The sequence below is a fragment of the Hyaena hyaena genome, unplaced genomic scaffold, assembly GCF_003009895.1.
Source record: "Hyaena hyaena isolate Hyena2069 unplaced genomic scaffold, ASM300989v1 scaffold_175, whole genome shotgun sequence".
Lineage (NCBI taxonomy): Eukaryota > Metazoa > Chordata > Mammalia > Carnivora > Hyaenidae > Hyaena > Hyaena hyaena.
In genome coordinates, this window is record NW_024080808.1 from 2221201 (window position 1) to 2509558 (window position 288358).

Consider the following 288358-nt stretch of genomic DNA (forward strand, 5'->3'; position numbering starts at 1 on the left):
TTCCAATTATAACAACAAGAGTTTTCAGACAACTGCAGAGTTTAATTTTCAAAAAAGAAAACAATAAAATAACCATACAACCATACATAAAGCTATCTTTTTACATGTGGGTGATAGCATGACTTATTATACCAAATGACTTTAAAAGGTAGACACTAAGCTTCACAGAGCAATAAAGATGCATGGAACAAAATGTTGAGCAAAACTGTTGGGAAATCTCCAGCACAGTCAGCACATTATGTACAAGCCAACTTCATGGTACACTGCAATGAACTTTATTCTGATTTGTGCTGTACTTTTCCAATGGCCTACAACTCTTCCTGCCCTTTCCTCTGTCTGGAAAATGTATACACCCACTGTTCTCAGATTTGAGTATGTATCAAATCCCACAGAGGACTTATTAAAATACAAACTGCTGGTGCCTTCCCTCGGAGTTCGTGATTCATTAAGTCTGGAAAAGGCCCAAGAATTGGCATTTCTAACAAGTTCCTACATAATGTTGACGCTGCTGGTCTAGGAACCATACTTTAAGAACCACTGGCCCTACATCTCCTTCTATTTCAAAAACCCAGCTTAAATTCCATTCCTGAGTGAGGATGGGGTGGCAAGGGAGAGCATTTCACCTTTCTCTTCTCCTCCCAGGAAACTATAGGCAGCTCACTATTATATTACAACTCTAGTCCCAAACCTGCTCTCCATGTCTGTCTCCACCCCCCTCCCACCCTGCTCCTTTGTGAGCTCCTTGAAAGGTAGGCCCAAATCTTATTCATACTTTTATGTTTCCTGGTATCTAGAGCAGTGTCTGTTCCTACCATACACTTAATAAACAGACCCCCCCACACACACATAGAAATAAGCAAAAGAATAACTGTGAAAGTCCTTTTAAAGTCAAAATGCTATGAAAAACATGCTGCAAACGAATCTCACCAAGATCTGCCTAAAATGCAGATTCTGATTCAGAAAGTTGGGGGTGGGCCCTGAGAGTCTGAATTTTTAACAAGTTCCAGGTGAGGCTAATACTGTCCATAGACCACACTTTACGTTTCAAGGCTATGTAACAGTGGCTCCCAGCCTTGACTGAACATTAGAATTACCCGGGGACTTTGACAACATAGTATCTGGCCCACTTCCCAGACCAATTCAGTCAGAATCTCTGGGTGTGGGGCCCAGGCATTAGTGTCTTTTCAGAGCTCAGTAATTCTAATGCAAAACCAGAGCTAAGAGAAGTTGATATCTAAGTCACCACACATGATTTAGTCAAATTACCTAAATCCAAATTTGTATAGTCCAAATTATTGGAGTTTTGCATTACTTATAATTATACTGATGTTGATAATACCAAATATATCAGTTTATTCTCTTTAAGTCGCTTATTTAACATAGTATCATATCCTTATCCAGCAAATAGCATCATCTAAAAGCCAACCAGGAAAGAAATTTCTGACAGGTTTTAAAATAAATCTTTACTTAATATTTCTCAAGCTACCATGTTAAAACAGTAACTATTTAGACAATTATAATTATGATATATGCTTTTCTTAGAAATAGAGCAACATATCCCCAAAGAAAGTACTGTGAACATTAACAGATGCCAAATGTCAGAATGCTGACTTCAAGAGTAGACCATTGTTTTCACAGTCTTTCTTAAAGAAATAGAGTCAGGCTTTTTTTTAAAACTCTATTTTTAAAAATTTATCAAATAAAAATCCATATTTATGCAGATGATACATTAGACTGTTCTTTCACACTACAAAAGAAAGATCTTTTTTTATTTTTTTAAATGTTTTTTATTTATTTCTAGGAGAGAGAGAGACAGAGACAGCATGAGCAGGGGAGGGTCAGAGAGAGAGGGAGTCACAGACTGAAACAGGCTCCAGGCTCTGAGCTGGCAGTCAGCACAGAGCCCAACACGGGGCTCGAACCCACCAACCACGAGATCATGACCTAAGCGAAAGTCGGACGCTTAACCGACTAAGCCACCCGGGTGCCCCTACAAAAGAAAGATCTTAAAAGATACTTCCAACTATTAAGCCATCAGAGTGACTTTACATATTTGTCCAATCTTCAACTCAATTTCTACCAAATTTTAATAAATACATCTGGACCATAATTTGAGGAATGACTATATGGTTCACTTTAATATTTGTGTTTAAAAATGCAGCCCAGATAAGAGTAAACTTTCCAGAGCTAGAGTGATTTAACATTGCTCTAGAAGTAGGCTGCATTAGGGGTGCCTGGGTGGCTCAGTCGGTTAAGCGTCTGACTTCAGCTCGGATCATGATCTAACGATCCATAGGTTCAAGCCCTATGTGGGGCTCTGTGCTGACGGCTTGGAGCCTGGGGCCTGCTTCAGATTCTATGCGTCCCTCTCTGCCCCTCCCTACTCACTCTCTGTCTCTCTCTCAAAAAAAAATTAAATTAAATAAACATTTTTAAAAATTTAAAAAAGAAGTAGGCTGCATAATCCATCTCAAGTCCTTGACTGCCCGTCTTGAGGCAGCAAGTTCCAGAATCACTCCTTAAAAGAATATGCCTTAAAATGTGATACATACAATCCTAGATAGAGATACTGGCCAATGCTGTAGACTCTAGCGTTCTGTAGCTGATTCTCAGAATGAAAGAGAAGCTCAATTATGCATATGGGCAAACCAAAGTTGAGTGCTTGAAATCAGGCCTCTTGTGGCTTCTTATCCTTCAAGAATAAAAGATTGAAATGAAAAGCTTTGAAAGACTAATAACTGAAACTCTTCATTAGGTACAACTCTTATGTTCTTTTCCTGGTAATCTCAAATATCCAGTCAAATGTAATCATTAAAGACACATTTGAAACAGCCTGGTTTACATATAAAAAAAGGCAAAAATGGTGCCAAGTTCAATAAATTGTGCAGTTATGAAAATAACCACCTGACAGAAAGAAAAAGTACCAAAAATAAGCCAAAGAGCTATCTATACATAAATTTCCTAGTGGACTGAAATTCTTACTCAAATACCTGAACTCAGAACAAAACAAAACAAAAATGCTTTGGACATATCAAGAAAAGGCATTTTGACATCTAAGATCTGACTTTTATTCCCCTCCAATTAACTCAACACCTTAAAATCTTGTTTCCAGTTTATCTCTTTCCTAAAATGTTTCATCAGTGGCATCCCAAAGAAAAGAGAAGAGGTACCAGAAATCTGAAGAATACCTTTTATTACTTCCCTTTTCAACAAAGGGAAGAATATGACTTTTATAAAACCAAGGTGTTGGGGGGAAGGAGGTTGCTAAGATTAGTGGTGTTAAGTGCTAAGATTGGCTGCTATAGATATTATAAATCTGTATTTCAGGAATCATGATATCCTTGCAGACAAATGGATAAATGTGGACTGCTTAAAAGCCTAGTAGAACAAACCCAAAGAACGCCAAATTATTGAAGTCACCCTAGAGAGGGACTTCTAAAAACATTCAACAGAGCTTTTTCCTTGTCCCTAACTAGTTCATGCTTTTATCGGCAACTTAAATGAGGATAATTGTGACCCCATAATCAAATTTTCGGAAAGCTTGAAGTTGGAAAAGAGCAATAATGGTGAATGAGTTAGAACACGAAAAGATCACTGCCAACAGGCCAGATCTAACTAGATGAGTTTAATGGGATAAACATAAAGTTCCTCAATCCAGTTCATCTACTACCTCCTGGACCAGAACCAGAGAGCATGGATCTCTGAGGGCCAACAGATTGGAGAAAATGCCAAGTGGGAAAAAAATGCCAGGAGAGTGCTCAGCACAAGGCCTTGTACATAGTAAATGCCCTAAAACACGAATTATTGTTATCATTTTGATTATTCATTATTATTTCCTTTACTTCATGAGGCTCTGCCAGGAAAATACAAATACCTTTTAAACATGTTTCCAGCAATTGAAAAACAGAGTCATGCTGTTGATTCTGTGCCTTATTTTAGCTCTGGTGAATATATGAATGTATGGCCTCCTGCCTAGCTTCCTATATTAGAGGAGGAAAGAGGTACCAATTAGGTACTTTGTGTGTATGTTAATATGTTAATAATATGGCCTCCCTTATGTCCTTTATTTGGACTTTCCTAAGCTACCAGTTGTCTAATTATTTCTAAGCAAACCTGAAACACAGTTATGATCATAATAGCCACCATTTATTCTGGGCTTATGGGATACCTGGCATTCAGCCACGTATTTATAGATTACCTCCAAATCTCACCAAAACCCAGCAGGATAGGTATCATGACTTCCATTTTTTTTTAATTTTTTTAATGTTTTATTTATTTCTAGCAGAGAGAGAGAGAGAGACAGCATGAGCAGGGGAGGGTCAGAGAGAGAGAGAGAGAGAGTCACAGACTCTGAAATGGGCTCCAGGCTCCTAGCTGGCAGTCAGCACAGAGCCCAACGCGGGGCTCGAACCCACGAACCGCAAGATCATGACCTGAGCGAAAGTCGGACGCTTAACCGACTAAGCCACCGGGCGCCCCATGACTTCAATTTTTTACATAAGGAAACTGAAGCTCAGAGAATCTTTAGAAATCTGTGTGTTCAAAGAATCAGAGACCAACTGCCTAGGTCACCTTTTTCTTCTCTGGGAGGCCAGATTATTGTTCTCAAACATTTTAGCCATCTTAGAATGGTAGCTCCCACTCCAAGCCTGAAACCACCAAGTTCTCCAGCAGTTCCTAACCTTAGTGGCATACTTCCACAGATGCATTCCTCATTTTATCACCACAGCATAGAATGGACATAATTTTACCTATTCACTGAGGATAACCTGAATCATAGCCATGGCGGAGGCATCCAAGGCTCTGAAAGAATTCTTTAAAGCCCCAGTCCTCACCTTGGTAGATTCACAAAGGCCATTCCTTTTTGAGACTAATACCTCTTCACCATTGTCATGCTATGACTCATGAACTAAGTAAAGCCTTCCCTTCCTGGGTCCTTTCTTCAAAAATTAAATGACCTCCAAGTGAGAGAAGAAGTTGGTGGTTAAAAGGCTTCCTTTGAGCCCCAAATCACCTCATTGTAGGTGTAATGTCCCTGGGGGACTGAGGTAACATGGAGGTGTCATGGTAAGATGCAGTGGAAGATCCATTTTCAGCTGAGATTCCATTTAGGACATAATTTATTATTTTTAATTTTTTTAATATTTATTTTTATTTTTTGAGAGACAGAGAGAGACAGAGTATGGGTGGGAGAAGGGCAGAGAGAGAGAGAGAATTGGAAGCGGGCTCCAGGCTCCAAACTGTCAGCACAGTGAACCCATGGACCATGATATCATGACCTGAGCCAAAGTTGGATGCTTATCCAACTGAGCCACCCAGACACCCCAGGACATAATTTAAAGACCATTCCCCACCCTTCCTTCCTGGGGTTGGCCTGAGCCTCGGGCACCGGGGTCTCCTGCTTCCCTTGGGGCTGAGTTTCGCTCTCCAGCCCTGGTTTGGGGGTGCTGCCTATGGAGGATGCACAGGGTCCTGCTGGACACCATGCCAGCAGGTGTCTGGTGCACGTGTGAAGGGCTAGCCTGGCTGCCTCTCCTCCAGGGGACTTCCAGCCCTTCCCAGCGCCACCCCCCCCCCAACTACAGACCTCACCCCACCCCCTTTGTCACGAATGGCAAGTTTTTTCTTGCCTCTGATGATGGATTCAATAAATAGCACTGGACAAGGCCAAAAAAAAAAAAAAAAAAAAAAAAAAAAAAAAAAAAAAAAAAAAAAAAAAAAAAAAAGACCATTCCATCATTGTGGTGTCACAGATTGCTTATCCACAGACCGCATATTGAAACATACGCATAGACATCTCACATGAAAGAACAGAGCTAAAACAGCCAAGATTCCAGGCTGATGAATTAAAGCCAGATTCCTGAGTCTCTAGTCTTTTGGGGTCACCTTTTGCTTTAACATCCAAATGCACTGGCTCAATCCTCCATCCTAAGGAATCTCTGGTTGGATTTTCATTCATTCATTCATTCATTCATTCATTCCAACTCTTCATATGAGTGACTACCCTGTATCATACTCTATTCCAGGCACTAGAGGTAGAGCATGAGAAACATAGGTTTACAAAGTCCTGCCCTCATAGAGCTTTCATTCTCTGTGTGTGTTTGGAGCAGAGGTATTGAGGAAGAGATAGGCTGCTCTGGTAGGTTCACTCTGAAGCCTAGACTCTTATATTCCCCTATATCCTGGTAGCTGATGCCATCTCTTCTGTCCTGGTAGGAAATACTACCCCCCACTTTCTTCACTCCCCACAGACCACCACTAATGCAAACTGGTGTGGCTTTTGTAGGAGGAGATCATAACATAATGAAGTGCAAGCAACAACTTAAAATGGAATATTAAAAATCATTGGGTAAAAAGCCACTACTCATTCTCCCTGGTGGTCAGTTTCTTGCTGTCCGAATTCTCCCTTGGGCTCTGGCTTGTTGCCATCTTCTCCCACATTCCTCCCAAGATCCTTTTCCCAGCCCCTGGTTCTCCTAGCTGCCAGCTTGTGACCCTCAAGTTCCTTTTCCTTTTCTCATGCTAAGCAGTTTACTCAGTTTATGAACTATGCCCTGGGGTGAGGTGGATGGAGGGCAAGGGGCTTCACTTTTCCCATCCAAAAAGTCTGCCAAGATGTTTTTAAGCCATCTTTTCTGCTGTGAATCATGCCACTCCCTTATTATGTTAAACCAGCCTGTTCTAGTTTCAATAGAATTTTTTTTCCCATTGCCCTCAGCCAGCAATTGTGGGAAAACAACATGCAGAATGAATTGCTAAAGACTACCCTTGAAGTGGAATTTAAGCACTCTCATTAACAAAGTCTTGGGAAAATGTCATTACAGATTCCAAACAAGTAAGCAATCAATCCAGTATACTCAATATTGAGCAAGTAGAAAGTGAGAGTATTTTGCAAAATTAAAGTTAGATTACTACCTCACAGATTACATCAGAATGACTCTGAAATATACCAAAGATTCAAAACTAAAAAAGGAACCATGAAAATAGTAGAACATGATTGAGGTTTTAAAAAATAATATTCTTCGAGTAAAGAAAAGACTGTCTTTTTAAAAAAATTTTTAATGTTTATTTATTTTTGAGAAGCAGTGAGAGACAGAGCACAAGGAAGGGAGGGGCAGAGAGAGAGGGAGACAGAATCCGAAGCAGGCTCTCCCAACACAGGGCTGTGAGATCATGACCTGAGCCAAAGTCCGATGTTCAACCTACTGAGCCACCCAGGCGTCCCAAAGAAAAGACTTTCTAAGTATGATGCTGAATTTAGGAAAATAAAGTAGAAAAGTTAGCAATCTGATTATCTATATAAATACCAAGCTTCCGTATAGGAAACTGCCATGAATCAAGCCCCAAAAATACATATTTGGGAAAACAGTATAATGCACAAAATAGATTAGAGAATAATTTCCTCAACAAACAAAGATTTCACATCACATCAAAATGAACAACAAAGTTTTTTAAAGCAGACAACATGAACAATCAGTACATATACACACACAAATTGGTCACTAAAGATATATAAATAAATTCGACTTCACTTCTACTTAAATAAACATCTAGAAAAAGATATTGTTTTCCACCTAGCAGATTGGCAAATATATCAAAATTTACTTTACCTATTATTGGTAATGATAAAATACCCATTTTTGTACATGATGTGAAATATAAATTGATGTAAACTTTTTGATAGATAATAAGGCAATATCAAATTCCATTTGTAGGAATGTTTCCTTCAATGTGTGTAAAAAGATGCTCTGGTTCAGCAATGTTTATCAAAGCAACCCAATTCTAACAATATAAATGTCCATCAGAGAAATGGTTATATCAATCATAGTGCATTCAGCCAGTAAAATACCATGCAACCATATTAAAGGATAAGGTAAATTAGTGTTATAGTTATATCATAGACATATTATTAAGTAGAAAAAAGCAGTGATCTCATTTGTAAAAAAGAAAACAATATATACTCAGCTCTTCCGAATCTCAGTCTAAAACCTAAAGTGTACCCCAAAAAAGGTAACTTTGTTTCTCCAGGATTAGATATAATGTCTATATTGAATTCCTATTTAACCAAGTGGCAAAAGCTTAATCTTAACCAATTTAATGCACCGCTTTCCTAAAAGTTGTTTGGTTTTAAGTTTCAGGGTGTGGCAAGGCAGGCAAGAGACAAGTACATCTATTCCCTAAAATAGTCATCAATCCATGCTGACATCCATGTCTTGGTTTTTTTCCATCTGGTTTACCATGATCACAATACCAAGGACTGCTAGTTACCTGGTACCCAGCAGTACCCAGTACAAGGTTTTAGCTAATTGTTAAAATGTTGAAAACCTTCTAAACTAATTGGTAAACAGATGCTGCCCCACTCTCCTCCACCCACTAGACCTGGACACCCTGACTCTCCTCAACCCTGAGAGCTTTCCTTACCTCCTCCACAATGCAGTAACTAAAGGGTTATTGCCAAGTGCAGCCAGGACCTCCAGGAGCCTGCTCCAGTGACACAGCCAGTATGTCTTCCGATTGGCAAGTACCCATGCTATACCCACTGCTAAATATCGCTGATCCTGACTCCATCACAATACTGCCAAAATAATCTATTCATAAGGCAAAGCGTAGTTTATTGCTTACTATAATACAAGAAACCGCTGCTTTGACAGAGTCATACTTGTGTCTTGAATGGAGAAGGCTAAGTGGGGATGTTTATGAGGTTTGAGCTTTTGATTTAAGAGAAGTTGTCAAAGAAGGAGGTGGTTTATATTAATATTGGGTAAGGATTGTGATATAATAGCTCAGGATTGGTGTACACAGCAAGGTAAGCATTTTGAGGCAAGAGTTTTAAAGTCTTAGAGACTAAATTGTCATTTTATGCCATGTATTAATAGACTTTGATGTCTATTTAAAGGGGTTTTTTAAATACGCTGGTTTCTCCTCAGATCACATGTATCTTTCGCCTTTTAAATGGGTTTTTAAAGAAGTTCTTGAAATGGAAAATGCATTTATTTATAATTTTTATCTTCTCAGTTAAGAGCTTCCTAAAATAATAAAGCCATATTAATGAAGACATTGAAATAAGAAAGTTATATTAATGCAGAATGCGTGCTATTTGTATGTAAATGGTTTCAGTTTTCAGTGTCCTCTCTTGCAGTCATTCTTAAGCCTAAACTGAGGGGTGGACCCTTAGCATCTGAGAACATGATCAGCCCAGAAGTTCACTGCTCTTTAACTGCTATGATTGCATATCATGTGTCTTTTTTTTTTTTTTACAAATAGTTTATTGTCAAATTAGTTTCTACATAACACTCAGTGCTCATCCCCAAAGTGCCCTCCTCCATGCCCATCCCCCCCTCCCCCCCACACCCATCAGTCCTCAGTTTTTGTCAGCATTCAAGAGTCTCTCATGGTTTGCCTCTCTCCCTTTCCCCCACCATTTCCGCCCTTCTTCTCCCCCTTGTTCCTCCGTCAAGTTCCTCCTAATCCTCCTATACATGCAAACATATGATATTTGTCCTTCTCTGCCTGACTTATTTCGCTCAGCATAACCCCCTCAAGGTCCATCCATGTGACTCCCTTATGACCCAGCAATAGCACTGCTAGGAATTTACCCAAGGGATACAGAAATGCTGAGGCATAGGAGCACATGTACCCCAATGTTCATAGCAGCACTCTCCACAATAGCTAAAACATGGAAAGAGCCTAAGTGTCCATCAACAGATGAATGGATCAAGAAGATGTGGTTTATCTATACCATGGAATACTACATGGCAATGAGAAGCATATCATGTGTCTTAAGGTGGTCTTTTCAACCTCCTTAAGTGTCTATTTTTTTCTATTCTTTTTTTGTATGATCAATTGATGGGTCAATGACTACACAACAGGACTTAGACTCCGAGTATCACTCATCTGAACAGTGCAGCACAAATAAGAGAAGGAATTATGATCAGAGTTCATAGTCTACTTTTCATCCAGAGTGCCCAAATTAAACCAGAGAACATATTCCATCCCCAATCTGAAGAGTCTGTAGAACTGGGTATCTAATATCAGCCAAATTACCTAATTTTATAATTTATTTATTCTTGAGAGCTTTTTAATGATATTAAAGATCCCAAAGAGGTCTGCAGGAATAGAAATACACATGCTTCCTCAAAAACTACACAGGATACCTTTCAAAAGGCCAATATTAAATCGAAAATGCTCTGCTCTGAACAAATGCCTGTTGAATTTCATGAACTTCTTGGATGAAGAGTTTTATAGTATTGGTGGAAATGTCTATCTCCCTCTACACTATAGATGTAGGGTTTCCCTACTTTCTGGACTTATTATAAAACATTAAGGAAAGAGGCTGAAAGAGAGAAGAAAGCAGTCCAAAATGCCCTTCAGGTAGTTAGGGGTTTGATTTTCCAATCAAAGCCCAACTTTCTCCTTCTTGGTTTAAGTTAATCTTACAACATCTTGTTCTATGAGGGAAACCAGTTGGCCAAAATGGGCTCTATGTGAGATCAGGAACTATCCTGGATGCAGATATCAGCTTATCAACATAACAAGTTCCTGTATAGTTTGCAAATAGCAGCCAGGAGGTCTTTGTATACAAATCCAATAGCAGTTATAGAGGCTACCCTATGATCTGTTTTTAGCCTAAATACACCCCCAAGACATTGTCACATCGTCTTGTAATATTTTGGTACCATGAATCAAGAAAGATTCAAGACCAGGCAATGAAATTTGTAGTAGCAAGAGCATTAGCAAAAGAGAAGTGGTCTTATATGTAAGAACAATAAAATTAAGACAGTCTCCAAAAATATACTATCTGTTCCCCAATTCTCTTCCAAACTCTATTTCTGTGAAAACTCAATTACAAAGCTGCTCCCATGAAAGGTCTCTAAATATTTTGTTAGAGATAGGAAATTTCTTTCCTAAATAAGACATGATAAAGCATTGTGGTGTTGTCATCTTAAAAGCCGCCTAACAATTGAAGGATGCCTGGGTGGCTCAGTCATTTAAATGTCCAACTTTGGCTCAGGTCATAAATCTCATGGTTTGTGGATTTGAGCCCTGCATCAGGCTCTGTGTTGACAGCTCAGGGCCTGGAGCCTGCTTTGGATTCTGTGTCTCCCTCTCTCTCTCCCCCTCCCCTGCTCACACTCTGTCTCTCTCTCTCTTTCTCTCTCTCTCTCTCAAAAATAAATAAATAAATAAATAAACAAACAAACAAACAAACGAACAAACACTAAAAAAAATTTAAAAAGCCACCTAACAATTGAGTCAAGTTACTCAGAAAATCAACTGATCCATTATAAGTAACCAGTACGAAAGAAAGATAGATGACTCCCACAAGAAAATCCAACAGTCTTGTTGAATACCTTAGCCAGTTCACAAGTAAAATATCGCCACATGTCCTGATAGGGCATCTGCTATGTGAAAGCCACAGGAACCCCAGCCCATGCTAGCCACAGCTCCAGGCAGCCAGTAAAAGTCACCAAGCACACAGCCTATATAGGAGATGACCATACCGAAGACCATTCCTCAAGTTTAGGAGAAGTAGCTGTTATGCCTAATCCATGGAAACAAACACAAAAAAAAATCAAGCAAAATAGGGAAATAGAAATAGGCTCCAAAAGAAAGAATAAGACAAAACCTCAGGAAAAAGAAAAAAACTAAATGAAATGGAGATAAGCAATATATCTGAAGAATTTAAGGAAATGATCATTAGATATTCACCAGACTGGAGAGAAGAGTATAAGAAATTACTGAGATCTTCAATAAAGGGATAGAAAATATAAGAATCAATCAGAGTTGAAGAAAGAATACAATAACTGAAATTAAAAACATACCAGAGGGAATCAAGAGTAGATTAGCAGATGCAGAAGAATGTGATAATGATCTGGAAGATAGAGTAATTGAAAGCACCCAAGCTGAACAGCAAAAAGAGGAAAAAAAATTAAAACTGAAGATAGGCTAAGGGTCTTGGGCAACATCAAGCAAACAAACATTTACATTATAGGGGTTTCAGAAGAAGAGAGACAAAGTGGTAGAAAATTTATTTGAAGAAATAACAGCTGACAACTTTCCTAACCTAGGGAAGGAAATACACATCCAGGTTCACAAAGTACAGAGTCCCAAACAAGATGAACTTAAGGAGGTGCACACTATAGCACATAATAATTAAAATGTCAAAGGTTAAAAATGAAGATAATTTAAAAATCAGCAAGAGAGAAGCAAAAAGTTACCTACAAGGGAAAATCTATAAAGCTATCAGCTGATTTTTCAGCAGAAAATTGGCAGGGAGGAGCATGATATGTTCAAAGTGCTGAAAGGAAAAAAAACCTACAAGGATTACTCTACCAGCAAGGTTATTATTCAGATTTAAAGGAGAGATAAAGAGTTTCCCAGACAAATGAAAGATAAAGGAGCTTATCTCCACTAAACCAGCCTTACACAAAGTGTTCAAAGGGGCTTGAGAAGAAATTGCCATAATTAGACATAAAAAAATCACAAATGAAAAGATGTAAAATATGACAACACATACAAAACATGTAGAAGGGAGTTAAAAAAAAAAAGAAGGAAAGGAAGGGGAAAAAAAGAAAAAAGGTTTTTTTCTGTTTTTTTTTTTTTAATGTGTTTGAACTTAAATGACCATCAAATTAAAAACCACTGCTGTTGGGGCTCCTGGGTGGCTCAGTCGACTGAGCGTCCGACTTCGGCTCAGGTCATGATCTCACGGTTCGTGGGTTCGAGCCCCGCGTTGGGCTCTGTGCTGACAGCTTAGAGCCTGGAGCCTGTTTCAGATTCTGTGTCCCTCTCTCACTCTGCTCCTTCCCTGCTCATTCTCTGTCTCTCTCACTCTCTCAAGTATAAATAAACATTAAAAAAAATTTAAAAAAAAAAAAAAAAACCACTGCTATTTACTTAGAATGCTATATATGAACTCCATCATAACCACAAAGCCAAAACTTATGATAGATACAATAAAGTTAAAGAGAAAGAAAGCCGAAATTAACACCATAGTAACACATCAATCACAGAGAGCAAGAGAAGAAGAAAAGAACAGAGAGGAACCAAAAAACAAAATGGTAATAAGTATATACCTGTCAAATACTTTAAATATTAATGGCCTATGAGCTCCAATCAAAAGACATAAGGTGGCAGAATGGGTTTAAAAAAAAAAGTTTCATCTATATGCTGCCCAAAAGAGATTCACCTCAGAACTAAAGACGCATACAGACTAAAAGTGAAGGATTGGGAAAACATTTATCATGCAAATAGAGAATTTTAAAAGGGCAAAAGGGCAAGGTAGCCATATTATATAATATAAAATAGACTTTAAAACAAAGGCTATAACAAGAGACAAAGCAGGGCATTACATAATGATAAAGGGATTAATCCAATTAGAGGATATAACAATTGTAAATATCTCTGCTCCCAACACTGCAGCTCCTAAATATATAAAGTAAATATTAATAGACATACAGAAAGAAATTGATGGTAACAGAACAATAGTAGAGGACTTTAATACCCCACTTACATCAATGGATAAATCATCCAAACAGAAAATCAATAAGGAAACAGTGTTTTTGAATGACACATTGGACCAGATGGACATAACAAATATATACAGAACTTTCCAAAAGAAAAGAATACACATTCTTTTCAAGCGCAAGTGGCACATTCTTCAGAATAGATCACATATTAGAACACAAAACAAGCCTCAACTTAAGAAGATTAAAATCATACCACCCATCTTTTACAATCACAATAGTATGAAACTAGTAATCAATCGCAAAAAAAAAAAAAACCCAACAACAACTAAAAACCTGACCCAAAGCACAAACATCTAGAGACTGAACAATATGAGACTAAACAACCAATAGGTCAATGAAGCAATCAAAGAAAAGATCAAAAAATACATGGAGACAAATGAAAACACAATTGTACAAAATCTTTGGGATGCAGCAAAAGCGGTTCTAAGAGGGAGCTATATAGTGATATGGGACTACCTCAAGAAACAAACAAACAAACAAAAGTTCAAATAAATAATTTAACCTTACACCTAAAGGAGCTAGAGATAGAACAAACACAGTCCAAGATGAGTAAATAGAGACTAAAAGCAGGGGGCCAGAGGGGGAATCAAAACCAATACCTGGTTCCTTGCAAAGCTAAACAAAATTCATCAACCCTTAGCCAGACTCATGAAGAGAAAGGAGAGAAAAGAGAAAGGACCCAAATAAACAAATAAGAAGTGAGAGAGAGAAATTTCTGACCACAGAAATACAAAGAACTATACTGTAGAATTCTATAAAAAAATGATACATCAACAAATTGGACAACCTAGAAGGAATGAATAAATTACTAGAAACGACAATTTTCTAAGACTGAACCAGGAAGCAACAACAACAAAAAAATCTGAAAAGACTGATTACAAGTAGAAAAATAGAATCAGTGAACAAAAAACTACCAGAAAATAAAAGTCTAGGGCCAAATAGTTTCACAGGTAATTCTGCTGAACATTTAAAAAGGAATTAACACCTATTCTTTTTAAATTATTTCAAAAAAATAGAAGAGGAAGGAAAGCTTCCAAATATATTCCACTAGGCCAATATTTCCCTGACACCAAAACTAGACAAAGACACTACAAACAAAGGAAACTATAGGCCAATATCCCCGATGAACATAGATGTAAAAATCCTCAACAAAATATGAGCAAACCACATACAACAATACATTAAAAAGATCATTCACCATGATTAAGTGTGATTTATTCCAGGGATGCAAGAATGATTCAGTATTTGCAAGCTAGTCAATGTGATACACCACATTAACAAAACAAAGGATGAAAATCCTATGATTATCTCAATAGTTGCAGAAAAAGCATTTGACAAAATTCAACATCCATTCATGATAAAAACTCTCAACAGAGTGGGTTTACAGGGAACATACTTCAATATAATAAAGGCCATATATGAAAACTCAGAGTTAACATCATAGTCAATAGTGAAAAACTGAGAGCTTTTCCTGTAAGATAAGGAACAAGACCAGAATGTCCACTCTTGCCACTTGTATTCAACATAATACTGGAAGACATAGCCATAGCAGTCAGAAAAGAAAAAGAAATAAGAGGCATCCATATTGGTAAAGAAGTTAAACTGTCACTATTTTCAGATGACATGAAAATCCTAAAGACTCCACCCAACAACTATTAGAATTGATAAATGAATCCCATGAAGTTTTAGGATTCAAGATTAATACCCAGAAATTGGTAGCACTTCTATACACTAATAATGAAGTAGCAGAAAGAGAAATTAAGAAAATACTACCATTTATAATTTCAACAAAAAGAATAAAATATGTAGTTCTAAACTTAACAAAGGAGGAAAAAGACATATTTTGAAAACTAAAAATTCTGATGAAAGAAACTGAAGATGGCATAAACAAATGGAAAGAGACTTCACGCTCATGGACTGGAAACATTTATATTGTTAAAATGTTCATATTACCCAAAGAAATCTATAGATTCAATACAATTCTTATATGAATACCAATAGTATTTCTCACCAAACTAGAACAAATGATACTAAAATTTATACAGAACCACAAAAGACCTGGAATATTCAAAGCAATCTTGAGAAAGAAAAACAAAGTTGGAAGTATCATGATTCCAAAGTTCAAGGTACACCACAAACTGTAGTAATCAAATGGTATGATACTGGCACAAAAATAAGCACGTGGATTAATAGAACAGAATAGAGAGCCCAGAAATAAACCCAAGAGTATGCAGTCAATTAATCTATGACAAAAAGGCAAGAATATCATATGGGAAAATACAGTCTCTTCAATAAATGGTGCTGGGAAACTGGATAGCTATATGCAAAAGAATAAAACATACACAAGAATAAACTCAAAATGGATTAAAGACCTGAATGTAAGACCTGAAGCTATTAAAATCCTAGAAAAGAACACAAAAGAATTTATTTGACATCACCCATAGAAACATTTTTCTAGATATGTCTCCTAAAGCAAGGGAGATGAAAGCAAAGTAAACTATTGGGACTACATCAAAATAAAATGCTTTTGCACAGCAAAGAAGCTATCAATAAAACAAAAGGCAATCTAGGGAATGTAGGAAGATACTTGCAAATATTTACAATAAGGGATTAATATCAAAAATATAAAAAGAAACTCTGGCAACCATCAGTTTGTTCTTTGTATTTACAAGTCTGATTCTGTTTTTCGTTTAGTTTTTTTTTTTCTAGATTTTACTTATGAATGAAATTATATGGATTTATCTTTCTCAATTTGACTTATTTCATGTGGAATAATACCCTCTAGGTTCATCCGTGTTGTCTCAAATGGCACAAATCATCCTTTTTAGGGCTGTGTAATACTCCATACTGTATATATGCCAATCTTATCCATTTGTCTATTGATGGGCACTTAGGCTGCTTCCATATCTAGGCTAACAAACATAGAGGTGCAAATATTTTTCCAATTTAGTGTTTTTGGGTTTTTGGGGGGTAAATATGCAATAGTGAGTGGGAATTCTGGATCATATGGTATTTCTATTTTTAATTTTTTGAGGCACCTCGATACTATTTTCCACAGTGACTGTACCAATTTACATTCCCATCAATAGTGTATAAGTGTTCCTTTTTCTCCATATCCTTGAAAACACTTGTTATTTCTTGTCTTTTATATTAGCCATTCCTGCAGGTATAAGGTGATATTTCATTGTGGTTTTGATTTCCATTTCCCTGCTGATTAGCAATGTTGAACATCTTTTCATGTGTCTGTTGGCCATCTTTATATCTTTTTGGAGAAATGTCTATTCAGGTCCTCTGCCCATTTTTTAATCAGATTGTCTGGAGGGTTTTTTTTTTGGTGTTGAGTTGTGTAAGTTCTTTTTACGTATTTTGAAAATTAACCCCTTATTGGACTCCTGTGAGAGGAAGAACCCTAGGAGCAGCAGTTGCAAATGTAGTTTTTACCTACTCACAGGGTCTTCTCCATGAACTTCCACTGGTTACTGATAAGAAAAATTGGTCATACTTCGAAGGTAAAGTGAGACCTGCTATGGTGCATGTCACCTGATATTTTCCTGTTTCAGTTTTAAGGTACAACCTGTCAACGAACTAGACTAAGTCTGAATTTTCTAAAGGGATTTTAGTAAATCCATTTGGGGCTCAGATGGTTCACAAAAAGAGAGTGAACAATTGTGGGTTTCTCCTTCTTCAGATAATGGAAGAATAGGAGAACTCTAAGGACCACAGTGATGAATGGGAGAACATAAGAGAGTTTCATAAGAGGTAAACCTTCTTGCTGAGAATGTTGCATGTTTCCATTGTGCAAAAAAACATTATACAACATGAGGGAGTACTAGGTTTAAGGAGACCCTAAACTCAAGTCAACAGAAATCTCCACTAGTTTAGCTGCTGCAATTAGTGCTCTTAGACAAAACCAGTAGTAAGCTCTTGGTGTTTGATGAATTCCAACAAAGTGAATCAGAATACCAAGGGCTTGTCCAGATCTTTCAAGTAAAAAAGGTAGAAAGATTTATAAATAGATAAACCCAGGCCTGTTAATGTTTAGCTTCACAGGAAAGTGGTTTGGTTACCCGTGATTTAGTTAACTCATATGATGGCATGGCAATTTCAGTAGCCAGCAAAATCCAGGAATCTTCTCAGTTGTCTCATATTACCAGCCTGGGGGAATATTTTAATTGTTTGTAGTCTATCAAGAGTAAGGGATTTACCTCTGGACAGACCATGTCCTGGCTAATAACCAAACTGTAATTTCTCTTTGGATATCTTACCTCTTTCTAAACTACAACTGTCAGTTGACAAAAGAATTAGTCGTAGAGCTTACCTCAACCTCGGAACACAACAGAAAGGTCATTCACATTTACATGAGAATAGAATCTCAAGCTTTTGTTGAGGACTTTAAGAAATGTAAGAGGGTACCTCAAAAACCCTTGTGGCCTAGGAAGTTAGGCATGTTATTGATTTTCCCAGGAGAATGCAAATAAGTACTGACTATTTTGATCTAACAGGACACTAAAGAAAGCAGAACACAAAACTAGAACTAGAAAATAAACAGCCTCAGAGGCATCAAATATGAGATACTATTTGGATTTGCTGCTACAGGTACTATATGATAAAGTATTTGGCTGGCCTTTGAATGAAGCTATATTGCCTAGTTGTAGAAATAACTCACTAGTTCTACACCTATCTAATCATACCCTGTATGACTGGGTGCGGACTGACTGGGAGACATTTGATAGACTAATATTGCTGATGGACCAGCACAGTGGCCTGATCTAACTTCCCTTCAAAAGGTGAAAAACTTTGGGGCGCCTGTGTGGCTCAGTCGGTTAAGCGTCTGACTTCAGCTCAGGTCATGATCTCATAGTCTGTGGGGTCAAGCCCCGCGTCGGGCTCTGTGCTGACAGCTTGGAGCCTGGAGCCTGCTTTGGATTCTGTGTCTCCCTCTCTCTCTGACCCTCCCCCACTCACTCTCTGTCTCTCTCTCAAAATAAAATAAAGACATAAAAATATTTTTTTAAAAAGGTGAAAAACTTTGGATATAAATAGAGAGGAGGAATCATAGTTTTAAGTAAAGGAATTAATAAATGGGTAATGCCAAGAGGGAAATAGAATTCGACATTAACACTTCAAAAGAGGCTCAGACCAAAAAGTGAAATTGTTCCCAGCTCAACCATACCAGCAAGCTGAAAAGATGAAATCATATATTGTTGAGAACACTCTTTTTTTTTTAAGTTTTTGTTTTAATTCCAGTTAGTTAACTTACGGTGTTATATTAGTTTCAGGTGTGCAGTATAATGACTCAACACTTCAGTACATCACCTGGTGTTCATCATCACACGTGTACTCCTTCATTCCCTTCACCTATTTTACCCTCCCAACCCCCTTCTGGTAACCATCAGTTTGTTCTCTATAATGAAGAGTCTGTTTCTTGATTTCTCTCTCTCTCTCTCTCTCTTTTCTCCTTTGCTCCTTTGTTTTGTTTCTTAAATTCCACATGTGAGTGAAATCATATGGCATTTGTCTTACTCTGACTGACTTAATTTGCTTAGCATAATATATTCTAGCTCCATTCATGTCACTGCAAGTGGCAAGACTTCTTTCTTTTTTGTGGCTAAATAATATTCCTCTGTGTGTGTGTGTGTGTGTGTGTGTGTGTGTGTGTGTGTGTGTGTGTTTAGTGTTGAAACTACTCTTGTTTTGGGAATCTGCTGAGATCAAATGAAATCCTGCAAAACTGGGTGACCTCACCCTGGGAGACATTTTGGTCATATGAGATAATGATGGACTGAACTAATTATTAGTGACTAAATGGGACTCCAATAATGTACCAATCAGTATCTTTTAACTGTTTTTTCAGGTTACATCTACCATACCATATACTGACATTGTTGATAAGATTATAATACTGATTATAATACTGATATTGATAGTCAAATGTATTGGGAGATGAAGTTATTCTTCTATCCCTACCCCACACTGGCTGCTCCAAATGTTAGGCATATAAAAAGAATAATGGCCAAAGGCCACAAGGTAGCCTTAATTTTATTAATAAAGAATTTGGCCTTTATCCCTGATTTCTAAAAAAGAGACTCTAAACCTTTGGAATTTTCTGAACAATGGAAGTTTCTTTGTTATTTACAAGGCCCTTGAATCACAGCTGAGTTTATGCTGAAAGGTAAGATGACTCCAGATGGGGTCTGGTCACCAGAAAGACCAGCCATGTAATTAGATGGTTGATGATTTGAGCTAGCTGACCTCAGGGGAGGGAAGGAGGGCTAGAGTCTGAGTTCAATCACATGGCCAATGATTCAATCAAGCGTGGCTCTGTAATGTAACTCCAATAAAAACTCTAGCTTCCTGGTTGGTGAACACATCAGTGTACTGGGAAGGTAAGGTGCCCTGATTCCATAGGGAAAGGTCATGGAAACTGCATTTGGGACCCTCTGAGATCTTACCCTATATCTCTTCAGTTGGCTCATCCTAATGTGTATCTTTTATAGTAAAACTATAATTGTAAGCATAACACTCTCCAGAGTTCTGTGAGTCATCCTAGTGTATTATCAAACCCAAAGGGAGTCATGGAAACCCCCTGGATTTGTAGCCAGTTGGTTAGAAGTGTAGGTAGCCTGGGAACCTCACTTGTAGCTGGTTTCTGAAGTGGGGTAGTTACAGACTATGCCTTTAAGCCTGAGGAGTCTGATGCGAATTCTGAGCAGTTAATGTCAGAATTGAACTGTATTATAGCACACCAACTGGTATCAGAATAACAAGGTAATAGGGAATGATTCTTACGTATGGCCTTATGTATGGCCTTGAATGAGTTTATATCCCTGCCCTCTGGGTTTTCATACTAAGAGGATAGAAGTGGAGCATTTGGGTGGCTCAGTCACTTAAGCGTCCAGCCCTTGATCTGTCCTCAGGTCATGATCTCACGGTTCGTGAGATGGAGCCCTGTGTCAGGCTCTGCTCTGAAAGCACAGAGCCTGATTGGGATTCTCTCTCTCTCCCTCTCTCTGCCCTTTCCTCTCTCTTTCTCTCAAAATAAATAAATAAACATTTTAAAAAAAAAAGAAGATAGGAGTATTACAAGGACAGTAACAAAGGATACGAGTCCTTTCTCTATTAGGCTCTCAACTTTGGGTTTTGGTCTTTCTTTAGTTTCTGGTTTTAGAGGGTATTGTACAAGTTTGTGTAGAGGCTTAGAACCCTGTTGGGTTCAACCCCAGTAATCCTGCCTACATCAGTATATTTTTTTGCTGGCACTCTTTGATACTTTCAATTTTGGCTTGACTTAGGCTTGGGCATACCTGCAAGTCAATGTCTAAATTAGTTGTGACTTCAGTATGAATTAGGGTTTCTAGACATTTCAAGGAAGAGACGATTGAGAGGGCATCTAAGCTGACAGTTTCATTTGACTAGTATATCCCTCTCTATTAAGTTAGTGAGTATAGTGTCACAAGGAAGGAAAGAATGTGCTGGGGTTAAAGGTGACAGAGTGACAGTTAAGGTCTGAGCCATGGAGAATGTCTGAGAATTATTAGAGATATTCACAAACTGAACAGTCTGTCGACCATAGGGAAGCAATTGTACAACAATAGCAGAGTTTACAGTTTAGAATGCAGTGTTTGTATTTAGAGAAATTTCTCCTTGTGGGTTCAGGGGTAAAACAAAAAATTGGGCTATTTTCAGTCTCCCTTGGAGCACCTTCTTTGATCACTCCCTTCATTGTTTTTCCTTTTATTAACATATACCCTTGTTTTTCCAATGTCTTTTCTGTTTCCAGAAACAACAGGTGCCTTTATAAAAAGACCCCCTCTGCCAGTGGCTAAGGACAGGGGTAAGTGCATTTAGTTGTTTTATCTGTAAGGCTATCAAGTTACTCTGAGTAAGCTCTGTTGTTAGGACTCTCTTCAGTATGTTCAGAAGGTGTTGGAGATCTGACAGTAGAGCTAGTTCCCATTCTGGCTTTCGTTGCATATTAAAACCCCTATTTCTTTCTTAAGACCATTTGTGAAAAGTTAGGAGAAAACTTGGGTTCACATCTGCTTTTGGTTCTCTTCCTGAATGCTGTCTAAAGAACTGAAGAGCTGATCCCTGACATCTCCAGTTGGACTCATCCTTTCTTTGCTTACAGGACAGAACGGAGCCTAATCTATTTTCACCGGGGAGATTTTAGGATAGCTGCTGAAATAACTGGTACAGGAACTACAGCTTTTATAAATTCCTCTTGTTTCCTGTGTAATCATCATCTTTTACGTTACTCTAGTGTCTTCCACTTCTACATTTCCCATCCAGTTATTTTGCCTCTGAGATTTCTTTTAACGCATGACCTATTATACATTCCAACAATAATCTGAGTTTCTCTGCAAATTTCAATTTTGCCTAGGCCGTTGAAAGTCTTTAAAGTGGCTCTCAGCTCAGAATGAGACAAGAGTAAAACCAACCCCAAGTGATTTTTCCTTCTAAGTTAAGGGCTAACTGGCATTTGGGGATTTCTGGCTGGCCAAGAGAGAGGGGAGCCTGTCAGATGACAAAGGAACATAGAGGAGCAGGAAGACTAGTATAAAGGTTACTAGGTTGTGATTTGGGGAGAGTAATATACATTTTTCACAGATTTGTTTTGTTTCTTGACCAAGCAATCCCCTCAAGAAGCAGTTTTGGAATCTGAATTTCTTACGGTGCTTCTTCATCCCAACCAAACAATGCAGAGTATGGGATGTTTTTAATTTTATCCTCTTTTTATTCTAAGGAATTTCTCAAATGAACAATTTTGTCTATGTCAAAAGATCCCTAACGTAGCCATGTAATTTTAAATTACTATTGGTGAAATTAGGCACTTAGAAAGAGAAGTAAAAAGGTGGTGTCATAGCAGAAATATATATAAGAAGTAGGAATCTGGGTCAAAGAAGGTATGAACTTACTTAAGTTTAGACCAGGGTGGGCAAACCGTAGCCCTTGGGCCATATCCAGCTCACTTGCTGTTTATGTAAATAAAGTTTTATTAGAACACAACCTTGTCTACTTATTTACATATTGTGTATGGCTGTTTTAGCAGGCCAGTGGCAGAGTTGAGTGGTTACAACAGAAACTGCATGGCTCACAAGTATGTAATATTTACTACCTGACCTTTCAAGTTTTATTTATTTTGAGAGAGAGAAAGAGAGCAGAACGGATGAGCACAGGCAGAGGAGGGTCTGGAGAAGAAAGACAGAATCCCAAGCAGGCTCAGGACCATCAATGCAGAGCGCCACATGGGGCTCAAATTCCCAAACTGTAAGACAGTGACCTGAGCTGAGATCAAGAGTTAGACACTTAACCAACTGCACCACCCGGGTGCCCCTTCCACCTGACATTTTAGGGAAAAAATTAGGGGTCTATTAGTGTACACTGTTAGTTCAGAGCCTGCTTAGGATCCTCTCTCTTTCTCTCTCCTCTCTCTCTGCCCTTCCCTTGCTCAAGCTCTCTCAAAAATAAATAAATAAACTTTAAAAAAGTAAATAAAAATTAGTAGGTTCTCAATTTAAACTGATACAAACCCATGAGAGTCTACCAATGGTCAGCTATTGTTCCAGTTAGACCAGCTGTAGTTGCTGTACCAGTTTTAACAGTTCCAGCCATATCATTGTGACCCTTGAAAATAATCTGTGTAATGTTTTTAGCTTTTTGGGCCACGGTGTGGCTTTTCACCAAAGACACACAATACAGTTGTTTGATGGACTTTCCACACTTCCTACCATGGACAGGAATCTACATTTGTTGAGCCTGCAACAAGCTCCATAAAAATCAACTCAGATAAAGTCTGACTACCTTCCTTACCTCCTCCTGGTCAATGAATTTGGCTGTCTCCAGAAAAGATTATCTTTCAGCTACTCCTTGGGTAATGATCAGGAGGAAGGGGGTATGTGTTTACATCAACCTCTTTTGAAATGCTAAGATTCAATCCTGATCTCTGGGCATATTTCTTTCCCTACTGTCAACCTGATTTGTACATCTCCCAGGTGGCCAAAAGAGGGCCTAGGGCACTCAATCTTATTTAGTTCAGCCACCTGGATTCTCTTGTTGGATTAACATAGTCCTACATCATAAGGATCATAACCTCTTTATTAAATATACTGCTCACTAAGTCCTTGTACAGTGGCCTTCATGGGTCAAAGTAGGGGATATCTGTGATTTTTATAAAAATTTATTGTGCATCTTATAACTGAGACTTCCTGAAAAAATGTGTGGATGCAGTTGGGGATAACTGGGGGAGGTGGACAGAGAAGTTATAGCTACTGAATGGTTCACATTGATTTTGTTGACTTGGAGGATAAACAATACCTTGGCATTTAGAAGGCAGCCTCAGATTCCAAAGATACAGAGAAGGAGGGACAGTAATGATCTTAAGAATCACCTTTTGGGACACTCCTCAGAAAGAAAAATACTCTGAGTGAGTAGGGGATAGAATTTCAACATATAGGGGCACATGGGTGGTTCGGTCAGTTGAGGGTCCAACTTTGGCTCAGGTCATGATCTCACAGTTGACGAGTTTGAGCCCTCCGTGGGCTCTGTGCTGACAGCTCAGAGTCTGGAGCCTGCTTTAGATTCCGTGCTCCCTCTCTCTCTGCGCCTCCTCCACTCATGCTCTGTCTTTCTCTGTCTCGAGAGTTAAAAAAAAAAATTAAAAAAAGAATTTCAACATATGAATTTGGGAGGGGGTCAGGGACACAAATATTCAGACTATAGCATGGCTCATAGTCAATGTGATATAAGTGTATTCTCAAGGATGCAGTATATTCTCTAGAGGAAAAAGAAGAAAGAACTTTTTTTTTTTTTTTTTTACAAATAGTTTATTGTCAAATTAGTTTCTACATAACACTCAGTGCTCATCCCCAAAGTGCCCTCCTCCATGCCCATCCCCCCCTCCCCCCCACACCCATCAGTCCTCAGTTTTTGTCAGCATTCAAGAGTCTCTCATGGTTTGCCTCTCTCCCTTTCCCCCACCATTTCCGCCCTTCTTCTCCCCCTTGTTCCTCCGTCAAGTTCCTCCTAATCCTCCTATACGTGCAAACATATGATATTTGTCCTAAAAGAAGAAAGAACTTTTGAACATAAAAGTAAAAATCCCTGAGTTGGTAAACTAGTAAAACAAAACCTTCTTAGCTTACTTTAATTTAGGAGAAGCCAGTTGGTAAAAAGTTACATTTGCATGGTAATTTAAAAGAGTTTGTTACTTAGAATCATATATAGCAATCCTTTTAGCAGAATGTCCAGTCAGCAATTCCTCTGCACCTATCTTAATGACATATTTTAATTTAGTAGATGTTGGCAAATAAACAAGAACACATTCAAAGCCCTTAATAACACCACTTCTAAGATACAGGGAGAATGTTGATACCTAAAAACATCATTTCTATAGCAACACTAGTTGTATCAGTTTGCAAGGGCTGCCATAACCAAGTGCCACAGATTGGATGGCTTAACCAACAGAAATGTATTTTCTCACATTTCTGGAGACTGAAAGTCTGAGGTCAAAGTAACACCAGGATTAGTTCCACTGGAGGCCTGTCTTCCTGGTTTGTAGATGGCTATTTTCTCCCTGTGTCTTCACATGGTTACACAGAAAGTAATTGCCAATGTTGCCCCATCATCTGAAAAGTAGACACGTATGCAAACTGAACAAGTAAGACTCTGACCAGTCTGTAAATCAAAAGTCTATTCAGCTATCAAAAAATGAAAAGACAGCTCCCACGATGGAAAAAACATACTTGCAAATCACTTATCTTCCAAGGGATTTGATTCCAAAATATATAAAGAACTCTTAAAGTCAACAAATATTCCAATTTTTTAAATGGGGTATGGATTTGAATAGATATTTTTCCAAAGAAGATATACAAATTGTCAATAAGCACACGAAAAGGTTAATTAAACATTATTAGTCATCAGGGGAATATAAGTCAAAACCACAAATAAATATCATTTCATACCCACTAGGATGGCCATAATCAAAAAGACAACAATAACAAGTGTTGGCAAGAATGTGGAGAAAGCAGAATCCTCATACACTGCTGGTGAGATTGAAAAGTAGTGCAGCCACTTTGGAAAACATGAATGAACCTTGAAAACATTATGCTAAGTGAAAGAACCAAGACATAAAAGGCCACATATCATATGATTCTGTTTACATGAAATGTCCAGAATAGGCAAATCCACAGAGAGAAGAAATAAATTAGTGGCTTCAAGAAGCTGAGCATAAAGGGAAAGTGTGGAATGACTGCTAATGGATATGGGATTTCTTTGGGGGATGATGAAATGTTCTGGAATTAGATAGTGGTGTTTGAGGCATAATTTTTGTGAATATATACAACCAGTTCTCATTTTTCAATGTAATTGTATCCTATAAAGTTGCTGTAAACACTGAAGTAGTGAATACTAAACCATTGTTCCTAAGAGAAATATAAGACCAGGTTCCCACAAGTTTCTGTTCATAGCATTTTCATCAAGCATTCAGTACATAACCTTGTTTTATGCATATTTCTGTCTAAAAACACCTTACTTAATATTTCTTATAGTTCATTATATGTAATATGTCTTTCTATCAAACACTAATGAAGAAGAGTTTAATATTTCCCTCACCTTGGGTAATGTGACAGCAAATTTTTTTGGCATTCAGTCTCATGATAACACTATCCGCTATACTTTATGCTTATAAGGTTGATTAGCATCTCAAGAATTCACAAATTTAGCCACTTTTCCATCGTCTCCATAGCTTCATCACACACTATAGATGTTAACACTTTCCAAAACATCCTCATGAACAGATTGGCAAATTTCCTCCTCTTTTTTCTGGATGTACTTGACTGTTGATTCATTCACACTGAACTCATAGAGAACAACACTATAACTCATGCCTGAAAGAAAAGCTTATCTAATATATGTATTCTCTTTGTAAGGCACAACACAGCCTTCCAGTGCTTGGGAACACTAGCCAGTACTTCAGCACTGCTCTTAGGGCCATTCTGAATAGCAACATCACCAACAAAAAGCACAAAAATGCAAAAATCATGACATTCAACAGACCACAAAAAGGACATTTGTCTTTAGTGTGAGAGATGTCCAACCTCAGCTGGAAAGGTGCATGTCCACCAGTTCAAACTTTTTACCACTGTACATGTTTCCATGAATAACCAAATTTACAGAACACCACTGCATTGTACAACTTTATTTAAAAGTGAACTTTATGGTACATGAATTTTTGAATAATATCTCAATAAACCTGTTATTTAAAAAACTCTAAAAAAGAAACATTTAAGTATCAGTTCTACATGCAACATACAAAACTTATGTTTTATATACCACTATCTGTGGCTTCCTTTCTCTTCTATGTATCCCGTGAAATAGAAATATCTCATTCTGTTGTATGAGAGATTAACGAGACTGACTGGCAGAAAGAAGCAGATGAAGAGGAAACCCAGAAAGAGGGCCCTTTCTGGTCTCTCTACAGTGCTCCTGACCCCAGTTCCCACTCTCCTGAGACCTGCTTGCCCAATCCTTTCTTCAATCCCACTGTAATTAGTGCTCTGCTGAAATTGGCTCCAGAAGGCTTCTGTTCTGGCAACCAAAACCATTCTAAGTAATACAATAAATTTTTAGAAAATTTTCTTGAATCTTTTGATGAAGCGACAAATGAGTATAATTAGATCTTAAACTAGAATTTGAATAGACATTAAGATGACTGGAAAACATCATCAGATTGAATTCCTTAAGGTCGAATTAGGATCTTGGTCTTTGCTCTACCCAGAATTTAAGGATGCTATCCATTCATGTAAGGAAAATGTTGAAATGTAAGTACTGAGTAGCATAAAGTATTCCTGGCACTGTAGACAGTGCATTAGAATCCCTAGAATAAGCACCCCTTCACAAATGATAACAACTTGGTTTCTGAACCTGATTCTATCACTAATTAGCTATGAGACCTCTGTAAAATAAGATGAGGGGGCAAGAAATCAGTTCCTAAGGCCTCTTGCAGCTCTGATGGTTTTTGTTATGTAAATGAAACATGCTTCTTAAAATAGTTCATATGCTATTGATTATCTTACTAACCCCTTCCTTCATAGCCATCACAGAAGATAAATGTCAAGTCAGGCTGACTCAGCCCAGTGCATCCCGATCAATTTACGGTGTTCGACTAAGCACCATTCCAGCTCTCAGCTGAATTAGCAAATCCCTATTAAGATTACAGTGGATAATTAAAGTGTTATTTTAGTAGAGAGGCTTTGGAAGTATTTTTATTTTAATAGGACAGAAAAAGAGAGTAAGCTTCATTTCCCCTCCCTCCCCACCAAACATTCATTTTCTCCGCTGTCCAAGAGCCCAAGGCCCAAGGGAACTTTTCCCAGGTGATCTGAACCACTGGTACACAGCAGCTGGGGAGAGTCAGAGTGGAGCAGTATTCTCAAATTTTTAGTCTGCTGCAGAATCACGTGGAGGACTTATTAAAGAACAGCGTGCAGGGTTCCACCCCAAAGTTCTTGATTCATTAGATCCTGGGAGCATCAGAAATTTTACATTTCTAGCCAATTACCAAGCATGATGAACTGTTAGATTTTGGTTCAGACCCACAGCTTAAGAACCACAGAAAATCTCAAGAGAGTCAGTCCTTAGAGCAATATAACCTTATATTGCCTCTGAGAGGTTGTCGAGTTGGGATGTTATTGTATCAGAGATTCGCAGGTAAAGAGAGCCTCCATAAAGGTTTGCTTTGATATCTTCCCCTTTCCTATTTTTAGCTTTCCTAGACAGGTAAGGAGCCCCTCCTAAGAGCTTTCTAAAGTATTAGATGTATATCCTTTCAAAGTGTCTCCATCACATGACATACCAACTGAAAGAAACCTATTCCCTCTTAAAGCATCTGACTGCTATGTAACCTGAGAATAGTTCTTTCATGAAACAGGTACATTCAAGCCTTACATTAATGTTTTATGCCCCATTGTTAATCAAGTAGTGACTCCTCTTCCTTTAGGTCAATCTTAGAGATTCAGTGTTTTGATATTCTATGAATATTTACTGTGCACAAGGTACCAGATCAGGAACTATGGGAGATACAGAGACCTAAACATACTGGCCACAATGCATTTACATTCCACAGCAGAATTAAGGGTACAAAGTAGAAGATGGCACATGACATTAGGAGGGCATGAGCAAAATGCTATCAGGGTCTACAATGGATCACCTTTTGAAGAGGAAATCATGGCTAGCTTCATAGCATGGATCTTTTTTCCTTAAGATTTTGAGCTTCTGTAACTTTGGCCCTTTGTCACTTGGTGTTTAATGCTTTTTGTGATACTAGGAATGATTAACCTATCTAACATCAGTGGCATAACATTTTCTCTCTAAGAAATAAAAAAAAAAGAGGGGTGCCTGGGTGGCTCAGTCGGTTGAGCATCTGACTCTTGGTTTTGGCTCAGGTCATGATCTCCCAGTTCGTGGATTCGAGACCTGTGCTGGGCTCTGCACTGTTAGCATGGAACCTGCTTGGGATTCTCTCTCTCCGTGTGTGTGTGTGTGTGTGTGTGTGTGTGTGTGTGTGTGTCTGTCTGCCCCTCCCCCACTCATTCTCTCTAAACAAACTAACAAACTTTAAAGAAAGGAAGAAAGAAAAAGAGAGATAGCTGAGTGGGACAGAAAAAAATAAAATGCTATTTGCTAAATAGCAATCTGGAAGTGATATCCAAGTGACCAATTACCCACAGCAGTTCAGTGGAACTCCCTTCTTTAACCTTTGTCTCTTCTCCTCCTTCCATTACACACAAACACACACACACACACACACACACACACACCCCTCCACCCCCACCCTGTCCCTTTCAGCTTATCCATGAGCTAAGCTAGCAGGGCAATTTGCAATTTTAGAAAGAGCAGAAAGGAAGAGCACAAAAACAGGTTGTTAACCTTATCATTTGGAGCTGTTGGAACCAACATATTTGCAGTTCCACTGGGACTTGCATTCCTATTTAGCATTAGAATAAATAGCACCAGGCATACTAATCTCTTGAATATTTCAAAACAAATATAAGTGGGAATTGCGTGTGAAACCCAAACTGTGACACAACTCTCCACTATATGTAGTTCAGTTAAATATGTTTCTCATCACACTTAAAATTTGAGATTTAATATCTTAAATACTTAGTGGCAGGTGGGAAGAAAAGTTACCTGCACCCCAATTATTATAAAGAAATTTTTAAATATGTTGTCAGGATACAATAGTAGGATTTCATGTTATTTAACTAATTCTAAGTATTTTTCATTCAAAATCAGAGTAGAACAAAAAGATTGTATCATGATGAATATCATTCTGTTTTTTAAATCAAGTGAATGATTTTTCAGTTTCCTGTTAATTCTACATCCTGGGAGACCACACCAAGTTACCCTTATCTTTTATTTAAATGATTGTTTGAGGCATTTAAAATCATAACTGCTAACTGCTGCTGGTAGTTAAGCATACCGGTGCATCCAGAGCTAAGAAAGCTTCCCTCTTATACAACACCTAAGAAAAAAAATGTTTCAGTTATTTATAGAGCAAAGACTATGTCAGTGGAATTGAGGCTATGGTAATGATAGCAAAAATATGGAAATCTATATGATATAATAGAAGACAAAACTAAGTCCTGTCACTAACTAGCTGTAAGACTTTGAATAGCTCACTTCAAATCTCTGGGTCTTGGTTTCTGCATCTATAAAATAGAATGATTGGACTTGGTGAGTCCAGAATAGGTAGCAGAATCATCTAGAGGGCTTCTTTTCTTTTTATCTTTTTTTGAGAGAGAGAGAACGTGCACAAGCAGGAGAGGGGCAGAAGGAGGAGGGTAGAGACAAGCAGTCTCTGTGCTGCCAGTGGAGAGCCCTATGCAGGGCTCAGTCTCATGACTGTGAGATCAGGACCTGAGCCGAAATCTGAAATCCAGTGCCCAACTGACTGAGCCACTCAGGCGCCCCCATTTGGAGAGCTTCTTAAAAGTATCTGTGCCAAATCCCCCAGCTCCTCTACTCTAGATTACCCCCTCAGAAACCAGGCAAGCATGTTTCTGAAAAAGCTCTCTAGGTCATTCTGGATGGCCTTCTGCATCTTCCCAACCCTTCCCCTACCCCTCATTTCTAGGATTCTCTAAGGCTATGAAATACATCTTTTTTCTTGGTTTATATCAAAGTGGTGCCAAGTTAGAAAAGAAATTAAAGCACTTCCCTGAAAACTTGCATTTTTTCCCCAAGCTTTTATTTAAACTCTAGTTAGTTAACATATGGTAAACTTGGTTTCAGGTGTAGAATTTAGTGATTCATCACTTACATATAACACCCAGTGCTCATCCCAACAAATGCCCTCCTTATTGCCCATCATCCACTTAGCCCATCCACCGCCCACTTCCCTCCATCAACCCTCAGTTTGTTCTCTGTATTTAAGTCTCCTATAGTTTGCTTCCCTCTCTCTCTCTCTCTCACCCTTTTTTTTCCCCCTTCCCATATGCTCTTTTTAAAAGATCCTTCCTGTCTTATTCGGGTTGAAATCTTAGAATTTCAAGCTCCCAGAGGCCATCATAAACATAGGCTTTAAAAATAAAGATGTGGTTCTATACTCTTTTAAAACTTTCAGAATTTAATTGGCCTCAACATTTGGCTTGTTTTCATACTGGAATGTCTTTTTCTTTATAAATTTTGTTCAGAAAAAGAGTGTATCCTTTCCAACTTGGATAGACTTATTCAATGATAATCCAAAAACAAAAACAAAAACAAAACATTTATTAAATACCCTTTTGTACCTGATACGATGCTAGAAGATACATAAAACAAACTTGAAAAAATTATTGCTGCTCTTGAAAATATTTCCAATATCAATAGCATAAATAGTGAAACTTGAAGTTCTATGGTTTTACAATTCAAGGTATAGAATTCTCTATTGACCTATTACAGACCTCTATGTTCCAAAGCATTTGAATATTTATAATCTATTTTTATCCTCAGATCAACCTGAAATACATTCAAAAGGCATTTTAATTCTGATTTATTCTGACAAATAAATTAAAAACCAGACTAGATCCCTTGTCTTCTGTGAGCAACTATGAGTTCAGGAAACGTGAATGGTCTTTTGTAGCCCCAAAGCCTAGCACACTGTCTGACATAAGGTAGGTGCTCAATAACTGAACAAATGAATAGATGGGTGTGTCCCCTCCCTCCGCAGCCCAGTTCTCCAAGGCAAGGATGCGAGGAGCGATGAAAGCAGCAGCGTGCCTAGACTGCTCTGAATCCTCACACTTGGGCACCAAGAGAAGTATCTTTCCTGGCTCAAGGTTCCTGATTTCTGGGGTTTCTGGTGAAGAGACAAGGTGACATCTACACTGTAGATATGCAACTACATGGTTATTTTTATTGACTTTGATTTCAAGGATTCTTCTAATTGCCTCCTGAACCCTAGGGCTGCCTCAGCCTTGTTTTCTTTTGTAGCAGCTGCAAACACTACAACTTCGGAATCGTTCCCAGCTGAAAACAGATGTTCACACTTAGTCATCTTTGTATGCACAGCATCTAACACAGTGCTTCGATTTAGGATCAGTAGGGGCTCCATAAATGTTTGTTAAATTGATCTGCAGAGGCCGTTGTGTCTAAAAACTATGGATGCTTGGCTTCTGCGCTTGGAGATTCTGATTTCACTGGTCTTGAGTGTGGTCTTGCATCACAATATTTAAAAGTTTTTCAGGCACAGCATGGCTGAGAACTACTGAACACACTTCATACATACTGCTCATTATTAAGAGGGAAATGAGTAGTTCATCAAGAGCAGAGATTATTAGCACATGATAGGAATTTTCTCTCTGATGTAGTCAGAAATGGGAAATGCTACGGAGAAATTTGGGCATGATCCTCACTCCCTTTATTTACACATTTCAAAGGCATCACGTTATTCCTGAGACAAGGTCCAAAATCCTTATCATGGACTGCAAAGCCTCTACTGTAACCACAGTCTGGCTTTCCAGTGTCATCTGGTGCTACCTCCTTCTTTACCTCCTTTGCAGCAAATTTCTTTCAGTGCCATGGGCTACCGCACCCCTTCTCACTTTAGACCCTCCCAACTTCCTGGAATACTGCCCATTCCTCATCCTTACTCCCATCATCCCCCCATCCATCTATCCATTTGTCTTACTAACTCCTATGCACCATGGAGGCTCACAATTGAATGTCACTTTCTCAGGGAAGAATGTTTTCCTTGACCCTTCAGGTTATATGTTCAGGCTAGAGGTTGTGTGTTCAAGCTAGAGGTTATGTGCGTGCACCTGGCATGACAGTCACAGCTGTCATCTGTTACTTGTTAATTGTTCAATGTCTGTTTTCCTAGGTAACCCATAGGGAAGAGAAGAGGGCATCCTGGAGACAGACTGGCTCTGGAATATGAGCCCCAAAGACACAGAGCCAAGTCAATTCACCAATTACATAAGTTAGTCCATCTTCTTGGAGGCGGAGTGAGGAGACAGAGGATAAAAGTAAATGGATGGTTCATCCCTGTCCATGAAGGAACTAAGTAGGAAATAAGTACTATCTCACTCACAATATAGTTTCAATACCAGCAGAATGGAGTTTTTCTTTTTCTTTTTAATGTTTATTTTATTTATTTTGAGAAAGAGAGAGAGAGAGAGAGAGAATCCCAAGCAGGTCCCACATGATCGGCGCAGAGCCCAATGTGGGGCTCAATCTCACAAACAAGGAGATCATGACCTGAGCCGAAATCAAAAGCCAGACGCTCAACCAACTGAGCCACACCGGCTCCCCTAGAATGATGTTTTTCAAAAGGTACTTACAAAATACATTTTAAAAAAAATCAATTCATAGTGCCCTGCAGGTGGTATGTCTGACGATGGTATGCAAGTAGAAGAAGTTTGGTGAATGGCTCTTTTGGCTTTTCTTCTAAACCGGTTGGTGTCTCTTTGTGTCTATATGTATAACAATATTTGAAGGTAGTATCAAAAGCCTGACTTTGAGGCCCCTCATGAAGCTGAGGCCCCTCTTAAAGCTGAGGCCCTGCCTACTACAGCCTCCCACTGTCACGAACTACCTCTGGCCCCTTCTTCAAGAGGCACCCTGGTTTTCAGACTGGTGCAGGTCTGTGACCTGTAGAGGTCAAATTTAAGAAAGCAAGTTATGTAACCATTTTTTTTTAGTGACACTAACTGTAAAGTATTATTAACACTTATCACATAGTTTTGAAAACCATGGACTCTGGAAATAAATTAATCCACACTCTATCATTACTAACTGTGTTCCTTTAGACACATTACTTCTTTGTACCCCAATGTCCTCATCTGTAGAATGGGAATAATAACAGTATCCACCTCACAAGATTGTATGAGTAAGACAATACATTCAAATGTCTTAGTTCCTTGCATATATATATAGTATTAAACACTATAATATACTTTAAAAGACCATTCTTTATTCTGAAATTATATCCACTCATTTATTTTGGTATGCAAATGTCTTTCTTCATGAAATTATAGCAATAGTTTATAGGAAATCCCTTGTTTAATTTCCTTCACAAAATTTGCAAAAAAAAAAAGTTAGCAACCTTGTATTAATGAGTCTTTCCCACTTTTTGTTTAAAAGTTAACTCATTTATTAAAAACAATTATCTAGAAACCACTGAACTATAGTATACTACCTCCAACTTCCATTAAAAAACATTTTTTTAATGTTTTGTTTATTTCTGAGAGAGAGAGACACAGCATGAGCAGCGGAGGGTCAGAGAGAGAGGGAGACACAGAATCTGAAGCAGGTTCCGGGCTCTGAGCTAGCTGTCAGCAGGGAGCCCAACACAGGACTCGAACCCACCAACCTCAAGATCATAACCTGAGCCAAAGTCGGATGCTTAACTGACTGAGCCACCCAGGCGCCCCAACTTTGAAGACCTTACAGGTAAGGAAATAATGGTATGTATTTTGTTATCAAATAACTTTTAGAATATTACCAAATCTCCTGTCCCTTTACCCATACAATTTGCCTTCGTTGCAAATTCACATCTAAGGTTCCGTTAGGATATTTGCACAGCAGTCTAAAGGGCTCTGTGAAATGATCTGCATATTAAACAGTCTTTAGTTACGGCAATTATTCTGCCTATCTACCTTGTCTTGGCATTGTGCAGCAGTGGGTTCATGATAAATACTGCCCAATGAGAATGTCCTCTGTGATGGTGATTCTAATATCCTTTGTACTTGACTTGAGGCAGTAGAGGCATTGAATGAACAAACTATTCATACATGATTGACTGAAAGACAGCAAATGACACCAATTAAAATCAAACCTCATGTCTTCATTTTTTCCTAGTTCATGACTTTATTGATCAATCTCCTATGGTATTTCTAAAATTCACCTTTTCTTATACAGTGTTATATTAGTTTCAGGTGGACAATATAGTGATTCAACAATTCCATACATTACCCAGTGCTCATCATGACAAGTGTACTCTTTTCGTTAATGTTTTTAATGTTTATTTTTGAGAGAGAGAAACACAGAGTGTGAGTAGGGAAAGGTCAAAGAGAGAGGGAGACACAGAATGTGAAGCAGGCTCCAGGCTCTGAGCTGTCAGCACAGAGCCCGATGTAGGGCTTGAACTTACGAACTGTGAGACCAGACCTGAGCTGAGCCACCCAGGCGCCCCTGGATGACAAGTGTACTCTTAATGCCCACCACCTATTTCACCCATCTCGCCACCCACCTCCCTCCTGGTAACCACCAGTTTGTTTTCTGGTTTTTTGTTTGTCCATTTTCCTTTCTCTCTTTTCTTTTTCTTCCTTCCTTCCTTCCTTCCTTCCTTCCTTCCTTCCTTCCTTCCTTCCTTCCTTCCTTCTTTCCTTCCTTCCTTCCTTCCTTTTTGAAAACAAACCTCATTTCTATCTCTAGGCCTGACCTTATAAAATCACTGGCACTCTGATTGACACTAGTAGGACATAAATTCATATTTTGAAATAAGTTGGTAATTAAATGAGGAAATGGGAACCCGTGTAGTGAGGAAGTGAGAATCCATGTCAGCCTCCAGAAGTTCTGCAACTTTTATTGAGATGAACTTTAAAACTCCCAAACATCTTCCCAGGACCTCCTACTTGTTCACACTGTAGCACTGTGGATTAAAGCTGTGAGTAATTCTGGCTGTAACCTTACTTAAGGAGTAATATTTATCATACAGACATATAAGCCTTTGCCTCCAACTGATGTGTGAAGGTGTCTTTTACTATGGAAATATCCAGACTCCTCCAGATATTTCTGAAGGACATGTACCTGTACTTCCAAGCTAGCTCTGGGTGTCCGGCACACCTCTGTGAGGGGGCAAGGAAGTGATGCCAAAGTGGCAGTCCCTTGTCTGAACTCTTTATTTGCCTTCCCTGACAGCCTCGCTTCAAGAGGAACAGAGATTAGAGAGGTGCCTGGCTCCTGGGAAAGTGACGAGTGACAGTTTCCATCAGCATTTATCTCTACTTGGCAAAAATAAGGGAAGTCTGGAAACAGGCCCCTGTGGAACCTGCTGGCAGCCGACAGGCCATCCTGAGCTGGGCCTTCAAATTCAGGAATATGTGAACATTATCTGCCATAACCAGATAAAGAGGCTGCCAACCTTGAAAGTGACAAGAATTTGACCTTCCTTCACTGAAACGAGGGTAATTATTTAATGACCAAGAGATTTATATACGTTGTCTTTAATCATTACATTAAACTCTCAGATGAATATTACTACCGTGCTTAACGGTTGAAAAAAAACCCCACCAAAGCTAAGAAAGAGCTGGTCCTTTCACAGAAGAGCCCACAGCAGCAGGTAAATGTGGGGCCAGGATCCCAACTGACCTGCCTGGCTCTAAAACTCAGGCTCTGGCCACTGTGCAAATGGATCTCTTGGTCTCTGAGGAAGGCTGGGTAAAGTAAGCGTGCTCTCTGCAAGACTGGGCCATGTTTATGAAACTGTCTTTCTAATTAACTTCTGTCCTGAAATGTTTCTCAGAAAGGACCACCCCATCAGAGATTGTTAAGGGTATGACTGGCTTGCTTCTTCCTGTCATTTTTCCAAACTCTAAAGCCAGAAATAGTATACATATTTGTTTCAGTGCATCCACTTCCTCCGTGGTCTTAACTCTCATTTCACCTCAGGAGAGTCTCCCAACGCAAACTTTGTGAACCTTTAAGCAATAATCCCTGTTGCAAATAATTCTTAAGAAGCATCTGGCTCTAAAGGTATGTTCTGTTGCCCTGTCACCTAGAAAAACGGAAGGACAGAAAATTGTGTTTTCATTAACTATCCATCTGTGACAGCAAGGCCACAAAAAAGCTATTAAAAAGAAGTTTTTATAGAGTTACATTTAGTATCCAAACTTAGTATCTTTTTTAATAAATGAACACAAGTTGGAGAAATTAGATTATATCTTGTATGTCTTTATTTGGGTTCCCAATCCTGACCCTCCTCACCCTAATAACCCTAACCAATGTCCTCATGTCTGGGCAATGATGCGCCAAAGGGAGGACTTAGGGCCTGGCATGTTCATCCAGAATCTGGCCAAAATCAAAGACCTGTGATCGGGAAGGCAGGAGAATGGCGCCAAAGTCCAGAATCACAACCAGCCAATCGGCTGGAGGGTTGACTAAGAGGATACATATGCAATGAGACAAGCTAACTCTAGTAGGGAGACATTGAACCAGGTGTGGGCAGGTAAGGCTGGATAGTGGGAGCCTGAGAACATTCGGGTGACTCCTTTTGCAATGACCCTGACCCACTTTGCTGGGCCAAAAGTGGAATGAAACTATGTTGGAAGATGTTATATGTTATTGATTAAATGTTTGTGTCCCCCTGAAATTAATATGTTGAGATTCTAACCCCCAATGGGATGGTTTTAGGAGGTGGGGCCTTTGATAGGTGATTCGGTCATAAAGATGGAGCCCTGATGAGTGGGATTAGTGCCTTGTAAAAAGGACCTGAAAGAGCTCTCTCACCCCTTCTGCCATGTGAGGACACAGCAAGAAGATGGCTATCTATGAACCAAAAAGTAGATCTCACCAAACACTGAATCTGCCAATGGCTTAATCTTGGATTTCCCAGATTCTAGAACTGTAGGAAATAAATCTGTCCTTTCTAAACCATCCAGTCTATGGTTTTTTGTGATAGCAACCCAAATGGAGTAAGATTGACTTTTTACAACATTTGCACTGAGAATATGGGTAATAAGAAGATACACCTGGGAGCCATATATTAAAATGAACTCTGCTTGATACTTAAGGAATATGCCAAATATAAACTCTTGAAAATAAATTCTGACCATATTTCAAAAAGCAAGAAACAGCATACTTGCATGGTAGAGACTTTCCAAAAAGTCTGTTTCCCTCATCATATCACCATGACCTCTAACCAGTCTGGTTCAGTATCTTGAAGCTCACAGAACATGCCAAGCACTACATAAAGCAAACTCCTTTCCCGTTCCCTATTGTAGACTTCACCTGGGCAGCCCTCTGCCTCTTTCATCCTTCTCAATCTGTCCTGATATCCCAGTGTACCAGCCAGGTTCAGGCCTCTCTCTGACTGCTCCTCTGACAGCTGCTTTGTAATTCTGCCCTTCACTCTGCCTCAGGGATCCGCTCCTTTGTCGAAGCTGCTCCTTGCTTACCTGATTTTTCCCAGCCTTTCAGGGAAGGGGGAGAGAATGCTACTCCTTTACCTTGAACCATGGAGCAGTTAGTCCTGTAATGAGAAAAAGGTAAAAATCTCTCCCCTACTACCAGTGTAGCTTCATCTATTGTGATCCATTCCTTTGTGTTAAACATGGATGTATCCTTACAACCCTCTTTTAAAATGTAAATGGTTCTATAAAACAGAGACTTTTAACATGAATTAAATTACTTAATTTTCCCTGCAGGACAGAAGAAGCCAGGATGACAGAAGCAACTCAGAGAATGCACTGCAATACAGAAAAAGAGAGAAGAAAAGGAAACAGAAGCACCAGGTGACATCACCCCTTTGCAATTTCACTATTACTATGGACAGCATTGGACTTTTGAAAACAATATCCTACCTGAGCTTCATCTTCAGAATGAAAAGGTCAAAATAGTTTACAGGTTTAGTATTGTTGCATTGGGCCAAAAATCAAGGATTAAATACAGACTCATTAATATTTGTGTAGTGGGATAATATTTTGAAATATTAACCTAGAATTCTTCCCTTTATTCCCCCCTCTCTGCCTCATCCTTGCTACCACCACCCAGTACTTTTAGCCCTTTCCTGGGCCCCTGCAGCTAGGACCTTCTTTATTCATTGTCTCAGCCAAGAGCCTAGGAAGCCTGCTAAGTCATTCAGATCTGCCCACTCGACCTAGTGCGAGAGAGTAGAGGTGGCTTCACAAACGTCTCTTCTTGCCCATGAGTCACGTGGCACGTGTACTTGAATGACATGTATAAGGATCCTCTCCCTGAGACTTGGTGCCAGGACCTCTTGCATGGACTGCGCCACCCACACTCATACTCCAGAGGCTTTGCACAACATGAACTGACACATGAAGCTGGCTAGGATTACACTTCGGTTAGCAAGAGTTACAATATGACATTTCTTTCAGACCCAGAATTCTGGAAATGACTTTCCAAGAACATTGAACCCTAAACCCTACAAAGGAATGAAAAGGGTCGGGGTTGGAAGAAGAATACAAAAATAGAAAACACAAAAATGAGATAGGACAGGAATGAGCAAAACAGGAGAAATGTAGAGGAGAGAGATAATATATAAGATCGCGTAAGTGGTCTCTAAGCCATCTCCAATATTGCCCCAACTCCCAGGAAACCCCCACTATTTCAACAGCTTTACTTTCCTCTAGGTGAACATGATGTATCGTTTCAATTGCTCACATCTGCATTGGTGCTAATGATGGCAGGCCAGATGCCCCCATTGGTCAAAAAGGCCAAAAGTCTTCTGTAGTCACAGACACTGAATTTGGGAGTAGGAAAAATAATCATTAGAGGTCGTAACTAGAAATGACTTTAGCTCAATTTCCTCATGTTACAAATGAAAAAAGTCAGACCCTGTGAGGATAAACTATTGCCAGAGTTCAAATGTCTAGTTGGTGATAGGTCTGAGTCTAGAATCCAGGTTCCTAATTTCCTACCCCATACTTATTCCACTTCTTATTTCCCACATGTTGCTGCTATTCACTACACATCTTGAAACATACATGCTTTCCCTGATTTCTGTCAATAGCACCAACTTTTTTTCCTTTCATTTCTATGAAGGACGCAATTAAGGATGGCTGAGATGAACAAAGCCTACTGCATCCACTTGCAAAAAGAGAGAGAAAGTTATGATAGCCCAGCGACTGTTTTTCCATACCTAGAGCTCTACCTGGAAAAGTTCTGGAAAATTCTTGCAATAGTAATAATTTTTTAAATTTATTTCTGAGAGAGAGAGAGCATGAGCAGGGGAGGGTCAGAGAGAGGGGGAGACACAGAATCTGAAGCAGGCTCCAGGCTCTGAGCTAGCTGTCAGCACAGAGCTCGATGCGGGGCTTGAACCCACGAACCATGAGATCGTGACCTGAGCCGAAGTAGGACACTTAACCTACTGAGCCACCCAGGCGGCCCAGTAATAAATTATTTTAAAAGACCAATTCATTAGCTCTAGAGTCACTATCTTAGACTATAGTCAGTGGATGGTCTGGATGACAGCAGACCTCAGCTGGGGAAAGGGTAAACCATCACTATAGCACTAGGTCCTAAGGGACAGGCTTAACACACTGGACGTAAACAGGAAAAATGTGACAGAAAAAATGGGGCTTTGCTTAATGCTATTGCCAGTTAAACAGAATTGTTGTTCAGTTATTTCTTTGAAAGAAGGAAACAATGTTTGTGTTCATTTAGGAAAATACATCTTCTAAGAAGATTGCAATGTTTTTTAAAAAATACGTATCAGAAAACTCTTTGTCCTTGGAATAAAGCCAAACTTAAGGAAGGTTTATTACCACAGGATAGCCTTGCAATTAAGAAGGACCATTAAAAATGAATGGCATAATGTGTAGCCACATGGATGGACCTTGAGGGTGTTATGCTGAGCGAAATAAGTCAGGCAGAGAAGGACAAATATCATATGTTTGCACGTATAGGAGGATTAGGAGGAACTTGACGGAGAAACAAGGGGGAGAAGAAGGGCGGAAATGGTGGGGGAAAGGGAGAGAGGCAAACCATGAGAGACTCTTGAATACTGACAAAAACTGAGGACTGATGGATGTGGGGGGGAGGGGGGGATGGGCATGGAGGAGGGCACTTTGGGGATGAGCACTGAGTGTTATGTAGAAACTAATTTGACAATAAACTATTTGTAAAAAAAAAATAATAAAAATAAAATTAAATTAAATTAAATTAAAGGGTAAAAAAAAGAATTATAATAAAAATCCTTATTATAGAATTTTATTTTAAGGCAACATTATCAGTCATTTTAATAATGATGGTATTGTATGTTTAACCTGATATTTGATGATTTCTTGTGACCTTTGCTGAGAAAATTTTAAGTTGATAAAATAGAATATTATATACATTTAAAAAAAAAATGAATGGCATAGCCACCGTAAGGAGCTGAAAAAATTGTTCATGTGTCATGGACATTGAGAAGAAAAAACACAACAGCACTTTCTGAAAATGGAAATCCCCCAATTCTTGATGCTGATGCTTCCTAGTTTTTGTGGAAAGACAAAATTTCTTTAAAAGGACACCTCTGTTCAGTTTGAAAAATGAGTTCTGGGCTGTTCTTGTGTGATATCAATTTATACAGAGTCTCACGGTACATTAGCATCACTTATCAGGCAGCTAGGTCTACTGAGAGACAGTATAATGGATGGAGGAAGGCAGAGCATTATTCAGTCCTTTCTCGTGGGTGTTTCCAAAGCTAGATATCTAACAACATGCCTGTACAGACCATTTCTGGAATGGTTACAATCATTGCTACAATGATGGTAGGCCATTCTTTAATCCATCCTATACCCAATTGACCAATTTATCTTCCCTTTAAAAAGAAAAGAGAGAGAGAGAGAGACGGCGCTAAGAAGACGTTATTCTCCTGCTAAAAATCTGTCCTTGCTTTCCTCTCATGTACAGAATAAATTCTAGGCTCATGAACATGGCAATTCATAGCCTCATAATTTGGCACAAATTTTTCTTGGCACAAAGTGGCATGAAGTTATTGCTCTATTTTATATTTTTGTAGCTGTTAATGTGCCAGATGAGCCTTTTATCCTATTCCTTTAACTGTTTTTAAGTTTTCATTTCCTCATTTGCTAATTTTCTATTTATAGCTTCTGATAGGGGTTTACGAGTCCTTCCAACATAGAAGTAGGAACTCTTTTACCTATTAAGGTATATAATCTTATATCAGGACTGTTTATGACACCTTTTTCAGAGTTGTTGATGATATTAACTTATGGGTGAATTTAGAAAGTCAAAACACTTACAGCTTAATTGGTGGGACCAGAGTTTGTCTTTCACACAATTCATGTCTAGAATCTCTTTCTGGATGCTTTTCTTCTCACCCTCTGCCCTTGCTGTCTTTTACCAGAGTTATATAGAACTACTCAGAATTTTCTGGTTCCAGATATTTTGTAAGTTGACATTAACCAGTCTTAAGAGTTCTGACCCTTTGTACCTTTACCAATCTGATAAACTATTGAGAATTATACGGTTAATTTTTTAAAAAGCTGTCTTTTTTCCTTCTGGATGGTAGACCTTTCTTTCTGCCCTAGATGCCCTAGCTGGACCCAAGCTTTAAGATTTTTAAAACCTGGGTGAGTATAAGTGGTCATTTAAGAGTTGCAAGTTCTTTTGAACTCAGAAATGGAGACTTCTTTCTTCACTTTGGAAAAGACTAGTAATTGTTCTTGAGAAAACCTATTAAGATGCTTACCCTTGTTAGTATATTATCTTGGCCACAGATTCTACATGATCACATACTATTCTGTGGCGGATGACCCCAAGCTTTATCTCTGAGGCTTTTTGTGTTCTTATTTTGGGACTGGCGGGACGACGGGAAGAAGGGGAAGAGATGCTGAGAGTTGTCTCTGGGAGTAGAAACTGAAGGGAAAGTTTGAAGGGGAAGCTTTATGACTCTGGGCAGAGCAGTGGTACACTCTAGGTTTCAGGTGAAAGATGTGGTTCAGAGCTGGAAAGGACCTGATCCTCCCTCCTAACTCAGCCTGGCATTGCTCTGGCAGGAATCCAGATTGGTGGACCCTTCGGACGAGTCAGAAGACAGCACCTTGGCAAGGCCACCACCAGTATCAGGAAGGGACGGCACCAGTAGCGAGACGACAGCAAGGTGCCTTCAAGCTACTTGGAGGCCAGGAAGGGCACAAGGGTGGACACAGTATTGCCAGAGCAGGAGAGAAGGGGCATGGTGGATGAAGATGCTTATTGTAGTAGACAGGACACACTGTAAGCAGATGTAAGCTGTCTGTTGGGGAACAACAAGAAATATTTGGAAATATTTGGCTAGCAATCAAGTCAGTGGGGATTCACGTCATAATTCGGGCATTAAAAACTTAATATGACCTCATTTATACTTAGTGGAAAGCCTGGCCATTCCAGTTGCACACATTTAAAGGCTACATCTGTGAGGACAATGCGCCTACCTTCATTATGTAACTCAAGAAAATACCTCAAATTATGGGTGTATGTGAGCCCTGTTAGGAATGAAAACCCCACCATGGCACGCCTATTGAGGAACTACTTTATTTTTTTACTGTTTTTTTAAGTTTGTTTATTTATTTTGAGGGAGACAGAGAGAACATGAGTGGGAGAGGGGCAGAGGGAGAGAAAGAGAGAATCCCAAGCAGTCTCCAAGCTGACCCCTGCCAAGCCCAACTAACTGAGCCACCCAGGTGCCCCTTGAGAAACGATTTTAAAGCAGAGTGAGCTTTGCAATGCCTTTCACCTCAAAATCTGTACAGTGACTTACAGAGGATGAGCCCCTGGTGGGCCCATGTGAGAATGATGACAATATCAGTATAGGTCATGGAATGGAAGTACCCTGATTCAGCAATGTAGGCTGAGTAGCAATTATGAGCAGGAGCCTGTGCCAGATGGATCAGGAGCTATCAAAGGGCCTATAGTCAGATTGACTTAAGGAAGGTCATCTCTCCAATCATTCCAGGGAATTAAGCCTGCTATTGCATTTTTTAAGGTTTTATTTATAAGTAATCTCTATACCCACATGGGGTTCAAACTCACAACTCCCAGCTCAAGAGTAGAATGCTCTACTGACTGAGCCAGTCAGGAGCCCCAAGCGTGCTATTTAAATGCAATGGATTATGATCCTCTCAAAGAAGCTCCCGTGGAATAACCTTTCATTTTTTTCAAAATACACTAGACTTCTTCGGTGTCTACATAATTACGGTTTTATAGTATTTGGCTTTTCCAACAATCTGTATGTGCTTACCTCTCCTACCCCACTCTCTGTCTTCTAGTTCTTCAAGTCCTGAGTCAGTGTGGACATGATTCTTTCTGCCTGGAATATTGTTTTGCAATCCACCTCCATTCTCCATTTTTAGCTACCTTTTGTTTACCTTTCAGGACCTGCCTGAGGCATCTCTTTTGCGGGGAGGCTTCTGTGACTGAATGTCCCCATATTTGTCCTCTGAGTACTACAACAGCACCCTTCCATGCTTTTCTCATGGCTACTTTCAACTTTCCATCTGCCAATTTTCTTAATGACTTCATTTTATTCATTCATTCATTTATTTATTTAGAGAGCACATGTGTAAGCAGGAGAGGGGCAGAGAGACAAAGAGAATCCCAAGCAGGTTCCATGCTATCAGGTCTGAGCCCAACATGGGGCTCAATCCCACCAACCCTGAGATCATGACTTAAACTGAAACTGAGTCAGAGGCTTATCACACTGAGCCACCCATGTGCCATTCCATCTGCCTATTTAATTGTCCATTTTCCCACTGGACTCTGAGTTTTCCCCTAATACAGGGCTTGGCTCCTACTTAATAGGCATGCAATATACATGTGTCCATTTCAGTTGATCTGAAACTGATCAAAATGATCTTTTGTCAATTTCCCCTAATAACTGATATCCCTTGAGAAAAAGGTCATATCAATTGTTCTTTATTTTACAAGTAGGAAAATCTTGCTGAAAGATGCCACTGAAAATAAAAATTCCATTTACATCCTTTTCCTCCCTAAGACTTATAATGAATTCTGTGTTTCGCTCTGACTCAGACTGTCTTCAAACAGTCAAAGAAAGTTTCACTTCCCTTAAAATTCATTTAGCACTAATAGGGTTTTTGTAATTTTCATGACCTTTGAAGGAGATCAGAAATTTGTAGATATCAAAGAATCTCAGAGGTCCCAAGACTCCTCAAAAGATGATTTCAATATACATGGAAGAGTACGTTGAATTCCTGTTTTTAGCCCCGCAGGCTGTGCCACTGTTAGCAAAAAAGCTAGCAGCATTAAGTAGGGGAGAGAGCAGAATTGTAACAAAGGATTCCATGTGACCTAAACTTTAGGTCTATGGCCTCTCCTCCCAGTTTCACCAAGGTAGAGGAGCCAAAAAGGGTTTGTGAACAGCTTCAAAGAGGAGGATACAAGTAATTTCACAAGCCTCTTAAGGACTGAGAAGTTGAATTCCCTTTGCTGACCTCTGTGTGGATTGGCCAATAGTTCTGAGAAGAAAAATTCTTTTAATTGAGGAATCACAGGGCTAGTTGGAATATAAATAAATAAGGGCCTAGGGGTGCCTGGGTGGTTCAGTTGGTTAATCGTCTGCCTTTGGCTTTGGTCATGATCTCGTGATTCACTGGTTTGAGACCTGCGTGGGAGTCTGTGCTGACAGCTTGGAATCTGAAGCCTGCTTCAGATCGTGTGTTTCCCATTCTCTCTGTCCCTACCCTACTCACACTCTGTCTCTCTCTCCTTCAAAAATAAATAAACATTTAAAAATTAAAAAAATTAATAAGGTACTTTGGGGGGGGGGGCAACTGGGTGGCTCCGTTGGTTAAGCGTCCGACTTCGGTTCAGATCATGATCTCACAGTTCATGGATTTGAGCCCCACCTCAGGCTCTGTGCTGACAGCTCAGAGCCTGGAGCCTGCTTTGGATTCTGTGTCTTCCTCTCTCTCTTCCCCTCCCCCACTCATGCTGTCTCTCTCTCTCAAAAATAAACGTTAAAAAAATAAGGTACTTTAGATGCTGAATACCACCGATTCTACCTCATAAAACTTATAAACAAAAAGAAAGCCAGAGAGGGAAAAGGAAAAAGAAAATAAAAAAAAGAAAGGCTTTGGAAATATAGGAAGGTATTTTGTTGCATAATGTGTTTGCTGCAGCAGGTGACAATCGTGGAGGTTCTGCAAGTGCTTTCATATATATTATCCTATTTTTTTCTTAAGTAATCCTCACCACAACTAAGTGAGGCAAGTATTGCCATTATTTCCATGTAGCTGATGATGAATCTGACCTCAAAGCTCGCAAAGCTAATCTGACAGGACTGAGAACTGAACCTAGGTCTGTCTGCAACCTATGTGTAATTTCTATGACACCTGTAGGTAGTGATTTTATTCAAATTGGCAAGTCAGAAAGATTGTTGTGGTCATACGAGGAGAAGGCTACTTGGAAAAGTACTCTCCATTTAAATAAAACTGTTTATTTATTTAGGGGGACGGGGGAGGACAGAGAGAGAGAGAGCAAGAGCCCCGAGCAAGCTGCACACTGTCAGTGCAGAGCCCCACAGGGGTTTCAAACCCACTAACCATGAGATCATAATCTGAACTGAAATTAAGAGTCGGATGCCTAACCGACTCAGCCACCTAGGCACCCCTACATTACTCTCCATTTTAGTATACTGTTTAAAAACGCTATTTAATTATACAAGTAATATGTAAATGTATACTCATCATATAAAGTTCAAAAATATAGAACTTAAGATCTAACTTCATTTTCTCACCACCTTCCATGTCTAGCTGTGTGGGTAATTTGGAGCTTATTCCTTCAGATTTTTCCCGATGATTTATGTGTATATGGGTGAATATATATGTATGTATATGCACATGTGTATATTGTACATGTATAGTGTGGATTTGTATTTTTAATGTAAAAATAAGATCAAATTACAGATCATTTTTCTGTGACTTGCTGTTTTCACTTAAGAATATGATTTGGCAGTCTTTCTCTACCAGTACATTCTTTTAACTGTTCTTCACATAGTGCCCCATTGTCTGAAATATACAATAGTTTATTTAGCCATTCTGCCCAATGTCAAGATACTTCCTATTATGGGTTGGATTTTGTTTTGTTTGTTCTTGTTTTGTTTTCAAAACAGACATGATCCACTTTGAATTATATTTCCTGATATTATGGCTCTGTCAGAAAGGATTTAGTGAAGATACTCTCTCACATTGCCCCCGAAAAATATTTTGCAGAAAATCTGTGACTTACCTGTGAAATTTCAGGAAGCTGTATGCATAGTAAAGTTTTACAATAATATATCATCTAATAGTTAACATCTAAAACTCTAAAGATGAAAATAAGGAATTCCCTTTGCTGAATAATGCTTTATTTCCTTTTCACAAAGAACAAATATTAATAACCAACTGTGTCTTCTTATTGAGATTATGGACCACATAAAAGATCCGTAGGAAAGCACAGAGCTGAAATGTGGCCCATGTTTATTTTGCAAATATTTTAGACTTAACCCAGTATATTTTATTTCCTGACTTTTAAAAAATTTTTCTAACCTCACTTTTCCCCTTTCTCCTATTTTCTCACTTATATTCATTGTTTTTAATGTATTTCTAGAAATCAACTCAAATTCTTTTCGAATAGGGGAGAGAGTGAACAGATAACTGGATCGATCAACAGATGGAAATTATTGAATGAGTCAAAGGCACCTTTCCTGAGCTACCTCTGTCAAACATTATTTTTTATTATTCGTATAATGTTTAGTTTTGTAATGAATTACTGCCTTTACTATAGTAAATATACCACAGAATCTCCTTTGTACCATATCCTTTTCTGAATTTGGAATGTTGAATTCCTGAATCTATATTTATGGTCCTTACATTTACTATTTTCACTTAAATATATAAAAGCTCTCTGGTAAAAATTAATCTAGTCATTTTTTACATGTTTGACAAAGTTGTTTAAACATTTACTGTTTATAGTGGATTGAGTGGTATCCCCCCTAAAATCCTTGTTCAGAATGTGGCTCAGAAATTCAGAATGTAGCCCTTCTTGGAAATACAGTCTAAGCAGATGTAATTCATTAAGATGAGGTCATATTGGGGGCGCCTGGGTGGCTTAGTCGGTTGAGCGTCCGACTTTCGCTTAGGTCATGATCTCGCGGTTCGTGGGTTCGAGCCCCGCATTGGGCTCCGTGCTGACTGCCAGCTCAGAGCCTGGAGCCTATTTCAGAGTCTGTGTCTCCCTCTCTCTCTGACCCTCCCCTGCTCACGCTGTCTCTCTCTCTCCTAGAAATAAATTTTTTTAAAAATATTAAAAAAAAAAAAAAAAAGATGAGGTCATATTGGATTGGCATGGGCCCTAAATCCAATGACCAACGTCCTTTAAGAAAAGGAGAGGACAGACATACAGACATGCAAGGAAGATCATGTGATGACAGAGGCACAGATTAGAGAAATGGAACTACAGACAGCAACCATTAGAAGCTGGGAGAGAAGCATGAGCCTCCAGAAGGAACCAACTTTGACAACATTCAAAACTGTGAAAGAATGAATTTCTGTTGTTTTAATCCACACAGTTTGTGGAAATTTAGTTATGGCAGCTCAAGGGAACCAATACACTGTCCCTCTATGTCTTATTAAAGTCATTAAAATATTGCCCAATTAAATTTATGTCCAAAGCTCCAAGAGCATCTCAAGAGGTGTATAGTTTCTTTTTCTTAATTTTTTTTAATGTTTTACTTATTTTTGAGACACAGATAGAGACAGCGTGAGCAGGGGAGGGTCAGAGAGAGAGGGAGATACAGAATCCGAAGACAGGCTCCAGGCTGTGAGCTAGCTGTCAGCATAGAGCCCGATGCGGGGCTTGAACACACGAACCATGCGATCATGACCTGAGCTGAAGTCCGACACTTAGCTGACTGAGCCACCTAGGTGCCCTGAGGTGTATAGTTTCTAACCTGAAAGTAAGGTAATATGAGTGATCAGGGCTTATCATTTCTAACTTGAGAAGTATAATAATATGAATAATCAGATGAAGGACTGTGAGCTCTCATTGATGATTAATAATTAGTTTGAATCTGAAGTTCTAAACTGAAGAAGTAAAGAAAGAATGAGCTGTAAATGCGAGGCCATTGTTACTCATTTCTTATATTTAAGATACAGGTTATTTAATCTTAAAGAAGATTAATTTCTGAAGAATTTTGCTTTCCTACCATCCCATTTTAATTTGTAACCCTAATGGTTATCTAGTATGGTTCAAAAAGCAATGGAAGGGCTCCTGGGTGGCTCAGTTGGTTGAGCGTCTGACTGCAGCTGAGGTCATGATCTCACAGCTTGTGAGTTCGAGCCCCACCTTGGGCTATGTGGGGACAGCTCAGAGCCTGGAGCCTCCTTCAGATTCTGTGTCTCCCCTCTCTCTGCCCCTCCCATGCTTATGCTGTCTCTGTCTCTCAATAATAAATAAAAATGTAAACAAAACAAAACAAAAAGCAATGGGAAAGCTGTGGAAGGAGCCTGTGGGCTTGTGAATCTATAATCATATATTGTTTGACATTTGAAATGCTGACTTATGATGTAAGGATAAATATACTGTTTCAAGCAACAGTTATAAAAACATTGAATTGATTCTGCCACTCAGTCCTTTAAAAACTCAGCAAAATGGGGTGCCTGGGTGGCTCATTCTGTTGGGCGTCCGACTTTGGCTCAGGTCATGATCTCAAGGTTTGTGGGTTCAAGCCCCGCATCAGGCTCTGTGCTGACAGCTAGCTCAGAGCCTGGAGCCTGTTTCGGATTCTGTGTCTCCCTCTCTCTCTGACCCTCCCCTGCTCATGCTATCTCTCTCTCAGAAATAAATAAAACATTTAAAAAAATTAAAAAATTAAAACAATTGAAACCTCAGCAAATTACTGAGAGTTGCATTAGTGGAAATCCCTACTGAAACATAACTTCTTTTTTCACTCCTTTCTCACTTCTTAAATGAAAATCAGAATAAACTACAAATATACAAGATACTAACCTAAATCTTAGTAAAACTTATGATTATCAATTACTTATTGTTTAAGGTAATTAATATGAATTATATACTATACATATGTACTATGTATGAATTATATACTATATACTTTGTGAATAAATAAATGCGTACTTTCGGTTTACCACTGGGGTAAGATAGGAAAAACTCCTGGAGCACAAAACTCATCAAATGCATCCATGGTGGATGCATAATGCGGACCTCACAATAGGTTATAGTCTAACTCACTTTTCTATAATGAAAGGGCAGGGATATAGCCAAATCTTTTTCAGATGTAAACAAGCTGAGGATTTTGTGGTTGCCTCCATAAAGAATGCATCAATATTGTATTGATCTGCAATCTGTTTCATTTGAATATACACCTTCAATGCCATTGACCTTTATTTCCAGAAGGAATATAAAAAAATTGAGGGGCACCTGGGTGGTTCAGTTGGTTGAGTGCCCTACTTCAGCTCAGGTCATTACCTCGCAGTTCCCGAGCTCAAGCCCCACATTGGGCTCGCTGCTGTCAGTGCAGAGCCCACTTTGGATTCTCTGTCCCCCTCTCTCTGCCCCTGCACTGCTTGTACTCTCTCTCTCTCACTCTCAAACAATAAATAGACATTAAAAAAATGTTATGGGGTTTTGGTAGGTACAATTTTGTGGGCAGACCTCTTACAAATCTTTAAGTAAATGCATTTGATAATTCTACATTTTAAGTGTGAATTCAATTAACACAAAAAGAAACCATCAGCAAAATATCAGTTGATTTTAACCAATAAATATTTGTTGAATGAATAACTAGAAGGATGAATGACTTTATTCATTGTGTATCCTATGTTATTTCTGCTCACATAGCTACATTTTTATTGTAATTTGGCTTCCTCTATTGATCTGTCTTTAGGGAAAGAATGACTCCTGCGGTCATTCTGCATTACAACTATATTCCTTATAGAAGCTAAAAAGGTGGCGTTCTGGGTTTATTTAAAGATACCACTAGACTGGGAATGCTTCACTGTAGGGCCTAGCTAGTACCTGTAACTTAGCACATATTTAATATATATTCAATGAATGTTCCCTAGGTTATCATTCCATTTAACCTGTGTCCCCCAAAAAGACACCGTCTGTCATGGTCTGAATGTGCACCCTCCAAAATTCACATGTTGAAATCCTAATCCCCAAAGTGATGAGGTTAGGAGGTGGGCCCTTATAAAAGAAGCCTCACAGAGCTCCCTCGCTCCTTCCGACATATGGAGACCCAATGAAAAGACGACTGTCTATGAACCATGAAGATCTCACCACACACCACACTTGCCAGCACCATGATCTTGAACTTGCCAGCCTCCAGAATTGTGAGAAAAATGTTTATTGTTGAAAAGCCATCCAGTTTATGGTATTTTGTTTTAGCAGCATGAACAGGTTAAGACATTCAAACTGGATAAATAGTAATCCTACAAATAAAAAGTATAATAAAAATTTTAATGTAGTGAATGGCTTATCAAATAGGAGATTGAGCAAATTAGGGGTATGGCTATATAATCACCCTCTTTCTTCATTCTAAATTTTCCATCACATACCTTGGACAAACTTATTTCAAGTATGGGTATGGGTTATTGGCTCAGAATAAATGGCATGGCATAAAGCTACCCTCAATATTTTCATACAGGTGAAAATGGATTAAAATGAACAACAGGGAAACCTTAAAGAGAGAAGAAAGGGGAAAGGGGTAAAAAATTGCACCATGTAACTTTCAAGAGATGGGGAGGGGAAGGTGGATGTTGTTGCTAGATAGCCCCAGTCATATATATCTAATGGGGAAGAGAAGATGGCAGGATGTGCAGATGAACTGCCTCAGTCTTTAATAGTACAAACCACCTGGCTTTGCCTCTTTTTTCTCCCTCAAAAACTCCCTCAGGCTTAGTGCCACATCCACCTGGTTATTGCAGCAGCCTACTTACACAAATACCAGAAGTCTGAATCAATCACACGTATTTGGGTTACCTGTAGGAGGCTTGGTCTTGGGTAATGATTAAAATATAATATAATGCTTTACGTACAACCATGAATGTTCAGATACTGCTGTGTCAACTGCATACAAAAGTGATGTAGAGTAGTGATAAGGAGCCACCTGACACCTTTGCCAACAGGTGGGGACTGCACAGAGGAAACCTTCCCCTTCTTGTCAGGGTATTATGACCTAAAAAGATGCTCTAAAGAACAAAAGTAGAAGAGTAGTAGCAGGAAGAATCAGATAAAAGGATGATTTTTTTTAAGCAGAAAAGAAAGTTGAGAAGAGCAACTTCAAGACCTTTGCTTAGACATAGCTAAGGAATAGCAGGGAAATAAACGCATACAGTCACATGAAATTAGAAATTATATTTTCAGGTATCTTTTACTCACTGTCAGTCTGGGGCCAGCTACATGAGTCTGTCCTTCTAGTTCCAGCTTACTTCCAAGAGGCAGAAGCAATCTCAACTCCCCAAAATACTGAATGACATCTCCCTTCACCAAAGTCTAAACCAAGATAGTAAAATCAGAAAAGAATATGGGATTCCCTTCTCCTGTCAACTGGATTGTGGGGTTTTTTTGTTCCATCATCTTTGAGGATCAAGAGCTTCTTAAGGCTACTTAAAAGATGGTGGCCTTACACAATGGATCAGAAGAGGATAATCTTTTCAGTATAACCTAATAAGCACAACATTTAAACAATAGAAATATTCATTTAATATAAGGTAGAGAGTAATTCTTTTACAGAGGATAATAATCATTAATAGGAATTGTGTGGTCCTAATGAGTTAACGTTTGGCTAAAATAATCAGAAGTTATAGCGGTAACCTATGCTCCATCAAGAAACCTAAAGAAATAGTCATATTTTAAGTGTTATATCTCTTATTTTGAATCTGTTTCATGGCACTCATCACACTCTACGATAATGTTTCTGTGTATTTGCCTATATCCCCCACTATACTGTAAGGTCCTTAAAGAAGGAACTGTGTCTCTCCCATTTTCTTTTGTATTGACACCCAGCAAAGAGGTGGCTATCAAAGCACTGTATAATAAATACTTTCATGGTAGCAAACAGAGAAAAGTTCATTAACTAAACTTCATATTCTGCATGTTTTCATAGAAAGATGAGAAGACACTGAAAAGCAAGTACTCAGAAAGCAGTATAAATGGAGATGAGGGTTCTGATCAGGGCTGCAGTGTCCAGTCGGACAGGTTGTTTGCTACATAAAATTATCATTTGGGCAATGGCGCAAATTGGAGCAAAACATACCATGCTCTGCCCTTCAAGCTATGAACTGCAACATTGTTCTGTATCTTATATTGCACACAGGAAGCAATGTCCTTTTGAATTCATCTAACACTGTACAAACTAGAGACCATCCTGCTTTAAATTATGACTTAATCGCTAACAGGTGAGATCACAAGGCAAGAAAAACTGCCCCAGGAATCTGATTCCTCCACAAAAGGCGTAAAAGAAACCGTGAAGACTGTCTGGTCATGAATTGAGAACACTGAGGTTGGAGTTGGTTTTTCTCTGGATTCTCAACATAGCACCCTATGTGCTTATAAAATTAAACTTTTTTTGTCGTATAAAATAACTGCATAGGGAGCTTCAGCCTTCAGCCTGATCCCAGAAAGTGAGCTGCAGAATCAGAGATGCATAAAGAACAGGAAGAAACCATGAAGACCATCGAATTCAGTTGCTGGAAGACACTTTAGAGATCATCTGGGTCAATTATCACTTCATTTTACAGATGAGGAAACCAAAATGATCAAGGAGATGAAGTGACTTGCCTGTTAGTAAAACTAAGTCTAGAACCTAGTGTTTTCTGGCTTTCAATATAATAATCTATCACAACCGGTTGCACTTGCCATCATTATAGTCAACATTGATTATGCACCCACTGTGTGGGAGAGGTTGAGACATATGGACTTGGTCTCCATCAATGGCCTTACAATGAGGTTGAGAAAACAGGAAACAAGTATTGAAAAATAAACAACAATATGAGGTGGCCTCTGAAGGGAGGTTTAGACTCGGTTTCCGAGTGGGAATGGTGATGTCAACATTAGGGATGGCACGTATGCGGTGGAGTGCCTTTGTGTGGGCCTACAGCTCTGGAGGAACCAAAGCTAGGTGACGGAGAAGATTCAAAGGAGGACCTAAGATCACAAAAGCAATGTCAGGAGAACCCAACTTCCATGGGCCCTCTTTGTAGCTTAAGCCTTTGGGCTCATGACTCAGATTGCAAGGATGAGTGGGGTTAAAGCCTCTGTTCATTTGGGCTCTGACACCCAGAGATGCGGGAGCCGAGGCAGGTGTGCAGGGAGAAGAGAGGGGAGGCGTAAGAGAATTGAGAAATCCTAAGAGTTGCAGGTGTCCTGGGCTGACCCGCTACCGCAGGCCAGAGGTGAAAGCGGTAAGGCTCCTGCCAGGGGCCCGCGGTCAAGGGGCTTCCGCGGCGGCGCGCGCCGCCCTGGGGGCGGGGCCGGCGCTAAGCACCGCCCACGTCGGGCTGCGCGACAATGGGGAGGGCCTTGGAACGCGGCTGCGGCTGCCGCCGGCTCGGAGGGGCGGAGCCGCCAGTGCTGCCGCCGCCGCCGCCGCCGCAGCCCCGGTTGGGATTTGAAAGATTAAAAACTACCGGTGGAGAGGGCGACGGCGTTGAATGTGTGGCGGAAGCGTTGGGGGCCACGGCTCGGCGCGGGGCCGGGTAGCCGGCGGCGTCTCCACACCATGAATTACCCGGGCCGCGGCTCTCCGCGGAGCCCTGAGCACAACGGCCGGGGCGGCGGCAGCGCAGCCTGGGAGCTGGGCTCGGATGCGGATCCGGCGTTCGGCGGCGGCGTGTGCTGCTTCGACCACCTGCCCGGCGGGGACCCGGGCGACGGCGAGGTGCCCCTGGCCCTGCTGCGCGGAGAGCCCGGGCTGCACTTGGCGCCGGGCGCGGAAGACCACAACCACCACCTGACGCTCGACTCCTGCCTCAGTGACGAGACCTACGACTTCAGCTCCGCGGAGTCTGGTTCCTCGCTGCGCTACTACAGCGAAGGCGAGAGCGGCGGCGGCGGCAGCTCCTCGTCGCTGCACCCGCCGCCCCAGACGCCGCTGGTCCCGTCGAGCGCCGGGGCCGGCGGGGCGGCGGGAGGAGGGCTCGGGGAGAGGAAGCGCGCCCGGCCTGGCGGCGCGGCCGCCCGGCACCGCTACGAGGTGGTGACGGAGCTGGGCCCGGAGGAGGTTCGCTGGTTCTACAAGGAGGACAAGAAGACCTGGAAGCCCTTCATCGGCTACGACTCGCTCCGCATCGAGCTCGCCTTCCGAACGCTGCTTCAGGCCACGGGGGGCCGGCCCCGGGCCGGGGACCCGGACGGCGACCATGTGTGCGGCCCAGCCTCCAGCTCCGGGGAGGACGAGGATGAGGACCGCGTCTGCGGCTTCTGCCCGCGCGGCGCTGGGCACGAGCCCGAGATGGAGGAGCTGGTGAACATCGAGCCGGTGTGTGTGCGGGGCGGCCTCTACGAGGTGGATGTGACCCAAGGAGAGTGCTACCCGGTGTACTGGAACCGTGAGTAGCCGGCCGGGGGCGGGAGCGGGACGGGCTGCCTCTGCGGGGGCCGGGGAGCACCCGGGTGGGTTCGGGACTTGACCGCGGCGGAGAGGGAGGCGCTTGAGGCCTGGCGTTTGGTAGGAGCAGGATGGAGATTAGACCCGCAGCGCCGGCAGGTGAAGGGTGAATGAGCAGATGGCAAAATCTGGGGTCGGTCAGTAGAAGATACTGCCAGGATAGCGCTTCCTGGGTGAGCTGGGTGCTGCTGCCATCCTTTGGAGGTGATCCGGGGACGGGTGCCCAGCCCGAAGGTTTAATTTCGTGATCCTACCTGAGCTTTGTCCACCTGGGGATCTGATTCAGCCTTATTGACTCTGAACTGCCTATGATTTAAAGCAGCCTGTTCTCTGAAGTGGGAGTGCTTGAGATGATCTGCATGAGAATCAACAGTTAAGTTATGGACTCGGGAAAAGAACGTTAATCCCAGGCGGGAAGGGAAAGGAGATAGGTGGTTTCCACCGGGTGCGTTCGGGAGAAGTGAAAAGCAGTGCTGGCAAAATGGGTCCGCTCGCCCTCTATGGAATACTCGTTTTTGTCTCTTAGGTTCTTGTTTACACATTGTCAGTTTGCTTCTTAACCTTGAAAAGTGACGAGGCCTATGCCTTGGTTTCCTCATTTGTAAAATAGGGATACTTGTATCTACCTCGTCCAGTTGTGGAGATTAAGTGAAATAATGTACCTCACTGGCTGGAAACTGCTTGGCACACATGTGTGATATAAGTTAACAGTTCTTCAATTAGATAACACGTTTAAGTTTGTAATTAAGTTAGATTAAAAGCAAATGTTAAATGTGTAATATATGTATTCTGCTCTAATAATTTGTAATATATAAGTTTAGTTTTATGGGCCTTAACTCAGATGTCTTCATTGACTGTCACTGGCCTTAGGTCTTCCATATATTTAATAATATTCTGTCTTGTATTAATATATATTGGTGATTTAGCTTCCTTTCTGTATTTTTAGCAGTTTATGGTCAGAGTTCACCTTTACCTTCATACTCTCATTGAGCCTCGTGCAGTAGATATTTAATAAATAGGTATTTATTGCATGGGTGATTCTGCCAATGTTAAAACATTCATATATTAAACATGAGTCACTAAGATAGCAATTACAGTGTGTATCAAATCACAAAATAAAATAAGCATAGCAGAAAATTAAATTTCTCACTACACTTTAGGATGACATTGAAGGCATTTGTTAACATTTTCACAACGCCGATTCATTTGGTATTTGTCACATCACTCCCTTTAATTACAAACTCACCAAGGATGGGGTATGCTTATGTTCACTCATTCATTTTCATTCATTCAGCTCTTTATTTCTTGCCAAGTATTTGTGTGCGCATAATACAGTAGTCTTGTGAAGGCATTAGGAAAGGTGGAAAAAAGGACAATCCTTACCCTTCAAGAGTTTTCCACTTAGTCTTTTCAAATGCCCTAGACATCGCTATAGACTTTTTTCCCTCTGAATATAGAAGAACAGGAGTTAGTGGAGCCAGAAGGTTGGATAAAATACAGGGCATCCTTGGAGAGGAGTCTGGAGACCAGAGGATGAATGAATCCTACCCTTAAATTGGCTAAAGTATATTCGCCTAGAATGTTGTGTGCTCTTTTCGTTTATGATAAAATTGTTAATGCTTGCATAGTGCTTTACTGTTTATAAAGTGATTTTTCATATTTCATAGAGATATCAAATTAGTGCTAACATTCTCTTTATGAAGAAACGGGCTCAGTGAAATTAATGAACTTGCCCAGGGTTACTCAGCTAGAAGTGATGAAGCATTTTAGAGTCTAGTTGAGGAATAAGTGTGATGTCCAAAGAGCATCTGACCCACCCACCACCCAAGGGTAAGGGTATCAGGAAAGCTTCCCAGATCATGTAAGACTGATTACTAAAGGATGAATTTAATTAAGCAAAAAAAAAAAAAAAAAAGGAAATATGCAGGGAAAGGTTTTCCAGCCAGATGGGATAACATGCAGGGACACAGAAGCATGAAACTACATGGCATTTGAGGAAATTAGGGCTGCACCTGCAGTGGTCAAGACACATACGGTAGGCTTGGGATTTGACCATCACAGATGCAGGTGTTTGGTCAAGGACAGACAGAGGTTGTGAAGGGAGGACCTGTCTTTGAACAGTACATTTGGGAGAGTAACTAGGAACGGAACAAGAGTAAATATGAAATGCTAAGGACATTGAACTTTATCCTGTGAGTACTAAGAAATGAAACCATTGAAAGTTCTCTATTACTTAGATGATTAATTCAAAGGTTAAGTGGAAGAGTTGGGAAATATCATTAGAATGGTCTTGTCATAAGTTGAGAGAGAGTGAGGGCTTACAGAAATTAACCTGAAGGGAAATGTGGACTTAGTCTTCTCACATCTTCTTTTCAAAAGCAGATAGCCAATAGACCACTAATAGCTTATAAATTAATCTGTGTTAAGTAGCAGGACAGTAACACCTATTTTGACTCCATTTTAGCATTTTCTGAATAGCCTTCTGTGATATACAATCCTGTGGGTGTCCTAGGCCTTCCTTATGAGCTACAATGAAAACACAATAGTGCTTTTTGTCCATGATTTACCACTTCCCACAAAAATCCCATTTCACTTTACTCTAATTGGTTCTTCAGGTCTCTGTATTGTGTAAATTTTCACACTTCTTCTGAGGGTTCAGTCCCATATGGTCTCTCCAGCTTTTACAGCTTTCGACTTTCTTCTCATTTTACTTTTTTTAAACCTTTCTGGAAACTTTCTGAATGGTGGCAATGAAAGTTTAAAAAGAAAAAAACCAACAACAAGTCCTGGGGCACCTGGGTGGCTCAGTTGGTTAAACGTCCTGCTTTGGCTCAGGTCATGATCTCACGGTTCCTGAGTTTGAGCTCTACCTCAGGCTGTCTGCTGTTAGCGCAGAGCCTGCTTTAGATCCTCTGCCCCCCTCTCTCTCTGTCTCTTTCCTACTCACAGTCTCTCTTTCTTTCTCTCAAAAATAAATAAACATTAAAAAAATTAAAATGAGAAAAAAAACTTCAAACATTTCCTATAAAGTGGTAGTAGGATTCCAGTGCTGGTTTAAGCTTTTGTGACCTAATTGAGCCCACTATACCTAGGTGTCAAGGCCAATAAGTTCATTATGCCTAGTTTAAAAGAAATATTTCATTTATATTTGCTCTTCCTTTAAACTCTTAACTAGCAGAGGGTGCCTGGGTGATTCAGTCAGTTAAGCGTCAGACATTGGCTCAGGTCATGATCTCACGGTTTGTGAGTTCGAGCACCAGGTTGGGCTCTGCACTGACAGCTCAGAGCTCGGAGCCTGCTTCAGAGTCTGTGTCTCCTTCTCTCTCTGCCCCTCCCCTGCTCATGCTCTGTCTCGCTCTGTCTCTCTCTCTCAAAAATAAATAAATAAATGTTAAAAATTTTTTTTAATAAAATAAAAGTAAACTCCTAGTAGCAGATAAAATCTGAACCAATTTTGGGTACATGAATCGGAAGGGGAATAGAATTTGTCTTCTATAGATAGGAAATCGGTATTATTACATATGAAAAAAGTGTTACCTATAACACTGTAATTTATTTTCATTTTATTGTCTGTTTAGGTATTTTTCTTACTGCCTATAGACATTTTACATAAAAATTGAGTATTGCTGAGTAATGGCTAAGTGAATTCCCTTGTTCCCCTTCTTCCTAAGCTACTTGTAGCCATTTCATAGGCTTGTTCTGAAAATTATTGTATATAACATGCCTGGAACAATGGTTGGCACAAAGTACTGGGTTTAACTATAACTATGTGGAGCTCAGAAAACAATAATCCTTCTTGTAGAAATTCACATGAAAGTTAATAAGGCTGACCAGTGCAAAATTGTCGAGTACCCAGAGTTGGTTGTTACTGGCCTTTACCTCATCACAGGTGAAAGAATGTTTGTAAATAATAATAGCAAGAAAGTGGCCCAAGCATTTAGTAATTGTGGTGGAAAGGCATATGGAGCATTATGGTGATACTTAATGAGTTTAGAATAGTCTCAAAGCAATTCTTATGGCAGTGATGTGTGCATTATGCACGAAGGAGTATGTAATTTCCATTTATTGACTAAAGTTATTTATTTGACCAAATATCTATATGCATGTGTAGTTTCTTCCCCCTCCCCCACTTTCTGGTCTACTTGAGGTCTACTTGCATTATTATAATTTTAAAGCATTTTTAAACACTTTAGAAATTAACCAGACTTCATGATATATGGAAGAAAAAATAGTACTTCCACCAAAATGAGGTAGAAAAATAAGGCTCTTTTTGCAAGTACGCAAATTAAATGGTGCTTATTAACTCGACATGACTGTAACCGTCTCTTTGGTCTTTGTCATTTAAGGGTTAGTAATCGTAATAATTAATAATCCTTTCAGGCACAGGGCATCATGAGAAAGTAATGGAGTCCACCGTAGTAGAAGGCATTCTTTCTTGATCATTTTCTGCCTCCGGTAAAGCAGAACTATAGGGAGTAGAGACCCGGGATTGACATGCCTGACTCTGAAGAAGTGTTATGAAATAGAAGTCTTTTCTATTTCTTTTTACCTGCATTGTCGCCCACTAGCCCAGTCTGGAAAGCAGTCTTGGGCTGTATTGGAACTCTAGCTGCTTGGGTTTGCAGAATCCTGGCAGAACTTTTCTGACAACCCTGCTCTAGATCAAGTGTGCTTTAGACTGCATTTTTCAGTGACCTCCTGAAAGAGCACAAAGATAAGAATGACACTGAGAGATCTGTATGGAGGGTAGGACTTGGCACAACCACCAAGAGACTCAGGACTTTTGTTTTCCTTTACCTTGTTCCATTACTTTAAAACTGATCTAGTATCAGTATTGATCCACATTGTTTGTATGTGGTGTGAATGTAATCATGTTGTACAGGTGCTTTATATAGATGTTCAGAGTTATTGGTGTGTCTTTCTTTACTCCATATGGTCACACCCCCCTTTTTTCCTTCTTTACAATTTTTTTCATAAAAGAGACCTTTTGTACTGCTCCTTCTTCCAAGTCTTATTTCCTGGGTCTTTTATCTCCACATCACACTCTATAGTTTCTGCTTTGCTAAGATCTTTGATGTCTGGAACCCTAGGAGTGATCCTTTTCTGATTGGGGGTGGGGGGAAGGCTAGATGTGCTGGTCATGGAATCCTCATAAAATTATGGACACTGGGTGAAGACAGTAGGGGCATAGAAGGGAGAAAGGGAAATGGGGAATGCACTCACAGGAAGCCTAAGATGATAATTGGCAGAAGAGCTGGGGAGGTAAACAGTTCTAGAATATCTGATTGTTGGGGAATCTAATCTAAGTCCTTTATCTTTTCATGAGTGTGATAACATTTAAACTATGTTATCAAGAAAAGCTTCATCACTGATACAGGGTATAGATGCTAATTTCATTTTTTTGTTGTTGTTGTTGCCACAGTACATTTCTAAAAGCTCAGTTAAAAACCGAACAAGGAAAAACATTATTTTTTAGAGCCAGTATATATAACTTACAGTTCTACTCTTTTGTGTCTGCTTTGGTAAAGGAAATTATGTTTCCCACAAAAGATGTTGAATCATTGACAAATTAGTGGATTAATGGTATGAAAGGCATAATATAGATACTTTTTGGTACTCCTGGATTAGGGAAGAGGAGTCCCCTAAGATGGTGAAAAGATTAGGAGACAAGTGAGATTCAAGATTGTGAAAACCTCTACCCATGGTTTACTATCAAGACTGCCTGAGGGTGCCTGGGTGGCTTAGTCAGTTAAGTGGCCACCTTCAGCTCAGGTCATGATCTTGCAGTTTGTGGGTTCAAGCCCCATATCAGGCTCTGTGCTGACAGCTCAGAGCCTGGAGCCTGCTTCAGATTCTGTGTTTCCCTCTCTCTCTGACCCTCCCCCGCTCATACTCTGTCTCTCTGTCTCTCTCTCAAAAATAAACAAACATTTTTTAAAAAATTTAATAAAAAGACTGCCTGTGCCAGAGAACTAAAGAAAAATGGTGGAAGTATTGATATGATCATATGATCATATAAAAGTAATTCTATTTTATGTACTGGTTTCTAATTTTATCAGATTGCCATACAAGAATAAATTATATACTCATTAATATTTAGTCTAATGTCTTATTACATTAAGCAATATCTAGACGATCTTTATATTCATTGTATGTTTAAATAAAAATCTGTTGAATGACTTTTGGGGCCAGGCCAACCTATGGAAATTACATTGTTATTGGTACTTTTGTACCCCAAGACTTCAGGTATCTTGAAATCTTAGACAAATGTAAATTACATCTGAACGGAGATCTTTTCCAAATAGTTGAGAGTTAAGCATTTATTTACTAAAGTGTAATTTTAACTATATGAATGGAAATCTCTCTCAAATATTACTAATTCACCTTTTGGCCACTTCTCAGTGAACCGTCATTGTGAAAACTGATGTAGGATAGCCCTTGAGACACATGATATGGGACAAAGAACTGGATTAACTCTGCCAAATATACATCTTCTATGTCACATACCATGGGAGGTACTGCTCAGTAACTTTAGGTGATGCACAGGGAGCAGAGTTGGAATTACTAGTAAGCCTTCATATTACTATTTATTACAAATGATCAGCTTTCAGTGAGTATTTTATTGACTGAATACATTATTTTCTTTGCATTCTGTAGAATTGCTTCTAGATAGACCCAGGGTTTCCCCTGTCCACCTGATTCACCCATCTAGACCTTCACTAAGGCTGTGGTATGTTTTAGCATTAAGTACCCCCAAGTTTGTTTATGCTTTAGAGAACAAAGTCTTGGGGCTCCTGGGTGGCTCAGTCAGTCAAACAGCCCTGAGTCTTGATTTCGGCCCAGTTCATGATCTCACAGTGGCGAGATCTCGACACGTGGAGACTGCTTAAGTGTCTCCCTCTCCCTCCCCTGCCCCTCCCCTGCATGTGCCCATGTGTGTGCACTCTCTCTCTTCCTCTCAAAAAAAAAGGAAGAAAGAACAAGAAAACAAAAACGGTCTTGCTGTGAATCAAAAGACAGTCATTGAAATGAGAGAGTCAATTGAAGACCACCCGAATTAAGGAAAGCACAATATGGCTGTTCAAGCATTTTTAATGGCACTCACTCTACCATCCTGGCTGTCCACTGCTGAAATGAACCATCAGTAAATGGTTAGCACCAGATGAGGCAGGTGTTTATGTCTGTAAGGTTTATGAACAGATGCTGGTCTTTGCTTGACATTGTCATTGTATAGCTAACCACTCTTACTCTTCGTATATGAGATTAGCACTACTACCCCTGATTCTGCTCTGTCTTTCACTACAAAAAATTGGGACCTTATATTTTAGGATATCTTTCTGGATATGGTATATTTTTATTTTTAACCTGTTTGCTATTTAGCCTGTTATTTTGTGTAAGCAACATCATGTATTACACTTTTTTTGGAGGGCGAGAAAGGCATTACTGTCCTTCGCTATAACAACTGTTCCTAATCCTGGAATACGGATTGCATTGTTTGGAATTCTAATTGCCTGACAGGATTCTGTCTTTCATGGACAGACCTAGAACCCATCAAACGGTAGGACAGGTCCCACATTAAGGGTGGACCTGGTTTACAACATTTGTTTTCAAATCAGCTTTTCTGTACCTCAGCTCATCAGTTTTATCTGTCACTTCATTTCAGTTCTTACAAGTTTTTCTAGAGAGGTAGCATTGTGTCTTGTTTATGAGTGTAAGTGACCCCTGGAGTCACCTGCCTGGGTCAGAATCCCAGCTCTGCCATATACTGTCTGCATATGGGCAACTTAAATTCTCTGTGCCTCAGTTCCTTCTGTAAATTGTGGATAATAGCATCTACCTCTTAGGATTATTGGAGTAAATGTGTTAAAATATTCGAAGATCTTGAAACATCTCATGATAGACGGTAAATTCTATGTAACAGTGTTATTCTCCATTTTTCTGCCGCCTCTGTCCTTTCAAATTTACAACCAACCTGACATTCTGGCTTTCAACTCTCCTATTTCAATTTGTAGTCTCTTTCATGACATAGCCTTTTCTTTGGCCTTGACTCTTGGTAATAGTCTCTGAATTAGGCACAGTCCTAGACCCCTTGTGAACTGTCACTTGCTCCTATGAGAAACTGTGACTGATTTTTGCCCAGTCTTTCAGGCCCCAGAACGAGCTGTGCTGTCTTGAGCTTTCCTGGTTTGTGCATCAGAGGTGTGCATGGTCCTCTTACAAATCTACTGATTGGGGGAAAGGAAGAATTCCTTCACATGAAAGTATTCTAACTTTTTGAGCATTGACTTTCTTGGTGTGCGGATCCTGTCACCAGCTGTGGGAGGTACTGACTTCATCCCCAAAGCTCATCTGGAACATCCCTACCAGCTACCAGGAATTTTAATACAATAGAGAAGTTGACAGCTTTCTAAAAGACTGCTCAGTTTTTGGTGAGCCAGTAGTGTTCTTGGTCTTTTGCCATGTTGGCAAGAAAGAAATGGCCCATAATTCCTTTAATAGTGGAGACCTCAATATGAAAACTTTGAAGGAATCGATTCCTCTTAATTGACCTGCAGCTGAGCCAGGAGTGGTAGGAATGGCAGCTAGGTTCTGGCACCAAGAGTAAGATCTAGCTTCAGATATGAATCTGCCTTTAAGCCCAGGGATCTGAAGCAGCCATCCCTTACCAGCATTAGCAAGAAAAGCTGAGTAGGCTCAGAAAACAGATCTTTGTTGCCAGTTTCCCTCAGTTTGAATCCTTGATTTATCATAGCCATATGACTTTAGGCAAGTTATAATCTCTTCGTGGCTCAGTTTCTCTTGTGTAAATGGAGATGATAATTCCTGCTTTGCAGGGTTAAAGAGTCTGTTAAAATACACATATACAGAGTACTTAGCATAGTACCTGGTTCCATATGTGTTAGCTGTTATATTTAAGCCATGCTGATATATTGGCTCTTCAACTAAAAACCTAGCTTCTGGAAATTAAAAAGTGTGTGGTTGGCCTATTTTATTTGTGAAAAAGAAGAAGGGGAATATATGGCTGGGCCAAAATTATTTCAGCCTTAAATGTGATGACCATATACACACATAACACATGTATACACACATAGTCCCTCTCCCCTGCCCCCTCCTCACCATTTTCTATAGATACATCTCTGTGATCATTTTAAACATTTTAAATCCCTTGCCTATGTAATGACATCCTATCTTAGATCAGTACTTTGCAGATTTCACTGAGCCTAACAGTCCCTGGGAAGATTATTAAAAACGTAGATATAGATTAGGAGCACAAGGGTGGCTCAGTCAGTTGAGCATCTGACTTCAGCTCAGTTCACAATCTTTCAGTTTGTGAGTTTGAGCCTCACATTGGGCTTGCTGCTGTCAGCTCAGAGCCTGCTTCAGATACTCTGTCTCCGTCTCTCTCTGCCCCTCCCCTGCTCCCATTCTCTCTAAAAAAAAAAAAAAAAAAAAAAATTAATTTTTTTAAAGATGTAGATTTTTAGATCTCATCCTTGGAGATTAGAGTCAAGAGATCCTGTTTAAATGGTACCTCAGGTAATTATGATTGCAGGGGGTCTGTAGACCTCTCATTGTTAACTCTGTCAATTCATTAACTCTTTCAGTCTAAATGACTGTCAAATGCCTCATCTTAGGTTGTCTTCATTTTCAGTCAGAAAATAACTGGTTCAGCCAGTCCAGGGTTGTATTTTAGGTGGGTCAAGAGGAACCAGCCTTTGACCCACAAGTTGGTATCATTATTTCATCTTTGTTTTTCTTTTACCTATTTCTGCTGTACCCTTCCAATTTAAAACTTGTATGTTTATATGGATTTTCTGTAAACTCATTCTGTCAATTATTGAGGAGGATGAAGTCCTCAACTATAATTATGGATTTATTTATTCTTTTAGTTCTTTTGGTTTTGGTTTCTTATATTTTAAAGCTCTATTATTAGATGCATACACATTGAGGATTGTTATATCCTTCTGATGAAATAAAGCTGTGATTATTTCGAAATGTCCCCCTTTATCTCTGGTTTATTTCTTATATTGGTGTCCACTTTGAAACTAATTTAGACATTCTCAACTTTCTTTTGATTTAGTATTCGCGTAATACGTCTTATTCTTTTACTTTTAAACCTGCATGTGTTTTTGCAGATCTTAGACATTGCTTTTTAAACCCTATTCTGACAAGTGATAACTTTTATTTGGTGTTTTAGGCCATTTTTATTTAACATGATTAATGTTTAAATTTGAGTTTAAATTGGCCATCTTGCTAGTGTTTTACTATTCATCCCATTTATTCTTTGTTCCTTTCTTCTTTTTCCTGCCTTCTTTTGGATTATTTGTTATGATTCCCTTTTACTGACACCTGTTTCATATTTTTCCTGGTTGGTGTTCTGTGACATTTTTGGATTACAGTTACATGTGTATTAGATCATTTGGTATTGTACCACAGCTCTTGGGTGCTCTATTCTGTTTTTTAACTCTTCCACCACTTTTGTGTGTGTGTGTTTCAGTTTGGGTAATTTCTATTGACTTCGGGTTCACTGATTCTTTCCTCAGCTATGTTGAGTCTGCTGATGAACCCATCAAAAGTAGTCTTTATCTCTCTTCCTGTGTTTTTAATTTCTACCATTTTTTATTCTTGTAGTTTCCATCTCTGTGCAAATTGTCCATCTGATTATTGAAACTGCCCACCTTTCCCATGAGAGCCTTTAGCATATTAATCGTGGTTATTTTAAATTCTCTAATATTAAATTCCAACATCTGGAACATCTCTAATCCAATTCTGTTGTTTTCATCCATTGATGGTGTGTTTCTTGCTTTTTTATGTCTCAACTTTTTATTGAAAGCTGGACATCTTGTGTAGGACAGTAGAGTAATTAGCCGAGAAATAGTTAATACCTTATCTTTTGCTCAGCCTTTAGTATGAGAGGTTGATCAATCTAGTTGGGAGTTAAGCTGAGTTTGGGTTTTGTTACTATAGCTGTTATCATCAGGGCACCACAGGCTTCAAAGCCCCCTGGCATTACCTTGTATTTAGGGTGAGGGCTGGTTTGCCACAGTTTTTCTCCATGCTGTTTCCCTCCCCCAGCAGTAGATGAAATGCGTGCTCTATTGGTGATGATGCTGGGAGACTAGAGAGGGGACAGTCCACTTATTAGCGTGCTTCCACTTACCCTCACAACTGTTTTTGCTGCTGTTACACATTTTACTCCTACATATATTATAAAGCCCCAAATATTTTTGCTTTAAGAGGTCAATTTTTAAGAGATTTCTTTAAATGAAAAAAAAGTCTTATATTTATCATTTCTGTTGTTCTTCATTCCTTCATGGAAATTCTGTTTGAAGACCTTCCTCTACCTTTTCTCTTAGTGCAGATCTGTTGATGATAAATTCTTCTTGTTTTTGTCTTTAAAAGTCTTTATTTCTTCCTCATTTTTGACAGATATTTTTGCTGGATATAGAATCCCAGGATGACATTCTTTCCCCCTTCAGAACTTAAACATGTCACTTCATTGTCTTTCACTTGTATTTTTTTTTAAGTTATTATTTATTTATTTTGAGAGACAGAGCACATACAAGTGGGGGAGGGGCAGAGAGAAAGGAAGAATCTCAAGCAGGATCCAGCTGTCAGCGCAGAGCCCGTGTAGGGAATCAGTTCACAAACAGATCATGACCTGAGCCGAAATCAAGAGTCAGATGCTTAACCGACTGAGCCACCCAGGCTCCCCTCATTTGTATATTTTCTGATGAGAAAATCCTCTTACTTTTTTTTCTTCTAGATGTCATCTTTTTTTTCTAGCAGCTTTTCTATCCCCAATTTGATTATGTGTCTTGGTGTGGCTTTCTTCATATTTCTTCTGCATAGGATTTTTTCAGGTTCTACGAACTGTGGGTTTATAGTTTTCATCAGATTTGGAAAATATTTACCTGTATCTTCCATGCCCTTCCTCCTCATGTTCATGTTTTCCTCTACCTTCTTGAATTTGGAGAGTGTAATGGCTTTAACATTGTTAGTCTGTTAACTTTGCCATCTGTGTTGTTTCTGGATCTGTTGCTATCCATTGACTTTTCTCTTGGTTATGGGTTAGATTTTTGTACTGCTTCGAACATTGTTGTTGGTGTTTTGTTTTTTTGGTTTTTTTGTTTTTTTTGGATGCCAGATACTGTAAATTTTCCATTGTGGGCTGGATTTTGTAGAATTTCTTTAATATTGTTGGGCTTTGCTCTAATACACGGTTAAGTTCAAATTTGTTTGATCCTATCAAGGCTTTCTTTTGAGCTTTATTAAAATGGTCAGAGTTACCTTTATTTTTGGGACCATTTATCCCAACTACTAAGGCAACACTATTTGAGGACATTACCCCAGGCCTCAGGGTTTTAGGTCTTTTTTACTCTTGCTTCCTGGTACTTGAACTATTCCTAGCTTTATATGGCCTCTGAAGATTGGTACACTTACTCCTTTCCAGTGGTCTTTTTCCTTGGCCTCAGACAGTTTTCTTCCATGTGTGCATAGGTAAGTATTCGACCAAAGACTCAAAGAAATTCTTCTAGAGATCTTCAGCACTGTCTTTCTGTAAGCCCTCTATTTATCAATATTTTGCCCCACAGATTCTATCTACCTTAGCCTCTCTGAACTCTGAGCCACTTGGCATCTGCGCAAGACTGCCAGTCTCTGTTTGGGTTATCTGTCCCTGTGCTGTAGACCAGGAGCTCCAGCCACTACGCTTGGGCAGCTGCAGAAGGTCTCCCAGTGACCACAGTCTTCTGCCTGTTGTGCAATATCTGAACATCATCGCTCCATATATGTATTTTTAATTAAAGATTTCTTTTTTCTTTTAACTATTTATTTTTTATGTCCTATTTGTTAGGCACAACCTATTAACTCTCATATCCTATGTGTCTTTTTGCCCAGAAGTATTGGAATGAACAAAATAATACCTTTAGTAGGCCAACATGGATCAAGAGGTTGTTTGCCACGCAGAGTGAGAACCAAGATGTCCTCTGCAGCTGTTTTTATGGGCTGTATGGTAGAAGTGATTGTTATACTTGTACATCAAAACTATTTGCTGCTGTCTCTTTCTGCTGGCATATTACATTCAGCCTACCAAACCAAATGCTGCATTTAATTTCTCATGCTTCCTAGTTTCCACCTTTTTTTCTCTATCTTAATTCTTACAGCTCCCTGTAAAAACAGACTCCTGAGGATCTGTTTTCACATCAGAGGAACCTCTCCACCTCCTCCTTAACTGGTATCATTGGGAAATAAATCAGAGCACTGGATTAACCTGCCAGTCACAGTATGTCTGCAGTGATCTCATCTGTAGGTTTTAAGCTTACATTTAGTTTTTGGATTTCACCAGTTGTCATAGTGTGAGGTTTTTCATTTTGGAAGAGATGGTAGGGGAAAAGGGAGTTTAGTTGAGCCAAATGGCTTGAGGATTCTAGAAGGCTAGTCTTGATCTAGCCAGATTTAATGAACCACTGTATGTAGTTTTAGAAACATTAAAAGATATTAGGTGAATTAGAGTAAAGCCATAATTAGGACTGGGATTTTATAATTTACAGAGTGCTTTCACATACATTGTTTTATTAATCCCTGTTATAACCCTGCAATGATATAGAATATCCTCATGTTGTAGATGGTTACAGAGAGAAGTTAAAAATGGAACTGGAGGGACGCCTGGGTGGCTTAGTCGGTTAAGCATCCGACTTTCGCTTAGGTCATGATCTCGCGGTTCGTGGGTTCGGGCCCCGCATCCGCCTCTGTGCTGACTGCCAGCGCAGAGCCTGGAGCCTGTTTCAGTCTGTAACTCCCTCTCTCTCTGACCCTCCCCTGCTCACGCTGTCTCTCTCTCTCTCCTAGAAATACATAAAACATTAAAAAAAAAAATGGAACTGGAATTAGGCTGAGCCTTCTGAGTCCTTAACCATTTCCCTGTCTCCTGCCTACCATCTCTGATCTCACAGATTATACCATCTGAGCAGATGTGAAGATTATATGCTAATAATACTTAATATCTTAGATTATTTTGTGCTATGTAAGATTCACTTGCCCACTTTTACTGTTCCTTATTCCTTCTATTTGATGATTTTTAAATATAATTCTCGAGTTTCTTGTGGCTTTAGGTTTAGGAATTTCTTAAATGTTTTCCTCAGTTTCTTTTTACATATGTTCACATTTTTGCTTTTATGTTGTCAGCATTCTGAATTTTGACTGAATGAATCTTTCTTTTCTCCCTTGTTCCTCTTTTTTACAAAAGATATAGCTTTTCTTTTTTTTTTTTCTTAAACCAATTTAGAGCTTACATTCTGAAATGACCACATTATCGTTTATAGCCAGTGAACCCACCTAAAGAGAAACTGGGCAGACTGATGTTTGTTTGCCATTTTCCTAAACTTTGTGCTTCTCTCTTGTAATGTGAATTATTCTTTTTTTGTACTATGAATTATTTTCCTTCAGTACCTTTTTAACCCAGCAGATCACATTTTTATTACTTTCATTCTACAAATATTCATCTAGTGTTTGTTCAGTAACAGAAGACAGAGATCATCTTTACCTCAAGTTTATAAAAAGCAAGGGGGCACCTGAGTGGCTCAGTCATTTAAGCAAGTTTACAAAAAGCTTTCCAGAGAAGTAGACACTTGACTTGGATCTTAAAGGGTGTTATTGGCAGAGGGAATGGCATGGTTAGAGGCCTCGATTCTTGAAGAAGTACTCATACATTCAGAGGACTCAAGAGGTTCTCTCTGGCAGGAGCATTGGGAATAAGAGAAAAAGGTAGAAGAAAGAAACTGGATATACGTAGCCAAGGACTAGATAATCTGTGAGAATAAAACATTGGAAGGCATAAAATGGAGAAATATCTTAACCAGATTTGCATTTTGAGGTTATGGCTTTGGCAGCAGTATAGAAGATAATTGGAGATCTGGAAATGTGATGTAATAATTAGACTAGTAAAGGAGTTATTGCAGTATTCGAGAGAGAAGCAGGGTCTAAGGCAACACTTTTTGAATGGTTATGAGAGGGTTGGAGGAAGATGTTAAGCAGAATATACACTATCAATGCCATATGAGTAAGAGGGAGGGTAGTCCAGTTTATCCCTAATATTTTTAACTTGGGTGGATTAGGGAGGAAGAAAAGGTTTCCTACCAAGTTCACATTGACGTGGCAGAAGGAGGGTAAATAGTAATTTATTTTGATATATTATTGAATATAAGGTGCCTATTGCTCACCCAGATAGAAGCATCCAGTGGGCAGTTGGATATATAGGTCTGGAGCTCAGAAGAAAACAGAGTTGCAATTAAAGATGGAAAGATCTTTGTAATTTAAGACAAGATCTCTAAAATGTGTGTGCAAACACTCTATTGGGGATGTTATAATAAAAATATTTGAATTTATATTTACTTCCTATTTCATCCCTTCATATTTTCTATATTTGAATGTTTTATAATATATGTAATATATGTAGATCAGTAATACATATGCATAATTTAGAAATAAGTATGTATGAGAATGTGCTCAAAATATTTTTGGGGATTACTAATTAAAGCTGGTTGGGAACTAGTGTTCACTTCTGAGCATTTTGCTTTACAATAGCAACCTGAAGAACTTTTCAAAAAATACAGGTTTCTGGGGTGCCTGGGTGGCTCAGTTGGTTAAGTATCCAACTCTTGGTTTCTGCTCAGGTCCTGATCTCACGATCTGGGGGATCAAGCCCTGTGTTGGGCTCCACGCTGGCATCCTGGAGCCTGCTTTGGATTTTCTCTCTCTGTCTCTCTGCCCCTCCCCTCCTCATGCACATGCTCTCGCTTTCTCTCTCAAAACAAAGTTTTTTTTAAAATACATATTTCTGGACCCCATCTCCAGAAGGCTATGATTTATTAAGTATGTAGAATGTAGAATAAAATATGAAAAATCTATTTTTTATTTTTTTCTCTGATTTTTTTCTTTTAATAACAGTTTTTGGTTCACAGCAACTTTGAGCCAAAGGTACAGAAATTTCCCATATGCCTCCTGCCCTCCGTATGCATAAGTTCCCCTCTATCAATGTCTCCCACCAGAGATGGATACTCATTACGGTAGATGAATGAACTTACATTGACACATCATGACCATCCAAAGTCCATAGATTTCATTAGGGTTGATTCTTGGGTTGTACATTCTGTGGGATTGGACACATTTCTGATGACATGTGTCTACCATTATAGGATCATACCCACTAATTTCACTGCCCTAAACTTCCTGTGTGCTGCACCTATTCATCCCTCCCCCTCCCTCTGCCCTAAGCCCTGGCAGTCACTGACCTTTTCCCTATCTCCTTCATTTTGCCTTGGCTAGAATGTCATATAGTTGGAATAATACAATATGTAGCCTTTACAGATTGGCTTCTTGCACTTAATAAAATCTGTTTAGGTTTCCTCCATGTCTTTTCAGAGCTTGATAGCTTCTTTTTTGTTTGTTTTTGATCACTGGATTTCTTTTTTTCTTTTTTCTTTTTTTTTTTAAATAGTTTATTGTCAAGTTGGTTTCCATATAACACCCAGTGTTCATCCCCACAAGTGCCCTCATCCATGCCCATCACCCCCCTTCCCCTCCCCTCCCGTACTCATCAGTCCTCAAGTTTGTTCTCAGCATTCAAGAGTCTCTCGTGGTTTGCCTCCCTCCCTCTACCCCCCATTTCCCCTCTTCTTCTCCCCCATGGTCCTCCGTCAAGTTCCTCCTAATCCTCCTATACGTGCAAACATATGGTAGGTGTCCTTCTCTGCCTGACTTATTTCATTCGGCATAACACCCTCAAGTTCCATCCATGTTGCTACACATGGCCAGATTTCATTCTTTCTCATTGCCATGTAGTATTCCATCGTATAGATAAACCACATCTTCTTGATCCATTCGTCAGTTGATGGACACTTAGGCTTTTTCCATGTTTTGGCTGTTGTTGAGAGTGCTGCTATGAACATTGGTGTACATGTGCCCCTATGCATCAGTACCCCTGTATCCCTTGGTAAATTCCTAGCAGTGCTATTGCTGGGTCATAGGGGAGTTCTATTGTTAATTGAAAACTCCATTTTTTAATTTAATTCCTAAAGTGATTCTAATAGTTGGTCAAGTTTGAGAGAACCATGTTAAAACTATGAGAAGCATGTACAGTATGGAAAGAGAAGATGAGAAGATAAGACAGGTTTGAATGACACTTTGCTGCTTCTGAAAGTTCCAAATTTGATAATTCTTTTGATTTCAATAATCTGATGGAATATGGCCATGTTATTGAATTGATTATTTCCACTACGCTAAAATTAACATTAAAAATTCAAAAGTCTGTGTTCATGTTATATACTCCAATTTTAGCACAGGTTTTTTCCCCCCATATCTGTGCAGATTATATCAAACATTTTTTAATTAGCCAAGGACCTAGAGAACTTTTTTCCTAAGCATGTAAAATTCTGCAGTGCCTAGAACCACCCAGTTATTAAACATGGAAGGCTAAAGACAAAAGGGCCAATGATTTAAAGTTTTTTCTGCATTTGAAATGAAGAGAATGTGGGCAGCATCTAAAATCTGCTACCTTTGAATTAAAATTTGAGAAAAGGATGGAAATGCAATGGGAAAACCTGAAAGGATTGTGTCATAAAAATTTTTGAGAACTCCTGTGGGCTGAATTTTGCGATTCAGGTTAGGTTTTTGAGATTTATCCATGTTGATGCATGTAAACTCCAGCTATTTGTTTTTACCTTGTATGGTAGTGTTACGTGGTACGAATATACCACAGTTTGTTTTCTTCTTTGGGCAAGCTGTTGTTTGAAATTTTATGCTATTATGAACATTGCTGTAATAAACAGTTTTATATACATCTCCTGTGCAGATGTGCCAGAATTTCCCTAAAATGTATAACTAGAAATGGCACTGTTGCAGATCCTATCTTTCTCTGTTTACTGGTGAATCTGAGTATATTTCATGCTATGTATTACTGACTTTTTGGGTTTTTTTTTTGTGGTAATCTTGTTATATCAGTTAAGAGTCCAACGAGGAGCAAAAACACATAGTTATTTCACCAGAGAAATTATAACATAAAGAATTATCAGAGGGATGAAGTAACAGGGCAAAGAGAACTCTGTGGAGAAGACAGAATTAGCAGATGCACATAGCAGCCACTACTATGACTGAGCTAGAGCACCCCAGGAAAAGGCCACGTCCTCTCAGGCCTTAGAGTCTGATCTTGCTGGCCAGTGCCACAGTAGTCACTGAGGTGCCACCCCAGTAGAACTGCTGGAAATCTGCCCCCCGGAGAGCTGGGAGGGGCCTTCCGCAGGGAGGTGCCTGGGGCCTTGGGAGTGCCTAGCAGGTGACATTCTGCTCTGAAACTGCTTGGGGTGGGGTGCTGCCAATGAGAAGACGCTACTGCTGTTAGCACAGGGGTGCTGCTGCAAAGTGAAATGTACATCCTGCAAGAACCCAGTAAGGTGAACGCACCGGAACTAGGGAGAGAAACCCCTGCCTCTTCCGTCATGAAAGATGATTTGGTAGAAATAGTTCATCAATATATAAGGCACAGATGGTTTAGGTAGGCCTCTGTGGGGCTGATCCTGGAAACTTATCTACCATTTATAGCATTAATTCTAGGAGAAGTATATTCAGAGTTCCTAAGTAGTTAAGTTTATAATAAACCATAAGAATGATTTTTCTTAATCTTCACTCTTTCCCATCTTCCTGGTCTCTCCTATCTTCTCCTTATGTCTTTTTTTCTTATATCTAATCCTTGCTTGCTTCTTCCCCTGAATACCAATACTCCAGCATTCTTATTTTCCCTTACTCTGTGACTTTGTTCCATTTTAAGTCGTGTGTGGCCAGATTGGCTATGTAAGTTTGTAGAGCAGTGAATTATAGGCCTGCCTTGGACCCTAATTGCATAAAGCTACAGGGGCATGCTAAGCTGGAGGAAAAGGGTGAAGACTTCCTTTCTATACATATAATGCAGAGTACAATATGGGCTGAAATAGTTCTTGAAAACAGTCCTTTAGAAGTCTTACAGTTGCTCCCTCTGCCTCCTGGTGGAAGTGTGGTTTTTTTATACATAAATATCTTTATTGCCAGGTTTCCCCCACCTACATCTCAGAGCTGATCGATCCACTCAGGCTTTTGTTTAAATGAAGAAAGTGTTCATAGTGAAAAATGGACCTTGCAATTGTTTTCTAGTCAACAAAAACCTACATTTTTCTTTTTTGCCCTCATTTTTATTAAGGTATAATCGACATACAACATTACATGGTTTCAGGTATATAGCATAGGGAGTTGATATTTGTATATATTATAAAATGAGCACTACAGTAAATCTAATTAACATCTGTCACCATGCATACTTACAAAAAATTATTTTTTCTTATAATGAGGACTTTTAAGATCTACTCTCTTAGTAATTTTCTTTTTCTTTTAATTTTGTTTTTAATATTTTATTTATTTCTGAGAGAGAGAGAGAGACAGTGTGAGCAGGAGAGGGTCAGAGAGAGAAGGAGATACAGAATCGGAAGCAGACTCCGGGCTCTGAGCTAGCCGTCAGCACAGAGCCCGATGTGGGGCTCGAACCCACAAACCGTGCGATCATGATCTGAGCCGAAGTTGGACACTCAACCAACTGAGCCACCCAGGCGCCCCGCTTAGTAATTTTCAAGTACAGATCAGTTCACTTCCAGACCACAATAAAGCAAATATCACAGTAAAGCAAGTCAAATGAATTTTTTTATTTCCAAGTGCATATAAAAGTTGTCTTTACACTATACTATAGTCTATCAGTTATGCAATAGCATTATGTCAGGAAAAATGTACATAACTTATTTTTAAACTATGGCTTAAAAATGCTAACTATCACCTGAGCTTTAGTGAATCATGATCTTTTTGCTAGTGGGGGGTCTTGCCTCAATATTGATGGCTGCTGACTAATCAGGATGGTGGTTGCTGAAGTTTGGAGTGTCTGTGGCAGTTTCTTAACCTAAAACAATAATGAAGTTTTCTGTGTCCGCTTCACTCTTCCCTTCACAGACAATTTCTGTGCAGCATGCAGTGCTCTCTGACAGCATCTCACCCACAGAACTTCTTTCAAAATTGGAGCCTGTCGTCTCAAACTGTCCTGCTGCCCTGTCAGCTAAGCTTATGTCATATTCTGAATCCTTTGGTGTCATTTCCACAGTCTTCACAAGCATCTTCACCATGGGATGAAGACTCCATATCGAAACTACTTTCTTTGAGGCACCTGGGTGGCTCAGTGATCATGATCATGGTTTATGGGTTCAAGCCCCATGTCAGGCTCTGTGCTGACAGCTAGCGCAGATCCTGGAGCCCATTTCAGATTCTGTGTCTCCCTCTCTCTCTGACCCTCCCCTGCTCATACTGTCTCTGTCTCTCTCTCTCTCTCTCTCAGAAATTTAAAAAAAAAAACAAAAAACTACTTCCTTTGCTCTTCTTTAAGAAGCAACTCCTTGTCCATTCAAGTTTTATCCTGAGATTGCAGCAGTTCAGTCCCGTCTCCAGGCTCCACTTCTAATTCGAGTTGTCTGGCTGTTTTCACCATATCCACAGTGACTTCCTCCACTGACGTGTTGAACCCTCAGAGTCATCCTTGAGGGTTGAAATCAACTGCTTTGAAACTCCTGTTCGTGTTGGTATTTTGACCTTTTCCCATGAATCATGATGTTCTTAGTGGCACCTAGAATGGTGACTTATTTCCAGCAGGTTTTTCTATTGACTTTGCTCAGATCCATCAGAAGAATCACTAACCATGGCAGCTGAGCCTTGTTAAACATACTTCTTAAATAATAAGATTTAAAAGTTTATGTTTTTCTTGATTCATAGGCTGCAGAATGGATGTTGTGTTAGCAACCATGAAAACAACATTAATTTTGTTATACATCTCCATCGAAGCTCTTGAGTGACCAGGTGCCTTTTTAATGAGCAGTAATATTTTGAATCTTTTTTTTTTTTCTGAGCAGTAGGTCTCAACAGTGGGCTTAAAATGTCCAGTAAACCGTGTTATAAATGGATGTGCGGTCATCCAAGCTTTGTTGTTCCATTTATGAAGTACAGGCAGAGTACAGTTAGCATTATTCTTAAGGGCCCTAGGATTTTCAGATGGTAAATGAGCATATGCTTCAAGTCACCAACTGCATTAGCTCTAGCAAGAGAAAGTTCTAGATGGCATCTTCTTCCTTATTTTTTTTTTTAATATTTTTATTATTTCTAGGAGACAGAGAGAGAGAGACAGTGTGAGCAGGGGAGGGTCAGAGAGAGAGGGAGACACAGACGCTGAAAATAGGCTCCAGGCTCCGAGCTGGCAGTCAGCACAGAGCCCGACGCGAGGCTCGAACCCACGAACCGCGAGATCATGACCTAAGTGAAAGTCGGACGCTTAACCGACTAAGCCACCCAGGCACCCCGATGGCATCTTCTTCCAATAAAAAGCTGTTACTTTACATTGAAAATTTGTTTAGTGTAACCACCTTCACCAATTATCTTGGCTACATCTTCTGTGTAGCTTGCTGCAGCTTCTACATCAGCACTTGCTGCTTTACATACTTTTATGTTATTGAGATGGTTTCTTTCCCTAAACCTCATGAACCAACCTGTGCTAGCTTCAGACTTTTCTGTAGCTTCCTCACCTCTGTCAGCCTTTGTAGAATTGAAGAGAGTGAGGACTTGCTCTGGATTAGGCTTTGGCTTAAGGGAATGTTGCAGGTGGTTTGATCTTCTATCTAGACCACTAAAACTTTCCTCATATCAGCAATAAGGCTGTTGGGCTTTCTCACCATTCGTATGTTCACTGGAGTACCACTTTTAATTTCCTTCAAGAACTTTTCCTTTGCATTTACAACTTGGCTAACTGTGTGGCACAAGAGGCCTAGCTTTTGGCCCAGCTCAGCTTTCCACAGGCCTTCCTCACTAAAGCTTTATCATGTCTAGCTTTTGATTTAAAGTGGGAAATGTGCAACTCTTCCTCTCACTTGAGCATTTAAAAGCCATTGTGGGGCTCTTAATTGACCTAATTTCAATATTGTTGTATCTCAGGGAATAGGAAGACCTGAGGAGAGGGAGAGAGATGGGTAATGGGCCATCTGTGGGGCAGTCAGACACAAAATTTTCAGGTAAGTTTGCTGTCTTATATGGGTGCAGCTCATGCTGTCCTAAAATGATTACAGTGGTAACATCAATGAGCACTGATCACAGATCACTGTAACAAATAGAATAATGACGAGAAATCATAATAAAGAGAAACAATAATAATGGGAAATAATGAATGCATGCATGAGCATGAGTGGGAGAGGGACAGAGAGCAAGAATTCCAAGCAGGCTCTGTGCTGTCAGTGCAGAGCCAAATGAGCAGTTCGAGCTCACAAACCTCTAGATCATGACCTAAGCCAAGATCAAGAGTCATACTCTTAACTGACTGAGCTACTCAGGAGCCCTGCTATGTGTGATTTTTAAAACGCCAAAATAACAGTGGCTTACAAACAAAAAGTTTATTGCTTTCCACCTAAAATTATTGTGGATGTCTATGTTTCAAGGCTATGGGGAAGTTGCACTGTAATCAGGGACAGAGGCTCCTTCTGTTGTTATTCAGCTTTCTGTCCTAGGCTCCTGGGCCAATTCCAAGTGTGTGTGCACATGTGTGGTGTTCTGATGAGGGGAGGGGGAAGATTCCAAGCAGTTTTCTAGGGATGCTCCTTGTGGGTTGTTCTACAGTTAAACTCAGTTCTGACACTGTCTCCTCAGAGACAGTGTCAGAACCCACAGGTTAAGGGCTAAGTCATAGAAGACTGTCTACTCTCCCAGCCACCCTTCAGAAGCCAGTCACAAGCCCAGATTGTTACCTATACTTCTTACTAACTAACAATTAATCAGAGGTTTCCATGACACCCTGCTTGGGATTAATTTGCTAGAGAGCTCACAGAACTGAGAGAAATGTTCTACTTAGTATCTAATAGTTAGTTTATTACAGTTATTGCTGTTTTATTTATACTATTTATAGTCATTACTAGTTTATTACAAAAGTGTATAACTTAGGAACAACCAAATGGAAGAGATGCATAGGGCACATTATGTGGGAAGGGATGCAGAGTTTCTATGCTCCCTCTCAGTGTATCATTCTTACCACAATTCTGCATGTTCATCAATCCAGAAGCTCTCTGAACCCTACCCTTTTGGATTTGTTTTTTTAAGTTCACTTATTTTGAGAGATCGAAAGCACATGTGCAAGCAAGGGGAGGAGAGAGAGAAGGAGAGAATCCCAAGCAAGTCTCCACACTGTCAGAGCAGAGCTTGACACGGGGCTTGAACCTACAAACTGAGAGATCATGACCTGAGCCACGGAGGCACCCCTCCTTTTAGGTTTTTGTGTTGACTCTTTTACACAGGCATAACTGATTTAATCATTGGCCTTTGGTGATTGATTCAACCTCCAGCCCCTCTCCCAGGAGGTGATGGGGTGGGGCTGAAAAATCCAACTCTGGGAACCAGCCAGTCTTTAGGTGATCTAGGGACATTCCAAAAGCCACCTCATTAACATAACCAAAGACGCCTTAATCTTTCTCATGAAATTCCAAGGGTTTTAGGAGCTCTGTGCCAGAAAACAAGGACAAAGTCCAAAGATGTATTTCTTATTATTGTTAAAAAAATAAACCAAAATTCAGCTGAGTAAATGTGAAGATATTGAAGATATAATTGGTTTTATTAAGTGATTCATGAATCAGACAGCATCCCAGGAGTTGTGCAAAATGGGAGGCTTTTATAAGGAAGGAGGGTGGGCAAGATGTTACTAGCAAAAGAAAAGAATTATTTCAGGCTTGGTCCCCTTCCCTTAGAGGAAAGGGCAAGGTCTCTTATTCGGTAGGTGGATCACCTCATCTGCCTTTGGGGGATGGAGAGGGCCCAAGAGATAGATTCCATCATTTTTTCTGATCAGGAAATTTCTGACTGACAAGTTAACACTACATTTCTGGGGGAGATTGGAACTACAGTTAAGTTAGGTATGAAGCCAGTTTGGTGACTTGGTCTGGTATAAGTAACTCCATCTTGGGCCTGTAGTTTTCTGTTTAACATTCTAAGTCAAAATATTATATAGTAAAGGACTTGATCCAAGAGATCTCCAGGAGCTCAAGACACATAGATGGCAGGAACAAAAGGTAAAAGTCAAGGAACTGTACCACAGATAATTTGCAATATCCTGTTACTCAAATTCAGTCACATGACTGAACCTAGCTGCGCAAGTAGACTAGAAATAGTCCTTTAACTGAGCATATTGCTGCCCTGAATAAATTGGTATTCTGTTGTAAGAAATAGGAGATTAGATATAGCGTGGTCATCTAGCAGTTTCCTCCAAAATATGTGACCTTTATTTTACCTGAATGTATAAGGGTTCTGCAGAGACAAAGAGATTACAAGGAATTGGCTCATACAGCAAATTTGGCTGCCAAGTTTGCAGAGCCTGTGTCTCTGTTGAAAGGCCATCCACCTGGAAGAGCTCAATGTTCCAGTTTAAAGGGCGTCAGGCAGAATATAAAACTAAAACATTTAGAGTAAAACCTTAGATTGCGAGTAACTTGTTCTGCAAGTGTTCCACATTTCTAAGAAATTTTAACTTGATAAACGAGTGATGTCTTGCAATACAAGTAGTATGGGACACTGAACATCACATGATCACAACTGAGCCAATGGTTCTTCTCTCTTTCTCTCATGCTTCAAGATTGTGGGTGATCGTCTCCCATGCTCAGATGCTCTCAGTCTCAGGCTATGGTGTTTGGCAGAGATCAGTGATTTTTCAGAACATTGGAAGGTGCCCACAACTGGCACTAATTTATTCTTTTGTCACTTCAAAGCACCTATGGACAGTCCTTTGCTTTTCCATACAAGAGTAAGCTGAGGAATGCTTTGCTTCATTCTAGGTCATTGGATAGGTTCCTTGTTAAAGTGGCATAAAAAAGAAAAGTTTCCAACAGTGATTCTGTTACTGATAGTGAAAGTTGTCCTACATAATAACTCCCCTCTCTCTTGTCTCCCTCACACCAGCCATGAAGGTTTTCAAAGGTAAGTGCAGGTTAATTTGTTTATTTTTCTTTGTATTGTGTACTTCTTTATTATTTTGTATTATATTCCAATATTGTTCATTTTTATATAAATATTTTTGGGTTTCCATTATTTGTTATGGGGAAATTTTTCTTTCATATACAAGTGCTTTGGATTACAAGCATGTTTCCAGAATGAATTATTCTCACGAACTAAGGTTTTACTGTATATTCTAAAAACACCAAATAATTATAGACATTTAGAATATAGAAATGAAAATTTCCTTATATTACTACCTCCCAGAGATATTTATTAATAACAGCTTAGTATATTTTTCTCCACTTACTTGCAGTATATATACTAATGCATATATTTTTAAAAAACAGGATTATACTATTTATACACATACAAAAATGTATATACATGTAGTACTATGATTTGATTTTTTAATTTTTATTCTAGACATTTTTCTATGTCATTAAATATATATACCTACTTCTTCTGAACATTATTTCACTATGGGTGTATTATCCATTCATTCATATTTTCATTTATTTAATGAATATTTTTAATACCTACTACGTGCCAAGCCACAGTTGTATGTCTGATCCTCCAGTGGTAGAAATTTAGGTCATTTTGTTTGTTTTAATTCCTTTATTTTCTGTTACAACAACATTGAAGTAAACATCTTTAACTGTATCTTCAGACATTATTGTAAGAGTTTATTCTATAAAGTATATTTCTAGAATTTCTCAGTAAGAAGATACCCGTATTTTAGGCTTTAAAAGGTGCTGCTATCCCAGAGTTTGTCAACCTCAGCACTGTTGACATTTTGGGCCGGATAAGTTATCGGTGTTGGGCAGGATGGTGTGAGGTCAGGGGAGCTGTTGTAGGGAGCATGGTAGGGTGGCAACATCTTTGGCCGAGATACCAGCAACACCATCCCACCCCCCAGTTGTTTCAATCAAAAATGTGTACAAACACTGCCAAATGTCTCCTGGGGGTGAGAGGGGAATTATCCCCGATTGAGAACCAGTACACTAGCCTTTCTTTCTTTTCCTGCTTTCGTGCAGTACGGACAGCCAGGCTTGGGATGTCAGAGCCCAAGTTGAGTAAAGATATGTCCACATGAAAAACAGGCTAGCATGGGATATTGGGGGCCAACTAGGGTGAGGAGGGCAGCCACAAGGAATCATGGCTTATTGTGGGATGTCAGAGCACAAGCAGGGTTAGGAGGATACCCCTGCACGAGGGCAGCCTGGTATGTGGTATTTTGAACCTCAGGCAGGATGAAGAGTATGTCCATATCAGAGAGGCAGAGGACAGTCCTCTCCAGCCCAAAAAAGAGCGTGCTTCATTTGACTAACGGCCCAGTTAGGGTGGTTTCCCTAAGTTTGGTCCCTAAGGAGATCCATTACTGATTTGATGATTTACTATCTTTTACAGTATATAACTAGGGATTTTGTTGGGCTGATGATCTCTATGCTATTTGGAATTATTTTAATAGAAGAAGCTAGGCTAAGAACATAGCTGACAGCTGCCTAATGCTCACTTGCTAACATTTGGCAACGACCCATACAAATAATCCTATCTATAATGGATAGCTCTCGCTAATATAATGCTGAACCAAAGAAACTATACAGAAGAGTACATACTACATGATTCTGTTATATAAACTACTAAAAAGCAAGACTCATTTGTGGTGCTAGAGGTTAGAATTATGTTTACCCTTAGTGAGAAGTGAGGTGTAGCACCTGGAAAGGAGATGCACAAGGGAGCTTCTGAAATGCTGATAATGTTTTCTTTCTTGATCTGGGTATCATTAACTTGTAAAAAGCCATTGAGGTATATACATATGATTAGCACACCTTTCTATATGTGTGTAATCCTTCAACAAAATGTTCACCCCCACAAAAAAAAACCCTGTTCTTTTATGCTTGGAAAATAGTCAGACTCTTTCCTCATGTAATTGGAATCTCCATTCCTCATGTAATATAATCATGTAATTACTAGAAAATATAATGTTTGGGTGCCTGGGTGGCTAAGTTGGTTAAAGGTCCTGATAAACGACTCTTGATTTTTTTCTCCGGTCATGATCTCACTGTCATGAGATCAAGCTGTGCGTCAGACTCTGTGCTGCATATGGAGCCTACTTAAGTTTTTTTCTCTGTCTTCCTCTCTCAAAATATAAAAAAGAAAATAGAATGTTAATGGCTCACAGACCACAGCATAAACCAACTAAATAGATAGGCAAGTACTGCTCAAACTAAGGAAGACCAATTTGGAGCAGTAACCAAAGTGCTCAGTCTGCCAAACGTGCTAGATAGCGGGGTAAGCTGAATGAAACATGTCTTATACAGCAACATTCAGCATACCTTTACTGAAATCTTACTTTATCATAGGTGCTCTTACTTTTGGATTTTGGAGGCACTTAAGGACATAGTATCTACATTCAAGGATCCCATGGAAATGAGGAAGACTAAGCAGTTAGAATACAATAACATGAACCCTGATAGATGTGGACAGAGTTAATTCAGAGAAGGAGAGGTAACCACAGGCTTCCTGATGGAGATAAGGATGAAAGTTAGCTAAATGAAGAAAATGGGGAAGAGCATCCCAGTTAGAAGGAACAGCATGTGCAGGATACGGAAGCAGAACGCAGCATCACATTCAGAGAACTGTCCTGTTGACATGGAAAGCACAGGGGCCATCAGCATTATCTTACGTATCACTGGAGTACAACAGAGAGCCTGTTTTGTGGTAGACATTCAGATGTTATTTAGATAAATAAATACCTAATGTAGCATCAGGTATGTGAAGAGATAGAAAAGGAAAGATCATGAGTTTATAAATCCTTCTAAGAAACTCATAATTCATTTGGTAGGCAGTGAGGAGCCGTTAAAGAATTTAAGTATTTGAATAACATGATTTGTGGTATTTTAGAAAGGTTCTCTGACAACTCTGTAAAAGATGGATTGAGTTTCTAAAAAGAAGAGAGTGAGTTAGGGGAATTTGTGAGTGTGTGTGTGTAACTTATATATACACATACTTGTGAGCAGTCTTTTGGTAGTGGTGATGACAGTTGAAGCTAGGGAGACTACATTTAGATAGGAAGTTCCTAAAATGAAATGAATAGAAATGATAAGAGTATGGACTTAGACTGTGGGCCCGATGAATATGGGATGAATTTGAGGGTGATTTAGGAGATACAATAAACAGTGATTAATGTCCAGTTATAAAAAGCATTCGAGAAAGAGGCATTTTGGATGACTCCCAGGGTTGCATCTTGAGTGACGAGCTAAATCCTGTCAGCACACCATTTAATGGGGAATACAGGTTGAGGAAAAAGTTTGTGTTCCCTTTTGTTTCCCAGGAGGAACCTAGTGTGTTCCAGGACTATTTGTTGATCTGTCTACTAGTTAGCACTTGAATATTTGGGTCTGAAGTTCAAGACAGAGGCCTGAATCAGAAAGATGATACAATATTTGATAGCGCACTGGTAGTTTTTAAAACTTGGGTAAAACCCCCAAAACAGCTAGCAATAGAATACAGGTGTATATTGATTAGGCTATAGAGAGGAAAAGAGTTAGGAGTGCAGATGTTTGCTATAATTTTACTATTTTTCACTCTGCTTTTTTACTTCTGTGATTTTTATGGAGAGGCATGGTTGGCTCTGGTTTGTCTCATAATATACTGTCAATATAAAATCTCCCAAATTACTTATTTTCAAATTATCAACACAACTAAATAGCCTGTATTTCTTGGGGAGAGGACTGAAAAGGGATTTTTCTTATTTGAGAAGGTTGTGTGGTATAGTAGAAAGAGCTTAGATGGACGTTGGAATCAAAGTTTGGTTAGAATCTTGGTTCTCATATTTAGCTATGTGTCTTTGGGCAAGTTTTTTAGTTTCACCAAGACTCAGCTTACTCATTTGTAAAACTGAGGTAATTACAGCTATCTTTTAAGATTACTTGAAGGATTACATCACATAAGCTTTTGGGTCTGGAAGATCATGGCAGCTGTCTATATGTAAACCCACACATCCTCCCCAAAAGCCGTAAGATTGAAAAGGAACACACACACGCACACACACACCACTCACTGACTCACACATGCACGCATACACATAGCCCATATATAACTCACACCTTTAGCATTACTATAACATAGATAATACCATGAATTTTAAATTACTTGTATGTAAAGAAACAATAAGTTATGATAGTTCTGTCACTGCTACAAACCTCTTAAGTCTGGAGAGAAGGGCAAGGAGAGGCTTAAGAGATAGTGAAGAGAGGAAAGGAATCAGAGGTTTATAACGAAGCACAAACAAAATGACCCTCAGAAAGAAAACATCCCCCACACAGCTGAGAAAATACAAACACGGGCCTGGGACTTAGGAATTCATGGCGGTAGCTATAGGAAAGGTGTGTGAAAGAGAGAGGCCACTAGCAGTATTAGAGAAACATTGCTCCTGGGAAAGGAGATACAGGCCCCTTGGAGCCATCACAGTGAGAGGAAAGGAGGATGTAAGGAGAAAATAAGGGTACTGCTGTAGAAATTAAAGAGAAATGAGGCACACAGGTTCAATACCCACTCACCCACCACCACTCCTAATGTGCAGTGTTGTGTTAGCTTCTGGTGTGTATTGTTGAATATAATGATTCAGCAATTCTGCACATTACTCAGAGCTCATCCTACTAAGTATACTCTTAGTCCCATTCACCTCTTTCACCCATACTCCCACCCACCTCCCCTGTGGTATCCATCAGTTCTCTATATTTAAGAGTCTGTTTTTTGGTTTGTCTCCTTTTTCCTTTGTTTCTTTGTTTTGTTTCTTACATTCCACATATGAGTGAAATCATATAGTATTTTTTTCCCTTATTTCACTTAGCATTATACTCACTAGATCCATCCATATTGTTGCAAATGACAAGATTTCATTCCTTTTTATGGCTGAGTAATATTCGTGTGTGTGTGTGTGTGACGTCTTTATCCATTTATCTATCACCAATGCCCTTGGGTTGCTTCCATATCTTGACTACTGTAAAAAAAAATGCTACAGTAAACATAGAGCTGCATATATCTTCAAATTTGTGTTTTCTTATTCTTTGGCTTTGTAACCAGTAGTGGAATTAGGGGTTCATATGGTAATTCTATTTTTAACTTTTTGAGGAACCTCCATGCTGTTTTTCACAGTAGTTGCACCAGTTTGCATTCCCATCAACAGTACGTGGGGGTTCATTTTTCTCTGCATCTTTGCCAGCATTTATTGTTTCCTGCGTTTTTTTTATTTTAGCCATTTTGACAGGTGGTTTTGATTGCATTTCCTTACTGGTTAGTGATGTTGAGCATCTTTTCATGTGTCTGTTGGCCATATGCATGTCTTTGGAGAAATGTCTGTTCATGTCTTCTGCTCATTTTTTAATTAGATAATTTAGTTTTTTGGTGTTGAGTTGTAAGTTCTTTATATATTTTGGATACTAACCTCTTATCAGATATACCATTTGCAAATATCTTCTCCCATTTGGTAGGTTGTCTTTTTGTTGATTGTTTCCTTTGCTGTGTGGAAGCTTTTTATTTTGGTATAATCCCAATAGTTTGTTTTTACTTTTGTTTCCCTTGCCTTAGGAGATGTACATAGAGAAACCTTGCTATCACCAATGTCAGAGAAATTACTTACTACCTGTGCGCTCTCTGCTAGGATTTTTATGGTTTTGGTCTCACACTTAGATCTTTAATCCATTCTGAGTTTATTTTTGTGAATGGTATAAAAGAGTGGTACAGTTTTATTCTTTCGCATGTAGCTGTCCAGTTTTCCCACCACCATTTGTTGAAGAGACTTTTTCCTATTGGGTATTCTTGCCTCTTTTGTCGTAGATTAATTGACAGTATAATCATGGGTTTATTTCTGGTCTTCCTATTCTGTTCCATCCATCTATGTATGTGTTCATTTTTTTTAACCAATATCATAGTGTTTTAATTACTACAGCTTTTATTATATCTTGAAATCTGGGATTGTGACAACGCCAGTTTTGTTCTTCCTTTCCAGCATTGCTTTGGCTATTTGGTTATTGTGGTTCCATAAAAATTTGAGAATTATTTGTTCGAGTTCTGTGAAAAATGCTGTTGGTATTTTGAGAGACATATCATTAAATCTGCAGATTACTTTAGGTGGTAGGGATATTTTAACACTATTTGTCCTCCCACTCCATGACCATGGAGTCTCTTTCCATTTCTTTGTGCCATATGTAATTTCTGTTATCAGTGTTTTATAGTTTTCAGAGTACAGGTCTTGTACCTCCATGGTTAAGTTTATTCCTAGGTTTTTATTATTTTTGAAGCAATAGTAAATGAGATTGTTATATGCATTTCTCTTTCTGCTACTTTATTATTAGTGTATAGAAATACAATGGATTTCTGTATATGGATTTTGTATCCTTTGACCTTACTGAATTCATTTATCAGTTCTGATAGTTTTTTGGTGGAGTCCTTAGAGTTATCTATATGTAGTATTATGTCATACACAAATAGTGGATGTTTGCTTCTTTATCACCAGTTTGGATGCCTTTAGCTTGTTTTTCTTGTCTGCTGTGGCTAGGACTTCCGTGCTACATTGAAGGACAATGGAGAAAACGGACATTCTTGTCTTGTTCCTGGTCTTAGGGGGAAAGCTCTCAGTTTTCACCATCAAGTATGAAGTTAGCTGTGGATTTTTCACATAAGGCCTTTATTATGTTGAGGTATGTTTCCTCTACACCTAGTTTGTTGAGGATTTTTATCATGAATGGATCTTGTGCTTTGTCAAGTGCTTTTTCTGCATCTGTTGAAATAATCATATGGTTTTTATCTTTTATTAATGTGATGTATCACATTGATTCATGAATGTTGAACCAGTCTTGCATCTTGGGAGTAAATCCCACTTGATCATGGTGAATGATATTTTTAATATATAGTTTACTAATATTTTATTGAAGATTTTTGCATCTATGCTCATCAGAGATATTGGTTTGTAGTTGTCTTTTTTTGTAGTGTCTTTACAAACGACACTTTTATCTGGTTTTGGTATCAGGGTGATGCTGGCCTCTTAGGCTGAATTTGGAAGCTTTCCTTCCTCTTCTATTTTTTGGAATAGTTTGAGAGAAACATATATTAATTCTTCTTTAAGTGTTTGTTAGAATTCACCTGTGAAGCTATCTGGTCCTGGACTTTTGTTTGTTGGAACTTTTTTGAATACTGATTCAATTTCACTGCTAGTAATCAGTTCAAATTTTCTGTTTCTTCCTGATTTTGTTTTGGGAGGTTATGTGCTTCTAGAAACTAAGCCATTTTTTCTATGCTGCCCAATTTGTTGGCATATATTTTTCATAATGTTCTCTTATGATCTTTTGTATTTCTATGGCTTTGGTTGTTATTTCTCTTTCATTTCTGATTTTGCTTATTTGAGTCTTTTTTTTTAACGGTAAGTTTGGCTAAAAGTTTATCAATTTTATTTCTCTTTTTAAAGAACCAGCTCCTGGTTTCATTGATCTGTTCAGTTTTTGTTATTGTTTTTGGGAGATTTGTTTGTATTTGGGGGGGGGGTTGTTGGGTTTTTTGTTTTTATTTCTTGTTTTTAGTTTCTATTTTGTTTATTTCTGCTTTCTGCTTTAATCCTTATTATTTCCTTCCTTCCTTCTACTGGTTTTGGGTTTTGTTTGTTGTCCTTTTTCTGGCTCCTTTAGATGAAAGGTTAAGTTGCTTATTTGAGATTTTTCTTGTTTCTTGAGGTAGATTTGTATTGCTGTAAACTTCCCTCTTAGAACAGATTTTGCTGCATCCCAGAGGTTTTGATTGTGTTTTCATTTTCATTTGCCTCCATGTGTTTATTTGATTTTCTCTTTGATTTCTTGGTTGACCCATCCATTTTTTTAATGTCATGTTATTTAGCCTGCATGTATTTGTGTTATTTCCAAATCTTTTCTTGTGGTTTATTTCTAGTTTTATGACATTGTAGTCAGAAAAAATACATGACTTTAGACTTTTTTAATTTGTTGAAACCTGTTTTGTGTCCCAACACGTTATCTATTCTGGAGAATGTTCCCCATGCACTGGAAAAGACTATGTATTCTGCTGTTTTTTCGTGGAATGTTATGAGTATAACTTGTTAGATCTACCTGATCCAATGTGTCATCCAAAGCCATTATTTCCCTGTTACCTTTCTGTTTGGATGATCTATCCATTATTGTATGTGGGGTGTTAAAATCTCCCATTATTATTGTATTACTGTCAGTTACTTCCATTATGTTTGTTATTAGCTGCTTTATCTATTTGGGTACTCCCATGGTGGGTACATAAATATTTACAATGTTAAATCTTGCTGGATTGTTCCTTTTATGATTATGTAGTGTCCTTCTTTGACTCTTGTCAGTCTTTGTTTTAAAATCGGTTTTGTCTGATTGTAAGTATTGCTATCCAGCTTTCTTTTTCACTTCTATTTGCATGATAAATGTATTTCTATCAGTTCACTTTCAGCCTGCATGTGTCTTTAGGTCTGAAATGAGTTTCTTGTAGGCAGCACATAGATGAGTATTGCTTTTTTTTTTTTAATCCATTCCATTACCCAGTGTCTTTTATTGGAGCCTTTAGTATGTTTACTTTCAAAGTAATTGTTGATAGGTATGTATGTATTGCCATTTTGTTTTAATTTTTTTTAATGTTTATTTTTGAGAGAGAGAGAGACAGAGCATGAGCAGGGGAGGGGCAGAGAGAAGGTGACACAGAATCTGAAGCAGGCACCAGGCCCTGAGCTGACAGCACCTAGAGTCCTGTGCAGGGCTTGAACTCATGAACCGTGAGATCATAACCTGAGCCGAAGTCTGATGTTTAATCAAATGAGGCACTCCGGTGCCTCCGTATTGCCATTTTGTTACTGGTTTTATGGTTTTTATAGTTCTTCTCTGTTCCTTTCTTGTTCTCTTCTCTCACAGTTTGCTGGCTTTCATTAGTAATATACTTAGATTCCTTTCGCTTCATAATTTGCCTATTACTGGTTTTTGATTTGTGGTTACCATTAGATTTATGTAGAATTTCTTATGTATATAGAAATCTATATTAAGTTGATGGCCCCTAAAATTTGAAACCATTCTAAAAGCACTAAATTTTTACTCCTCACCCTCTCCCATGTTTTAGGTATATGGTGTCATACTTTGCATCCTTTTATGTTGTGAATCCCTTGACTGATTTTTATAGATATACTTAATTTTACTGCTTTTATGCTTCCTACTTTTCTTGTGGTCTTTCCTTTCCAGAGTCCCCGTTAACATTTCTTATAAGACTGGTTTAGTGGTGATGAATTCCTTTTGATAATTTTTTTAATGTTTTATTTCTTTTTGAGAAAGAGAGAGAGACAGCATGAACAGGGGAGAGTCAGAGAGAGAGGGAGACACAGAATCCGAAGCAGGCTCCAGGCTCTGAGCTGTCAGCACAGAGCCCGATGCAGGAACCCACAAACCGTGAAATCATGACTTGAGCCGAAGTCGAAGTCGAAGTTGGATATTTAACCTACTGAGCCACCCAGGCACCCCTGGTGATGAATTCCTTTAACTCTTGTTTGTCTGGAACATTCTTTGTCTCCTCTTCTGAATGTCACCGTTGCTTAGCTGTCAGGTTTTTTCTTTCAATACTTTGAATATATTATGTCATTCCCTTCTAACCTGCAATGTTTTTGCCAAAAACAAAAAAAGTCAGCTGATCGCCTTATGGGTTTCCCTTGTATGTAACTGTTTTCTCTTACTGCTTATAAAATTCTCTCTTTACTACTACTTTTTGCCATTTTAATTACTATGTGTCTTGATTGTTTCTCATCACTCTGTCCTCCAGGCCACTGATCCATCTTCTGCTCCTGTAGTGTACTGTTTATTCTCTCCAGTGTATTCTGGATTTCAGTTATTGAGTTCATCTCTGACTTGTTCTTTTTTATGTTTTCTCTTTGTTGAGGTTCTCACTGGAGTCCTCCACTCTTTTCTGAAGTCCAGTGAGTATCTTTATGACCATTACTTTAAATTCTCTAGCAGGCATATTACTTATCTCTACTTCATTTATTAGCTCTTTTGCTATTTTTTGTCCTATTGGAACGTATTACTTTGTCTCCTCATTTAGACTAACTCTGTTTCTATGTGTTAGGTAATTCAGCTATGTCTCCTGCTCTTGAAAGTAGTGACCTTATGAACAGTCCTATAGTGCCCTGCAGTGTCCCTTGTTCACTCCGGGGGTGTCTGCTGAGTATGTTGCCTGTGTCCTACTGTTGTGGCTGAGCCACATTTGTCTTCAGTCTGGGCTTCTGCAAGGCTCTCTTTGCCTATTACAGACAGGGTTTGGTCCCTGTGTTGGCAAGGGACCAACCAGTCTGCGGCTACCTTGGGCTTGATTTGAGTTAGACTAGGTGTTTGTCAGAGATGCAGTATCACTAAACTGCAGGGTGCTATCTCTGTGTTGTCCTCTGAGAAGGAGGTGGGTGGGACCTACAGTCAGACCACGTCTGGCCCCTACCCACTGCTGGGGTTGCCATGGGACTGGTGTGTGTGGTTGTCTTCCCCTTTCTCTAAGGCAGGAGTGGTGCTGGCCCCTGCTGGGCTGCTTGCACATTTGCATGCTGCCACACTTGTGGCACTGCTTTGGATGGACTCCTGCTTAGGGTCTGTTGGGGAGGAGGGCAGGTCCAGAGGAGAGCACTCTGTTTACAGACTAGTTGGAGAATGTTTCTAGTGGTTCCCCCAGATGTTCCTATATCTAGGCTGTGGGGAGGAGGAGGGAAAATGCACCCTCTGGCTCTTTTGTTCTTTGAGAAGTTTCCTGAAAATCCCTACCACTCCAGCATACATTCTGAGATTCGTAAATGAATCTTCCCTGGTGGTTTTCAAACTGTTGCTTCTAATCTGTAAGTTGGGTTCTTTCTTATACTCTCTTTTATTTTTTTAATTTTTTGATGTTTTATTTATTTTTAAGAGAGAGAGAGAGCGGGAGGGAGACACAGAATTGGAAGGAGGCTCCAGGGTCTGAGCTGTCAGCACAGAGCCCGATGCGGGGCTTGAAATCACGAGCTGTGAGATCATGACCTGAGCCGAAGTTGGACGCTTAACCGACTGAGCCACCCAGGCGCCTCTCTTATACCCTCTTTTAGAGCAGGGACTCAGGTTCTGTCATGCTGTGGCTCTCCCAGTGCAAAGCCCACCGATTTTTAGAATTCCAGTTTTTAAGCTCCATGGATTTTAGTTAAGAACTCAAATGTTAAAACCCTGTGGTTTCCAAAGCCATATGTTATGAGGATTTTCTTCTTCCCAGTACAGGTCTCCCATGCCTCGGGTGCCTGATGAGGTGTCTTCTCCTCTCTTGTTTCTGTTCCTGTGGCATCACTTCTTCCCACAGTCTCCCAGTCAGTTTGGTTGTCAACCACATCTCCACTTTTCCTACCCTCTTTGATATGGCTTCTTCCCTGCAGTTAGCTGTAGAGAGTCTGATCTGCCAGTCTTCAGGTCATTTTCTGGGCTATTTATACTGATATGGATGTTATCTCTCTGTGTCCGCAGGATGAGGTGAGCTGAGGATCCCCCTACTTCACTATCTTCCCTGGAAGTTTTGGGAAACTATTAAAGTACTCCAACCAAATAAAAAATAAACTTGTGGACATGCTAATAGGGGTATTGATGTAAGAGGCATTGATAAAAGGAAGGAAAACAAACAAAAGAATGAAAATGAGATGCAGAAAGAATTAACAAGCTTGAGAAAGAAAGTGTATGAAATGCAGCATAGGCAAAGGAAGACCTAACATTTATAATTAGAGTCGCTGCAGAAGAAAAATCAGTAGAACAGAACTGATGATTAAACCACAATTCAAGGCAACTTTTCAGAAATAAGAGAAAAATTGATCACCGTGGACAGATTGATCAGAACAATGAACTCCAAGTCAGAAACTATTAGATTTTAAGGACTAGTGAAAATATAGACTTCGAAGACAACTTATTTTCTGCCTCCTGGGATATGGAGTGAGCAGGAGATGACTTTATTATTAAAAAAAAAAATTAGGCTCACATCAGACTTCTCAAGAACAATATACCAAGGAAAACTATGGTAGAATACCCTTTTAAAAAACTCAAGGAGGGGAGCCTCGGTGGCTCAGTCGGTTAAACGCATCTGACTTCGACTCAGGTCATGATCTTGCCATTCCGGAGTTGGAGCCCGGTGTCAGGCTCTGTGCTGACACCTCAGAGACTGGAGCCAGTTTCAGATTCTGTTTCCCTTCCTCTCTGCCCCTCCCCCACACGTACGCACGTGTGTGTGCGCGCGCGCGCTCTCTCAAAAATAAACACTAAACTCAAGGAAACAAAGTTTAAGCTAGTAATCCTGTCCTTCAAGTATAAGAGTGATAAACAGTTTTGAACATGAAAGAATTTAGGAAGTTCTTAGTGAGAATTTAATACATTTAATTGTAGATCCAAAACTAAAACAGTTGTGGGGATTGGGTGTGATTATTATATATTCTGACAAAGTAGAAAGAATGAAACTAAAAATGAGGGAAGAGAGGAGGGGAAAATAGAATAAGATCATTCCCTATTGTATAAGTATTAAGTGGCTGTTCTAGGATACCACGTAAAGTGAGCAATCCAGATGGCAAAAGGTTAAATAAAAAAATAGATTTAAGATTCTCTAAAATACATACACATAAACAAACATGCAGCATATGAAGGTAACAATTAGAACAAAAAAATGCAAATCTTCCTAAATACCAAAAGAAAGCCTTAAAAACTAATAATAATAACAGCTACAGGGAAAAAAGAGTAAGTATGAATAATAAAATGGTAATTATAAAAGAACACACAATTCAAATATATCAGTCATATCAATAAATAGAAATGGGTTTAACTCACCTATTAGAAGAAAAAGATTTTCAAGTGGCTTCCTGAAGCAAAACCCATTCTGTGGTGTGTATAAGAGACACATCTAAAACACAGTGATTCAAAAGTTAAAAATGAAGGGATGTGCAAAACCATCACAGGCAAATAGAAAAATTAAGAAAGCAGGGTTGCAGTCTCCACAAACAAAGTAGGATCCAGGTTAAAAGTCATTAACACAGCAAAATATACTTTATAGTGTTAAAAACTATAATTCATAATCAGGCTCTAATATTTTTGAGTATCTATGTAGCAGATAACACAGGAAACCCCTAAGTACAGAAATGTGATAGCAGAATATAGGATAATGTAAGAAGAAATAGAAACACAGAGTACACTTTTAATACATCGCAGTACAAGTCTGGTACAATAAGATATTTCAAGATCATCTGGTAAATTTTCTGTCTCACACCCATAATTAGCCATTTCTTAAAGGACTCTTGGTTTCTTTTGGCAGGAAATGGTATTTAGAGATCATGATCTTTGTTTCAGGAGTACTCAACTGTTGGTGTGTTTCTAGACCTTTCAGTGGATAAAGCTTATTAAGTTTATTCAGAGAGAGAGAGTGCACACACTTGTGTGCATGTGTGAGTGGGAGGAGGGGCAGAGAGAGAAAAGAGAGAATCCTAAGTAGGCTCCACGTTGTCAGTATGGAGCCTGACACAGGGCTCAAACCCACTAGCAGCAAGATCATGACCTGGGCCAAAATCAAGAGTTGATTATTTAACCAACTGAGCCACCCAGGTGCCACAGAACATTTTTAAAAGAGAAAATACATCATTTTAGTTCATGCTGACATTTCTAACTGAAATTTAAAATAACTTTTTTTAAAAGTTTATTTATTTATTTTCAGAAAGAGGGGAAGAGAAGGAGCATGCATAAGAGGGGCAGAGAGAGGGAAAGAGAAAGAATCCCAGGCAGCTCTGCACTGTCAGTGTGCAACCCAGTGTGGGACTTGAACCCATGAACTATGAGATCATGACCGGAGCTGAAACCAAGACACTTAATTGACTAAGCCACGCAGGCGCCCCTAATTGAAAATAAAATTACAATTTTTATTTCTTTGATTTTTATATTTGTATCTTTTTTCTTGATTCCTAATGATATTAATAAAATTAAAAATTTCATTTTAACCTAGAGTTTCAAATCAATACCAATATTATTAAAATTCTTAACAATTATAACAGTGCAGTTACTACAGAAAACTTAAGATGCATTTGCTTGCAGTTCTTTTTGTCCATAGGATATATCCCAATATGTGTGTAAAAGTTACTGTGTTTTAAATACACTTGAAATAGTTTTTCTATGTATGATTAAACCACCATACCTCTCCATTATTAAGTTTGTTTTATTTTGCTTTTTATTTTTAAGGTTTTTTATTTACATTTTATTTTTGTTTTATTTTTTTATAAATTTTAGAGGATTCAGGATAGCGTAGCTGACAAATATGGTTTATTTTTTTAAATGAATAAATAGCTACTAAAAGTTTTAGGCTTATAGAAACAGTATTTAATCAAAAAGTTTAGAAATAGTTCAAGAAAATTTTTTACTCAATTTTTTTCTAAAATGAGTGAAGAATTTACTATAATTAACTGTTTCAGCTGTTTTCCCATATGCTAACTGGGAGTCCATAACCTTCAAGGAAGCCCTAAAAAGTGCAATAAATACACTATTACCACACAGCACTGTTTCTGAACTGCTTCTGGGAATGTATATCAGTATTTTCTAAGACATTGGAACTGTCACCAGTCTTACATGAACTTGTCTTAATCCCTTTGCCTACTAATTTGGGTTACTCAGGGCCACAGTTATAAAGATAAGTGCTCACCTACCTTTCTAATGCCAAAATAATTTTTGTGCATAATTCCCAATATAAATAAAATGATACACTGTAAAAATATATACATACTGTGGCTTGAAATCTGAAATTTAAAACTTTAAATGATTCTGCTGGGTCAAGAAAGTCAGTTTTTGCCACAGTAGTAACAAAATACAAAATTATAGTTACTATGTCTCTTTTTGTGATTTCTCTTTTCAGAGGCTGATAAAATACCAGTAATGCGTGGACAGTGGTTTATTGATGGTACTTGGCAGCCTCTAGAAGAAGAAGAAAGTAATTTAATTGAGCAAGAACATCTCAGCTGTTTTAGAGGTCAGCAGATGCAGGAAAATTTTGATATTGAAGTGTCAAAATCCATAGATGGAAAAGATGGTAAGACCAATTAATACACTTAATATGTTTTGTAAACCAAGTAAGTTCTTGATGAAGTTTAGAGTAGTTCTTAAGTTCATGAGTGTTAGAATTTATAAAATTCCTGATAATTTTAAATACCTGATTATTTTAAAATTTAAAACTATGCATTTCTGAACTATCTCAATCTTTATTTTGCTTAATATGTATGTTCACTGGCATGACACTAATATGACTTAACTGTAATTATGCAAATTGTTATAATATGTTCTGTGAATTAGTCATTTCTGTAGTTTTTAATTATCAATGAAAGTTGAATCTACAAAAAATGTCATTCTATCAAAAGAACAGTTTTATTAATATTTTAATGTTCTTTTCCTGAAATTAAAAAAAAAACTTCGATTTCCTTTGTGTACGCATCTTTTAGCTGTCTCCATATTGATAACCACATCAGCTTTTAATTTGAAACAGTCTACTCCTTATATTCCCTTATTCAGCATTTGGGTATGTTTGCAGTAGCTTAAAATATTTATATACTAGCCAAGATTGTCATGTTTCATTATGTATCTGATCTTGAGTAAAATTTAAAATACATGGTAAAGTTAAAAATACTTCTATTGTTCCATTTACTGCAGGCAGTGGGATCAGCTATTCTGGTGAGTATAAAAATACAGGTAGATTAGAATTTGTAGATTTCTCTAACTATTTTTTTCTAAAAATGTTTCTTTATCCATGCTTGCCTTTATTTTGGAATTTTCTTGGCAAGCCCCATTGAATCTAGTGAATTCATGAATTAAGTGATTATTCCCCCTTCCCCTTGTAAAACATCTCTAAAGCAGAAAAACTCTATAATCCACAGAACACAGTTTTGAAAAAATTATGTGATTGGAAATAATTGTTTACATGACATAACTAATGACAAACATTAAGCTTTAAATTGACTTATTTTTTCCTTATTGTTAGTAACAAACATCCCAAGTTTTTTTGTCTCTACTCTTTGTCTCTGAACACACACACACACACACACACACACACACCACTTGTCCCAAGCAAGGAAACTGTCTAGTTTAAACTATGCCAAATTAACATATCTTTTGTGTTTAGTTGATTAAAAGTCCACATAACTGAGAAAAGATGTGGCTTCTGAATAAATTTGCAACTAAATCTAGCAAATATATGTACTACTAGTTGTCTATTATGTGTCACATGCCATACTCTACAAATTTTAAATATCTCATTTTCCTAAACTGTGGAGTCAGATTTGTCCTTATTTTACTGTAAAATTCAAGCTCAGGGTTCTTATATATCAATATATAAAGAGTAGCTCAGTGTCTACAGAGCAGAGCTCTGTCTGCATTCTCACAGTGCTTTAGAAACCATACTTTCTCTAGTTATAGCACAAATAACAATTTTTATATATTTGCGATCTTATATTAACGAGTATTTTGTAATTTCTCATCACCACTACCAAAATACGATTGCTATTGAAGGCAAAATTCTAGATTTTTTTCTTTCTATGAATTCTCCTTCAATCCTGCGTCAGAAGTGGCAATTCACCTTAACCTAGTTTAGCCACCCAAATTCCTTACTATTAGTACAGGGACAAAAACCCAAGAGCTCAGAGAAAAAAAAGGATGAGTATAAAAAATAAAAATATAAGTAGATTATTCCCCTTTTTTGTACTGTATTCAAAATGTTTTAAAAAAATGTTGTTTTTCTCTTGCTAATCCATCTTGTGGAAGTTATCAGTTCTTTTTCATCTCTAGATACCATCTATTTGGAATCTTGGGGTGCTTGTTTTGAGAGACAGAGAGCATGTGCAAGTCAGGGAGGGGCAGAGAGAGAAAGAGAGGGAGAGAGAGAATCCTTGCTGTGTGGTCTCAGCAAGATGCCCAAGGCAGGGCTTGATCTAAGGAACCATGAATTCATGACCTGAGCTGAAATCAAGAGACGGACACTTAACCAACTGAGACACCCAGATGCCCCTTGAATCTTGTTTTTATTACAGTAAGAATTAGAATTCTGTGTGTCCTTTTTACTTCTACTCCCTACCAAAATGTTAAGTGTAGCAGGGATATTTCAGTTTTCTTCAAAGTGCCCTACTTTTATGAGCCAGTCATTTAAATAAGTCTGATAAAGAACATGGTATACTTGTGTGAGTAGATTTTTAGTATGTCTTTGAGGGGGTGTATGTTGATTCTAGCATATCATTTTTTTACTAGCTTTAAGGATATACATTGGGTGGATAATATAGTATAGTAATATTTTTTACTAGCTTTAAGGATATACATTGGGTGGTAAAATTCCAATTAGTAACAATAAAAATTTTAGACTGTTAAACATTTTTATGTTGTAATCTTTCAAAATGATGATTCTTTAAGGTTCATTAGAAGAAAAATTGGTTTTTTAAAATACACTATGGCATATAGGTAAAGCTTCAACATGTTTAATTATTAACAAAGATTTTAAGTTCAATTTAGTATATATGCTGTTGTCATAAATTTCCAGCCATTTTAGTTGTAAAACATACAGTTATGAGTTAAGATAAGATGTTTGACTTTGAAGGTTGTGGGAAATTTTGTAGTACATTTGAAAATTATCACTGGTCTTAAGGAAAGAACATTTGCTGTCCAAAAAGCCACACTGTTGGAAAAATAAATCAAATTGACCATATCTACAAAGAAAAACCATATTCTAATCTATTATTTTGCTTCTTACCTCCAAGCTTCTGAAATATCATATTTCATAAATTAATTAGGGTGACAAATCTTTTCCACCTAAATTTTCTCAGGTATATAAGGTAAAGCCTTGAACATACTGCTTGATTAGTGTTTCACTCACTTTATAATTTATCTATGCAGGCAATAATCAGTTTTAAAAAGGTTGAAATAAATGGTATCATACAGGTTAGTCCTGTACTTCATTCTGGCCAAAATATGTATAACCTCAATCCAATCATGAGAAGACATCAATTAACTCAAATTAAAGGACATTCTACAAAACAACTGATCAGAGCACTTCAAAAGTGTTAAGGGGTCTCGTTAACTAGATGAGGGGAATCCTTTCACAATGTATATCAACTTAACCATGATGTACACTTTAAATATTTTATACTTTTGTCAGTTATAACTCAGTGATTTTTTTAAGTGTCAAAGTTACGAAAGATTGAAGAATATGTCAGAGGAAACTAAGGGAACACGACAATGAAATGCAACATGGTACCCCAGATTGAATCCTAGAATGGAAAAGGACATTAGGAAAACTGGAGAAGTCTGAATAAAGTCTGTATCTTCGTTGCTAGTATTGTGCCATTATTAATTTCTTAGTTTTGGTAATTGTACTGTAGTTACACTAACTTCAGAGGAAGCTAATATGTGATAATTCTCTGTTCTATTTTTGCACCTTTTCTGTAAATATAAAATTATTCCACGATAAAAATGTTTTTTAAAAAAGGCCAAAAGGGTAATTAAAATAGTAAAAAAAAAAAAAAATTAATTAACCCAAAAGAAATCAAGGGGATTTCTTGAAACAAGAAACAAAATACAGATGGAACAAAGAGAAAATAAATAGGAAATGGTAGACCTAAATTCACTCATGTCAATAATTACAATAACTGTAAGTGAACTAATGCTCCAGTTAAGCAGAGATTGACAGATTAGGAATGTAAAACCTGACTATATGATCCCTACAAGAGTCACCCTATCAATATAAAGTCACAGATAAGTTACTGTTCAAACTAATTTGGGATGCTCTGGCATCACAGGTGTTGGTGGATCTTGACTTAAAACATTTAACAATTTGGCATGTAAAGTGTGTATTCACTGTTGCTAGATAAGAATATCCCTAACTGTGAGTATACAATTAGAGAACTCAAAAGGGTGAGAGGGGTTGCAGGAGTGCTAACCCTTTCTAACCAGTTTTCCTTTTCCTCTCTTCAGCAACTGAGAAGAATCCCACCTCCTAGCTTTTAGTCACTGTTTTTTATAAACTTATCTAATTAGTTTCTCAGATATCCAAGAAGGTTTCTAGGACTTTTCTCATTATAGCTGGCAGGTTTGAGATGTGCAGACCTGCTTCCCCTAAAGTTGAGATTATCTAGGTTAACAGCTTTTAGGACAGGAAAAGTCACGGAGTTGTTTTGTTCTGAGGATTAGTATGTCATCAGCAACCCCGTTTTTTGATACTTTGATTGCTTTCAGAATTATATAATGACGAAAATCTCTTTAAGAGGTGGATTAGTAGGGAAACTTATTGGATATGCTTTAAAGTACTTTAAATCTTTTTCATTGTTGTATAAGGCTTCAGTATAACATTTTAATTAAAGTTAGTATTTAATAAGTTAACATTTTGAGTTTATGAATATTTTTGCTAACATGAGAATTCTTCACTAAAACTTTACTTTAGGGGGAAAATGAAGTAATGCTTTCTAGCACTTGAATTTCACTTAATGATGATCCCCATTTGGATTGACAGTAATTAGTTTTTGTCTCTACTGTACTAATGATAGTACCCCTAATTCTCTGCTTTGGGTTGAAAAAATTTGAGCTTTCTAATTATGCTATGGGATGTTGTGACAGATACAGCAAGTGACTTTCAAGTAAAATAAGAATTTAACTTGAGAAGAAGGTAAAGAACCATGTCTATTTAATTTTGTGAAAATACTTTAAATAAATGTGCTTCTCTATTTTTATTATATAGGGATGTTTGTCTTTTTTAAATCTCTAAATTGTACTGTTCCTTTAGAAACAAAAACCTTTCTTTTTTATATTTTGAGTAGCTTTCTGAAAGTGTTTGCATAATTTTGAAGTGTAGTCAGATGGTCTATATTTGACCATTTCAAGTGGATTTTTAAATAATTGCTTATTTAAAATGTGAAAAAAAATGTATTAGTCTATAACTAGCAGTATTTGACAGGGAAAATGTTGACTTCAGGGTGAGGTGCTGATTTGTCAAATATCAAGTCTATGTCTGGCTTTATGCTGGTTATTTCATGCTTACAAAATGTCATAGCATACATTTTTACTAATGATTTTTTTATTAATTTTCTTCTAGTAAATATGAATTTGGTTCATGTTAGTTTTACCAGTGGATATTTTAAAAATCTAGATTTTGTTTCTTTGAGTAGTAAAGTCTAAATTTTATGTTATTTGATCTACTTTGATATTTAGCTCTTTCCTAATGAATTTTTTGTTTAAAAATGTTTCCTGCAAGTGGTACATCTACTCCTCAATAACTGACCTGAAGGCATCTGAGAGAAGACACTTTTTCAGTGAAGAAAATTGTTTCAGTTGTCATTTTCCACCTCTCTGTGACAATGAAATGTTTTTATAATCTTGATGTTATAATCCAGCTTTTAATTATAGTCTGTAACCATCTGATTACATATAGTTGTAATTATTAAGTGTCTTATAAGCATTTCTGTTGTCTTTATTGCACAAATGTCTGAATATACTTCATCTGTACATTTAACAGATTTTAGAAATATTTTTAGTACTATACAACAGGAATTAAATATGTTCGTATTTAAGCAGTATTTAACCTTTGAATGTCATGTTAATGTAGAAGGGAGAGAGGATGCAAAAGCAAATACTCTTTAGAACGTAAATTTGAACTAAGTCCTAAAGATTCTTGTGGTTCATTAATTGAACTGATTTGTAAGGTTCAATTTCAAGTGGATTTTTAAATAATTGCTTATTTTAAAATGTAAAGAAATTTACTGATACATAACTTTAGCAATGTTTGACAGGAAAAATGTTGACTTTAAGGTTATCTGCTGATTTGCCAAATATCAAGTCTATGTCTGGCTTTATGTTGTCATTTTCATGCTTACAAGATGTCATAGCATACATTTTTACTGGTGACTTTTTTTCCATTATTTATTACAATCTTTCATTATTTTATCACTAATTTAAAAGCACAGCTTCCAATTTAATTCATTTTAGCATAAGTTCATTTTAAAAATTCTTTTAACAACTCAAACATAGTTGTAAAAAGAATATTTTGTTTCTGTGGGAAGCTTCCATTATATACTTTAGTAATAGAAGGCATCTAGTGGAATGTATACTGTGATATTTTCTCAGGAAAACTGCATTAGATGTTTAAAATGTTACTTATTGCCTTATTAATTTGCACATCAGCTGTTGGCTATGTCATGGTCACAAATTTGGTGAGAGTAAATAACCTTAGTATTGTGAAGATGGGACTTATAAATCCCTATGCATACAAAAACACCATGACCTATTTTTTATTCTATCTGTGCAAAGACATTAAATACGATCACATAGTTGACTTTAACTGATAGGTATCATTTGCCTTTTTTCTTTCAAGAAAAGTAGAGTATATATTTGATAAACATTATTAAGTTAATGTTTTGCTTTACTGATTTTTAATTACAAATTATGTAAATAAATCATTTAGAATAATGTTTGTCAAATACAACTCATTTTTTAAAGTTAATACAACAAAAAGGCAAAGCAGCAAACCTCATTTAAAATTTACTTTGAAGCTCAGTGTTTTTGCTTTCTTAGTTGTCTACCACCTCCCTCCCTTCTCCCTCCCTTCTCTGTTCAAATGGAGAGGATATAAGGAGAGTACAGATGCGGCAGGTCTTAAGCGAAAGCGTTCTCAAGGTACAGTAATTGTAGTTTTATTTCTCCATGTAGTTATACACCCTGGCTTATAGCATTCGGTATTTAAAGCATAGAAATTATTAGTTTTTAGAAATGTGTCCAGTATGCTATTTTGCTTAGAGTTACTTAATTTTAAGCGCTATAAATATTTGTTTAAAATAATGTGTGTGGTCCAGTAATGGCATGTTCACCAATACTAAGATGTTTTACTTTAAGACAGTGTGTGGATGGTTTGAGGAGGAACAAAATTTCATGGGCTTAACACTGTTCTCTTCATATCTTGTCTTACAGTTTCAGTGTTTTAAGCATATGTTGCTCAAAACTATTTTAACAAAAATATGGATTAGAAACATTAGGTAAAAAGGCATAAAACAGTGATTTGGATCAGGCATAGAAAAGTAAATAATTACTACAGTCTTGCAAAGGATTTTTTTAATTTATGAAAAGTTCATTAAAAATAAAAGCTGAGTTTGTACATTGTTTTTGTGGGCGGGCAAATTGAAGATATTAATGTTTGTTACATTAATTGCATCTTGGTCTGCGTTCAGTGTTAGTAATATGTCCTAGCAAATAAGTGAAATAGAAATTGATTTTTCATAAATTTTTGAAATTGCATTTGAACCGTAACTAAGAAGTGCAGTTCCCCAGAAAGGATTTACTTTTCCTGTGTGTTCTAGTAGGGAATAGGTTTTTGTTAAAATGACTTTTGGTCTTAGATCTTGATGAGGGCTATAACCTTTGATTTTTAACTTGAGGTTATTTCCCACCCACCCTCAAATCTGAATAGTTAGACTCTGCCGGTAACTAGCTTTGTGGCAAGACTCTATTAAGGGACTCTTGGTACCTCTGGGTCTTTATATATAATAGGAGATTATATGTTGCTGAAAAGGGATTTTTTAAGAAATAAATCAGGCATAGTGATTTTAAGGTGCCTGGTTTTCTGAAGGGTATGTGAATTTTTCTCAACTCTATACCAGAGATATAGAGGAAAGTTTAAGGCCTTCGGAATACAAGAATTATCAAGTACGAATCAGTGGATATGTTATGACACTTCTCTGAATCTGTTGCTTCCACAAACATTACTGAATTTGTGACACATGTCCAGACTGTGCTAAGACAGTGGCGCTAGTGGTCAAAATGATCAGGACACAGTCCTTGCCTCACAGACCTTATGGATTCTTTGAGCATATAGGGTTCTTTCTTTTTTTTTTAAGAGCCTATTTTCAGAAATGTAGTAACCATACTGACTTGAACATCATAGTAGAAAAACATTTCTTTGATTTCTTACGAAAATATCTTCCAACTTGGGATTTCTGTTATGGCAAGCAATATCCAGTGATAATTGGTTTAATACCCATTCCAAAACTACCTTATTTGTAATCAATTAGATTGTTCTCTTCCCGGTTTAAAGATAATTTTTTTCCCCCGTAGTCTTGTCTTGCACAGCTGAGTGAAATTTTCACAGATCCAAAAATAAAATCCACAGAAGGAAGGAAACTTAAGTTTCTATGTCAAAGGTATTGAGGACTTGCATGAAGGTATATATTATCCCTTAGACCTAAGAAATGTCTTATCACCTGGGAAAGCAGTTCTTTAATAATCAGAATATATTAACTGCCTGTTAGAGGTTAAAACTATGGTGAGTAAGCCAGTTATTCCATGTTTTGCTAACAAGTTGCCATTCCCTGTAGCATGGTTCATCATTTATAAGATCCTTATCCATTACTTGCTTCAGTTTAATATGTGTTTCAGGAAAATAATTTTCCATTGAACTGAGTTCAAATAATTATTCAGAAATCTGTGTATTCTAATTCTTTGCACAAATGAGAGACCTTCAAATTAATTTTTCCTTTTTGCAACAGCTATTCATAGTTTCAAGTTGAGTCGCAATCACGTGGACTGGCACAGTGTGGATGAAGTGTATCTTTACAGTGATGCAACAACTTCTAAAATTGCAAGGACAGTCACCCAAAAACTGGGATTTTCTAAAGGTAATTGTTAAATACAGTTTGTCAAAATTGGGGGAATTTTTTTTCCTGTATTCAAAAGGGACTATTCAGATTCTATTCTTAGTATATTTTAAATATTATTAAATTTAGTGATACTTACTGCCCTGTTAAATGAAACTTTTATTAAGGTGATTGAGTTCACATGTATTCATCAGTGAATAAACATACAGTTAGAATGATCTGACAAGATTAATAAATATCTTTTATACTTCTAGAAACACAACAGCATTCAAACTTCAGGCAGTGATGTGAAAATAAAATATGGCAATTGAAGGTGAAAACTAAAAATTTTCTATTGGATTTAGTCATATAGAGTTCATTGGTGACTTGGATGGATTGAGGGAGCAGAAACCAGATTGGCATGGGTTGAAGTCTAAGTAGGTGAAAAATAGAAGCAACAAGAATAGACGGCTTTTTACAGAAGTTTGACAAAAGGAAAGAGGAAATGGTGCTTGAGGAAGATGTGAGAGCATTAGTAATAAATTTTTCAGAAATGTTTGTTAAGCTTGATATTAATCTTTTCAATTCTTTTATAATTTCTTTGATAACAAGGTGTGCTTGAATATCTTATTACATGTTTCCTAGTCATTTATCTTTGTTTAGTGAATTACCTTATGCTTTTAGCCCATTTTGCTATATGATTGGTTGTCTTTTCACTTTTTGATTAGTAAGCTCTGTTTTCCACTTCAGTAATCAACTCATTATGCACTAAATTTTGCACAATTTTTCCCAGTTTGTCATTCATCTTTTATCATTGCTTTATGGTATTTTTTTTTTTTATAGAAACTTTTAAAAATATTTATGTGTTCAGTCTGTTCTTCCCTCCTCCCTTTTCTTTTCCTTGTGGTTTCTGGCTTTGGTGTCATGCCCAGTTCAGCCGTTTATATCTGAGCCAGTCAGTACACACCATTTTCCAAATTTCATCCCCACCCAACCCAGTGAAATTTTTTCTTAGTATTCCTTTTTCTTTATTATTTCTTTCAATATATTGCCAAAATGTTATTTCGGTAGTAAATAGTAAACCTGGAATCATAATTTTTCTACAGCATCAAGTAGTGGGACTAGACTTCATAGAGGTTATGTAGAAGAAGCCACATTAGAAGACAAGCCATCACAGACCACTCATATTGTATTTGTCGTGCACGGCATTGGGCAGAAAATGGACCAAGGAAGAATTATCAAAAATACAGCCATGTGAGTTCTTTGATGAATACATTCTCCATCACTAGAATACAGACTTTTGTCTGGGGTATAACAGCGTTTACTCATTCCACCACATGTTTCTTCAATCCCAACTACTCTAATATCTCTTATGTTATAGATGGAATTTCTGGACCAAATTTTGAGAGTGATTATGTCATGATGGTGATGATGATGATGATGACGACGATGATGATGGTGATATTTGAGGTTTTTCCCCAACAGCATGGGGAAGAGGAAGAATAAGAAAGTGTTTTTAACTTATTAATTTACGTTATACTAAAGTTAAAGGAAAGAAAAACTGTAATTTTTAGTTTGTGTCTTACTCACTGAATTGAGCAGAAAGAGAATAATTGCAAGGTTGCATAATTATGAAAAACCTAAGAATTACTTAAATTGCTATGGAGCACCTGGGTGGCTCAGTCAGTTAAGCATCTGACCAGCTCAGGTCATGATCTCGCAGCTTCTGAGTTCAAGCCCCACATTGGGCTCTCTGTTCTCAGCACTGAGCCTGCTTCCCATTCTCTGTCTCCCTCTCTCTCTACCCTTCCCCAGCTCAATCTGTCTCCCTCTTCCTTTCTCTCGAAAATAAGTAAACATTTAAAATAAATAAATAAATAAATTGCCAATTAGCAGCTTAACCGGGCCAATTAATTACTACCAGAGGAAACTGAACTCTAAATTTTACATAGAGAATAATGGGTGTTTTACCAACATACCACATACATTATTTACCCCATTAATTTTTTTTTATTCAACTTCATTCTTTTTTTTTTATCTTTATTCTAAAAACTCTAAGGTATTATGGGCATGGGGAATGTTTATACTTGTATGTATTTGAAAAATGTTAAGGACTGTGTTGAAAGGACATGTTAGGGTTAAGCCACCATAAATTTGGCTCTAAACTAGCAACCAATATGAAGAAAAATCTAATCAGACTTATGATGAGATGAAAACAGATCAGTTGTTGGTTCAGAACACACTTTATCTGGTTCTGAGGCTTCAAGTAATGTATTTCTTGAGTCCTTACAGAGCAAATACTGTGTGGTACCAGGAATTCTGTCCTAATCAACATCTCTATAATCAATGTTGAGTTTTGTTTCACCTTCTATTGTAACACCTCTTAATGTCAACTGATGGATTAAAGTAAAAGTACAGTTCAACTTTAAAAAATTTTGTCAGATACTGCCACACCGCCCTAATTTTTTGTCAATGTTCATAGCTTCTATTACAAAAATCTCTTCTCTCTGATTCTGACTTTATTTTCTGGTTGAGTTGCACATTGTTTCTTATAATATTTATATTCTTATGTTAAAATGGTGGTCTCTTGCTTGGATATCTAGGAATCTGAGATATGGGTTTAATGGCATATTCACTCTGGAGCTGTTGATAAATAAGAAGGTATCAGCTTGCTTTTATTGGATGTAGGTGAGGGAAAACCTAACACAAAACGGCTTAAGCCGAAAGAGGATTTAGTAGTTCATAACACTGAGAAGTCTAAATCTAAGATTTGTCAGTCCTGAGAACCAAGAATCCAGTTTCTATCTACTCTACTTTCCTTCATTTTTGAGCTATTCTCAGACATCTCCTGTGGTTCCAGATATGGTTTATATGATGTTCAACTTCAAAAAGAAAGAGTAAGCCTATCTTTCCAGAAGTCCCAGCTAGTCTCTGCATTTCAGTGACCAATGGTGTTGTATCCAGCTGCCTGAATCTGTACATGCAGCCACGCAGGGTGTGATGTGCTGAGCTTGTCATCTCCCAGAGTCAGATGGAAGTTGGCTTCATCATCACCATAGGAAAAGGTAGAGCCACAGATAAAAGTCAAGAGCTATTATTGGAAGTGGGATGAATGAATCCAGAGTGGCTCAAAAAAAACAAGTGTCTGCTTACAGAGAAGATTGCTGTCATTCCTTCAGAAACGGGGAAATTTGATAGAAAACTTCCCACATAAACTAGTAATTGATAGAAAATAAACAAAAAGGAATTCTGATTAATAATAAACAGGAAAATCCAGAGGATTTCTTAACTCTTTCCCTGCTTTCTACCGTTCCTTAGTAGTCCAGAACTGTAAAAAGAGTAAAGTTTACTTCATCCTTGTCACTACCATTCTGAATCTTGTTTGTATTTGTGGGACTACAGTGGAAATGAACAAAGTAGTGAGGGATTATCAGAACCGACTCTTTTGGCAACCTTTTGTTCTCTGAGGACCTCTTGAAATCATGTTTCAGAAGCCCGGAATTAAAGGTTTTTCCCTCTCTTCCTTTCCCTCTTCTTATCCCCTTCCTTCTTCAATTCTTTACTATCTTCTTTGATCTATCCCTTTATTTCATTTTTTTAGTAATTCCAATTAATTACACCCAAGTGATTTAGTAGACCTACCTGCTTGTCCAGTCTCTACGAATGTGACCATTTGAGAACTAGGATAGTGATCCTGTGGAGTGGGGGACTGTGTAAGTTTACTGTAGAAGAGGACAGTATTTTAAGCAAATGTGTTTTTCTGAGTTTATAACTCAGTCAGGGTTCTTTAGCCCCATCAGTATGATGTTTTTGACCAGTTAATTCTTTTCTTTTAAAATTTTTTCATATTTATTTTTGAGAGAGAAACATGCATGCATATGCTTGTTTGCATGAGAGGAGAAGGAGCAGAGAGAAAGGGAGAGAGAATCCCAAGTAGGCTTCATGCTGTCAGTACAGAGCCTAATGTGGGGCTAGATCTCACCAACTGTGAGGTCATAACCTAAGCTGAAACCAAGAGTCGGATGCTCAACCAACTGAGCCACCCAGGCACCCCTAACCAGATAACCATCATGAAATACATAAGAACTATACAGCCGTGAAACATGAATATGTGGGTAGAATAATAATAGAAATCTTAAAATATAGTCTTATATACTCATACATCTTTTTTTTTTTTTTATGTTTATTTCTGAGAGAGAGGGAGAGAGAAAGAGAGAGAGAGAGAATGAACGGGGAAGGGGCAGAGAATGAGGGAGACACAGAATCCAAAGCAAGTTCCAGGCTCTGAGCTGTCAGCATGGAGCCCAATGTGGGGCTTGAACTCACAAACCATGAGATCATAACCTCAATAGAAATCAGAAGCTTAACCAACTGAGCCACCCAGGCACCCCATACTCATACTTCTTAAAACTGAACACTTGAAAAGATGTCAAAGAAACTTAAAAATGTATTTGTAACCATAACTGGAGTATCTGCTTTAAAAAATAAAAAACAAAAAAGGAACTTTTTTTCCACATTTATTTATTTTTGAGAGAGAGCACATGCAAACAGGGGAGGGATAGAGAAAGAGAATCAAAGCAGACTCGAGGCTCCAAGCTGTCAGCGCAAAGCCTGACATGGAGCTTGAACTCACAAACCATGAGACCATGACTTGAGCCCAAGTAGGATGCTTAACTGACTAAGCCACCCAGGCACCCCTGGAACTTTATTAGACTCTGTGGGTGAAAAAAGAGATTGTGCCTTTAAGTCTGAAGTTCTGACTACCATATTTATTTTCAGTAATAATAAAGGAAGCAGATTTTGGCGACCTAGAATTTATTTAGACATTTTTAAATAGCAACATTGGGGATATAGAATCAATAAAATAGAAATAATGCTTTTTAAAATATACTAGTAATGGAGATAGACTTTTTAACAAATAGTATTGGGATAACTAGATAGCCATAGGAAAAAAATAAAATTGGGTCCATTTCTCACACTAAGATAAATTTTTATTGGATCAGATTTAAACATAAGAAATGAAACCATACAAATACTATGGGTTTTAAAGGTGGGATCGAGGGGAGTTTGAATTCTTCTACACTTCAGGAATAGAGAAAACTTCTTAAGTATGACTTAATCCAGAAGCAATAAGGAAAAATATTGATAGATATGTTTTTTACCCAAGTAAGCTATGTGATAAAAACATAAAATAAGACAAACTGAGAGAAAACCTGCAGCTTACATCACAGATAAACAATTAATATCCTTAATATACATAGGGAACTTCTAAAAACAAACAAAATTGCCTAACCACCTTTTAGAAAAACAGGTGTAAGAGATAAACAGCCAATTCCCAGAAAAGTGAATTGTCAACATTGCTCATAAACTGTAAATTAAAATTGCACTAAAATGCTATTTCTTGACTATGAGATTAGCAAAAATCCAAAATTTAACAACATAATCTTTTAGCCAGACTGTAGGTAATAGGCATTCTCAAACTGCTAGCCAAATGTAATGAAGAGAGAGAATGTGGCAATATCTATCAAAATTATATATGCATTTATTCTTTAACCCAGCAAACTCGACTTCTGAATCAAGGATAATATCAGCAAAAATATTTTTGAAAAGATATATGCACAAAATTATTTTTTGCAGCATTGCTTGTAGGAAATTACCCAAATGTGCACCAGTAAGAAACTGGTTGGTAAACTATGGCTATTAACATGATGGAAAACGATGGAAAACTATGTAGTTGTAGAACAGTAAGGATATTCTCTCTATATTATAATGGGTCTTTGAAAAGATTGGCAAAACTGAGAAACCTGCAGCATGGTCAGTGTAGACCAAGAAAAAAGAAGATTCAAATTGCTAAAATCAGGAATGAAAGAGGGGACATAATTACTGACCTTACAGAAATCAAAAGGATTATAAGGGAATACTATGCACAGTTCTGTGCCAACAAATTATATAGCCTAGATGAAATGAGCAAATTCCTAGAAAGATACAAACTACCAAACTGATTTGATGATCAGTAAGAAGAAACAGAATCTAAATGGATCATTAACAAGTAAAGCATTTGAGTTAATAATCAAAAAACTTCCTTCCAAAGAAACAAAAAGGCTCAGGACCAGATGGCTTCACTGGAAAATTGTGCAAAAAAGAGTTAGCACCAATTCTTCATAAACTCTCCAAAAACTAAAAGAAGACTTCTCAACTCATTCATTGAGGCCAGTATTGCCCTAATACCAAAACCAGACAGATATCATAAGGAAAAAAACAAAACAAAACAAAACAACTAGAGACCAGTGTCCCTTATGAATACGTATCAGTATTCCTTATGGACCCAAAAATTCTAACAAATACCAGCAAACTGAATCCAGCAACATGTAAAGAAGATTATACCCTACGACTGATTGGAATTCATCCCAGAATACAAAATTGATTAAACATATTTTTAAAAATAAATCAAGGGTAATACACCACAGTAATAGAACAAAGGGGAAAAAAACATCATGTGGTTTTTGATGCAGAAAAGGCATTGACAAAATTTAACCCCTTTCTTAGTGAAAACACTCAGGAGACTAGAGAAAGAAGGGAATTTCTTCTCTCTGATAAAAGGCATCTACAAGCCCATGGCTAATATTACACTCTGACAATGAATGACTGAAAGCTTTTCCTCAAGATCAACAATGAAACAGAGAAGTCCTGTCCCAGTTTTGTTCAACATTGTACTGTAAGTTTCATCCAGGGCAACTAGGCAAGTAAAAGAAATAATAAAAGAGATCCAGATTAGAAAGGAAGAAATAAAATCATCTCTGTTTGCAGATAACACGATCTTAAATAGAGAAAATCCTAGGGAATCTATACACAAAAAACTATTACTGCTAACAGATCAACTCAGCATGAACTCAGCAAAGTTACAGGATACAAGATCAATATGCAGAAATCAATTGTATTTATATACTAGCAGTGAACTATCTGGAAATTAAGAAAGCATTTCTAGGAATGCCTGGCTAGCTCAGTTTGAAGAGCGTGCACCTCTTGATCTCAGCGTCATGAGTTTGGGCCCCATGTTGGGATTGAGTTTACCTTTTTTTTTTTTTTTTAAAAGTAAAGAAAGCATTTCCGTTTATTACAGTATCAAAAAGAAAAAAAGAATAACCTACTTAGGAATAAGTTTAATAAAAGTATAAGTTTTTTACACTGAAAACTATAGTACACCATTGAAAGAAATTAAAGAAGACCTAAGTAAATTAAAACAACCTATGTTTCTGGATTAGAAGACTTAATGTTGTTAAGATGGCAATACTTACCACATCCCTATTAAAGTCCTACCTGTCTTTTATGCAGAAATTGACAAGCTGATTCTAAAATCCACATGGAAATGCAAGGAACCCAGACTAGCCAAAACAATCTTGAAAAAAAACAAAGATGGAAGACTAACATTTCTCAGTTTCATAAGTTGCTGCAAAGCAAGATCAATGGAATAGAATCAGAGTTCAACTGATTTTCAGAAAGAGTGCCAAAACAATTCATTGATGAAAGAATAGCCTTTTAACAAATGGTGCTAGGGCACCTGGATATCTATCTGCAGAAGAATGAAATTAAACCCTACCTCACACGTACACAAAAATTAATTCAAAATCAATCAAAAGCCAAATACAAGAGCCAAAACTATAAAAGTCTTAAAATTTAGGAGTATATCTTTATAACCGTGGATTAGGCAAGGTTATAAAGGTTCCTGAGATACGACATCAAAAGTAGAAGCCACAGAGGAAAAAAGAGAGAAATTGGGCTTTGGCAAAAATTAAAACCTTTGTTCTTCAAAGGACATTATCAGGAAAGTGAAGACAACCACAGAATGGGAAAAAATATTTGCACATCATAACCTGAGAAGGATCCAGTATCTAGCATATATAAAGAACTTTTATAATTTAAAAAAACTAAATTTTTTAAGTGGGTAAAGGATTTGAATAAACATTTGTCCAAAGAAAATATACCAGTGGCCTATAAGCACGTAAAAAGATGTTCAAAATCATTAGGTATTAGGGAGATGCAATTCATAACCACAAAGAGATGCCACTCCACACCTGCTAAGTTAGCTCTTATCAAAAAGATGGAAAGAACAAGTGTTAGTGAGGATGTGGTAAAATTAGAACTCTCCTGTGTTGCTGTTGGGATTGTAAAATACAGTACAACTGCCTTGGAAAGTAGTTTGGCACTACTTCAAGAATTTAAACGTAGAGTTTAAAGTCAATAATTCCACTCCTCGGTATATACCCAAAAGAATTGAAAGCATAGCAACACAAAACCCTGGTAAAGAATATTCATAGCAGCATTATTCATAATAGCCAAAATTATATAAACAATCCAAATGTTCCAATGCAAATGGATAAACAAAAGCATATTCATACAATGAAATATTATTCAACTATGTAATATATTATTCAACTATAAAAAGCAGCAAAGTACTGATTCACAGTACAACATGGGTAAACCTTGAAACATTATGGTAAGTGCAAGAAGCCAGACACAAAAGGCCTCATATGTAGGATTCCATTTATATGAACTATCCAGAATAAGCGGGTCCATAAAGACAGAAAGTGGATTCGTGATTGCCAGGGCTGAGGGAGAAGAAATATGGGGAGGTGACTGCTATGGCTACATTGTTTTTTTGTGTAGGTGATGTAAGTTCTGAAATTAGATAGTAGTGATGATTGCACAACTCTATGAACAAACTAAAAAGCCCCTGAGTTGTTCACAAGGAAAAACTAGTGAGGTTGTGTCACAAGGACACAGAAGCCAACTTGAAGAGATACTGATCAAAAAAGGAGATAATTTGGGCATCAGTAACAATAATAACTACGGTGGATTGAAATGCTTCAAATATGTTTAAGTGTATGAGTTACTAAAGATGTCAAAAAATATAGAAGCCAAGAACTCAATATTTTGCAAATTGTTAACAGAAGGGAAGAATTAACTATTCGTCCTTCATTCTCTCAGCTCATACAGAAACTATTTGGTTGTACTACAATGCAGCCAAATATCTAATGTGAAGAAGTTTCTCTTTCTAGAATTATAAGCTTTACAAACAAATAAAGAGTGATGGAAACATAATAAATTAATGAATCTAAGCAGTGATCGTCATAACTGCTAGCTTCACCAGACAGACACGAACACGGATGTGTGCACCTGTGGAGTAGTAGTGGTCTTGCCAAAACCATAGAACTTTAATCTGATCAAGCCCCTATTTCTCACGAACTAGATATGGGAAATAGAGGACAGAGAGCATGTTAAATACCTTGGGGATACAGTCGTTAAAACTCAGACTCTGAGGAACTCTAAAGGACAAAAATAAATTACAAAACAAAAAAGGAGAGAGAAAAGAACCTATAGATTAAAAGACTTAAGAGACATATCTACCAATTACAGTGTGTGGACTATACAGTAGTCCCCCCCACCCCACCCTTATCTGCAGTTTCTCTCTCTCTGGTTTCAGTTACCTAGGGTCCACTGCAGTCTGGAAGGAGAAGATAGTAGCCTAACGCTGTCACAGTGTATGTGTCATTCACCTCACTTCATCTCACCGCAGAGGCATTTTTTTTATTTTTTAATTTTTTTAAATCTTTATTTATTTTTGAGAGAGGGAGAGACAGAGTGTGAGCCGAGAAGGGACAGAGAGAAGAGGAGACACAGAATCCAAAGTAGACTCCAGGCTCTGAGCTGTCAGCACAGAGCCCAGCACGGGGCTCAAACCCATGAACCGTGAGATCATGACCTGAGCCGACATCGGATGCTTAACCAACGGAGCCACCCAGATGCCCCTTGGCAGAGGCATTTTAACATCTCATATGTTATTGCAAGAAGAAGGATGAGTACAGTGCAATAAGATTTTGAGGGCCCACATTCATATAACTTTTATTATACTATATTATAATTTTTCTTTTTTATTATTATTGTTATTAAGCTCTCACTGCGCCTAATATATAAATTAAACTTGTCATATGTGTATGTATAGGAAGAAACAGTATATATAGGGTTCAGGACTATCTGCAGTTTCACACATCCATTGGGGGTCTTGAATGTATCCCCACATGTAAAGGGGGAACTGTTGTATTTGGAGCTCAATTCAAACAAATATAAAAATATATTTTATATTATAAAATAACATAGTCTAACTCGGAAAATGGAACCGCTGAACTACATATTTACTGAAATTAAAGAATTGTTAAAAGTTTTGGTATGATTGGAGCACCTGGGTGGCTCAAGTAGTTAAGCCTCTGACTCTTGGTTTGGGCTCGGGTCATGGATCTCACAGTTTGTGAGTTTGTGCCCCACATCCAGCTCCATGTTAGCAGTGCTGGCAGTGCAGAGCCTGCTTGGGATCTTCTTTCTTCCTCTGTCTCTGCCCCTACTTCTTGTTCTCTCTCTCTCTCTCTCTCTCTCTCTCAAAAATAAATAAAATTTAAAAAATAGTTTTGGGGGTGCTTCGGTGGCTCAGTTGGTTAAACGTCCCACTTCGGCTCAGGTCATGATATCATAGTTTGTGGGTTCGAGCCCCATGTCTGAACCTACTTCAGATTCTGTGTCTCCCTCACTCTCTGTCTCTCTCTCTCAAAAATAAATAAGCATTTAAAAAAAGTTTTGGTATGATAATAGTACAGAATAGGTTATGTTTTCCTTATGTTTTAGTAATAGATACTAAACAGTTTACAGATGAAATGATGCGATGTCTGGGATTTGCTTCAAAATATTACGGGGGAAGAGTGCTTCTATAAAGGGTTAGTGTGAGGGAATTTGGAGGGATAATAGAACTAGACCATATCTTAATTGTGATGCTAACCACAAAATCTATACAACTGATATCAAAAGGGGAAAAAAGTCAGTTTTACTGTATCTGAGTTTTAAAAATAAAATTTAAAAATTCATCTTTTGCGAGAATGGGTGGGAAAATAGATGAAATAAGACAGGCCATGACTTGCTATAATTGGGGGCAGGGCGATGGCACAGGGGGATATTTGTTGTACTGTTCTTTCTACTAAATATTACCATATGTAATTATTTAGATTATAACATGAAAGCTTGTAATATGTGAAATTGCAGTTGACAAATTTAGGGAAATAGCTTTGAAATGAGGGATACCTAGTATTGTGAACGATTGCAGAGTATAACAATAGTTAAAACATAATTGGATAAATTTAGAAGCAAGTAGAAATTGTATGGCCAAAGATAGGGTATTTTATACCCTATAAATACATATGAGAAGTTACTCTGATAACATTTTGTTTTGTTTTTATTTTTTTATTTTACTTTATTTTTTTTAGGATGAGAGAAGCTGCAAGAAAAATAGAAGAAAGGCATTTTTCCAACCATGCAACACATGTGGAGTTCCTGCCTGTTGAGTGGCGGTCAAAACTCACTCTTGATGGAGGTACAGTTTCTTTAAAAATCATTTAGTCATTGGCAACAAAGTGTTGGTTATTGGAAACAAAGTGCCTTCTGTTTAGCTGTCTTGAGGTATACTCACTCTTTGTTCTAGATTATTAAAATAAAATCCATTGATTTTTAAAGTAATTATATTGACATATGTTGATTTCACAGAGAGCAGAGTTTTCACACCTGCTCTCTGTGGATGAGGAGGCGGGGTGGGGAGGAGCCTGTGGAGGGAATAAAATGTCTAGTTTTTGACAGAAAGTGACTTGTCAACACGGAAAATGTTTGTTGTCCATGGTTCCATATGAGCTTACATTTTCTTCCTAATAATTTTCTTTTTTTGTATTTGGAATCCCAGGTTTTTTGTTTTCTTTTGTGGTGCCTGCATTCCTCAGGCTGGTGAATTATTATAATCTAGCATAGAGAAAGTATACAATATGTTTGTTTAATTAAAATCATTTTTGTTTGCTTCCTTTACGAGCTGTTCTCTAAAATATGCACCTTTCTTTACACAGCATTATGACCTTTTAATATTAAACCATTAGAATAGCATGTCTCAGCTGATGATTTGCATAATCTGGAAAATGAGTTGTGCTAGACCCGATGTCAGCTGCTTTGGTGGAGCTTCGCCTGTGTGCCTAGCGCTCCACGGGGCATTTTACTGGAGCATCTCATTTAATTTTCTCATAAACCTATGAAATATACCTAGTTTGTTTTTTCTACTTTACTACTAAGGAAACTGAAACCCATTAAAAGGTAAATGAATTTAACTAAGAACAGCAGGCAGAATCTAGGTCTTTATGAGATCAGAGCCCTTGTCACAGTACCAAACTGCCCCCCAGATGATCTCCAAGAATTCTTCCAAGACTGCGGTTCCATCTCATAGTCAGGAATGTCACTCATAGCTTATAAACCAAAATGGCATCCAAAGTTGTAATGAGTTTTAAAAAAAAAAAAGGTAGTGACTAAAGAAGGCTTCTCAGCAGCAGGAGCACATATATAAAGTTCTAGCATAATAACACTATCTTTTGGGCTTTTCCCATTTACCCAGATAAATTTGCTTTTTGTTGTTGTTGTTGTGTTTTTACAACTAGTTTATTGTCAAATTAGTTTCCACATAACACTCAGTGTTCATCCCCACAAGTGTCCTCCATGCCCATCCCCCCTCCCCCCACATCCATCAGTCCTCAGTTTTTGTCAGCATTCAAGAGTCTCTCATGGTTTGCCTCTCTCCCTTTCCCCTACCATTTCCCCCCTTCTTCTCCCCCTTGTTCCTCCGTCAAGTTCCTCCTAATCCTCCTATATATGCAAACATATGATATTTGTCTTTCTCTGCCTGACTTATTTCGCTCAGCATAACACCCTCAAGGTCCATCCATGTTGCTACACATGGCCAGATTTCATGGTTTCTCATTGCCATGTAGTATTCCATGGTCTAGATAAACCACATCTTCTTGATCCATTCATCTGTTGATGGACACTTAGGCTCTTTCCATGTTTTAGCTATTGTGGAGAGTGCTGCTATGAACATTGGGGTCCATGTGCTCCTATGCCTCAGCATTTCTGTATCCCTTGGGTAAATTCCTAGCAGTGCTATTGCTGGTCATAGGGGAGTTCTATTGTTAGTTTCCTTAGGAACCTCCACACTGTTTTCCAGAGGGGCTGCACCAGTTTACATTCCCACCAACAGTGTAGGAGGGTGCCCGTTCCTCCATATCCTCGCCAGCATCTAGAGTTCTCTGATTTGCTCATTTTAGCCACTCTGCCTGGTGTGAGGTGGTATCTCAGTGTGGTTTTGATTTGTATTTCCCTGATGAGGAGGGATGCTGAGCATCGTTTCATGTGTCTGTTGGCCATACCCAGATAAATTTCTGAGGCTCCTCAGAAATGTAGACAACATGGATGAATTAACACTTAATAAAACTCAAATTCTGTTAGGTTTAAACTACTGTGATAGAATCTCCAAGGCATTATGCTGAGTGAAAGAAGCCAGAGGAAAAACACCACTGTTTCTATTCTCAAAACCTCTAATGCCAAAAGTATGGAGGTTACTCCCTATACTAACCGTTTCTTTCAATTCTGGTGTCCTATAATTTAACTCACTTCTGCCACAGACTCCCCAGAGAGAGTGCAGTCAGGTTAAGGACTCAGTGCCACAGGACTGCCCCACCCCCTGCCTCAGATGCAATCACACCTTCCAGGTTGTCATTCGTACTTCTGACTGACTGACCATGACCTAATCCTGAGGTTCAGTAATTTACTAGAATGACTCACAGAACTCACAGAAACACTTATTTACATTTACTAGCTTAAAATTTACTGGTTTGAAGGATATTACAAAGGATACACTGAAAAGCTAGATGAAGAGCTATGTAGGGCAAGGTGTGGGGAAGGCGTGTGACGATTTTATACCTGTCTGAGTGCACCACACTTCCAGTATCTCCATGTATTTGCCAATTCAGAGGCTCCCCAGACCCTTTTGTTGTTTAGAGTTTTTATGGAGGTTCCGTTATGTGGACATAGTTGATTAAATCACCGATTGACCTCAGTCTCAAACCCCTCTCTCCTTTATGGAGGTCAGGGAATGGGGCAGAAAGTTCAGCCTCTAATGACATGGTTGGTTCCTCTGACAATCACCCCCCATCCTTCAAGGGTCACCTTATTAGCATAAACTCAGGTATGGTTGAAAGAGGCTTATTATGAATAATAAAAATTTTTGTCACCCATCATTCAGGAAATTATAAGGGTTTTAGGAACCCTGTGGCAAGAACCAGGGACAAAGATCAAACATACATTTCTTATTATAGTTGACTCTTGAACAATATGGAGGGTTAGGGGCACTGACCCCTCTACTCACGCAGTCAAAAATTTGTGTATAACTTTTGACTTCTCAAAAACTTGACTACTGGGGCACCTGGGTGGCTCAGTCGGTTGGGCGGCCGACTTTGGCTCAGGTCATGATCTCACGGCTCGTGGATTCGAGCCCCATGTCAGACTCTGTGCTGACAGCTAGCTCAGAGCCTGGAGGCTGCTTCGGATTCTGTGTCTCCCTCTCTCTCTGACTGTCCCCTGCTCACACTGCCTCTCTCTCTCTCTCAGAAATAAATAAAACATTAAAAATAATATTAAAAAAAACTTTACTACTAACTGCCTACTGTTGACCAGAAACCTTACTGATAACATAGTAAATTAACACATGTTTTATGTTATATGTATTACATTTTGTATTCTTATAGTAAAATAAGCTAGAGAAAAGAAAATGTTGGGGCACCTGGGTGGCTCAGTTGGCTGAGCATCTGACTCTTGATTTCGGCTCAGGTCATGATCCCAGGGTCATGAGATCGAGCCATGTTGGGCTCTGCACTGAGCATGGAGCCCACTTAAGATTCTCTCCCTCTCCTTCTGCCCCTCTTCAACATGCTCTATCTCTCTCTCTCTCAAAAGAATAGAAGAGAAAAGAAAAAATCTTATTGCAGAAACTATAAGGAAAAGAAAATGCACTTATAGTACTGTACTGTATTTTTTGAAAAAGATCCATGTATGAGTGGACCTGCACAGTTCAAACCCTCGTTGTTTGGGGGCCAGCTGAGTATCACAATATTACAGAAACCAAGCTCAAAGATTACATAATTTGTGCCTCCATTTATGTGACAGACTGGAAGAGACAAAATTGTAGAGACAGAGAACTGATTGGTGGTTACAGGGATTAGGGGAAGGTTTAAATTTAAAAGGGCAGTTTTTTTATGGTGATGGAATGGTTCTGTATCCTGATCATGGTGCTAGTTATGCAAAACTATATATGCATTAAAACTCAGAGTCAATTTTACTGTTTATAAATTTAAAAATATTGGTAAAGAGGATTTACCTACAATAAACATCATTGTCCTCATGTTGTTTTGTGTTGAAGAGCTAAAAACATTTCTTCTAAATCAAGAACAAGCTAAGGATGTCTACTCTTACAACAGATCCTCAATTAGAAGGCTTAACCAGTCAATAAGATAAAGAAAAGAAATAATAGTTTTAAGGAATGGAAAAGATCTGTTTTTATTTGCAGGTCTTATGGTTGTCTACACAGAATACACAAAAGAACCTACAGAAAAACTAGAATTAGATAGTTTACAAGACTGTGAAATAAAACATGTATATATGAAACTGACTGCATTCCTATATCCCAGCACAAACTATTTGAAAGAGGATAACAATATGAGGTTCCTAGAAATCTAATAAAATACATATATGTATATTAAAATGAAAAAAACTGTTAAAAGGTATTCAATACAACTTAAATATGTACAAAGATAGATCATTTTCATAGATTGGATGATTCGGTATCCTAGAGAAGTTAATTCTCCCAAACTGACCAATAGATTCCATGCAATGCCAATCAAAATCCCAATAGAGTTCCACAAAACTTGACAAGCTGATCCTAAAATTGTTGTAGAAGATCAGAGGCCCAAAAATAGCCAAGATACAGAACAAGAGGGTGGAGAAGTTGTCATGTGCTGATAGATAACTGAACTGTTTTTTAACTTTTGTATCTAAGACCATTTAGATTGGCAGAAGGGTAAGCAGACACATCAGTGCACCAGGCCAGAGACCCCGAGTCTGTGCTCAGTTTGGAAACCTGATGTATGACGGAGACAGCCTTTTGCAGATCCCTGATGAAGGGGTGGCCTATTCCACAAATGGTGCTTGGTAACCAGTTCTCCTAGGGGGGTAGGGAAGTGAAAATGATTCCTACCTCACATTCCAGATAGGTCAGACACATAATTTATGAAAGCTAAGACTTTAAAATGTATTAGGAAAAAAAATATGGGAGAATACCTTCTTAAACAAGACACAAAAACACAACTATAAAGTAGGATGGAAATTTTTGATCAGATTGAAATTAAGGACTTCTTTTTCTCAAAAGACACCATCAAAAGTAAGGCAAGCCACAAACAGAAAAGATGTTATAACAGGACAACAGATATAACCACCAAAGCTTTTACTATCCAGATAAAGAACAAGAAACTCAAATGGAGATTGATATGCGCGCGCGCACACACACACACACACACGTGTGTGTGTGTGTGTTTATGTTTTATAGTGTATATTTTAAATATATTTTTTTATATAATAAAAAGTACATCTCTCTAGTAATCAAGAAATGCAATTCAAAACCACAATGAAATATCTTCCAACACCCATCAGTTAGGCAAAAATTTAAGAAAGTGACAATACCAGATGTTGGTGAGGATGTTCAGCATGGACATTTGTCATTGACTGTTGGAGTGAGAATTGGCACAATTACTTTGGAAGATGGTTTGACATATTCTTATATTGTTGAATGTGCATGTGCCCTATATCAGCGGTTTCACTCCTCGGTGTATATATCTAAAGAAACTCCCATAAATGTGTACCAGGAGACATTTACAACAGTGTTATTAGGAGCATAGTTTATATTAGCAAAAAACTAAAAGCAACTCAGATGTCTTTCAAAGGAAAATGGGTATGTTATTAGATATGTGGGACGTGCTGTATTGTACACCAGTGAAAATGAGGGGATTACAGCTATCCAGCTTAACTTCCGTAAATCTCAGAAACATAGTATTGGGGGTGAAACAAACAATAATTCAATTTGCGTAGTGTTCCAAAACAGACAAAATGATTTAAAATATTTAAGCTCTGGCACATAGTAAATGCTACAAAATGACTAAAATTATTAATGAACATGTAGGAAATCTGTAAAGAAAAGTAAGAGTGTAATCAACCAAATTTATTTTATTTCATTTTATATTTAGAGAGAGAGCATGTGAGATGGGGGAAGGACAGAGGGAAAGAGAGAACCTTTAAGCAGGCTCTACACTCGGCGCAGAGCCCAACACAGGGCTCGATCCCATGACCCTGGGATCATGACCTTAGAGGAAATCAAGAATCAGACACTCAACTGACTGAGCCACCCACGCATCTCAACAAGGCCTTCTTATTGGTGGTTATTTAGAGAGGGAGGAGGGGCATGTGATCATTTAGGGATACCCTGTGGGTTTCAGAGATAACTGGCAATATTCTTAAGCTAGGTGGCAGAAACATGTTTTCCCATATATAAATTATTTCAGATGCACATACAAAATTTCTTCATATGCTTGTGTATTGCACCGTAAAAACTTCTTTGGGGAAATGCATTAAAATGACATTTAAACTTTTCATATCAGCATGGAAGTCCCATCTTTCACTTTTACAATTTAAAAATGGCCACAGGCTGTAAATATGTTGTGCAACCCATATCCTTTATGTCTTTGAAAAGACTTCTAGATTTTGCTTGAATCAGTTGTCTTCCAGTCATTATTAGATTTTATTGAAGTAGGGAATAAATAAAAATCAATGCAGTGAAATACTGGAAGATAAAAATATAAGCCTTTTCCTGCCCACCTTGCACTTTCATATTATGATATTCACCCAAGTATAGGGCTTCTTTATATTTCTATAAGAAATGCAAAGTTTTCTGCATCTCTAATCATTTTGTTAGGCATTTAATAGAATAATCTTCCCAAGGTAGAATTTCCACAGGTTAGCTGTAATTGCAGCATAATTTATGTAACTTTTTAAAAAATGAATTATCCCAGCTTTATCTTGTTTACTGAGGAGGCCCGTTGCTGATTTGCATTTGTGCACATTTGTAATTTGGCAACTACTGCCAATAGCATCTTTGGTTCACAAAAGAGAGAAGCATGTAAAGTGTAGGGAAACTTTTTAATTTGTTGCTGGTTTGTCACCAGTGGCTCTAGGCAATCCACATGGGTATTGCCAGGCCCAAGGTGCAGAGGCCAAAGAAGGAGAAGAGAAAGGAAGCCGACAAAGAGGAAGAATGAGGTTGTGTCCGTTAACACTATTCCAAGAGTAGGGATGGCCTGGTTTTGCTCTGGGTACCCCTGAATGTCATGCAAAAGCCAGTATATAGGAAAAAATGGTAAATCTTTATAGATTTGATAATGTCTTTCATCCTTAATGTTCCTTTTCTTCCCAAGTCCACTTTTGTCTTTTACCGTTTTTTGTTGTGTTATGTTGTGTTTTGTTCTGTTTTGTTTGCAGGGGGAGGGGGAGGCGGATTGCAACATTTGGCAAGAAGGGAAAGTTCATTAGATCCAAAGTTACTCTTGAATATTTTTCTTTGACACTTTTTTTTTAGTCAGTCAACATACAGTGCAATATTGGTTTCAGGAGTAGAATTCACTGAGTCATCGCTTAATACAACACCCTGTTATCACAATAAATGCCCTTCTCAGTGCTCATCACCATCCAGCCCATCTCCCACCCACCTCCCTCCATCATCCCTCAGTTTGTTTTCATTAAGAGTACCTTGAGGTTTGTTTCCCTCTCTCCTCTTTTCCCCCTCTTCCCTTATGCTCATCTGTTTTGTTTCTTAAATCCTACACATGAGTGAAATCATATGGTATTTGTCTTTCTCTGATTGACTTACTTCACTTAGCATAATACATTCTAGCTCCATCCATGTCATTACAAACAGCAAGATTTTATTCTTTTAATCACTGAGTAATATTCCATTATATGTATATGCCACATCTTCTTTGTCCACTGATCATTCAGTGGACATTTGGGTTCTCTCCATAGTTTGGCTATTGTTGATAATGCTGCTATAAACATATACCCCTTTGAATCTGTATTTCTGTATCCTTTGAGTAAATACCTAATAGTACAATTGCTGGATTGTAGGGTAGTTCTATTTTTAGTTTTTTGAAGAAATTCCCTACTGTTCTCCAGACCACTTTTGATACTTAAACATGAACTTAAAGACTTATTGTTTCAGAGAGTGTAATTTTTTTCACTATTTTTCCCTAAAACAAAGATCTTCTATAATTTTTTTTTTTTTTAATTTGTAGACACTGTTGATTCCATTACTCCTGACAAAGTACGAGGTTTAAGGGATATGTTGAACAGCAGTGCAATGGACATAATGTATTATACTAGCCCACTTTATAGAGATGAAGTAAGTATCATGATTGTTTTGTTGCTGCTGGGTATCTTTTAGAATGATTGCATATGTGTCCTGAATTTGAAATTTTTATGCACTTTTGTTTTTTACAAGCAAATGAGAATATACAGGAATCCATTAACCTACAAACAGCCTGTATTAAACAGTGAATTTGATTGTCTTCAACATATTGGGAAGCCCGTAATAAAATGAGTAATCCTGGAAGTAACAGATTGGTTAGAAAATAGCTCTTTGAAAAATATCACTTTTCATAAATCCGATTAATTTTGTCTGTAATTAATGTCCTCACAAAAGAGTTTTAGACATTTAGAAATTTCCTTCAAGTTTTTTGTATGTCGTAGACTTGCTTTTATTGTGACATTTCCATAGTGGATTAATTTAGTTCTTAAATAAGAATGTTGATGCATCACAAAATAACCCTAAGGGCGTAAGAGTAAAAGTTTATTCAGAGGGATGAGAGATCCTCTACTGAATACATTTCGTCATTTTATTGGTAAGAGAAAAAGAATTCTGGGGCACCTGGGTGGTTCAGTTGGTTAAAGGTCCGACTTCAGCTCAGGTCACGATCTCACAGTTGTGAGTTCGAGCCCTATGTCAGGCTCTGTGCTGATAGCTCAGAGCCTGGAGCCTGCTTCCAATTCTGTGTCTCCCTCTCTCTCTCTCTGCCCCTCCACCACTCGTGCTCTGTCTCTCTCTCTCTGTCTCTCTGTCTCTGTATCTCTCTCTCCTTCACTCAAAAATAAAAATAAATACTAAGAAAAAAAAAGAACATGCCTAAGAGAAAAAGAATTCTGTTTCATAGGAATAACCTTGTTAATTACATAGCTTGTGTTAGCTTGTCTAATCCTCATAAAAACCCTATGAGATAGATATAATTATTCTCCTCACTTGAAAGATGAGAAAACTGGTACAAGGAGTAGTTACTAGTACAGCTTTCTGTGCTGCTCCAAGTCAGTTAATTTCTGATTTTGTTCATTCAAAGTCATCCCTGATACATCTTGCGTATCTACAGAAACATGTTTGGTTCAGCCGCCATCCCCTTAGGGTTTTCACCGTTGTTCTTTCTGTATCCCCTCATTGTCATCTCCCAGTACAGAGTAGTCTGCCTCGATCTGATTGATAACAGTAAAAGAAACTATTCTGGACCTCATTCTAACCCAACAAAGAAGGCCTGATTCATGAGGCACAGAATTTACCTGTTCATAGTCCTTTATAGTATATGGTAGGTGTTGTTAGATATGCCCCAAAGGTTAAGAAATTGAACTTTAGTATTGCCAAGTGACACCAGTTAGTGAGTGGGAAAAGGGAAGAGAATGGCTGAGAGGATATAACACTCACACACACACTCAGATGCCATGGGTCTACCTTATACACACACATAGATATATGGTTGGTAGTATTCCTAAGAAGGTATCCTGAATGTTTAAGGGTAAAATGTGCTGAGGCATGTCCCCCAAAACTAATAAGAGTTTTTTTAAAAAGTTTAGGTTGACATTGATAACAAGAAAAACTAGAAAAAGTGCCAGACTCAAAGCTCTGACCATTAGCCAGTGATGACGACGAAAGTAATCACTTTCTTATTTTACTCTTATACCTTCTAAAATAGTTATCCTTTGAATGGAATTGACTAAAAGATATTCGGTAGAAAGAGGGAACTGATGGGTAAGATCAACAAAATGGAGAACACTCAGCGTTTGAAGTTAGCTTGTCTTTTAATCCAGTTGAATTTTGCAGAAAAGCACTGAAGAACTTGTAGCTGAGTTTCATCAGTTCTGAGCAATGTTTCCCAAGCATCTTTAATTAGAACAGTCACTTGGGGTACTCATTAAAAATACAGCCGACAAAGCTTCATGGGGCTCATTGGAATTGAGGATATTAATGTGAATTCATGATTTTGAAATTTTGGGAGTCTGTACAGGTATCTCTGTATTTAAATGTATATATGTACATATACATGCATATATTTCCCACCTGTGTGCATTGAAGGGCCAAGAAGCAAAGACACCCCAATCCATTGAGTACACATAGCACTCAGACGTTTGTATCCAATTCTGTTATTACCCTCTAAGAAGAACTAGTGTTCCTGGGGAAAATGGCTGATTCCAGAACTGGGGCAGGATACATACAGGTCGAAGCTGGAACTACTTGTCGTGACAGAAAGGAAAACGCGTGAAAGAATGATGGGGCAGGTCACAGGGACACAGGAGCCCAGTTAAAGAAGCAGATCCCCACTGGCCAAATCCGGAATAATTTGAGCACCAAAATAATTAATTATTACTTATGATAAGGAATTAGGAGTAGTTTTAATATAGAATTATAAAGATAACATAATAAAGAATTATAAATCACTGCAAAATTCATAATCCATTTCAATTACAAATAAATAAACAAATGGGAGAGAAAGTTCTGCTTCCAGTAAATGCCAAGGGCTTTCTGAAAAATGTGGAGGGCCTGCTGGAGGAAAACCCTCATTTTGCACTTATTGTGATAGGATCAGGTAAAAGAGGCTCAGGCAGGATTCATCAATGGATGCTAAATTGAAGGTATAATTTTGATGAGGAACAGGACATTTGCATAGTCTTAAAATATATCCTCACAGACTGCTTATTAGCTAAAAAAAAAAAAAAAAAAGAACAGGTATACAGTAGAGAAATTAGAAAAGGCAGTGCCTTTTCTGGGTGTTACTGAGGGACACTCAGAGGATACAGCATCATTTATGCAGTACTCCAAACAGGAAGCCTCAAACAAACACGAAATGAGGAAGATCAAATAAAGTAGGAATGGGACTATGTTCTTTTTAAATGTAAATATCATGAAAGACAAAGACTGTAGAAAACGGTCCAGATTAAAGGAGGTTAAAGAGACAATGGTGGCTAAAGACCACCTCTCCTCTAGATCATAACTCGTACTGGCTGGAGGAAAATGCTGCGAACTGTGTTATTAGATCATCTGACAAAATGTGGATGGTAGATCAGATTAGTTGAAATGTTATATCAAAGTAAATTTATTTTTTTAGGTTTACTTATTTTGAGATTGAGCCAGGGAAGGGCAGAGGGAGAGAAAATCCCAAGCAGGCCCCTCACTATCAGCACAGAGCCCAATGCGGAGCTCAGTCTCACAAACCATGAGATCATGACCGGAGCTGAGTTCAAGAGCAGACCCTTAACTGACTGAGCAACCCAGGTGCCCCTCAAAGTAAATTTATGAAGTTGATTGCTACACTCGAGTATGGAAGGCAATATTCCCAGTCTTGGGAAATATACACTGGAGTATTTAGAGGTAAAGGAACATGATGTAATATATCCTCAAGTGGTTCACAAAACCACGTGGTTCACAAAACAAAAATGTGTATGCATGTGTGTGCTACAAAAACAAACAGAAGGAATGATAAAGCAAACACGGTAAGATGCTAACAATAGATAAATCTTGGGTAAAAGATTTATGGGTGATTTTTATCCTTTTTTCTGTTTTGCTGTGTAAAATTTGAAATTATTTCCAGGTAAAAAGTTAAAAAAAGGAAACAAAAAAAATGGTTTCCAAGGTCCTCTCCCTGGAAATTCTGAGTGAGTGAGTCTGACATAGAGCTTGTGAATTTGTGTTTAAACATTTCCCAGGTGTTACTGTCAGGAATATTTGCAAAATCTTGCTTAAGGTATTGTGAAGAACGAAAGAAAACTTTATGAGAAGCAGGCAAAAATTGATCTTAATTTTAAAAAAGAAAAGCTGGTTCTGCAAATCAAAGCTCATGTAGCACAACGTTGATATTAGCCATATTCTAGAATACATTATTTTTACTTATTTTTAATTTTTTTAATGTTTATTTATTTTGAAAGAGAGAGCCAGAGTGCAAGTGGGGAAGGAGTAGAGAGAGGAAGACAGAATCTGAAGCAGGCTCCAGACTCTGAGCTGTCAGCACAGAGCCCACGGCAGGTCTCACACTTACGAGCTGTGAGATCATGACCTGAGCCAAAGTTGAATGCTCAACTGACTGAGCCACCCAGGCACCCCTAGAATAAATTATTTTTAAGCAGTGTATGTTCCTTAGGAATAAATAACAATGATAATGTTTATGATTATATCATGCCTGGCAAATGAACCTTGTTTTGTTTATTTGATAGGCATATGAAAGAGCACTTTTTCCCACTTCCTCTCAGCCTTTGGAGTTAAATAGATGCACAATCAAAGACTGCCACTTAACTACCTGTGTGACCTTAGGTCAAACTTCTCACTTTCTCAGCTTCGTCACTTATAAAATGGACACAAGACACCTACCTGATAAAGGTTGTCATGAAGATTATAGGTGTAATGGATATAAAGTTCCCAGTACAGTTCTCAAGTTGTGATTAATTATATATCTGTCTTTATGTATTTCAAGAGTTCCCATTTAAGAAGAAAAAAAGGGAATAGACTTAACTCAGTTAACTCTAGAAAGTGAGTTAAGATCAGTGATAAAAAAAATATAGAAAGGAACATGTTTGTTCACTAATGAAGAACTTTGTAAGTAACTAAAGCTGCCTTAAAAAAAATAGAAATGTCTCAGAGGAAAAACAATTGTAAATAATGTGATAGATTTTTAACTTAAGGGGTATTTGGATGGCTCAGTCAGCTGCACATCCGATTTTGGCTTAGGTTATGATCTTGTGGTTCGTGGTTTCAAGTTCCACATTGGTCTCCGTGCAGACAGCTCAGAGCCTGAGCCTGCTTCAGATTCTGTGTCTCCCTCTCTCTCTGCCCTTCCCCTGCTTATACTCTCTCTCTCAAAATTAAACATTTAAAAAAAAATTTTAAGACCTATTTGTAGTGATCATTTTGCAATATATATATGTATCAAATCATTATGTTGTACACCTTAAACTTATACAATGGTGTATGTCAATTATACTGGGGTAAAAAGGTTTTTAAAAACTAGAAGTGTCCACTTTAGAGTGGAGATCCTCACTAGGGTAGATGGTGAGTGACTTATCAGGGATGCCACTGAGGGGACTCTTACCTTCACAGTTTAAACTAGATCATCTTAGTTCCCTTTTCACGGGAGATTGTGAGATGCTCACGGGAGGACCCTAATTAGTGATCCCACCAGTAATCATTAAAAAGCCATGCTTAGGGGAAGAGTTTTGTATATCAATTACTACTCTTAGGTTATACTTTCCGAGGACCAATTAAAAAAATAAAAATAAAAAGGAAACTAATCCAGACTTCAGAGACTTCATCAGAAAGCCTGAATAAAGTATGAAAAATCCAGAGAGAACTAGGCGTCTTATGTACATTTGAACTCTCTTCTCAATGACTTTTAAAAATGAAAAATTATAAAGAGATTGGTCATGCCATATCTTGTTAACGTACTTGAAAATTGTTCAATTGATGTATATGACTAAAACTCTAAATTACTTTTTCTCATTAAAATTTCCTGAAGCAGGGAGAAGGACAAAGAGGACTAATTATATTCTTCAGCCAGACTGAAGACTGAAAAAACTGCTGGCTTTTTCCTTTTGGGTTGATTTTCTTGATAAATTTTAATTTTTAAGCAGCAGTTATGAGAATTAAAAACTCTTAAGCTTTTGAAAAGCCATCCATTGCCTACTGTGTTAAGAGGCTAGCTGACTTGATTAAATAAGATTGTAGAGCTAATAAAATTAGTATCCTAGGGTATATCATTAATTTTGGTTCATATGTCTAAAATGAATATACTTGGTCACTAAGGGATCATAGATGGGAGAATATAATTGGATCAGCAAGGAAAGAGGTGAGGAAAAAAACCCTAATTAGAGTAGACTTTTTGAACACATCATAGAGGTAGATTTCTCCTTTTGTTGCTGACTGGATGGTTTATAAAAGGATTTCGAGGTAGTGCACAACTGTTTAAAACTTTGCTTTCAAAATCATAATGTTTTGAAACACAAACTTTCCTGTGTGTGTAAGCTATAGGCAAAGATTAAAATTGCTACCATATCTAGATATGTCCTAATGAGGAAACACAAAGACCACATCTTTTCCAGTATATGATTATTAGAACAGATGAAAGCATCAGCTCTTCAGAAACTGTTCATTCTGTGTTTCATTTCACGGTGAAATATTTTAAGGTCAAATAACTGTTTCTGTCTCAGATATTTACCCTTGTTTAGTTATGCATATATAATTGCTGAAACATTGGGTACAGTGCAAAATACTTTAAATATTTTGATATGAAATAGGTTAATCACTGGTAGAGATACTGGTAGATCTTGGCTTTTTTTTTTTTTTTTTTTTTTAAGTTTTAATGAGGGGGGTATTTTAAAAACAAAAAGATTGGGTACCTTTTGTCAGAATACTTATGTATATATCTTTTAGTATTTCTAGACCTGCATGGTGTGAGGCTTAAAATCAAGGACTTCAAAAGTGAAAACTATTAACAAATGTTGCTTTTGAAGGAATTTATTTCATCTAAAATTAGCTTTTTCTGCACCTCCTTTCATGTAGATCATAAATCGAGAAAATTACAAAGTTTAAGGGTTACTTGCTATTATCAAAGCTAAGTCCAAAGCATTCCATTATAGCTCCCTTTGAGCAGAGCCCTGTGAATTTCATATCATATTGCACACTCCTTAAATTATATTGACTGGAATTACCTACAACCCATGTCTCAGAAGGGTTTTATATGCATTTGCCACTAAGTAGTAGTTCTTAAAATGTAATGCCCAGAAATGCTCAATCAGACACTCTGGAATGGACCCTAGCAATCTGTATTTAACAAGCCCTCCACATGATGCTGGTGCAGTTTGAAAGTTGGAGTTGGCTTTTCCCAAGAAAGAAATGAAAACGTCCAGTTAAAACCTTTGCATTTCTCCCTAGAGAAAAGGAAGCACATGCTGGCAACTCCTCCTCTCCTTCTCTGCCTTCATTGGCTGGATATATTTCATCAGACCCAACACATGCTTTCAGTAGCTTTAAGCAGATCGTGGTATTGCATTGTAAAATTCTGCAGTGCCAACAATTAGGAGAGAACATCATGCCTTCATTCATGTCACTGCTAACCCTGCCACGCATGAATGCTCAAGTGATTTAGAGTTCATATCAGCAGGTAAAAATCGTTCAGTAAAATTTAATGCAGACTAGTGGCCTCTTGAGACAAAGTAACAAAACTGAAAATGGAAGCAACACATAACTAATATTTGTATGTCAAATACGCCAGAACCAGCTGGCATAGTAAGTACTGAAATGAGAAATTAATATCAAGCAGGAAATTTACAATCAAACAGTAGTAAGCAATGATAGGAAGAGGAGAGGACTACCTTAAAACTCCGGTGAGGGCCCAGTATGGGTTTGAGTAACAAACAAGCATATTTTTCTGACTTTATGGAATACTTTACTTACTATTTGTTAGAGCTAAATTTCAAAGGAAGCAGTTTTACCAAGAAAAATGACTTAAGATATTTCCTGCATTGCTAACCTTAAGCCTTAAAAAAGCACCACTTCCCATCCACATACAATAACTTTTTACTTTTATCTGTATTGCCAGCTCGATGGGAATTTTGAAATATCAAGTAGATCAACAGTAGCTTTTTTTTTTTCAACCATACAATGGCGTTTCATTACATTACTCTTACCTTAATGCATAATGTAATAGATATATTACATTAGCACACCTGTTCTTTTTCTAAAATTTGCTATAGCTTAAAACTACAAGGTATAAAAATTTAGAATTGCATATAAGTAAGTTGCAATGAAGAAAAAATTTGAAGGGGCTCTTTGGAAATCTTAACTGGAATCTTCATGGAACTTTTTTTTTAGTCTTTGGAACTGCTGGCTCATATAGCTGGCTTAAGGACTGTGAAAAGAGCTAGATGGGTAGTATCTGCCTGTATTCTTTAGTGATGTTACAGATTACAATTATGTATGCTTTTCTTCATTTTCTGCAAGGTTTTGAAGTACATGAGTTCATCTTAATAACCTAGGTATAATTTGGCCAGTAGTATCTGTTTTTCTTTCTTAATGTATTTGAGTTTGGAGATGACGTTGATAGCAAAGTCAGTGATTAATATGATAATGTTTTCTTATTTCAAACAGCTAGTTAAAGGCCTTCAGCAAGAGCTGAACCGATTATATTCCCTTTTCTGTTCTCGGAATCCAGACTTTGAAGAAAAAGGGGGTAAAGTCTCAATAGTGTCACATTCCTTGGGATGTGTAATCACTTATGACATAATGACTGGCTGGAATCCAGTTCGACTCTATGAACAGTTACTGCAGAAGGAAGAAGAGTTGCCTGATGAACGATGGATGAGCTATGAAGAACGACATCTACTGGATGAACTCTATATAACAAAGCGACGGTAAAATACCCTAGTCTCTTAAAAGAATTTTAAAAGTCTTCATGGAATTACTAGACTTCTTAGGAGAAAATTGTAAGCTTTTCATGATAATATTTGGAGTACAGAGATTTTTAGATAATATCCCCAATAGCATAGGCTAAAGACAATTTTGTTAATTTTCATGCTAATCCCATGCATGTTCCAATAGCATAAAATAAATTGCTTTGTCATCATCTTTTTCCTTCCATCTCTTTTTCAGAATTTATTAGGTGTGAAATCTAAAACTTATTCCAAGCTTAGTCACTATGCAGAATCCTTATTGAAAATGTTTGTAGTCCTTTGTGGTCCTTTGTAATTTTTACTAATCTTAGAGTTAATCCTTTGCCTTTCTTACTATTCTGAAAATAATTTTAAAACCCTTTTTTCCTTAGCAAATGAATTTTTGGCAGATTTATAATTATTTGATCACTTGTGGCCTTCCTGATACTACCTTTAATTCTTATTACATTCTAATCTTCATCTATAGTTACATGCTTTATCTTCTTTTGTCCTCTTAATGCATCTCATCAAGTCTAATAGAAGAGTGAAAAATCACTCATTTTGATAATTAGCATCATAAAAAAAACAATTTAGTTGACTAAAACTTTTATTCGGGAAGCCTTGGGTTTGTTTTAGTCTCATAATAGTTGTCTAAGGATTTTATTTGAAATATTAAGTGCCATAGGCTAAATACATATATTTTGTAGTGTCAAAGGAATTGATAGTTTTGAAAGAAAATATAAGCAAGCCTCAGAGTAGCCTTTTAGATATAAAATCCAGTAAAAAAAAATTTTTTTAATAAATAATAAACAGGTTTAGAAAATGAACTGCACCTTAAAAAAATAAAAAACCTTAGTTCCATTATTTATTAAATGTAAGTAGATATGGAACATAATAATGGGAACAATTTGAAGTAACCCAAGTGTTCATCAACAGAGAGGGATTAATAAACTGGTTGATCTGTGTGAAGGACAATTGTACAGCTGTTACAAAGATTGAAGTAGATCAAGAGGCAATGAAATGAAAAGATCTCCAAGATTCACTACTAAGTGTAGAAAAAAGCAAGCATAGAACAGTGTATATGGTGTGAACATTCAGTGTGATTTTTCTTAAGGTCTATATATGTTTGTATTTGCCTCACATTTCCCTAAAGGATTCTCCCAAAAAGCTGTTAACCACAGCTATTACGAAGAGTGGAACCACTTTTACTAATCATTTTATAAAATATTTTTAATATTTTATTTATTTCTGAGAGAGAGAGAGACAGAGACAGCGTGAGCAGGGGAGGGTCAGAGAGAGGGGGAGACACAGAGTCCGAAACAGGCTCCAGGCTCTGAGCTGGCTGTCAGCACAGAGCCTGACGTGGGGCTCGAACCCACAAACTGCGAGATCATGACCTGAGCCGAAGTTGGACGCTTAATTGACTGAGCCCACCCAGGCACCCCCTAATCATTTTATAAATGTTTATAGACTGTAGCAGGTGCATTTATCAAATACTGTCAATAGTGATTAATCTCAGGGATTAGATAATGGGCCATCATTTTCTTCTTTATACTTTAGTGAAGTAGTGAGCATTTAATCTTTATAAAATTTTGAATATAAATATTAGTACATTGTCTCCTACTGCTTCCTAGGCTAAGAGAAATAGAAGAACGGCTACATGGATTGAAGGCGTCATCCATGACACAGACACCTGCCTTAAAATTTAAGGTAAGGAAAGAGAGATAAGATTTTCATTATTTATCTCGAATTCTTTTCAAACATCATTTGAAGTCTGACATGAAGATTCAAGTGAAATCTGAATTATTCTTTCAAATGAATATATACTAAACACATACTGTGTGTTGGACATTGCTAGTTTTGGGGCTTTACAAGGAAAAGGGTGGACAAGATGGCTTCCTGCCCCTCAGGGTCTGTCTGTGTCACTATCTACGATGTCTTTTGTTTTCTTTTTTTATGTTTATTCATTTAGAGAGAGAGAGTATGCCCAAGCAGGGGAGGGGCAGAGAGAGAGAGAGAGAGAGAGAGAATCCCAAGCAGGCTCCACAGTGTCAGTGCAGAGTCAGAGCCCAATGCAGGGCTCAGACCCACAAACTGCAAGATCATCATCTGAGCCGAAGTCAAGAGTCGGACACTCAACTCACTGAGCCATCCAGGTGGCCCAGTTACTATCTACCATTTCAAATGCTTTTTCTTACAGTTTTAATTTAACACAAGTTAATTTTCTTCAGCCTTCAGACATGTTGAAGCTACCCAGTCCTTTAAAATTAAAGAAAAAGCTTTCTCAAACCTTCTTTAACATGAAGGTACCACTTTCAAAATATATATTCATTTATTTGGGGGAAAAAAGAAGAGTCGCTTCAGATGCAGTATGGGGAAGAGATTAAAGGTACATAAAACTGGAGGCAGGGACAAGTATATATTGTTATGGCCCAAATGAAAGACCAGGAGATGAAGTGAAGTAACTTCTTAGGTGTTGGGATGAGCTGGAAAGATGAATTGGGGTGTCTCACCCATTGGGATAATGGGTTATATGAGAGCAGTAGGGGGACTTTAGGAGGGAAAGTGTCATGTTCTGTATATAATCCAGTGCTGCTGACCACACCTGTTTTCTAGAAGCCCTCTCGTGTGGCTTCCATGTATACTGCGTTATCATGGTCCTCCTTGCCCTCCTCCTCTTGTGGTCTTACCTCCTTCCCCTACTAACCAAATGTAGACAATGCTCATAGTTCTAGCTGAAGCCCTTCTTTTTTTTTTTCTTTTCTAATTGTTTTAATGTTTATTTATTTTTGAAGAAGAGAAACAGAGCCTGAGTTGGGAAGGGACAGAGAAAGAGGGAGACACAGAATCCGAAGAAGGCTCTAGGCTCCAAGCTGTCAGCACAGAGCCCAATATGGGGCTCAAACTCACCAGTCATGAGATCATGACCTGGGCCAAAGTCAGATGCCCTACTGACTGAGCCACCCAAGCACCCCTCCTTTTTTCTTTTAAATGTTTATTTTAAGAGAGAGAGAAACAACCAGTGTTGAAGGGGCAGAGAAAGAGGGAGAGAGAATCCTAAGTAAGCTCCATGCTGGCAGCACAGAGCCTGACATAGGCCTGGATCCCATTATCCTGGGATCATGAACTAAGCCAAAATTAAGAGTCAGATGCTTAACCAGCTGAGCCACCCCAGTGGCCCAAGCCCTCTCCCTCTATGCACTTCATAAGCCATCTTACCCTTCTCTTGGTTTTTTACATACCACTTCTGTGATTGTGATACATAGACTTGAGAGATGACATATCCAATTCTATATCTCTTGCCTTAAAATTTCCACCCCTATTAGATACTTTACGGATACTTCAAACTTCTTATGAATAAAAACAGACAGTACCTAGAGTTTCTGTTGCAGTTAATGGAACCACTGTCTTCCCGAAAGTCAGCTAGATCCAGAGCTTGTGACTTGCCCCTGACTCATTCCTTATCCTCATCTTCATTCAGTCATTTTGATTCCACCGTCTACTCTCCTGTTTCCATTTCTGAATGGCATATCTTGTCCTGCTGGGTTCAGATTATCTCTTGCCTAAACACTTTCAGTAGTTTCCTAATTTGTCAGAGTCAACAGACTCTAAATTTTCCAGTTCATCCACACACTACTACCAGGTTTACTAACCTCCTAAAACATGGGTTAAATCCTGTTCTCCTTCACTACCCATAAAATCAATAAATCAATTAAGTCCTACTTTTTTAAGCCAAATAGTCAAGATTCTATACATTCTCATTCCAAGTTACATTTTTCCTAACACCCATGTTTTCAGCTATGGCAGACTATTTGTGTTTCCTAAATTGAACCAGGTTCTCTCCTGCCTCTGCTCTAGCTCATGTGATTCTGTCAGTCAAAAAATGTCCTTCTTTCTGGCCCCAATGACCCAGCCCCAGATGTAGAAATCCTTTTTGTTTTTTATGGCCAGTGCAAATGCTTCCTCCTGTGTATCAGAAAACATGAACAGGCTTTTCTCCAAAGAAGACATACAGATGGCCAACAGACACATGAAAGATGCTCAATACCATTCACCATCAGGGAAATGCAAAGCAAAAACACAAAAACAGCAAGTATTGGAGAGGAAGTGGAGAAAAAGGAATACTCATGCACTGTTGGTGGGAATGAAAGCTGGTGGAGCCACTGTGGAATACACTCTGGAGGCTCCTCAAAAAATTAAAAATAGAATTAGCATATGATCCAGTAACTCCACTACTGAATATTTACCCAAAGAATATGAAAACACTGATTCAGAAAGATAAATGCACCCCTATGTTTACTGCAGCATTTGTACAATAACCAAATTATGGAAGCAATTTAAGTGTCCATTGATAGATAAATGGATGAAGATGTGGAATATTACTCAGCCACAAAAAAAAAAGAATGAAATCTTGCTATTTGCAACAACATGGATAGATCCAGTGGATATAGTCCTAAATGAAGCAAGTCAGCCTGAGAAATACAAGGACCATATGACATCACTCATGTAGAATTTAAGAAACAAAACAAAGGAACAAAGAAAAAAAAGACAAACCGAGAAACAGACTCTTAACTGTAGAGAACAAACTGATGGTTACCAGAGGGGAGGTGGGTGGGAGGTGGATAAAATAGGGGAAGGGAATTAAGAGTACACTTACTGTGTTGAGCTCTGTGTAATCTGTAGAATTGTCGAATCATATTTTACAGGTGAAACCAATGTAACAATGTATGTTAACTATACTGAAATTTAAAAAAGTAACTTCCCAATTTGGGGCGGGGGGGGAAATGCTTCCTCCTGTGTAAAAACTCTTAGAGTTGGAATTAATTATCCCTCTCTTATAGCAGTCTTTCCGTCTGTTCACTTATTTTCTTCTGCCTCCCCCACAGGATTCCTCTGCCTTAGTGGTCTTTATTAAAGCCTTCATAGCACCAGAGTATTACCTCACACAAAATAGCAGCTTGATAAAACTTTGACTAGAGTGTGAAAGCGCACGATGAAATGGTTTTCCTTCTCCTTTTCTTCTTCTCATTTTTTATGTTTTCTGTTAGACTTAACGGTAACAAATTTGCTTCTAAAAGTGGATATTTTTAGAATAATTAATGGTTGGCATATAATTAACAAATAATGCAGATACCGTCTGAATGAGGCTCACGAAAAAAGACATCTGAAGATAATTTTATTGCTCATATTTTACCATGTATTATGTTGTGCCCAAATTCTGCTGAGAAAGACTTTAACCAGTTTTAAAATTTAGGATGACTTTATCATTTTAGGTCGAGAATTTCTTCTGCATGGGATCCCCACTAGCAGTTTTCTTGGCATTGCGTGGCATCCGCCCAGGAAACACTGGAAGTCAAGACCATATTTTGCCCAGAGAGATTTGTAATCGGTTACTGAATATTTTTCATCCAACAGATCCAGTGGTGAGTTGTACTTACAGACATTTTTCCCTCAATATTAAATTGTTCGTAAAAGACTCTGTAGGAAATATGGCAAGGTACAACTGAACTAATGAGAAATGAGTTTATTTATCTGATTATATTTTCATAGGTTCATATCTTTAAGACATTTGCGTTTTGGTTAACTTAGGGCTTGGGAAGTACTTCAGAGATGATCTGTTTGTATTATAGTATAAGAGCATAATGGAAAACTATCATCTCTGAACAAATAGTACAAGGAACCAGGAGTCTTCTGGACTGTCCAACCATAACCAATTGTAATACCAAAACCCCAGCAACCATAAATTTTGGAAATCGCATTTTAATTACTTTTTTCTCTAAAGCGTGCTACCATAGTGAAATGTGTTTGGTAGACCCTATTTGGAATGTATTTAACATGAAAATTGGAAGAATTTATTTTAGCCTGGTAGGATTTTAAATCTGAGGTTTTTTTCATTCTCTATTATGTTTATATTGTCAGTAATTTTTAAATGTGAACACTCCAGTGATCTTGCATCCAGGTAAACCGTTTACTACCAAGTAAGATTTTTAGATGAGAAAAATGCTTCCTAAATCCTTTTGCAGACAAGGCTAGATAGAACTAAATTTAAAAGAAACTACTTTAAATAGGCTTCATTCTCAGAAAATTAGCTTTGTGTAATTGTGTAGTCTTTTTAAAGATCTTTAGTCTTTCCCAAAAAAATAGAACATTGATTAAATATTAAAACTTTTAAAATTCCCAATGTGTTAAAGAATCAAAAGTGCTATCTTTAAGAAATAAATTTCACTGAGAATCTAGTATTCGATTCAAATACAGACTGCATTTATAACTTGAAAGTGAAGTGAGTTTGTAGGGGAACTCTGAGTTATAGGTGTATTCCCTGCCATTGGTATAATCTTAAACTTTTGTTATATTAAAGAAAGAGGGCTCCCAAGTCATTTTATTAAGTTATTTTATATTCATTTTATAGTTTTTCTGTGATTTTTTTAAAATAAAGTTTCTTTTAAGTAAAGTTTTTGTCAGAACTGTACGAGGCAGTCTTTACAAATGTTGTCTCTTCCCAACATCCTTGTGAGGTAGGAAATGTTAATCTCCTTTTCTACAGCTCAGGAAACAGTGGCTCAAAACCTTGTGACTTGGTAGGTATTATCCAGTTAGTAAGTAACAGAGGCCAGAATGTGAACTTGGGGAGTTCTAATGCCAAGTCCATTCATTGCCTTTTCTTCTATATCATCCCTTCTTCATGTTAGACAAATGGTCTTGTATCAGCATCTAGTTTGTGCTGTTACTAATGTTAATCTATTTGAAAATAGAGCTTACTAAGAGCTCCCAAAATATTACAGATTGACCTTGTTAACTCTGTCCTAGTTTACTGTTTATTGCTTCAGCTTTGTTGGTGAAACTAACATAAATCTAATTGTTATATGATATCAGAACATAATAGAAATGAATCTGTGTCTCTGAAAAACAAATTAATGGGCACTGTTAGCTTAGACCAACACTAATTGGATTTTTCCATAATCTCATCATTAAGGATATATAATTAGACCAACTACATATTATTAACAGTGAACAAATAGGAATGCATGTTAGAAACAACAGGTTTTTTGGGGCTCCTGGGTGGCTCAGTTGGTTAAGTGTCCGACTTCAGCTCAGGTCATGATCTTGCGGTTCGTAGTTTTGAGCCCCGCATCAGGTTCTGTGCTGGCAGCTCAGAGCCTGGAGTCTGTTTCAGGTTCTGTGTCTCCCTCTCTTTCTGCCCTCTCTTTCTGCCCCTCCCCTGCTCATGCTCTTTCTCTCTCTGTCTCAAAAATAAATAAACTAGAAAAAAAGAAAAAAAGAAATACCAGGTTTTTTTTCTCATTCCCTAAGGTCTACTGAGAACACAATAGAATAAGAATAAATAGCTTACTAAAATCCAAGCATTGTGCCTTAATGTTGTGTTTCTTTGCATTTTTTTTTAATCAAGGCTTATAGATTAGAACCGTTAATACTGAAACACTACAGCAACATTTCACCTGTCCAGATCCACTGGTATAATACTTCCAATCCTCTACCTTATGAGCATATGAAGCCAAGCTTTCTCCACCCAGCAAAAGAACCTACCTCACTTTCAGAGAATGAAGGCATTTCAACAATACCAAGCCCTGTGACCTCACCAGTCTTATCCCGTCGACACTATGGGGAATCTATAACAAACATAGGCAAAGCAAGCATATTAGGTAATTTCTCTTAAGTATGTCTTACCAGTTAATAAATATAAGTACTTTTTAGATAGGCATTAGATTTGGGATACTTGAAAATACTCTGTGTATTAAAAAACATCCAACATTTAATCCCCATGTTTAGAATTAACTACTCTCTCACTGTTCATATTTGAGAGCAAAAAGCCCCAAAGATTCTCCAACTAGATTGGATCTTCTAGTTTTAGAATCTGAGATAGCTGGAGAGACAAGGAAAGGCCTGGGAATCAAGGCCCTCATTTTAATCTTGGCCCTACCACCTGCTATGGGATCTTGGGTAAGTCACATTATTTTTAATGTTCTGCTTCCTCATCTGTAAAATGAGGGAGTGCTGGCATTCTAAGGGTGCCCCTGCCAACCAGTTCTCCAATTCACGTCTTAACGGTCTCTCAAACCGTGTCCGTCCTGGGGTCAACAAGGATATTTAACCTCTTTGAATGACCTCAAGCACCAGCCACAGTGTTTGGGGTAACACTGGTTTCTGTGCCCCTTGAATTTGTCCGTTGTTCTTAGTTGCCGGTTGCCTTAATATAAAGTGCCACAAGATGGCACTATAATAGGCTTTTCATTGAGATTTCACGTTGTACTCCCAGATTTGTTTATTGATAGCTTTTTATAACATACTTCAGTAGTGAAGCGTATCAGTAGTAAATGTATGCCCATGTCAATGGCATGATTCTTTCATTAAAGTTTTTAATCTTCCCAGATACTGTAATAAACCGTGATCACTTGAATAAAATAGAATCTTTATTCCTTTGTACCCTATATGCCTACAGTTTGTGTAACTTTCATTCTATTCAACACCATTTTTACTTAGAAACCTACAATGTAGATTGTAATTTTCCTATGTTCCCACCCTGGAAAACTATGACTAGGGCTTGGTTCCGCTGCCAATTGGCTGTAGCTATGGACAGTGCTCTTTAGCTTGGTATGTGGTATAATTCCAACAGACTGACTGCCCTGTTTTGTGAAATACAGGGGCTGCTAGCATTGGAAAGGGCCTTGGAGGAATGTTGTTCTCAAGATTTGGACGTTCATCTACATCACAGCCATCTGAGACATCAAAAGACTCCATTGAGGATGAGAAGAAGTCGGTTGGCTCACTTCCCACTACCACTGTGGCTACACAGACCCTTCCACATAGCAGTTCTGGCTTTCTGGATTCTGCATGTTAGTTCATACTTTTCTTTCCTTAAGTTAATACTATATCTCTTACAACTTGAGGGAGGGGAAGATTTAGATACTAACAGTAGCAGTCAACTCTAAAATCTAAAGCATGAATTAGTTATTTTTAAAAAGAACTTTTCCTCTGATTATATTTTTTATTTTTTTTGAGAGAGAGAGAGCATGTAAGCATGGGATGAGCAGAGAGAGAGAGGGCAGGGGTGAGGGAAAGGGAGAGAGAGAGAGACAGAGAATCCCAAGCAAGCTCCATGCTTAGCATGGAGCCTGATGCGGGGCTCAGTCTCACAACTGTGAGATCATGACCTGAGCTGAAATCAAGAATTGGACACTTAACCAAAAGAGCCACCAGGTACCCCTGATTATATTTTTAAGTATAATTCCCAGGTAAATGCAGTTTTACTCTCTGCATTGGTGAATTAAGAGTTAAGAACATTAATAATCAGGGCCTTGTGGCTCAAGGATCTTAAACATCAAGCAAAAAACAAATCTCTTCGGGGTAAAGCACCTCTCATTTTTATAAAGTAGATTTAAAAAAAAAATGGTCTTCTCAGCCTTAAAAATTCATGTAACTGCTTCAAACCTCTGCTGTGTATATTCTTGATACTTTTTTTTTTTTTTTTTTTAAGTTGAGACCATTGTATATTTTATCTCCTTTTCTTGTAGGACAAGAACCTAACTGAGTCACATTTTCCTGTAATGACTCTGGCCCAGGTTATTGCTCAACTGTAATTGGGCAACTTGTTAGTGATGACTTTTGCCTTAATCTTGGGGGCTTCTGAACGAAAAATGCCATGAATGGGCTTCTGTGTTTATCTGGTTATATATTTAAAAGCAGTGTAGGCAGGTGGTCTGTGTGTGAGTGTAGTTAACATCTTTCAGGACACATGGTTTTTGTTCTTTAGGAAATACTGTGTTTTCTTTTATATATATATATATAAATTCCTTTTTTTTGAATACTCTTTTTTTCTTTCATAGTTTATTGTCAAGTTGGACTCTATATAACACCCAATTCTTGATACTTTTTAAAAGCTGCTCTGCCAAAGCCATCCTCCTGCTAAGTTCACAGTTCAACTCATCCAACCAAATTACAAAGACCTTCAAGCTTATACTGTATTGGGTCTGCTGTGTGCTTTCTAACCCTATCCCAGCTACCTAGTGTAAAGTAGATATTCAAGAAATGAATGAATGAATGGGTAATTATGCTGGACTTAGCATTAGAATGGAGCTTTATTTAATTTTTTCCAGTAGATTTCTAAGGTTTAAAGTCTTGAATACTTGTGAAACTCTTATATATTTAATATATATTTAATCCCAAGGGTCTAAATTTGAGCCTTATTTTTATGTCCATAAAATAAGACTACTAAGTCCTATTTTTTCTTTGACTTAAGAAATAATAAAGAAATAAAGAAATGTGGCTTCTGAAACTAGCTTTTTGCAACTATAACAAGCAGGGAAAACTTTCTTTCTCTATAAATGTTTAAATAGATTTTATTTCAGATACTTGTTGCCTTGTTTTCTTGCTGTGTCTGCTACTCTAAATTTTAAAATGACCAGTATCCATTGGCATCCATCAAACAAACAAAAAGTTCAGGTGTGGTGGTCCTAGAGGCTGGATCTTTCTCCACAGTAAGCCCCATTCCAGGAGCAATTATGCTGGACATTCCTGAGTCAGACGTTTCTACTCAGAGCAATAGCATTCTTTTAACTTAATCCTATTTATGTGAGACTCTGAGTACTAAAAATTTATAATTGTAAGCCTTTTGAACACTGCCTAGAAAATTCATTTTAGATTTTGATATTTGTATAAAATTCATTTTTTAATTTTCTTATTGCTGACTTAAGCTTTCACTTCTACTTCATCAGAAATGTGGCTGTAAAAATACAAAATTCTGTTGTGACATGCAGAGGTCACAGCTCTGAAGTTTCTGAGGAAAAATAGTTTCAAAGAATTTTGTAAGATGACAAGTAAAAAGTCACAATTCCTTATTATGTTAATGCATGTGATGCTAGTAAACATGAGGTGACTGAAGGAACAAGAAGAATGAAGTGGGATTTGAGCTCCCGTGAAAGGGTAATGAAGACATAGAGAATCCATAGGATCTGAGGGAAGAAAGCTGTTTTTTGAGGTCTTTTAACTATTTAACATAGTAATTTCAAAATGATAACAGAGAAATCTGTTTCTTCTTTCAGAACAACAGGTAATAGAGGTGCTCAGCTGCATTGCATCATTATATTTTGATAGCTTAACACAATACATTTTCTGTCAGTCTTGCATATAAATTCTTTATTGCTCCTAATGGTAAATTCCTTGTCGACTATAGACTCCACTAAATATGAGCTAATCATGAGTCCTAGTTACATATATTTATCTCTAGACATAGATGTAACTATTAAAATTAAACTACTATAGTAGAATTCCACCTTTTAAATCAGATTCTCAAGATTTGCCTTACTAATTGTTAGACTTACTTGTTAGACTTTTGCTTTATAATGCACTCTTCTTTGTAATCCTGATTTGGACGTTTCTTATGTCATAGTTGACATATTATGCACATAGTGGCTCTATCTTGCGAATCATAAAACCTTTCTTCCTTAAGCCTTCATTCTGGGATTTGGTCATTGTGGTTAGGTGATTCTGGCATCCTTCCTTTCTTCCTTCTGCTCACATTGATTGCCTCAGTTCCTGATAACCTTTATTCTGAAGCTACCGACTTCAGTTCTCTTGCTTTTTGAGGGTAAGATGGACACAGGCTTAGAAATCATGACCCATCAGGGTTTGTCTCTTTGAATAGTATGTGTTGTCCATTGAAACCACTTTATTCTCATCAAGTTTGAGTATTGATAGCTATTCTTCTTAGATAGCTATTCTTCATTTCTTTTGAAAAGTCCAGCCTTATTTGCAGTGGTTTTATGGTTTCATTTCTTATACCCCCTAATGTTTGTAACCTATAATGAAAAGAAAATATCTGTTTCTTTTAGCATTGTTTTGCCTCTAGGTGAGAACTTAAATGAGGTATTAATTTTGGGGATATCTAGGTGTTAACAGATTATGACATTGTATTTCAAAGTTAATGATGCTTACATTTTCCATGAAAGAGCTCTCCGTAAGAACCAAAGTGTGTACTTCTTTATGCTAGGTTTAATCAGCATATTTGGGAGCGTTGTTCTAACTTTTGGCCACTACATCATTGAAGGCCCTTTGTAACCATCAGCCAACACTTTACAGCATCTTGTGTTTTTTTTTTCACAGATTTCAGACTTCAGGAATCGTTCTTTAATCTCCCACAACTTCTTTTTCCGGAAAATGTAATGCAGAATAAAGATAATACCCTCGGTATGGTATATGTCAGGAATAGCATTCAGAATACAATAAAAATGATCTACTTAGAGGTCTTCTGCTCACTGAAAAATTGCATCAGTTCTTCTGTAAGATCAGCTTGAATGTTACCATTATAGACTATTTGATATGTATTTTCTTCCTATATATTCTAACCTTAAATAGTAGTGGTCCCGAAACCCAAGTATTGATTAGTCACTTAATGTGCTAAAATGATACTCCTACACGTTCCTACAAAGAAGGAACCTTTTAGAGAGAGGAGAAAAGCGTTAGGTCATTTTCCTTCTTTATTGTCCCAAAGGCTTCAAAGAGGTTCACTGTTCTTTACATGTAAGACATTTAGATACAAAGTTTCATAGTGTAAGAAATGTAATTATTCCTAGTTATTTCAGGTATCAGTACCATTACTACTTAGGGCTGTATGTGTGCCTAGCTGCTGCTATCTGGTTTCAACACAAAAATTTAATGTTCTTTAAGAAGGGTAGGTTTGCATTTAAAAAGTTATTATTGGATACAAGAGATATCTTCAATCTCTTAATTTTTAGCAGATTCTAAATCTACCACTAAGGATTAATCTTATTTTAAGGCCATTTTTATCATTAACTTTCATTCCTTTTTCCACAGCTCCTCTCACTTTCCTTTTTTTTTTAATATTGGATTTTGTCTTTAACCAAATGTTACAGGTTTTTCCTTGGATTTTTAACCACATTGAATTTTACAACTTCTCTATGTAATTGCTAATTTCCCTACATATTTTTCTATTTTCGAAAAAACTTATTGATGGAAATTCCAAAACAGTATTTTAATACAACAGACTGATTTGCATTTTTATGCTCCCGAGTAACAGTTTGTGTTGATGTGATTTCATGAATTTCCCTTAAGGAATGATCTTATATAAGTGCTCTCTCTGGCCCCTGCTCATGTAACAGTGAGTCACACCCATGAAGAAATTATTTGACTTGCTTTTTGCATATTTAATTCAACAAAGAGAAGTTAATCCACTCATTTATCCTGCATTCAAGTAGCCCTTATATGTACTATCTTAAAATCATCCCAGCCATCTAAACATAACTACACCAAACTGATTCAAATGGTAATATGTGTATGGCTCTATTTCTCCTCCCCTGCCTTTTTGCATTTAACAGTCATTTGTTAAATGTTTACCATGAGCCAAGGTACCAAGATAGCCACTCGAAACGATACCAAAATGAAACAGACTTCAGTACCGCCCATAAAGATAGTAAATGCTAGTGTGGAAGCTGAGCATTTTCTAGAGAAAATATATTTACCTAGTGGAGATGTAGATAGCTACATAAATATTTATAATATATGGTATATGTGATGAGACACATAACAAAGGGAGAGGTAAAGGACTCTATCAGTTCTAAGGAATGAGAAAATGCTTTCACCTAGAAAAATTATAAAAGGCTCTGTGGAGGTAGGATTTGGACATGCAGAGATGAAAAGACATTTCAGGGAGATGAAACAGCACAAGCAAAAGCACAGGGTATGTAGAGGTATGTACGTAGTTAGTTTTCTTTGAGAAGATCCAAGGATGATTGGAAGAGAATAGTTCTGAATATGATTTGAAAAGTTTCTTAAACCAGATTGTAGAGGGCCATCTCCTGGAGTTTTTGTATTCAAGATTTACCCACAAAGCCCACCTGTTAACAAATGTTAGGTATTTGAATATCTTTCGGGATAGATTAGTGTTGGGAAATTATTTTGGCAGATGTGAAAACTGATTATAAAGCCTGTTTTATAATCAGTTTTCATATCAAGGGCAGTCAGAGAATGTTCATAAGTATATTTGATAATATATCAAGGATAGAGAATATTCTTAAATCTATTTGAAATTATAACAGTTCACAAAATATAAATATTCCTTGATGTCAAACACCTAACCACATGAAATTTATAGCTGCTCTGAGGCAACACAGAAATAAGAATAATTTAACCAGCAAGAACTTTTTTACTATGAAGAAGTTTTGCTAGTCATTTGAAAATACAATTTGCTTTACTGGTATTTTTCTTGGTGTCTGCCTATAGCCAAAAATCATGCAATTATGGCCAGAATTAATACTTACAAATAAGGTCACTTTTAAGATTGATTAAGTTTTTAAACATTTCTCTCCAGGGAAGTCAAGATGTTTCCATTAAGCAGTAGAAACCTGTCCAGGTAGCACACATTTTAAGACTAAGATACTCACTTTCTATTCACATGTGTTATGTTTTTAAATACCATATCCATGTGGACAAGCCTTGTGCAGAGAGTTCTCTGGTAAAAGCACAGTCCTGATGTCACTTTACCTCTGTATTTCACAAATTGCAGACATTCACTCTGGGAGTAGGAAGGGAAATAGGCCTTTATGCCAGACTGCCCAGAGAAGAACTCCCCATGTTTTAAGGCCGTATAAGGCAACTGCTGATGACTGTTACGATCCAACAGTATTTGTCTCAGTTGTACTTCTCTTCAGTTCAGAATCTGATTCCTTTCTCTGTGGATAGAGGAAGTCAAGCCCTTAAGGCACTCAAAGCAAGAACAAAGGGACATAGTGATGATCTTATGTTTTTCTTTCTCTTTGACCTAACTCAGTGGTCAAACTAGGAAAAACTACAAGCTGTGTTGTACCAGTGAGTTAAAGTAGGAAAACTAGGAGAAAACTACCAGCTTTGTTGTACCACTCATTTTTGATATGCCCATAGTGAGAAAATAGGTCCAAGACAACTCCATATAGATTGGGGCCTATTTTGGGCAAGAGCTCATCTCACAGCAGATAAAGAATGGTACTGCCTTCTAGATCCTTGTTCCTTTGGGAATTCTGTGATCTACGTAAAAGGAAGAGAGATGAGACACAGGCCCACCTTATCCCATCCATCTGCCAGCAGAACCAACACCTGTGAGGTCACCTGCGCTGGCAGCCACACTACCTGCTGTAAACCTTGTAAGGTGAATGAGAGACTGAAACAGATTCATCGGGTCCAGGCTAGCTACCTAATTCCCGTTGTGATGAGGACAGCCTACACATGAATACCAAGGGTTAGAGATGGCAAATCTAGTTAACCACACTAAGTCCCTATAGGTGATAAGAATGACAAGGGCATATAGTAAGACAGTAATTAAGTTCAGCATTTGAGTGTCTAGTATATGAAAGGCAGTGTTTCACAACAGTAATAGCATTTAAGAATAAATTTCAGGCACATAAAATCAAAGCCAAAGAATACTTGTTATAACAAAAAATTTCCCTTTTTTTTTTTTTTACTTTAAAACAGCAATTCAACTTAAGGCTGTTGGACTAGGGAGACACTCTGCAGTGGAATCTTAAAGTAGAAATTATAACCTGGTGGTCTTTGCCAATATTAATGTGTATGTTTCTCATCTCTTCAGTTTTTCCTTTTATTTCTCCTCTTTCCTTTATAACTAACTCCAGCTTGACTTCTCTTCTTCATGCTTGAGAATTCCAGTTTCCTCGTTTTTCATCTTCCTGTATCTTGTGCCAGAATGTGCCTACAAATCGAATTCAAATTTCCCATGGAATACGAGAGATAAAAGATTCAGACATTACTACCCCACAGTTCCACATATGGATTTCAGCTATTTATTATGTATTATGTATTTGCTTCTTGTAATTTTATTGAGAAAAATAGAAGTTTAAAAAAAATTGTAAATATATTTTACAAGTGTTTTATAACCGAATTGGTAGTTATTCTGCTTAAGGGTAACCTTAAAATATAGAGATAGACCAATGGGCATTCCTTGTCAGAAAAGCATAGTTGAATAGAAAAATAACAACTCTATGCACTTTTAAATCACTAAAAGATATCGGCACAAAGTACCCATTTAAAGTAAGCAGTAGCTAAACATTTATATGAAATTATTCTCTGGAGTGATAGGATTTCCTGTCTGCAATTACCAAATTCCCAGTGTAAAGAAAAACCCAACTTTTTCTCCAGTCTCCTTGATTTTTGCCACCTTTACTTGCTAAGTCCATCTTTTGGCACTCTGAACAAAGATTTGGGTGTTCTTTGTTTTTAAGATAATTCCTTCAAAGTCGTATATAGCTCACTGACAGTTTTTAAGGAGTTCCTAAAGAGATTAAGGTATTATTTTTCTAAGTGTTGTATCTCTAAGGACTTACTAAATGAATCCTTTGCAATTCTCTCATAGCCTTGATTTTTCTCCAACAGATATTGCTAGGCCTTTTGTGGCTTTTAGAAAAAGACTTGATTGAATTCACTGAATTGTTTGAGAACAGCACTGTTATAAATGAAGTCCTTCCAGGGATCACCACTATTCCTCCTGGTTTAACTGTCCCAGCCACCCAGTGGATTCTTTATCGAACAGACATTTATTGAGCGCTTGTATGTCTCAGGCACATGAGGCCCTGTTGACGGCATGGGGACTAGGCTGTGCCACGGAGGCCACATGGGCAGGAAAACAGTCTAGGACTACAAAAAGTAACCAGAGACCGAGGTGATGGAGAGGGCCTATAGGTGACCTCCTGCACTCCCAGACAGTATTGCATAGAAGCCTGGCCCACACTTTTGCCAGAGGGCTGTTGTCCTTATTTTACAGATTAGGAGCAAAGATTAAATGGGAAAGCTAGGATTTGAGTCCATTTCCTTTACTCCAAATATGTTCTGTGAATTGTTTTTTTGTTTTATTCCTTTATTATTCCATATTGACCTAAGCATACAAAGGAAAGGACTCTACCAAATAGAATCCTGAGCTATTGAAGTTGTCTTGGGTGGTTTTTTTTCCTCCATGAGATTAGAGTGGAAAGTCACTTAAAGAGGAAGAAAAAATAGGATAATTAAACAAATCCTTTCTGTTAGCTAACTTTTTATTCTCCAACTCTAGGTAAAGTCTATATCTAGAACATATTGTAATACTTATTTCTTTGTTTGACTTTCTTTTCTTTTCAGTGGAATTGGATCACAGAATTGATTTTGAACTCCGAGAAGGCCTTGTGGAAAGCCGCTACTGGTCAGCTGTCACATCTCATACCGCCTATTGGTCATCCTTGGATGTTGCTCTCTTTCTTTTAACCTTCATGTACAAACATGAGCACGATAATAATGCAAAACCCAATTTAGATCCAATCTGAACTCTTGAAGGACACTAATGGCCTAAAACTGATTTCTTCTGTTAAAATATGTGTGTCAAGATATGATGGAGATTTCAGGTTTAAGTGTGTTTCAGTTTTGTTTAGGGCAAGGAATGTTTGAATTTAAAAGCACTTTATTTAAAAAACAAATATTTTTTCAGTCTGAAAGAAGTTATTTACACTTTTCATCATTTTAATTATGAATTTGACAGACCACCCTGCAGAGAATGAAGCAAGACCTGGAATTGAGTTTGGGTGAACTACAACGTTGTAAATCACAATCTAATTTCTCCCAAATATAAAGACATATTAATGAGTTGAATCTAATGTATTAACCAAAATGTGTTGTAAATCTAAAATGGTCAAGATCCAGTGTAGTTTGCATAAAGATCACAAGGTGGTATCACTGTTGTCGATTTCTGCGAAAGCTTCTATTTCCATAGTTCCTTTGAAAGAAGAGGATAACAGATTTTAAGGTGTTTTTGAATTTAACTTGCTTAGAAAAACTAATGCTAAAAAAGAAACAATATTTGAACTACTGTATTTATAATTTATTACCTCTAACTGCTTTATTTCAATACATGAAACATTACATTTTTTAAAATGTCTCGAACAATTTAAGAACCACATTTCTTTTCTATAGTGTCAAGATCCTTGTCTTTCCTCAAAACTCCATCTTTGTACTCTTCAGATGAATATATAGACACTGAGGCATACTTTCAGTATTTTTTTTTTCATTAAAAACTTGTGGTTTCACATAAATAACACTAGTTCAATGATTTTAAAAAAAAAATTGAACTTTTTGTTATGTTACATGTACCTCAGAGAAAGCAAAAGTTTTCTAAATTTGACACAAAATACTCCCTCATGGCTATATTTCATTAACCTTATGGGAAAATTAGTAAACAACTTTCGAGTGGTGAATACAACAACTGTTTTAGCTATATAAACATCTTTGTGCCAAACAATTAACGTATATAAAGCTATGGAGTGCCACTCACAGATTTTACTTGTGAAGTGTTTAAGGAAACGTGTTGAGACACAGGGCACAATAGATCAGGATTCCAAGGCACTGGAAGAGTTTTCCTCTGCTGTGATGGTCTCCACAGTGCTTTTCATCTGAGGAGCTCAAAGTGCTTTAAGATTCAGTCATCTATGTAGTACTCCTCGAGGTAAGTAAATGAGTGTTTTCCTCCTGTTTTGTGTTAATACACTAAGGCACCAGAACATTAAAATGTGCCTTGAATTAGATTACAGAGCAAATAGAAGAGCTCACATTGAAGCTAGGCTGTATTCTTTTATATGCTGTTCAGTGACCAGTGATTCCCATGTGACCTCTTAGTTTGCAGACAGTAAGAATAACAACGCAAGTTGCAATACGTAATTTGGAGAAAAGACTGTGAAGCCAATATTTTGCCCTACTTGTCGTATATGTTCTGTGGTTCTCACATACAAAAGAGGAGTTAATTAGAGGGGACCAGTAGCCATCTCTTCCGCAGCCAGCCCTCACTTCTGAGTGGCTTCCACTAGGTTCCATGTAAGGTGCTGTCTTTGCTTATCTTCCAAGGATTTTCTTAGCTACCCAATAATTGCTGTCACACCGGGAGCAAAGTTGGTCAGTCGCGCATCTCACCCCCCCTTCTTTATAAAAAGTCATGGAATCTGTGGGCTCACCTGTAGGTTTTCCTGAGCACCATCAGTCCCTTGTCCTGGGCTTTCATTGCATTTGCACAATGTAAAGCACTTTGTTTTACTGCTTAAAAAGTTCCCAAAGCCCCATGACCAAATATGTGGCTCTTGCTATAAAAGGCTTTTGATGAGATCTTAGCAAAGCTGAAACAATCTCTTTCGAATTTCGAGGCTCCTGTGAACTCAGGTCACTTTCATACCCTGTTTTATTTCGTATGTCTGATTTAGTTCTCAGGAAAACTAAACTGCTGTCTCATGACTGTATCATTAAAGGTACTTTGAGCATACGTTGCTGTCGGTGGTGTGACACTCAACTGTCTAAGAGCTTTAAGGGATTCACTCTTAGCCACTATAATGTGAAGAGTCCTTTTTCCTCGGGAGAGTAAGTCTATCAAACCTTTTAATTTGAAATGGAGTAAAAAGAAAAAGATATTCCCATAGCTATAGCAGATTATCTGCTTCTCATTTTCCATGTTGAGAAAACAAAGCCAAATTTAATCACGTGGAGTTTATCTGAGTTCTTGAAAAGAGCAACATGTAAAACGCCCTTTTCAAAATTAGCTATTCTGGATTCCTTAACAGGTGTTTGTTTTCAATTTCATCAATAGAGAATAGAGATGGTGATCTTGATTTGATAGTACTCTTCTTGTTTCCATGTCTCTGCATGTTATCATGGAATGTACTTGTATATACTCAAGTAATATACAGAGTATGTGTAATTCCGGCTTGATTTAGAAGCTAAGTCCGTTACTGAGTAACATTTTGCAACTTTATTCCAGCAAGTACTAAATTGGCCAAAAAGCTCTGTTTTTGATACCATTAAAAATTTATTCTCTATTTTGTGTACATGCTATGATGATTCTTCGGAGTACTGGTCAGATCATTCGATTTTAATCCAGTTAGAGTCCCAAGAATTACCAAAATTTAGAATAAGGAGAAGGTTTTGGATTAAATCTTACCTTATTTTTACTCTGAAATTAACCTTTGCTAAAGCCTTTTGTTACTTCATAACTTTATTTTCTTTTAATTTTTTTAAATATTTATTTTTGAGAGACAGAGACAGAGCGTGAGCCGGGGAGGGGAAGAGAGAGAAGGAGACACAGAATCTGAAGCAGGCTGCAGGCTCTGAGCTGTCAGCACAGAGCCCGATGTGGGACTCGAACCCATGAACCGTGAGATCATGACCTGAACCGAACTCAGACACTCAACTGACTAAGCCACCCAGGCGCCCCTCCTAACTTTATTTTCAGAGTAGTTATGCTTATGTTAAAATCCAACATTACTCTATTATAGAACATAATTATAAGATATATTGGGCTTCCCAAGAACTACTCCTTTATAAAATGTGAAGCAAGCCTTATGAATCTTACTTTATACCTCTTTCTATTAAAGCACATCTGTCAGCCTTTGGAAATTTTCACACTCCACATGTTCTATAGAAGCCTTCAGACTGTGAGGTGTGAACATTCATCCTCATTCTCTTTTTCTCTCTGTTGTTTCCTTTTTGGGGGCTGAGTTATCCTAGTCTATAAGGCATTTATTTCACACACCAGATGCCAGGTTTGTATTCCCCTGCAGAGTAGCCAGGGAAAGGAACTGTCAGTGCAATATCATAGTTCGCCACTCAGTTCAGTGATGGCACCTGACCCCTTAAAGTGGAGCAGACCAGACCTAGAGGTTTCACTGTAAGGCCTACAGTAGAGGAAAAATAATTGAATAGCTTTCTGATAAATTAGGTTGGTAAATATTTCTGTCTTCTCAGCTACTACATTTGGACAATTGAGAAAATTGAGTATGTCTTAAAAGTATTTTTTAAATGTCTTTTTAAGTTTATTTAAGTAATTTCTATACCCATTGTGGGGCTCGAACCCACACCTTGAGAGCAAGAGTTGCATGCTCTTCTGACTGAGCCAGCCAGGTGTCCCTGTCTTAAAAGTATTTTTAAACAGTCCTGTTTGCATGGAAATGGAGCTAAAGAAGAAACCATGTGACACTAAGGAAGGGTCAAGGCAGAGCTAAAAAGAGCATATAGTAATCATACACTAGGGAAAGAACTAGAATTTTACTAAATTGAGTGTTGGCCAGTCTACTTCTGTGGATATTCTCAAGTTGTCTCTTACCCATTTTCTGCTGTCATTCCTGGACCTCAAGCCTCTGCAAGGAATTGGATGGTCCTTGGGCTGAATTTGAAACACCAGCATTAAATATTTTTATGGTTAGGTTTGGGCAATATGTTAATTTCTTGATGTTTTCTAATAACTTACATGAAAAACTTTTGCTGTACCTACAAAGAGCAGATTTGGCAGGAAGCACCCCCACTGAACTCTTAGCTCTATTTCCTCTAGATTGGTCTAAAGAGCCCACACAGCCTACACTGTCTTCCTAAATATTCTTCTTTTGCATCGGTCAAGGGGAAAGGAAGTTGCAAGGAAATAAGTATTGAGTTTAGAGCAGTGTACAGAATGGCAGGATCTAGAATTTCATCTCAGAGTTCTTATTTAGTAGATGCTAGTGCTGTGATGAGAACAGCCTCGGTTATATACGTCCTGTTTCGGTCTTCAGTCGATGTTTCTGATAATTATCAAAGAATCGTAAAATTTCAGGGTTTATACAGACTTTAGAGGTCCAACCCTGTTTCAGTTTCATGTGAACATTTAAATAGCATAAAGTCATGAAAAGTAAAGCCAGAGGCAGCCCATGTGGGTCAGCACAAAGACTCAATGAAAGACACAGCTTCAGAGAAGGGAAATGATGGAGTCTATAAGGAAAAGTAACCACTAACGATAGAATTCTAAAGCTGGGAGCAGCGTAGATTCTAAAGCTGGGAGCAGCATAGAGATCAGTGTTTCCCAAAGCATGTTCTGCAAATGTCAACAGATGGTTTGGTTTTTTTCCTCCCCAGAAAATATGTTTGGGAAATGCCAATTAAATAATCCTTTACAGCAAGACTTTGGGAGTCTTTGATACACTAAATCCAGTAAGAATCTATCTGGTACTGTTGGGGATCGGGGTAGGGAAGTCTTTTGAAACTTGTTTAACCAGACTTTTTTTTTTTTTTTTTTAAATTGCGTCTTCAAGAAACAATCACATTTTATTACTTCATTTTACAGAGATTTGCTCCTCCATGTGATTTCTTCATCTGACAAGTGACCACCCCACCCTGTACCAGCACGTGGCCAGCCAACGACAGAGTCAGAATTAGAACCTAGTCCTCACCCCTGCACCCCCCCACCCCACCCCAGCACTGCCTGGTTCCTTCCCAGTACTGCCTGTTTCCTTCCCCTACTAGATTGGGAACTTTTGAGGAGCAGAAACTACATCTCTTAGTTTTTGTGCATCCTCCCCACCCCACCCACAGTCCTCCTGTGTAATCTGAAGCTTTATTGGCTGCAGGCTCTTGACAAGTGGCTCCAGGCATGTGAGTGCCCAGTTGGTCTCCTTTGTTTCCAAGGCGCCCATTAAAAAGTGCTACCAGATCAGGACAAGAGGGCCTCTCAGGTTGCAGACTCAACATACTCAAGAAAAAGAAAAACAAAAGAACGAAAAAATTAAGAAAAAAAGGATACCCCGAAAACTTTTATTAGTTTTCCATTTTGGTGACAAATGCAAACTTGGTAAGGAAGTTGCCTAGCATTAAATGTTTGATATGCCTTTCACTCCCTTCCTTAGTGTTTGTATGTTGGCCTTTTATCAATTCATGACAAGTCTCTACTAAAACTGTTCCAACATAAGTTAACTAATAGAAATGTTTTAAGTACTTTTTGAAGATCAGGAAAATTTTTGATGCTGCTGTGGGTGGGTGTGCGCTTTTTCCCCCCCCCCCCCAGATAATCTCTTGGCAGATAGCAGGAACTTTTCCTCTGCCTTTGTGTTTGAATAAGGGTGGGAGCGTGCTTAGTATTGTCTGTTACCTTATGGTTTTTCATTTATTCGTAACTTGTTTCCTCCCCACCCTACAGTTGTCAGGCTATGTTGGGAAGTCACTCTTTAGGAAGATTACATCTGGTCTCCTGTTGGAGTAAGATGAAAAACAAGTGTAGTAGCACTTCACCTTTAATGCTTTCTCCTAGAAAACATCGAGCAGCATTCATACCCTCCCTTGACTACACCCACACGCACTACCTTCTCTGCTTGGTCTCTGAAATATTTGATGCCCTGTGAGATTTGTCATAAAAAAAAAATAATAACTATTTTTGGTTCTAAGGCTGTCATAATCCAAACTCTGCCAGTAAGAGTCTGGGGAGCTCTGTGCTTGTTGCTGCTAGGTACATTTCTCAGAAGCAGCCAGTGCTAGGGCTCTCCCGAAACCCTGACGTTGTCTCCTTTTTTTCAGCTTCTGTGACCTCTTCTAATGTTCGCTCACCCACTCTCCCTAACACTACGGAATGCTGTTAGTGGCTGTAGTAACAACTCTTAGAAGGTGGTCTTTCTCTTTTTCCTCTCATTTTTAATAGTCAAGAAAGGTTAATTTTCTCAGAAATGAATTTTTGCAGAAGTGTTATTCCTATTTTATCTCTGCAGAGATCTACTTGCATGGTAAAAAAAAAAACAAAAAGAAACAATTTTCATTTTTAGAATTGTTCAGTTTTGACTTTTCTCAGTTGGAGCTAGTGCATGCACATTTAATAATGTCAGAGAAGTGGGGGGGGGGGGTGAGTAAAATGTAGCTTTCTCCCAGATTATACCATGTTTCTCTAGCTGAATTGATCCATTCATTATCTCTTTTACCAGGGGCAAGTAATTGTGCCCTATAGTAACAGCTTGAAAGAGTAGACTGTTCTAAGCATTCTTAGGAACATAATCCTGATCCTATACAGTTTATGGTAATCTTCCCCAAAAGTTTATGAAGGGTAAAAGATACTAAAATCTACACATTCATGGGCTATGGCCACAATACCGCCCCCAACTAGGAGGGTTGGTGGCCACAGGGACACACTGACTCCTTCAAGAACATCTAAAATAACATGTATAGACTGAGATTGGCACATTCAGATTTTATACAGTATAATTCATTCACAATTTACCAGTCCAGAGTTCAAAAGATATGACCATAGTTCTCAAGCTTTCAGGCTAATTTGAATATGTGATAAATGATAGAAAATTAACCCCAATAACCCATGCAGAGATTAGCTACATGCTAGCATGGTTCCACTTCCCATTCCCCTCCCATTGGTTGGTACCACAGTGACTGGAAAGTAGGGTTTTAGATGTATGTTGTAAGAATCCAGGAATTTCAGTGCTGGACAAAAGTAATTCCCTAATGGGGTATTGACCTTAGATTGGGAAACAAGTGGTCAGGATGTCAGGACTATATATAGAATTGAGGCGAGACAGTGTGGACTGGAGAAGGAAAAGGCAAGTGGGACTGGAAGAGGAGACTTGGTGCATGGTTCTGAGAGTCTGACAGCTTTAGATATTCCAGAAAAGTTAGCCAAGAGTTATGTATCTAAGAAAGGGGAGCCCTTTGACGACTCCCATTTATCAGTGCAGGCTCTCTATGATCTAGCCTATCCTAACTCTCCTGCCTGATCCACTGCCTTTCTCTGGCAATCAAATTTCTGTCCCAGCAAACTGCGTCCCATTGGCCTACCAGTGCATGCGTTTTAGTTTGTATAATAGTTACCTGCTGCATTTGTCTGCCCAACATCCTACTCATTCTCTTTGTGGGTCTTCTCTATCTTCTTATGAAGTATAGCCCTGCCCACTTTATATGATCCTAATAGAACTGCAAATCCTGCAAAAGTCTTCTTGCAACCTTTCCTGTATCTAGTTAAAATTACATTCTGCTTTGTATGAGTCCCTGTCAACACAGCTCCATCCTAGCACTGTTTGTACTCTGGCCAGGCGATGGGTACAGTGATTAGCCTGGAGCTAGGCACCTGACCAAAACTAGACTGAGCAGAGGCTCTCCATGAGATCTTATTTGCTGGCCCTAACAAGCAGATAGCCTTCTATGACTATTAACTACAATCCAGTGTGATATGAACATGAAGCTATCTGTGGCCAAACTCCACCCCTTCCTCCTGCAGCATAGATTATGTCCATCTGCTATGGGAGAGAAGACAGCATACACACATGAACAGGGTCAAGAGTTCCGGAAGAGCGGAAGCCAGATTTCCCAGTTACACTTTCCTTGTATTTGTGTAAACTATTTTGAGATGCATTGCTGTCTCTTGGAAACGGAAAAGTTCAAATTAATGATCACTTGACCAAAAATAGCCTCCACATCCCTAATGGAAATTCTGTCTTTGAGGACAATGTCTTATGAAGCCTTTCCTCAGTCCTCTGGTTGAAATTAATTACTGCCCGTGAGCCACATGCCATAGTCTTTTCAGGATGCTACAGCAAAAATAGCATAACGCGGATGCCTTATAAACATTTCTCACAGTTCTGGAGGCTAAGAAGTCCAAGACCATGACACCAGCAGATTTGGTGTCTGGTGAGGGTCTGCTTCCTCACTCACATAAGGAGGAAGGGGCAAGGGCTCTCTGGAATCTCTTTTATAAGGGCACTAATCCGATATGAGTGATCTCCACCCTATCACCTAATCTCTTCCCAAAGGCCCCACCTCTAAACTGTCACATCTGGGGATTAGGTCTCAGCATATGAGTTTGGGGGAGACACATGTACAGTCCATAGCACCCCCCCCCCTTAACAATGTATACCTCAATAGTTGCACTGGTTTCCTTATGCCTTGATTTGGAGTTTGATCACACATCTGTTTTCCTCATTTGTAAAATCTTTAAAAGTAGAGAGCATACCTTAATCATCATTGGACCCTCCATAGGGCAACACATCATAGGTTCTTAAATTTTTTGAATAATCTCTAGACTGGTACTATGTACCAAGCTCAATTCTAGGAACCAGGAATAACAGTGAATTTTAAAAAGTGAAAATCCATGCTTTCATGGAATTTGCAATCTAGTGGGAAAACTGACAAAAATTCATGGGAACTGCTGAATTGGGAAAAACCTTGAGGAAAGGCAAACCCAACCCGAAACCAAGAGGCTCAGACACAAGGGACCTTGCTTTTTTCCACAACCAAAGAAGGCAAAATGAAGAGCTCTTAAGGTGTGGCAAAGGAGTGGGAAGTATGTCAGGATGAAGTTGAAAATAGAACTTGAGCACACTATTTTAAAAGATAGTCGTATTAACCCGCGCCACATGAAAACGGCCAGCTAGATGCGATTACTGGCACTCCCCAACTTGTCCCCATGGTAATTCACTGGCAGTTTCCTACAGAGACCAAAAATTATTTATTTCTGGCCATATGCTCTTCCCTAAACATAACAATGCATGTTCACATCTCTCTACCTGTATACTTGCCATCCCTTCACCCTGGAATGTGTTCCTTTTTTTCCCATTTCTTGGACTGTTAACTTATTTTGAAATCAGTAATCACTGAATTCATGGTTGAGGGGAAAAAAAAACAACCGTGTTTCCCAGTCCCTTTCAGCTGCAGACTGTTTCTCTCTATACTAGACAGTAATTTACAGGATTTACCCTCTCTGCAACTGAAACATAATGGAAGGGAAAACAAAGGAGCAAAAGATGGCATTCATGAGGAATGGTAGTCGGTCAATTAATTTGCGTGGGACACTAGAACATTTTGCTTCAGTGTTCTGTTTATAAAGAAGGGAGTGTTCTCCAAGTTTCAAATATTAACTTGGAGACTACAACTTTTTGTGGGAGGCTAAGGTTTATACCCATATATAAATATGCCCCAGGATCCATCCTTCCACAAAACTTTGCCTCTGATGGTTGAGCACATGCACTAAAGATGACTTCTGTGGGGAAAGGACAGCGGAGGCGAAGGACACGTCTGGGAGAGAAGCTGTTCTCACAGGTAGTGACAATGGAAAGTTACTCAGGCAATGGGAACAACTGGGGTGTCTTGTCTGGGGGCTGTCGGAGCCAAATTGGAGAGCACTTGTTTCTGACACATCAAAGCCTGGGAATTTTTCTCAACTGGATCTGTGGTAAACATTTGCTACCACCACCTGTTTCAAAGTTTTCCCTACTCATTCCCCTGCCCCCAGCCATTGTAAAAAGATTTGATATGTCTATATATGGAGGCTTACAGCTTGCCAAAGGTGCTAAACCCTCACTTGAGTGGGTTGTATATGAAATCACTGTTAACCTGTACCTAGCACTGTCCTAGAGGCTTTAGATGTGTTCCCTCATTCCCTTACAATACCTCTATGAGGTAAACACTGTTGTCAGGCCTTATTCTTCAACAAGGCAACCAAGACACAAAGGTTTAGCCCCTGGTCATCCAGCCACAAGATGCTGGTGGAGCTGTGCTGTAGGGATCTTTAAGCCTATGCTCTGCTGCCTCTCCCTGCATAATGTGTGGGAAAGTGTTCCAGACGGGCCTCAGGACCACACTCCACACACATATCCGTAGGAAGAGTCCTGGGAATTGTGACTCCGTCAGAATTCTAGCTTACTCCCCTGCTTGTGGTCTCGATTGCTGGTAAAAATAACCACAGTGCTTGCAAGTACCATAGAAATGAGCACATTTCACAAGAAAAATAGACCAAGGTGATCACATCCTACTTGGCCTCCTTGGGGGCTATGAGCAGAGAGGCTGACCTCTTGACAAATGGGTTGCTCAGTGAGTATAATCTTACCCGTATTTCTTTCAATACATACAACAGCTAAATAGTCTTACCTAGGAGTAAAATCATCCTAAGAATGGTCAGTCCACATCCCTTAGGTTTAAGAAGACTGAAAATAACCTGTATTATACTCTGTCATAATCATCTAGGAATGACATTTTTTTTTAAAATATTTTTATTTATTTCTAGGAGAGAGAGAGACAGCGTGAGCAGGGGAGGGTCAGAGAGAGAGGGAGTCACAGACTGAAACAGGCTCCAGGCTCTGAGCTGGCAGTCAGCACAGAGCCCGACGCGGGGCCTGAACCCACGAACCGCGAGATCAAGACCTAAGCGAAAGTCGGACGCTTAACCGACTAAGCCACCCAGGCGCCCCTAGGAATGACATTTTTAATGGTGTTAAGTCTTTTCCAGAATTCAGACCCTGAAATCTTTCAGAATAAATATAAATTAAATATAGAGACACACACACAGTACATACATATATCAACCATCCTCCTTAACAGGATTTAGACTGAACACTTTCTCGGGACCTAGAACCTCCATAATGAATTTATTGTTTTACCTTTGAATTATTTCTTGTTCTCCGTGTAGTGAATAATGTGGTAGGTAGGTAGGTAGATAGATGATAGATATAGATATAGATAGATAGGTAGATACAGAGAGATATACACATACACATATACACATAAGTTCAGGTTCCTAGCTATACAGAAACCTCTAAGCAGTCCATAAATCCTTAATGAAAAATTGTCTCTAAAAGGAGCTTGAGGGACACCTGGCCGGCTTGGTCAGAAGAGCATGTGACTCAATCTTGGAGTCCTGAGTTCGAGCTCCGGATTGGGTGTAGAGATTATTTTAAAATCTTTAAAAAAAAAAAAAAAAAAGGAACTAGAATTCCCTTATGTTTAATCATGCTTTATATTTCTATGAGAGACTTGGCAGACTCAGATTTCCACTTACCTGAGATTTGTTGAGTCCTGTAACCACAGAATCTAATAATACTTCATGTAAATTTCAAGATTTGGGAGCACAGTCATATTGGTAAAAGCATCCCTCATATGACTTGGTTGAGACAGAATCTGTTAATCTAAGGAGAATCATGAAATCTGTATTGTCATTTTCATAGACTTGTAAGGCTTTCCTAACTTCGTATGCCTAATTTACCACAATAATTTCCTTTTGCTGCCCATTTAGCCTCACCTTTTATTAATTTCTCGTGTCTAAACAGTTAATATTTATAGCCTAAGGTGTTGCCATTATAGTGGGAGTAAAAGGCAAGTTATAGATGATATCACACCATTGCCATTCTCTGTTCAGAGAGGTCTAATCTTGTGATTTTGGCAACACTCTTACTGCTTAAAACAAACCAATGAATCATCTAATTAAACAGCTATCCCATTAATAACTAATCTTTATACTTTCATTAGCTAGATTTTACAACCTGGTCTCTGCCTTGATAATTAAGTATTTCATCATCCATATGGCTTTAAGTTCATTGCTTAAAACTTGCCCCATGTTTTTGCTTTTAGCCTTTGTCCTACTCTTTGGTATGTCACTAAACAAGCTGAGCATTCAGTAAACTATGCTATTCCAGTTCTTGCATAACACCCCAGAACACAGTAGTCTTTTGTTTTAGAGGGACAAGCCTAAGAGTGTTCTTGTTTATGTTATGGCCAATAATCTCAGATGTTATATAGGTACGTGTGTTTACTACTACACATTTTTAAAATATTTTATATCAGGCAGCTCATAATTATACGTGGCATTGAGGATAACAGTGCTGACTGAAACAAAACAATGAAAAGAGTAAGTTTTGGAAATGTAATCCAAAAATACACTCAGATGTATGTCAACACAATTACTTGTGTCCTAAGTAATTCAGTAACTCACGCAGGCTCTTTGTCAGCTCTCCCCATGTTAACTGAGCCAGGGTGATGGTAGGAAGGGCCCAGGACACTGCAGATAATCCACTGTTTATCAAGTCTTGGCTGACCTTTAGTAAGTGGCCATTTGTCAAAGGCAGCATTAAAGATAGCTCTTAAATCCATTTGATATTTATTTAAGGACTTGAAGATCCTCCAGCTGGAACACCAGTGTGCCCAGGTATGTAACTCAGTATTCACAATAGAACATTCTCTCTCAAGTTCTTTGCCTTCCAAAATCAATTCACAAAGTGGCCTTCCTATTTGTACCCTTGTGCCTGAGCACCAGTTCAATTAAGAACTTATTTACAACTGCAGTATGTCTAAAAATTATACTCCAGGGGTGCCTGGGTGGCTCAGTCGGTTAAGCATCCGACTACAGCTCAGGTCATGATCTCACGGTTCGTGGGTTCAAGCCCCGCATCAGGTTCTGTGCTGGCAGCTCTGAGCCTGGAGCCTGTTTCAGATTCTGTGTCACCTTCTCTCTCTGCCCCTACCCCACGCATGTTCTGTCTCTGTCTCAAAAATAAATAAACTATTAAATTTTTTTAATTAAAAAAAATTATACTCCAGAAACCCTTGGGCAGACAAATACCATTGATCCCAATGTCACATTCAGGAAGTCACTGATCCGAGTACCATATTCAGCAAATTCCCAGGCATGACCAAACTTGCTAGAAAACCAAAAAGGGAAAATCTGGGAAGTAGGCCAAGATCCTGGGTGTCATTGTACAGCATCCAAGCCAATTCTGGTTTCAAAATTCTTTTGAAATTGTTACTCCATGATAGGAATGCATTCTGCACTTGGCCACAGATCATCGTGCAAGAAATACATTGCAGAATTGTTGCTGGACATTGCTGGCTTTTTGCAATAGGAAAATTTCATCCTTGGTAGAAGAGTATGTTTTGTTTTTGAATTTGTGTAAAATCTGCTGGTGAGGCATTACTAAACAATAGATATAAAACCAGATTAGGACCTTTTTCATATGTAATCTTGGGCTAATTCTTTATCTTCTATCTTCCCTGCTGTTTCCAAAGATGCTGTGAGGAATTCATAATTGTTATGAGCAACAGGAAGACATGACTCAAAAGATAATGATAAGAAGTGGTAAGCCTGCAACGATAAACTTTAGCAAGTAGTGGTATCCCTAAGTAATTTATTAATGTGATGCAATCTCAATAAAAATGCAACAGGATTTTTTTTTTGAAGCAAGACAAACTATTCATCAAATTCACATAGAAAAAAAAAAAAACTAAAAAAAAAAAAAACTAGCCAGGAAATTTCTTAGGGGAAAGAAGGGCAGTAAGGGTGATTAGACCAACTATAAGTAAAACATACTATGAGGCTAATGTGATCAAAACTATAGAAATAATGTATGAAGAGATCAGAGAGAACAGTGGAATGAACCAGAATGCCCATAAATGCATCAAATAGACAAACTTAGTTGATAAAGATGACATTTTGAATGATATAGTGAGAAGAATCTAAAAGTATGGGATACACTTTTCACCTGTAAGATTGACAGCAGAAAAAAAATGGAAAAAAATTGAAAATTTTAATAACACGTTCTGATGATTAGGACACTAGCAAACAGGTATTTTCAAATCTTTGCTAGTGGAAACATGAATAGGCACAACCCCTTTGGAGGGCAATTTGGCAATAACTATCAAAATTGAGAATGCTCATACCCTTTAACTCAGCAATGTGCTTTCACTAATTTACCCTTCAGATATTCTTTTATATGTAAAATGACCTACATATGAAGTAACTCATTGCAGAAGTGTTGGTGAGAACTAAACATTAGAAGCAAATGTCAGTGTCCATTGATTGAGATTAGTTCAATAAGTGATAATACCCTCATAAAATGGAATGATGTACAGCTTAAAGATAACTAAAGAGAAGGCAGTTCTCCAAAAAAAAAAAAAAAAAATGGCTATCCTGTTTGTACAGGTATGGAACCGTCCACAAGCTATATGTTGAAGTGAAAACCAAAAGATAGAACAGTGTGTACACAATGCAGAATGTGGAGTGTGTATAATGTGCCCTTGGGGGCAAGGGCATAGTATATCTTTCAGATAAGAAACTACTCCTAGTGATTTCCCCTGCAAAGAGAAGCAGTGAAGGACAGAGTGGGAAGACTCACTTTTAGCTGTATACAGTCTTTTGTGCCTTTTGACTTTTTAACTGTGTTCATAAATTACTGACTTGAAAGCTTTCTCTTTTTTAAGAAACAGCAAACGACATAACACTGACGGCAGAAATAAAATATGAAGAATAATCTCTGATAAATTTACATACCGCAGCCTAAATACCATAGAATATCAATGTTTCTTATTCTTTTGAGAGTATTGAATAATATGAATATGATTATTATCCCAGAGGTGGGGTTTGGAAAATTTAGAATATAGGAAATAGGAAAGAAATGTCTTCGCCAGACATTTAGAGGAATAAAAGACCAGAATCTCTTAAAAGGACGATTTAACCATCTGTCTCAGAATTCTGAAAGAGTTTCCGTAACTGAGTATTGACTCCGATGTGGCTTTAAGTCAGCTTAATAACCTAAATATCTTTAAAACTCATAACACTTGCCCATGAATCCTGGCCTTTGTGTGGTCTAAACATTTTAGGAATAGTATTTAAGCATGCTCAACGGGACTTAGACTGAGTACTTTCCTCACAGGACCTAGGAACTCCATAAATGAGTTTGCCATTTTGTAGTGTTTTACCTTTGAATTGTTTCGTATTTCTTTTATGCCATGAGTAATGTAAGGCAAGGGGGAGAGTGTAACGCAGATGGCCATGAAATCTGGTCCCTTCTATGATGGAGAAGCAAATTATGTAAGACCAAATCTGACTGTAGCCACTTCTTCCTCCTAAGGACAATAGAATAGCAGTTCCTGCCAGTGAGGAAATAACTGATCCCTCCTTCACACGGAGGCCGAAAAGAAAAGTCTTTGCTGGTACTCCTTCCTGGCAGGCTCAAGGTTCACATTTGCTTAGATGAGCCAAAGTTTTGTAAGCCGTACCAGTGAGTTTTGGGATATGCAAAGGCAAGCCTGGAAAAGATCAAAATAGTTCTGCAGGTAAAGAGAACCACACTAATGCATAGGGAGCCCTGACAGCCCTCATAAGTTCAAGGTGACACGATGTGAAGAAGGTCTCAAGGGGAAAGGGAAACCAAGCAAACTTCTGTACAGTTTGCTTCATATGCAAATGTCTTGTATGAATGATAATGTAAGGTGGAGGGCGGGAAAAGGGCTGCCATTCCTCCCTTGGGGACAAAGCAGTGGACAATACTAACAGCACATGGTGGGGCAAAACAGTAGATAAATTAATTCTCCAAAACCTGAGGGAATTGGAAAATATGTAAATAACCTAGATTTCCTTGAGGAGGAACATAAGAGCGCCTGCTGATTTCCTTTGAATTTCAAAGGAGGAGGTAATCCAGCTGACATCTGGGTTATACCTCCCGCCACTCAAAACCTGCACGTGAGATTGTGAAATAATCCAAAACATTTATTGTATCAACAGCATTAAGCCGGCACACAGGGACTACGTAGAATTCCCACTCCTTCCTCTAAGAATAAAGTGTCGGAGGTTTCAGCTAATCCAATCTCCCCCTCCAGGTCAGGAAATTAGACTTTTAAGACCTCTCATTTCTCCTGAGATCTTTAAAAAAACTTGCTTCCTCCAAAGAACTTCCTAAAATTCTTCCTAAGTATTTAGTTATAAAAATCTTTCCATGGTTTTTTTTCCCTAGTACTCTCAGGGATTCCTGTGTTACTATTTAAATCCATTGCTCTAGTTGCTCTATCTCAAATTTATTTTGAGATATAGAGTGGGTTTTTTTTCCACAGTCAGTTAACTGTCCAACTATTTTTTATGGAGTAATCAATCCTTTCCCTATGGAACTAAAATGCTACATTTATATGCTAAAATTCTTCACAAGTCTATTTTCTGGATTCTGGAATCTCTTCCTCTGACTTTGTTGGTGTGCGAAAATTCTTCCCCTACCTTCAAGGTCTTCCAGCTGGACTAAGAATTAAATTTACAGGAGACAGGTTAACAGGAGAAAAAAACCAAATTTTTGTTCCTTGTGAACAGAGGCCCAGTAATGAAATTGAGAGTCAAAGAAATGAGCAAGGTGGGCAGTTTTTATACATTTTAGACAAAGGGATGATAGATTTATGAGGAATTTGCAAGTTAAGGAAAACAGCCACTTGAGGGCTCTAATTAGGAAGGAATTCTAAGCAGAATTTGGGCTGAGGTAGTAACTTAGTGAAAAAGTAGCAAAGCTTACTTTATAGCTTTCTCAACTTCAACATTCCTATTTCTGTTGATAAGGATGTCTTTTTACTTCTCACTACAGTGATGCTATTTTTCATAAGAGACATATGTTTCCTGCTTTCAAGGGAACAGAGGAGGGTCTTAGTGTCGCTGCCCCAAGTGTTTCCCGAGTAGGTTCAATTCAAAATAATCAATAAGCCCTTCCTATGAATTTGCAGTTTTATAACGTTACCCTGTCTTGTAGGGCTGATTTTCCCTCATTATTCTCCTTTATTTTGTTTAAGTTTCTGGGCTCTCACTTTGAAGGGGTTTGGTTTGTTTTTGTTTTTGTTTTTTGCTTTCCAATAAGAACTTTAAAATCCATTTTTCTACTTCTAAAAAAAATCTCTTCTTGTGTTTTCATTGAGATTGTGTTAAATTTCCAGATTAACTGGGAAGATGCCGAAATCTTTTAGCCTCCTAAGAAAAGGATATGTTCTTCCATTCAAGTTTTGTTTTGTGTCCTTTAGAATTTTAGAGAGTTTTCTTTGTATGAATTATGATCATGTCTTAATTTTATCCTGAATTATTTTGTCTTTTTTGTGGCCATTTCATATGGCCCATTATGTTTTCTCTGCATTTGTTGTTTATCTCTAATTAGGCTGACCTATATGCAATTGCCATTTCTGTAAGTCAAAAAAGGCTAACCACTGGCATCTCCTATACTTTCCCTCATAGCAGTGCTAATGATTCTTTCATGTCTACCCTATTCATAATTACTTTAGTGAATACTCGTGTTACTTGTCATACTTTCTCTGGTGATTTTCTTGGGTTTTTCAAGTGTATGATCATATTACCTATAAATAATCATTTATTTATTTATAAACAAACATTCATCTTTACATTCTGTTTTTACAATCTAATTTTTATACCTCTTATTTCTGTTGTCTAATTGCATAGGCTGTTAACCTCCAGGATAATGATGGTTGGGTATAGTGGTGAGGATAACATCCTAGTATTTCCCTATATAGCATGTCGGGTGTGTATATGGGAATGATATAAAATAATTAATCCTACTTTATTAAGCACTTTAGTCAATGGTTGATATTTTCAAATACTCTGTTAGCATTTATGGAGATGATGCTATGATTTTTCTCTTTTTAAACACTTATATGATGAATATGTTCCATAAGATGGAAACATCTTTGCATTCCTCATATTAATCTTACTTTACTGTGGCACCTGGGTGACTCAGTCAGTTAAACGTCTAACTTCGGCTCAGAAATTCATCCATTCTGTGCATTTAAAAATTTTTATTTGCCTAGAAATTAGCAAAATCAGCTTTTAGAAGTCTTCTAATTTCTCCTATGTCTGTGGCTATTAAATCTATTTTCGTATCCTTTTTTTTTTTTTCTAGAGAGAGAGAGACAGCGTGAACAGGGGAGGATCAGAGAGAGAGGGAGTCACAGACTGAAACAGGCTCCAGGCTCTGAGCTGGCAGTCAGCACAGAGCCCGACGAGGGGCTCGAACCCACGAACCGCTAGATCATGACCTAAGCGAAAGTCGGACGCTTAACCAACTAGGCCACCCAGGCGCCCCTTTCATTTCCTATTTTAACACGTTGCTTTCTCCATTAAAAAGAAAATAGCTTATTTATTAATTTTGTTGGTTTTTGATTTATCAGTAGTACCATTTTTCTGTTTTCTAATTCGTTATGCATTCCTTCCTTTTACTATATTAAGTGTAATAATGCCAATTCCTGCATAAGTAGTATTTTTGTTTAATTAGTTGTTTAAATAAATTTATTTTTTGTTTAAATAAAAATTAATATGCCATTTATATTGTCCCCCCATATAAACAATTGTAAAAAAAAAAAAGAGAGAGAGAGAGAGAGAGAGAGAGGTAGGAGTGGGGCACCTGAGTGGCTCAGTGGGTTGAGTGACTCTTTAGCTCAGGTCATGATCCTAGAATTGTGGGATCAGGCCTGGGGTGGGCTCTGTGCTGAGCATGATTCTCTCTCTCTCTCTCTCTCTCTCTCTCTCTCTCTCTCACTCTCTGTGCCCTTCTCAACTTACACACACTCTCTCTCTCTAAAAGAAAAAGAAGAGACACAGAATAAAATTTTAGTGAGGAGAAATGGAATGAAGTCCTTAATTCTTTTTTTCTTCTAGGTAAATATCATTATAAATTTAACTGTCTTGTTGTTTTGGATATTGGAATTGCTGACAATTCATTTTTCTGAGCAACAAACCTAATATAACAATAGGAGTTAAAAAGATGCTGTTTTTATTGAATTCCTTTAAAATGTAATTCCTCCATTCCTTTCTTTTCTTTTTAATTTAAAAAAATATATATTTGTTTTTGACAGAAAGAGAGCGACCATGAGCTGGGGGAGGGGCAGAGAGAGAGGGAGACGCAGAATCTGAAGCAGGCTCCAGGCTCTGGGCTGTCAACGCAGGGCTCAAACTCACGAACTGTGGGATCATGACCTGGGCCGAGGATCATGACCTGGGCCGAAGTCAGGCACTCCCTCCATTCCTTTATTTCTTAATAAATTATTATACAATGGGTCAAGCTATAATATGAAAATCAAGGGGAAATAGATCCCCAGCTTCTTTCCCTGACAAAAAGTTGCTTTATCTAGTGATTTGTGTAGATCCCTAAGAAGTATTCCTTGTCTGTGCATGGTTTTGGCATAGTGAGCCAGCTAGTTTCAGCTCTGTTCCCTTCAGTTCAATTCAACCCAGCAGTCCTTCACTATGCACTTTCACTCCCATAAATGCTGTAGGGAGAGTATTCCATAATCCATGCTTCCTCCTCACCACACCTCCCCACCCGCACCCGGAGGAGCTCACAGCCTATTCTGTTGCTTTTGCAGCCTCAATCAGACTTTGCAGAGATATGTGTTGCAAGACAGGACTGAGGGAAGGAGGAATGGCTGAACCCAGATCATTCGCCATAACTGTGAAAACAAGGAACAAAAGCTAAGCTGGTTAATATGCATGCTCGGGAGTCAGCAGGATACTCACAGCAGTATTACTTGTAGCAACCCTCAGGAGCCTGAATGAAGCTCTTGTGTGATGCTCTAAACCCTGCCAGTATTGAATCCCCTGATTGTATTCTCGGGTAGAAGACTTAGTCCCTCGTGCTCTGCCAAGGAGAGTGAAAGGTGGGAGGCCTCCATTTCCTCCTAACCTCTCGCAATGCTTGATGCCAGAGGATCCTGGGAGTGGTAGAGCCAGTTTGCATACAAGCTTGCAAAAGAGTTTAATTACTTTCAGGGGCTTTGATTTCTCCAAAATGCAAAATATCCTCCGTTATTTCAATTCCATTCCGACGTTGGAAGAAATCATCAAGTGATATATGAATGTAGAACATTCGTTATTTCACACTTGAAATAGTTCATTCCAAATAATCAACATGATCCTCAGGGACACTCTGATGATGGAAGCAGCCTTAGGTGTATTATGAAGCTTTGGGAAAGGACAGGGCTTGAGGCTTACTACTCATTTGAACACCCTAGAAACCAGAAGGCAGAGCAAGAACACGATAATATACAAGAGGATACCTTTGGAATATTTCCGTAAATTTAGATCTTGTATTTCTTCTACAGTGGAAAAGGAGGGTCATCTACTATCTCTGGAACAATAGCTAGTTTAGGAGCAATGTTGGAGTGAAGGATATCTGCACCCCAGGATTAAGGGCCCCAAAGAGGAAAGTGTTAGATTGGAGCCCAGGAAAATGGTCCCTCTGAGGCTCACTCTCCTAATGACAGGAGTGTCCAGACAATTCTCCCTTCTTATCCTGTTCCCATCGGAAAACTATCAGCCCTCACATTCTCTCGCCTTTTGTGATATACACACAGAGCTCGATATTGGTGTGGGGAATGTTGTTTTATTTTTAAGGCCATTTTGCATGTCTTTGTATCATATTTTTTATAAAATTATCTCAGCAGTAATGTATTTGTTGTTGCTGTTGCTGCAAAGCAATCAGGTTAGATTTTATGTTATTTTTTAATATTTATTGTCAAATTGGTTAATGTATGTTGTGTAAAGTGTGCTCTTGGTTTTTGGGGTAGATTCCCATGGGTAATCGCTTACATACGACACCCAGTGCTCATCCGAACAAGTGCCCTCCTCAACGCCCAGAGCAGTAACATAATTTGAAAGAACCATAGAACGTCTTCCTGACGGCTCTTCTAAGTTAGATTTCTCCAGATTCTCTTATAAAGACTCATCAGCTTCCCGGCCACTCTTCCACTGTACCTATTTTAATCTGTCCCAGTCTGCCTTAAAATAAAACGCTCTGAACAGGAAAATCTACTTGAGCTGTGGTTCACAAGAGCAGAAGACTAAATGAGACGGCGGCCGCTGACCATCTTTGTCCTGCCCATCTTAGCCCTCTGGCAGCCATGCCTTTTTATCGACAACCACTCCATCACAGTTCACGAGGTCTATTTCACATGAATTGCCAAGCATCCAGGTCTTCTCTGATTTTTGAATCCTGAACTCAGATGTGTTGTACTTATCAAGGTTCTTGATTGTAAATAACAGAAAGCAACTATGGTTCCTTAGGCAGAAATGGACTGTATTTTGATTCTCATGGCTCTTGGAATCAAAGAACGGCACACATGAATCAGATAGGAGCCGAAGGAGGCAGGGCCCGGATGAGCTGCCAGCACAGGAGCAGCCCGCTCAGGACATACCACGTGCCAGGAGGGCACTCCCTGTCCCAGGGCTGGCATGGGGACACCTACCGCCCTGTGCTGGTTCTACTGTCATTAGACGAGCACCTCATCCTTGCAGACTCCCCACACCTTTCCCGCTGCAGAGCCCCCCTGAAACATACCTAATTGACCTGAGCCTCGTCGTTACCCCTTCAGGATATAGTCCCAGGTGGCAGCATTTGATTAGCTGTGCTTAGTCTTGTCCTTGCTTGTGCTCCCAGGGGGCCAGCTGCCCTTTTAGTCTCTAGAGTGGAAGAGAGAGCTACTTCCCTATTATTATCTTAGGATTCTTCCTAAATAGGAAAAGACTTTAGATGCCGGGTGGCCCAAATTATAAACACTTATGATACCTAAATTTTCATTTTGTGAATATGAGTTCATTACTTTCAAATGATATCTTTCAAGGACTGATTCTGTCATCCAATTAGTTTTCATTCCTAGATTTCTGCTGCTACGGACTTGGTAAGCTAGTTTTTCATATTTCTCTAGATTCCAAGGATTACAGAAGATAGTGTCAGAAGTAAGCATTGTGACCAGGCTTCCCTGTGGTTTGAGGACCACACACTAATCTTCAGGAAATGGTTGTCTAGATAACCAGCTATAACTCTTCTACTTGCTTAATCACCCACTACACCCACCTCCATCCTGTCACTTAAATAACAGATGTTAAGAAGGGTTTTCTCAGATGCCTTGAGCAAATCTAGATACACAAGATAACTAACAGTATCCTTATCTACCAATCTATTAAACCTATCAATTTTGTTAGTGAACAAAACTAACTCCAGTGGCCACCAGAGATATGGGGATAATAAGGTCAGACAACAAGGATTTAAAACATAAAGTTTCCATTCTTCATGTCTCAAAGGTAATAGGCATTAAAGAGTAAACGAAATATGTTTTTTCTTTTCAGGATTATGTTCTAGTTATGTTTTTTTCTTTTTCTTTTTTTTACTAATCTCAATAGACCAAATATGATTAAGAAGAAATCAGTTTTCCTGTCTCACTGGACATGTTTGTGTTTAAGGGGAGTCTTCATGATCACAGCAAGTAAGTAAACTCTAGGACAGTTTACTCACACATGGATCAGAGGGCCATTCTTAATTAAAAAAAAAAAAAAACAAAAAACAAGGTATTAGAGAATTCCAGGTAAAAAAAAATGATAACCCAATGCCCAATGAAATGATCACATAGTTTTAAAACAAATTTTTTAAGGTTTATTTTTGCGAAAGAGAGAGAGAGAGAGAGACAGAGCATGAGTGGGCAGGGGCACAGAAAGACAGAGAATCTGAAGAAGGCTCCAGGTTCTGAGCTGCCAGCACAGAGCCCGATGGCTCAAACCAATAAAATACGAGATCATGACCTGAGCCAAAGTCGGATGCTTAACCAACTGAGCCACCCAGAGGTGCCCCTGAACACATAATTTTTTAAAGGAGTAAAGCAAATATTTACCTACAGTAATCAAACGAACAGGACTTCACCAAATGCCATAAATTTTAATAACTAATGGGCATGCAAGGCTCTCAAGTCATCCACATTACGAATTATTCAATCCCAGTTTAAATGATTAATCCTGGTTGTTAAGTAATCCTAAAAGTATTCCTCCACTTACTCCCAAGAGGAGGATGAAACCTCCAACAGGGTGAAAGAGAACTGGTCCAGGATATTTAACACCATTTCAGAAAAGCACAGTATAAATCTTCTAAGACTACATGTTGCATAGTTGATGTAGATCTCCTCCATCTCGCGCTGTCGGCTCAGGCCATGGCAAAGTGCAAAGACCCACAATTTCCAGCCCTCAGACTGTGGTAGAGAGAGGAAAACACACTGGAACAAAGTGCTTTCGGATATTTATAGAGGAAAAATAACCCTGGCTCAAAACAAACAGAAGGTAGAAAATCTAGACAGAATGTGAGCATATGGGAAACAGTATTACAAAACTATTTTACAAAGATACCTGCTTTTTAACAGTTCAAAAGAGAGGGGTAAAAAGCATAACCATGTGGGATACATAAAGCGTCCAACTTAGAAAAACCCTAGGGAAAAAAAGGAAAAAGAAAAACCATAGTAACAAAGGAATTGCCTACAAGTGTGTTCTACCACAAAACAACATTTTAAGAACATGAATTAAATAAAACAGGAGCTCAAATATGCTGTGATAAAAAAGAAAAAAGCAGAATGAGCTGGAAAAAAAATGACAAAAACACAACATAATTTCAAAACAAATGATTAAAGTAAAAATAGCAGGGAACAGAGTAAGAAACAGCTAAAACCTGAATTATAACACAAAGCAAAGATTGGATGTAACCACAGTAAATGCAGTTTTTGAAAAAGAAACTAAGAGATTAAAGTAAGTAGAAAAGAGGTAAGTAGTGGGGACTGGATGTAATGACAAATGGTGTTCTTGAAGTAGTAAACCCATCAAATTAAAAGTATTGAAGAGAATGTCCCTGAGACCAAAGTGAATTAAAGAACACGCTGTGTTTCAGAAAACTTCCACATGGACCGCTCAACCTTAAGACCTATTTTTACCTACTGGCTGAAGTTCCAAAGTAAAGAAAGGATTCTTCAAGCATTCAGACCAACAAGATCAAATTATCTGCAGAGGACTTACTGACCTCAGAATTTAATGGCAAAAGACAGGAGCAATGACTAGCGTGTAACCCAAGAATATCTTAACAAAATAAGTTGTCACTCAAGGAGACAGACTTTTCAAAACATGAAAAGGAGAGGAAACCCAGCACCCATGAGCCTTTCTCAAAAAACTGCTTAATAGGCTGGCAGTTAAGACAAGAATTAAAATAAGAAAAAAAGGAACAGAGAAGCCATATAAAAGGCTCTAGGTGGACACCAAATCCACTTACATAGAGGCCAGTACAAACTATTGGACAGTCACTTATGAGAATGTCGAGGTCACAAACATGTCAGTATAAAAATAATGTAAAAGAGGGAGGGGATTAGATGGGAGTCTTGTGAGAATATTACCTTCATCTTTTATAGAAAAGGTCAATCAGTGCTCAAAAAAAAACCATTACTTTCAAAATTGCTCTGGATTTTATTTTATTTTTTTAAAAAGAAATTCATGCATGGTGGGGAGGTGGAGAGAGGGAAGAGAAAGTGGTGGGGGGAAAGGCAGAGAGGGAGAGAGAATCCCAAGCAACTGCTACACCCAGACTGACTTGGGGCTCCATCTCATGAACTGTACATCACGACCTGAGCTGAAATCAAGAGCCTGATGCCCTGCTTCTGAATTTTAAAGAGCTTATAAAAGCTAATATTTCTCATACAAAAGACAACTTTACTGGAGATTTAGCAATTCTTTCACTTGCTTTGATTCTGTTTTGTGTTAAATCCAAGTTTTTTTCTTTCTACCCAAGTAAAAGTAAATTGACTATCATGATTTGTTTGATAGCAAAGGAATCTTAGCATGTGATGATGTCAGACCCATGTTGTTGGGACAGTATAGTGAATATTAAATACTATTGATTTCCCCCTTTAAAAATACACATTTATTTCAGGGCATCTGGATGGCTCAGTCGGCGAGGCATCCGACTTCAGCTCAGGTCATGATCTCACAGTTCGTGAGTTCAAACCCCACATCGGGCTCTGTACTGGCAGCTCAGAGCCTGGAGCCTGCTTCAGATTCTGTGTCTCCCTCTCTGTCTACCACTCCCCTGCTCATGCTCTGTCTCTCTCAAAAATATATAAACATTAAAATACAATTTTTAATGGACATTTATTTCATTATGTTCATATCTACTCAGCCAGCGGCTTCAAATTATGCCTTACGTGGATATATATATTTGTCAAAATTCATCAAACTGTGTACTTAAAATGGGTATCTTTTATTATAAGTAAATGTGCTTCAATAAAGTTGACTGATTATGAAGATTTTTTAAATTATGCCCCATTAGAGTCTGCTTAGAGCAGCAGGGAAGAAACGAAGGTGAAGGTGAGTGGGCAGGGCTTTCCCCTCCCCCAGCCCCTACCTGGACAGTTGGGCTTTTTTTTTTTTTTTTTTTTTTTTAAAACACAGACCTCAACATGGAGTTCCAGAGCTTTCAGGAAGAGAAAAAGAAAGAACACTACTGTTTTAAAAGTAGATGTCACCTGACCTGAGTATAAGTTGTGTACAGCTATAGGCGGCAGGGAGGAGAAAATAAGCTAACAAAACAATCCCAGTGAAATAAAGGTAAACTAATATTTGAAACAAAAAACTTTCTGGAGGAGACACAGGTCTGCTTCGAGAGTGGCTTCAACCCTGTCCTTCCCAGACAGATGGAGATGGTCTCCAAATGGCGTGTAGTGCTTCTGGATGTGCGAATGGGCCTCGCAGGGGCTTGGACAGGCCCCTGAGTCGGCCCCCACCGTGTCCCCGGCCCTGCTCAGGTTACCTGCAGGCCGAGCCAGGCAGCGGCTGGCTGGGGTCCTGGCGGCACAAAACCTTCCCAGTTTTCCTCACAATTTTCCCCTCTTCCTTGCAATGTTTTGGCAGCTGTGGAGCCTCTCTTGCTCCTCCCTTTCAACTCGCCTAATGCTTCGAGCCACAGGGGAGACCCAGACCCTGCAGAACATCCCGGAATGCGAAGCATTTGCAATGAGTCACAGCTGCGGAGGTGCCAGCAAGGGCTGTTCCAGACTTGGAGAGGGAGCGGAGAGGGGTCAGTCGAAGCAGCTGCAGGGCCCGTGTCAAAGGCTGCACCCCGGACAGAGGAGCGGGGGCACTGGCTGGAATGAGGAAGGACAGCAGTGAGAGAGAGAGTGCGTGAGGGCGGCTCCCCTCAAGCTTCCCCACCTGCTTTACAGTTCTCTAAGTCCTAAACGTCTTCACAGAAAAAAACAACCTTCTGGAATACAGAGAACCGCAAGTTGGTCTTTGGAAAATGATCCCTGGCAGTCCACTAACCAACAATCATGAAGGGCTGAGCTCACTGGGCTTTGCAACACACTATTTTAAGATGCACTGTAAAAATGCAGTGGGCGCTCTCTTTACTCCAACACAGGGGGCATTCACTGGCTCTCACTGCTGGAAAGTATTACTCCCTTGTAAGTCCTGGACAGAGCATTTGAGTGTCAAAACTTTGCCCTTTGGAAGCTTTTTTATTAATAACTGTGAATAGGGGCACCTGAGTGGCTCTGTCGATTAAGCCTCTGACTTTGGCTCAGGTCATGATCTCGTGGTTTATGTATTCGAGCCCCACATCAGGCTCTGTGCTGATGGCTCAGAGCCTGGAGCCTGCTTCGGATCCTGTGTCTCCCTCTCTTTCTGCCCCTCCCCCCCCCCCACACTCATGCGCACCCGCTCTCTCTCTCTCAAAAATAAACATTTAAAAATTAAAAAAAATAACTGTGAATAGGGGATACATTCTTAATATTCATCCAAAATATATTTTTAAAGCTATAAATAAGTACGGGTCCCTCTCACTTTTGTCCACCCCAGCACCTACTTCTCCATTGTGGAAGCAATCACTGTTACTTGTTTCTTGTGTATTTTTCCAGAAGTGTTCTTTGCATGTACAAACATGTCTGGTGTACGTAAATTTTTGTGCAAATAGCATACGTTACACAACGTTTCATACTTTGTTTTTCACAGCTCTGGAAAGGTTTCGTATCAGTACAAATAGAGCTCTCTTGTTTATTTGTTCATTTTAGCTGGATATTTAACAGCACCCTGTTAATACACATTTTAACTGGATATTTAACAGCACCCTGTTAATACACATTTTAACTGGATATTTAACAGTACCCTGTTAATACACATGTCATTTGTTTTCATTCTTTCCCTATTACAAACTGCTTCAGGTGGATATCTTTGAGTCTATATATAGGTCAAATTTCTAGAGATGGGATTGCTATGTTATATTTTGACATTTTGTTATTTTTTGTGTTTATTTAATATTTTATTTTTAAGTGATTTCTACACCCAACATGGGGGTGAATTTACAACCCCAAGATTAAGAGTCGAATGCTGTACTGTCAGCCAGCCCGGCTCCCCATATTTTGACATTTTGACATTTTGTCAAATTGCCCTTCATAGAGATTACACCAATTTATATTCATGCATGAGTGTGTCTGTTTCCCTTATTCCTCAGCACAGGGTTATCCAACTTTTTAAACCAATTGATAGGTTAAAATATGGTCTCTCGTAATTCTAATTTGGTTTCTTTCTCTCTTTCTTTCTAGTTTTATTCATTTAATCTCTACACCCAATGTGGCACTTGAACTCATGACCCTGAGATCAAGAGTCACATGCTCTACCACCTTAGCCAACAAGGTGCCCCCTAACTTGGTTTCTTATTGGTGAGGTTTCTTATTGCTGAGGTTTCTTATTGCTGAGACTGAGCATCTTTCCCCAGGGTGTGTGAGAGGCAATGGTATTTTCTGTTCTGTGAGTTGTGTTCTCTGCCCATTCTCAATTATACTGTTGGTTCTGGTTTATTGAACTCCATGTATTAAGGAAAATAGCGCTTTGTCAATGTATATATGGAAAATGTTTTCCCAGTTTGATTTTCTTCTCCCCATACGTACAATGTTTATTTCATACAGAACTCTTCTTCTTAGAAAGAACTTAGAAAGAGGTCTTAGAAAGTTTAGCATTTGATAGTATTTCCCCTGAAATTATGATAAATCTCCCCCATATTTCCCCATATTTTCTACATAAGATGCATTAGTTTGCATTTAGTCTTTATATCTGTGACCCAGCAGAATTTATTGTACTGGTAGGATCTAGGCGCCACCTTTCTCCAGATGACTATCCAGTTGTTCCCACACTATCTTATCTGAAAAATCCAATCCTCACCTCATTAAGCTGAAATGCTGCCTTTATCAGAAACTTAAGGTTTCCAATATATTTGTATAGCAACGTATTGCTACCTAACAAATCAACCTAAATTTAGTGACAAAAATAATACACCTTTATTACCTTGCAGTTTCCATGGGTCAGGAATCCAAGCACAGGTTAGCTGGGTCCTCTGCTTTAGGGCCTTTCTCAAAGCTCAATCAAAGTGTCAGCCGGGGCTGGGGTCTCATCTGAGGCTTGACTGGAGAAGGATATGCTGCCAAGCTCGCGTGGCTGTTGCAGGATTCAGTGTGTTGTAGGTTGTCAGATTGAGGGCCTGGCTTCCTAGTGACTGTCTGCTGGAAGCCACTCTAAATACTTGCCTCTCCATATGACAGCTCACTTCATCAAAGCCAGCAAGGGACAGAGTCAATAGAGAGAGTCTGGTGGCAAGAGGCTTACCTTCTTATCCAGTCTTATGTAATGTACAGAAGTGACATTCCACCATCTATGCCACATTCTGTTGGTTAGGATTAAGTCACAGGTCCCACTTAAAGTCAAGGGGAGGGAATTATGCAAGGGAGTGAATACTAGGATGTGGATATTCATTGGGGACCGTCCTAAAGTTTGTCCATCCAGTGATTCATGTCCCTCCCACAAGCAAAACGCACCCACCTGCTCTCAAGTTCTGCAAAAGTCTCACCCCCTTAGAGCATCACTCTGAAGTCTGGAATCTCATCATCTAGACCAAGCCAGATGTGGCTGAGGCTCTTGGGGTGCAGTTCATTAAGTCCAGCTCCTGGACCACAATCCCTGCCCATCTGTGGACCTGTAGGATAAATGCGACCTGTCACTTGCTCACGCACCTAACATGCAGTGGGGGGACAGGCAAAGGATAGCAGCTAGAAACACTCCCATTCAAAAAGGAAGAGCATGGGAGGTACAAAAAAGTCCCCGTCCATAGCAATTCACAGGTTTGGATGTGTTCAAAACGTCTATACCCTACTTATACTGGTATATAGAGAGAGGTATGTTGTGCTTACTGAGTTCCAAGGACTTTTCTAAGTGCTTTATCTATATCAACTTATTTAGTCCTCACAACAGCCCTAGGAAGGTCGATACTACTATTATCCTAATTTTACAGAAGAGCAAAATGAAGTACAGAGAGGTTCAACAAGTTTCCAAGGTCAAACAGCTAACAAGTGGCAGAGCCAGACAGGAGGGGAGTATTCCTGGAAAAGCAATTTGTAGGAGGTTTGGGTGAAGGAGGAACTGAACTGGTGTTCTCAGCTGGCAAAAATTCTTCCCAGTTCCTTGTAACACAAAGGCTGTGTGTGTGTGTGTGTGTGTGTGTGTGTGTGTAAGAGAGAGAGAGAGAGAGAGAGAGAACGAGAGTTTAGCCCTTTCTACTCCACAGTCAGCAGTGGTCAACAACCATGGGTCTATTCACAATTCATAGGTATTTTTTCCCTACCCTACGTACTTCACTGACAGACTGGTTCCTACGAATATGCAGGAGTGTATGTTTCTTCATTTAACCCCACCTCTCCTGCTCCTTCTCAGTGCCGGCTGGAAACTCCCATGGCCAGCCTAAGCATCCTGTTCCCGTCGTTTCTAACAAGGGAGTGTTGAATTCTCCCTCATGGCATGCATGTGGGGGATTTGCCTGAGACCCACACTGCAGGCATCCCTCCTGGTGTCTCCGCCAGCCCTCATTGATCTGCACTGCATCTGGCAGACCTTCCCCTTTATTGTAGATCAGGCCTTGAAGTTGTCACTTCAGGTTGCCCACTCCATATCCATTCCCCTTGCCCTCCTTCCTAACAGAATCCCAACTTTCTTAAGATATCCAATACCGTTAAATGCAGCCCGAGAGAGTCAAGGGAATGTGGCTCCATCTCCTCTAGTTCTGCTCTATGAGTGTACTCTGATGAACCTAAACCGGTTTCAGTAATTCCTTCTCCCCTTTTGACTGAGTAACCAAGGTTTGGTTCGGTAACCAAGGTTTGAGCCAAACAGCACAAGGCCATCCCTTTGGTGACAGCTACTGACCCAAAGGTGGGCATATGAACTGAGTTGGTCTGTCAGGATTTTACTTGCTCTCTCATCTAGTGGATATAAACAAAGAATCATGTAGGCAAAATTGCTATGGGCAGCCATATTAGAAACATAAGGGGAACCAGGCTTTGGATGAATCGTATGGACAACAGTAATGAGAGGCAGAAAAAATCTGGGTGGTTGGTGCTATCGTTGAATGTGTCATATCTTTGGAGCTCCTATTATATGAATTAGCACATTTCCTTGGTATTTTTTAAATGTTTATTTATTTTTGAGAGACGGTGGGGAGCGGGGAGCAGAGAGAGAGGGAGACAGAATCTGAAGCAGGCTCCAGGATCTAAGTTGTTAGCACAGAGCCCGACACAGGGCTTGAACTCACAAACCATGAAATCATGACCTGAGCTGTAGTCAGACGCTCAGCCAACTGGGCCACCCAGGTTCCTCAACACATTTCCTTATTTTTAAAGCCAGTCTGAGTCAGACTTACTGTTGCTTTTAATCAAAAGCTTCCAAATTAGTAAAGAATGAGAGATGGTGCCTAGTTTGGTCAATTTTATATTTTTTTTTTTTTTTTTGTTTTTTTTTTTTTTTTTTTTGGTAACTTCTACATTGGGTCAATTACAATCACTTATTTTTGAGGATATTCAAAACTGACTAGTATTGCTAATTACTTTCATGAGCTCTAATAGTTAAAATAGGTATTTAAACTATCTAAAAGTACAATTAGCTTCAAAACACAGAACAATAACATTGTCCAGGGAAAGCTCTGCCTCGTATTAATTGTCATGTTCAAGGAAGCAGGTGACATCCCACACCACATTTGCACATGCCTCCTTAGACTTAGCACCTCCTGCTATATTTGTGTCTGTCAGTCATCTACCACTGGGGGCTGTGGGATGCTTGAGGCAGGGGTTGGGTTCTCCTTGTCCAACAACTTAATGTATGTACCCCTGTAACTTGAGTGGATGCCAGACATAAAACTCCAATATTCATTTCCAAATCTCAAAGTAATTCCAAAGGCACTTAGATGCCCAAGTATAAAAGACAAAATCAGGGGTGCCTGGGTGGCTCAGTCAGTTAAACGTCCAACTTTGGCTCAGGTCATGATCTTGCGGTTCATGGGTTTGAGCCCCACATTGGGCTCTGGGCTGGCAGCTTGGAACAGAGCTTGGAGCCTGTTCCGGATTCTGTGTCTCCCTCTCTCTCTCTGCCCCTCCCCCGCTCATGCTCTGTCTCTATCTCAAAAACAAACTATAAAAAAAAAAATTTTTTTAAGCCAAATCAGAATGGCACCCTGAATAAATAAATGGGGGCCTTAATGAAGTAAAGACTTCTCTAAATTTTCAAAACCCATTGTCATAATGGAGAGCAGGAAGAAATGTTACATCAGGCTTTTTTTTCACCCCTCAATTATTCATTGTGTTATATGTGCTTAATATGTTGTGTGTTGATTCTAAAACTCTGGGTGGTCCTTACTATTTTCTCTACTGAAAAGTAGAGCGCTTTTGCACTTGAGATCCTGCATGGAGAATTGATTTAAGTAAGTCCAAAGGAGGATTGGATAGAAGCTGGGCTTGGAACTAAGCATTTCTCCAAACCTGGGTAGCTGGGAAGGGGCAGGGTTTACGGGTTTTCTGGAAGTGACAAAGATGGAGTCCCATTTGCACAGTGTGTCAGATGGGGTGAGTAAGGGATGCCTGAGTCTCTGAGGGTGAACTTCCCCATTAGCAGGGTGGACCACTCTGGAGAGCTACTGGGTTGGTCCAGATGACACTGTCTGCACAAGCAACCCTGGAAGCCCAGCTCTCCATGGCTGCAGCAGGGACAGAAAGGGAAACCTCAACAATGTCCAGGATTTTGCTTTATCTCTTGGTTTGTGCTTTTTGCATTTTAATATGTCCTTCCCCCACACATAGGTCACAATGATTTCTACATTTTCTACTAACTTCATGATCATTTTGAAAATAGATCCTTAACCCTTTTGGAGCTAACATTTGTCTGTACAGTAGGTATGGATTCGGTTTTATTTTATTTTTCTCATCTAGTAAACAGTCTGTCCTTTCCCACATTTGTATGTGGGGACCAAGTGTTAATCTAAGCACAGCTCTGTCTCTAAGCCATCTGTTACTCTGTTCCAAGTATTCGTTTTGTCTGTTCTTGAATCAGTATCATAATGTCTGAATGACTGTGCCTAAGTAGTATGTCTTAAATATCACCACTATGTCTTTCTTTTTCAAAGTAGACTTAGCTAAATCATGGACTTGTTTTTCCAAATAAATTTCAGAATAACTTTTCAGTATTTCTCAAAAACAAATAAAACGAAATCTGCCATTTTGATAAGATTGAATTTATAGATTAATTTGAAGATAATCTTCATTTTCATGATATTAAGCTATTCTGTTCATAAGTGTGGAATACCCCTCCACTTATTCAGATCTTTTATGTCCTTTTAAAAAAAAAAGATTTTATTTTTAAGTCCTCTATATACCCAACCTGGGGCTCGAACTCACAACCCTGAGATCAAGAGTCACATGCTCCATTGACTGAGCCACCCAGGTGCCTCCTTTTATGTCCCTTAATAGAGTTTAAAATTTTTTCCTTCTAGAGCTCAAGTGTATTCTTTAATTCCTAGAGTCTCTTGCAGCTTTTGTTGCTCATGTGAAAGATATCTTATTTTTCTATTACATATTTGCCAGTTGCTCATTGCTAGTATAAAGAAATGCTATTGATTTTTATCTCATCAATTATTTATACGTCACTGGGAACAGGTTGCATAGATTTTTTTTTTTTTTTTTTTTACAAATAGTTTATTGTCAAGTTGGTTTCCATATAACACCTAGTGCTCATCCCCACAAGTGCAGGTTGCATAGATTCTTCCCTGGGAGGAGATTTTCATAGGTAGGAAGTGGAAAAGGAAAAGGAACATGAAGGAAGGTGTAAAGACAAGAGACTCCCTAAGTAAGAAGCCCAAAGTCCAGAGAAGAGAGCTGCCAGGTACTTTGGAAACCAATTTTATTACTTCATCTTTTCCCCTGAAGCTTCACGGAATTCTAATTCTGGCATAGAGGCCAGACTCTTCAGAAATGTGCCATCTTTTCCTCTGTGACTGGCTCCAACTTCAGGGCCTGCTACAGCCCTGTCAGCCCTCAGCACCGTCACCACAACCTCACCAATGCAGACAGTCTTCTGGTTCAGCAGCCTCCCCACCGGCCTTCCCCATTCTAACTCCCCAAACATCTGTAGCATCACGTCCATCCGTTTATCATGCCACTCCTACTCCGCAACTGGGATCCTCGCCTCCTTCAGACCAGAAGCCAGAGTCATTACTGCTGCTCACCAGGCTGTCCACAATAGCCCAGCTCCCATTTGCTCTCTGACCTCATTACCTACCGTGCCCACTCCTGCCCACTTTGTCTTAACATCTGAGGCCCCTTCCTATTCCTCCAACTTGGCAAGCAAGCTACAGCCTTGGGGCCTAAATAATTACACTGTTGCTTCATAAAATACACTAAGCAGCTTAAAATAACAAAGCTTTGTTATTTCTCACAGCTTTAAGGGTCAGAAAGCTGGGAGTGGCTTAGCTGGCTAGTTCTGATTCAAGGTTTTGGATGAGACTGGAGGTAAGCTTCTGGCTATGGCTGCAGTCTCATCTGAAAGCTCAACTAGGGGAGGATCCCCTTCTAAGCTCATTCACAAGGTTGTTGGCAGGCCACAGATCCTCATGGATTTTCAAAGTAAGGGCCTCACTTTCTTCCAGGATGTTGCTGAGACACTGCCTTCAGTTCCTTGCCACACAGGCCTCTCTGTAGAGCACAGAGCAGCCCTCCTGGCCGTTGGCTTTCCCTAGGGAGAATGATATTGGAGAAAATGAACAATCCAGAATGGAAGCTGCAGTCTCTTTGATACCTAACTGCAAGGGACACCTGGGTGACTCTGTCTGTTGAGCGTCTGAATTTGGCTCAGGTCATGATCTCAAGGTTCGTGGTTTTGAGCCCCATGTCAGGCTCTGTGCTGACAGCTGAGAACCTGGGGCCTGCTTCAGATTCTGTGTCTCCTTCTCTCTCTGCCCTCCCCCATTCACACTCTGTCTCTCTCTCTCTCTCAAAAATAAACATTAAAAAATTTTTTTAATTTAAAAATTTTAAAGTTAAAAAAAATTAAACCTAGCTGAAAAAGTAACATACCATCAGTTCTATAATATTCTATTTATTTCAAATTCAGCCCACACCCAAGGGCAGGAGAATTAAGTTCCAAACCTTGAAGGGCATCATGCCTTCAGGGACATATTTTTTATAACAACCACAAGACCTTTGTTCTCTCTTCCAGGGATCACTGTATGGCTGGCTCCTTCTCTCATTCAGGCCTCTGCTCATCAAAGAGGCTTCTTGTGATATTTCTGTCTAAATGGCATCATTTTCTCTCCCTGTCCTTTGTGGGATTTTTTTTTTTCCTTTATCATCTGAAAGATTTTATCATTTGTCTTCCCACTAGAATATTAGCTTAAAAAAGGTAGAAACTTTGTTTTACTTACTATTAAATAAGGGACCTAGAATTATGACTGGCGTATATAGTAAGCACTCAATAAATACTTATAGGGAAAGAGAAGAAAGAAGGGGGATGAGAATGAGAATCCCAGAATAGGGGTCACATCTTTAGTGTCTTCCAGATGGAGATCTGGTTCATGTCTAGAGAATATACTATCTGGCCCAGCCCTGTGTATATCTGCCAGACGGCAGGCTGGGGAGGAACCTGTGACTTTTCTACACATGGAGATTTGTAGTGGATTGGACTGTGTCCCCAAAAAGGATATGTCCTAACCTCTAGTACCTATGAATGTGACCTTATTTGAAAATGAAATCCATACAGATGCAATTAAGTTCTCTACAGATGGTATTAAAGAGGATCATCTCCATGACTTACATATAAATTAATGACTCAGATAATTTTTCATGGTCCTACATGCCGAAATAAAGCCCTTAAAAATCATGTTGCTAATGCATATGTAATTTTTTGAAAACAACTTTCCTGTATATGCTTAGAATTCTGTCTAAACTCAGGATATACAGGAAACAGTATCACCAGATGCCTCTGACGAAGGCCACTAAGGGTGGGAGAGCAAAGTACCAGGGAGGTATTTTGAAGTATATGCCCCTTTTGTGCTACTTGAAGTGAGTGTTGTTTTTTGTTTTCTTGGGTTTTTATTTTTTATTTGAGAGAGAGAGAGCATGTGTGAGACCGGAGGAGAGGAGTAGCAGGAGAGAGAGAGAGAGAGAGAGAGAGAGAGAGAGAATCTTAAGCAGGTTCCATTTCTAGTGTGGAGCCTGATGCAGGAAGGGCTCCATCCCACGACCCTGGGATCATGACCTGAGCCAAAAATCAAGAGTCAGACTCAACTAACTGAGCTATCGAGGCAGCCCTGTCCTATTTGAAGTGTTATCTTGTATCGCTGTTTTCTCAAACATACACAAACACGCAATTAAGAAAAAATAGCATGGAATTCCTATTGCTTTTATAAACTGTGATATAGTTTCCACAGAGTTAGAAGTATCTTTTGGCCAACAATTACTTAATCAAAATCAAATATCTATGAAATAATTAATTTGTTTATATAAAGAACAGTGATGGAAGCAGAGCAGCATGATGGTTACTACTGGGTGGAGGAAGAGGAATCAGGCAATTATTGGCCAAAGGATATATAGCTTCAGTTTTGCAAGATGAGTAAATCCTAAAGTATACAGTATAATGCAGACAGTTGACAATCCTATACTGTATATTTTGAAACTTGTTAAGATGTAGATCTTATATTAAATGTTCTTATCACAAAAGAACAAGAAAAAAGAGGGAGGAAGGAAACTTTTAGGGGCCATGGTTAAGTTTATGGTATTGTTTACTATAGTGACATTTTCATGGGTGTATGTTTACCTTCAAATTCATCAAGATGTGGGACACCTGGGTGGCTCAGTCAGTTAAGCGTCCAACTTCAGCCCAGGTCATGATCTTGCAGTTTGTGAGTTCGAGCCCCATGTTGGGCTTTGGGCTGGTGGTGAGGGGCCTGTTTGGGATTCTCCCTCTCTCTCTCTCCCTCTCTCTCTCTCCCTCTCTTTCTCTCTGTCCCTGCCCCACTTACTCTGCCTCTCTCTCTCTTTCAAAATAAATAAACTTAAAATAATTCATCAAGATCTATACATTAGCTATATACAGCTTTTTGTGTATGTCAATCACACTTCAATTAAAAATATTTTAAGGAAAGAACAGTAGTATTACTAATAATGGTTTGGCAAACAGTTGTGAGATTTTGGGGCTTGAAATCTGTTTGCAAATCAGATTTGAATTCCTCTACCTGTTTAATTATTTTTATAACTTTGGATTGTTAGGGTACATTTGCATCTTAATATGGTTGAATAAAGGTGAAGGCATGCTAAAATGATTGCTACAGTTAGATAAAAAAAAAAAACTAAAACTAAAAAAGGTCAACACCCCAGAACACTGGCCTTTTTTGTTTTTTTTCCCCAAATAAAAAGGTGAGATGGGCATATGTATGAATGTTAAGTTTAAGGACAATGATTATTGTATCCATCATAATAAAGTATTTCCAGAGACCCAAAATGAAACTATACTCACTGACACTCATTTATTCTTTCTTTCATTCAAATGTATTGCCTCCAGGTTCCTCGTGGTATGATAAAAGCTGAATATAAAAGCAATCAGGCAGGGAATCTGCTCTCAAGATGGTGACAGACTTGTAACTGGAGATGTATAATTCACTGTGATGGCCACAAAAAGTAGCACAGTAGCCTACAAGGAAGGAGTGAGCAGGTGAACATCAAGGTCCTTCAAGAGGACAGCTTAGATGGTAAAAGTCCTTTGGATGATCAGTTTTGTTGATGGGTCCATGATGGACTCTATTACGATACCGTGACTATAATATCATGCCATCTAAACAGAATCCTTCCTCCCTGGTATGTGATCAACTTCTGTGATTCTTGGCAGTGTATATTCCTGATGTGCAGTGTATATTCCTGATGTGCTCTTAACAACTTTCAAACAGCAGATTGGACTCCTTCACCAACGCTGTAGGAAGATGACACCATCAAAAAAGAGCTATAAGTTGGAAGCAGGGAGTGGTTTCCCTGTAAGGAAAGAAAAACGAAGGAGCTATAAGTTTTGAAATTAAAATTTGACATCCTCGGCTAATTCAGATCTTTAGTGATTTAGTTCATGCTCTGCGCTACACTCTGCAAAATGTCAGTTAAGAGCTGGACGTAAAACTCATACATCTAGTTGGAGTAGTGTGGTTCGAGCCCATTTTTGCTAAAGGACATTATTTTTGTGCCATGACAGAGATGCCGGCTGCTTCTTCCTGTGCTCTCTTCTTCTTGGGCACATGGTGATACCACGTGCCCCAGCCCTCCTTGCCATTGGGGGCAGTCATGTGAAGTCTTGTGTGCCACTGCCTGGCCCGGGCCATTAACCCCTTCCGTGCTTGGTCCTCTTGCCCTTTACCCCCTTGCATCTGACAGCGATGCAGAAGACCACCAGAGCTGCCCCAGAAGCCACCAGTTGAAGACAGTAGAGCCTCCATCAGCTCTAGCGCTCAAATGACTGCAAGAGGAGGCACCCCACTGACTGGTGGGAGTTCCCTGGCACTGTTCCGTGAACAAGAAATAAGCTGTGAGGTATTTGAGCCATTATACATGGCTACAGTAGGTAGCATTGCTTAACTCGTAGCAATATTCTTCTCTTTTACTTTTTTTTTTTATTTTTTTTATTTATTTCTAGGAGAGAGAGAGATAGACAGCATGAACAGGGGAGGGTCAGAGAGAGAGGGAGACACAGACTCAGAAACAGGCTCCAGGCTCTGAGCTGGCAGTCAACACAGAGCCCAAAACAGGGCACGAACCCACGAACCGCGAGATCATGACCCAAGCGAAAGTCGGACGCTCAACCGACTAAGCCACCCATGCGCCCCTCCCTTTTACTTTTTTGGGGGAGGGAGGAGACACACAAGAAAGGATAAGTTGAGGGAAATGTAATTATAATGTTTGTGCTGGGCATCTGTCATTTGCCCCTTTAGACTCATGCTCTATCCTTCTGTATCCTGCGTTTAGCCCTACATTCTGGGCCTCTCAGCCCTCTGAATGTCTGGACGTGAGACGAAGGTCAGGATATTTCCTGTGCTGGCTCCCTCCCTGGGAGGTCCTAACAGGAGTTCACTGCTCCTCTCAATCTGGCCTGTTTACGTGACTGTCTCACTCCTTCTGGATTCAAATAGCAGTTCCCTGCCCTTAGCCCCTTGGCCTTGAATTAGCTTGGCCAGCATCACAAAATACCACAGACTAGGTGCTTAAACACCTCTCATGGTGCCAGAGGCTGGGGAGTTTTAGATCAAGATGCTAAGATTCCTGCTGTGTCCCTAGAGAGAGAGAGGGAATGAGAGAACATTCTTTGGTCCCTTCTCATAAGGGCACTGATCTCATCATGATGACCCCTGCATGAGTTCATCTAAACCTAATTACCTCCCAAAGGCTCCACCTCTTAATCCCATCACATTAGGGGTTAGAGCATCAACACATGACTTTGCCGGGTGGGGGTTGGGGGTGCGGGGGGGGGGAGTGCAAACATTCAGTGTGTAACAGCCTACAAAACCCAGGTTACCACATCATTCTATGCCATGACTCCAGGCCCACACCTTATAAGGTGTAAATCAGCCCTCTGTAAATCAAGCCCTCTAGAATCCTCCCACTTTGAGTGGGCCATCTCTTTCCTATTAGCACTATGACTGAGACAATACTGCTTTTGTCTTCATTCTCAAAACTAATAGTAACAAAGATTGTACATATTCCCAGAAAAGGGTAAGCTGTACATTTTAGGGCAGTCAATAACAATCACAAGCAATAATTCCCATGAAAATTATTACATCTCTCTCTCCAATGGTCCCTTGAGGTTAGTGGCATCTCCAGATTCACCTGTCTGCAAACCAAACCTAATAATACATAAGTACCTTTAACATTAGGGCAGAGTTTGAACCCTGCATTCAAGGCTTTTCATAATCTGGTCTCTGCCTCCTCTCCAGCGTTATCATTGCCTTCTCTCCAATCCTCATCCTACAAACTGGGGGAAACATGACTCTGACCCTACACATCTCAGGCCCTTTGTCTGGATTCCCTCTCATCTTCCTCTTCATTTAACTCCTGGTAGTCTTTCAAAACTCAGTTTACCTCTGTCCTGCTGGGGCATCCTTTCCTGATATCTACATCCACCCCCCACCCCCACCCACCCACGCACATACATACCTTCCCAGCTTGGGTCTGGCACTCCTCTATGCTCACATCATGTTGTGCCTCTTACTATATCACACCACTTTACTTCCTGCCTCCTGACTGCTGGATTGGAATCAACTACTATTAATGTCTGTACCTCCCTAGTAGGTCCTTAATATACATTTGTTGAATACATAAACATCCAATCGTTCTAGGCTTTTGTTAAAAATTTTGTTAAATTCCTGTGGGGGACCTGGGTAAAGCTGGAATGAGGATAGGGGGATGCCCTCTTCGGTTCCCATCCCTCTTCCACAAGAGCTGCAGACTTGGAAAAACAGCACTGTCTCCCTTCCAGAGTCTCTTCTCCATAGAATGAAGATATAATTTCATCACCCCTGCCTTTAACATGTCCAATTCACCACAAATGCCCAATATATAGGACCTGAGTTACTGAAGTTTTGCTGTTAAACATATTTAATCATTTTTTTAAAATTTAATTTTCTGAATAGACACTATGTTGTCATAGGGTCAAAACCAAAATGCATAAAAGTTATACAGTAGGGCCACCTGGGTGGCTCAGTCGGTTGAGCATCCGACTTCAGCTCAGGTCACGATCTCACAGTTTGTGGGTTTGAGCCCCACATGGGGTTCTGTGCTAACAGCTCAGAGCCTAGAGCTTGCTTCTGATTCTGTGTCTCCCCCTCTCTTTCCCCTTACCCCATTGTGCTCTGTCTCTCTCTCACTCTCAAAAATAAACATTAAAACTTTTTAAAGAAAACAAAGTTATACAGTAAAAATGTCTCCCTCCACCCCAACCCATGTCTCCATTAACCCAGTGTTTGTCCTCTGTATGTCACTCTTCTTAACATATGCTTAGTTCCAGAGTTGTGTAATGCCCTACAAGCTAATTGCAAATACACATTCTTATATTTTGCCCTTCTTTACCAAAGCATGACACTTTTTTGAATTTTTTTTTTACTTAACCATGTTTTAGAAACCTTTCCTTACCCCCTCATTCTTTTGTACAGTTGCATAGTATTTTAGCATGTGGACATATCCAGTATCTTTAACCAAACCTTCACTAATAGACATCTGAGTTGCTTCTAATCTTATTTTGCAGATGATGCTTATAATGATGTTCATTTAATCTTGAGATGATGCTGTATGATCCGATGTATAATTCTTTTAACACTTTGACTCTGTACCTCAAAAACCATTTAATCTGTGGGCCAAGTAATATATGTCATTTGCTAAAGGATAAATTAAGGTTAGACCATAGATCAATGACCTGAAAAAGTTATTTAATTTTATGAGTTCACTTCTGGGCATTTATCCATAAGAATGTTGGACGATATGGCAGAGTATGAGTTCATTTTAATAGAACAGGCAGCGTATGTGTAAACTTCGCAGATTTTGCCAAGGTCATTTGGACAAAGCAGCATTGAGGGTTCCTCTTGGGAAAAAGCTCAATCATTTTGGGACTTTTGATGACCAGTAAGACTTTAATATTATTTGGTATGCTAATGCATTGTATTCAGCAGAAGTTTACAAAACAGGGAAGGATCAGCATGGATATCTGCATCCGGAACACCAAAGGCCTCTGGAGAAGGGCATAATACATCAGTGTCGAGCCCTTGTTCATTCCAGAGGCTGAGAGGTCAGACGGGGGTTTTCTGACTGCTCCCCAATACAGAACAGAATTCTGTGTGGGGTGCTGTATGGTAACCCTGTATGTATCTGGTGCCATGAGGCTGGTGTACCATGTGGCCAGAGGGAGATTGCATCCAGCTGCCCCTTCTTATGTGCCTGGTTGTCAGGGTTGCTTAGTGAGAACAGCCCTTGGGCGTGGCACGCGCTACATCTGCTGGAGAGCAATGACAGGTTGGAAAGAGCCAACTGACTACAACTAGAACCTACTCAGAAGGCTTGTAGGAGCTGATTTCCACAAAGGTAAGGGCAGAAGGGGGCACTGTGGGTGGAGTCTTATGAAGCTACTCAGCCTAAATAATGTATGGGTTTAAGGCCAAATCTGTAAGACCAGATGCATCTCCCTTTGGGAAGGATGGACCTCCAGGCCCCCTGAGGTAGAATCAACCAAGAATTCTTCGTGAGGCCACGCCCCCCTCTGCCAGACCTTGTTGGGGGAGGGGGGGTTGGGATCTAAACTCATTTAGAGGAGCAAGTTGCTCTATCTCCTTTATCTCTTTATATGTATAGTTTATACTTTCCAGTTTGAAGACCTTTTTCCAATTTAAGAAAATAAACCAAAAGAAAAGACAGAGATAAAATTAGAGGTCTAAATTAAAGGGAACTATTGCTGAAGAATATAGGTTATGGAGAGTTTTGACAAACCTTGACTTTATTTTGAACTTTAGCCCTTACAAACCATTCTGAGTTTCTGGTAATGGTAGCATATCTATTTTGCAGATTTCTGGAGCTCTCTCCAACGCACTCCACCTCTTCCCATCACACCAGTCGTCAGTTTGGAAACCCTAATGCAGATGAACTACTCTGTTATGTTTCTGATATTTATTAGGTAAAATTTTTAAGTTATATTGCTGTTTCCATGTGTGTTTGTTTATTTTCTGCCACAAGTTTCCAACGAGCATTTACCTGACAGACTGAGTTCCAGTCACTTGGGGATGCACCAGTGAGCAAAATTAGTACGGTCATGTCTCTACACTGGACGATGGAATGGTAGATGCAGATTCCATGTGATCAACAGTTAAACATGGGTCATGTTAATATATTTACTTCCAGTGCTTCTCAGATTCAAATATGGTCCTGAGCGAAAGATGAGCCCTCCTGTTGACTTTTCATTTTTCTTCTTTCTTCTTCAATTTTCTCAGACATTTGCTTGACCTTCCCTCATCACCACACACACACACACACACCCACACCCATACACACACACACACACCCCTACACCTGTCTTCGTGAACCTCCTAATTGAAAACACATGCAATTTGGTGCTTAATTAAAAATTTGTATTATAGGGGCTCCTGGGTGGCCTAGTCAGTTAAGCATCTGACTCTTGATTTGGGCTCAGGTCATGATCTAACAGTCATATGATGGAGCCCCATTAGGCTCTATGTCCAGTGTGGAGAATCTTAAGATTTTTTTCTCTCCCTCTCCACTTGCCCTTCCCCCTGTCTCACGCACACACATACACACACTCTCTCTCTCGCTTGCTCTCTCTTGCTCTCTCTGTCTCTCTCTCAAAAACAATTTTGTGTTATGACAAAATACAAGTATTTGTATGCTTCAGCCAGTTATCTATTGCTGTGTAACAAACAACCCCAAACCTTAGTGGCTTAAAACCACAGCCATTTTATTTACTCATGATTCTGTGGATCAAGAATTTGGGCTGGGCTTAGCTGAGTGGTCCTTGTGTTTCATATGGCATTGCCTGTGTGCTCTTATGTGGCTGCAGTTGGCTGGGAGATTGACCAGGGCTGGAATTTTCAAGATGTCTTCAGGCATCTCTCTGCTGGTCTCTGTCCAGCAATGATAGGACTTCTTACATGGCAGCTGGCTTCCAAAGTGGAGACACAGCCTTGGAAATTATATAGCATCACTTTTATCACATCTTATTGGTCAAAACAGGTCCCAGAAACCAGTGCAGATTAAAGAGGAGAGGAAACGTACTCCACCTCCCCCAATTTCTTGGGGAAGGAGGTGGCAAGGTCACAGTGTAGCAGAACCTGTGGAATGGGAGATACCACTGCAGCGTCTTTGGAAACATGAGCTACCACACTTACAGACCTGTTTTGTGTTAGGTGGCAATTCATCATAAATCCCAGTTCTGGGCAGTAGTAATGAATCTAGCATTAGTTTGTTTTCTTCCTGTACATCTGTCTGCTTCTTATTAATCCACGCTTTAGCTGTAAAGGATGTTTTGAATTATAATCCTGAGTTCCATGTGTATCAGTCAGTATTTTCAGTTCCAAGGCACAAGAAGCAATTCTGGCTCACTTAAGGAGAAAGGAATTTTCATTGGCTTTATCAAGTTGTTTACCAAAGACGGGAAGGTTGGGGAACTAGACACAGAATGGGGACAAAACCTGTAGGAGCCTGGCAGAAAGGCATATCCCCAGTGGTACCACAAGGACGCTCTGCTCAGGGCACTGTCGCTGGTACTGCACACACTAAGCTGCAGTGCTCTCCACACCCCTGGGCCTGAGGCTCGAATTCTTTCCCTTGTGGCCCCAAGTCCTGAACAGGAACAGCCAGTTGTCCAAGTCTACTTGACCCATCTTTGACCAGGAAGTGGGGAGAGGGTGGGTCCCTTCCACTTTAAAGGTTAGAGCTCAGGGTGACCTGCCCCCTACCCAGACTTAGATGATGGAGGGTTCCCCACAAATACAAAGGGCTACCCGGTACTGAACATCCAGTAGTCCTTGCTGAAAGTGGCAGTTGTCCTGATCTGGGCCCTGCTCCCTCTCTGACCTCAACTCCTCTTTGCTCCATGGTGGCCTCAGTATAAAGCACCAACCAAATACGCTTCTGTCTCAGGGCAGTTGTGCATGCAATTTTCACATGGGAAATGCTCATCCCCAAATTCCTGCATGACTCTCTCTCACACCTTATTCAAGTCTGCCAATAGCCATTTTATCTAAAAGCATAACTCTTCACCCCACACTTTCTGTTCTATGGAGCAAGGATTATAGCCTGGTTTGTTCAGTGCTGTAGCTCCAGCATCTAGAACAGTGCCTGGAAAACAGTAAATGTTCAACAAATAGGTCTTCAATAAATGAATACATGACCCCTTTGAAATCCCTTTCAAACACATTTGCTGGGGCGCCTGGGTGGCTCAGTAGGTTGGGTGGCCGACTTTGGCCCAGGTCATGATCTCAAGGGTTCATGGGTTTGAATCTTGTGTCAGGCTCTATGCTGACTGCCAGCTCAGAGCCTGGAGCCTGTTTCAGATTCTGTGTCTCCCTCTCTCTCTGACCCTCCCCTTCTCACACTCTCTCTCTCAGAAATAAATAAAAACATTAAAAATTTTTAAAAAACACATTTGCTATACGGTTGATGATGGTTCCTCTTATAATTTAATCCTCCTACCAATATACCTGCCTGGAATATGTTTTCCTCATTTTAAATTGTTATGCGAGACAAATGAAATTTTTGGATAGGTTAAAAAATTGTTTAATTTATTGTTCCTTTTCCTTCCACCAGGCTTATCCCTCTGCCTAGAAGGAAATTAGGTGAGTCAGGCAGGATCATTTATTATAAAACCATACCTTCTGCTTTATTCTCCTCTCAGCCTTTCTAAATTGATATTTTGCTGATTTACTGTACTACTTTTCAGAGTATTGCTGCTGGCTTAATAATTTTCAAGGTCATCCCTTTCATTCTTCTTTCAGAAAGACATGAAGTTGGCCTTTTTCCAGTTTTCAGGAATGTATTAGTCCTTGGGAGCTGCCACTAGCAAAGCAGCCTGTCAGTGACCTTAACTGATTCATGATGTATCCCAGAAGGCAAAACACCAGGCCTTGTAGATTTGAATGCACTGATAGCATTCAGATAGTCATGAGTGAGTCAAGAGAGTTTACTGGGAATCGACTGAATGCAGAGTTTGTACAGATCTTCCCTTTCTGTGGTCTGATGATCTCGTTTCTCATTAGCCAGTATGACATCCGTGGAGAAATTAATTAAGCTCTTCCATTTGCACAGCTTGGGCAAACAGGAGGCAGAGAGCGAGGATCCAGCAGGCTTTAACAGGTGCTTCATGACACTTCACATTTGTGTCCCTGGCAGGGGGCCAGTTTCTGTGGCCCGTTCCAGAGGATAATGTATTTCCCTGTGTGTATAATAACGGGTAAAGATGATCTATCACTCCCTCCTTCATTCATCCACCCATCCATTCATTCATGGACAACATACTAAGCACCAGGCATTGAAGTTATTAACAGTGAACAAAACAAAGTTCCAGATCTCAGGAAGCTTTGGATAATTGTACCACCTAGTTTTTATAATTCTTGCTTTCATGACCATAAATATATACAGAAGAGAATGTCGATGGCTGACACTTTTACTATTCCCTTAAAAAGCAAAAAGCCTTGGGCCAAAAGTGAACAAAAGGGAGAAAAGGGGGGTTCGGGCCCAGTTCTTTTCCATATTCCTAGCAAGTGGCATCCTGACATACTGAGAAGAGGTGAATGATTCCACCTGCCCACGCACTCCAAGCCTCTGTCACACCGTAACACTGCCTCCTTGTTCTGTGTCTTCCCCTAATGATGTCACCCTACTGTCTTGGGATATATGCCATGGGCAGGTGCTCAAGGGTTACAGGTATTTTAACATTTGGGGTACGGTTACCCCAGAAATTCAATCTTTTACATGTAAAACAGAAAATATGTGTAAACCATTTCTTCTTACCATGCCCATCCTGTTCATTTGGTGTATCCCGTTGGGTCTCCAGTTTTGGAGCTTGTTTCTATCTAATTCTATCTAAATCTATCATTTACCCCTGAGAAGCCCTGCCTACAAGCCTTAGGCATTCACCCCAGATATTTTGACAAGGCTGGCATTCAGTAAATATTGAACACAAAGAATGTGAGAAGCAAGGTATTTTCCAGCACAGGTAGTGAGCAAAAATCAAAGCAACTTCTGAGAATCTGGATAAGAAGGGATAAAAATCAGGATCAATGGTGCACAGCCATTTGTTGTAGATCTTCAATTCAGTGCAACAAACGTTTTCTTTAGACACTTTCTTAAAATGTATTTATTTTGAGTGAAAGAGAGAGCTAGCAGAAGAGGGGCAGAGAAAGAGAGGGAGAGAGAGAATCCCAGGCACTCTCCATATTATCAGTACAGAGCTCAACACAGGATTCAAACTCACGGAACGGTGAGACTGTGACATGAGCCAAAGTGAAGAGTTGGACGCTTAACCAACTAAACCACTCAGGTGCCCCCTCTTTGGACACTTTCTTTCCTTGACTCCACACTCTCCTGCTTTTCTTCCTACCCTCTGGCTTCTTCTCAGTCTGTCTGGTGAGCTCTCCTTCATCAGACCTCTTTGCTGGAGGTCATGGCTCAGTATTGAGCAACCGTCTCTCCTCCATCTAGCCACACTTTCTCCCTAGGTGATTTCATCACACCTTGTCTTTAATTACTATATATAATTTTAATTTAATTACTTCACATATTTATTAATTTAATTACTACATATATAAGAGGGAAGGCAGGAGAGACAGAAAGAGGGAGATAGGGACAGTCTATTTAATTACTATGCATATATTACTTTAATTACTATATAGAGAAAGTGAGAGACAGGGAGAGAAAGAGAGAGGGGGTATATAAATATAGTACAGTGACTCATGATTGCATAGTTTCAGCCCAGATCTCTCCTGTGAACTCCAGATCCATATATTCAATGCCTTCTTAACATCTCTCCTTGGATATATCAAAAGCATTGCAGACACAACATATCAAAACTGAATTCACATTTTCTCTCAAAATTTGGTCTGTCTTTACTCCTGATATCTTTGATTGGTGCCTCCCATTCATTTGCTTGGTTATGCAAGCTGAAAATCCAGGAGATATGTTGACACTTTGATTTCTCTTCTTGCCCACATCCAATCCAGCACCAAGTTTTGACAAGTTTGCCTCCTAAATATCATTCAAATCTTCTTTTCTTTTTTTCTTTTTTTAAATTTTTGTTTATTTATTTTTGAGAGAGAGAGAGACAGAGCTTGAGTGGGGGAGGAGCAGAGAGAGAGTAAGACACCATATCTGAAACAGGCTCCAGGCTCTGAGCTGTCAGCACAGAACCCAATGCGGGGCTCGAACCCACGAACCATGAGATCATGATCTGAGCCGAAGTCGGACGCTTAACCGACTGAGCCACCCAGGCGCCCCTCAAATCTTCTTTTCTACTCCCATCACTTCAATCCATGCAGAGAGCATAAAACCTCTAGATTTGATTCCTGCTAGTCTACCCACATCCATTTTTGTCTCCTACAATCCATTTTCCACAGAGCATATAAAGAGGTCATTCAGAATGCAAAGTTCTTGAATGACATTTCTACCGAGGATACATGTGTCCCTGCCTACTTATATATGCCCTTATTTGATCTATATTCCCCCTCATTCTTTCCATCCAGCTCCCTAGCCTTCTTTCCAGTTCTCTTCTGTGCATGTCTTCCTTACCATAGGGTCTTTGTCCTTCAGCCTAGGAATCTTGACCGTATCTTCTTGTTTACTCTGATTCATGCTTTAGATCTTGACTCTCTCTTCCCCAGCACTTATCACAAAAGTATTTACCACAGTTAAATGAGCTGGTGGGAATGCATACTGGAGCAGCCTCTCTGGAAAAGAGTATGGAGTTTCCTCAAAAAATTAAAAATAGAACTACCCTGTGACCCAGCAATTGCACTACTATGAATTTATCTAAGGGATACAGATATGCTGTTTTGAAGGTACACATGCACCCTAATGTTTATAGCAGCACTATCAACAATAGCCCAAGTATGGAAAGAGCCCAAATCTCCATCAATGGATGAATGGATGAAGAAGATGTGGTATATATATAACATGGAATATTACTCAGCAATCAAAAAGAATGAAATCTTGCCATTTGCAACTATGTGGATGGAACTAGAGGGTATTATGCTAAGCTAAATTTGTCAGAGAAAGACAAATATCATATGACTTCACTCATATGAGGACTTTAAGATACAAGATGAATATAAAGGAAGGGAAGTAAAAATAATATAAAAAAAGGGGGAGACAAAAACATAAGAAACTCTTAAATATGGAAGACAAACAGAGGGTTACTGGAGGGGCATTAAGGAATCTACTCCTGAAATCAACTAACTTGGATGTAAATTTTAAAAATAAATTAAATTAAAAAAAAATTTAAGTATATGTTAAATGATATTGGAGCTTGAAGAGGGGTGTTCATAAGTGAGTCTTCTCTTTTCCCTGCCTAGGTTTAGAGCCAGTGGAGAGAGAAGATAAGGATGAAAAAAATTAGATGGAGATCAAAGTATCAGTTTTATGATCAATAGAGTTATTGAAACTGAGGTTTAGGTGTGCAGCAACATTGGTATCCCCAGCACAAAACCTCAAATCAGGCAACCTCACTTCCCTTAGTCTTTGCTCAACACACATGCCCATGGGACAAGCCCCTCACAGAGCTCGCCTCCAAGAAGAACAGAATATGGATCCAAGAGAGGAGAGGAGAACAAGGCCAGACTATGGCCCACCAAAATCCTCAAGAGTCTCTCCCAAACTCCCCATCCAAGGAGTGTGTGTATGTGTGTGTGTGCCACACCAGAATGAGGGGTGTGGCAAGAAGCCAAGTGTGCTGGGAAGGTCCTTCCTCATAGAAACCACAGGAGTGGATGGGGTACCTGGGTGGTTCAGTCAGTTGAGCGTCTGACTCTTTTTTTTTTTTTTTTTACAAATAGTTTATTGTCAAATTAGTTTCCACATAACACCCAGTGCTCATCCCCACAAGTGCCCTCCTCCATGCCCATCCCCCCCCCCCCCCCCCCCCCCACAGCCATCCATCCTCAGTTTGTTCTCGGCATTCAAGAGTCTCTCATGGTTTGCCTCTCTCCCTTTCCCCCACCATTTCCCCCCTTCTTCTCCCCCTTGTTCCTCAGTTAAGTTCCTCCTAATCCTCCTATACGTGCAAACATAGGATATTTGTCCTTCTCTGCCTGACTTATTTCACTCAGCATAACACCTTCAAGGTCCATCCATGTTGCTACACATGGCCAGATTTCATTGTTTCTCATTGCCATGTAGTATTCCATGGTATAGATAAACCACATCTTCTTGATCCATTCGTCCGTGGGTGGACACTTAGGCTCTTTCCATGTTTTAGCTATTGTGGAGAGTGCTGCTATGAACATTGGGGTACATGTGCTCCTATGCCTCAGCATTCCTGTATCCCTTGGGTAAATTCCTAGCAGTGCTATTGCTGGGTCCTAGGGGAGTTCTATTGTTAGTTTCCTGAGGAACCTCCACACTGTTTTCCAGAGGGGTTGTACCAGTTTGCATTCCCACCAACAGTGTAGGAGGGTGCCCGTTTCTCCACATCCTCGCCAGCATCTAGAGTTCTCTGATTTTGAGCGTCTGACTCTTGATTTTGGCTCAGGTCATAATCCCAGGGTCATGCGATAGAGCCCCGCATCGGCTCCACACTGAGCTTGGAGCCTGCTTAACGTTCTCTCCTCCTCTCCCCTTTTCCTCTATCCCCAGCTCTTGCACACACTCTCTTTAAAATAAAAGAAAAAAGAAGAAAGAAAGAAAAAGGAAGGAAGGAAGGAAGGAAGGAAGGAAGGAAGGAAGGGGAAGGAAGGAAGGAAAGAAGAAAGAAAGAAAGAAAGAAAGAAAGAAAGAAAGAAAGAAAGAAAGAAAGAAAGAAAAGAAAGAAGAAAAGAAAGACCAGAGGCGTGGATAAGAAGCAATTTGCCCATCACAAGTCAGTAAGAGGTTGGACCTGACTGAAAGAATGAGTAAACAAATATTGACTACATATCTTAGAAGAGGTAGGCACAGTGCTACATCCTGGAGATACAAAAATAAGTAAAGATATCTAACATTTATGGAACATATACCATATGCCTAGCTCACTTTTAAGTGCTTTGTCTGTATTCATTTATTTAATTAATATTAAATGAATTAATATTTATAGATTTATAGCATAATTTAATTTCTTTAATCAATTTAATTTAATATAACTTCATGTACTTATATATTATGTTTTATAATTATAGAATATATATTGAGTCTAAGAATAATTTAACATTTATTAATATTTGCAATGTATTGATAGGTTTAGGCCCCATAGCTGCTCTCTCAGGTAGGAACTGTTACTCCCCCATACCTTCATCTTTCTGCACCACAGGAAGGAGGCCTGACTGGTGTGATGGTGAGTTTTGAAGGTATTGTGCACCCCTGCCTCGGCCACCACTCTCTTCTTCTGCCTCTGGCTGCCCACAGAGAGGATGTATTCTCCTCTGCTCTGTCTTGTATGGTAAGCTCAGCAATATATGCCGACAGCTTTGTGGACCTCATTTGTTTTCTTATTCAAAAAAAAAAAAAAAAAAGAAAAAAAATAAACAGATTTATTCAAAATTTCAGAGTGTGCTCACAATGAGCAAAAATCTCACAGAGCATTAGTTGAGCATGATTCTGCAAGGTTAGGCCATGAATAAAAAATCAGCTCTTTCCTCTGCATTATTTAGATCTTTGGTAAACAACAGTACATCTAGTTTTGATAATTATACTTTGGGAAAAAATGTAGTGAATGTGCTTAACGTTCTAAGAAAAGTGACAAAAATGATCATCCAATCAACAGGTTATGAATTACCACAATGAAAGTTTAAATTCAAGTTGTTAACTCATAGAAGCAAAGGCTAAGAGATTCTTTGATCGTCCCTTACAAGCAAGTGAAGTGTTTCGATAAGTAAGGTGGTCCCTATGTCCACAAGAAAAAATACACAGATGAGTTTGGTTTTAGAAATTTTAATTTTTAAAACTACAGAAAATTACAACCAATACAACAAAACCATATTCCTACCACTTCAAACTAGCAACAATTACCATTTTGTTTCCATCCTTTAAAAAAAAGTCAGAGTGCATGATAGAAATCAGAATAATATCAAAGGGCTCACAGTAAAATAAAACAAAACAAACAAACAAAAATCTAGGTCCTCTACACCCAGATTCCTGATCTCTGTCCCCAAAGCAACCCTACTACAAATTTTTTGTATTTCCTTAAAAAGATACTCTATGCACATATAAACATATATATAAATGTATTCTCTTTTTACCCCCCACAAATGGAAGCTCATGATGCTTTGCTTTTTCCAATTACTATATCTTGGAGACCATTGAGACAGGAGAGTTTAAGTCTAACATGAGAAAATACTTTTTAGCTGTTATGATGGTAAAATTCTGGAGTGAGACCCTAAAATTGATATTTGTTTCAACTTCTCTCAAGCCACTTCTGTCACCAAACAGGTTGAGGTTTGAACTTGTTCAAACCTGAGATTTGAAATGGAGATTAGTATGCAAGAATTGTATTAGGAAGTGCTCTTGGGATCAATACCTATGGAAAGGAATAGAAGGGGAGAAATAAAAAGCATTTCTGGGCAGAGAGAAAGTTTGGGCTGCAATGCAGTCTCAACAAAGGCCTCATGAACCCTTGGGGAGGTGACGCCGTAATGGCCCTTCCGAGTTATGCTGAGTCAGGAAGGCATCTAGGCTTTCACGCCTCCACTTCAGTCAGTCATGGGATACAGATGGCCCTGGGGACGTGTGACCTTGGGCTACACAATTTCTTCAGCCAAGATAATTTCCAGAGAAGACCGACAGCTAAGGGCTATATGCCAGTGGCACTCCAAAAGTATGAAGGCATAAGTTCTTTATCCCTGACAGGGGATCTAGACAAAGCATTGCAGTATCCATTACAAAGAAAACAAAAAAAGCCCTTGTTTTTAGGACTATATGTTATAATATTTAGGACTGAAATTTCATGATATATACAGTTAACTTTCAAATGGTTCAGGGAAGTGTGTTTGTGGAAGGGTGAGGAAGGGAAAGAGATCAAACAAACTTACCAATGCTAACCATCAGTGAACCTAAGTAAAGGATGCATGGGTGTTCACAGTATTGTTCTTGTAATGTTCCTATGACGGGTGACAAGTAAGACGTAAGACATTGGAACTGGAACCCAAATGTTAGATGTTGTGACTTGATTCGTTTTTTTTTTTAATTTTTTAAGTTTATTCATTTTTGAGAGAGAGAGAACGTGAGCAGGGGAGAGGCAGAGAGAGAGAGGGAGACACAGAATCTGAAGCAGACTCCAGGCTCTGAACTGTCAGCACAGAGCCAGACGCGGGGCTCAAACTCACAAACTGTGAGATCATGACCTGAGCCGAAGTTGGAGGCTTAATTCACGAACCATGAGACCATGACCTGAGCTGAAACCAAGAATCAGACGCTTAACTAACTGAGCCACCCAGGTGCCCCGGTTATTATTATTTTTATAATCATTTACAATCCCAGCATGTTAGAGTCCGGATGTGTTATCTTCTTTAAAAAATAAGAATGAATTGGGGCCACCTGGGTGGCTCAGTCGGTTAAGTGTCCTACTTTGGCTTGGGTCATGATCTCGCAGTTTGTGAGTTTGAGCCCTGCATCGGGCTCTGTGCTGACAGCCAGCTCGGAGCCTGGAGCCTGTTTCAGATTCTGTGTCTCCCTCTCTCTCTGACCCTCCCCTGCTCACGCTGTCTCTCTCTCTCTCAGAAATAAATTTTAAAAAAATAAGAAGAAGAATGAATTTATAAGAAGTGCCTAATGGTAATGGATACTGCAATGATTTGTCTAGATCCCCTGTTGGAGAGAGAAAGCCACTATAAAGAATATTAAACTAAAAAGCAGAATGAGAGAGACCACAGGTAGAAAATAAGTTCAAACAGATAATAAGAGGATAGAAAAATATAGGTGTTCAGAGAAACAACAAAAACAAATGGTTCAGGGTATTAATTTTTTTGAAGGACCTGGCAAATTATTGGTATGCTAACACCGTATTTGAAAATTTTACCTTTTCACAGAGAGGAAATAATCTCCAAGGGAACAAGATGAAATTTTAAAATTTGGGTTGATTACTGGAAACACTCCCTGTCTGAGAGATAAATATTAAATTATGAAATGGTCTCCTCAGGGAAATTGTGAAAGTCATCATCCAAAATATTAAAAATTAAATCAGATAAAACATTAGGCAGGCCTAATGTAGGAAATGATCCTGGTCTGGTTTTGGGGAGACAGACTGGAGGGCTTATTGGGGCTTTTCTATTATTTATTTTAAAGATTCTGCCAAAAAAACAAAACCCATCTGCTCAGTTTCAGGCATACGCTGTGAAATTGTTATTCAGAGTTCCTGAAGAAACAAATGTGTTTAATTAGAGGTTGGAGGTAAGGTTTGAGTCCTATTTTGGGTGAATTAAACTAGAGACCTGGACTGTACAGATCCCACACCGCCAAGCATCCTGCATACTCAGTTGGCTTGACCACATGAAAAGAAAGAGCCAAATGCAATACAAAGTTCTACTTTAATAGCTGAGCGAGCACTTCATATTCCTACAAGGAGGGAGAGGGTCTCTGGCTGGATTGAAGAAGGTAACTTGTGCTGAAGGCCTAGGTGAGGTATCATTTCTTTACCCCGAATAGGAGAGGCTTGGGTCTCTGGAAGTCACATGAATGAAAGAGACAAAGGTGTTAAGCCTCCCCCAGGTTCAGTAACCTAACATACATACACAAACACACACACACACACACACACACACACACAAAATGTGTGTGTAGATAGGTTCAAACTTTAACATAAAATATACATACCCATTAATAAAACAGTCCAAAAGAATAATCTGACTCTAAACTACAAAAGTAACTCTCTCTTGAGGCATGTAGGCAACAGAGATGGGTAAAGACTTTCAGGTGTGAGGAGAAGGAGGCAGTGTCCTCTTCCCCATTTTTTCACAGACAAAACTAAATTATCTCAGAAATGCAAAAGTATTCGGTATGTATACATATGTTTACCTCCTTTAGAAGTGGGAAGCCTGCAGTTGAAAAGCCTTCATAGGCTTTGGAGATAGATGTTAAGGCATACTTGAAAATTTGATTTGAAAATTAAAAATACTATTACAAAAGAAGCCTTTTCCATAGTTAGAAAAGAACAAATGTTTTGATTGGAGAGGAAATACTTTAAAAGATAAATTCAGACAAAATCAACGGAAAGTAGTATTATGTGGAGAATGCCATTGTCTTAAACATGATATGGGAAAAAAAATTGAACCTTAGGAAAGAGGAGAGGTCTAGAAGAAATGTAAAAGAAAAATTTGTTGAAATGTAGGTGACAGAAACCTGAGAATTTTTCAGATACGCCTTCAGCAAGTTATGCATGAAAGGGTACTACCCACTCATTGTTCATTCAACAGACATTTACTGTGTGTCTGTGTTTGTGCCAGGCACTGGGAGGTGTTGAGGATATAATAGGTGCAGTAGATAGCATTCCTTCAAGGTGGGGATGGCAATCATTAGCCAAGGAATCACACAAATAGCTAACTATAAACTGTGGGGAAAGCTGTGATGCAAAAGCAAAGGGCCAAAAAAAGCAGGTAACAGGGTGAGCTGATCTAGCCTGGTAAAGGGAAAGCTTCCTTCATATGGGGTATTTGTATTCTATGTCTTAGTCTGGGTCTCCCCAAAAGCAGACCTTACGATAAGGATTTGGGTACAAGTGACTTATTTAAGAGTTGGTTCCGGAAAGCTCTGTGAATCAGTAAGGAAGTGAGACAAGGAAAAGAAGGAAGGAAAATCATTAATGAGCAAGTTACCACTATGGGTAACTAGGTTCAGTCCTAGTGGGGACTCTCTGGAGACTTTGTAGAACCTCCAGAAGAATGTCTTACTAAGGGGTGTGAGGCTGGAATGCTTATCCCCCAACTCCCATCCCTCCGTGGTTAAAGGGCACTCCAGGGGTGTCAAATTCTCACTTGTGGCCTCCCCTCAGGCAGAGAGACAAAGGAAGCTTATGTGAACATTATAGCCAGTGGTTCCCAAATCTTCAGAATCACCTGGAGGACTTGATAAAACCGATTGCAGAGGCCACTCCAGAGTTTCTGATTCAGTAGGTCTGAGTGGGGTGGCAGAATGCATTTCAAACAGATCCCTAGGCGGTGCTGATACTATTGGTTCAGGGACTAAGGGAACCATCGCTCTATACCAGCTATGGGACAAAGCTTCAACAGTATCCGTTACATTGGGCACCTGGGTGGCTCAGTTGGTTCAGCGTCTGATTTTGGCTCAGGTCATGATCTCACAGTTTGTGAGTTCAAGCCCCACAGTGTGGGATCTGGGCAGTCAAGGCCTCTAGTTTAATATGCTCAAAATAGGACCCAAACCTTACCTCCAACCTCTAATGAAACACACCTGTTTCTTCAGTAACTCTGAATAACAATTTCATAGCATATGCCTGAAACTGAGCAGATGGGTTTTGTTTTTTGGCAGAATCTTTTTCTTAATGTTTTTTAAAATTTATTTTTGATGGAGAGAGAGAGAGAGAGAGAGAGAGAACGAGCAGGGGAGGTCAGAGAGAATGGGAGACACAGAATCTGAAGAGAGGCTCCAGGCTCTGAGCTAGCTGTCAGCACAGAGCCTGACATGGGGCTCAAACGCATGAACCGTGAGATCATGACCTGAGACAAAGTTGGACGCTTAACCAACTGAGCCACCCAGGCACCCCTGGCAGAATCTTTAAAATAAATAATAGAAAAGCCCCAATAAGCCTTCCAGTCTGTCTCCCCAAAACCAGACCAGGATCATTTCCTACATTAGGTCTGCCTAATGTTTTATCTGACTTAGTGTTTAATATTTAATATTTAGGTTGCACCCCTAAAAAGAGATCTTTGAATGAGAACAGAAGGAGATTCAGGCAGAACCCCAAAGACTCCATCCAACAAATCATGGTTAGGATGAACATAAGCCAGCAAATGGGTCTGAGAAGGAGCAAGGGAGGCCCAGGAAAATACGGTGTGACAGGAGACAGGGAAATATCACAAGGATGAAGTGATTAAGAACTGCCAAGAAATCAAATATGGTGAGGGTTTAAAATGCCTTTCAAAGTTAGTGACATGAAGGTAATTAATGACCCCAACATGAGCCACGTTAGTGGGATGGGAGGCAGAAACAAAGATGAATTGATTCAATAGTAAGAGGTAATTCATGACTCCAACATGAGCTACTTCAGTGGAACAGAAGGCAGAAACAAGGATGAAATTGGTTCAATAGTAAGAGGGTGGTATGCAAATGGAGACTGTGAGTATAAATACATGCTTAAATGCTTTTGAGAAGTTTCGATAACTATGATGCGGGAGGACAGCAACTAAGGAGACAGTGAAGTCCAGGTGGACTTCATGACCTGTGTTCCATCCAGACTTTCAAATGTTGGAGAGGACTTGAGCATATTTAAATAGTGACATGAAGTCTCTGGGTTAAGGAGAGGATCTGAAGCCCCTGGAGATGGATAATTGAGAATTTATGAATCCAGAATAGGAGGAAACAGAATTCAGGGCACAAGTGGATTAACTTTTGATAATAACATAATGTCCTTCTGCCTAATGGCAGCAAAGGAGGAGAAGGCACCTTGTGCAGAACTAGGCAGGATTAAAGGCTTGGTAGCGTAGGTTAAAATGTGTCTACCCAGATGACTCCAATGTTCAATGGGAAATAGGAGATGAAGTCATGGGAGAGGAAGGAGTGCATCTAGTTTGGAAGGGGCTAGGGTTGACTATTCAAAGGGTGTGGAGAAGATTGAAGAATGCTTTTTTTCTCTTTTTCTTTTTTTTTTTTTTAGATACTGGAAGGGTAAAAAACCTCATGGCTTGAATTCAAACTGATTTTCTCAAGTAGGCTGTTCTCTTGTGAAGATGAGGACAGTACCTATGTTCATTGATATGCTTATGGAAAGTTCAAAGAGCAGAGGCACCGTGCTACTAAATATGCACAGGGCTCTGAGAAACACATCAGTTCTTTTTTTTTTTTTTAACGTTTATTTATTTTTGAGAGACAGAGTGAGTGGGGGAGGGGCAGAGAGAGAGGGAGAGGATCTGAAGAGGGCTCTGTGCTGACAGCAGAGAGCCTGATGCAGGGCTCAGACTCACAAACCATGAGATCATCACCTGAGCCGAAGTTAGATGCTCAACGACTGAGACACCGAGGCTCCCCCACGTCAATATTTCTATGTGATGTTTATATTCTTGGTTCTAATGATATCCTAGAGTTTACATTTCTTGGACGCATGGATCTGAGATGTGCATCTGGGACCATCTGGCACACCACATTTCATTCTTTCAATCGTATCACAACTACTGAGCAGTTTCTGTGTGGTAGGCACTGCGCTAGGTGCGGGGGGCAGTGAACAAGGCAGACGGGGGCAGCTTGCCACAAGGACCTCCATTCATGTGGACGACAACACTGATGGTGCCCAAACAGCCAGTCATCACAGTGCAATTGGAAGTTCCCTTCAAGGAGCTGACATTGTAATGGCAGAGGGGAAGTCTGGGTGGGATGGAGATAAGCAGACTCACAAATGAGATCATTTCAAATCTTGGTAAATTTTATGGAAGAAAAAAGGAGATGAGGAAATAGAAAGTTACTTGGGGACAAAGGTTACTATAAAGTGTGTGGCCTTTCTGAAGAGACAATGTTGGGGCTGAGAAAGATGGAGTCGTGGGCAAAGCCAGGGAGAAGGCTGGAGGCATGGGGGAACGGCAAGTGATAAGACAGAAGAGTGAGGAGACTAGCTGGGCACGGTGAGCAGGAAGTCAGCCAGGTAAGTTGGCAGGTCCTCTGCTGTCTCTTAAGCCATTGTGAGGAGTTTGGGTTTTATCATAAGTTTGATGGAAAACCCTTGAGGTTTCTAAGAGTTAAAAATTGTGATTTGCACACGTAAAGCATCACTCTAGCTACTGTGTAGGAAATGGAAAGGGCAAAGAGGCCACTTAGGAGGCTGCTGAGTAGATATTCCAAATGAGAAGATAGTGGCTGGGACGGGGATGGTGCTGGTGGAGATGCAGAGGAATGGATCGATTTGGGATCTATTTCAGAGACAGACTTAGCATTAAATTAGTCACAGGAGGAGGGGTAGTAAAGCAAGGTGAGAATCAAGGCTGACACCTCATTTTAGGCTGAGCAAATGGACGGATAGCAGTGTTGTTTACTGAGATAGAAAACACTGGAACAGAGGTAGATATTGGGGGGGGGTCAATTTCACATCTCATGTGCTCGTTTGAAATGCCTGTCACACATGGATCTCCAAGTCTGGAGCCCCAAGGACAGGTCTGGGCTGAACATATGGGAATCATCAGCCGAGAGGCAGTTTTGTAAGTCTCAAGGTAGGAGGAGATCAGCAGGAGAGAGAATGCATGTAGAGAAGACAGGAGGGCCCAGACAGGGTCCCACGCCTGCCGTGCTGAATTTAGACATGGGCTAGAGGAGAAAGAGGCAGCGAAGAAGACTGAAAAAAAAAAAAAAAAAAAAGAAGAAGATAGAGAGGTAGAAGGAAAACAAGGATCTGGCGATTTGCAAACGCCAGGAGGAGCGAGCATTTTCAAAGAGAGCACCACGTGTTTTGCAACACAGAGAACATTAGTGACTGTAAGAAAGGTGGCAGGGCAGTGGTGGAAACAGAGACAAGTTTGGGGGTGAGTTTAAAAGTAATTTAGGGTTGAGGAAGTAGAGGTGTTGCATGTAGGAATCTCCACTGAGTGGTTTTGTGTTCGGGGGGACCACAGCAGTGAACGGGTAGTGGAGGGATCCATGTGATCAAGATCTTTCTTTAAATGGAGATGCTGGAGTCTTCTTATAGGGCAATGGCAATGATCTGGAAGGAAAGGGAGAATTAGATGAAACAGGAAAAACTTCTGATGTGGGAACAGGGTGGATACCTCCAACAGCACAGTCTGAAAGAGAGGATGGGATCCAAAAAATAAAGAATTTATCTTTTACTGGGTGCAGGGACACGTTTTCCATTTGTTTATTCCATTTGTTTCTTAATTATTTGTTGAATGCAGTTCAAGGGAGAGAACAGATTTGCAGTGACACCTCCCAGGCACCAGATGGTGATGTTCAGCTGCAGCCAAGTCTCTGTCACCTGAGCACCTTCTTAGGAGTAAGTAGATAAAAAACACTTTTGTCCTTCTAAGTAGGACTGGGTTGACCCTAAGGCAATTGGAACTGTAGGTGACTTTCTGGTTTGGCTCTTTTAGTCGAAGTGCAACTCCTGGATTGGAAACAATAGAAGGTTTATGCCTGTGATGAGGACACTAACACAAAGCACAAAAAGAGTAGGGATCATTTCAGAGAATGGGGGTTGGGAGTCAGTGGTTTACCTGCCACTGAAAATTGGGAGGAACCAGCTAAACACTAAATAACACTGAAATCAGGGAGGAGACGAGGGCATTCATTCACAGGGGAATTCTTGAGCAAGTCAGAGTTTCTGGTGTGTTGTAGGAATTGATGGCATGAAGGCAGCTGTGGGACTTGGCATCTTGGCTTGTGGCCTTGCCATGATCTGCGAATGGTGACTAGACTGACCCGGGCCAGCGGACCCCAGGAGCACCTCTGTGCCGGGGCAAATTGGCATCTGTGCTGTCACCACTGCTTCTCCCTTATGGGACCGGGAATCTCTGCCCTAGTTGTACTAAAATAATCTCTTCATCATATCCTTCCTTTCTTACATCTCAGCCCCAATCTGACCTCCCGGGACAGCATCCATTGAAAGCACAATAACCCAGCCAGCCACACCCCCTTGTTGGCTAATATTAAGTATTTCTTTAAATATGTTTAGGGACGACTGAGTGGCTCACTGGGTTAAGGGTCTGACTTTGGCTCAGGCCATGATCTCACGGTTTGTGAGTTCGAGTCCCACATCAGGCTCACTGCTGTCAGCACAGTGCCCACTTTAGATCCTCTGTCTCCCTCTTTCTCTGCCCTTCCCCCTCGCCTTCTCTCTCTCTCTCTCTCTCAGAAATAAACATTTAAAAAATAATAAATAAGTTTATGCACGATTTGCTCAGTCTTTCCACTTCTATAAGATGATCAGAGCCTTCAAATAACCTAATCCTATCCTTGGAAACTGGTGTGTATTTCTTCTGTCATGGCTAGGGCTGTTCCTATTCCCCCTGAATCTGGAATTATCCCAAAAAATCCCAGTTGCATCTTGGTTTAAACAAACTATTTCCCCTTTATAATTTCCATAGTCTTTATGCATGCTCCCAACTCCTTTGTTTTGAAGAAGTGTCTTTGCTCTTGTGGGGCACCTCCAAATTACCATACTAGTTCTTGTTTTCCTTTCACTGATAAACTTCCTTTCTTTTCCTCAGCTCGTTGAAACCTGTCTTCAGTCAGCTGTCAAATGATTTTTGCCAGTCTTTGTTTTCTTCAATCACTCTTTATTCTTCTGGACTTCTCTGCATCTTGATATACTGACCACCTTTTCCTTCTTGAAGTGGTTCCTTCTTTCTACCTTTCTTGCCCTTCCTCTCCCTTCCTTCCCTCTGATCCTTTCGTCTATTGCTTTAGATGACTCTTCTTCCAGCGTCTGCCTTTAGAGAGCAGTTAGCCATGAGTCAGTCTCCTTTGGGGGTTGAACCATCTCTTCAGACTTGGCCCTGTGCTGACGATTTCTCCCTGTGATCTGAGCCTCTCACAAGATAAACAGGCTTATTTATCTAATGGCCCTCAAAATGTTTCCACTGGGATATATGGCTCTCACCCCAAGTTCAATATTTCATTTTTATTTTATTTTATTTATTTTATTTTTATTTTTTAATAGTTTATTGCCAAGTTGGTTTCCTAATAACACCCAGTGCTCATCCCCACAAGTGCCCTCCTCCATGCCCGTCACCCCCTCAATATTTCATTTTTAAAACATCTCATCTTCCCCTTGCTCCCTGAAATCATCTTCTCCCTATTTCTGTTTCTCAGTTCAGTCACCCACTGTCCTTCCTGCCTGATCACCCAAACATAAAAACTTTGAAGCACTTATGACTTTTTTTTTCCCAGACCTAGGATTTAGTCCCGGGTCTCTGGCCATGAGGTAACCCACAGTAAATAAGGATAACAATAAAAACTCAGGATTATTGTGAGGAACATTTAAAATGCCCTGCAGAGTACTTAGAATATCAAAAATGCCCAACAGCTTTTTGATAAGATCTCTTTTGAAATTCCCTCCATCCCTCAACCCCTATTACTTACCTTATAAGCCAGAGACTTTTTCTTATATCTAAGTTATGAATGGATTCCAAACCAACCTTCTGGATTCTAGTCCCTAGCTCTTCCAATCCATCATGCATATTGTTATTGGATTAATCTTATTTGAACGTTGTTTTCATGACATTACTACCATGCACTGACTTAAAAAATTTTTTTTTAATGTTTATTTTTGAGAGAGAGAAAGAAACAGAGCATGAGTGGGGGAGGGGCAGAGAGAGAGGGAGACACAGAATCTGAAGCAGGCTCCAGGCTCTGAGCTCTGAGCACAGAGCCCGACGTCAAGCTCTAACCCACAACCCATGAGATCATGACCTAAGCCAAAGTTGGATGCTCAACTGACTGAGCCACCCAGGCGCCCCTACCATGCACTGACTTTTTAATGGCTTGCTGTGTCCTGGCTCAGAGTCTAAACTTCTGTCCTACCTCATCTGGCCTCACTCTATGCCCACTGTCCCCCAGATCATCTCCTTAGCATTTCTTCCTTTCTTTGTGACCAGTGAGCATATGATGCTCATTTCTACCTCGTCATTTTACATACTAGTCCTCTTGATAGGCCTGACTCCATCTACTCCTTCAGGTCCAGTTAGATTTCTCTTCTACATAAAATGTTCCATGACGACAGTGATGACCTTCTTTTGGAGGTTATCATAGTCCTCATAGTGGATTTGTACTTCACAATTTAGATATTAGAGCAATAGTTTTATTTCCCTTTTGATTTTTTTCATGAATCATTTCTTTAAATGCTTATATACAAATATTAATAATAGCCCAAAGAGGGAAACATCCTAATGTCTTTTAAGTGATAAAGGAAAGATATTTGGGTTGTTTCCATCTTTTGGCTATTACTAATATTTGCATACAAGTATTTGTGTGGACATAAGATTTCAATCTCTTGTTATATACCTAAGAGTACAATTGCTGGGGTATATGGTACCTCTGTATTTACTGTTCTGAGGAACTTCCAAATTGTTTTTCCAAACAGCCAGCTATTTTGCATCCCCACTAGTAATGTATGACGGCTGCAATTTCTCCACATCCTAGCCAACACTTGTTATTGTCTCTTTTTTATTATATCATTCTAGTGCATATGAGGTATTATCTCATTGTGGTTTTGATTTGCACTCCCTTGGTGCCTAATGATGTTAAGTATCAATTTATGTGCTCATTGACCATTTGTACATCCTCTTTGGAGAACTGTCTATTCAGATTATTTGCTCATTTTAATTGAGTTGTCTTATTGTTGATTTATAATAGCTCCTTATATATTCTAGATATAAGTCCCTTAAAAGGTAAATGATTTACAATTTTTTTCCCATTTTATGGGTTTGTTTCTCCCATTTTTGATTCTGTCTTTTGAGACTTAGGTATTTTTTATTTTGATAAGACCCAGTTTAGTTTTTCTTTTGCTGAATTTGCTTTGATGTCTTATCTAAGAAGCCATTGCCTAATCCAAGGTTACACCAGCTTATTCCTATGTTTTCTTCTAAGAATTTTATAGTTTAGATCATAACTTACGGTCTATGATCAATTTTGAGTGAATTTTTGTATACAGTGTAAGGTAGGGGCCTAATTTATTCTTTTTGCATGTGGATGTCTTTTATGATGTTTTAAACAGAAGCCTCCTAACATTAGATAGATGTTCCTTTAAGACCTTGTGACATGTGTTAGATGCCTACATGTCTCTCTCAGTCCATTCACTGTACTACGCACACAATTAGCTACCTTGTTTGTGTGAGGCTATGTAAGAACTCTTTATATTTTTGTCAAGGACAGAATATTTATTTCACAAGATGACATGATGTTCAAAAAAATTTTTTTTGGTAACACCCAGCATGGTTTCCTACAAAAAATGTTCTATACTCTGGGGCAGTAAATACAAGTAAGCACATTTCTTTCCCTTTGAAGTAGAGATTTCATTGCCCACCTCAGAGCCCTCCTTTAAGTCTGAGTGGAAACATCTTCACCCCTAGCAAATCTTCCTCATGTCTAGGTTCGCCAGTTCTTTTCTTGCTGTTTGCCATGACTGCCACTTCTATATAAAAAAAAAAAACAACAAAAAGGCCCTTGCCACCTTCCTTCCCATTCGTAGTTCACACTCCATGCCCCTTGATTTCTACTTTCTGAGTAGCTTTACCAGTATGTTCCATTTTTGGCAATCCCTGGGACAAAGAATTCTGCTCACCTGGTATTTGACAGGAATAATTCATTACATTTCATCTTGCTGGCCTCATATGGCATTTTAAAGTGCATTTTTAGCCACCCTTACACATTCGCACTCACACAAATCTTCTTTTATTTTTTCCTATCACCCAACCTCTCATTCTTTCAAGCCCAGTGGATATATATTTTGTGTTAACCTTTTAGAAATATAAAGCACAGTTTAGGTAGGTTCAGAGAAAAAGCTGAAGTCAGCCTGTGGATTACCAAGTCTGAGAGCTGCATTTGACGGCAGATCTGTGAGGTATCATTTGGTCTAAACCTAAGGCCAGTGCTTGGTACCTTATTTGGATATTGCTGCTTTCAGTGCTTGGGCTGTTCTTCCAAACACTGGAGTTCTCGGCTACTTTTCAGCATGATGTAAGTACCACAAGTATTGCATTGTCTTAGAGGTTCTAGTGGGGGATTTCAGATAAGATTCCACACGTGAATATACTGGAAAACATAAGGTAGAAGTAAACATTTAAGAAATGCACTTGAAAGTCTCACTTGTTAAACTGGAAAAAAAATCCCAGTTTCAGCAATTGGAGTCTGACTCTTCTTTCATCTTCAAAACATGCACCAGCTTGAAATACTCAAAAAGAAGGCCAGAAGAGACCAGCTGCACCCCTAATCTAATTATGCATCCAATGGTACTTAACAGAGGGTCACTGCCTTCCTGTGCTCTATACCGCTCAAACATAAACTGCTGTTTTTCTAAAGAAAAAGTCCAAAGGAAAAGTCTCTTGTCACGCTACAAGTAAGCTATTTCAAATGTTAAGAAATGGAGCTGTTATTTACGGTATTAACCATCCCCCTCTGTCACTAAATGTAAGGAACATTCACAGAAGTGTGTAATAGAGCAATAGACACAGTGGTGGAAGGTTGTTCAGAAAATAACTCACTGGAGAGTGAGAAAAGAATGAGAATGTGGAAACTGAGTGTTAAAAGGGTTTCTGGGACATGACAGCTTCGACAAATCCGTCTGATGGAAAGGGAATATCGAGAAAGGACTTTTTTTTTGGTTCTGTAAAGGCACATTTGAGAAGCAATAGTTATTTGGAACTTACTGGAACACTTACAAAGGCCATTAAGGTACAATTCTTAGTCTCATTCCTGGCTCCATTTTAAATCTCTATCCTTCCATTTCCTGCCTGCCCCCAACCCCCCATTTTGTGCCATTTATAATGCATGCCATCTTATAGTTTATGCATCCTTATACATTGCCACAAATCTTTTTCAGATAAGATGTGGAAATAAACACATAAAATGTAAAAGCCAGGATTTCCCTGGTAATGAAATTTCTCCTTGACCTACAGTTTCTTTGACGTTTGTATTGATTTGATGCCAGCATGTTTTCCATTTCCTTTGTTTCAAGCTATTTGTAAGTTTGTGGGCAAGATGAAGAATTTGAAGTCCTTGCTCTCAAAGAACTCATGTTTTATTTGGGGATATTAAAGAAACACAAAAGGAAACCCCTACAAATCCTGCGGAGGAGTCCAGTAGCTGTTCCATCAGTTGCGTCCATCATTGTGAATGTAATGGCATGCACAGAGAAATGAAGACGCTGGATGAAATTTAAGGTAGTGATAGAAAAGTCCTGAATGCAAAGCTTTGGAGTCTATAGAAAATGAAGACGAAAAAATCTCCCACGATCTCAACACCCAGACAGCTTCTTAACATCTTGGTGTATTTCCTTCCAGTCTTTTTTCTCTGAATATTTGAGAATAGATAAGCTTGTGATGTTACAACCACATGTACGGCTTTGCAGGGCTTTTCACCCTAACAAGCACTTCCTGTATAGTTTCAACATCATAATTTACACAAATATTCCCTCCTCTCTGGACATTCATATTGCTTCCAAAATTGTCTGGAACCTCCCTCCATGAGTAGAAAAAACTGGAGAGTGGAGAGACTACAGACTTGAGGCATCAATTTCTCCATGATGACTAGCTGAAAATACTGTAGTGGTTTTCCCTATGTTTTGTGCCAAACCTCTGGCATCCGAATTTTGCTGCTTTCCTTTTTCTCTTTCATGGGTCCCGCCCTTTTCTTGAGGCCTCTAACCTCATTTCCCAATTGCGTTGATGAACAAGAGGGTTATTTGCCTAGTGGGGTCCTCTTCAAAGTAATTAAAAACTGGGGTCTTTTATGGGACCTGAGATAGCTTAGCTGCGTCTTCCTGACCTGAATTTTTTAAGGCACGCGTTTGCCAGCGAGGCGAGGCTCCCCAGCTAGCTGTTTCCGAATCGAATACAGCTGTAAACTGGGGAAGTAGAAGTGGAGTAGGAAGCAGGACCATTTTCTATCACTAGTCAGTCTCAACAGGTGAAGTTTAGTTTTCTTCTGTACCTGTCGGCACCGTTCCAGAGCTATTAAAATTGTTTCAAGATGTGGCCGAAGGTGGGGTAGAGGATGCTTAGCCATCTAAAAGCCTCAGTAGACTGTTAGTTCTAAGTTGCGTATAAAAATACACACATACACACAAAGAGCTGGAGCGGCGGGGGGAGAGTTGGAGTAAGACTCTCGAAGTACTGCATCCCCCCGACCCCCCCTCCCAGCCCAACGGCCGTCGTAGGGGGTATTTGACTCGCTTCTGGTTGGAGCTTTGCGAACGGGTTAACAGCGCAAACTCTTGGGAGTCCAGTAGGAGTTGCTGATTGTGCCGGACATTGCTTGCAAAGCAGTTTTTGCGGTTCACCTCCCTCCGGGTTTTCTCATTCTTTTGTGGGATGTTCACGCAGCTCGCCTGGCCATTTACTTCCTAAAGTTTTCACTTCCCCAAACCCCTCTCTCCAGCTCCCGGAGTGTGGCACCTCTTCCCGCCCCGAGACTTCTGGACTCGCTCCAGGCGTGGGGAAGGGGCGGGGGACTTTGTTCCCTCAAAACGACCTTGCCCTGGGAATTTCCTGTGGCCGTTTCTCACGGACAAGCCCCCTTCTCCCGCCGGAAGCACAGACACCCACCGCCGCGGGCCCAGGTAAAGCTGGAGACCCGAGCGCGGAACGCGGAGGCGCGCCGCCCACCGCGCCCCCGCGGGAGGCCGCCCGCGCTCCCCTCGCTCCCCCTCCTCAGGTCCCGCCGCCGAGAGCCCGGATGTTGGATTCAATCCCTACTCCCGGTCCTTCATTTCCATAAAAGGGCAGCGGCTCGGCGGGGCTGAGATTGCTGCGCCGCGGGCGCCCCCCGCCTCCCCCGCACAACTGCCCCCGCCCCCCACCATGCGCCCCGCCCCGCCCCCCACCCCCAAGCCCCGGAGTCCGCGCGGCCCCTAGCCCGCGGCGCGGCCGCTGGGGACAGTGGGGGAGGGGGCGAGGCGCTCCGGCCAGCTCCCGGCTGCTCCGAGGGGCGGAGGAGGAGGGAGCAGGCGCGCCCAGCCCCAGCCGGACTCCGACTGAGGGGGCGGGGAGAGAGGGGTGGAGCGCTTGGAGGCAGGCGAGGGGCCGCGACGACGGGACTCCATTAGTAGCTCCAGCCGGGAGGCAGCGCTTCGGCGGCTGAGGAAGGGGACCGGACGCCGCCGCCCCTCGAGCCGCCGCCCCCGCGCCTGTTGCCGCGCGAGCCCAGGGCCGGGAGCGCGAGGAGCGCGCGGTGAGAGGGGCCGGGACCGCGGCTGGGACCTGGGGGGGAGCGCGGGCAGGGAGGAGGGACGTGGGGCTCGCGGGCGGTGTCGCCCCGCGCCGGGGTGCGGTCGGCAGGACGGCAGGTGAACCCCGCCGCGGTCCGCTAGGCGAGGGCCGCTAGGCTGGGGCCGCGCGGGGCGGGGGCGGGCGGCGCCGCGTCTGGCCGAGGGCGGCCGCCGGCAAGGGCGCGGGGCGCAGAATCCCGCCCGCAGTTCCGCCCCGCCGCGGCCGCCGCGCTCCGAGTTGGTGCGGAAACCCTCGGGGCCTCCACCTTCTCCCGCTCGGCGGCCGAGTCTGCGAATTTGGTGGGATTTGCCTTCCTCTGGGGGAGTGACGCTTACGAGAGCCATTTCCTCCGTGCTCGCAGGAAGGAGCCATGGCTCTGGACGGGATAAGGATGCCAGATGGCTGTTACGCGGATGGGACGTGGGAACTGAGCGTCCATGTGACGGACCTGAACCGCGAAGTCACCCTAAGAGTGACCGGGGAAGTGCACATTGGAGGGGTGATGCTCAAGTTGGTGGAAAAACTCGGTGAGTAGCATCCCAGCCGCGTCAAGATAACGACCTCCAGACGGAGGCTGCGGGGAGGGGGTGGGGGGGGTCGGCTAGGGGAGGGGTGGATTTGGGAAATCCTGCTTGGAATCCCGCAAATACTTTGCAAAACTCTAAGGTCTTTTAGTATTGAAGGAAACAGACTTTTTCATCTCTGTATCTCGTTTTACGTCGTTACTGTTTGAAATTTGCATAATGTAGTGATTCCAGCCTCCCAATTAATAAGCTTAGGTGCGTAAACAGATAAAATTGCGAAAACACCTTACTTCTTTGCATGCACCGATTTCACGTTGTAAGAAATGAGAAAAGTGCGCATTTATGTTGAAAGGGGGATGTTAACACGGCTTGCGGTTATCAATAACTTAACTTTAGTGTACCTGAATATTGGTGACATCTGGTATTGAGGATGATGCAAAAATTCTTTGAAGTATAAACTGTACTGGAAAATGTGCAACTTCTGGTGCCAGTATGAAGGTTCTTACAGCTGGGCTAACTACGTGATGGAGTATATTAAAATGTTCCAGTCATCCACTCTTACGAGGGGTGGGGCAGTGTTTGACTATCTGTAGTCTGTGCTTTAAGCTATTTCGAGTGTTCAGTTGTACATTAACAAGCTTGTGAAAGAATTTTGTGCTAAGAAACAGGCATAATTTAACTAATTCGGGATTCGTAGTATTTGCTTGGGTACAAATATATACTGCATTGATTTAAAACGGACAAAATTGTAAATAATAGGGTACCCACAATATGGGCTATAAGAAAATTGCATATATTGCTTGTGATGGAGTTTTCAGCTTTAAAAATCAACTGAAATGATTGTATAGATGACATTATCACAAGAGAAATGCTCAGAGGTCCAACTTCCTGGGCTTAACGTGCCTTTTGTATGTCTTGCAGTTCTGATAAGATGATGTGTGACACACTGCCTTTTTTGGGGGAGAGGAGGTCTTCTTTAAACACAGCATATATTTTTCAAGCCACTCTGGAAAAGTAGAGAAGTGGTTATTTATCAGGAAACCTATTTCATAACTCAGGGATTGTTTTATACGTACCATATAAATTTAGGGAAATATAGTGCTCCATTGGAATTTGCAAAATAAGGCCAGAATTCGTTTAGGTGGTGGTCTTTGTATCTCTGCAGGACATTGAATTACTGGAGGACCTAGAAGAACCTCCTTACCTGGTAGACTCTTCCTTAGGACTGTGCATTGTTTGGCTGAGACAGAGCCCAGGAAAGCGAGCTCCCCTGGGTAGTCCTATGAAAGCGAGATTTTTGCCCTATTGTTAGTGCAGTTAACTGTTGGGTAACATTTTTCTTATCTGATTTGACTGCATCAATCACTGCAAAATACTTACGAATCTTTTTTGTCTAGCAGTAGAGTGGGATAATTTAAGGAAGAAAATAACAAATAAAATTATTAGTGTTTCCTTTGTCTTCATAGGAAACAAGTGTTTGTATCAGAGATTGCTTATATGTGATAAATGGACCTTATTAATACACTGGTTTTAATAAGAGATGTTTCTTATTATGAAAAAGGAGCTGTTGAAGGTGACTGAGACAACTTACAGTTCTTGAAAGCCAGTCTTTATCTGATGAATAAATAATGACTTCTATATTTACATTGCATTGATTAGAACTGTTTATTACAGAATCATAGACACAAATAGAAATAAGGAGAAGAAATTATTTGCAGACAGAACTGATGTTAATATTGACTATAATCTGAATCTTTTCATATTGATACATTTTTAATTTTTTATGCAGTGAAGGAAGCCCAACAAACTAGGAGATGCTATGTACGTGGAAACCTTGTATTTTTCTTGAACTTAACCCGTACTGATCTCTTTAACATTTTGACTCCCAAATAGAAAGTGCTTTTCATCATTATTCTGACTTCTCTGTTTGGTAAAAGTGGAGCTAACTGATTTTTTGCTCCTGGTATTAGAATTAGGTTCTTTAAATTGTGAACTATTTTGTTACCGATTGGTAAGTAAAAAGAGGAGAAATTCAGTAGGGCAGGCTCTAAAACTTACAAACCACATTAGTTAAATTAGGAACTTCCTTCAGGGTTGCCTAAAACTGCAGTGGCTTGCCTTTTGAATCGTTGTGTCATTGAAGGTATTAAAGGGTAGACTGGGTGAACTTGTCGATGCTACAGTAGATCAAAGCAGCTTGCAGAATCTCGGTAAGAGGTGGATGTGGCACAGGGTCATGTGTCTTGGGGTCACTGAGCAGGGATGGATATTTACCAGAATCTGGCTTCTGTGGCTTTGAAACAGTTAGGGTACCATGGGCCAGAAGGTATCACAGCTTTCACCAAGATCCTCGTTCTTTATTCTCATCAGAATCGGTATGAATAAGTTTTAAGGCTTTCTTCCTGTGTAACCAGTGATAACTTTTATTTCCCTGGGATTGATAGATTGTATGATGACTCCTCCCTGCAAAATTGTATTGGAATTCTGTACGTGAGGCTCCTGGCTGGCTCAGTCAGAAGAGTGTGTGACTATTGATCTTGGGGTTGTGGGTTCACGCCCCACACTGGGTGTAATTAAATATTTTAAAAAATAAAAATAAGTAAAAATTTGTATGAATGTGCATATACGGAATATTTTGAGAAGAGGCTTTTTTTTAGCTTTCATTAGATTTTTCAAAGAGGTCTATGATCGAAAAAAGATCATGACTCAACTCAGGGGTGTGGCCCTTGAAGGCAGCCTTCTTCTGAAAGTATAGTGTTCAGCCTAAACTTAGGCACTTTAATTAAGCAAGCTAAAAAACTCAATAATGCTTCCTTAATAGTGTCAGCAACATTATTTTATTTATTTAAGTTTGTTTATTTTGAGAGAGAATATGAGAGAGAGGCAGAATCCCAAGAAGGCCCCACATTGTCAGCACAGAGCCTCATGAGGGGCTTGAACACACAAACCCCTGAGATCATGAACTGAACTAAAACCAAGAGCTACCGTTAACTGATGGAGCCACCCAGGGGCCCCTGCTTAGTTGGAATTTTATAAAGAACTTCTGCATTTCAGTGAAGGTTATTAAACCATGATTCGTTGATTTTTTGACTTTGATTCAGAGATCTGAAAGGCTTCCTTTAAATTTTAGTGTAAAACTCATATTATTCTGGGGGCACCTGGGTGGCTTAGTCGGTTAAGCGTCCGACTTTCGCTTAGGTCATGATCTCGCGGTTCGTGGGTTCGAGCCTTGCGTCGGGCTCTGTGCTGACTGCCAGCTCAGAGCCTGGAGCCTGTTTCAGAGTCTGTGACTCCTTCTCTCTCTGACCCTCTCCTGCTCACGCTGTCTCTCTCTCTCTCTCTCTCCTAGAAATAAATAAAACATTAAAAAAAAATTAAAAAAAAAAACCCATGTTATTCTGCACTGACCTTTTATTTTATTTGTTTTATTTAAAAAATTTTTTCTTAATGTTTATTTAATTCTTTTTTTTTAATTTTTTTTTTTTTTTTTTACATTTATTTATTTTTGAGAGACAGAGTAAGACAGAGCGTGACTGGGGGAGGGACAGAAAGAGAAGGAGACACAGAATCTGAAACAGGCTCCAGGCTCTGAGCAAGCATTCAGCACAGAGCCTGACGCGGGGCTCAAACCCACGAACTGTGAGATCATGACCTGAGCTGAAGTCGGATGCTTAACCTACTGAGCCACTCAGGCGCCCCAATGTTTATTTAATTCTTGAGAGTGACAGAGCAGGAGTTGGGGAGGAGCAGAGAGAGAGGGGACACAGAAACTGAAGCAGGCTCCAGGCTCTGAGCTGTCAGCACAGAGCCCGTTGCAGGGCTCGAACCCGCAAACTGCGAGATCATGACCTGAGCCGAAGTCTGATGCTTAACCATTGCTTAGCCGACTGAGCCACACAGGTGCTGCACTGACCTTTTAAAAGAAAATGAAGAGTGTATACTATGAAGAAGTAGGTTTTAGGGAATTATATCCTGATGTCACAGAAAACTTTTTGCGTCTTATGACTTAGTTTAGACTGATATTAGAGAAATATCTCAGCTTTGGTTCCCTCAATGTTTATACCTCATTCTGAGAATGAAAAATTGTTATTTTGTTTTTATTTTTTAAAACTCCAAGTTGAAAGCTCCAAATAGAATTTGAAAAATTTATTGTACTTTTTGTTAAAAATAATTTTCAAACCTGTATAGTGTTTTTTATTTTAAAGTCTAGAGTTAATATGGGTTGCCTGTCCGGTTCAGTCAGAAGAGCATGTGATTATTGATTTCAAGGTTGTGAGTTTGAGCCTCATGTTGGATATAGAGATTACTTAAATAAATAAAACTTCAAAAAAAAGTAGAGTACATAAAACATCAGGGATAAGGATTATAAAAATAAGACATCAGAGAATAAAATGATAAACTAATTCAAAAATAAATTTTGTAAGGAAGAAGCTCAATTTTATGGGATTCCCTTTGATCCCTCTGCAGATCAAGAAATATTGAAACTGTTCTACTCAGTAGTTTTCAGAACTTAGCTGCTTTGTGTCACTGTGTTTTAGCATCACTTTATAAATGTCTTTTCTGAACATCTTTTTTTCCTTTGTTTTTCCTTTTTTGAACTTCTGTCTACAAGTTTGTGAGTTCACAGGACTCGAACTCCTGAACTGAAAGAGTATGACCTGACCTGAGATCAAGATTAAGAGTCCGATGCTTAGCCGACTGAGTCACCCAGGCACCCCTAGATTGAGATTTCTGAGTTTCTTTTTGCTCTGATTCTGTGAGTAGAAAGAATGTAGAAGTTGGGTTAGATCAGGTTAAATAATAATCCAGAGGAAAAGAGTACAAATTGGTGGACTCAGGAATAACTAAAAAGAAATGAGTTTAAGGAATGTTTCTGAATGTAGCCTTTAGAAAGAAGCCCTCCTTGCATCAAAGTGTGTTATGTTCTTGCTATAAATAATAATTATTTTTTTAATATTTTATTTACTGCTGAGAGAGAGAGAGAGAGAGAGAGAGAGAGAGCATGAGCAGAGGAGGGTCAGAGAGAGAGGGAGATACAGAATCCGAAACAGGCTCCAGGCTCTGAGCTGGCTGTTAGCACAGATCCTGACGCAGGGCTTGAACCCACGAACCATGAGATCATGACCTGAGCCGAAGTCAGACGCTTAACCAACTGAGCCACCCAGGCGTCTCTAATAGAGTACATTATTATGTACATGCAGCATGTTGGAGTTGCATGTTCAGATGGAGTTAGTTTGTATAGTTCATACTCGGGATGAAAAAATAGACTGTAGTTAAAATAATCCTTGAAAATCCCTTAAAGTGATTGTGAATTATGTTACACATTTATCCCATCTCCTAGAAGTGTAGAGTAGCTAGTTTTTCCTTCAGAAACTTTAAATTTCTTTAGTTGGGCACCAGGTGAAGAGTTGACTTGCATTATGGGATCTCTTGCACAAAAATACTTTAAATACTAGGAGTGAAGCTTGGCAAGATGCACACAGGGAGAAAGGCATGTGTAACTGGACAGCTCCCTTCTCATACTTGTGCTTAGTGCTCCTTTGGGACGGCATGTTTATTGAGTGAAATGGTGTCTATTCTATTGAAATCCACAGTGTTTTTCACTGAGGGCTTATGGTTAAATTCATGAAATAAAATACGTACATGGTGTAACTTTACTGCATTTATTGTGAAATATATTAAGATTACAAAACTTGTTAAAAAATAATTTGGAATGGTGAAATATATTAAGATTACAAAACTTGTTAAAAAAATCATTTGGAATGGGATGGGAGAAACACTCAATGGCAAAATCATATATTTTGCAATGGATTGAATTTTAGCTAAGTATGTACTGTCTGAGAAGTCTACTCTTTTTGGAATACTGTTAATCATCCATAAGAACTGGACATCAGAAGGGAGCCTGGGTGGCTCAGTTGGTTAAGCATCCGACTTCGACTCAGGTCATGATCTCACCATTTGTGAGGTCGAGCCCTGCGTTGGGCTCTGTGCTGACAGCTTGGAGCCTGGAGCCTGCTTCGCATTCTGTGTCTCCTTCATGTTCTGCCTGTTCCCCACTTGTGCTCGGTCTGTCAAAAATAATGTGTCAAAAAAATAAAAAGAACCCTGGACATTGGATTTTATACTTTAAAAAGTATGAGCTGTTCCTCAGAAATATTATGTGTTGTTTGCTGCCATGTTTTGTACCCTATTTTTTTTTTTAAATGAACAAATACTGTTTGATTCAACTGGAGTTAACTTCTTTATAGAGGCACTAAAAAGAATGTGTCTTTTTAAATTCAATTTCTTAACAAAAGATCTCATTGGAGATGTCTAATAGCCATTGAAGAAAACTTAGAGAATATTATTTTATTTTTTTATCTTCAACTTTTTATTTTTTGAACTTTTAATCTTAGAAATTCAGTAATAACAATGAGCACAGTATAACCTTCACCTAGGTCACCAGTTAGCATTTTGCTATTTGATTTCTCTGTGCACACATAACCATCATTTTGAATTACTTGTAGTAAGTTGCAGATAACCCTTCATTCCTGAATACTTAAACTGTATATCACTTAAGAACAAGGACTTCTCTTACATATTATGTTACAGTTAGCAAATTCAGGAAATTAACATTGATTTCGTTGTATTGTCTAATATGCATCTGTATTCAAATTTGCCACTTGTTCCAGTAATGGCCTTTGGTTTTTTCCATCCAGGATTCCATTCCACGTTTAATTGCACTAAACTGTTCTTTACTCAGTCTCCTTTAATATACAGAGTGACTACCAAGTATCGCTAATATTATTAGACATTGTTCGGTATATGTTGGCAGTTTCTGTGTCTCATAATGTTGGGGGTCTTCAGACTGTAGTAGATGCTAATGGATACATAGAGTAATACAGAACAGCATTCTGGCCCTGACACTTACCTGGTTTGTGTGACCTTTGGACCTTCCAAGTGGGTTTTGAAGTCTACAAAATGGAAATTAAAAAAAAAAAAAACACACACACACACTTTCTCATAGGTCTTGGTGAGAATTAAAAGAGATAATATGTGCAAAAATGCATTTAATAACTGTTAGCGTTATACAAATGAGAAGGGCTGTTTTCTCAGTGGCATTGAGAGCCCCTGAATATACAGAACGAGGTGGGGGTTGGGGCGGAGGGGACTGCTTTTAAAAGGAGTTAAAATGTAATCTAGACTATTTTATAGGTTCCAGCTTTGAAAGTAAAGACTTGTACTCCTTAGAAAGAGTTTAGTTGGGCTGCTTTGTGTTCTGACCCCCTAAACAACAACAAAAATAGCTATCTTTCCTCCCTCCCTCTCACTTCAAACACACACCTATCTCTTTCAAATGGAATAAAAGCTGTTTAACTGCTGTTTTCTTAAGATTTCTGAAGTCCGATGGACCAATAAGTGGATGATGGTATTACAGAGATTTAAAAAAAGTCTATAACCATGAAGTCTTCAGTAATAAATTAATTCTGTTTGTAAGAGTGATGTTTTTATTCAGTTATAACAAAGGGATGATATAAAATTGTTTCTTGGCACGTGAAAACATTAAGCCTATTTAGAAACTAAGGAAATTGATTTGGGAAAAAAGTTAATGTATGCTGTATTTTTATTTAAATAATTGTTTTGCTGAAATAAAAACCAATAATGCTAATGCTATGTATGGTATATTACAAAATGGAGTATATGTCCTGTGTGAGTTAAACAAATATTCTAAAGGAATATTTATAAATAATTTTTTTAAAATTAAGATAGGATGTTCTATACTGGATTTGTGGTTACAAATTCATATCCATTATAATTCATTTGTAGCAAATTATTTGCATAATTGCATTTTTATTAGTTTTTTCTTAATGTTTAGCTTACTGAGGTATAGTTTACATTACGTTAACATTTATCCTTCTTAGTTCAATGTGCTGAATTTAACAAATGTGTATAGTCCTGTAAAACTGCTATGTCCAAGATATAGCTAGCACTCCTAGAAACTAGAAGTTTCCTTGTGTTCGTTTACAGTCAGCCCATCCCCTTAACTCCAGATCCTGAAAACCCCTGATAGTTTCCCTTTACTAGAATGTCCTATAAATGGAGCCATAGAGCATGTAGCTTTGAGTCTGGTTTCTTTCACTTAGCATACTATATTTTACTTAAAAAAAATTTTTTTAGCATAGTACATTTAGATTCATCTATGTGTTGTGAATGTAAAAGTAGTTTTTCTATTTCTGTGTAGTTATTATATGGATGTTTACCAGTCACCAGTCGAAGGGCATTTGTGTTATTTCCAGTTTGGAGAAATTATGAATAGGGCTGCTGTAAATGTTTGCGTGAACATGTATTTTCATTTCTATTGGATAACTACTGAAGAGTGGGATTGCTGGGTAGTATCCTAAATATATATTTAAGTTTATAAGGAACTGCCACCTTTTCAAAAGTGGCCACATTATTTTGTATGCCTGTCAGTATTATATGAGAACTGGGGAAAAAAAAAAAAAAAGTTGGAGAGTTCCAGTTGCTCTGAATCCTTCCCCAGCACTCGTATTGTCAGGTCTTTGTGTTTATATTTTTCTTAATTTTAGTCAGTCTAATAAGTATGTAGGGGTATTAATTCACATTTCTTAATGACGGGGAGCTATTCACATGCATACATGCCATCTGTATATCTTTTCAGTGAAATGTCCTCATACTTTTTACCTGTTTTTTAAAAAAATCATGTTGCTTCTCATTGAGTTTTAGGAGTTCTTCATATTTTTTAGATACAATTTCTTTATTAAATATGTGTTTTGCAGTATTTCCTCCCTGTCTACTGCTTGTCATTTCATTTTCTTATAGCACAGTATCTTTCAAAGATCGGAAGTTCTTAATTTTGATGAAGTCATTTTATCACGTTTTTTTCTTCTCTGGATTGAGCCTTTTAAAGTTGTCATGTGTAAGAAGTCTGCCTCATCTGTGGTGTCCAATGAAAACCAATTTGTTATTAATTTACTAGAAAACTTAGATTTTTAGAACTTCAGTCACAAATATTGACTATAGTGAAGCATCTTTGAATAATCAAGGAAAGTTTCAGAATTTAATGTTCTAGGAACGTTACAGAAGGAATTAAGTCTGGGTTCTGATCCTTAATCCTACCACTTAATAGCTGTGTATCTTTTTTTTTTTTTTTTTACTCAGTTTTCAATGTTCAGGATCTCAATTTCCTTATCTATACAGTGTAGGTAAATGCGGAATAAGCCTTCATTTAAATTTGCTACCTTCTCTGTAATTTTATTAGAGTTCTTTGATCATTGTTTTTCAAAAGTGGTAACTCTTTCAACTAGATGATTCACCATTCTAAAATAATCCTCTTGTGGATAAAAGGGTCCTTATTCAAATCCTAGTCTACTCTCCTTCGCTGAGAGTATTATACTATTTATTCATAGTGACTTAACCTAGAGTTACCTGGAAAAATGTTTTGAAAATTGTATCTTGTGGTATTTTCTCTCAGTTTCAATAATTCTGCTTTTAAGTGAGTTTTATTGTATGTAAAAGAAGAAGATAAGTGGTAAATGATTAAAATGTGAGGTTACAGTTGGGTTTTCTTTCCTTTCATGATTCATGTTTTTGGACTTGATTATCTACTGTCTAGTTGTATGATGACCAGCCACCTTCAGTGTTTCCTTGGGCAACCTTATACAATTTTCAAAATTAGGAAGCTGATAATCTCTACCTCAGAGGAGATGAAATCTGTTTTATAATCGGTAGTGAATCTTTTCTCAGGTATTTAACTGTCTTATGTTACGCTGTAACTAAAACTATATCAAGTATTTCAAAGATGGTAATTTTAGAGCTTCAGTGTAATGATGGTTGGGTGTCCTTTTTTTTTTATATTTTTATTTTTTGTTTTAATGTTTGTTTAATTTTGAAAGAGAGAAACACAGTGTGGGCAGGGGAGGGGCAGATAGAAGGAAACACAGAATCTGAAGCAGGGTCCAGGCTCTGAGCTGTCAGCACAGAGCCCAACATGGGGCTCAAACCCACAAATGGCAAGATCAGACATGAGCTGAAATTGGACCCTCAATTGACTGAGCCACTCAGGGCCCCTAGGTATCTTTTTCTTAATGGAGCACTCAGGGTTATGAATAAAACACCAACAAACTGCCAACCTTATTGATGAGAGATGATGATGCCTATTGGATAAGTGCTTCCCAGCTTAATATTCTATAATGTGGTTCCCGAATTTCATAATCTTTGAAATTAGAAATTACTTGTTAAAAAAGCAAATGATTGCTGTTATCAATTTATGGTTTTATGCAAGGTGTTGAATTCTCTTGCTGCGATAGAATGCTCTTGTTTTGGGGCATAGCCTGGGATGGGGGGATGGCCTGCTCTTATGACAGTCCTGACTTTACCATATTCTAGCTGTACAGCCTTGTGCTGGTTGACCTGTCTGTGCCTCTGGCTGCTCAACTGTAGAATGGAGATAATAGTAACATTATCATAGGATTATTAAAGAATTAAGTTAATTAATGAAGTGTTTCAGAATAGCCTTTGTAAATGCAGTGATGATAATGATGCTTGTAGTCCAGGCTCTTTTAGTGTTATGTAAATTTTTCCGTTTTACTGAACTAGAAAAATAATGATATAAAAGACAGAGAATGTGTCTTTTATAAAGGTAAGCCAAGTAATACTTACTCTCTACCATATTAGGAATGTTTTTATTTATGTATGTATGTATGTTTATTTTTGAGAGACAGAGCATGAGTAGGGGAGGGGCAGAGAGAGAGGGAGACACAGAATCTGAAGCAGGTTCCAGGCTCTGAGCTGTCAGCACAGAGCCTAATGAGGGGCTTGAACCCACAAGCTGTGAGATCATGACCTGAGCCGAGGTTGGTCACTCACTGACTGAGCCACCCAGGCACCCCAGGAATGTATTTTAACTTTATTGTGCTACCTTGTATCACTATTGGTAGTATTATAAAGAAAATATGACAAGAATGTTTTAGAAGCGGATTTTATGCACCAGTGTATACAAAATTATAGATTAATTATGCTGAAATGGAAGGTATTTCCAATAAATTTAAATTCTGGTTTAGGCACATGCTTTCTTTAAAAGGTAAACTTTGTTAGTTTAAGAACTTAGTCTAAGACATGGCTACTTATATATGACCTTGGCATATTTACCTTCTGATTATTTAATCTCACTTAACCTTAGTTTACTTGCCTGTTTTTTGGAGTTAATGTAAGAACTAAGTATGGTATTAAAAGGATTAACAGAATCCCTGGTAATTAGTAAGAGCTCAATAAAATGTTATCATCAGTTATATTTTAAATACTATGTAAACCTAAAACATAAACTTGAATTGTAGATAGAAGTAGTCTATTTACTTTGTTTTCACTGTATTTATGTAGTATTTAACCAGAAGCACCTTATTTTCTTGCTTTTGTAAATTTTGTTGAATGATTCTGAACTCTGTGACTATGTTACCTGAAGCCAGACTGCCTGGGTTTGAATACTGGCTTCACTCTCTATAAGCTTATGACCTTGGGCCAAGTTATTTAACAGCGTTGTCTTGATTTCCTTACAAGTAAAATGGGGGTAATTATATACTTCCTTATAGGTTTGTTGTGAGGATTAAATGAATATATGTGTAAAATACTTAGAACAGTTCTTGGGCACCTGGTATATACTAGTTTACAATAATTGTTATTTTATTGAGGATCCGATGGACCTTTGGAATATCTCACTATTAAGAATCTTACCTTATGAGTTTAAGGAATAAATAAATGCCTTAAAGAACTCCAACAAAGACTTTAGAGTGAGATGGGACATTTGTGTGTAAATATTCCTGCATAAATATAATTCTTTACACTCACGTTCTGTTTTTGATCGGTTATAACAGTATATAGCAGGAGACTTTTTTGGGGATAGAAGAGGTACATAAATTTGACCTCATCAGTAGTAGCAACAGGAAACATTTATGAAGGGACAACCATTATATTTGATAATGAGGTGTAATCCCTGCTTACAATATGAACAGCTTTCTCCTACCAAAACGAAAACAGAAGATTGCTTTAAGTTGACAGTCTGGTTGTGAAGTACCAAAATGGTAGTACAGGAGGATGATGGAGATTTAGAAGGATGAGCAATTTGAAGAGGGCCAGGGTAAAAAGTTAGGAAGAAAGGCGTCCCAAATTGTGACTGCGCTATTTATGATATATCGGATAATAGCTTGGAGAAGTAGAAGATTAAGATTATAGAGAGGAAACCTGAAAGTTCGGTAAGGAAATGATTTTCTTTTCTATTATTCCTTCACTCACCCACTTAATATTTTAAATGAGAAGTTACTGAATGCTAGACATTGTACTACAAGTGGTAGAGACAGGAAGTGAACAAAATTAACTCAGTCCTTATTTTCATTCATTTTGTAGTTGTAGGGGCAAGACCATCTTTAAATAAGTAATTGCTATAATTTGATGAGTGTTGATTGTAACAAATAAGTGAATGAAATATCATTTGATGATAAATGAAATAGTTATGGGAGTGTCTACTGGGTTACCTGACTCTGGTATATAGGGAAGGATTTTTGGAGGAAATTACTTGTAAGCTGAGAGCTGAAGGTGGAGTGGGAATTAGCCAGAAGAGTGGAAGAAGCTGTTAGTATAAGGGCATGGGGTGGTAGAAGAACATGTTGGGAGAAGATGAGAAGTCCCAGCATGAGAGGTGGAGTGAGGGAGGGTGGCCATTTGAGGAACTAAAAGAAGTCTAATGATGATGAAAGAGCAGTCCTGGGGAGCTAATGACTTGACAGGCATAAGAATAAAGTGCTTAGGGTGCTTTATAAACCAGGCTTAAAAGATTTAGTGTTATATATACTAAGAGATGTGAGATATCATAAAAGATTTTAAACAGGGAGAAAACTAAGATTTTTACCAGTTTGAAGCCCATTCAAGTACGAATGTCAGTAACATAAGATGCAGTAAAGACCTCTTGGATTCCGAGAAATATTTATTTCAGTAGTCTAGACTCCTGTATTAAGATTTGTTAGTATTTTCTGAGATAAATTTAAATGTCAAAGCCAATAAAATATTCCTACCAAATCGCTTCTTTTTTGAACTCCAGAATAGTTAGCACCTTTTATCACCTTTAAAAAACAAATACAGTTAGTACATCTGTGAGTCAAGTACTAAATGGTGTCAGCCCTGATGTTACTCTCTTAGAATTTGTCAGATGTTGATAATTCATGGACTCCTCAGTCCAGTCTTCTGGGAACTAAGCCAGGTTGAACCAAATTAGTAGTAAGCCTTTAGGATTGGATAGAAAGTTACCCACCCACTGGAAATGAATAATTGGCATACTTTCTTCTATTTGTGGGCATTGTGTAATTCCATGCACGGTTTGTGTGATCTGATAAAGCTTCTCAACTACTTTGGGTTAGTATATTTGGTAGTATTAAGTAACAAATTGAAATTGATAGACGTTATTTTGAATTTGTGAATAACTTCAAAAGGCAATTTGTAAGCTTAGTTGATTCTATTTTGTTTTGATGAGAAAATTCCTAAATTTTCATTCAGTTAGCTATATCAAAAAAAAATACTAATTTGTAACTTTTTAGTTTCTAAGTGTGTTCTATAATTGGTCAATCCATCGACTTTAGTCGGCCATTGAAGCCTTAATGTAAAAATAATCATTTTTTTAAATTTAAAGTTGAATGGAGTACTTTATTCTTTAATTTATTTAAAAAATGTCTATTTTGAGTGCGTATGAGCAGGGGAGAGGTACAAGGACAGAGGGAGAGAGAATCCCATGCAGGTTCCATGTTGTCAGCACATAGCCCTATGTGAGGCTCTATCTTACGAACTGTGAGATCGTGACCTGAGCTGAAGCCAAGAGTCAGAGTTTTCACCAACTTAGCCACCCATGTGCTCCTTGATTGGGGTACTTTAATTGAAATATGTCGGCAATTGGGGGTGCTGAGTGGCTCAGTCGGTGAAGCATCTGTTGATTTCAGCTCAGGTCTTGATCTCAAGGTTGTGTGTTCAAGCCTTGTGTTGGGCTTCATGCAGGGCATAAAGCCTAATTTAAAAAAAAGGAATATGTTGGCAATTTGAACGATGTGTAAACTTTAAGCAGTTTATATCATCTGCTAACAGATAAAAGCCATTTTAAAAAGAACATGACATACCAGGTAGATTTTTGGAAAGCATCAGTGTTTTGTACACTTTCAGTATATACATTTCAGTTATCATGGTTTAGGTCAGTAGCACCAGCCATCCAACAATAGGGTTCACATTTTAGTTGCCACCATATGTTAAGCGCGAATAATTGCTTGAAGTAAAAATTCCTTATATGATGAATGTTCTTCATTACATAAATAACAGGTGTGCGTCAAGAGCCAGTGACTGTTCATGTCACGTCTTTAAAAGTCTGCCCATGATTGGTCACTGTGTTATTTGTTATACAGTTCATGCATAGGCACAGTGTGTAGCAGTGTTGCCTTCTTGTCTCTCACTAATAAACTAACTAGATATTTGGCCAAAAAAGATAAATGTACAGCAAAGAAAAAGTGACAATACTAGAAGTGAAATTTGAATCACACATAGATGGGGAGTTGCAGAAGAAATAGCTCATCACCATGCACTGTAGATGCTGTTGCCATTGGAGAGACTAGACTTGCAGCCAAAGGGATTTATTTAGTGAAGGCAAATAAATTGACATAAGTGAAGAAAGTGGTGTGACAGAAAGGATGAAAATGTCTCAGAAAGTGACACAGGCAAAAAAAAAAAAAAATTGTGTATTGCAGGAACTCTCAGAGATATTTCATGACATTGAAGTGCAAAGGATAAAATGTTGGAAGTTGACCCAAATGTAGAAGGAGTACAACAATTTGCCAAGGCATAGGCAAGTGCACTGTTTAAACTACTCGTGATAAATTTTTCAAAAAAATGTAACTGTTCTCAATGTTTCTAATGTTTTAAATTATAGTGCACCTAATACCAGTTTTTCTATTTTTTCATTTCCCTATTTCACCTAAAACTGACAGAGTTTTTAATCTTTGACAAAAACTTTTGTCATGGAGTAATTACAATTTACCATATTAAGATTTTTATTTATTTATTTATTTTTGAGGGGGGGGAAGCGTGAGCAGGGGAGGGTCAGAGAGAGAGAGGGAGACACAGAATCTGAAACAGGCTCTAGGCTCTGAGCTAGCTGTCAGCACAGAGCCCGATGTGGGACTCGAACCCACGAACCGTGAGATCATGACCTGAGCCGAAGTCGGACGCTTAACCAACTGAGCTACCCAGGCATCCCTTAAGATTTTTTTAACATGTTGCCTGTATATTACATTTATTTATTTATTTAAAGTTTATTTAGAGAGAGACACAGAGAGAGTGAGTGGGGAAGGGGCAGAGAGAGAGAGAATGAGAACTCCAAGCAGGCTTCATGCTGCTAGCCCAGAGTCCAATGCAGCGCTTGAACTCATGAACCAAGAGATCATAACCCAAGCTGAAACCAAGAGTCAGATGCTCAACTGTTCACTTAGGCACCGCTATTACATATTTACTGGTTTAATTCTATGTGCCAGGCCCTGGGTTCTGTCTTTGAGATACAAGATGAATAAGCTCAAAGATCCTTAATCGAAGTTATTTATATAAAACATAATGAAGTTATTCAGAGTGCTAAGATATACCTGTTTTGACAGAAGAGTCAGTGAAGACTCAGAGATTATAGTATTTGAGCTGATTCTTCTGTAGGATCTGATCACCTTCTCAGTAGGCAAAGAGAAAAGTATCCAGGCAAGGAGCTCTGAAACACCTAGTTGGGCCACAGACTAGGCTAGAGCATGAGTTGTAGCTGGGGATAGCTAGAGTGAAGTAGGACACAGATAGTTAAGATTTGTATAATCTATTAAGATCTTATAAAACACTTTAGCAAGAGAGAAACTTGGAAAGTTAAGTAGAGAAGTAAAGTTATCAAATTTACATTTTAAAAGATAAGTTAGTTTTGCAAAAAAAATGAAATTATAGTAGTTCAGGCAAGAAATGTTGGGGACTTGAACTAAGGCAGTGTAAAAGGAGAGGAAGGGACAAATTTAACATCAGCTTAAGAGGTAAATTGCAAGAAAAACTGAAGGAGAGGAAGAAACAGAACGGGACTTGAGATACATCCAACTTCAAAGACTGAAACGTTAGGTTCATATAATTACTATTTTCATGATCTTGGTGTAGTTTTCTGTTAATTTGTTGGATGAAGTAGAGTGGAATAGGAGACGATTATAGAGTTATGAAATACTTGCATGCTTCATTGCCAGTGGGTTTTTTTTCCACTTTATTGATTAAAAAAATATGTCTGCTAAGGTAGTGTTGGGACTTTCTTTATGCAGTCTGTTTCTGTTTTTCATAGCTATGGAAAATTGGGAATATGCTTCTTCCTAGAATATTAATGTATTATAGACACCTAAGTCTTAGATGATGGTGTTGTGATGGAGTGTAGAATGCACTGCTGAGAACTATGTTGTTCAAGAGTAAGTACTTCTGGAATAGGGGAAGGTCATCCTCCAAAGTAAGATTAATTTAGACTCTTGAAGAGTCAAACAAGGAAGAGAGGAAATGACTTGGAAGATCTTCCAATTATTTTTAGATGTATTCATTTTATGATAACATAAATCTAAAATACAAAACTGAAACTGATTACATTAAATTATTTTTCTAGATTGCTTGTTTGCTATTGATACCTGTTTGCGGTTTTCACTTGTTTTAAGTTCAGTTTAATTTTGCATATTAGTATATGCATTCTTGAAATATTTAAATAGTTGCTAACTGTAACTGTTATAAGTTTTAGAGGCATACCTCACAGATAACTGCTGGTTTGGTTCCAGACCACTATAGTAAAGTGAATATTGCAATAAAGCAACTCGGGAGAATTTTTATGTTTCCCACTGCATATAAAAGTTATGTTTGCACTATGCTGTTGTCTATTAAGGGTGCAGTAATAGCATTATGTCTAAAACAATGTGCATACCTTAATTAAAAAATACTTTCATTACTAAAAATGCTAACCACCATCTGAACTTTTGGTAAGTCATGATCTTTTTGCTGGTAGAGGGTGCCTTGAATTCTTGCCTTGAATTTGATGGCTGCTGACTGATCAGGGTGATGGTTGCTGTAATGGGGTGGGTGTGGCCACATTTAGTTACTTAAAGAAATAATATCTTAAGACAACAATGAAGTTTGCCTCATTGATCGACTCTTCCTTTCATGAATGATTTCTCTGGAGCATGTGATGGTGTTTGATAGCATTTTATTCACAGTGGAACTGCTTTCAAAATTGGAGTCCATCCTCTCAAACACTCCTGCCGCTTTATCAACTAAGCTAATGTCCTATTCTAAATACTTTGCTGTCATTTTGTTTTCATCTACAGTAGTTCCCACCTCAAGAAACCACTTTCTTTGTTCATGCATAAGAAGCAGCTCTTCATCCGTTCAAGTTTTATTACAAGATTGCAGCAATTCAGTCAGTCTTCAGGCTTCTCTTCCACTTCTAGTTCTCTTACTGTTTCCACCACGTCTACAGTTACTTCCTCCACTGAAGTCTTGAACTTCTCAAAGTCATCCATGAGGGTTGGAATCCGTTTCTTTCAAACTCCTGTTCATGTTAATATTTTGACCTCTTCCCATGGATCAGGAGTATTCTTAATGGCATCCAGAATGGTGAATCCTCTCCAGAAGATTTTCAGTCTATCAGAGGACTCACTATCCATGGCCTTATGAAATGTATTTGTTAAATAATAAGACTTGGTAATTGAAATGACATACTGATCCACAGGCTGCAGAATGGATGCTGTGTTAGCAGGCTTGAAAACAACAATCTCATTGTACATCTTCATCAGAGCTCTTGGGTGACCAGGTACATTCTCAGTTAGCAGTGGTATTTTGAAAATTTTTTTTAATGTTTTATTTATTTCTAGGAGAGAGAGAGAGAGAGACAGCGTGAGCAGGGGAGGGTCAGAGAGAGAGGGAGTCACAGACTGAAACAGGCTCCAGGCTCTGAGCTGGCAGTCAGCACAGAGCCCGACGCGGGGCTCGAACCCACGAACCGCGAGATCATGACCTAAGCGAAAGTCGGACGCTTAACCGACTAAGCCACCCAGGCACCCCTAGCAGTGGTGTTTTGAAAGGAATCTTTCTGAGCAGTAAAGAGTCCTTTCAAGGTCTTAATATTGGGCTTAAAATTAAAATATTCAGTAAATCCTATTGTAAATAGATGTGCTGTCATCCAGGCTTTGTTGTTCATTTATAGAGCACAGGCAGAGTAGACTGGGCGTAATTCTCAAGGGCCCTAGGGAATTTTGGAATATTCAGTGAACATTGGCTTCAACTTAAAGTCACCAAACTGCATTAACCTCTAACAAGAGAGTAAGCCTGTCCTTTGAAGCGTTGAAGCCAGGCATTGACTTTTCTCCAGATATGAGAGTCATAAAAGATGTCTTTCAATATAAGGTTGTTTTGTTTATGTTGAAAATTTGTTTAGTGTAGCCACCTTCATTAATGATCTCAGCTAGATCGTCTTCTGGATAACTTGCTGCAGCTTCTAGCTGTTTCACCTTGCATTTTTATGTTCTGAAGATAGCCTCTTTCCTTAAACTTCATGAATCAACCTCTGCCAGCTTCAGGCTTCTCTTGGTCAGCTTTCTCACCTCTTTCAGTCTTCACAGAATAGAAGAGTTAGGGCCTTGCTCTGGATTAGGCTTTGGCTTAAGGGAATGTTCGGTATATGTTGGCAGTTTCTGTGTCTCATAATGTTGGGGGTCTTCAGACTGTAGTAGATGCTAATGGATACATAGAGTAATACAGAACAGCATTCTGGCCCTGACACTTACCTGGTTTGTGTGACCTTTGGACCTTCCAAGTGGGTTTTGAAGTCTACAAAATGGAAATTAAAAAAAAAAAACACACACACACACACTTTCTCATAGGTCTTGGTGAGAATTAAAAGAGATAATATGTGCAAAAATGCATTTAATAACTGTTAGCGTTATACAAATGAGAAGGGCTGTTTTCTCAGTGGCATTGAGAGCCCCTGAATATACAGAACGAGGTGGGGGTTGGGGCGGAGGGGACTGCTTTTAAAAGGAGTTAAAATGTAATCTAGACTATTTTATAGGTTCCAGCTTTGAAAGTAAAGACTTGTACTCCTTAGAAAGAGTTTAGTTGGGCTGCTTTGTGTTCTGACCCCCTAAACAACAACAAAAATAGCTATCTTTCCTCCCTCCCTCTCACTTCAAACACACACCTATCTCTTTCAAATGGAATAAAAGCTGTTTAACTGCTGTTTTCTTAAGATTTCTGAAGTCCGATGGACCAATAAGTGGATGATGGTATTACAGAGATTTAAAAAAAGTCTATAACCATGAAGTCTTCAGTAATAAATTAATTCTGTTTGTAAGAGTGATGTTTTTATTCAGTTATAACAAAGGGATGATATAAAATTGTTTCTTGGCACGTGAAAACATTAAGCCTATTTAGAAACTAAGGAAATTGATTTGGGAAAAAAGTTAATGTATGCTGTATTTTTATTTAAATAATTGTTTTGCTGAAATAAAAACCAATAATGCTAATGCTATGTATGGTATGTTACAAAATGGTGTATATGTCCTGTGTGAGTTAAACAAATATTCTAAAGGAATATTTGTAAATAATTTTTTTAAAATTAAGATAGGATGTTCTATACTGGATTTGTGGTTACAAATTCATATCCATTATAATTCATTTGTAGCAAATTATTTGCATAATTGCATTTTTATTAGTTTTTTCTTAATGTTTAGCTTACTGAGGTATAGTTTACATTACGTTAACATGTCAGGTGGTTTGATCTTCTATCCAGACCACTAAAACTTTCTTCATATCAGCAATAAGGCTGTATTGCTTTCTTATCATTACTGCATTCACTGGAGTAGCACTTTTCTTTCAAGAGCTTTTTCTTTGCATTTACAAGCTGGCTAACTGTGTGGCACAAGAAGCCTAGCTTTCAGCCTCTAAGTTTAATCATTTATAGCTTTGGATTTAAAGTGGGAGATGTGCAATACTTCCTTTCACTTGAATGTTTGCAGGCCGTAACAGGGTTGTTGATTGGCCTAATTTCAGTATCGTTATGTCTCAGGGAATAGGGAGGCTTCAGGAGAGGGAAAGAGATGGTGGAATGGCTGTCCAGTGGAGCAGTCAGAACACGTGTAACATTTATCGATTAAGTTTGCCATCTTAAGAGCATGGTTTGTGGTACCCCAAAATAATCACACGCTAGTAACAACAAAGGTCACTGATCACCATAACAAATACAGTAATAATGAGAAAGTTTGAAATATTGTGAAATTTACCAAAATGTGACACAGAGCTATGAAGTGAGCAAATGCTGTTGGAAAAATGATGCAGATAGACTTGATTGACACACAGTTGCCGCAAACATACAGCCTCTAACCATAGTTATCTGTGAAGTGCAGTAAAGTGAAGCACAATAAAATGAGGTATGCTTATAGTTGCTGTTATTAAATCAGAGTAAAACATTCATAATATAAATATTCACATTTGGTGTTTAGAGAGTGACCTGATGAGAGACTTGTATAGTTTTAGCTGATTCGAGACAGGACCTCCTATGACCAGCCCCTCCCTCACTTAAATTACATTTTTCATGGTCTAATTCATAATTTTCTGGTATAATTTCTTGTTTTTCTTAGGATATATCTTGAATTGATTAGTTTCTTGCTAAGTGTGTGGTGGGTGGTGGGGTTCATTATATATCAATAAATTGATATTCCAAAATACAGACAGTAGTATTGGACCAAAGAAATAAAATGGTTTGGATGACTATTTCCACATAGCTTTTGGAGACCCTAATGAAATGACAGTCTCTCTGGTAACAAGGTTTCTCTATGCCAGAGAGGCAGTATTTACTTTGGGCAGAACTGGGTGAACATAAATTTAGTCTGTGAACCCATTTTTTCATGCTGACCATCAATTCAGTTGCTGTATCAGTTAGATATCTGTGCTAACTGAATTTTGATCTCATCTCTGCTACTGAGGAACTGTGGGAGCTCAAGCAAGTCACTAATTCCACTGGAGCTGGTTTCCTTATCTATAGGAAGACTTTAGATTAGGTTGATTCATTCCTTCCCCCCTCCCTTGCCCTCCCCTTTTAGAATCTTAGGTAAGCTCTACACTGGGCCTTGATGCAGAGCTCCATCTCATGACTGTGAGATCATGACCTGAACTGAAATCAGCAGTCGGACACTTAACCAACTGAGCCACCCAGGTGCCCTGGATTGGATTGATTTCTGAGGACATTTTCAGTTCCCAGTTTACATGAGCCTCACAGTGGCCCTGTGATAACTGTTGGGGGAAAGGCACAAGGGAAACGAGTTGCGGTAAGGTCTGGTGAGGTTGGACTTCATGGGATGTTTGGTGAAACTCTCACCAGAATTTTACTCTCTGCTGCAGCCTTTTGCCTTCAAGATTTTTTGAATGTACCCCAAAATAATATTCTTACAGTGCAGGTCACTTAGCTCTGAGAGAGGAAAGGTAGGTGCTAAGGAAGGGAAATGAGGAAGTACATTCCCCACATGAAGGCTGTCTCACTTCTCATTGCACCCTCTGGAAGACCTGATGTTTCCACTGTATTTGATAATCTTCTTGGGGCCCCTGGGTGGCTCAGTTGGTTAGGCGTCCGACTTCAGCTCAGGTCATGATCTCACAGTTCATTTGTGCTGACAGCCAGCTCAGAGCCTGGAGTCTGTTTCAGATTCTGTGTCTCCCTCTCTCTCTGCCCCTCCCCAGCTCATGCTCTGTCTCTCTCTGTCTCAAAAATAAACGTAAAAAAAATCTTCTCTACCTTCCTGTAGATGTCCAGTCTACCTCTTTCTCACTCCTAAATACATACTTCCTGTACAAAATGTGCAGGATAATTATTAGAATTCCACTGTGAAATATAAATGAATCTTAACATTAGTCCTTTGTCCTCAATATAACAGGTCCAAATCTGCTTTTCTTCTGAATAATTTTATCTTGGTTAATGGAGTGTTGTTTAAGAATGCCACTCTTTACCCGAAGAATACAAAAACACTACTCCATAGGGATACATGCACCCTTGAGTTTATGGCAGCATTATTTACAATAGCCAGGCTATGGAAGCAGCCCAGGTGTCCACCAATTGGTGAATGGATAAAGATGTGTATATATACAGTGGAATATTATTCAACTGTAAAAAAAGAATGAAATCTTGTCACTTGCAGTGACTTGAATGGAGCTAAAGAGTATAATGTTGAATGAAATAAGTGAGTCAGAGAAAGAAATATGATTTCACTCGTGGAATTTAAGAAACAACACAAATGAGCAGAGGGGGTAAAAAGAGAGAAAGACAAACCAAGAAACAGACTCTTAATAGACGACAAACTGATGGTTACCAGAGGGGAGGTGAGTGGGGGTTGGGGAGAATAGGTAAAATGGATGATGGGGATTAAGGAGGGCACTGGTGATGGACACCAGCTGATTAAAATAAAAACTTTTTTAAAAAGAAAGAATGTCACTTTTTTTAATGTTAATTTAATTTTGAGAGAGAGAGAGAGAGAGAGAGAGAGAGGGTGTGTGTGTGTGAGCAAGGGAGGGGCAGAGAGAGAGGGAGACACGGAATCCAAAGAAGGCTCCAGGTTCCCACCTGCCGGTAGAGAGCCCAACTTGGGGCTCGAACCCACAAACCGTGAGATCATGACCCGAGCCGAAGTCAGACGGCCAACCAATGGAGCCACCCAGGTGCCCCAAGAATGCCACTTCAGAAATCACACTGATGTGGATTCAGAGTCTTGGCTTCTGTATATTCTAGCTTTATGACCTTTGGCCAAGCTATGTAACTCCTCTATCCTTGGGTTTTCTCATTTCTAAAACCGGGATTATAGTAGTATTTAATGCTTAGCATTTTTGTGAGAATTAAATGGGAATGTGTTGTTTTACCTGTATATATTAAATGTTCAGTAAACAAATCTTAGTCCTTTTGTTACTACCCATTTAATTCTCAAGCTAGGAGCTTTCTAGCTTTCCTCTCCACCTTCCAGCTGTCCTCTCAGATGTATAGTCATTATCGTTAAGACCTGTGATTCTAACTTATTTATGTTTGTCATATTTGGCTCCTTCTCTTCAGCTTCTGCCTTAGATCAGATCCTGCTTCCAGAACATTGTGGTAAATTTCTTGCTGCCAGGCTCGCTCTTCTTCTGATTCACTCTCCATAATCCCATCATAGGTACTTACTTTTTTTTTTTTTCCATATTTTATTGTCAAGTTGGTTTCCATATAACACCCAGTGCTCATCCCAACGAGTGCCCTCCTGCATGCCCATCTCCCCCCTTCCCCTCACCCCCACCCCCATCAGTCCTGTTTGTTCTCGGTATTCAGGAGTCTCTCATGGTTTGCCTCCCTCCCTCTCCCCAGCTATTTTTTACCCTTTTCCTCCCCAATGGTCCTCTGTTAAGTTTCTCCTGTTCCACTTACGAGTGAAAACATATGGTACCTGTCTTTCTCTGCCTGACTTATTTTGCTCAGCGTAACACCCTCGAGTTCCATCCACGTTGCTACAAATGGCCAGATTTCATTCTTTCTCATTGCCACCATCATAGTTACTTTCATAAAATGATCTGACTTAGAGCCTCATGGTCTGTAGTAGAGTTCCTCTTAGCACCTGATGGAACTCCCACATCTCTTAAGTCCCAGGTAATATGTCACCTCTTCTTCAAAGCCCAGTTCATCTTTTGCATTCCAGTTGGTTGCTTCTGTGGCATTTTGTTCTTTTATCTTTTTAGCTCATTTTACTTGTCTGTGTCCTTTACCTGGGATGGTAAGTACCTCTAGGATGGGAATTCTTACAAATTTTATATTCCCATGGCCTAGCTAGTGTGGCAAATAGTTAATACTTATAAAATGTTTATTAATTCATGTATTGATTGTGCACCTGAAGAATAACACTTTTCATCTATTTTGCTTCCTCTTTGCCTTTTGAAGGTCTGAATAATTCAAGACACAGGAACCAGAAGGAACATCCTAAAACAAGGGAGGAGGATCCTTAGCATCCTCACCTGAGATTAAAAGAAGTTTTGGAGGAAGGAGAGCCCAGGGCAAGAGAATATGTGATTGAATAGTGAAATTAATGTCGGATGCACTTACATTTCAGTAGATGTTAGGGATAACATCCTAGAGATAATTTTAGAATTTATTAAAGCATTAATTTTACTTGCAGACCCTGCCTTTACACATTATTGGCATTTCATTAGGAACATTAGAAGAGTTTGTATGTTTGTTTCAGCAATTGGAGAGGAAAACAGAAACCAAAGCTCTTTTACTGTCAGTAGCTTAGTAAATGTAAGAAATCTTGGCTTAAGACAACAAATTACAGTGGGAAAAGAGGAAGGAGGCAGGTTAATTCCTGGAGTTGAGGAAAGAGGACAGGGAGAGGCCAAGGTTCCTATGTTAGTAGGGACCCCTTGTCTTCCCCACAGCTTACCAGCAGCCTTCTCTTCCCTCTCTAACCCAGATTCTGAGGTGACACTGCTAGCAGTTTTCCTTATACAGCTCAAGTTGAAGCACTGCCCGTATATTTCACAAAAAAACTTGTGATACATGTTTAGTATAGTATGATATTGTTAGTAATATACCTTGGGTTATTTTAGATTTGCCCAACAGTCTGACTTGGAATCTAGCTGTTGTTTGTAATGTTTCTTTGTGGTAAATATTACCACATTAAAAAAAATAATAATCATTTTGCACAGTAGGGTTTGTCTTGGACAAAGTAATTCATTCTTTTTAGAAGATGTGAGAAAGAAGAGGGAGTCAGTTCAGTTTGGTTTCCCCATGTCTAAGGAAATCTCTGTTGTGTTTGTGGTTAGTGTAGAAACATGTTTCAGTTCTGAAGTTGAAGACAAAGTAGGTTTTTTAAACATACAACTAAATTAATCTTATGTATGATTTTTCTTGGTAGTTTAAGGATAATTTCCTTGGGGTTAATGTTTTCTTGAGGTAGTAATGAAGGGTCTTTAAATTTTTCAGTATGAGGATTAATATATTCATTTATCACCATTACATGCGCCAGGCAGTGTGCCAGGTGCTAGCAGTGTAATGGTGATTGAAAGAAACATTGTTTTTATTTTAGAGATTATAGTCTAGGAGGGAAGAGAAACACTTCTCCCTCCCATGAGCAGCAAACAAAATGAGTGCAAATTTTGATCATCAGTATCACAGTGTACTGAAATAGAGGATATTGGAGGGACATAGAACACTGGAAGCTTTATCTTAGGGTGGTTAAAAAAGGCTTCTCTGAGAACATGAAATTTAAACTGAAACTTGAAAAATGAGAGGTAATTAGACATTCAGAGTGGAATAGCATGTGCAAAGCAACTGAGGCAGGAAATAACTTATTAGGCCTTGGAATAGACAGAGGAAAATGTGGTTGAATCAGAAGAAGAGTAGCACAGGGTTAATTCAGAGGAATAGATGGGGCTATGTAGACTGATAAGGCAGTTGGATTTTATTTTGAGTGCATCTGGAAGCTGTTAAAGTCTTTTCAGCAGAGGAATGACATGAGTGTTGAGTAGATCACCTCGGATGTTGTGTGGAAAGTGCTGAATGGAATTGGGAGACTGGTTAGGAGGTTGTTCCAGTGGTCAGTAGAAGAGGTGATAGTGACTGAACAAAATGGGTTCATGCCAGTGGAAATGGGAACGTTTTGGAAATTGAACTGAAAGGCAGATAAATGTGGGGGATGGTGAGAAAAGAAAAATCCATTACTTCTAGACTCTGGTTTGAGCAACTGGCTTGCTGGTTAGTGCTATTCAGTGGTAGTAGGAATAGGAGAAAATTGGATTGTTTTGGATATATTAAGTTGAAGATGCTTGTGAGACATCCAGATGGAGATATGGGATAGGCAGTATGTTATATAAGCTGGTGCCCATCAGCTTGTACAACCAGCTTACAGAAGGTTGGGTTGGAGATAAGAATTAGAAGTGTTAAGTATATAGATGCCATTTAGTGCCATGGGAATGGGTGAGATACCCTAGGATGCCAGTATAAGAAGTGTGTGGTTCCTAGAATGTGGGAAGGGCAGTAGAGCATAGTTATTTAAAGGATGGATTTGAGATCAATAGACACTTCTTTAATCATAACACAAAGGCAGAGGACCTGTACAGGTACAAATGCAAGAGGGTTTGTAGATTTGGTTATCATGTAGGTGAAGTAGTTCCAATCTGATAGTTTCAGTGTTTTCTGAAGTAGAATCCGTGATTATCTACATAGAAAGAGGGAGGATAGTCAGGAATTTGAGGAAGGTCGTGAAGGTTGAAATATAGCAGTGGACGAAAGAAACCTAGGATGCCCAGTGGTGTTTTAGACCCTGTTGATCATAAAATTTATAATATAGGCATACTTTGGAGATATTCTGGATTTGGTTCTCAACCACCACAATAAAATGAATATCCCAATAAAATAGTCAAATAAAATTTTTGGCTTCCCAGGGCAATAAAAAGTTATGTTTACACTATAGTCTGTTAAGTGTGCAGTAGCATTATGTCTAAAAAACAGTACACATACCTTAATTTAAAAAGTTTATTACTAAAAAAGGCTATCATCTGAGCCTTCAGTAAGTCATAACCACTGATCACAGATCACCATAACAAAAATGAAAAATTTTGAAATATTGCGAGAATTACCAGAATGTGACAGAAGCACAAAGTAAACAAATGCAATAAAACAGGGTGTGCCTATAATTATTTCGACCAGTCTGGTTGTGAAATGAAGGAGGGAAGATCCTCTTGAGTTTGGTAGATGGGTGACTAGGTAGTATAATTAAATGGTGTGGTGGAGGAGTTTGAAAGTCTTATTTTGGAGGTCAGGAGGAGGACCCTGGCCTGTGATGCTGACTGGTCTGGTCAGGTTGCGTGACTTGCTTGCAGTGGTGTCAGAACTGCTTGCTTATTAGTAGCTTTGTTAATAGCTTACTAGGATTGAGGAGTTCTTTGCCATCAGTAAGGACAGGGTAAATTCTTGACATGCAGTAGCTATTACTACCTAACTTGTGGTTTTAAGAGGATCCCAAAACAAAAGGAAACAGCAGAAAGTATATATAATATTAGTGCAATAGAAAAACACCTATTTACAAAAAATAAGGCATGTACCCAGAAAGTGTCTGTGTACTTATAATTTAAAATAAAATGTTGACTTAGCAGAGATTATCTAATGTAAACTTTGCTTCTGGCTTATGGAAGTTATGAGAATGCTAAACAAATTCTGTATTATCCTTCCTGAATAAATATTATTTCTTAAATAGGCAACTAAAAATTAAGTTACTTAAAAGTAACATCTTTCCTGTTTATTTCAAACTGTTACTAATTAGTTACATATTTTTTAAAATGTGAGTACTTGAATAAGTTAATTCAGTTAGCTTCCTATTTGGCCTTTTTTTTTTTTTAAACAATTAAAAATTTTTATTCTTTATTTCATTTATTTTTTTTATAAAGTTTCTTTTGAGAGAGAGAGCAGGGGAGGTGCAGGAGTGAGGGAGAGAACATCCCAAGCAGGCTCCCCTGCTGTCAGCCTGAGCCAAAATCAAGAGTGAGGCACTTAACCAACTGAGCCACCGAGGTGCCCCTAAAATGTTTTAAAAATGAAAATAAATAACTGCATTTTAGAATTGGTTCTCAAAATGGTCAAGAAGGAATTGTGGCCCTATTAGGACTAGATTAAATAGGACGATAAGTATATCTCCTTTCTCTGTGTTCCTATTTTCTAGAGTGTAAGGTAGCTGTCATTGCATAAAAAAGGACAATATTTTCCCTAGCAGAAAGCTTTTGAAATACTTGTTTTTCCTTTGTGACTCATGGAGGTAGTAAATGTTTCAAAAGCCATTTGGTAGAATAAGCAATATTTGTATACTTAGCACCCCAATAATGACACCCTAAGCCTTCTGTTCCTTAGAATTACACACATGGTGTCTTTGTAGGATAAATACTCAACTACTTCTTGAATTTGAGAAGCATTCTGTTATAGTCAAGGGGAAAGATGTTTATTGATTCAGTTAGTGTTGTAGCCATTTGCAATTTTAATGATAGGGATTTGAGTGCCTATCAGATAGTGTTACGTGGAACAGAGCACAGCATGGTGGGATCTTTTAAATAAGGGAGGAATACAGGAATAATTCCAGAATCCTGGCAAAATGTGTTTTTTTTTAGTTAACTAATTTAAATAAAAAGCTTATTTATTTTTAAATTCCAGTATAATTAATGTGCAGTGTTATATTAGTTTCAGGTGTACAATATTTCAACAATTCTATATATTAGTGCTAGCAAAATGTTTTGAAAAATTAGCACATATTACTAAAATTTATTATAGAAGACCTTTACTGGGTATATGAAACTATAATCTGAATAGTTCTTGAATTCTAAAAACTTACTAAAAAGGCAAAATTTATGAATAAATAATGTTTTTGTCCCTCAAGAAAGAAAAGAGTTACTTTATAGTACATTTTCCCCTTAGGTCTTCATTCTGAGAAAAGTTTGTACTTGTATGTTGCTTCTGACAATCTAGATACAAAATTTTAAAATCACAATATGCCAAATAAAAGAAGGTGGTTACACTATACCTAGAGCATAACTGAAAACTGTAACATCATAAAAATTGACTATTAGAACATGTGGTCAAGCTCTACCCCTTGGGTGCCGATAAAACAAGTCCCCTTTATGGTGATGCTTACTAACTCCTCCCGTGAATGGCAGGTGCCAGGCCAATTATTTCTGTGTGTATGTCTGAGTGCGTGAGTGCGTGCGTGCGTGTGTGTGTGTGTGTGTGTGTGTGTTACATTCAGTTTCTGATGCTGTGTTTGAAACACCAAGGCTGTCATTCTGAAAAATCAGAAATGTTTGTTTTGAACTTGGTTCAGGGCCCAGATTTTGATGTAGAGGGGAGTTACATACATGAAAAGTTGTTCCAAAGTTTTAGATTATGCAAATGTTTCTTTATAAATCCTAATACCACACAAGAAAAATAAACTATTATTTTATTAATCAGTAGCATTTTCATTTGCTTTTCATTATCTATTCAAAATTATTTATAGATGTCCATTTTACTTTTAAAATCAGCATAGGAGCACCGGGGTGGCTCAGTTGGTTTAAGCGTCTGACTCTTGATTTCAGCTCACATCATGATCTCACCGTCAACCTCCAAGTTGGGCCATGCTGCGCATGAAGCTGCTTAAGATTCTCTCTTTCCCTCTGCTCTTCCTCTGTGTATTTTCTTGCTCTCTCTCAAATAAATGAATAAAATCAGCATAAAGTTTTTATGCTTCTACTCAGTCTTTAATTGGAGGAATATGTATATGTATGTGTTATATGAAATCGACTCTTGTGCACATAGTGTTTATACCAGTTACCATTGCATATGTTATGATTTAACTCGTCACTGTAGAGACAAGTTGCTCTGTAACGTACTAGGTAACTCAAGTACTTTCAAGAGCTATCTTAACCAAGATATACTGCTTTACACACAAACACTCAAAATTTGTTCTGTTTTATAGTTGGCTCTTATGCTTGCCTTGGTGAATGATTCTCAACTGGTATAATATTTTTCTCAGGGATCTGATCAGTGTATAAAATTTGTTTTTGCTGCTTCTGAATAGAATAGCTGTATTCTTGTGATATCCTGGGTGAAGCCAGTTATGGGACTTGATGTGTAGATATTAGTTTCAAAGTAGGATTCATAGTATAACGCAAAGCCAGCACCAAAGGAAGATTTTCTAGAAGGTGAGAAAACATTGTTCTGGATACTTAGGAGAGCTCAGTCAAGGCTCTAAAAACTGTGACACATTGACTGCTGAAGAGCAAATTAAGGAAAGATGATAATTGTAAATGTGTTTTGAGCTTTACAGGATTATTCCAGTCTCTGTTTAAATGATACTATAATAGCTTTCTCTTCTTTTTTTTTTTTTTTTAAATGTTTTATTTATTTCTAGGAGAGAGAGAGACAGCGTGAGCAGGGGAGGGTCAGAGAGAGAGGGAGTCACAGACTGAAACAGGCTCCAGGCTCTGAGCTGGCAGTCAGCACAGAGCCCGACGCGGGGCTCGAACCCACGAACCGCGAGATCACGACCTAAGCGAAAGTCGGACGCTTAACCGACTAAGCCACCCAGGCGCCCAAATAGCTTTCTCTTCTTAAAAACAAAATTAAAAATACTCCTTGGACTTGCCATCCCCTTTCTGTCCATCTGCCATCCATTATTGTGCTCCTTACTGTAACAAAATACTCAGGAAAAGCTCTTTGTATTCTTTATTACTGTTTCCTCGCTGCCCAGCCATTGCACTCAGACTTTCATCATTTCAACTCCCACTTTAACTTCTTACATAGTCTCTCAGTGTCACTCTCAATTTGCACACCCGTGCCCCTGCATTTCGTCAAAATTATCACTAAAGATTTTGAAACCTAACACTTCGCTGCTTAAAACCAGTTTCCAGACATACACCAAGAATGGTTTAGGCTGGGTCCAGGTATTAGTATATTTGAGAAGTTGCTCAGACAATTCTGATATCAGACAGGCTGAAAGCCACTTCTCTAGTGGCTTCTCCCATCCTCATAATAAAAGATAATACCACTTTATAACCTACAAGTCTCCTGACTATTTCTCTGATGTCATCTCCTACTATTTTCTTCACTTCCTCCCTCTCCTATATTGGTCTTCTTCAGAGTTGACCAGGACTTTGTTCTTAGCATCACTGTGTCTGTAGCGCTAGAACAGTACCTTCTGGCACATTGTACATGTTCGGTGGATATTTGTTGAATCAATATTTTATGGATGCTGTTTGTTCTTATTCTGTACTAGCGATTACCCTATAATTAAAGCCAATTATGTTCCTGGTGTTTTCATTTAGGAAGGCTACCAAAAGTCCTATTTGAACATCATGTCATAGTTTTTCAGGGTCCAGACATTCTATCTTCCAACATGTCTACTATTTTTACTGTCAGAACACCTGCTTTTCTCAGTTTTTGTCTCTTGGAATATGCACTATTGACACTTTTGATCTTTTTTGGTGTCCTGTTTCTGCTTTTAATTTGTGGAATTTTTCTTTGTTACTTAATATGTTTTCTGTGGGTAAAAAAAAAAGATTGGTCTTACAATCTAAGAGATTTTCCTCTGTAGGTAAACAGACTACTCATAGGATGTCTAGTACATAATCTTCGGATCTTATCTATATTTATTCTTGCTGGATGCAGGTGGGCTGCTCCTTTGTTGTGAGAAAGGGAGGTGGAATAAATGGGGAGGGTCAGATTTTTAAAGAGGAAGACCAGGGGAGGTACCTGTTTCTGAGGTTAGAGTTTGAAGCCTGCTTAATGCAAAGTTGAGATTTTCATGCATCAAGGGCCTACAAAGTTTTTCTGTAGAAATCTTGATCCAGATATTTGGAGCTTTGTGAGTTTGCTCTGCCTGAGTGAATGGTGGCCAGCTACATGCAGGACAGCCAGAAAATACTAGGAATTTAAGACTCTGGGAGCAAATCTTTAACCAAGAAAGTGGTCAGGTGCCCAGCTTCTCTTTCCTTAGTGGGACAACTCTTAGGCATGTTCTACATAATTCCTCAGACGGTCTCTGGCAGGACTAAACTCCACTTATCCACAGCAGTCATTGAACCCTTAATGGACTTTTCCCCATCCATCTCACTGTTCATAATTCCCTCAAGTGTGCTTCCCTTCAAAGTGCTCATCTCAAGTTTGCCTTTTGCGGGAGCCCAAATGATAGAAGTCCGTGTGTGCAGACTATTGCCGTAATTAGTAGGGTACAACTTTTTCTTCCCTTCTCCCCTCAGTGGGAGGTATGGCTTCCTTAATGGTTTACATTGGCACCGGAGTACAGTCTGGAGAATGGACTGAGATATGGGGAAGAAAGTATTGTATGCCTACCTGCCATTAATTCAGTTCAGCTCAGCCTTACTCAACTTTGTTCATTCTTTGCAGGTTATCTTTTTTTGCCTTAGGTTTTCTGTTCAGGAAGAGAAAAGTAAACTGCCTATAACATGTGTGACAGTTTATCTCACAGTAAATGAAAAGGTCCCAACTTTGGTGATTTTCTGTGAGCTAGATCAGATTTGTTGGTTCTAAAAGTTAATTAACAAATTCTGTGCTGGGAAATAATTTAAGATATATTGTGTCACAATTAAGTGAGTACTTATAAGATAGAAGTTCTGTCTGTTTCCACAGCAAACTTCAAATAACATAGTTGGGCTTTCCCAAAAACAAATATTAAAATTTCAAAATGGCGCATAATCACAAGTAACATAGTTCTTCTATTAAAGTATTTACTGATTAATTTTTTTTTAACATCTAGGGAATTGAAAGTTTTTTTCCACTTGTGTTTTCTTTCACTAGTAGTTCAGTCATGTGATGTAGTTTTACCATTAGAGAAGGTATTTCTAAGCACATAATCAATGTGGAAATTTTATTTTTTACTACATGAGGCTTTCAGGTTCTACGAGTTGTGTTTTAAAAATTTCCATATTTGGGGCCTCTGGGTGGCTCAGTTAAGTGTCTGACTCTTGATTTTGACTCCTGTCATGATCTCACTGTTTGTGGGTTTGTTTATGGGTTCAAGCCCATAACTCTTTGGGCTGTGTGCTGACAGCATGGAGCCCCTTGGGGTTCTCTGTCTCTCTGTCTCTCTCTTTCTGCCCCTTTACCACGGTGCTCTCTCTCTCTCTTTAAAAATAAATAAATATTTTTTTAAGTTCCATATTAGTATATGCTTTTACGCTCATGTTTTTAAAGTTAACCAGTGTTTCTTTAAAGCTGTATTAAAATGAGTTTTTATCAGAATCATAATAGTTTTTGTTTTTACTTTCAAGAATGTTATTTTTCAGTTTTTTTTCTTCCCCTGGAAGGCTTTGCTTGGTTATTCCTTTTTTTTTTTTTTTTTTTTTTTAAATATCCTGTCCCCCTTTTTAGTTCTTATTTTAATGCATATCTGATCTAAAAAGTCTTAACCTTTATTGCTATTTAAAAACTAGCTGAAGTTGGATTTTATTTTGCAGGTTTATTGTTATCTGCTTTATTGAAGAAAGAAAGATCTTTTGTTTATTCTTTAATTTGATTTCATCTAATTTAATTGCATAAGGCTGTAAAATAGTTTAACAGGTATTAATGTTTTCTGTTATGCTTGTATCAAAATATGGGGGGGTGGGAGTTGGGTCAGTATAACTTAAAAGTTACTTTTCTTGGAATGTATTTGGGACAACATTCATAGTTGGGATATAGGTTTTTAGGTTTTTGTTGTTGATGCTGCTGCTGCTGCTGCTTTCTCTTTCTCATGGATTTTTTTCCCATATGCTCGTATTTGCCTAGGCTACTGGTTTTTGTTCACTCTGATTCTGCATCTTCTTCAGTACTCTTTACACACCTCAGCATGCATCTGCAGCCTCATAAACAAACCTCAGCCTTCTCACCTGCTCTATCAGAATAGTGTCCATTCCTCAAGGCTGGGCTTAGAATCCACCAACTCCACCTCATTAATTTTTCTGAGTCCAGTCCTCCAGATTCTCTTTGTTCTCTGAATGACTATAGTGTATGTATCCCCGCTTCATGCTGTATGCCCCATATCACACCTGATCTAATAAGCATTATTAGTTACCCTGTATATGACCTTGTTTATGGCCTTTCAAGGGCACAGAGTGTTTTCTCAGCTGTTTAGTGTTTCTTTTGTACCATCACATAGAAGACACTTAGTATTTAATTAGTTGCTTGTATTAAACACCCAATTTAGTTTTCTTCTTGTAACTGGTCTTAAGGTAATCTTAGTGGTTTTTAAGTGTTTTATTTATTGCTTGTTTTTTTATAGATGTAAAAAAAGATTGGTCTGACCATGCTTTATGGTGGGAAAAGAAGAGAACTTGGCTTCTTAAAACACATTGGACCTTGGATAAGTACGGCATTCAGGCAGATGCCAAGCTTCAATTCACCCCCCAGCACAAACTTCTCCGCCTGCAACTTCCCAACATGAAGTATGTGAAAGTGAAAGTGAATTTCTCTGATAGAGTCTTCAAAGCTGTTTCTGACATCTGTAAGACTTTCAGTAAGTATTAAATTCTTCATGAAAGTTGTGTGATGTATATATGACTGATGTTGACACTTAGCTTATTTCGTGGAGTAGGGATTGGGGTGAGCTACCTATGTTTGTATATGTGTGTTTGTTTTTCACTTTATTCTTTAAAATTTTGTATTACTTTAAGATAAAGAAATAATTGAGGTATGATGGAACAGGAGGAGTCTAACATAGGTTCTTTCCCTACTAGAAGTGTACTGGGTAGGTATGTATTATTATGTAATACTTCATTCTGATGACTTAATTTATTTCTTGGGAAGGAGAAGAAAAAAGGCATTATTTTCAGGATATAGCTTTTGCAGTGTTTCCTTCATGTAAGTCACTATTTGATTTTAGTGATTCAGGCAGATTGTGTTACTTCCTTCACTGAAGGTCTTGACATAGCTCTTCAGGAAATGACTATGAGTATTGTCTTCCTTAAGCAGTCTGCAACTTGAACTGTCTTATAGTAATTCTATTGACACCTTTTGAAGTGAAATGTGGATTACTTTTGGCTGACCCAGTTATATCATGACAGAAAGTATTCAGCCATCAGAGAAAACGTGAACTCTTGTCATTTTTACTGGTACATACTTCTGTTGTACCATAGATTTAGGGGAGCTTTAGGACATTAGTATTTTGATCTAATGACTGAAATTACAATTTTTTTAATGTTTAATGAAATTTTTTGAAAAAAAATACAGAAAGCATAAGGAATTATATAAAAATTACCTAATGTCTGTTATCTTAGAATTAATAACTGAAATTTTGCCATTTTGCAAAACTTTTTTTTTTTAAAGACAGTAATACAGGTAAACTTCTTGAGTCACATTCTCATAATTTCCCTTCACAAAGCTACCACTGTCATAAGTTAGTGTGTATTCTTTTAGTACTTTAAAAATTACATTAACACACACATGCACATGCATTTATCCATATCTGTGTGTATATAGGTATCCATAAAAAAGTTGTTACTGCCATTGCCCTCTGGGTGGTTTTACAGTTTTGTATTTGTGTGCAGGAGTTTCTCAAGTGGTTGGTTATACAGTAGTCCCCCACTTTTTTGTAGAGGATATGTTTTAAGATCCCCAGTAGAAGCATGGAACCACAGATGGTAGTACCCCTATATGTATACTAGATTTTTTCCTATACATACATATCTATGATAAAGTTTAATTTATAAGTCAGGTAAAATAAGAGATTAACAGCAATAGATAATAAAGTAGAACAGTTATAAAGATACACTGTAATAAAAGTCATGTGAATGTGGTTTCTCTCTCAAGATATCCTATTGTCCTTTATTTTACCTTCTTGTGATGATGTGAGATGATAAAATGCCTACATGAGATGAAGTAAATGATGTAGGCATTGTGACATAGAGTTAGGCTACTGCTGACCTTCTGATGATACATGAGACGAAGAATCATCTGCTTCCAGACCACAATGAACTGAAACCATAGAAAATGAAACCATGAATAAGGGGGAACTGTGGTACCAGTTTACATTCCAGCCATCAACATATGAAAACCATTATCCCCAAATGTCACTAACACTTGAATATTGTCAGTTTTTAGTGTTTGGTTTTTTGAGTGAAAAAATATAGTATTTCATTTTAGTTTATAAAATTAACTATGTTTTCATATCTGTATTAGCCATCTAAGGTTCTTGTGTTTTAAAAAACTAGAGGAGGGGAGCCTGGGTGGCTCAGTTAGTGTCTGACTCTTGGTTTGTGCTCAGGTCATGATCCTGGGGTTGTGGGATCAAGCTCTGTGCTGAGTGTGGAGCCTGCTTAGGATTCTCTGTCTCTCTCTCTCTCTCTCTCCCCCCCTCCCTCTCCCCCCGCCCCATCTGCCCTTTGTTCACACGCTCTCTTTTTCTCTAAAATAAAAAAAAGAAAAGAGAAAAAAACTTTATTTTTTAGAGCAGTTTTTAGAGCAGTTTTAGGTTCATAGCGAGATTGAGCAGAAAGTACAGAGAGTTCCCATTTACCCTGTGTCCCCACACATGTAAAACCTCCTGCTGTCAACATCCCACACCAGAATGGCACAGTTGATAAACCTACATTAGACACGTCATTATCGTCTAGAGTTCAGGACTTAACACTAGGATTCACTCTTGGTATTATACAGTCTATGGGTTTGGACAGATGCATAATGCCATATATCTATCATAGTATCATACAGAGCAGTTTCATTACCCTGAAAATCCTCTGTGTTCTGCCTATTCATGCTTCCCTCTCTTCTAGCCCCTAGCAGTCACTAATCTCTTTACAGTCATTCCACAGTTTTGCCTTTTCTAGAATATCCTACATTTGGAGTCATTCACTATGTAGTTTCTTCAGATAGCTTTTGTATAGTAATATGCATTTAAGTTTTTTCCATATCTTTTCATGGCTTGATAGCTTATTTCTCTTTAGCACTGAGTAATATCCCATTATCTGGATGTACCACACTTTATTTATCCACTTGTCTACTGAAGAGTATCTTAGATATTTTCCAAGTTTTGCAGTTGTAAGCAAAGCTGCTATAAACATTTGTGTGGAGGCTTTTGTGTGGACCTGTTTTCACCTCCTTTGGGTAAATACCAAGGAGTGTAATTGTTGGATCACCTGGTAAAAATAGGTTTAGTTGTTTAAGAAGCCACCGAACTGTCTTCCAGAGTAGCTGTACCATTTTGCATTCATGCCAGCATTGAATGAGAGTTCTTATTGTTCTGAATCCTTACCAGCATTTGGTGATATTGGTGTTCTGGATTGTGGTCATTCTGGTAAGTGTGCAATGACATTTTATTGTTATTTTTTATTTCCCTGATGACATAAGATGTGGAGCATTTTTTTCATATGCTCATTTGCTATATGTACATCTTTGGTGAAGTGTCTGTTAAGGTCTTTGGCCTATTTTTATAATCAAGTCTTCTTATTGTTGAGTTTTAAGAGTTCCTGGTGTATTTTGGATAACAGTACTTTATTAGATATTCCTTTAGCAGATACTTTATTCCACTCTTTGATTTGTCTTTCCATTCTCTGACAGTTTCTTTCAGAGAGCAGAAAATTTTAATTTTAATGAGCTCTAGTTTATCAGAGCTTAATGAAGTCTAGCTTATCATAGATCATGCCTTTGCATCATATCTAAAAAGTCATCAATAAGCTGAAGGTCATCTAGATTTTTTCCTATGTTATCTAGGAGTTTTACAATTTTTCATTGTACATTTAGGACTGTGATCCATTTTGAGTTAATTTTTGTGAAGGGTGCAAGGTCTGGGTCTAGATTCTTTTTTTTTGCATGTGGAGGTCCAGTTGTTCTACCATCATATATTGAAAAATTATCTTTTCTCCATTGTATTGCCTTTGCTCTTTTGTCAAAGAGTAGTTGACTGTATTTATATAAGTTTATTTCTGGGCACTATATTCAATTCTATTGATCTGTTTGCCTTTCCCTCCGCCCCCTGCCAATAGCACCCTATCTTGATTATGTTAGCTTTATAGTATATCTCAAGGTCATGTAGCATCAGTCCTCCAACTTTGTTCTTCTCTTTCAATATGGTGTTGACTATTCTGGGTCTTTTGCCTTTCCATATAAACCTTAGAATTAGTTTGTTGATATTCATAAAATAACTTGCTGGGATTTTGATTGCATTGAATCTGTAGATCAAGTGGAGAAGAACTGACATTTTAACAATGTTAATATATATGAACATAAATAAATGGAACATCTCTTCATTTATTTCTTGATTTCTTTTATCACAGTTTTGTAGTTTTCCTCATTTAGATCTTATACATATTTTGTTTGATTTATACACAACTATTTTTTTTTGTTAATGTAAATAGTATCATGTTTTATATTTCAAATTCCACTTGTTCATTGCTGGTGTATAGGAAAGCAATTTACTTTTGTACATTTACCATGTGTCCTGCAACCTTGCAATAATTACTTGAGGGGTGCCTTGGTGGCTCAGTCAGTTAAGCGTCTGACTTCGGCTCAGGTCATAATCTCACGGTTTGTGGGTTCGAGCCCCGCATTAGGCTCTGTGTGGACAGCTAGCTCAGAGCCTGGAGTCTCTCTTTGGATTCTGTGACTCCCTCTCTCTCTGACCCTCCCCTGCTCATGCTGTCTCTCTCTCTCTCTCTCAGAAATAAATAAAAAAACATTTTTAAAAAATTTATAATTATTTGAGGAGTTTTTGTTGCTTCCTTCAGATTTTCTATGGGGATGGTGATCTCACCTGTGAATAAAGACTATCTTCTTATGTCCCGGTCTGTATACCTTTTATTTGTTATTCTTACTGCATTAGCTAGTACTTCAAGTAAGATATTGAAAGGCAGTAGTAAGAGAGGATATTGTTGCCATGTTCTTGATCTTAGTGGGAAAATTTCCAACTTTATCACTATTAAGTATGCCCTTAGCTAAAGGTTTTTGTAGGTATTTTTTATCAGGTTGAGAAATGTTCCTCTGTATGATAGTTTACAAGATTTTTTTTTGTTGTTGTTGATTTATTTTCAGTGTTTTCAGTGTAGATTTATTTTTTTTTCTTTTACAAATAGTTTATTGTCAAATTAGTTTCCACATAACACTCAGTGCTCATCCCCAAAGTGCCCTCCTCCATGCCCATCCCCCCTCCCCCCCCACATCCATCAGTCCTCAGTTTTTGTCAGCATTCAAGAGTCTCTCATGGTTTGCCTCTCTCCCTTTCCCCCACCATTTCCGCCCTTCTTCTCCCCCTTGTTCCTCCGTCAAGTTCCTCCTAATCCTCCTATACGTGCAAACATACGATATTTGTCCTTCTCTGCCTGACTTATTTCGCTCAGCATAACACCCTCAAGGTCCATCCATGTTGCTACACATGGCCAGATTTCATGGTTTCTCATTGCCATGTAGTATTCCATGGTATAGATAAACCACATCTTCTTGATCCATTCATCAGTTGATGGACACTTAGGCTCTTTCCATGTTTTAGCTATTGTGGAGAGTGCTGCTATGAACATTGGGGTACACGTGCTCCTATGCCTCAGCATTTCTGTATCCCTTGGGTAAATTCCTAGCAGTGCTATTGCTGGGTCCTAGGGGAGTTCTATTGTTAGTTTCCTGAGGAACCTCCACACTGTTTTCCAGAGGGGCTGTACCAGTTTACATTCCCACCAGCAGTGTAGGAGGGTGCCCGTTTCTCCACATCCTCGCCAGCATCTAGAGTTCTCTGATTTGCTCATTTTAGCCACTCTGACTGGTGGGAGGTGGTATCTCAGTGTGGTTTTGATGTGTATTTCCCTGATGAGGAGGGATGCTGAGCATCGTTTCATGTGTCTGTTGGCCATCTGGATGTCCTCTTTGGAGAAGTATCTGTTCATGTCTTCTGCCCATTTCTTCACTGGGTTGTTTGTTTTTCGGGCGTGTAGTTTGGTGAGTTCCTTATAGATTCTGGATATTAACCCTTTATCTGATATGTCATTTGCAACTATCTTTTCCCATTCCATTGGTTGCCTATTAATTTTCTGGGTTGTTTCCTTGGCTGTGCAGAAGCTTTTAATCTTGATGAGGTCCCAACAGTTTATTTTTGCTCTTGATTCTCTTGCTTTTGGGGATGTGTCAAGTAAGAAGTTGCTGCGGTGGAGGTCAAGGAGGTTTAGTTTACGAGATTTTAATCATGAATGGGTATTAGACTTTGTCATGCCTTTTTTTTTTTTTTTTTACATCTTTTGATATGATCATGTGTTTTTGTTTTTTTTTTTTATTTAGGTTTTTGATGAGATGCATTAAGTTGATTTTTGGATGTTGAACTGCCCTTGTATATAGTCTGCATAAATCCCACTGGATCACAGTGTATAACTCTTTATGCATTGTTGGAATCTACTTGCTAATATTTTGTTGAAGATTTTTTCATAGATACTGGCCTATAGTTTACTTATAATCCCTTTGGTGTTTGCTATTAGAGTAATGTTTACCTCATAGAATGAATTAGGAAATACTCCCTTCACTTTTATCTTCCATAAGAGATTGTAGAGAATTAGTATAATTTCTTCCTTAAGTGTTTGGTAGATAGGAGAAAAGCTCCTTGACATGGGCCCTGACAGTGAGTTTTTGGATGTAACATCTAAAGCACAAGCAAAAATAAATAAGTAGGATTATATCAAACCAAAAAATTTCTGCACAGCAAAAGGAACAGTAACAAAATGAAAACCTACTGAATAGGAAAAAATATGTGCAAATCATATAACTGAGAAGGGGTTAATATCTGTATTATAGAAGGACCTCATACAACTCAATATAAAACAACCCCCATAAATAATCCAATTAAAAATGGGTAAAGAAGCTGAATAGACATTTTTCCAAAGAAGATACACAGATGGTCAACAGATACATGAAAAATTGTTCAACCTCACTGATCATTAGAGGAATGCAAATCAAAAACACATTGTGGTATTATCTCATACCTGTTAAAATGGTTGTTATCAAAAAGACAAAGAGGTAAATGTTGTCAAGGATATGGAGAAACTGGAACCCAGCCACGATGGAAAACAGTATGGAAGTCCCTTTAAAAATTAAAAATAGAACTATCCTACAACTTAGCAATTCTGCTGCTGGGAATATAACTAATGGAAATGAAACCACTATAATGAAGAGATATCTGTACCTGTGTGTTCATAGCAGCATTATTATTTGCAATGGCCAAGACAAGGAAACAACCTAAGTATTCACTGATAGATGAAGGATAAAAAAGTTGTGGTACATACCCGCAGATACTCTTTAGCCATAAAAAAGAAGGAAAGCCTGCCATTTGTGATAACATTGATGGACCTTGAGAGCATTATGCTAATAAGTCAGAGAAAGACAAATACTGTATAATCTCACTTATATTTTAGAACACAAAACAAAAAAGCAAACTCCTAGATCATATTTGTGGTTACCACAGGCAGGAGTTGGGGAGTGGGGAAAGTGGAGGAAAGTGGCCAAAGGTACACACTTCCAGTTATAAGATAAATTTACAACATGATGACTATAGTTAACGTATGGTATGGTATATTTGAAAGTTATTAAGGGTTCCAGTCACAAAGATTTGTGTGTGTGCGTGTCTATATGGTGGTTGTTAACTTACTGTGATGATCATTTCACAGTGTACATAAGTCAAGTTATTTTGCTGTACACCTTAAACTTACACGGTGATGTAGGTCAGTATCTTACTCAGTACAACTAGAAAAAAAGTGTTTGGAGGAATTCACCTGTAAACCAGTCTGGCCCTAGTGCTTTCTATTTCTGTGTGTGTGTGTGTGTGTGTGTGTGTGTGTGTTTCAATGTTTATTTACTTAGAAGAGAGAGAGTGCGAGCAACAGAGGGGCAGAGAGAGAGGGAGAGAAAGAATCCCAGTCAGGCTCCAAGCTGTCAGTGCAGAGCCCAATGCAGGGCTCAATCCCACAAACCATGAGATCGTGACCTGAGCTGAAATCAAGAGTCAGGCGCTTAACCAGCTGAGCTACACAGGCACCCACTTTCTTGTTTTGGAAGGTTGTTAGTTATCGATTGAATTTCTTGAATAGATACAGGCCTATTCAGATTGTCTCTTTCTTTTTTTTTTTAATGTTTATTTTAGAGAGAGATTGGGGGAGGGGCAGAGAGAGAGGGAGACAGTCCGTGAATTGCGGCGAGGTCATGACCTAAGCCATGTGAAAAAGAACAAAGGACTTATAACCTAAAATCACTTTTCTGCCCTTGTTCTCCCCAGCTCCTATTCACATTAGTGTCACTTTCTACTCTATTGTTTCTGACTTTTAGATCCATAATTCTTTTTTTTATTTTACGTTTTCTTAAATGCTTATTTATTTTTGAGAGGGAGAGATTGAGAGACAGTGCATGAGTGGGGAAAGGGCAGAGAGAGAGAGAGGAGAGAGAGAGAGAGAGAGAGGGAGAGAGAATCTGCAGCAGGCTCCAGGTGCTGAGCTGTCAGCACAGAGAGAGAGAGAGAGAGAGAGAGAGAGAGAATCTGCAGCAGGCTCCAGGTGCTGAGCTGTCAGCACAGAGCCCTCTACGGGGCTCGAACTCACAGACCGTGAGATCATGACCTGAGCTGAAGTTGGATGCTTAACTGCTGAGCCACTCAGCTGCCCCTGATTCCATAATTCTAAATAATATGCCATTATTTCTTGATTTATCAGCTTTAGATATCTGTTCACTTCTTTTTGCTCAAATGTTTCTTTTCCCCTTATCATAACTATTATGATTTTTGACTAAATAATTACTATTTACATTATTTCAACAAGGTAATTATTTTTACTTGGTGAACCAAAGTGTATACTTTATCCTCTCATATGCCTTCTTGTTTATCATTTGCTTAGTTTTCAAACTGTATCAGTTGCTTATTCTTCTGCATTCTACATTCTCTATGATGTCATCTCCTCTCTCCTCCCTCCCCCCTCCCCCCCACTTTTTCTCCTTCTTAAACACTCAGCTGCTCAGTACTCCTGCTCCAATCTGAAGTGGATGTTTTCTAGGCTAGTCATAGTTCCAGGACTTCCCTTTACCATTGTCTAGGCGCAGTGTCTTCTCCTCTCATATTTAATCTTTGCGTTTTCCCCAGTATTGATGTGCTCACTTACTTTGGTACTGTATCATCTACACAGTAAGAAAAAAAGTGAATGGGATGTAAATGTTTGAGATGTTACCATTATTTTGTCCTTTGATAGAATTGTTGGTTTGAAAATTATTTTTCGTCAAAATTGGGGAGTGTTATTAAGTTGTGTTTTGGCTTTCAGTGTTGCTATTAATATTCCTGACAGTGTTCTTAATTTTTATTTTCATCCTTTTGTAGACTCTTTTTTCCCCTCTGGAAACTAATTTCAGGATCTTTTCTTTTCTCTGTCTTGTTGAAATTTCATGGTAATATACCCTAATTCCTCTTTTTTTGTTTTCTCTGTTCTCTCTTTTACTCATTATTGATGAGGCATTGCTATTAGATTGATTCTTTTACCTGACTTAACACACTTCTATTGGATTTTTTTATTGTGGCTATCAAATTTAAATTTCCAATGTTTTATCTTTTATCTGGATGTTTGTATTCATAAATACATTTAAGATTTGTGGACTTTATATCAGTTAAACCTCAAAAAGAAAAAAGAATTAAAACAAAAAGGACCCTCTCCCCCACTGTTAATACCCAAGATCTTTCTTTTTTTTCTTTTTTTAAATTTTTTGAGTATAGTTGACACAATTTTACATTTAACAACATACTGAATCAACAAGTTTATACATTATGCTGTTGTATCTCCCACTACTCTTCACATATTTTGCCTATCCCTTCCAACCCCTCGCTCTCCGGTGACCATCAGTTTGTTCTTTGTATTTATAGGTCTGATTCTGCTTTTTGTTTTTTTATGATTTTTTTTAGATTCCATATATGTGTGAAATCGTATGGTATTTTAAAAAAAAATTTTTTAAAGTTCTATTTTTTGTTTATTTCTGAGAGAGAGAGACAGCATGAGCAGGGGAGTGTCAGAGAGAGAGGGAGACACAGAATCCAAAACAGGCCCCAGGCTCTGAGCTGGCTGTCAGCACAGAGCCCGAGAAGGGGCTTGAACCTACGAACCGTGAGATCATGACCTGAGCAGAAGTCGGACGCCCAACCGAGCCACCCAGGCGCCCTCGTATTTGTAGTTTCTCAATCCGACTTACTTCACTTAGCATAATACTGTGCTTTGGGTCCATCCATGTTGTTGCAAATGGATGATCTCATCCTTTTTATGGCTGCAAAATATTCTGGTGTGTGTGTGTTCATATATACATGGATGTGTAATGTGTAGTATATATATGCACACACACTCCACATCTTCCCTATCTGTTCATCTATCACTGGACATAGGTTGCTTCCATATCTTGGCTATTATAAATAATACTGCAAATAAACATAGGGGTGTATATGTCTTCCCAAATTAGTGTTTTCATTTTTCTTGGGTAAATACCCCATAGTGGAATTATTGGATCATATGGTAGTCCTTTTTTTAATTTTTTTAGGAAATTTTTTTCCTAAAGGTAGTTTTTTATTTTTTTAGGAAATTCCATACTGATTTCCACAGTGGGTATATTAATTTACATTCCCACTAACAGTGCACGAGGGTTCCTTGTTCTCCATGTCCTTACGAACACTTGTTATTTGTCTTGTTGATTTTAGCCATTCTGACCAGGTGTTTGGTGATATCTCATTGTGGTTTTGATTTGCATTTCCCTGAAGGTTAGTGATGTTGGGTATCTTTCCATGTATCTGTTGGCCATCTATATGTCTTTGGAAAAGGTCTGTTCAAATGGATTTCTGCCCATTTTTTAATTGGATTGATTTTTGGTATTGAGTTGTATAAGTTCTTTGTATATTTTGGATGTTAACCCTTCACTGGACAAATCATTTGCAAGTATCCTCTCCCATTCAGTAGGTTGTCTTTTGTTTTGTTGATGGTTTCCTTTGCTGTGGAAAAGCTTTCTATTTTGGTATTGTCTCATTTTCGTTTTTGTCTTAGGACACATAGCTAGAAAAATGTTGCTATGGTCTTTGTCAGAGAATGCCTGTATTGTCTTTAGGATTTTTATGGGTTTAGGTCTTTAATCCATTTTGAGCTTATTTTTGTGTATGGTGTTAGAAAGTAGTCTAGTTTTATTATTTTGACATATAGCTGTGCATTTTTCCCAGCACCATTTATTGAAGAGACTGTCTCCACCCTCCCTGGCCCTTTTTTTTGCTTCCTTTGACACAGCTTAATTCACCATATGAGCATGGGTTTATTTCTGTGCTCTTTGTTCCATTGACCAGTGCATTTATTTTTATGCCAGTACCAAAGTGTTTTGATTACTGCAGTTTTGTAGTAGATCTTGAAATCTGGAATTGTAATACCTTCAGCTTTGTTTTTCTTTCTCAAGATTGCTTTGGCCATTTAGCGTCTTTTGTGGTAACATACAAATTTTATTGTTTGTTCTATTTTTCTGAAAATGATGTTGGCATTTTTGTTTTTGTTTTTTGAATGTTTATTTACTTTTGAGAGAGAGACCAAGACAGAGGGTGAGTTGGGGAGGGGCAGAGAGAGAAGTAGATGCAGAATATGAAGCAGGCTCCAGGCCTTGAGCTGTCAGCACAGAGCCCAATGCGGGGCTCAAACCCACGAACCGCGAGATCGTGACCTGAGCTGAAGTCAGATGCCCAGCGACTGAGCCACCCAGGCGCCCCCGATGTTGGCATTTTGATAGAGGTTATATTGACTCTTTCTATTGCTTTGGGTAGTATGGACATTTTAGTAATATTAATTCTTCCAGTCCATGAATATGGAATATCTTTCCAATTGTTTGTGTCATCTAAAGTTTCTTTCATCAGTACTGTATAGTTTTCAGAATATAAGTCTTTCACCTCTCTGATTAAGTTTATTCCTAGGTATTTTATTCTTTTCAGTGCATTTATTAAATGGAGTTATTTTCTTAATTTCTCTTTCTGTTATTTCGTTATTGAAATATATCTGGAAACACTACTGATTTCTGGGTATTAATTTTGTATCCTACAATTTTACTGATTACCTCTAGTAGTTATTTGTCAAAGTCATTATGATTTTCTGTATATAGTATCATGTCATCAGCAAATAGTGATACTTTAAACTTTTCTATACCAAATATGAATGCTTCTTATTTTTTACTGCTGTTTCTATAACTTCTAGTACTTTGTTGAATAAAAGTGGTGAGACAAGACACCCTTGTCTTGTTCCTGATCTTAGGAAAAGCTCTCCGTTTTTTGCCACTGAATATAATGTTAGTTATGGGTTTTTCATAAATGGCCTTTATTATGTTGAGGTATGTTCCCTCTAAACCCACTTTGTTGAGAGTTTTATCATGAACGGATGTTGAATTTTGTCAGATGCTTTTTCCTCATCAATTGAGATGATTATATGATTTTTATCCTTTGTTGATGGTGGTTGGTGAATCATGTTGATTGATTTGTGAATATTGAACCATCCTATATCCCCAGAATAAATCCCACTTGATCATGATCAAAAGGTGAATGATCCTTTTAATGTATTGTTGAAAGAGTTTTTGTTGAGGACTTTTGCATCTCTTCATCAGTGATACTGGTCTGTAGTTTTCTTTTTTTGTGGTGTCTTTATTTTTGGTATCTGGATAATGCAGCCTCATAGAATATATTTGGAATCTTTCTGTTTCTATTTTTTGGAATATTCCGAGTAGAATAGGTATTAAATATTTTTTAAATATTTCGTAGAATTCACTCACAAATCCATCTGGTCCCGACTTTTATTTTTTTTGGTAGGTTTTTGATTACTTGTTCAGTTTTGTTACAGCTATTCAAATTTTCTATTTCTTCCTGATGCACTTTTAGAAGACAGTATTTTTCTGGGAATTTATCTATTTCTTCCAGGTTGTTTGTGGGCCTATAATTTTTCTTAGTATTCTTTTATAATCCTTTACATTTCTGTGGTATTGGTTCTTACCTCTCCTCTTTTATTTCCAGTTTTATTTATTTGGGTCCTTTCTCTTTTTTTCTTGCTGATAAAAAGGTTTATCAGTTTTGTTTATCTTTTCAGAGAACCACTTCTGTTTCATTGATTTTTGTTTTGTTTTAGTCTCTATGTCATTTATTTCTGCTCTAATCTTTGTTTTCTTCCTTCTACTCACCTTGTGCTTTGTTCTTCATATTTTAGTTCCTTTATGTGTACAATTAGAATGTTTGACTTTTTAAATTATTTTTTTAGGTATATATTAGTATGTGTTTCCCTCTTAGAACTGTTTTCACTGCATCTCCTAAGATCTCTTTCTTAATCTCTTGCTGTTCTTTATAACATACTGTTCATCTGTCAAAGATGTCATTGTCTTACTAACAATTGTGTTTAAGGGTTTGTTTTGTTCTTCTGTTGTCTGCATTATCTCTTGTTTCACAAGTTGTTTTCTTTTCATTTGGTCTTTTTTGTATTAGAAGCTCTGAGTTCATTCCATTGCTGCCGTAACAAATTTTACCATAAACTTAGCAGTTTAAAACAACACAAACTTACTATCTACATGGTTTCTGTAGGTTAAGAATCTGGGCACAATGTGGCTCAGCTGGGTCTTCTAGTTAGTCTTATAAAGCTGAAAGTAAGGTGTCAGCAGCACTGTTTTCCTTCCTGAAGTCTCTGAGAAGGAATTCTTCATGGTGGAATTTGGTTCCATGTGGCTGTGGGGACCAGGGTTTCCCCTAACTTGTCTGCCAAAGGTCATTCTCAGCTTCTAGAGGCCTCCCAAATTCCTTGGCTGGTGGCTTCCTTCCTCCATCCTCAAAGCCAGCAATGGCAAGTCTAGTCCTTTTTACTCTTCACATCTATCTGGTCCCCACCTCTGTCTCCTCTATCCTGTGCTTCACTCTCCTGCCTTTCTTCCTCTTGTGTTTGGCAGGCCTTGTATGATTACATTGGACCCACAGAAAGAATCCAGGGTAATCTCCCTTAAATCAGCTGATTAATAGCCTTAATTCTATTTGCAAAGTCTCTTTACAGCAGTCTCTATTTTAGTGTATGATTATATAACCAGGGACAGAAATTTTAAGGAGTTATCTTTAGAATTGAGGAGTTATCTCTAGAATTGTAGACCTACCACAGATTCCTTTATCAAATGTCTATCCATCATTAATTGTCCATTCATATACTTAATAATGGGGCACTACAAATACCAATAGGTTTATTTAGCTTGTCACCCCTCTGTAGGGTATTTAGATATCAGGTGTCACTATCTAAAAGATTTTTCCCTAGGTCTGTCTACTCCTCTAAGGAATCCTAAATGGCATGTATCGAAGGAGTAGGTTTAATCCAGTATGGATTCATTTTTCATGTCTGTTTTCAGTGCTTGGTCATACGTGATGTTTGGCACAATGAGTCAGAGTGTTTCCCATTGGTATCTACTTTTACAAACACCTTAATTTTATTATTCTCCACTTTGTTATGTTATGTACTATTCTCCCAGTCTGGCTTCTGTCTCCCAAAACTTTTTCTGACTTTTTTATGTGATGTTTTCTCCCATTCTTTTTGTCCTTATAAGTACATGTTTTCTGTCTTTCTTTTGGTATGATTTTGAAGAGAATCGAGAATTGATGCACTAGCTCAATACACGTGTAACAAGAAAATTTATTTTTATACAAAAATCTGATTATCTTACCTGAAAACCCATCTCTGTTCCTCAGCTCCCCCTTTCCCAACCCCCGCAGTTTCTGATACATGTATATAACATTTATGGAGTCTATATTCCACCAGATTTGTCTTCTACTTGATAATACTGATTTTGAACATTACGTTTCATTGCTGTACAGTGTATCTGTATTATAAGGAAGTCCTAGATCATTGTTTTGTGCAGTGACTCATAAATACTAGTTTATATTTCTTATTGGACTATAAAATTCAGTCTAAATGAAAGCACTGTACTTTAGTAGACCCATTTTAAAGTTTTTATATCTCCTAGTCCTCCAGGTATATTTTAGTTAAGTATAAACTTTAATTAGTTATGCTCTTCACCTGGCCCACTTTTACATGTGATTCAGATTTCAAAATTCACTAGTTTAGTCTTTCTTGATACAAGACACCGTAAGTAAATCAGTCCTAAATTCCTGTATGAATTAAATAATCAGTATCTTATGTGGAGGGTGTAGGTTTACCTTTATTATTATAATGAACTGAAAACCACTTTTTCATAGATTTCATGTATAGCCAGTGGCTACCCTGATGTAATGTTTTTTGAAATATAATTGACCTATAACATTACTTTCAGGTATATAAAATAATGACTTGCTATTTGAATACATTGTAAAACGATCACCACAGTAAGTCTCGTTAACATCCACCACTAGAGCTTTTATAAAATAAACTGCTTAAAGCCTTGAGTCACTAAGAGTGAATGGGGGTATGACCAAAGCATGTATTTTGAGTATTATTTTTAACTTCACAAGCAACTGTCATGGACACATATGGTTATGATTTTCTTATATGCTTATGACTGACCAGAAAGCTAGTTATACTTAACAGCATTCATTCTTCTAAAAACATTAATAGCTGGTTTGTGAGCTGGACAGGAAATGACCTAGGAACAAAAATCTCAAAGGATGAATCATGTAGTATAGTGATTCTCAAGCAGAAGGGACATGCCAGAAACATTTGGGATGCCTTTTCAAATTAAACATGTTTGCCTTCCCCTCTTCCACTAAACCTGACTATGGTGAATTGTGATAGAAGCATGTCCTATCTCTCAGGTGTGACTCATTGTATGTTCTTCTGTGCTTTTCTAGATTTTTCACCCTGTACCAGCATGTTATTTACTTTGAGAACAGATGGGTGGAGAGATAGATTACCATCACCATCCTGCCCCCACTTGATACTGAAGTAGTGTAGTCAACTGATTATTAAGAAGCATGGGAGGGGTGCCTGGGAGGCTCAGTCGGTTTAAGCATCCAACTTCAGGTCAGGTCATGATCTCATGGTTCGTGGGTTGGAGCCCCACGTCGGGCTCTGTGCTGACAGCTAGCTCAGAGCCTGCAACCTGTTTCAGATTGTGCGTCTCCCTCTCTCTCTGACCCTCCCCTGCTCACGCTGTCTCTCTCTCAGGAAAAAACAAAAGCAAAAACAAAAACCATGGGATTGTCTAATGCCTTTCTTTTCTCCCACCATGGCAGTGATGGCATTTAAAGCTGAGGGTATACTGAGAACTGAAATTGTAACTCATAAGTGGTTTGGTCTCTTTGCATGATAAATCTTGTTTTCTTTAAAAGTACTCTAGGAGATGATGATTCAGTGTTATTAATAAGAGAACTATGGCTCAAAAGATACTTGAGGGGTGCCTGGGTGGCTTAGTCGGTTAAGCGTCCGACTTTTGCTTAGGTCATGATCTCGCGGTTCGTGGGTTCGAGCCCCGCGTCGGGCTCTGTGCTGACTGCCAGCTTAGATCCTGGAGCCTGTTTCGGAGTCTGTGTCTCCCTCTCTCTCTCACCCTCCCCTGCTCACACTGTCTCTCTCTCTTTCTCCTAGAAATAAATAAAACATTAAAAAAAAATTTAAAAAAGTTATACTTGAAATATCTTAAGAGTTTTTTAATCTACATAATCATAGCAGTTAGTGCTAATGCATTAAACTTTAAAAATTGCATTGGAAGATAAGTTGATTACTTTTAATATACAAGAATGAGGAGAATCTGATTTTTAGTTGGGTAACTTTAGCTGAAGACTATGCTGCAATATATCTAACTTTACCTTTTTTTAATGTTTTTTATTTATTTCTGAGAGAGAGAGAGAGACAGTGACAGCGTGAGCAGGGGAGGGTCAGAGAGACAGGGAGATACAGAATCTGGAGCAGGCTCCAGTCTCTGGGCTAGCTGTCAGTACAGAGCCCGACACGGGACTCGAACCTACGAACCGTGAGATTATGACCCGAGCCGGAGTCGGATGCCCAACTGACTGAGCCACCCAGGCACCCCTGCAATATTTCTAACTTTAAAAAGAAATGAGATATGCCTGGAAGCTTTTAAGAAAGTAACAGAATTTGGGACACCTGGGTGGTTCAGTTGCTTAAGCATCCGACTCTTGATTTCAGCTCAGGTCATGATCTCACGATTCCTGAGTTTGAACCCTGCGTCTGGGTCTGTGTTGACAACGTGGAGCCTGCTTGGGATTTTCTCGCTCTCTCTGCCTCTCCCCTGCTTGTACTCACTCTTTCTCTAGGTAGATAGAGAATTTAAGGAACAAGCATTTATTTTTAACATGATTTTATTACTTAAAATGTGCTTACCCCAAATTTAGTAATAATTAAAGAGCAGTTATGTTCACCTATTCTCTGGTAACATGTCTGTTCAGGATAGTTTTTCTGGTAATTCTGTTTTTGTATTTCAGAAAAACATTCCCCAGAAAATAGCCTGTTAATACAGAATAAAACAGAAACATGACCTGTACCCTAGTGTCCCTAATAGTAAAATTCAACTAACCAAGTAACCAAAAAACCACATAGTTATTAAACATGGGGTACGGTATATATAAAATACATTTTTCAAAAAAAAGAAAGTCCAGTGTGGTTTGCAGTGATTGTTACCATGCAGTTTGATGCAAATTAACTTTGATTTGAAGAAACCTGATAGAAAAATGAGCAAAGGTAATATAAAGGTCTAAAAACCCTTGATGTACATGACTAGTAAATAAATCAGTGTCAATTAAGACCAGGAAATATACTGTTTTTCCAGTATGCAAAACTTTAAAAAAATAACACATATGCACATCTTGTTCCAATTCTGCCTTAAAATTATTATAACCTTTGATCTGGTAGTTCCACTCCAGCATATTCTTTTTTTTTTTTTTTTTTTTTTAATATTTTTATTTATTTCTAGGAGAGAGAGAGAGCGAGAGACAGCGTGAGCAGGGGAGGGTCAGAGAGAGAGGGAGTCACAGACTGAAACAGTCTCCAGGCTCTGAGGTGGCTGTCAGCACAGAGCCCGACGCGGGGCTCGAACCCACGAACCGCAAGATCATGACCTAAGCGACAGTCGGACGCTTAACTGACTAAGCCACCCAGGCGCCCCAACTCCAGCATATTCTTGAAGAAATAAAATGTGGAAAAATATGTACACAGATCTTTGTAAAATCATTATTTATGTTAGGTTCAGTAGTAAAAGAATCATTAAATTATACTGCATTTACACAGTGGAATTTTATACATCTATTAAAATCACTTATTTACATAGTCATAGTCTATTCTTCAAGAATAGGTTTTAAGTGACTTAATTATCTATACTTTTATAATTTCCAAATTTCTACTATAATAGTATAGTTTTTAAATGGGAGGAAAACATTAATACCTAATACTTACGAAGTACTTGTTATATGCCAGGCCTGTTCAAGGAACTTTACCCATAATCAATCATTTAATTTTCACAGCCACCTCCTGAAGTACTATTATTTCACAGACGAGAAAACTCAGATGCTGGCAGGCTGAGTAGCTTGTCCAGAGTCACAGCTAATAAGTAATGGAGCCGAGGTCAGAATCCAGGTACCTGGGCTGCATGCTTGTGCCTCCTTCCTAGTTCCAGCCCCCCTGAAAACAAAAAGCTGAATTTGTAATACTGGATTGAATCTAACGGATATTGTGAGCTCCTGAAGGTACAGACTGCCACGTATAAAACTCTGATCCAGTCATTTAAGCAGTCTGTACATCACAAGTTATGCAGTACTTTGAATTTCGTCATCCTGTCTACTCAGACCCTGACATACAGTAAGTGTAGTGCTGCCAGATACACAGACCTGGTCTTCTCCTTCTCCATTTTTCATTTTCATTTTTTCTTGGTTCTCCTCTTTTCACTCTTTATTTTTTAATTAACCTAATTTTGGTACAATTGGTGTACAATAAACTGTACCCACTTAAAGTATACAATTTGATGATACCACAGTCCAGATAGAGAATATTTGCATTAGCTCTCAAACTTCAGTCAGATAGCCATTTATTTGCTCTGTCACTACAGATTTGTGGTCATTTTCTGGAATTTTATGAATGGAATTATATAGTATATATATGCTTTTCTAGTTGGCTTCTTCCCCTTAGTGTAATGATTTTGAGATACATTCATGTTATCGTAGGTATCAGTTGTTCCTTTTTACTCATGAGTTATGCTCCAAAGTGTGAGTCCTATTCCACTGACCTGAAAATACCACACTTTATCAATTTGGGTTTTGGCTTCTGTGAATAAAACTGTTATATATGTACTTTTAATTTTCTTCAGTTAGTAACTTGAAGTGGAATGGTTGGGTTGTGTGTTGAACTTTATAAGAAACTGCCAAATGGTTTTCAAAAATGTTTCCCATTCTCTCTGAGAGTTCCAGTTCCTTCCTCACATCTTCGCCAGCACTGGATATTACCAGTCTTATTAATGTTAGCTACTCTATGGGTATATAATGCTGTCTCACAGTTTTAACTTGCATTTCACTGACCAATAATGTTGAGCATTTCTGTGCTTCTTGGCCATTATATATTCTTTGGTGAAATGCTCATCCAAATCTTTAGCCCACTGGTCTGCTTATTATTGAGTTGTATATATTTTGGATGCAAGTCCTTTGTCAAATATATATGTGAATATTCTGTCCCAATATACAGCTTGCCTTTTTTTCCTTAACAGTATCTTCGAAGAGCGGGTTTTTATTTTTTAATAAAGGACAGTTTCTTGTGGGATGTGTGTGTTCTATGTAAGAAATCTTTGTTTACTTTATTTTCTTATAAGTGTATGATCCATTTAGAGTTAATTTTTATATATTGTGTTAGGTAAGGACTAATGTTTGTGTTTTTTTTTTTAATGTATGAATCTCTCACTCAGCACTGTTTATTGGAAAGATTTTCTTTTCCTCTTGAATTGCCTTTGTCCAGAATAATTGACTACTTATATGTGGGTCTGCTTCTGGGTCCTCTTCATAAATACGTGTTATCATGTAGCTAATAATTACACTGTCTTAATTGCTGTAGCTATATGATGTCAGGTAGTGTAAGTCCTCCAACTTCAGTCTTTTAAAACATTGCTTGGACTATCCTAGGATTGTCCTCATATCCATACAAATTTTTACAATCAATTTGTCATCTTGTATAAAAGATCAAATTAGAATTTTGACAAAGATACCTTTGAATCTATAGCTTAATTTAGGGAAAACTGACTTCTTAACAATTCTTGCAACAATTCATGGACAGGGTATATAACATAATGTTATATATATGGGCTGTTAATTCTTTTTGTTACTCTCATTTAGCCATTTTGCCTCTTACCAGATTCTTCACCTGAAAATGAGCAAGATAAACATGGAAATTTATAGCCATTTGATACAAGGCAGAAAAATTTGAATCAATTAAAACTTTGAGATTTGGTAATGGTATGAAAGTACTTACAGTTACTTCCTGTGTCATGTATAACTTAAAACATACAGAATGATGGCTACCAAATAATGGAAAGTTTTTTTAATTTGAGGTATAGTTGACATACAGTATTATATTTGTATCAAGTAAACAACATACTGAATCAACACATGTATACATTGCAAAATGATCACCACAATCCACTGATAGTGATCTGTCACCATACAAAATTAATACAGTATTATGGACTGTATTCCCCATGCTATATATTACATACCTATGACTTATTTATTTTATAACAAGAAGTTTGTACTTCTTGATCCCCCTTCAACCACTGCACGCCCCCAACTCCCCTCTCTGCTGGCAGACACCAGTTTGTTTTCTCTATCATTGCATCTTGGTTTTGTTTTGGTTTTTACATTCCACATATAAGTAAATTGTGTTATTTATCTTTCTCTGACTTAATTTCACTTAGCATAATATTTTCTAGGTCCATCCATGTTAGCTGCAAATGGCAAGATTTCATTCTTTTTTGTGGTTAATATTCCAGAGTGTGTTTGCATGGGTGTGTGCGTATGTGTATGTTTATACACACACCACATCTTTATCCATTTATCTGTCAGTGGACATTTAGCTTGCTTCCATATCTTGGCTATTGTTGTAAATAATACTGCAGTGAACAGCTACCTTTTTGAATTAGTGTTTCCATTATCTTTGGATAGATGCCCAGTAATGGAACTGCTAAATTATGTCACAGTTCTAATTTAAATTTTTAAGGAACATCTGTACTGTTTTTTATAGTGGCTGCTCCAGTTTGCATTTCTAAACAGTGCATAAGGTTTCCTTTTCTCCATATTCTAATATATATCATTTCTTGTCATTTTGATAGTAACCATTCTGACAGGTGTGAGGTAATATCTCATTGTGGTTTAGAGTTGCATTTCCCTATTTATTAGTGGTGTTTCTTTTCACGTGCCTGTTGGCTATCTGTGTATCTTTGGGAAAATATCTGTTCGATCCTCTAATTGGATTGTTTGGGCTTTTTTTGTTATTGAGTTACATGAATTGTTAAGTTCCACTTATTTTGGATATTAACCCCTTACTGGGTATATGATTTGCAATTATCTTTTCCTATTCAGTTTTATTGAATTTATCCTGGTTTTATTGATTGCCTTTGCTGTGTAGAAGCTTTTTAGTTTGATGCAGTCTCATTTGTTTACTTTTGTTTTTCTTGCCTTTGGAGTCAGATCCAAAAAAATATCTTGAAGACTTATGTTAAAGAGCTTATTACCATACGTTTTCTTCTAGGAATTTTATTGTTTCGGGTCTTATATTCAAGTCTTTAAACACTCTTAATTTTTTTTAATTTAAAAAAATTTTTTAAATTTATTTTTATTTATTTCTGAGAGAGAGAGACAGCATGAGCAGGGGAGGGTCAGAGAGAGAGGGAGATACAGAATCTGAAACAGGCTTCAGGCTCTGAGCTAGCTGTCAGCACAGGGCCCGATGTGGGACTCAAACCCACGAACTGGGAGATCATGACCTGAGCCGAAGTCGGATGCTTAACCGACTGAGCCACTCAGGCACCCCTTTTAAAAAGTTAATTTTTGCATATGGTTCAGTTTCATTCTTTTGAATACAGCTGTCCAGTTTTCCCGGCATCATTTATTAAGGAGATGATCCTTTCCCATTGTATATTCTTAGCTCCTTTGTCATAAATTAATTGACCCTAAATATATGTGTGTAGTTCTGGGCTCTTTATTTTGTTCCATTGATTTATATGTTTGTTCTTGTGCTAACACCGTTCTGTTTTGATTACTACAGATTTGTAGTATATTTATTTATTGAGAGTGCATGTCCATGAGTGGGGGAGGGTCAAGGGGCAGGGAAAAGACAGAGAGAGAGAGAGAGAGAGAGAGAGAGAGAGAGAGAATGAATCAATCCTAAGCAGGCACCATGCTCAGTGTGGAGCCCAGCATGGGGCTTCATCTCACAACCACGAGATCATGACCTGAGCTGAAATCAAGAGTCAGATGCTTAATCAATTGAGCCACCCAGGTGCCCCTGTGGTATAGTTTAAAATTGAGCAGCATGCACCTGCAGCTTTGTTCTTCTTTCTCAAGATTGTTTTGGCTCTTCAGGGTCTTCTTTGATTCCCTTTCGGAATTATTCTAGTTCTGTGAAAAATATTATTAGAATTTCTTTCTATAGGGATTACATTAAATTGTAGATTTTAGTAGTACCTATTCTTCCAATCCATAAATACAGTATATTTCCATTTATTTGTCTTTATTTTTTTCATCAACTCCTTGTAGTTTTAAGTGTACAGGTCTTTCACTTTCTTGATTAAATTTATGCCTAAGTATTTTACTTAAATGGGATTGGTTTTCTTGATGTCTCTTTCTCATAGTTTGTTATTTATGTATAAAAACACAATAGGCTTTTGTTTACTGTTTTTTTTACCCTGAAAGTTCACTACACTTTTTATTAGTTCCAACAGTTTTTTGATGGAGTAGTTAAGGTTTTCTATGTATAATATAATGTCATTTGTAAATAGTGACAGTGTTACTTCTTCCTTTCCAATTGGTTTGTTTTTATTTTTCTTGCCTAATTACTATGGCTAGTATATAAGTCTTAATTTTTTATGGTTTTAGTTTAAGAAATAAATATGTAAATAAGAGTTCTAATATTTTCTTTCTGTACTCTAGAAGAAATCTAGCAGATTGTTTTCTCTACACCTCAAGGTTACTATATGTAGTACATAATTAAGAATTGAATACTTTGGTAGACTATTTTTAAAGTGCCATACTTCAATCTTTTGCATGGCATTAACGTCTGGCCCAACACAAATGCATATGTATAAAGAAGAAAATTACGAATTCCTTCTTTTGTGTGTGCTTTTATTTTTTATTCATTTATTTTTTTAAATTTACATTCCAGTTAGCATATAGTGCAACAGTGATTTCAGGAGTAGATTACTTAATGCCCCTTACTCATTTAGCCTATCCCTCCTCCCCCAACTCCTTCAGTAACCCTCTGTTTGTTCTTCATATTTAAGAGTCTCTTATGTTTCGTCCCCCCCCTCCCTGTTTTTATATTATTTTTGCTTCCCTTCCCTTGTGTTCATCTGTTTCGTATCTTAAAGTCTTCATGAGTGAAGTCATATGATATTTGTCTTTCACTGACTAATTTCACTTAGCATAATATCCTTTAGTTCCATCCACATAATTGCAAATGGCAAGATTTCATTCTTTTTGATTGCCGAGTAATAGTTCATTGTGTGTGTGTGTGTGTGTGTGTGTGTGTGTGTGTGTGTGTGTGTGTATCCTTCTTTATCCATTCATCCATTGATGGACATTTGGGCTCCTTCCATACCTTGGCTATTGTTGATAGTGCTGCTATAAACATTGGGGTGCATGTGCCCTTCAAAACCACATATCTGTATCCCTTGGATAAATACCTAGTAGTGCAATTGCTGGGTTGTAGGGTAGTTCTATTTTTAATTTTTTGAGGAACCTCCATACTGTTTTCCAGGGTGGCTGCACCAGTTTGCATTCCCACCAGCAGTGCAAAAGAGATCCTCTTTCTCTGCATCCTTGCCAACATCTGTTGTTGCCTGAGTCGTTAGTGTTAGCCATTCTGACAGATGTGAGGTGGTATCTCATTGTGGTTTTGATTTGTATTTCCCTGATGATGAGTGATAGTGAGCATTCTTCCATGTGTCCATTGGCCATCTGGATCTCTTCTTTGGAGAAATATCTATTCATGTCTTTTGCCCATTTCTTCACTGCATTATTTGTTTTTTGGGTGTTGAGTTTGATAAATTCTTTATAGATTTTGGATACTAACCCTTTATCTGATATGTCATTTGCAAACATCTTCTCCCATTCCACCAGTTGCCTTTTAGTTTTGCTAATGGTTTCCTTCGCTGTGCAGAAGCTTTTTATTTTTGATGAAGTCCCAATAGCTCATTTTTGCGTTTGTTTCCCTTGCCTCTGGAGATGTGTTGATTAAGAAGTTACTGTGGCCAAGGTCAAAAGAGGTTTTTGCCTGCTTTCTCCTCGAGGATTTTGATGGCTTCCTGTCTTATGTTTAGGTCTTTCATCCATTTTGGGCTTATTTTTGTGTGTGGTATAAGATAATGGTCCAGGTTCATTTTTCTGCATGTCGCTGTCCAGTTTTCCCAGAACTATTTGCTGAAGAGACTGTCTTTATTCCATTGGATATTCTTTCCTGCTTTGTCAAAGATTAGTTAGGCATATGCTTGTGGGTCCATTTCTGGGTTCTCAGTTCTGTTCCATTGATTAGAGTGTCTGTTCTTGTGCCAGGACCATACTGTCTTGATGATTACAGCTTTGTAATACAGCTTGAAATCTGGGATTGTGATTCCTCCAGCTTCAGTTTTCTGTTTCAAGATTGCTTTGACTATTCGGGGTCTTTTCTGGTTCCACACAAATTTTAGGACTGTTTGTTCTAGCTCTGTGAAGAATTCTGGTGTTATTTTGATAGATATTGCATTGACTATGTAGATTGCTCTGGGCAGTATTGACGTTTTAACAATATTTGTTCTTCCTATCCAGGAGGATGGAATATTTTTCCTTTTTTTGTGTGTCATCTTCTGTTTCTTTCATAAGCTTTCTTATAGTTTTCAGTGTATAGATTTTTCACCTCTTTGATTCAGTTTATTCTTAGGTATTTTATGGGTTTTGGTACAGTTTTAAAGGGTATCAATTCCTTGATTTCTCTTTCTGTTGCTTCATTGTTGGTGTATAGGAATGCAACCTGTTTCTGTGCATTGATTTTATATCCTGCAACTTTGCTGAATTCATGGATCATTTCTAGCAGTTTTTTGGTGGAATTTTTTGGGTTTTCCATATAGAGTGTCATGTCATCTGTGAAGAGTGAAAGTTTGACCTCCTCTTGGCCAATTTGGATGCCTTTTATTTCTTTGTGTTGTCTAATTGCTGAGGCTAAGACTTCCAATACCATGTTGAATAACAGTGGGAAGAGTGAACGCCCCTGTCTTGTTCCTGACCTTAGGGGGAAAGCTGTCAGCTTTTCCCCATTGAGGATGATATTAGCATTGGGTCTTTCATATATGGCTTTTATGATCTGGGGGTATGATCTTTCTGTCTATACTTTCTTGAGGGTTTTTATCAGGAAAGGATATTGTATTTTGTCAAATGCTTTCTCTGCATCTATTGAGAGGATCATGTGGTTCTTGATCTTTCTTTGATTGATATGATGAGTCACACTGATTGACTGTGGATATTGAACCAGCCCTGCATCCCAGGTATAAATCCTGCTTGGTCGTGGTGAATAATTTTTTTAATGTATTGTTGGCTCCAGTTGGCTAATAGCTTGTTGAGGACTTTTGCATCCATGTTCATCAGGGGAAAATTATGAATTCTTACATTGGAATGGATTAATAGATGGATTTACCAGGTGTAAAGTGTTTAAATTTTACACTGTGCTAGTAAAATAATCTTTTTTTCTTATTTTAACAGACATCAGACACCCTGAAGAACTTTCCCTCTTGAAAAAACCCAGAGATCCAACAAAGAAGAAAAAGAAAAAGCTAGATGACCAGTCTGAAGATGAGGCACTTGAATTAGAGGGGCCTCTTATCACTCCTGGATCAGGTGAGACCTTGACTGCGCAGAGGTGCAGTATGAGAACCATGGGTGTGGCTAATACACCTATGTCTTTTTGACAGATGGATTACAAAGGTCAGGAGAGTGGTCAAGTCTAAAAAACTCACCTTCAGCATTTTTTTCTCTCAATCATGAAATCACCACCACGATCTGTCATGTGCAGATCATCATGTCACGTGTTAGTAGTTGCATGAATAAAAAGAAAGGCTGCTTCTCTGCTCAGGAATAGTCAACAGGGGGCAGTGCCTTAACTGGGCTCAGTTCTTTGCATTGCAAAAACGGACAGTTTTTTAGTACTTAGCTCCTTTTTTCTGTATTCTGTGAAAACCACGATTATTACTCCTGCCAGGTTACTTAAAACCTCTATGCTTTGCATATGCTGTTCCCTTTGCCTTTCCGTGTTTTCCTTTATTAAGGTTTTGCTCCTTTAAGAAGCTCTCAAATTTCCTTCCAGTACCTCCCCAACCTGAATTAGGTATCCTCCTATCTTAAGTCACTGAACTTTTCTGTGTTTAGTATTATATTGCATATTCTTACCTAATAATTGTGAGTTCCTTGCATGATGGAACTGTCTCACGTTTTTGTTACCAGAACCTAACTCAATATGTGGCATCCGCCAGGAGCATAGGCAGTGTCTTTTGGGTAGCTAGATGACCAATTAAATGACATGGTTCTTCAGTTCTGGGCATATGCAGGGATTGGACATTAGAGTTACATGGGTGTGTATCAGCCACACATTTTATAAACCCATTTCTTAGGAGATAGGTCCCTCAATCAAATATGTAAACTGATTTCAGTTCATTCTTGGTTTTTTAAAATTCTGGGGTGATGACAATAATGAAAACAATGTACTGCTTAGTACATACTATAAACATAAGTTTATAGGCTAATTGAAAAACATGGTTATTTTATTTAAGGAGGTAATACATAAATGTTCTTAAAGGAATTAGGAAGACAAAACAGTCTGAATAGCGTGTATTTAGTTACAGGTTGGGAAATTGAGTTTGTGACTTAAGCTTTTAAAAAGTTCCACTGACTAGGATTTTGATGGTAAGAAAAGGCAATCCAAGCAGAATGATAATGACAAAGAAAACTTTGGCAAAAGAATAGTACACGACATGAATAAACCAGCTGATCCAATTCATGGGGGAAAGACCTCCAAGGAACTTGCGGATCACACTGGAGGGTATTTAACCTCAGGCTGAGGAATTTAGACAGTGTATTGTAGAGTCATTGGTTTCTGAATATGTTACAAAATAAATTATTTTAAAATATCAAATTTATATCCAGTCAAATGTGGAGGAGGGAATGAGGTGAAGAGGGTTGTGACTTGTGGCAAGAAGCCTACAAATTGAGGAGGTTGTGTGTCTTTCATTTGAGTGAAGTTAATCTTAAAATTTGATTTATACGTGGTGATTTATATTGCTGAAGGCACCTGATATTGGACCCCATCCCTGCTTTCAGTTAGTTTATAATGAGTATAAGTGGAACTAAGTAACTGTGGGTTTGTTTCCTTGAGGTGTTATTATATACAGTATTTGGAGAGATTTTAAATAACAGATGAATATTTACAGATGTATACTACATCTAGTTTGTATGCTTTTATGATTGTCAGCACCTTGGTCAGTTATTGGATCAAATACTGAAAGATATCACTTGCATACCGTGTCTATAAAAAATAGCAGGTTGATGTATCTCAATACATGACATCTTAAGGATGTCAGACACTGTGCTTCACAAATGTTTCTATATGGCACGTATGGTAAGGATTCGATAGACTGTTTAGTCCCTGCATGCTTCTGCATGCTTCTTGAATTGTGAGCATCTCAGTGTGAGCATGGTCAATAATTATATATATACTCGATAAATGATAACTCTTATTTAATACATGCTTTATCTTTCATTTGATCCTCAAAAAACCCTGTGATTTTGGTGATATTATCCTCATTTTACTTAAAAGGAAAGAACCCTACAAGAGTTATGTGATTTGCCCAAGCTTATAATAAGGGGCAGAGCTAGAATTCAAATCCAGACTTTTTGGCTCCAACATTCATGTTTCTAAGCATTACATAATATCATCTTTCCACTTACAATATTTAAATACTGTGTGAATAGTAATAGGAACATTTGATAAAACAACATGTAAATTATACTTCAACAAGGCTAAATTTTTAAAAAAGTAATGTTCCAAGAGTCAAGTATGAGTGAATTGATCCTCAGACTTGAGTCAAATTCTTACGCAGAATTATAAAAATTTTATGAATTCTTAAATGCCTTGTTCATACAGCTGTGCTCAAGTGGCATGCTTTTGAGTGCTTCACCACTTGTAGCCATAAGAAGGAAACCGGCAGGTCTCTAATTTCCTATGAGGGAGAGAACACACTGAACTAGCAGATCTGGGGAAGAGTTTTTCCAAGAAACAATTAACCTTTCAGTATAGTACTGACTCAACAAATTACCAATTTAAGATTTACTGTGTAAATAGAAATAGAAAATTATCTCATTAGAAACTTTCCTTAAAAATTTTAAAGGCAGCTTAGACAAAGGAAAATTCTGGGTCCTAAAATATACAGAAATTAATCAATACTTCTTGTTTGGCACTGTCAGGAAAATCACTTAAGCAAGATGCCATTTTTCCTGTTTGGAGGTTGCCATTTTAAGCACTAAGACATTTAAATTATTTTTATTTTGGGGCGCCTGGATGGCTTAGTCGGTTAAGTGTCCGACTTCGGCTCAGGTCATGATCTCACAGTCCGTGGGTTCAAACCCCGGAGCCTGTTTCGGATTCTGTGTCTCCTTCTCTCTCTGTCCCTCCTCTGCTCGCTTTCTATCTCTGTCTCTCAAAATAAAGACATAAAATAATAATAAAAAGAGTTGGCTTTTAAAAATAAATATTTTTTAGCAAACTAAATTAAATTTGCTCATGTAAAAAACAGCTGGCTTTTACTGAAAATGTTAATTAAAATATATAGGAAAGGCCTTTATTGTAACTAAAAGTGCCCAATATAATAGTTATGATAGTAATATTGACAATATATTTTTAGAAAAAATGGCAACAGTCAGACTAAATGCAGAAAAGAAAACATCACATTTTTAACACTTGATATTCCATTGATTCTTCATGTTCTGCAGTTGTCAGGTAATTTCACATGTTTAGTTTTCTGTCTATTCCAGGAGATTTGTGCTGAAAATTTTTTTCACCATTAGAAAGTGATTGGCTGTGGGACCTTTTCAGCTTTGAAGGCCAGTTGTGGAGCCAGATCTGAAGTGTTTCTGGCTCTAGGTTCAGTTTTTGAGCTGAGTCTTCTCCGATATCAATGCAGGACAGCAGTTTACTCTGAAGACATTTTCCAACACTTTAATCTGCTTTTGAATTAATAGACTCTATACCAACTCTTTTTTTTTTTTTTTTTTTTCCCCAAAGAGATTCTTTCTGAGGCTGAAAAGTAATTTTCATGTTTCAAAAATCTTTCTTCTGGCACTGGCAGTGCAAGGGAAATGAGATCTCATTAGGAAAGGTCAGATGTGTAGACACAGGTTAACATCTTTCATTGAGGAGCCAAAGCACAGAGCCTCAGAGGTTTCATTGATGGATCACAGTCTGTCTTATGGTCCAATCCTAAAACGTTCCCAATTAAAAAGGAGCAGTGTAAGGGTTTGCTTTCTCCAAGCCAAGCGCTTTCTTGACGGCTGGGAGACATCCTTGCGTGGGCTGCACAGGACAGCCCCCGCCTCTCCTTGCCTCTTGGCTCACTCTGCCCCATGGTTACAGGGCTAGGGTCTTCTCCAGTCCACGTTATGGTTCCCCAAGACATTTTTTAAAACGGTTCTTTAATTATAAAAGTAGTGCATGCTAAGTGTAAACATTCAAATATTATAGAATTATGTATTCATTTTTGTTTTTAATGAAAGTGGGACTATGTTACACATTTGTAATTTGTGTTTTCTCACCTGGTAATAACATACTCATGGCTCTTATCTTCCTTTAATTACAGAATTCATAGTCTCGTTATAAAAAAATTCCAATAGTACAGAAAATGAATTAAACTGAAGGTGAAACTTCCACTCCCTCTTAAGAAGTAGTCCTTTCTTGACTGCTGTGTGACTGTGTTGTAGACAGTTGGAGTACAGCTTGCCAGGACCTTCTCTATGTGTTTATACTTGCATGTCTAATTTTGTTTTTATAACATGAACGAGAGCCTAGTATGTATTATATATTATTCTCCCATTTGAGTCTTTCCAGTGAACAGTATGTTTTGGTTATCTTTCTTTGTTAGAGTAAAAGGTCTCCCTAGTTCAGTATAAATAGTGTCAAAACTTTACATATAGAAAATGTATATTTAACTGTTTCTCTACCTGGATGGTATCAAATATTCTCCAAAAAGTTTCCCAGAAGTTCAAATATGCTCCAAAAAAGAGTGTAAAAGTAATAGTTTTATGCTCCCATCAACAGTACATGAAAACGGCCCCTTTCCTACCTTCTACCTGACAGTAAATGTTGTAAATCTTTACTGAATTTTGCCAATATGATAATAGTATCTCAACATTACATTTTTAATTTTCCTGATAAACATTAGTATGAATAATAGTTGAATAATAGACACTCCTATTTTTCTATGAAATAGTTTCAAATCATGAACTTTATCCATTTTCTTTTATTTATACTTTTGTTTTAGTGATACACTAATCTTTTGATACATTTGATATTTTCCCTATACTAGCCCTTTGTTTTTAATTTTCTTTGTGATCTTTTTTGCTTTTATGTAATTAATTCTTATTTATATATTATAACTCCTCTGTAATGTCAACATTTTTATTTTTAACTTACCTGAAATTTGTTTTCTAAGTATGGTATCAGATTGATATTTTGATGAGAAATTATCTAAAATGTATTAAATACTTTGTACTCTTAAAAAAGAATATATAAGATAATTCAAAATAACCAAGTTATGAGGCAGATTTTTAAATTACATGGGGTTTTTAATGTTTATAGTAAGTGGCCGTAATATGTAGTGCTTGTTGAACTCTGTCTCTCCTCCTTACAGTTTTTGTTATCATACCACATAGTTCAGCAAACTCCTGTTTTGTTGCTGACTAAATATGTTACTTCATCTTGCCCTGTAATAGCTTTTTGCGGCAAGTTTTATTTATTATTTTTCAAATATTTAATCTTTTTATGTTTTATTTATTTCTGAGAGAGAGAGAGAGGGGCAGCATGAGCAGGGGAGGGTCAGAGAGAGAGGGAGGCACAGAATCAGAAGCAGGCTCCAGGCTCTGAGCTGTCAGCACAGAGCCCAGCGCTTGGGCCCATGAACCATGAGATCATGACCTGAGCCGAAGTTGGACGCTCAGCTGACTGAGCCACCCAGTCACCCCATATTTTTTTCAAATGTTTAAAAAAATTTTTTTAATGTTTTATTTATTTCTGAGAGAGAGAGAGAGAGAGGGGCAGCATGAGCAGGGGAGGGTCAGAGAGAGAGGGAGGCACAGAATCAGAAGCAGGCTCCAGGCTCCCAGCTAGCTGTCAGCTCAGAGCCCAACGCGGGGCTCAAAGCCACGATCTGTGAGATCATGACCTGAGCCGAAGTCGGACACTCAACCAACTGAGCCACCCAGGTGCCCCTAAATTTTTTTTAATGTTTTGTTTCTTCTTAAGAGAGAGAGAGGCAGAGCATGAGTGGGTGAGGGGCAGAGCGAGAGAGGGATGCAGAATCTGAAGCAGGCTCTGAACTGTGAGCACAGAGGCTGACACAGGGCTGGAACTCACGAATTGTGAGATCATGACCTAACCCGAAGTCAGCCGCTTAACAGACTGAGCCACCCAGGCGCCCCTCAAATATGTTTTAAATTGGTTAATCAGGAATACAAGGTAGTTGGGATTATCACTCAAATGAAGTTAGAAGGAGTATAAAATGCACATATATCCTCTGTCCCAGCAATGTTGATAGAATTGGAAAATAAGCACAAACACAATTGTTGGATGGCATTCGTTGGAAGGCATGTTTGCAGTAGTGTGGTGAAGTCAAAATTTAAACAAATAAATGCACACCAATTGGAAATGGCCTAAATAAGTTCTGGTGCCCAGGAGGCAGTGTGTATAGCTTCAATCAGCCTGGCTGATTTATAGCTGGACTCTGAAACGTAATAGCTTTTGACATTAGACAAGTTACCTAACCTCTCTGTGACTCAGTTTGCTCCTCAAAATGAGAATAATAAGATTGTTGGAAATACTAAATGAGTTATGACCATGGAGTGCCTAACAAAATAAGAATAGGAACAATGAAGTGATCAAATATGAAGTGTAGAATATACAAAGTATAGGAAATTGAGTGGGAAGAGGATCGATTGGGGGCTGATTCTATTAAATGTTGTGTGACCTATGGGAATATATTTCGTTTTAGAAATTTCATAAAGGAACTTGGAAATTCTAACTTTATTTAATTCTGAATTGTAATTATAGTCCATCACTAGGAATGAATTTTCAATATTCTGCCATCCCCAGTAAAAGGTTTATTTTGCTAGATCTTTGAAATACACAATGAGAAGATTGTGCCTAGAAGATGATGTTTTTCTACCCCTTTATACATGTATGCTCTCTATAGCAGGATTATTCTTTGCCCAGCTGAGCTGGAGTAATGTTTTCAGCCCTTTAATAAGTAACCCTTTCACAAAATGCCTTTGTAGTTTTAAAGTTGTAGCTTTTAAGGATATCACTTACTATACCAGTGTTCTTTAAAGCTACGAAGGAGAGTTGATAGCTTTCTCTGTTGCTTATTTAACAATGTTTAGATTCCACAACTTGCTTTAGTCAGTGACACTGAAGAATACCTACTAGGGACATCCAAGCAAATACCCTGTGGCTAGCAAGGTTTTTGGGGTTTTTTTTTTTTGTTTGTTTTACTTTGTGTTCTTTCCCTAGACAAGGTCATGACAACTGCAAAAGTCTCTAGCATGGTCACCAATTTTTCATAGGTAATTTTTTCTATCATTGTATTGGGGTGAGGTTGTAGGGAGGGACTGATAGAGCGGAAAGGAAATTCCTAAGCATATTCCTAAATTAGGTAAGGGAAACAGCCATTCTCTTTCCATCATCCATTAACAGTGTGATACTTACACATTTTAAAATTATGACTGAAGACAAAATATAATCAACAGAGTTAGGACTTCAAGGGGAGGTGCTTTTATTTAATGTCATTCTGAACTTTTTTTTAAGTTGTAATTTTATCTCAATTTTTATAGTTTAAATGATAGAGGATATATTGTCAGTTGATAAATACAAGTTTTTATTTATGTAGCCTCTACTTTGTGTCTGGCCCTATTGAACAGTGAGGAATTAGATGATACAATATCCCTGCCTTCAGGGGCTTAATTATAAAATGTATCTTTGCTAGCAAAATTTTATCTATCCCTTTGCTTTAATACTTTATTTATAAATCTCTTGGAACCAGTTTAGCTATTCACTGAGAAAACATTAACTTATATAAAATTGTTCTCTTAATTTATGTGCATTTATTCAGTTACATTGAGCTCTTAAAATAGGGTATGGATTTCAAAGGGTGATAAATGTGGATATGTTTGTCCCTGGATGCATGACTTGAGCACAACTTCATTCTTTTGATTAGACAAAAATATTTATTTTACTTCGGTTACAGTTTCTAAGATTCTTTACTCTTAAATTCATTTAAAATATTTCAGTTTATGATTCATATTAGGAAAAATCTGTTTATTTTCTTTTTCCCACTTCTTTTTCCTTTTCATTCTTTTGTTTCTGTCTTCTATTGTTGCCTTTCCTTTACCTTCTGAATTCCTTTCTTTCCTTTCCTATAGGCACTGATGTTCTTTACATCGGCCCTCTGAAAGGTGAGCCTTGTCACAATTAAAAACAAAAACTTCGTCTGTCTGCTTCAGCTATATCCTTAACTTCTCTTCCTTCTAATTCTCTTGAACTGATTTTCCCCCCAGAATTTCTACCAACTTAATTATATTCTTTTGACCTTGTTATTACATGTTCTAATGTTATACAAAGAGAGTTAAAGTTAATTTTACATGTTTTCAAGACAGGTGAAATAATGTACTAAGCTTTCCTTCCAGAATGAAGCTTTTGTTTCACAGTTTGCTTTATGTCATTATAGCATGTATTACTGAAAACTAAGATTCTGCACTTCATACTTACTACCTATTTTTCATGTTATTTATTAGGAAGTATATATTCAAGCCCAGGACTTTATAGTAAAACAATGACCCCCACTTATGATGCTCATGATGGAAGCCCCTTGTCACCAACTTCTGCTTGGTTTGGTGACAGTGCTTTGTCAGAAGGCAACCCTGGTATACTTGCTGTCAGTCAGCCAATCACATCACCAGAAATCTTGGCGAAAATGTTCAAGCCCCAGGCTCTTCTTGACAAAGCAAAAATCAACCAAGGGTAAGTTTTAAAATATAGGTATGTTGAAGAATTTCTTTCTCCAATGAGAGGTAGAGATAATTTTATTAATCTTGCCTTGCTTCGTTCCACTGCCCTTGTTAATCTGTCCAGGTGGCTTGATTCCTCAAGATCTCTCATGGAACAAGATGTGAAGGAAAATGAGGCCTTGCTTCTCCGATTCAAGTATTACAGCTTTTTTGATTTGAATCCAAAGGTACCGAGGGTTTTAGAGGGATCTCTTCTTTTTTTCCTTTTTGTTTTGTTCATTTGGATGTTTGTTTTTTTGGAGTTGGTGGGGTGAGGAATCATTTGTATATAGCAAGTCTGAATAATATTAAGAGCCCAAGCTTTAGACAAAGGCATCTGTATTTGAATTAAGTCTATTGTGTTAGTAGGTTGGAAGCATAATTAAACCTTTTTCTTTTTGTTAAAATAATTGAATTTTTGGTTGATTTGTATTTTTAAAAGCACTAGCTTGGTACTACAGAATTGGTAGAGTTAGTTTTAAAGGGTTTTATTACACCTCTCTTCTGCTGTGCTTTTTGTAAAAGAAGAGTTTTCTAAAATAGTACCTTTTCAGTGACTTTCAGATTTCTAATTATAAATCAAAAGATGTTGCTTCAAAGAAAAATTCTTTAAGTCTGTATGTCTTCCTATTTAATACTCAAACCTTGTAATGTGTTTTTAATACCAAATGATTGTATCATCTGTGCAACTGAAATACTTTGCTTTTCTGAGAATAGTTAAGCTTGCTATGAAATCTCAAGTATTTTTCCTTAGAATAGATATGGCACAGAGATTGGGATCTTTTGCTTCATTATTTTAATCATCCTTGGAAGGAGGGGAACCTCTCTGGACTACCTCTCATCCTTTTCATGTCTAGATTATCATCTAGATTTTTATGTACATAGTTCTCATTTTTTATTTTGTGCTTAAGTAATTCTTTACATAACAGTAAAGTGTATACAGTGGAACTGTAAAAATAATTCTAATCCCTTTTAGGACATGTGTATTTCTAGTAAAATCAAAATTGTTTTAGGAACATAGTTACATTTGCTGGGGAAGAGGATGCTAGATTTTTTTTTTTTTAATAGTTTATTGTCAGGTTGGTTTCCATATAACACCCAGTGCTCATCCCCACAATAGATGTTTTGTTAAGATTCTAAAATAGTGTTGTTAAGACATTAGCATTAATTTTTCTTAACGTAACTATTGGATAATTCAGTAATGTATAAATAAATATTTTCCACAAGTACATATATGAACACTCTTATTTCTGATTCTTAAAATAATTGCTCTTTACAAGGACCTGACACTAAGAATGCTTTTCCCTATGAGTAAGATGTTCCCTGAAATAATTGACTCTCTGATTATAACATTTTAGTGTGGCAGGTTACAAAACAGCACTGAAAAGTAGTCACTTTTGCCTGACTTGAGATGTCTTTCAAGTCAGATTCATTTTCTTAAGAGCTCTGTAATATCTGATGACTATTTCCCTGTATGTAGAATAAGATACAGAATCTCTTTCTAATACTGAATAATATTTTGGCATATTTTAATGTTATTTTTAATGGAAAATCAGATGTGGGTGTATATATAGACATACTTAACTCTCTTTCTCATTATTGAGTATTTGATACTAAATAAAAATTCCAGGGGAAAAAATGTATGTTAAAACTTGTCAAGCTTTGAAAGTAAATATTCAGTTTTCAAGTTTTTTTTAAATTGAAGGTAATGTACTACAAAAGGATTATGTCTCTTTTGCTGCAGTATGATGCAATCAGAATCAATCAGCTTTATGAGCAGGCCAAATGGGCTATTCTCCTAGAAGAGATTGAATGCACAGAAGAAGAAATGATGATGTTTGCAGCCCTGCAGGTAGTGGAGAGTATTGGTAAATGGGACTTTTCAATGGAAAGGATAGGGGATTATTTTTAAATAGCAAAGTTGCATTGTAATTCCATAATGTAGCATTTTGATAGTGTTTACTTTTTGCTGTGTCGAAAGTGAATATACACTTAGAAGGCAAAATAAGTACATGAATTCAGTTTTTGTCTTCTCAGAGTTTACGGGTACTTCAGTTACTTTTCTGTTTCCTATAGGAGAAAATATTCTCCCACCCCCAGATATACATTAGCTTAAAACTACCCCAGCTTTGCCTTAGATATAAGATCTACATTGAAAATCTCATTTCTAAAATGAAGCTTATTACTTGCAATTAGCTAGGGATGATAATATTTTTTAAGTTACTATAACAAAAATATTTTAAAGATGATAAATTTTAATAGATTACTAGAACTAAACATAAATCAATTTTCAGAATGATAATCCTTAAGTAGGTAGTTAAGGACACCTGGTGGCTCTGTCCGTTAGAGTCCAACTCTTGATTTCAGCTCAGTTCATGAGATCAAGCCCCATGTCGGGCTCTGCCAGTGCGAGCCTGCTCGGGATTCTGTCTCTCCCTCTCTCTCTGTACCTCCCCTACTCACAGACATGTATGCTGTCTCTCTGTCTCTGTCTCTGTCTCTCTCTCTCAAATACATTAAAAAATTTTAAGTAGGTAATGTTTCCCTTAGATTAAATCAGTGTTTTCTCAAATGTAGTTCTTGCATACCAGCTTTTTCAGAATACAGTAGTGCTTATATTTTCAAAAATCGTCCCCTTTAGTAAAATAACATTAGGGTGGCCTCCACAAATCTGCCTTCTTAGAGACACTGAGACCCAGCTGACCACTAGATTAGTCATTCTTATATCTCCTCAGTTTATATGATGTTTACTTCTCCTCAGTTTATTTCTCCTCATTTTATATGATGAAAGAAGAAAATTGATACAAAGCTTAAACAAGGAAAATCTTTGATAGCAGATGAATTAGTTTAGATAGAGACTTGCTTAATCAGCTAGTTAAGAATCTTCTATTGTGTTTCTGGATAATTCAGACTATCTGAAGAATTTCTTGAATTAAATTCTGGAGTAATTTTATTCAAAATGCCTCACTTGGATTATGGTTTTCTACCTACATCTTTTTCACAATATGGGCTCAAAATTTTCTAGTGAAGTTTTCTGAATGACAGAATAATAGTACACATAATGGGGGGAATCACAGATTTCTATTACATAGTATTTCTTTTTATCTTTTTATTATAGAAATAATGCACTTTTTAAAAAACCAACAGATACGTATGTTGAGTGCACAGTAGGTGCTCAGAAAATTTTGCTGAGTGAAAATATGGTTGATCCTTGAACAACACAGGCTTGAACTGCATGGGTCCATTTATGTGCAGTTTCTTTGATAAATACAGTACAGTAAATGTATTTTCTTTATAGTTTTCTTAACATTTTCTTTTCTCAAGCTTTATGATAGGAATGAGTATATAACATACAAAATATGTGTTAATTGCTTGTTAGTGGTAAGGTTCTGGTAGTCAGGCTATTAGTAAAGTTTGGGGAGAGTCAGTGCCACTAGCCCCCATGTTGTCCATGGGTCAAATATACACACAGTTGTATTTTCACAGAAATAGGATTATTTTGTAGCTTTCTCTCACCCAGTGTACAGCAGATAGCCTGTTTTATTGCAGTAGAAAACACCTCAAAACATGAATTTTGATTTGTGGAAACTGAATGTCCCAAAGCATAGCTCTCCTGAACCATTTTAGAATCTAGATTCATTAATATATTTTTTTAATGTTTATTTGTGAGAGAGACAGAGACAGAGT

At 38.4% G+C, this 288358-nt stretch overlaps 2 protein-coding genes, 2 long non-coding RNA genes and 1 pseudogene across 6 annotated transcripts in view; 3 read left to right on the top strand and 2 right to left on the bottom strand.

Moving 5' to 3' along the window:
• The first annotated feature begins 54347 nt into the window (after nt 1-54347).
• DDHD1 (DDHD domain containing 1) lies at nt 54348-151671 on the top strand. Of its 2 annotated transcripts, XM_039240466.1 has the most exons (13): nt 54348-55309; nt 95371-95544; nt 104015-104143; nt 105208-105355; nt 115408-115514; nt 123397-123503; nt 131553-131815; nt 133468-133543; nt 137107-137256; nt 139242-139494; nt 140494-140685; nt 143951-144034; nt 148964-151671. In XM_039240466.1, the coding sequence occupies exons 1-13, from the start codon at nt 54481-54483 to the stop codon at nt 149143-149145; spliced, it is 2694 nt and encodes an 897-aa protein (XP_039096397.1). In that variant the 5' UTR covers nt 54348-54480; the 3' UTR covers nt 149146-151671. The 2 variants fall into 2 exon arrangements, with proteins under 2 accessions (XP_039096397.1, XP_039096398.1); XM_039240467.1 differs by lacking the exon at nt 143951-144034.
• Nucleotides 151672-176600: 24929 nt separating this feature from the next.
• LOC120237254 lies at nt 176601-190994 on the top strand. Its single transcript, XR_005529903.1, has 3 exons — nt 176601-176642; nt 185871-186163; nt 190892-190994. It is a non-coding gene; the product is annotated as an uncharacterized LOC120237254 (long non-coding RNA).
• A 24887-nt stretch (nt 190995-215881) lies between these two features.
• The window catches only part of FERMT2 (fermitin family member 2), a 91563-nt gene continuing 19086 nt past the window's right edge, over nt 215882-288358 (top strand). Inside the window, exons 1-7 of one of the 2 annotated variants that reach the window (XM_039240453.1) lie at nt 215882-216052; nt 216452-216617; nt 250475-250708; nt 276074-276208; nt 284420-284645; nt 284757-284859; nt 286416-286523. In XM_039240453.1, the coding sequence (XP_039096384.1) occupies nt 216461-216617; nt 250475-250708; nt 276074-276208; nt 284420-284645; nt 284757-284859; nt 286416-286523 (963 nt within the window). In that variant the 5' untranslated portion in view covers nt 215882-216052; nt 216452-216460. The remainder of the gene's footprint in view (nt 216053-216451; nt 216618-250474; nt 250709-276073; nt 276209-284419; nt 284646-284756; nt 284860-286415; nt 286524-288358) is intronic. The other variant, XM_039240454.1, reaches the window with a different exon arrangement.
• The window catches only part of LOC120237262, a 107104-nt gene continuing 87239 nt past the window's right edge, over nt 268494-288358 (bottom strand). The window contains exon 3 of the long non-coding RNA XR_005529907.1: nt 268494-268769. This is a non-coding gene — a long non-coding RNA (uncharacterized LOC120237262). The remainder of the gene's footprint in view (nt 268770-288358) is intronic.
• On the bottom strand, nt 279386-280034 carry LOC120237261 (annotated as a pseudogene).

Bases quoted from the DNA above. Each gene is read 5' to 3' on its own strand.
- DDHD1 (XM_039240466.1), top strand. From the start codon at position 54,481: ATGAATTACCCGGGCCGCGGCTCTCCGCGGAGCCCTGAGCACAACGGC. The intron at 104,144-105,207 runs GTAATTGTTAAA...ATTTTTCTACAG, and splicing joins AAAACTGGGATTTTCTAAAG to CATCAAGTAGTGGGACTAGA. The intron at 139,495-140,493 runs GTAATTTCTCTT...TGTGAAATACAG, and splicing joins AGGCAAAGCAAGCATATTAG to GGGCTGCTAGCATTGGAAAG.